Source organism: Pan paniscus, chromosome 21, assembly GCF_029289425.2.
Source record: "Pan paniscus chromosome 21, NHGRI_mPanPan1-v2.0_pri, whole genome shotgun sequence".
Taxonomy (NCBI): Eukaryota; Metazoa; Chordata; class Mammalia; order Primates; family Hominidae; genus Pan; species Pan paniscus.
Genome location: NC_073270.2, coordinates 40903310 through 41148513, shown reverse-complemented (window position 1 = coordinate 41148513; position 245204 = coordinate 40903310). Strand labels below are relative to the sequence as shown.

Genomic DNA, 245204 nt, shown 5'->3' with positions numbered 1-245204 from the left:
ACAAATAAAGAAAATGTGGTGGCCGGGCGTGGTTGTTCACGCCTGTAATTCCAGCACTTTGGGAGGCCGAGGTGGGCAGATCATGAGGTCAGGAGATCGAGACCATCCTGACCAACATGGTGAAACCCGTCTCTACTAAAAATACAAAAATTAGCTGGGTGTAGTGGTGCACGCCTGTAATCCCTGCTACTCAGGAGGCTGAGGCAGGAGAATCGCTTGAACCTGGGAGGGGGAGGTTGCAGTGAGCTGAGATTGCATCACTGCACTCTAGCCTGGTGGCAGAGTGAGACTCCGCCGTCTCAAAAAAAAAAAAAAAAAAAAAAAAAAAAAGAAAGAAAGAAAGAAAGAAAATGTGGTTTATGACCAGGTACAGTGACTCATGCCTGTAATCCCAGTACTTTGGGAGGCAGAGGCGGGCAGATGACTTGAGGCCAGGAGTTCGAGACCAGCCTGGCCAGCATGGTGAAACCCTGTCTCTACTAAAAATACAAAAATTAGCCGGACATGGTGGCACGTGCCTGTAGTCCCAGCTACTTGGGAGACTGAGGCACAAGAATTGCTTGAACCCAGGAGGTACAGGCTGCAGTGAGCTGGGATTGTGTCACTGCACTCCACCCTGGGCGGCAGAGCAAGACTCTGTCTCAAAAAAAAAAAAAAAAGGTGATTTATATATATAATGGAATGCTATTCAGCCTAAAAGAAGAAGGAAATGCTGGCCAGGTGCGGTGGCTCACACCTGTAATCCCAACACTTTGGGAAGCCAAGGTGGGCAGATCACCTGAGGTCGGGAGCTCAAGACCTGCCTGACCAATATGGAGAAACCCCATCTCTACTAAAAATAAAAATTAGCTGGGTGTGGTGGCACATGCCTGTAGTCCAGGCTACTTGGGAGGCTGAGGCAGGAGAATTGCTTGAACCCGGGAGGCAGAGGTTGCAGTGAGCCAAGATTGTGCCACTGCACTCCAGCCTGGGCAACAAGAGCAAGATCTGTCTCAAGGAAAAAAAAAAGAAGGAAATGCTCATATCTATGACAACATGGATGAACTGGGAGGATGTTATGTTAAGAGAAATAAATGAGGCACAGAAAGACAAATACTGCTTGATTTCTCTCATATGTGGAATATAAGTTGAACACACAGAAGTAGAGAGTAGAATGGTGGTTACTAGGGGCTGAGGAGATGTTTGTCAAAGGATACAAAATTTCAGTTAAGAGAGATAAGTTCAGGAGGCCACTTTGGGAGGCCAAGGCAGGTGGATCACCTGAGGTCGGGAGTTCGAGACCAGCCTGACCAACATGGAGAAACCCCGTCTCTACTAAAATATAATATTAGCTGGGCGTGGTGGCGCATGCCTGTAATCCCAGCTACTCAGGAGGCTGAGGCAGGAGAATCACTTGAACCCGGGAGGCAGAGGTTGCAGTGAGCCAAGATCACGCCATTGCGCTCCAGCCTGGGCAACAAGAGTGAAACTCCGTCTCAAAAAAAAAAAAGAAAAGATCTATTGTATAACATGGTGACTGTACCCACTATGAATATGTATTGTATTCTTGAAAATTGCTTAAAGAACATATTTTAAACATTTCCAGCACAAAAATATGAGGTAATGCATATATTAATTAGCTTGACTTAGCCATTTCACAATGTATACATATTTTAAAACATCCTGGCCGGGGGCACGGTGGCTCACTCTTGTAATCCCAGCACTTTCGGAGGCCGATGTGGGTGGATCACCTGAGGTTAGGAGTTTGAGACCGTCCTAGCCGAAATGGCAAAACCCCGTCTCTACTGAAAACACAAAAATTAGCCAGGCGTGGTGGTGTGCATCTGTAATCCCAGCTACTTGGGAGTCTGAGGCAGGAGAATCGCTTGACTTGGGAGGTGGAGGTTGCAGTGAGCCGAGATTGAGCCACTGCACTCCAGCCTGGGCGACAAGAGTGAAACTCTGTCTCAAAAAAAAAAAAAAAAAAAAGAAAGAAAAAAGAAAACATCCTGTTGTACACAATATATATTTTTTGTCAATTAATAAAAATCAATAAATTTAATTAAAAAAATAGTCAAGTGAAGTTATTTCCCATGACTAGCTCCTCTTCTTCCTTTAGATTTCATCTTACATGTCACTTTCTTGGAGAGGCCTTACCAACCTAACTAAAGTAGCTCCCCAGTTTTAATTTTTTTCACTGGGTTCCTATGCCTCCCCCACCAGTCTAAGAACTCCATGAAGCCAGTATGTCTTGTGTTCAGCACATAGGGAAGACTCAATAGGTCTTTGTTGACTGAATGAAATGAAAGAAGTCCTTCAACATCCTGCCCCTCTGCTCCCTCAACCCCCAAAGCACCAGTACTTTGTCTTCTCTTCTCTTGGGATGTAATGGAAGAGGAGTCTTCTACCAAGGCCGTTCTCTGCCACTTTCCTCAAGAAGCTCCTTGCCTCTTTGATTGATTCTCCTGTATACTCTTTTTTTTTTTTTTTTTTTTTTTTGAGACGGAGTCTCGCTTTGTCGCCCAGGCTGGAGTTCAGTGCCCCAGTCTCAGCTCACTGCAACCTCTGCCTCCCGGGTTCAAGCGATTCCCTGCCTCAGCCTCCCAAGTAGCTGGGATTACAGGCACATGCCACCATGCCCGGCTAATTTTTTTCGTATTTTTAGTAGAGACGGGGTTTCACCATATTGGTCAGGCTGGTCTTGAACTCCTGACCTCAGGCAATCCACCTGCCTCGGCCTCCCAAAGTGTTGGGATTACAGGCATGAGCCACCGGGCACGGCCCTGTATACTCTTCACTAATCTTTTCCTATCAATATTCAAAGATGTTTCCCTTAAACAACCAACCAACCACAAATCCCAAAAGTTTCTTCCTCTACCAGGCTTCAGATTGGCACATGACCGCCTTCTTGCCTTGACTTTCAGGAGTCTGGTATCCCCCGTATTCTTTTATCTTAGTCTCCTTCTCTGGCTTTTTTTTTTTTTTTTTTTGAGACAGAGTCCAGCCCTGCTCTGTCGCCCAGGCTGGAGTGCAGTGGCGCGATCTCGGCTCACTGCAACCTCTGCCTTCAGAGTAGCTGGGATTACAGGCACACACCAACATGCCCGGCTACTTTCTTTGTATTTTTAGTTAGGGACGGGGTTTTGCCATGTTGGCCAGGCTAGTCTCGAACTCCTGACCTCAGGTGATCCGCCCGCCTCGGCCTCCCAAAGTGCTGGGATTACAGGCGTGAGCCACCGCGCCCGGTCTTCTGGCTCTTTCTAAAGATTGGGATTTCCTAAAGTCCTATTCTTTTCAACCTCCATTGAAAAGTGTTGGGGTGGAGTTTGGGAAGGAGGGGCTGAGGAGTGAGGCTGGGTTAGGTGGGGAATAAAGAGAGGGATATGAGAAGCCCCGAGGTCTGGGGTCAAGGAGACAGGCGTTGGGGAAGGATCTGAACCACTGTTACGTGTAGTGGGGTAGACAGCAAGGAGAGCGTGCCCGGGCACGACAGCCTGGTGCACAGCCGAGAAAACAACAGCGCGTGCGCGTAGCGACCTCTTTGCGCCTGCGCCCCCCTTGCCAGTCTTTCGCCGGCAAAAGGAGGACGTAGAAAAGGGGACACCGGAAGCTCACTCTTCACCCGGAAATGGTTATCGAGAAACATGGCGTTGCTGGTGCGAGTCCTTGTGAGTGAAGGAGTAATTTTCTACGGTAGCTCTCTGGGTCCCGGGTTGGAGTTCGACAAGGCAGGGCGGGAGGAATTGGAAGGAATCGCAGGAGGGAAGCCTGTGTTATAGCTAGGCTGAGTGGCCGCTTTTCCGTGGGGAAACTGAGGCAGCTTCCTACCTCTTCCTACCCCCGTTTTGACCTTAGCTCCCCCATCTTTCGAGAAGGGGAAGACTGACATCTGGCCTTTATTTGATGGGGTTTGCTTTTCCTTCCCTCCCCCATGTACCTGCTTCCCCTCAGGGAGAGGAGCATGTAGGACACTGATTGGAGTTTCAGGAGGCCGGGGTTCTAGTCCCTGACTGTCACTGATGCATAGTGACTTTAAGCAAGTCACTTTTGGGCCTCATTGACCCTATGTGAAAAACGAGGACATTTATCTCCTGCAGTCCCTTTAGATTCTGAGATTCTCAGGGTTTCTTTCATAGGTAATAAGTCAGTTCTTAACTGTACAGTTAAGTGGAATATAGATTATTAGATTGAAAGCTGCGTGAGAATTGGAGTCATGTCTGTCTCGGTCGTTTTCACTTTGCCTAGCATGGTGTCTGGCACATCATAGGTGTTAAATGATTACTTGTTGAATAAATGAATGAAGTAAGGAAAGACTACCAGACTCTTTAGCACCCGTGTGTGAAACTACTGCACCTCTTGAGATTTAGTCCTGACCCTTCTAGCATACTCTTTTCTCTAGGAATTAAAGGAGAAAAGAAAGTGGCAGCAGAAAAAACGTTAGGATACAGAGCTTAGTTTTTAATCATGGAGGGATGGGAGAGTGTATAGTTTTAGCGAGTCTTCAAAAACTGGGTCAAAGACACTGTTTTTCATAGTAGACATGGTCTATTCCTGCGTCTGGGTAACTTCTGAATTGTTATTTTACATTTGTGTTTTTAATCTTTTTATATATGTCTTACAAGGACGACAGTTTTACTTCTTGTATTCCTTGCCAGCCTAGCAGAGTGAGGTACCCTCGACTGCTGTTCAGTAAATATTTATTTGTAGAGTAGCCCCTCTACTGCCAGAAAGATTCACCTGGTGAAGTGATTGTTTGATTTCAGGCCAGAAATTGATTCAGAAATGAGTACTGGTGGGGAAATGGCAATTAGAATGTTCTGAATTTAGTGGTTTTTTGTTTTTTTTTTAATCCTTCCCCTGCCACCCTTTAGGGTTTTTTTTTTTTTTTTTTTTTTTTTTGAGGCAGAGTCTTGCTCTGTCACCGAAGCTGGAGTGCAGTGGTGCCATCTCGGGCTCACTGCAACTTCTGCTCCCGGGTTCAAGCAATTCTCCTGTGCCAGCCTCCCGAGTAGCTGGGATGACAGGCATGCACCACACCACACCTGACTAATTTTTGTATTTTTTTTTTTTTGAGATGGAGTCTCGCTCTGTCACCCAGGGTGGAGTTCAGCGGTGTGATCTCGGCTCACTGCAACCTCTGCCTCCTGGATTCAAGCAGTTCTCCTGCTTCAGCCTCCCAAGTAGCTGGGATTACAGGCGCCTGCCACCACACCTGGCTAACTTTTGTATTTGTAGTAGAGATGGAGTTTCACCATGTTGGCCAGACTGATCTCGAACTCCTGACCTCATGATCCGCCTCCTGCGGCCTCCCAAAGTGCTGGGATAACAGGCATGAGCCACTGAGCCTGGCCCAATAACTATCATTTTATAGGGCACTTACTACGTGCTAAGCACTTTAAAATACTTACCTAATCCTTATAACATCCCTTTGGAAAGGAGGGCGTGTTATTTCCTCTATTTTACAGATAAGAAAACTGAACCACAGAGAGGTATTCCTGGCCAGGTGCCGTGGCTCACACCTGTAATCCCAGCACATTGGGAGGCTGAGGTAGGTGGATCACTTGAGGCCAGGAGTTCAAGACCAGCCTGGCCAACGTGGTGAAACCCTGTCTCTACTAAAAATACAAAAATTAGCCAGGCCTGGTGGTGGGCGCCTGTAATCCCAGCTACTCGTGAGGCTGAGACACGAGAATTGCTTCAACCCAGGAGGCGGAGGTTGCAGTGAGCTGAGATTGTGCCACTGCAGTCCAGCCTGGGTGAAAGAGTGAAACTCTGTCTGAAAAAAAAAAAAAAAAGTATTCCTGAAACATTCTTGTTAGTCTTGCTTTATTTTTTCCTCTTTTTGTCTTGTCAGCCAATATTTTCCCTTCTCCAGTGATGGTTTTGGGAAGGAGGAGGAAACTAAAACACTGCTATTGTTGAATGACTACAGCAGAGAGCCTGGACATTTGATCAGTGGAACTGGACATGCTTATGGTTTTTATGAGTTGTCCTGGGCATTGCTGATCATTTCTGCTTTTCTTTGGAAATAGTAAAAATTGCAGAAAGCCACCCTGTACTTTAGAAAATTAAAAAAAAGTTGTGGTAAAATACATGTAACAAAATTTACCTTTTAAACTTTTTTTTTTTTTTTCTGAGACGGAGTTTTGCTCTTGTTGCGCAAGCTGGAGTGCAATGGCCTGATCTTGGCTCACTGCAACCTCTGCCTCCCGGGTTCAAGCGATTCTCCTGCCTCAGCCTCCTGAGTAGCTGGGATTACAGGCACGTGCCACTACGTTCAGCTAATTTTTTGTATTTTTAGTAGAAATGGGGTTTCACCATTTTAGCCAGGCTGATCTTGAATTCCTGACCTCAGGTGATCTGCCTGCCTTGGCCTCCCAAAGTGCTGGGATTACAGGCGTGAGCCACTGTGCTTGGCCACCTTTGAAACTTTTTAAGTGTACAGTTCTGTGGTATTGAGTGCATTTACATTGTTGTGCAATCTTTACCACCCTTATCCACAGAATTATTTTCATTTTATAAAACTGAAACTCTGAACCTATTAATAACTCTCTATAGTCTTTTCTCCCCAGCCCCTGGCAGCCACCATTCTACTTTCTGTCTCCGTGAGTTTAACTACTTTGTGTACCTCATATAAGTGGAATCATACAGTATTTGACCTTTTGTGACTGGCTTATTTCATTTAGCGTAATGTCCTCAAGATTCATCCATGTTGTAGCATGTGTCAGAATTTTCTCTTTTTTTTTTTGGAGATAGGGTCTCGCTCTGTCATGCATGCTGAAGTGTAGTGGCTCAATCATAGCTCACTGCAGCCTTGACCTCCTGGGCTCAAGTGATCCTCCCACTTCAGCCTCCTGAGTAGCTGGGACCACAGGCATGTGCCACCACGCCTGGCTAATTTTTTTTTCTTTTTTGTAGAGATGGGGTCTCCTTATGTTGCCCAGGCTGACCTTGAACTCCTGGGCTCAAGCAATCCATTGTCTCGGTCTCCCAAAGTGCTGGGACTACAGGCGTGAGCCACTATGTCCAGCCTGTTTAGTTTGTTGAGGAATTGTCCTACTGTTTTCCACAGCAGATACACTGTTTTACATTCTCACTAGCAGTGCACAAGGGTTCCAGTTTCACCACATCCTTGCCAACACTTGTTATTTTCTGGTTTTTGTTTGTTTGTTTTTGAGACAAGGTCTTGCTGTGTCACGCAGGCTGGAGTGCAGTGGCCCAATGACAGCTTACTGCAGCCTCCACTTCTGGGCTCAAGTAATCCTCTCATCTTAGCCTCCCGAGTAGCTGGGACTACAGGTGTGTGCCAACACACCCAGCTAGTTTTAAAATTTTTAGTAGAGAGGAGTTCTTGCTATGTTGCCCAGGCTGGTCTCAAATTCCTGAGTTTAAGTGATGCTCCTGCCTCGGCCTCTCGAAGTGTTAGGATTACAGGTGTGAACCACCACACGTGGCCTTATTTTCTGTTTTTTGACAATTGCCATTCTAATGAGTATGAAATGGTGTCTCATTGTATTATTGATTTACATTTCTCTAGTGACTAGTGATATTGGGCACTTCTTCATGTCTTTTTTCTTTTTGAGACAGAGTTTCACGCGTGTTGCCCAGGCTGGAGTGCAATGGCACGATCTCGGCTCACCGCAACCTCTGCCTCCTGAGTTCAAGTGATTCTCCCGCCTCAGCCTCCCAAGTAGCTGGGATTAGAGACCTGCACCACCACACCTGGCTAATTTTGTATTTTTAGTAGAGATGAGGTTTCCCCATGTTGGTCAGGATGGTCTCAAACTCCCGACCTCAGGTGATCCGCCTGCCTCGGCCTCCCAAAATCCTGGGATTACAGGCGTGAGCCACCACGCCCAGCCTTAAATTTTGTATTTTTAGTAGAGATGGGGTTTTGCTATGTTGGCCAGGCGGGTCTTGAACTCCTGACCTCAGGTGATCCACCCGCCTTGGCCTCCCGAAGTGCAAGGATTACAGGCATGAGCCACTGCATCTGGCAAGTTTTTCATATATTTTGAATATCAATCCCTCATCAGATATATGATTTGCATGTATTTTTCCTATCCTATGGGTTGCTGTTTCAGTCTGTTGATACTATTCTTTGATACACAAAAGTTTTAAATTTTCATGAAGTCCAACTTATTTTTTTTTTTCTTTTATTGCCCACTCTTTTTTTTTTTTTTGACAGGATCTTGCACTGTCACCCAGGCTAGAGTGCAGTGGCACAATCTAGACTCACTGCAGCCCCTGCCTCCCAGGTTCAAGCAATTCTCCTGCCTCACCCTCCCAAGTAGCTGGGATTACAGTCATGCACCAGCACACCTGGCTAATTTTTATGTTTTTAATAGAGAGGGAGTTTTCCCATGTTGGCCAGGCTGGTCTCAAACTCCTGGCCTCAAGTGATCTGCCCACCTCAGCCTCCCAGAGTGCTGGGGTTACAGGTGTGAGCCACCATGCCTGGCCTATTGCCTACTTTTTTGATATCATGTCCAAGAAATCATTGCAAAATCCAATGTCATGAAGCCATTCCCGTAAGTTTTCTTTTGAAAGTTGTATCATTTTAGGTCCTACATTTTGGTCTTTTATCCATTTTGAGCTAATTTGTGTACATGTTACAAGCTTTTACTATATTTTATGAGCTGTTTTCTTAGTGGCTGCCCTGGGATTACAATGAACATCTTAATTCATAACAGTCTTGTTTGGATTAATACGAACTTCATTTCAGTAATATGTAAAGACTTTCTTTCTATATAGCTCTGTTCCTTCCTGAACATTGTGTTATTGTCATCTAAATTACATCTTTATGCATTATATGTCTACCGATGTAGATTTATAATTATTTCTTCTTGTAGTTGTCTTTTAAATTAAAAAGAAAAAGAATTACAAACAAAAAATCCATTTGTACTGTATTTTTTATTTACCTAAACAGTTACCTTTACCAGTCTACTTTATTTCTTCATGTAGATTTGAGTTATTCTGTAGTTTCCTTTCATTTCAACCCGAAGGTCTGCCTTATTCTTGCAGGGCAAGTCTACTACTGACAAATTCTTTCCATTTTGTTTATCTGGGAAATCTTCATTTTTCCTTCACTTTCGAATAATAGTTTTGCTGGATATAGAATTCTTGTTTGAAAATCTTTGTCTTTCCTTGTTTTGACTATTTTATCCCACTGCCTTCTGGCTGCTACAGTTTCTGAGAAGAAATCAACTGTTAATGTTCTTGAGGATACTTTGTATATGATGAGTTTCTTCTCTTGCTCATTTAAAGAATCTTTGTCTCTTGGCAGCTTGCATATGATGTGTCTGTGGCTCTCTTTGTGTTTATCCTATTTGGAGTTAGTAGAGCTTCTTGGATTCCTAAATTACCATTTTCCATTATGTTTGGGATGTTTTCTGCCATTATTTCTTCAAATATTTTTCTGTCCTTTTCTTTCCTTCTGAGACTCTAATTATACATATATTGGTGTGTTTGATGGTGTCCCACAGTCTGAGGCTGTTAAATTTGTTCTTTTTTTTCTTTTTTTGTTTTTGCTTTTCATTTTGAGGCTACTAATTTGTCTTTATTGCTTTTTCTTTCTGTTCCTTGGACTGGATGATCTAAATTGACCTATCTTCAAGACCACTGATTATTTTCTTCTGCCTGTTCAAATCTGCTGTTCAGTCCCTCTGATGAGTTTTTCATTTTAGTTGTTGGACTTTTCAATTCTAGAATTTATTTTGTCTTTAAAAAAATAACTTCTCTTTCTGTTGATATTCTCTTTGGTGCCATCTTGGCTCACTGCAACCTCCACCTCCCGGGTTCAAGCGATTCTCCCGCCTCAGCCTTCTGAGTAGCTGGGATTACAGGTGCCTGCCACCATGCTCGGCTAATTTTTGTATTTTTAGTAGAGATGGGGTTTCACCATGTTGGCCAGGATGGTCTCAAACTCCTGACCTCAGGTGATCCCCCTGCCTTGGCCTCCCAAAGTGCTGGGATTACAGGTGTAAGCCACCACACCCGGCCACTTTCTTATAGTTCTTTAGACATATTTTCATTTAGATCTTTGAACATATTTGAAATAGTTAAAAATCTCTTTGTCTGCTGCCTGGGTTTTCTTAGAGACAGTTTCTATTGATTGCATTTTTCCCCCCTGTGTATGGGCCATACTTTATTGTTTCTTTGCATGTTTTATAACTTTTTGTTGTTGAAAACTGGACATTTTAAATAATGTGGCCACTCCGGAAATCAGATTGTTTCCCTTCCCAAGGTTTGTTGTTGTATTTTTGTTTAGTGACTTTTCTGAATTGATTCTGTAGTCTGTATTCTTTGTTGTTTGTGGCCACTGAAGTCTCTGCTTAGATAGCTTAGTGGTCAGGTAATGATTAAACAAATTTCTTTAAATTTCTGTTAAATTTCTTAAAATTCTGTTCTCACTGCCTGGAAGCAGTGAGTATCCCAGTTTCTCCTTTGGGGCTCTGTGTGCACGTTGGGATGTACCTATAACACTCTGCCAGGCATTCGATAACTCTGCCTTAATTTTCACTTCCTGCTATGCAGAACCTCAAGGTCAACCACAAGTAAGAGACATTCTTAGGTCTTTCCTGAGCATGTGCACAGCTTTGGGTATATGCACAGACCTGGGTATGTTCATGGCTTCCTAGATGCCCAGGAATATGTTGGGGCTTTTCTAAGCCTCTGTGGACATCTTATTCCTCAGCTTTTCCTTTAAAACTTTTTGGTTAGCCTGTTGTTTTCTCCACCTGTTAATCACTGCCTCAGGAAGCCATGAAGTCAAACAGTTACCTCTATTTGTTTTCAACCGGTGCTCCTGGGGAAAAGGTTTTTTCACACTGGGTGAGTTCTAAGACAGCCTTGAAATAGGACCTTCTAAGGAACTGTCAGACAGGTTGAATAATGCCAGTTCTTTTTTTTTTTTTTCGGAGTCAAGCTTCTTTTTTTTTTTTATACTTTAAGTTCTAGGGTACATGTGCACAACGTGCAGGTTTGTTACATATGTATACATGTGCCATGATGGTGTGCTGCACCCATTAACTCACCATTTACATTAGGTATATCTCTTTTTTTTTTGAGATGGAGTCTTGCTTTGTCGCCCAGGCTGGAGTGCAGTGGCGCAATCTCAGCTCACTGCAAGCTCCACCTCCCGGGTTCACGCCATTCTCCTGCCTCAGCCTCCCGAGTAGCTGGGACTACAGGCGCCTGCCACTATGCCCGGCTAATTTTGTTTTTTTTTTTTTTTGAGACGGAGTCTCGCTCTGTCACCCAGGCTGGAGTGCAGTGGCGCGATCTCGGCTCACTGCAAACTCCGCCTCCTGGGTTCACGCCATTCTCCTGCCTCAGCCTCTCCGAGTAGCTGGGACTACAGGCGCCCGCCACCACGCCCGGCTAATTTTTTGTATTTTTAGTAGAGACGGCATTTCACCGTGGTCTCGATCTCCTGACCTCGTGATCCGCCTGCCTCGGCTTCCCAAAGTGCTGGGATTACAAGCGTGAGCCACTGCGCCCGGCCACGCCTGGCTAATTTTTTGTATTTTTAGTAGAGATGGGGTTTCACCATGTTAGCCAGGATGGTCTCGATCTCCTGACCTTGTGATCCGCCCACCTCGGCCTCCCAAAGTGTTTGGATTACAGGCATGAGCCACCACACCCAGCCTAGGTATATCTCTTAATGCTATCCCTCCCCGCTCCCCCCACCCCACGACAGGCCCTAGTGTGTGATGTTCCCCTTCCTGTGTCCAAGTGTTCTCATTGTTCAATTCCCACCTCTGAGTGAGAACATGCGGTGTTTGGTTTTCTGTCCTTGTGATAGTTTGCTGAGAATGATGGTTTCCAGCTTCATCCATGTCCCTACAAAGGATATGAACTCATCCTTTTTTATGGCTGCATAGTATTCCATGGTGTATATGTGCCACATTTTCTTAATCCAGTCTGTCATTGTTGGGCATTTGGGTTGTTTCTAAGTCTTTGCTATTGTGAGTAGTGCCTCAATAAACATACGTGTGTGTGTGTCTTTATAGCAGCATGATTTATAATCCTTTGGGTATATACCCAGTAATGGGATGTCTGGGAATAATGCCAGTTCTTTGTAAGGCTTTGATGAACATCATCCCCATTCTGGAGTCAACTTGTCTCCTGAGGAGACTAGTTCCTTTAGTGGTTGTTGCTATTTAGAAACCACATCTGGGTGCTACATGCGCTTATTGCTACTGGAGTGTCATTGTCTGCAGGCCCTACCAGGATGTGGGTAGGAAATATATATATGTCTATATATATGCATAAACATGCATATATCTTTTTCTTTATATATTAAAAGCCCACACCAGTTATTCTAATCTATTCTAATACCACAGGGTTTGTTCTACTCTTTTGCGTTGCCATATTTGTTAACTCCTTTCTCTGATAGAAACCTGACCCCTCACCCTTAATGTATTTATTGATTTATTCAAATCTTTCCTGTATGTAATCAATCTTTTGAAAGCTCAGATTGAAAACTCCCAAAAAAGTGGGAGGAGGCAGTGTATAGGTAATTTTTTTTTTTTTTTTTTTTGAGACGAAGTCTCGCTCTTGCCCCCTAGGCTGTAGTGCAATGGCGCAATCTCAGGTCACTGCAACCTCCGCCTCCCGGGTTCAAGCAATTCTCCTGCCTCAGCCTCCGAAGTAGCTGGGACTGCAGGTGCCTGCCCTCATGCCCAGCTAATTTTTTTGTATTTTAGTAGAGACGGGGTTTCACTGTGTTGCCCAGGCTGGTTGCAAACTCCTGAGCTCAGGCAGTCCGCCTGCCTCGGCCTCCCAAAGTACTGGAGTAATTTTTTGTTATTGTTTGAGATGGGGTCTCACTCTGTCACCCAGGCTGGAGTACAGCAGCATGATCTCTGCCTACTGCAACCTCCGCCTCCCGGGTTCAAGCGATCCTTGTGCCTCAGCCTCCTGAGTAGCTGGGATTACCAGCATGCGCCACCATGCCCGGCTAATTTATATATATTATATATATATTTTTTGTTTGTTTGTTTTTTGAGATGGAGTCTCGCTCTGTCGCCCAGGCTAGAGTGCAGTGGTGCGATCTCAGCTCACTGCAAGCTCCGCCTCCCAGGTTCACGCCATTCTCCTGCCTCAGCCTCCCAAGTAGCTGGGACTACAGGCGCCCACCACCACACCCAGCTAATTTTTTGTATTTTTAGTAGAGACGGGGTTTCACCATGTTAGCCAGGATGGTTTCAATCTCCTGACCTCGTGATCTGCCTGCCTCGGCCTCCCAAAGTGCTGGGATTACAGGCGTAAGCCACCGCGCCCGGCCTATATTATGTATTTTTTAGTACAGACGGGTTTCACTATGTTAGCCAGGCTGGTCTCGAACTCCTGACCTCAAGTGATCCACCCACCTCAGCCTCACAAAGTGTTGGGATTACAGGCGTGAGCCACAAAGTGCTGGGATTACAGGCGTGAGCCACTATGCCCGGCCTGTATTCAGTAATTTTTGAAGGAATGGTTAAACATTCTCTTCTTCCCTCTGTGGAAATATCCTTTTGTATTATAGCATGCCACATTGTAACTGGAAGGAAAGTTTGTTACCGTAGTATCTGTTCTTTGGACTCCGGAATTGAGTTAGTATCCATGGCATTTGGAATATAGGCACCAGTGGTGACTTATAAAGTGGATTTCGGGTGGGCATGGTGGCTCATGCCTGTAATCCCAGCACTTTGGGAGGCTGAGGCTGAGGGATCACCTGAGGTTGGGAGTTCGAGACCAGCCTGACCAACATGGAGAAACCCCGTCTCTACTGAAAATACAAAATTAGCTGGGCATGGTGGCGCATACCTGTAATCCCAGCTGCTCGGGAGGCTGAGGCAGGAGAATCACTTGAACCCAGGAGGCAGAGGTTGCGGTGAGCTGAGATTGCGTCATTGCACTCCAGTCTGGGCAACAAGAGTGAAACTCTGTCTCAAAAAAAAAAAAAAAAAAAAAAAAGTGGATTTCATGTTTATAATTGATTTTCATTATTCACAGATTCTATATTTGTGAACTCACCTAGTTGCTAAAATTTATTTGAAACCCCAAAATCAATACTTGCAGCACTTTTGTAGTCACTTGTGGACATTTGCAGAGGGGTAAGAAATTTGAGCTGCCAATGTGTGTGTTCCTGGCTGAGATGGGTCAACATTCCGCCTTCTTGTTTCAGTTTTCATACTGTAACAAGTATTCTTTTAATGGCCTGTTTAGTGCCATATTTTTCGTATTTTTGTGCTTTTGTTGGTGAATCCCATCTTTAAAATGTCACCCAAGTGTAGTATGGAAACGCTATCTAGCATTGCTGAGTGCAAGAAGGCCACAATGTGCCTTATGGGAAAATATGTTTGTTAGGTAAATTTTGCTAAGTGAGTTATAGTGCTGTTGGCTGTGAGTTCCGTGTTAATGAATCAACAATGTATATTAAATAGGGTGTCTTTCAACAGAAACCAATAAAACAAGGTTATATATTGATTGGTTGATGAATGTTGTGACCAGAGGCTTCCAGGAACCTAAGTCTGGCATTTCCTTTAGAAGCAATGGTTCAGTATTTGCTAACTCAGTGTTTGTGGTGATTTTATGGTGAATAACTAGAATCCGCTACACCTGTAAATTGTTTTCTAGCTCATGAATGAGCCAAGGAAAATACTATGTATCTTAAAAAACCACATGCAGAAACAGGCCTGTCAGTGGACTGATTAAAGGGTAGTCAGTACAAGAGGTGGTATGTCAGAATGTTTTGAAATACTGATGTAAAAATCACTGCAATTAACAATGTGCACGGGAAACGAAAACATGAAGCCTATCTTAAAAATTTTGGTTTTGGCCAGGCATGGTGGCTCACACCTGTAATCCCAGCACTTTGGGAGGCCGAGGCGGGCGGATCACAAGGTCAGGAGATCAAGACCATCCTGGCGAACATGGTGAAACCCCATCTCTACTAAAAATACAAAAAATTAGCTGGGCGTGGTGGCGGGCGCCTGTAGTCCCAGCTACTTGGGAGGCTGAGGCAGGAGAATGGCGTGAACCTGGGAGGTGGAGCTTGCAGTGAGCTGAGATTGCGCCACTGCACTCCAGCCTGGGCAACGGAGCGAGACTCCGTCTCAAAAAAAAAAAAGAAAAAAATTTTTTTTTTGGTTTTGAAGTGTTGGAAAGGCAAAATGGCAATAAAACTAGTTCCCACTTAGTAACAGTGCATTTATCTTAAGTTAAAGGAATAATTTTTGCCATTGGGAGTGGCTATGAATGTCTTTTGAACTTGGGAGAAGTTGAGATGTGCTAATTGTTATAGGCCTAATATATTAGTACCTTAAGAGAGAGATAAGTACTTCCACAGATTTATATTTATAGATGAAGTGGTGGAAGAGGTGGAAAGGAAAAAGGACGAGTAGAGGTCGACATGGTGGCTCATGCCTGTAATCCCAGCACTTTGGGAAGCCGAGGCCGGTGGATCACCTGAGATCAGGAGTTTGAGACCAGCCTGGCCAACATGGTGAAACCCCGCCTCTACTGAAAATACAAAAATTAGCTGGGCGTGGTAGCGCGCCGCTGTAGTCCCAGCTACTCGGCAGGCTGAGGCAGGAGAATTGCTTGAATCCAGGAGGTGAAGTTTGCGGTGAGCCGAGATTGCGCCACTGCACTCCAGCCTGAGTGACAGAGTAAGACTCCATCTCAAAAAAAAAAAAAAAAAAAAAGGACTGAGTAGAGCCAGTAGAACCAGAAGCTGACATCTAGACAGATTTCTTTTCTTTTTTTTTTTTTTTGAGTGGAGTCTTGCTCTGTCACGCAGGCTGGAGTGCAGTGGCCTGATTTTGGCTCACTGTAATCTCTGTCTCCCCAGTTCAAGCGATTCTCCCTGCCTCAGCCTCCCGAGTAGCTGGGATTACAGGCACCTGCCACCATGTCCGGCTAATTTTTGTATTTTTAGTAGAGATGGGGTTTTGCCATGTTGGCCAGGCTGGTCTCGAACTCCTGACCTCAGGTGATCTGCCCGCCTATGGTCTCCCAAAGTGCTGGGATTACAGATGTGAGCCACTGCGCCCGGCCTAAAGAGATTTCTTGAAGCAATTGAGCTTATAGTTTGGGTTGGAGTGAAGAGGAGAGTCCCAGAGGAAATTACTACAAGGGAATTAGCATGTGTGGAGTGAAGCAGTGATTCCCAAACCAGAGAATCTGAGTCAGGTGTTGAAACTGTTGAGTGGAAAACACAGTAAGTATTATGAGTTTAGAGGGGTCCAGTTGGTAAAGACCAGTAAGGACCAGGTGTTTAAGTTTCAATAAAGAGGTCCTTGGAAACCACTGCAAGCTTTTGAGAAAGGGAATAAATGCCAGATTCCAAACAATATTTTAAGAAAACAGTTTTTGCTTCTCTGGCAGTTTGCTGGGGAAAGCAGGGCTTGTATAATTCGGTAACAGTTGTTCATAACAGTGATGCCTTTAGTTGTGTTTTTCTGTTATCAAAGTGCTTTTAGGAATGTTCCTGGGAACACTCCTGTGAGATAGCTTTTATTATTCCCATTTTTCATAAGGGAAAATGGAGGCCCAGATTGTTGAGTAACCAGTTCACAGCTATTTGATGGCAGACTTGGGATTACCCTTTCTGTTACACTTCAGTGGTTTCAATTAAGGATTTGGACAAGAATTGTTGTAGGATTGGCGAAGGAAAGAACAGCTGATTGTTCCTTTCTTCTAATAAGAACTGATTTAAAAGTATTGGCCTAAGACCAACCGGAGCCAAAATTACAGAGAAAAGTTTTGTTGACATTGGAAATTACATGATGAAATTCTTCAGAAAATCTTCCAAAAGTTTGCATTGTTTCAACTTGTAATTTCCTCTTGCTCCCCCTGCACCCTCCCCCCGCCTTTGGCCCTGAATCTGAAGCAGTTTCCTCTTATCCCATAGTTAACATTTTTAGTACAGGAACATCTGACATTGAATGTTTCTGGTAAATCTGTCAGTGTTTGTAAAACAAAACACCAGTAACTGTCTCTCACTTGGAAAACCATTTCAACTGATCCAACCGCAGCTCAAATAAAATATTTTTAGCTCCACTTTTCATTTGAAATTTAAGGTGCTGTAAGTGGCAATTATACAATTTTAGAACTGTGAGACACTTTAGAAAGCATCTGTAGGTTTAAAAATTTAATGCCTTTCTCCACCCCACCTCAACCTGTTTCTACTCGAGGAAGTGGAGATTCAGATTCAACTTAATATTGTGCTGAACATACTGCAAGGTACATTTGTTAATTTTAAAGAAAATCCTGAGAAGTGGGGATTTTGTCTTTATTTTTGATAAAAAGAGACAACCAAGGCTCACAGAGGTGATTATCTAATATGTAGCTTCTGAACAGTACTTCCTGCCTTTAGTTATGTGGCACTTTCCACAATATGCTGTTTTAATTGGTTCCAGACCAGGTCATATAGTGTTAGAGCTAGAAGGTACCTTGCAGATATTCTACCCTTTCATCCCATAAATGAGCAAGGATTCTAGAGTTGGGTTGTCTGGGTTCATATCTTAATCCTGCTGTTAGAACTATGTGACATTGGGAGGTTGCTTATCCTCTCCATGCCTCAGTTTCCTTTTTTGTATAAATGGGATAATGATATACCTACATGAGTGGTGATTGTGAAGTTTAAATGAGTTCATATATGTAAAGTACCAGAAAAGTGCCTGCCATCAAATGCTCATTAAGTGTTCCTCATAATTGCTATCAGGAAACTGAATGTCACAGAGGTTAAATTACTTGTAAAGATAATGTTAGAGTAGCTGAATTTAAACTAGAATCTTTGACTCCTAGTACAATTGTCCCCAAGTATCCCTGGTCCTTTGGTTCCAGGACCTCCCTCGGATAGCAAAATCCATGGATGCTCAAGTCCTTGATACGAAGTGGCATAGTATTTGCATATAACCTATGTATATTCCCCCATGTACTTTAAATAATCTCTAGATTACTTACATTTAATACAATATAGGTGCTATGTAAATAGTTGTTATACTGTATTATTTAGGGAGTAGTGATGAGAAAAAAAAGTCTACATGTTTAGTATGGCATGTTTTTTTCCTGATTTTTTTTTCTTTTTTCTTTTTTTTTTTTTTTTGAGACAGTCTCGCTCTGTCACCCAGGCTGGAGTGCAGTGGCGTGATCTTGGCTCACTGCAAGCTCCGCCTCCCGGGTTCATGCCATTCTCCTACCTCAGCCTCCTGAGTAGCTGGGATTACAGGCGCCCACCACCACGCCTGGCTAATTTTTTTGTATTTTTAGTAGAGAAGGGGTTTCACTGTGTTAGCCACGATGGTCTCGATCTCCTGACCTCGTGATCCGCCAGCCTCGGCCTCCCAAAGTGCTGGGATTACAGACGTGAGCTACCGCGCCCGGCCTGATTTTTCTTTTTTTTTCTTTTTTTTTTTTTTTTGAGACAGAGTCTCCCTCTCTATCGCCCAGGCTGGAGTGCAGTGGCACAATCTCTGCTCACTTGCAACCTTCACCTCCTGGGTTCAAGTGATTCTCGTGCCTCAGCCTCCAGAGTAGCTGGGACTACAGGTGCACGCCACCATGCCCGGTATTTTTTTCCTGAATATTTTAATCTGTGGGTGGCTGAATCCATGGATGCAGAACCCATGGCTGTGGAGGGCTGACTGTGTTATACATTATGCTTGGCAAAGGATTTTCAAGCAATTTATGTATCTGGTCCTCATTATGGCCCTATAAGGTCTACAGGTCAAGTGAAGAAAACCCTCAGATCCCTAGAGTTGGTTCCTAAAATTAAGATTTCCAGTGCTGTGTACATGGCTATCATTTATACAGTGGAATGTATTTCAGGTTCATAAAATAAAGCAGACTTCTTATTTAGCAAGAGAGAGCTATCCCTTTCTCCAGCCTAGCCTCTCACTTTGGCCAAGAGACCTTTCTGAAGTGAGCTTCATGTTAGAGGGAAAACGTGAATCTCAGTTTTAGCTTGAACAGCCATTTAATCTCTCTTGTCTTGGAAATCAAGTTGCCCACGTGTGTTTTCCCACTGCAAAACTTCTACCCTAGTTTCCTTCTCCTTTTGGGGATGATGATGATCTCAGCATTGCTTACTATAAAGGGATTCTATGAAGATCAGGTAAGTAAGTCAGTGTTTATGAAAACACATTGTAAGCCAGGCACAGCTATGCAAGCCTTTAGTTCCAGCTACTTGGGAGGCTGAGGTGGGAGGATCACTTGAGCCCAGGCATCAGGCATTTGAGGCTGTAGTGTGCAATGTTAGCACCATGACTAGGCACTGGACTCCAGCCTGGGGAATGTAGTGAGACCCTGTCTCTTAAAAAAAAAAAAAAAAAAAAAAAAAGGCCAGGCACAGTGGCTCACATCTGTAATCCCAGCATTTTGGGAGTCCGAGGTAGGTAGATCACTTAAGGTCAGCAGTTTAAGACCAGCCTGGTCAACATGGTGAAACCCTGTCTCTACTAAAAATACAGAAATTAGCCCTATGTGGTGGCTCATGCCTGTAGTCCCAGCCACTTGGGAGTCTGAGGCGTAAGAATCGCTTGAACCCAGGAGGTGGAAATTGCAATGAGCTGGGATCATGGCCCTGCATTCCAGCCTGGGTGACAGAGCGAGACTCAGCCTCAAAAAAAAAAAAAGACATTGCAAACTGTAATTTGAATTATAATCTAATCATAAAATGCCAGAAGTCTGCTTATTTTGTTTCTCTTCCCAGAGGGAGCCCGTGCCCACTGCTTGAGTCACCTATTACCAGAATTATTTTAGTCTGTGGAATCAGTAGTAGGCAGTGGTTTATCTTATCCTTGGAGAAATGAGCATGTGGAGGCTTGGTCTTGGTCCCATTTTGGAAGTTCTTCATTCATGTGATACCCCATTCTGGCAGGATTTCTAAACTTAGGTACTAAAGGCCAGATCTGGAATGGTCCTGAGTGTAGTCGCTTCTGTCCCTGTGGAATTAGAGTGTGCCACCCTCCTGGCCTGTGGCTGCAACCCAGATATGATATTGTGAGAGAAGAAATATATATTTGGTCTTTATCCCTGGTTGCTGGCACAGAGCTCTTGAAACCCTTGCAGAGTGATTGGGGTGAGAGGAATGGTTTTTTTTTTTTTATTTATAATAAGCCCCTTTCAACCATACATGAGTTTATGGGTTTTTTTTGTATAGCCGGGGGTCTCGCTTTGTTGCCCAGGCTGGTTTCAACCTCCTGGCTTCAAGTAATCCTGCTTCAGCCTCTCAAAAGTGCTGAGATAATAGGAGTGAAGGCATGAGCTGCTATGCCCGGCAGTGAGTTTATGTTAATAAGGTGACTCTTGGAGGGTAGAGGCTGGTTGCTAGAGGAACAAATATGTGTGTAGAAGGTTGGAACTTGTAGCTTCTCCCACTCCTCCCTGACTTTTGGAAGGGGAGAGGGGCTGGAGATTGAGCTGATCACCAGTGATCAGTGATAATCAATCATGTCTACGTAATGAAGCCTCCATAGAAATCCTTGGGTTTGGAGAGCTTCTAGGTTAGTAAACACATCAAAGTGTAGGGAGGGTGGCACACCCGGAGAGCAAGCTCCCACCCAGTACCTTGTCTTTTGCATCGCTTCCATTTGGCTGTTCCCGAGGTGTATCCCTTATAATAAACTGATAAAAGTAAGTGAAGTGCCTCCCCGAGTTGAGCCATGCTAGCAAATTATTGAATCTGAGGAGGCAGCTGTGGGAACCTCCAATGTATGGACAAGTTGGACAAAAGTGTGAGTAACCTGGGGACCCACTACTTGTGATGGGAGTCTGAAGTGGGGGACAGTCCTGTTGGATGGTGCTGTGAGGTCTCTGCTAACTCCAGGCAGTTAGTGTAAGAATTAAGTTAAATTGTAGGACACCCAGTTGGTGTCTGCAGAGAACTAGAGAATTGCTTGGTATGGAGACCCCTTGCCCCTGCACATTTGGTATCAGAAGTGGAGTGTTGAGTATAGAAAAAAGAGTTTTTCATCTTTACCGGAAGTTCTCTGAACTCTGTCATTTAGAATCTTTGTGGAGGCTTATTGTTGGCATGATTGATTAAATCACTGGGTACCAGTGATTGGCTCAGTCTCTAATCCCTCTCCTCTCCTGGAGGTGGGGATGCCTTGAGGAGTTGGGGCTGAGTTCCAACCCTCTACTCCTGTGGTAGGTTTCTCTGGCAACCAGCCTCCATCCTGCATGAATCACCTCATTAGCATAAACTCAGGTATGGTTGAAAGGGGCTTATTATGAGTTACAGACACCCCCCTCACTCAGAAATTCCAAGGGTTTTAGGAGCTCTGTGCCAGGAACTAGAGGTGAAGGCCAAATATATATTTCTAATTATATTACAGTATCACAGGTACACTCTTTGCCTTCCATGTAGGGAGTATGATTTAGATTCCTGACAGATTATTATTTTCTTTCTTTAGAGGAACCAGACTAGCATTTCTCAGTGGGTTCCAGTATGCAGCCGATTGATACCTGTGTCTCCTACCCAAGGACAGGGGGACAGGGCTCTGTCTGGCACTTCCCAGGTAAGATTTGTTGTTCTTTTGCTTAGTATGAAAACCTTAGTGTTTATGTGCAAATGTCATGTATTTATAGATTAGCCAACCAAATTGTGTGATGGAAAAACCTCATGAGACCACTCTGGGTCTCTGTGGTGCCAACTTAGGACTGATTCCTAAAGTATGGTGTCTAGGGCGTTACTTCTAAATACCCTAGCAGTGGAACTTAGCCTAGGATACCATGCTACAGTCTGATGATTTTTACTGTTAGGGAATTTTTCCAGATATTCATCTCCGAGTTAACCTTTTTCAATTTTCTTTTTGTGGCCATCTTGTGCTACTTTTATTTGGGCATGATAATTATTTCTTTTTCCTTTATATGAATATAAAATCCAAGAAACAATTATTTGAGGTATTCATTTACCATTGACCACCTAATCATTATAATGTAGTTTACCTTGGACCTTGTGTGAGGGGTTTTCTCCCTCCTGATTTTTGTTAATAATACAAATAATTTAGTAATAAGGGAAATAAATCATCTATGACTTCAAATCTGAAAACGTCAGTATTTTATCTCTGCTGGTTCTTTTTCAGCCTGTGTGTGTGTGTGTGTGTGTGTTTGTGTGTTTGTGTGTGTGTGTGTGTGTGTGTATGTATATGTAATGTTATTCCTGAAGTACCCTAACAAATGTCCACAGAAGTTTATATTCTGGTACCTTTTCACTTATTAGAGTGGACATTATTCATATTGTTTTGATAGACTTTGTAATTAAAAATTTAATGACCATATAATATTTTATTTACTTAGCCTTTGATATGAAAATCATTTCCTTTTTTTTGCCATTATAAGCTTTAATTTTCTTACCATTGTCTTAGCACATATTTTTTTCTTACTTTTAATTACTTATTAATAATTCCTAGGAAGGCATACCTTGGGTCAGAGTATGAACAGTTTGCCTCTTCAAAAGGTTGTTTTAATTTATGCTGCCACCAGCAATGTATGTATAAGTAGTTTTTCATTATTACCTCTCTCAAGTTGAGTTTTTTTTAACTTAAATAAATTGGGTAGGAAATGTTACCTTGTTTTACCTTGTATTTCTTTGTTTAGCTCTCAGGGTTATGTATTTTTTCTGTATTGATCAGTTGTTTTTCAGTTTGTGAAAATTGTATGTTTATGGCATTTCTCCATTCGTCTATTGGGAACTCATTTTTCTTACCAATTTATGATTTTTATCTGTAGTCATTAACTTTCTTTTTCGTATTCAATGCAATTAAAAATATGTTTGCTATATGTAATTATATATTATATAATTTATGTAGCATATATAATCTACTTAAAAATTCCCTCCAATTAATGTGTAAGCCCTGCCCTTCTGAGGACATCTTGCTTTTTTCTTGTATTTCCTGGTCTTTTCACTATGCCTGGCACAGAGTAGTCACTAAGTATATGTTGAATGAATGGAGAATATGCCTGTGCAGAAGAGGCATCTACTTTGGGTAGTTATGCAGGTATTTCTTTTCAGAGCTTGGGCTGTGTTCTGTTACTTTTTGTACAAATTTTTAATAGTATTTGTTATTTGTATGTGTGTAGATGGTAGGGGAAAATAACTCATTATATGAATCTCTGACTTGTGCCCTACTCTTTGGGTCAGTAAACGTTTCTTGAGCACCTAATAAGTACCGGGTACTGTATTAGGCTCTGGGACAACATTATAGCAAAGCATTTATGTAAATAACTGAGAGTGGTTTATCTCATGCTGACCAGATGTAATTTTAGTCATTGTAAATCAACTGGACCTTTTGTCGTATCGACTGTAACTTACTGGAGTATCTTCCTATCTTTGAGGTCCCCTGGTTGGAAACTTCTGCTTCAGAATGGCATCCTCAGGTACATGTCTCACAGGGAGGAAGATTTGGCTCAGAATGAGAAAGAGTTTTGTTAATTAGAATTGTGCATAATGGGATGTGTGAGCTGCGTTTTCACATAGTAAATTTACTCTTACTGGAAATATTCAGGCAGTGGTAGGATGAATGTATGTCAAGGGCCTGACATAAAGGAATCCTTCCTTCGATGAGTGGTAGTATCAGGTATCTGTAAGGTAATGTCCAGTGCTATAATCCTATTATTGTTTTCAAAGAGCTAGAGACATACTTTCAGCTTTGTCTTAATTAGCCTCTTGAAGTTCTGTCTACTTAAAAATATTTTTTAAATTTTGAAATAATTTTAGACTTATGTAAGAGTTGTAAAAGTAGTAGCATTCCCAAATAGCCTTCATCTGGCTTCCCCTAATGTTAACCTCTTACATAACCATGGTGCAATTACTGAAACCAGGAAATTAACATTGAAATAATACTATTAATTAGTCTATTTGTTCCAATTTTGTCAAGTTTTTTTTTTTTTTATGAATGTCCTTTTTTGGTCTGCGATAACAAATCCAGTTGTCATATATTCTTAGTCGTCTCCAATCTGTTAAATTTTCATTTTTTTTTTTTAAGACAGAGTCCCACTCTGTTGTCCAGGGTGGATGACACTATCTTGGCAGTGGCACTATCTTGCTCACTGCAACCTCCACCTCCTGGGTTCAAGCGATCCTCCCACCTCAGCCTCCCAAGTAGCTGGGATTACAAGTATGTGCCATGACACCTGGCTGATTTTTGTATTTTTAGTAGAGACGGGGTTTCACCATTTGGTGAACAGGCTGGTCTCAAACTCCTGACCTCAAGTGATCCACCCCTGTGGGCCTCCCCAAGTGCTGGGAATATAGGTATGAGCCACTGTGTCTGGTCACATTTTCTTATTCTTTTTCTTCTCAAGATTTAGACACTTTTGAAGAGTACTAGTCAGTTATTTGTAGAATGTTTCTCAATTTGAGTTTGTGTAATATTTTCTTTTCTTTTTTCTTTATTTTCTTTTATTTTTTATTCATTTTTTTGAGACAGAGTCTTGCTCTGTCACCCATGCTAGAGTGCAGTGGTGCGATCTTGGCTCACTGCAACCTCTGCCTCCTGTTCAAGTGATTGTCTTGCCTCAGCCTCCCCAGTAACTGGGATTGCAGGTGCCCGCCACCACACCCAGCTACTTTTTGTATTTTTAGTAGAGAAGGGGTTTTGCCACGTTGGCCAGGCTGGTCTTGAACTCCTGATCTGAGGTGATCCGCCCACCTCGGCCTCTCAAAATGCTGGGATTATAGGTGTGAGCTACCACCTATAATATAGAAAGCCCGGCCTTTCTAATATTTTCTTATAATGAGATTGAGGTTATGCATTTTTGGCAAAAATGATGTTATTCCCTTCTCAGTGCATCATATCAGGGGATACATAATGCTAGTAGGTCTTATAACTTTGGCCACTTGGTTAAATTGGTGTTTGTCAGGTTCCTGAACTCTAAAGTTAGTATTTTCCCTTTGTAATTAGTATCTTGTCAGGAGATACTTGGAGACTGTGCAGATACCCATTTCACATTATACTTTTGCTTACTAATTTTAGCAGTCATTGGTAGTTTTTTTTAATGATATGTTAACATTAAATTTATTGTCATAACCATTATAAGTGTACAGTTCAGTAATGTTAATTTAAGCATATTCACATTGTTTTGCAACAGATCTCTATAAACTTTTTCATCTTGCAAAACTCTATGCTAAACACTAATTCTCTCCCCACCCTGCTTTTCTACTTTCTGTTTCTATGATTTTTTTTTTTTTTTTTTTTTTTTTTTTTGAGACGGAGTTTCACTCTGTCGCCCAGGCTGGAATGCAGTGGTGCAATCTCAGCTCACTGCAACCTCCGCCTCCCAGGTTCAAGCATTTCTGCCTCAGCCTCCTGAGTAGCTGGGATTACAGGTGCTCACCACCACGCCTGGCTAATTTTTGTATTTTTAGTAGAGACGGGGTTTCACTGTGTTGGCCAGGCTGGTCTCCAACTCCTGACCTCGAGTGATCTGCCCGCCTCAGCCTCCCAAAGCACTGGGATTACAGGCATGAGCCATCACCCTGGCCTTGTTTCTGTGATTTTGACTACTTTAGGATACTTCATGTGAGTGGACTCATACAGTTTTTGTTCTTTTATAACTGGCATATGCTTATTTCACTTAGCATAATGTCCTCAAGGTTCATCTATGTTGTAGCACATGACAGGATTTCCTTCTTTTTTTAAGGCTGCGTACTCTTCTATTGTATATTTTCTTTATCCATTTGGATCAATGGACATTTGGGTTCCTTCTGTCTCTTGCACACATTATTGTGAATAATGCTGCAGTGAATGTCAGTGTACAAATATCTTAGAGATCCTGCTTTGAATTCTTTTGGATATATACCCAGAATTAGGATTGATGGATTATATGATAATTGCATTGATGGTTCTTCACTGCAGTGATCATTATTGTGGTGTTTGTCTAATGATTTTTTATTTCCATCATTCCTACATTTATTAACTGGAACTCTGTTGTAAGAAAGAGCTGTCACTTCTTCCCCATTCATTTATTTATTCAATTATTTATTTATACCAGTATGAGCTCATGGATATTTATTTTCTTCTGAGTTATAATTCATTTTCTTTTCTTTTCTTTTCTTTTTTTTTTTGAGACGGAGTCTCACTCTGTCACTCAGGCTGGAGTGCAGTGGCGAGATCTTGGCTCACTGCAACCTCCGCCTCCCGGGTTCAAGTGATTCTCCTGCCTCAGCCTCCTGAATAGCTTGATTACAGGTGCGAGCTCACCACGCCCAGCTAATTTTTGTATTTTTAGTAGAGATGGGGTTTCACCGTGTTGGCCAGGATGGCCTTCATCTCCTGACCTTGTGATCTATGCGCCTTGGTCTCCCAAAGAGAGGTGCAAATTATAAGCACCCGGCTTATAATTCATTTTCCAATTAGTTATTTTGTTGATTAGATTGTCCCAGCTTGGGCTATTGGGAACGCCTTTCTACATGCCCCCCATCATTTTTTGAATACTCTCTTAATTGCTGGCACCACAAGATGTTTCAGGTTCATGCTGTATTTTCTTTGCCCTGGCCCTAGATTCAAACATTACTCCAAGGAGTCCTGATTTTATTTTTTTATTTATTTTTATTTTTTATTTTCAGATGGAGTCTCACTCTGTTGCCCAGGTGGGAGTGCAGTGGTGCGATCTTGGCTCACTGCAACCTCCACCTCCCAGGTTCAAGTGACTGTCCTGCCTCAGCCTCCCGAGTAGCTGGGGACTACAGGCGCACACACCACGCCCAGCTAATTTTTATATTTTTTAGTAGAGAAGGGGTTTCACCATGTTGGCCAGGTTAGCCTTGAACTCCTGACCTCAGGTGATCCTCCCGCCTCAGCCTCCCAAAGTATTGGGATTACAGGCATGAGCCACCGCACCCAGCCCCGATTCCTTCTATTGGAGAGCAGTATTTAGAAATCAAGATCTGGGTATTAAGTGTGCATGAGCCTGTGTTGTTGAACTCTACTCAGACTTTTGAAGGCAGCTTGATATAGGGGACAGAACATAGCTTTGAGTATATATCCTAGTCTTTAATGAACTTTACTTCTTTGAGCCTTTGTGTTCTAATTTCTAAAACAGGAAAAAATAGTCCGGGCACAATGGCTCATGCCTGTAATCTCAGCACTTCTGGAGGCCAAGGTGGGAGGATTGTTTGAGGCCAGGAATTTGAGACCAGCCTGAGTAACATAGCAAGACCCTATCTCTACAAAAAATCCGGAATAGCTGGATCTCTGTGTTCCCAGGTACTCAGGAGGCTGAGGCAGGAGGATCCCTTGAGTCTAGGGGGTCAAGGTTGCAATGACCCATGACCACACCACTGTACTCCAGCCTGGGTGACAGAGCAAGAGCCTGTCTCCAAAAAAAAAAAAAAAAGAAGAAAAAAAGAAATAGGAGGGGCAGGTGTGGTGGCTCATGCCTGTAATACCAGCACTTTGGGAGGCTAAGGTGGGCTGATCACTTGAGGTCAGGAGTTTGAGACCAGGCTGGCCAATGTGGTCAAACCCTGTCTCTACTAAAAAAATAAAAAAATTAGCTGGTGTGGTGGCACACATCTGTAATCCCAGCTATTTGGGAGGCTGAGGCAGGAGAGTTGCTTGAACCCAGGAGGTGGAGGTTGTAGTGAGCTGAGATCATGCCACTGCATTCCAGCCTGGGCACAGCGAGACTCCGTCTCAAAAAAAAAAAAAAAAAAAAAGGAAAATATACTTTATAAGATTGTTGTGAGATAACATAAGTAAAACACCAAGCATGTAGGTAGGTACTAGACATACAGGAGATCTTCAGTAAGTTGCAATTGCTATTTTTGTTGCTATTTATGTTCCTGTTACTTGGGAAAGTTTTCTCCTCACTGTATGAAATGAAACTTAAAAAAAAAAAAAAAAAAGTTGTCCTAAAATTACCTTTACCAAATTGCAACCTCTCCCTTGGTGTTAGTTTCCTCATCTGTGAAGTGAAAAGGTTGGACCAGAATATCTCTGAGATTTCTTCCAGCTCAAGTGTTGTTATTCTGAGTTACTCTTTAGTTCTTCAGTTGCCTTTTCTCCAAGCTAAACAGCCTAAATTCCTTTTGACCTTTCCACTAGGACCTTTTATTCATCCCTTTGATCATTCCTGTGGTTCTTTTTTTGGACGTTCTCCAAAGTTGTCCTCTTTGAAAAAAAAAAAAATATCCACCTAGTTTTTATTGAGTAATGACTTCATGCCCAGAATGGTGTTGAGTATTGGGACAGAAAATGACAGACATATAAGATGGGCTGTGCCCTGGAGCTTATAGTTGCTAAAAGGAGCAGACACACACGCCCATGGTATTCAAGAATCGCTTGAGTTTGTCCCAGCACCCCTTTTCTACTTCTCTGCCTCTGTCATTCTTGTTTTTTTATTTTTTATTTTTATTTTTTGAGACAGAGCCTTGCTCTGTCACCCAGGCTGGAGTGCAGTGGCATGATCTTGGCTCACTGTAACCTCCGCCTTCTGGGTTCAAACGATTCTCCTGCCTCAGCCTCCTGAGTAGCTGGGATTACAGGCACACACCACCATGCCTGGCTAATTTTTGTTTTTTTTTTGGAGGGGGGTAGAGATGGTGGTTTGCCATGTTGCCCAGGCTGGTCTCTAACTCCTGGACTCAGGCAACCCTCCCGCCTCGGCCTCCCAAAGTGTTGGGATTACAGGCGTCAGCCACCACGCCCAGCCTATTGATATTTTCTAATCTAAGCAAAGGAAAAATTGAGGTCTTTAAGGGTCGAGTGAATTTTTTGCGGGAAGTGCAAGGACAAGAGTGGGTAGTACAAAAAAGTAAATGTGTGTGTTTATAAGTGTGTAGGTGTGGAGAAACTAGATGTTGTCCTTGATACTAGATACATAGGTACTTTAGTAGTTCAATATAGTGTGAAATGTTAGCTAATGGTAGGATAGAAATACAGTAGATGGTAGGACAGCCACAGAAGGAATCTACTGGTTACTCCTAGAGCTGTGAGGAAAAAGAAGGATCTAATAGAACCTAATAGAAGAGGACCCAGCCCAAAGCACAGCTTGTGGAAACTGCTGTTGGCTGTGTTCTTTGAACCAGTTTAAGTGCTTTGTGTTTTAGGTGGACCATTGCATTGATGTATGTGATGTAATGGGGAGGTGTTCTGTGTTTAGTCTGTGTTTTACAAAGCCTGCTTGATACTTATGAATTAAAGCCTAAGTGTCCTTGGGACTGACCAGAAGAATCCTGACTAATTTTTTAATATCCTCGTTTGGAAAGAAAAGTAAATAGTAACATTCCACAATTAGAAATTCTATTTTTTCTTCGTTAGGGTTAAAGAAAAAAAATCATTTTCATTCCATGTGTTCCATTTCTTCTTGGAATAAACCAGAATTGAAGAGTCAGCCCTCTTCCTGCTCCCCCTCACCCCTTTTTATTGTAAAGGTAATATAGCATTAGTGAGAGTTTGGAAACTAGATTTTTTTTTTTTTTGCCAGAATTATTTTGGCTATAGATTCTTAAATTTATCCATAATTCTAACTTAACAAAATAACTCTTTGGTTTCTTGTGTGTTCTTTCTAAACTTGCCCATATGCAGTCTACGCAGTCATGTTTTACCTAGAATTTTATACATATTATAAGCATTTAGCATTTTTCATGTTGTTAACAATAATAATAATCTCTGAGTAAACCGTGCACTCTGAGTGATGATGATGTGTCAATGTAGGTTCGTTCTTTGTATCAAATGCACCACTCTGGTATGGGATGTTGATGGCGGGGGAGGCTGTGCATGTGGGGGAAGGGGTATGTGGGATCTCTGCCCTTTCCAGGAAGTTTTGCTATGAGCCTAAAACTGCTGTTAAAAAAAAAAAAAAAAGTCTATTTAAAAAAAAAAAAAATCCCAGCCAGGCACCCAGGCTCATGCCTGTAGTCCCATTTTGGGAGTTCAAGGCATTTTGGGAGTTCAAGGCAGGAAGATCACTCACTTGAGCCCAGGAGTTTGAGGCCAGCCTGGGCAACATATGGAGACACTGTCTCTACAAAAATACAAAAATCAGCAGGGTGTGATGACAGATGCCTGTAGTCCCAGCAACTCAGGAGGCTGAGGCAGGAGAATTGCTTGAGCCGGGGAGGTGGAGGTTGCAGTCAGCTGAGATTGCACCACTGCACTCCAGCCTGGGCCATAGAGCCAGACCTTGTCTCAAAAAACAAAAACAAAACAACAACAACAAAAACAAAACAAAAAACCCTCAATGGATACCTGATTTTCCACTGAGTGACTGAACTTTAATTAACCATCTCCTTAATGGACTTTCCTCCCAGTTTTCATTCTGTATAGTATCTGGCACATAATAACGGCTATTTTATTGCCAAATTGTTTTTAAATGCAATGTGAACATGAAAAAGGTGGCGATTGTGATCCAAACAATAATGCTGGTGATGATAGTGATGATGGAAACTTCTGCTATTTATTGAGTGCCTATTTTGTGAAAGGCACTTTATATATCTTACCTTCTTTCATCCTTACTGCAACTGAGGTTCAGTAAGTTTTCCATGGCCACTGAGCTTGTCGTAGGTGACAGAAGCAGGTTTTAAACCTAAAAGTGGCTCGTGTCTTTATTTTTTTCCCCATATACGGCACTGCTGCCCATATTTAAATAGATAGATACTACAGTTCTGTATCCTAGAATTGACTTAGATGTAGTTCCAGGTTTCCAGGGCTGAATTCTTTTTTTTTTTTTGAGACCGATTCTTGCTGTGTTGCCCAGGCTGGAGTGCAGTGGCATGATATTGGTTCACTGCAACCTCTGCCTCCTTGGTTCAAGCTATTCTCCTGCCTCAGGCTCCTGAGTAACTGGGATTACGGGCATGTGCCACCACACCTGGCTAATTTTTTGTATTTTTAGTAGAGATGGGGTTTCACCATCTTGGCCAGGCTCTCAAACTCCTGACCTCAAGTGATCCATCCACCTCGGCCTCCCAAAGTGCTGGGATTACAGGTGTGAGCCACGCCACCTGGCCTTTGAATTCACTCTCTCTCTCTCTCTTTTTTTTTTTTTTACAGACAGGGTCTTGCTCTTGCTGAGTCGCCCAGGTTGAAGTGCAGTGGTGTGATGATAGCTCCCTGCAGCCTCGATCTTCTGGGCTCAAGTGATCCTCCCACCTCAGCCTCCCAAGCAGCTTAAGAATATAGGCATGCACCACCACACCCAGCCAATTAAAAAAAAATTTGTAGAAATAGAGTCTTGCTATGTTCCCCAGGCTGAGTCTTAAACTCTGGCCTCAAGCAATCCTCTCACCTTGACCTCCCAAAGTGTTGGAATTACAGGTGTGAGCTATTGTGCCTGGCCCAAATTCTTTTATTTCTTCAGGTATTCAACAGATATTTCTTGGGCATCTACCATGTACTAGACACCCTTCTAGGTGCTGATCTTGGGTCTTCCTGGTGAGCTGATCACGGGGAAGTGGGCTAAGTAAGGTTGGAAAGATCCTATAGTCTTTACTTTGAAACAGCTCTGTTCAGATTAACCCTGTAAGTGCTCAGTGTTGCATAGATCTGTGTTTTTATTCTTCAGTGGCCCCAGATGAGCCAGTCCCGAGCATGTGGTGGATCAGAACAGATTCCTGGAATAGACATACAGCTGAATAGGAAGTATCACACCACACGTAAGGTGAGAATTATCAGTGCATTCTGTGTTTATAGAGTGCTTTCACACAGGTGTTCTTTGGATCTCAACAAAATTGTTAGCTAGGTGAGTTTTAGCGAATGCAGAAGGTGAGGCTCAGGGGGTAAAGTGACTTGCCCAAGGTCACAAGGATGGTAAGTAAGTGGCAGACAAAATGAATTTTTTTTTTTCAGGGACAAGGTCTTGCTCTGTCACCCAGGCTAGAGTAGAGTGGTGCCTTCATAGCTGACTGTAGTCTCGAACTCCCAAGCTCGAGCTATCCTCCTGCCTCAGCCTTCCGAATAGCTGAGACTTACAGTCATGCACCACTGTGTACTGCCAATTTTTAAATTTTTGTAGAGACCAGGGTCTCGTTTTGTTACCTAGGTTGGTCTCAAACTCCTGGCTTCAAGCGATCCTCCTGCCTCAGCCTCCCTAAGTGCTGGGATTGTTTTTAAAATTTTTTTTAACAGATGAGGTCTTGCTCTGTTACCCTGGTGGAGTGCAGTGGCATGATCATGGCTCACTACTGCCTTGAACTCCTGGGCTTAGGTGATCCTCCCACCTCGGCCTCCCAAAGTACTGGGATTACTGAGATTATAGGTGTGAGCCACCATGCCAGCCTGAATATTTGGACCTAAGCCTTCTGAGGCTATGTCCTATGTTTCTTCCATTGTTGTGTCTGGAAAACACTTAAGAGGAAAACATATGAGTTTTTTACATGTTAAAAATAAAGTGATATTTAACTTTTGGATAATTTTTTATTGGTTAGATAGCTTGCCTTTGCTTGGAGAGGGTTAACATTAGAACAGACTTTCCTTGGAGGTTATTTGCAAACTACAAGACTCATATTTTCTGTAGTCATTAATAAAATTTGTGATACCTTTACTAAAAAATGCAAGAGTTTAAAAACATTCAGTGCTTGATTGCAGTTTTGAATGACTTTTGACTGCTTTCAGGCAGTATTTTTTTTTCCTTTTCCTATTACATCAATAAGCATAGAATGTTTTACTTCTCAGAATTGTTCTTGGGAGATGGGGGTCAAGATTTCCTTTTAAAAGTCTTCTTTTTGATAGAACTTTTATTCTAATACCCCACATCTGTCATCTGCTAGATATGGGTTAATAGACATACAGTCAATGAGGTAGGCATGTCTTGCTCTGAAATTTGGAGGGCATCTATTAGGTACAGTTCCAAATGTGTTTTCACTGAATGATAAGATGCTTAAAAAAATGAAAATTAGGCCAGGCGCGGTGGCTCACGCCTGTAATCCCAGCACTTTGGGAGGCCGAGGCGGGCAGATCATGCGGTCAGGAGATCTAGACCATCCTGGCTAACACGGTGAAACTCCATCTCTATTAAAAATACAAAAAAATTAGCCGGGCATGGTGGCGGGTGCGTGTCCCAGCTACTCGGGAGGCTGAGGCAGGAGAATGGCGGGAACCCAGGAGGCGGAGCTTGCAGTGAGCCGAGATCTCGCCACTGCACTCCAGCCTGGGCGACAGAGCAAGACTCCGTCTCAAAAAAAAAAAAAAAAAAAAAAAGAAAAAAGAAAAAAAAAGAAAATTAAAAATTGTAGGTGAAAACAAAAATCTAAGCAATAAAAATGCCCTCAGCCCAAGCATGGTGGCTCACACCTGTAATCCCAGCATTTGGGGAGGCTGAAGCAGGAAGATTGCTTGAGGCCAGGAGTTTGAGACCAGCCTAGGCAATAGGCTATGGACCCCCCCTCTCCAGAGAACAACAGGCTGTGGACCCCACCTCCACAGAAAATTTTAAAAATTGACTTGGCGTGATGGCGTGCACCTGTAATCCCAGCTACTTGGGAGGCTGAGGCAGGAGGATCACTTGAGCCCAGAAGTTTGAGGCTGCAGTGAGCTATGATTGTGCCACTTCACTTTAGCCTGGGTTAGGGGAGAAGACCCTGACTGTATTTAAAAAAAAAAATGCTCTCAGACCTGATGAGGAACAAAGCATTCTATTAAAAATTTTTTGCAACTAATTTTAGTTTTTTTCTTTTTGGTTAATCAGCTTTCTACTACCAAAGATTCCCCACAGCCTGTTGAGGAGAAGGTTGGTGCTTTCACAAAGATAATAGAAGCCATGGGATTCACGGGACCTTTGAAATACAGTAAATGGGTAAAGTCCTTTAAGTTCTTCTCATTTTTCCTTTTGGGCATCGTGCTTTCTGCTCCTAATAGATTTTTTAAAGCTTCTGCTTTGCTTTCATGGAATTCATACATTATTTTGGATGTGAGGACGATCTAGCTGCGATATCTGTCACCCCATTGATCACCAGGGTTGATTCGGCTGATCTGGCTGGGTAGGCAGGTGTCCCCTTCATCCTTGACCACTCTATGTGCGACCTTTTTGAAGCTGTGTTCTTGGTTGAAGAGGATGACCTTCTCCAATAGAGGAGGACCATTCTTTGATCAAGGGTATATGAGTAGCTGCACTCCCCTGCCAGAACCTCCAAGTAAGCTCTCAAGGTCCATACATTATTCTGAGAACTTCTTCAAAATATCTTTGCCCACGTGCCACAACCTCTTGCTGCTTCCAGTCAGATCTATACAACATGTGGGGCTGAACTAGTCCCTCCACCTGATTCCTTAGAAGCATCTCATAGTAGCAGGCATGGCAACAAGACTGGGCCTTCCAGGCCCTTGCTGCATGGTATGCCATATAGATGACTTCTGAGGGGTCAGATGGGCCAAATGTTCTGATGAGCAACATTCTTAAGGAAGCATTACTTTCTGATGGACCCATATTTTATAAGGGATTTTCTTTAAAATTTTACTAATCATCTTTTTATTAACTAATTAAGCCCATGATCTATTGTAATTCTTATTATGGAGGGATATTTGTTAGCCATGTCACTCCCAGTCAACTCTTGGCCTAGCACATTATCTGTTATAATAGTAGTGGCTATAAATGAATGAATGTCCTCTCTGCCTCAGATGCATACTGCCCCTGGGCTTTTATAATAATACCTCTAACCAATTATAGAAAGAAAACATCAGCGATTCAGTTCTTCTCAGCCCACTTATCTCCTAGAACAGGTTGAGCATCCCAAATTGGAAAATTGGAAATTCAAAATCTAAAACGTTTGGAGTTTTTAGACATGATGCCCCAGGGAAATGCTCATTGGAGCATTTTGGATCTTTGGATTTGGGATGCTCAGCTGGTAAGTATAATGCAAAGCATCCAAAATCCCCCCAAATCCAAAATTCAAAACACTGCTGTTTCCACACGTTTCAGATAAGGAATACTCAACCTGTAATACCATTTCTCTCTTTCACTATGGCAGAATGCCTTTTAGTGCCTTTCAGGGTTGCTGGAATATTGGGTAAGCCTAATCAGTCATAAGTCAAAGCAAGCCCACTCAAAGCAGTAGGGAAGATTTTTGTAGAAAATATATAAGCTTTACTGAGAACAACCAAGTAATGCCACTTACACCATTTTAACAAGTTGGATTCAAATTAGAATTTCAATTTTATTATAGACTTCTACTTGTGGTTTCTTCTTATGGTGTCTGGTTCTCTTTCTAACAATTCTCACTACAGCAAATATGAGCTTCTCTCTATAATTACTCTTTTACCTGAATTCTGAAAAGTGAACAGTAATTCCACAAGCATTTTGTTTTTAAGGAGCTTTGAAAAAATATAGAAAGAACACAAATACTGACAATGATGTTCTTGAGTCCCTAAGGTTATGAAGTATCTTCTTAATTGCCAATGAAATATTAGTTATGTTCTTTAAAGTTGTATTTTTTAATATCTTAATTTTTGACACTTGATAATTGTTGATATACTTGGTAATGTTTTTAACCAGAATCTTTTCCCCTATTAAAAAAATGTTATGCTTATGGCATTTGGATTTACAAACTTAAAGTATATGTTTTGTTTGAAAATTAGAAATTAAGAGGGAAGTCAAAACAAAAAAAAGAAAAGAAACATTTACAGTTTTATTCATTTCTTGGTGATTGGGTTCCACTTGGTTGCTACCATATGTTTTGTCTAGGCTGTTTTTTAATGATTCTAGAGAGAAAATTGGCTATCATTTGGAGGATTACTAAATCATCAGGAAAATTCCTTTGCTCTTTTAGCCTAAGTTAGCCTCTGATTTTTCTTGGTTCCCTTGTGACATCAACTAAATCCCTAATGTTTGCATTTTAAAACTCTTGTGATGTGATGGTGTGTACTTTCTATAACCTTCATTTTATTTTATTTTATTTTATTTTTATTTTTTTGAGACAGAGTCTCACTCTGTCACCCAGGCTGGAGTACAGTAGTGTGATCTCAGCCTACTGTAACCTCCGCCTCCCAGGTTCAAGCGATTTTCCTGCCTCAGCCTCCTAAGTAGCTGGGACTACAGGCGCATGCCACCACACCTGGCTGACTTTTGTATTTTTAGTAGAGATGGGGTTTCACCATGTTGGGCCAGCCTGGTCTCCAACTCCTGACCTCAAGTGATTCCGCCTGCCTTGGCCTCCCAAAGTGCTGGGATTATAGGATTGAGCCACTGTGCCCAGCCTATAACCTTCATTTTAAAATTTGTTACATCACAATATCAAAGTATGACATTCTAGTGTAATTGAGATGTGAAAATGTATGTGTAACTTTTCATTTTGAAAAACAGAACCGTTTTCAGCAATGTTGACTCAAATCAATGCACTTGTATTGGATTGCACTGGCAAAATTATTTGTTTTGTGTTTTCACATGTATTTGATTAGGGAGTAAAATACCTGCATGTCTGTCCACATCAGCAGTATCAGCTATCTTTTCTCTATCTTTTTCTTTAGGTTTCATGTGTTATTCCCATGTTTGATAATCATGTTTAGGATCTTAAATGTAGCTTTCCCTTACCTATTTGAGTATCTTGGAATCATCATTTAAAAAAATTACATTTATATGCAGTATCAGGTGAGATAAGCACAATATTTACCCAACTCAGCCACATGCCATAGAATAGGTTTCCATATTAGCATTAAGCCAAAAAGTTATTCCTATTCTGAAGGACACTGACAAACTGGAATATATTCAGAGGTAGGCAGTGAGCCTTATGAACATTTCAGAAACTGTTAAGAACGGTTGAAGGAAATAGGGATGCTTAGCCTGGAAAAGAGAAGACAGGATGATTCTTCTCAGGTATTTGAGGGGGCAAATGTGAAAAAATGAAGGTATTCCAGTGGGCAGAATAATGTTCAATGAATGTTACATGAAGCAGATTTTAAGTTTAGCAAAATAAGAATCTAACAAGAATTGTCCTCAGGTGGGACAGGTAGCCTTACAAGGTCATTGGTCTTGTTTGAACAGAGGCCCAGATGGTTGACTGTGAATCAAGAATGCTGTAGAAGAATTTCCAGTAGACAATAGAAGGTTCAAATTATTTAAAACACCCTTCTAACTCTTTTTTATCTTTTTTTGAGTTGGAGTCTCGCTCTGTCACCCAGGCTGGAGTGCAGTGGCGCGATCTTGGCTCACTGCAACCTCTGCCTCCCAAGTTCAAGCAATTCTCCTGCCTCAGCCTCCCGAGTAGCTGGGATTACAGGTGCCTGCCACCACGCCCAGCTAATTTTTGTATTTTTAGTAGAGATGGGGTTTCATCATACTGGCCACCCTGGTCTCTTGGCCAGGCTGGTCTCAGAACTCCTGACCTCATGATCCGCCCACCTCGGCCTCTCAAAGTGCTGGGATTACAGGCATGAGCCACCTTGCCAGGCCCTTTCAAACTCTTACATAGCTGTTAATGCAAGCATTTTACTAGATTTGTTTTTCATCCTGTAGGATGTTAAAAAATGCATTAGTTCGTGGGAGAGCAGATTTTCATTTCCTAAAGCTGTTCAAGGTGCCTCTCTTTTACTCAAGTAAAAGATGACTGATGAGGTCTTCTAAAGTTAAAATGAAATAAATATGAAGTCATCCAAGGACCAGAACAACTTGTATTGACTGGTTGAAAATTCAGTCCCCCTACGTCCTTAACTCAGATCAGTGCATGATTCTTGATGAGGTTCTTTCCTCAAGTTATTATTTCCAGTCTCTGTGTGATAGTCTTTAGAGACTTGTTTTAGAGATTTGTCCAGGAAAATGGCTCACCCAAGTATAAAGGCTTGGCCTTGCAGCAGGAAAAGTGAAGAACTATAAAATGCTCCTGATTGCCATAGCATGAGCACTGAAAACATACTCTGGCCAATCTGGTGAAGTCTTCATTGTTTGTGATGAATGCTTTTTCACAAACGTGTTGTTGGGGAAGCTTCCTTCTCAAGGAAAGACTTGGGCCTTGGGCCTTGAAGGCAAGTCTCCAGGCAAGGTGATTAATTATGAACCCAGGACTTTAGGAATCTGAAGGAGATTACAAGATTAAAAAAAATCAAGAAATAGATGATTAGAAATTTTAGTTAAAGTTACATACTTGTCTGTAGCTGAACTGGGCCGTAAGCTCCATGAGAGCAGAGATTTTTGTCTGTTTTGCCCACTGCTCTATTCTCATCATCCAGATCAGTGCCAGGCACTGAGTTATGTACTCAGTGAATTATTGGATGAAGTGAGGAGCTAGGGCAGATGTCCTGAACTCCCTGTCTTAAGGATAGGAGTAGGCCTGTCAAGGCCAAATTATTAGGATCATGATATTATTAGATTATCATTAGTTTGGTAATGGCACAGACCAGTGCTTCCCAAGATGTGTTCTGTGGTCAGATACTTCCTAGAACTGCAAGTGTTAACAAAATTAAACAGGCTTTTTTTGGTCTGTTGATATGGTGAAACTGATTGATTTGTCAGTGCTGAATTATCTTTGCATTCCTGGGATAAATTTCACTTGATTATGATATATTATCCTTTTAAAAATATTGATGGATTTAATTTTAAAATATTTTCTTAAGGAATTTTGCATCAATGATCTATGTTCATGAAGGCTATTGTTCTGTAGTTTTGTTTTCTCCTAATGACTTTGGTTTTGATATCAGGATAAGGTTGGCCTTATTGAATGAGCTGGGAAATATCCTTTCTTCTTGTTTTCTGGCAGAGTTTGTGTAGATTTCGTAACATTTCTTTTTTTCCTTTTTCTTTCTTTCTTTTTTTTTTTTGTTTCGTTTTGAGATGGAGTCTCACTCTGTCGCCAGGCTGGAGTGCAGTGGCGCACTCAGCTCACTGCAATCTCTGCCTCCTGGGTTCAAGCGATTCTTCTGCCTCAGCCTGGGACTACAGGCGCGTACCACCACACCCAGCTAATTTTTGTATATTTAGTAGAGATAGAGTTTCACCATGTTGGCCAGGATGGTCTCAATCTCTTGACCTCGTGATCCGCCCACCTCAGCCTCTCAAAGTGCTGGGATTACAGGTGTGAGCCACCGCGCCTGGCTGATTTCATAACATTTCTTTAGATGTTCAGTACAGTTCTCTAGTGATGCTATCTGGGTCTGCAGTTTGCATTGTGGGGAGGTTTTTAAAGACAAATCCAATTTCTTTAATAGATACAAGACTGTTCATGTTATTTATTTTAGTGAGCTTTGATAGTTTGTATCTTTCAAGGAATTTGTCCATTTCATCTAAGTAATCACATTCATTAGAGTAAAGTTGTTCATAGGATTCCCTTATTATCCTTTTAATGTCTTTAGGATATGCAGTGATGTCTGCTCTCTGATTCCTGATACTGAAATTTTGTATCGTATGTGTTTTGGGCTTTTCTTTTTCCTTGATCAGTTTTATAGGTTATCAATTTTACTGATTTTTTTTTTTTTTTTTTGAGGCGGAGTCTCGCTCTGTCGCCCAGGCTGGAGTGCAGTGGCACAATCTCGGCTCACTGCATCCTCTCCCTCCCAGGTTCAAGCGATTCTCCTGTCTCAGCCTCCCAAGTAACTGGGATTACAGGCGCCTGCCACCATGCCTGGCTAATTTTTGTATTTTTAGTAGAGTCGGGGTTTCACCATGTTGGCCAGGCTGGTCTCGAAATCCTGACCTCAGTTGATCTTCCTGCCTTGGCCTCTCAAAGTGCTGGGATTAGTGAGCCGGGTGGGTGAGCCACCACAACCCAACCTAATTTTATTGATATTTTTAAAGAAACGGCTTTGGCTTCAATTTTCCTTTTTTTTTTTTTTCAGGCAAGGTCCGGCTCTGTCACCCAGGCTGGAGTGCAGTGGCGTGATCTCAGCTTGCTGCAACCTCCGCCTTCCAGGCTCAGCCTCCTACCTCAGCCTCCTGAGTAGCTGGTACTATAGGCACACACCACCATGGCCAGCTAATTTTTGTATTTTTGGTAGAGATGGAAACGTTTTGCCATGTTTCCCAGGTTGGTCTCCAACTCCTGGGCTCAGCCGATCTGCCTGTCTCAGCCTCCTAAAGTGCTGGGATTACAGGCGTGAGCCACCATGCCTGGCCTGGCTTGAATTTTCTGTATTTTATCTTCCTGTTTCAGTTTTGTTGATTTCTGATCTTTACTATATCATTCTTTCTGCTTGCTTTTAGGTTTAATTTGCTTTTCTTTTCTAGCATTTCACCATGGGTTTTGTTTAAATGTGGGCTTCTAATGCTGATTTACTCCCCAGATAGGGATATCTGATTTTTATTTGTCTATTTCTATATGTCCTATTTTCCCCTGTATTAACTTTAGACTGGAAGCTCTTAAAAACATGACAGATCTCAAGTTAAGCAAATAAAATATCTTAATTACAATCAGAGACGTAATCATTCCTTAATTTGCTATGGGTATTTCTACCCATCAGAGACACTTGCTTTAACTCTAGAGAATTTAGAAAAACATGAACATTATATAGTTTTGGGTATAGTATGTTCTTGGTGACTTTAAACCTTAATATCATAGCTCCACTAAATTCTAGATTGGTTTTTCTTCAGTTGCTATGTCATTCTCAGCCTGTACACATTTGTTTTTGGTCTATGCATATTTGAGTTTATAACTTTCCCTGTTGTTTTAAGAAAAAATAAGCTTCTAGAAGCCTTGTTGAAGTGCTCATTTATTTAGTTATATCCTTAATGAAATGTTTTGAAAGTCCTTAAAATACCTGTTCCTAGAGTGCTGAGTTGGTCTTCAGACCCATAAGTCAACTCTTAAATAATTTATTTTTAGATTTATTTTTATTAAGGCATAATTTATATACAGTGTAATATAAAAATCTTAAGTATACAGCTCAGTGAAAAAATTAAAACCACCACTCATATCAAAAGCCTAAGAGAATTCCTAGTGCTTTGGGAATAGTAAAAGTTTGATTCTTATATTGTATTTTACAGTCATTAGAAACCCTTATTTACAGACACAGTGTTAATCAGCAAACTATAAAATTAAAGATCTGGAAAAAAGATACCGCTTACTCCATCCCCCGAGATTTATAGAATAGATAGTAGTGCCTCTGAGGAAAGATTAAAGGCTTGAGGGTTTTTGTATATTTCTTTGATTTTGGCCAGAAGAATGTGTACTTTTTTACTATAAAGGATTTCAGATTCTAAAGAGTTAATGTGGATAATGCTAAACAGTGATTTAGAGGCACAAATGTGGTGAAGTAGGTTGGAATTAAATGAGAGATTTCATTTAAATATTGGAAAAGCCTTTCTGAGGTTTTCATGCTAAAGTCCTAAAATATGAAAATTGTGTGAAGTCTGTATGAATGGCTAAGCTCTAAGAAAACAAAAAAAATTTATATTGGTTTAAATTACCTAGAGAGAGGTTTGGACCCTTCCTTCTAGTTGAAGAAATATAAGATTCTGTGACCCATGTCTAATGGAAGTAGAACATCCACTTGGTCATGTCTTGAGTTTGGTTTTATTCTCTTTGTCTAGAAGATTAAGATTGCGGCCCTGCGCATGTATACTAGCTGTGTGGAGAAAACTGACTTCGAGGAATTCTTTCTAAGTAAGTTATTGCTTGATAGTACTGAAAAGGAGAACAAATCTGCATTTCATTTTTATGGTTGTGTTTTAATAGGATAGGTTTTTTTAGTCCCTAGTGAAACAGTTTTTCCTGCACAAAGCATATAATCCAAACTGTCTATTTTTCTCTTTAAAAAACTTCTTGTATATATTTCTTTAGAGACAGGGTCTTGCTGTGTTGCCCGGGCTGGCCTAAAACTCCTGGGCTCAAGCAGTCCTACCACCTCAGCCTCCTGAATAGTAGCTGGGACTAAAAGCACATGGCACTGTACCCAGCTGCTTTTCTTTTTTAATAGAGTAAACAGAGAGCAAAAGGATCCTATAAATAAAACATTTTGCTTATTTTGAAAAAACAAACAAACTGTACTTTGACATTATCTCCCTTGTCCACACATGCATCTTTTTACATAAGAGTATTCATATCATAGTAAACATATTCTGTTTTACAGTCTGGATGGTTTTTTTTTTTTTTTTTTTGAGATGGAGTCTTGCTCTATTAGCCCAGGCTGGAGTGCAGTGGTACGATCTTGGCTCAGTGTAACCTCCACCTCTCCACCTCCCAGGTTCAAGCAATTTTCCTGCCTCGGCCTCCCGAATAGCTGGGATTACAGGCATGTGCCACCATGCCCAGCTAATTTTTGTATTTTTAGTTGACATGGGGTTTCACCATGTTGGCTAGGCTGGTCTCAAACTCCTGACCTCACGTGATCCGCCCTCCTTGGCCTCCCAAAATGCTGGGATTACAGGCGTGAGCCACTGTGCCTGGCCCATTCTGGATGTTTTACTTAGCATTTTGACATGGACGTTTGGCCAGCTATTCCTGTTTTTAATTTTTAATTGTTTTAATTAATCCTGGATTAATTATGATTTTTCTCATGTGAAAAGACTATTGGGTCAGAAGGCATATATAATTTTATTATGTATATCTCATTGATAAATTGCTTTCCAAAAGGGTTTTGCTGGTTTAGACTGTCAGAAGCAGTTGATTATTATCACAGTATTAATTTTGATGCTGTAAACAGTTATATTATTAACAAAGTTAATTAAAGCAGGTACTTGTAATTGGGAGAGATTAAATCATTTCCAGTTCCACAGGTTTTGGAAGGAAATGTATGCTGTGTACTTCTGTGGTAATAGTCACATCCTCAAAGTAGCATACACCTAAATGTATACATTTGAGATTTTTCTCTAGCAACAAATATTTGTATATAATTGTGTTCACAACAATGAAGAAAGCTGGGTGCAGTTTTGGTTATTTAATAACTATTTTTTTGTTGCATCGTGTTTTTTGAGACTTGCTTTGAGTCTTGCTCTATTGCCCAGATTGGAGTGGAGTGGCGCCATCTTGGCTCACTGCTACCTCCACCTCCCAGTTTCAAGTGATTCTTGTTCCTCAGCCTCCTGAGTAGCTGGGACTACTGGTGCACGCCACCATGCCCAGCTAATTTTTGTATTTTTTTTAGTAGAGACAGGGTTTGGCTATGTTGGCCAGGCTGGTCTCAAACTCTTGGCCTCACGTGATCCACCTGCCTTAGTCTCCCAACCCAAAATTCCGGATTACAGGTGTGAGCCATGGGACCTGGCCTATTTTGGTTTTTAAAAATCAAATAAATACAAATCATTTTATTTTACTGTCTCAGCAGATTGACACCAAAAACTAAAATACCATACTGAATTATAATTCCAATTTAGTGTTCACCTTTCCTTTCTTCTTTATTCATAACCTGGAAAGAATATTTTCCTGCTTCTTTGTTAGTCTAGGATAAGTTAGTCCAAAAGGAAAAAATATTTTTTCTCTATCTGATGAAGCTATTAATATTAGAAACTGCTTTTTTTCTTTTTCTTTTTCTTTTTTTTTTGAGACAGAATCTCATTCTGTCACCCAGGCTGGACTGCAGTGGTGTGATCTCGGCTCACTGCAACCTCTGCCTCCCGGATTCAAGCAATTCTTCTGCCTCAGCCTCCCAAGTAGCTGGGATTACAGGCATGTGCCACCATGCCCGGCTAATTTTTTTGTACTTTTAGTAGAGACGAGGTTTCACCATATTGGCCAGGCTGGTCTCGAACTCCTGACCTCAAGTGATTCACCCACCTCAGACTCCCAAAGTGCTGGGATTACAGGCGTGAGCCACCACACCCGGCCTCTTTTTCTTTTTTTTAAGAGATGATCTTGCTCTGTCACCTAGGCTGGAATCAGTGGCTCTAGCCCTTTTACTGCATCCTTTTACTCCTGGGCTCAAGCAACCCTCCCACCTCAGCCTCCTGAGTCGCTGGGACTACAAAGATATGCCATTATGCCTGGGTCATTTTTTTATTTTTATTTTTTGTAGAGACAGGGTCTCACTATGTTGCCCAGGCTGGTCTTGAACTCCTGGTCTTAGGCCTTAAGTGATCCTGCCTCAGCTTCCTGAAGTGCAGGGATTACAGGCATAAGCCACCATGCCCAGCCTGTTTTTTTTTTTTTTTTTTTTTTTTTTTTTTTCCTTTAAGTGCCTTCTTGAATCCATGTGTGAAGTATTTTTCATCAGGTCTTTTTAAAACCTCATCCTCAGGCTGGGCGCGGTGGCTCACGCCTGTAATCCCAGCACTTTGGGAGTCTGAGGTGGGTGAATCACTTGAGGTCAGGAGTTCGAGACCAGCCAGGCCAACATGGTGAAACCCCCCACCCTCTACTAAAAATTAGCTGGGCATGGTGGTGGGTGCCTCTAATCCCAGCCACTCGGGAGGCCAAGGCAGGAGAATCACTTGAACCCGGGAGGCAGAGGTTGCGGTGAGTCGAGATCACACCACTGCACTCCAGCGTGGGCGACAGAGCAAGACTCCATCTCAAAAAAAAAAAAACAAAAAAAACCCTCATCCTCAGATGTCTATTTAATGTCTATTTTATATTTGATTCAATAAATAACTCAGAAATTTCTTAGAATTATTTTGAAAGGATGTTTACTAGATAACTTTGTCTTGGCCAGCTGTTCATTATTGAAGGTTCTTCAGTTAATATTGTAGTATTGAATAATAAGACTTTTTACGTATTTAACATATCATGTTTCAATTCATAGCCTGTTGTAAACTACTTATAAAACTTAAGAAAAGTTTATAAATAACTGTTTTATACTATTAGCTCATATAGTATGGTTTTATATTTGTCTCATTTAGGAGTTACAAAATATTGTGGGCTAGGAAGGGCTTGTATTACTGTTTTCATTTTGTTTTATTTTGTTTTCAGAAACAGTTGAGGCTCAAAGGGGCTAAGTGACTCACCCAGGGTTGCCTAGCCAAGCCTTGAACCTGTGTTGTCTGGTTTAAAATCCAGGGATTTCTCCACTATAACATATTGTCTGTGAATGAGTGTAATTGCAAATTAGAAAATGTAATTCATTTTAATATTTTTTGTATTTTGTTATATTTAAATGCAAACTACCTCTGTGAGATTTTCTATTAGTATTGGAAACTGATGTTTATACTAACTATAGTGTGAATCTATTGGTGAGCTTTGTCTTAGCTTAGTCTTTGAAGTAGTTACCTAGGGAGAAAGTAAATTTTTTAGTAACGCCACTCTTCAGGTTTTCTGAGACTCAATTTGAGAATTTCCTTTTGAGACCTATAGCATGTTCATTTTTATTACATTCTGTTGTGGCCCATCTTTGTCATGTGTGGGTAGATTAAGTTTTCATATCAAACCAAAGTGCTTCCAAACTGTGGCTAGTGAATAAAAAGAGAACAAATCTGGAATATACCATCTAGATGCAGAAGATGACAAATATCTTTCAAATAATTACACTGACTTTCCTGTGGCTTGGATTCTAAAGAGTAGGCCAGACAGGTTTGAAATAAGAGAAAGGGGCTGGGTGCAGTGGCTCACACCTGTAATCCCAGCAGTTTGGGAAGCCAAGGCAGGAGGATCCCTTGAGCTGAGGAGTTCAAGACCAGCCTGGGCAGAAAAAAAAAAAAAAAAAGAAACAAGAGAAAGCAGTATATATATATTGCTTCCCAAGATTGTACTTTTTAAAGTGGTCATTGCTCACTTGGACTTGTGGTATTTTAGGGCTTAACTTTTGGAGTCCTGAGAATTCAGCAGCCCGCTGTTTCTTAGATATTTTGAGGATGTCTTTTGTCTGAGCATGTTGCACTGATGAGTACACTGCGGTTTGCTAACTGGTCTTTTAGAGATGTTCGCTGTGAAGAGCACTTTGGAGCAGAGGTGGTCAATCAGTAGAGCTCCTGTTGAATTCCACAGTGTTGTCTGCAGACTGCTTTGTCTTTAACCCTTAAGAGACTGGAGGCCTTGGAGAGGAGGCTCCTTAATGAATACATTCTGAGTCTGTGGTTGAGGTTTATCACTGATACAATCTGAAATAATTAGTGGGGTTTTTCAAATATAATTTCAATTCTACTATTTAAATAATTCGCTGAAAACCAACAATAGTGAATATTTATTGAGTACCTACTAACTTAATACTAACCATTTTGCTAAACATTTTATAGGCCTTATCTCATTCTCACAAAAATCTTACAAGGTCAGTTATCTTGTTTTTCTCATTTTTACAGAGAAGAAAATTGAGTAATTTTACCCAGTGTCACATAGTGAGTGAGAGGTAGAGTCAAAGAATTGAATCAGGCAGTCTGACCCCACATTAAATGTACAACTGTGTTATGCTGCCACCCCATAACAGTAATGAACTATTTAATTGTATCCAACTTGATGTCAAGAAAGAAAGTGCCTAGCTTCAGAAACTAAAGCACTGAATGTGCATTGGAGCAAGAGTGTGATCATGGCAAAATACTACAGCAGGTTTTAACTTTGAAGTGTTTAAATGCATTTCATTGAACTAAAGAATCTGCTGTATTTTTGCATAGTTCACAGTCAACAGTCAATGGTGTTACTTTTTAGGGCTTTACCCTGTGGGTTTCTGTTCTGACACCATTGTGTATAGGGACTCAATCATACACCAGCACTTTTCCCACCCTCAGCCCTGAGGTGACCCCAGAAGGGGAAATGGTGACCCAAGTCCAGCTGCTGGCCTGTCTGTCTGTCTGTGCTTTCCAGCCCAAGAACTGATTCCCTCTCTGAGAAAATTGGAAAGGCTCCTGGAGGCTGCTGAGAAGCTTTGATGTAGAGGTAGCAATTGAACAGATTGTCCTTTAGAAGCAGCCAAATTTCATTTTCCAGATTGAAAGACAGACTTCCAAGAAAATTTTTCTTTTTAATGTTTTGTTCTAGCATCCAAAAAAGACCCAACTTCAGATCCGGGCTTCAGAGTTTCTCAGGGCTATTCTTGTCTAGGTGGAGGGTGGTTGGCCCATTCTCAGATGGCATGTGTCTTAATAGCTGTATGGCTGGCCAGGCCAGCCTTCAGCTCCCTCCTGCTGGGCTCTGAGAGGAAGTCGACTTGACAGCTGCTAGGCACCTCCCAGTAAGCTCACCAAAGTATTTTGGTGTCACTTTGTGACAGACTTGGATTCAAACTGCAGCCCTGCCACTAGCTTGTTAATATTGTGGCTGCCCACAAGTTACTTAGTTTGAGTCTGTTTCCTCATCTCTAAAATGAGGATTATAATGCTTCCCTCCAGGGTTAAAGTGAGGATTGAGTGAGATAATGTATTGACATGGCTTGCAGTAGATCTGGTATGCAGATGGGCCCTTAGTGAGTTAGTTTCTGATAGTGGTATTAGAGAGGCTGTTAGAGCAGGATTAAGAACACAGTGTTTGGAATCAAGTAGATCTGAATTTGATCTCAGGTGTCTCTTTTCATAGCTGTATGACCTTGAACAGCAATTGTCTTGGTCTCTCTGAGTCAGTTTTCTTACCTGTCAATTTGGGATAATATCAATGCCTACCTCAGGGTTATTGGGAGGATTCATTGAGCTCATGGATGTAAAGAACCCAGTAGAACATCTGGCACATAGTAAGCCTGCAGTGAATTACAGCTCTTTATTATTGGTGCTGTTAATGTACCTCATGGGGGTCCGGGCCTATGTGTTACCTCCTAGTGACCCCTCTTTGTTATCATTTAGTACATCATGTACCTTGATGGTTGCTGAAAAGCAGAGGATAGCGCTTCTTTCTTGAGTCATTGCCCCAAAGGACAGATTCTACCATAAGGGCCCAAATTCCCCACTTATTCTCTTTTTGCATCTTCCTCTTGCTCTGGCTTTTCTCCCTGTTATGTAATAAGGCGGGCACATTCAGTGGGAGACCCCTCATCCAGCAGGAGGCTTTTCTTAGCTGAGTGAGAATTGAGAGGCTTTGATGTCTGAGCACAGAACTAATTTGTGGGATCTGAAACCAAGGAGAAGCCCTTCCCAGTTTTGTCATTTCTGGGGGGTGATGAACAGCCTTTCAGTAAGTACAATATGCTTTCTTATTCAGCTGCAGCTCCCTAGAGCCCTGATTTTTTTCGCCTGATCTTTTCTTTTTCTTTTTTCTTATTTTTGAGACAGGGTCTTGCTGTGTCACTCAGGCGTGAGTACAGTTAAATGATCTTGGCTCACTGTAACCTCTACCTCCCTGGCTCAAGTGATCCTTCCACCTCAGCCTCCCAAGTAACTGGGACTATAGGTGCATGCCACCATGCCTAGCTAATGTTTGTAGTTTTTTGTAGAGATGGGGTCTCACTATGTTTCCCAGGCTGGTCTCAAACTCCTGGGCTCAAGCAATCCACCCACCTCAGCCTCCCTAAGTGCTGGGATTACAAGTGTGAGCCACTGCACCCAGCTCCTGGTCATTTCTTTTGGGCAAATCATTTAGCACACCCATATCCATAGCACATTGGGTACCTTAGAGAAAGAAGACAGGAAAAGGATACTAGAAAGACTTAAGCTTCTCAGTGGAGCCCAACTGAAAAAAGTAAGGGAGTGTTTGCCTAGCTTTTCAGAATTCAAGCCCATGGAGGGAAAATACTGTAGAATCACACGGAAGCTGGAAGGAACCATAGAAATCATCTAGGCCACATTCTGCAAAGTGAGAAAACCAAGACTCAAAGGGGAGAAGTGATTTGTCCAAGGCCACATAACAAGCTGGTAACAGGGCTGGAACTAGAAGGCTGGTGGTCTGACTAAATTCAATGGGTTGTTTTTTTGTTTGTTTGTTTTTTTTTTAGACAGAGTCTCACTCTATTGCCCAGGCTGGAGTGCAGTGGCACGATCTTGGCTCACTGCAACCTCCGCCTCCCAGGTTCAAGTACTTCTCCTGCCACAGCCTCTTCAGTAGCTGGGATTACAGGCACCCACCACCACGCCTGGTTAATTTTTGTATTTTTAGTAGAGATGGGGTTTCGCCATGTTGGCCAGGCTGGTCTTGATCTCCTGACCTGAGGTGATCTGCCCACCTCGGCCTCCCAAAGTGCTGGAATTACAGGCATGAGCCACCGCATCCATCCTTTTTTTTTCTTTTACTCCTGGCGTGCTATGATTCAAAGTTCTTTTATCCTGTGGTCTCGCCCTATTGTTCTACTGGACTTTTCTGCAATAGCATAATCAGAGAGCACCATAAGTGCCGTGCCTGCCAATATTTAATATATGGTCAATATGCTTCCTTTAAACCCTCACATACTTATACCTTATTGTTATTTTCTAGGGTGTCAGATGCCTGATACATTCAATTCATGGTTTCTTATAACCCTACTCCACGTCTGGTAAGTGAGCAATTTAAATGAAGTCACCAAATGTATTTTTTTAAACACTGCTGACTTGTAAGGTATAGCCTTCAGGAGGGCTGATTATATGAAATGGCAGTTGTTCAGGTGTTAAAAACTGTTCCTTTCATTTTAATAACTGGTGTCTTGAAGCACATTTTTATTAAAGGTCAAAGCATAAGCCCAGAAGGAAACTAATATTTGTAGGATTTTTTCAGAGAACACCTAACCCAGTGAACAATGCTATCAGTATCTCTTAACAGACTCTATGAGCTTGGATGGAAAGTTTTCTCTCCCTTGGCTGTTTTAGGAAAGTTCACATTTACGTAAAAGTGGTTTGAATTGTGAGAATCCGTGGTCATTTTCATTGCTGGTCATCAGAAACCTATAACAAATTATAGCACTGACATTTACGCCTGTACCTCTAAAATGTGCATACAAGTTAGCTTCATGCCAGGTTTGTTGCATGTAAAAATATTTAACACCTTAAACAGTATATTTTTTCTTCAGCTGTGAAATAAGTAGCCAAAAAAAATCAATTTTTCATCTAATGTTACACAGTATTAAAGGTCAGAAGGATATAGGAGAGTCGTTGAAGTCAGGGGCTGGGGAATGTATTTATTGAACTGCCAGATCTTGGGAAAGTAAATTCTGGAGAACTAAGTTTACTACTTTGACCATAGTGAGTATCTGAGGAACATGGGAATGGCTGCCCTGTCAAAAGGACCCTTGTTTGAGACTGCCTTCAGCTGAGCCTTTGCATCATACAACTGACTACTATATACTTTTTGGTTTTGATCACCTCTGAAATGTTTCTTCCTCTGTACTCACACAGTTACACTGAGTTTGGCTTAGGGGCCTAAGGTGGCAGTTTATTTTATGCTTTTTTTTTTTTTTTTTAGACATAGTCTCACTGTGCTGCCTAGGCTGAAGTGCAGTGGTGCAGTTGTGGCTCACTACAACCTCCGTCTCCCAGGTTCAAGTGATTCTTGTGCCTCAGCCCTCCGAGTAGCTGGGATTACAGGAGCCCACCACCACGCCCAGATGATTTTTTTGTATTTTTAGTAGAGACAGGGTTTCACCATCTTGGCCAGGCTGGTCTCAATCTCCTGACCTCAAGTGATCCACCTACCTCGGCTTCCCAAAGTGCTGAGATTACAGGCTGAGCCACCGTGCCCAGCCTATGCTATCTTTTTCTAAGCAGTAGTTTATTAAGTGCACACCATATCCTGGGCACTTTGTGGGAACTAGGGAATAGTTCTCAAGAAGCTCACAGTCTAGTGAGGGAGATAAGATGTGTAAAATGGTCAATTATAAATCAGAATGCCTAAGTTATATAATAAATATGAGTAAGAAGTACTTATAGGATCACAAAGGAAGCTGCAACTATCAAAACCCTTATACTTCTACCTGTTAGTTCTTTGAAATGTGCCACGCATCAGGTAGCTTAAAAGGCACACTGCCATCTTGTTGTCTGAATGGTGAAGGGTAAGGCATAGCGTTCAGGGAAGGAAGCTGCATATATTGAAGGGAAAAAGTGCTTTTTTAGGAGAGGAGGACTGTAGAGGTGGTACTGTAAAATTACTCACTGGAAAGGTGGGAGGGTTGCAAGAAGGCTACGGGAACTCAAAGATAATATTCAGAACCTGTATGAAAGACTCTTTATTGCCCATATAGCTAGAGGTATCAGTGTTAGAGGGAGTGGATGGCAAAATAAAATAAAATATATAATTCCTGTGACCACATCCCAAGGTCAATACCTGACTAACAGCAGCTGGGAGAACCTTGAAACTACTTATAGTTCTTTAAAGTTTCCAAACTGTGCCTGCTTAATCTTCCTTGCTGAGGTTGGTTTAATTTCTGAGGAGTAGGGTGTACCACCCCCAGTTCAATCGAGAGAGGGAAGCTGTCTGCTTCAAATCTATACTTGATTCCCCTTCCACTCTTTCTCTCGCCTAGTTCTGATGATATGCAGGTTTTGGTGGAAAGAATCTGTAGCTTTTCAGTTTGAATCAGCACTCTTCTTGAGGACCTCCTATGTGTGCAGGACCATGGGATGTTGGAGAGAAGGGTATGACATGCATTCTTTTCTGGTAATTTCTTTTGGGCAAATCAGATACAGACTCTGTGTCTGTATCTTCAAGAAATGTAAGTCTAATGGAAAACAGACATAAAGCACGATTGCCTATAATGCCTGCCAGTGAAAGAAATGCTGTGCCCAAGACACAGGCAGATGCAGTGGAAGCACAAAGTGGTGTAACTAAATCCAGATTTGGTGATGGGGTGGAGTGTTGGATAAAGAGTGGCTTTGTGGTAGAGGTGACATTTGAGATGCACCACGAAGAGTGACTAGAATTTCTGTCAGAGAAAGGGTGGGCATTTTAGATTGAGGGAATATTAGGAGCAAAAGATAGAATGTGTATAAGAACATGGAGTATTTGAGGGCAGCCAGTTGCCTGATGTGTCTGGGGCAGGTTTATTGAGGAATGTAGTGGAAGGGTCACCAGGAAAGTAGTTAGTTTGGGGCTCAGTTGTGCTGTGATCCTCCAAGACTTGGAGAAGTCTTTCTTCTAATGGAATCGTGCAGGGGCGGGGTGGGCAGGCTGTTAGGAGGAATGATGGATCCACCCCAAGTCTGTGGAGAAGCCATGTTCTATTGGCCCTGCTCTCTTAGCCTGAAGCTCCAGGAGGGTAACCGAAGGATAGCCACATCAAGATTACAGGACTCAGTGGACTTGCTGGAGGCGTAGGGGTTGAAGTACCTCTTGGAGGTGGTAGTGTGGGGTGGGGGAGGAGGCTTAGAAAACAGAAAAATAGAAATAATGCCTCCTCCGCCAAACAAAACCAAAACCAAACAAACTACTAATAAACAAAAATACCCTGGTCGCTGACATTTCAGAAGGTTTGCTTAGGTTCCCAAGGGTAAGGGTTCCCTGTTGACTCTTAGAATAAGGTCAAGATTTCTCACACCCTGTTAGTTCCCTGGAGGAAATGGTGTTTCACTTATCCTGTCTGATTTTTTTAGTTTCACAGTTTTTCTGTGGTTTAGGATTTAGGACTGGGACACCCTCCAGCTCCTAGAGGACCCTTATCAGTTGTATACTCACTTGAGCTTGCAGCTGCAATGACTATGTGTTCATTGTCTTTGCTGAACAAGATTAGTATTGACTGTGGCTGCTGAAAAAATGCTGAGAGAGGCCACTGTCTGCGCTGTCTAGCATCCCACGTGGACTTGATAAAAGCAGGCCTCCTCCCCTATATCCTGTCTTGGCCACTGGCATCATGCCCACACCAGAAACCTGGGAGCCCTCATTTGTCTCTTCTCTCACCCCTTCACCTGCTCAGTCACCTAACCCAAAAATTTTTTGACTCTGACCCATCGTAACAAATGCATGTTACTTTGTGACCAGAATGGACACATGAATCTGATACAGAAGTTCTGTAAAATTTATCCTTATAATGTCAGGTAATCTCTGATATTTTCTTTTCTTTCTTTCTTTTTTTTTTTTTTTTTTTTTAGTTTTAAGGAACAAGGAGTTTAATAGGCAAGAAAGAAAAGAAAGAAGGGGGAAGGAAGAAAGAAGCAGCTCCCCTGTACAGAGACAGAGGGAGGGAGGCTCCAAGGCCGAGAGAGGGAACCCCTGATATTTTCTATTCCATTTGAATTCATTTTAAACAGACATTGATAATGTCACCCACTAAATTGATTTCACTGAGTTGCAACCAGCAGTACTTGAAAAGTGGTCTTTGGCCTCTAGCTTCCCTATCCCCATTCCACTGGCCTTCTCAGTACAAATGGGGTCAGTACACAAACAGACACACACATACGCACACACATGCACTCACTCCTTAATGTTCTCCATCGTTCTCAGAATAAAATACAAGTTTTGGCCGGGCCCAGTGGCTCACGGTTGTAATCCCAGCACTTTGGGAGGCTGAGGTGGGCAGATCACCTGAGGTTAGGAGTTCAAGACCAGCTTGGCCAACATGGTGAAACCCTGTCTCTAATAAAAATACAAAAAAATTAGCCAAGCATGGTGGCAGGCACCTGTAGTCCCAGCTACTCAGGAGGCTAAAGCATGAGAATCGCTTGAACCTGGCAAGCTGAGGTTGCAGTGACCGAGATGGCGCCACGCACTCCGGCCTAGACGACAGAGCGAGACTTCATCTCAGAAAATAAAATAAAATAAAAGTTTCATATCATGGCATTCACATCTGATCAAATGTGACCTATGGTGCCTTTACTAGTCTCATTTGTTGCTATTCTAGGCACTATTACCATCACTACTCCCTTCTCTGCAAGAAAAAGCAAAACTATGTAGTAGAAATATCAAGTCTTCTGCACAAAGTTTCTTCTGCCTAGAAGGCCCTTCCCCCGCCTCTCCACTTGACAAATTCCTGTTTTTCCTTCAGTATCCAATTCAGGTATTATCTCTGCTTTGAAGCCTTCCCTTCTGGGCAGGGAGATTTATGTAGTTGGAATTTGTGTTGGCATTATAAGTGTTAACAGATTTGTAGAGACTCCCCTTTTCAAATTGTCATGGAGCACTAGTACCTTCTCAATGCAGAAATTAATTTTATAAAATGGAATGGAACAAATAAAATTGGAACATACCTATGATGGAGGTACGATGGAGAGGGAGTAAAATGTAGTCTGTTTTTAAAGATTATTTTAAAGTCAGGTATTTCATAAATACAATTACTACTAGGTGTTTTATGTATATTATCATTTATTTATTTACATACATTATTTCACACATGCTCACAACTACTTTATTCTCATTTTACATATGAGGGATCAGGGGCTTAGAGAAGTCAGAGAACTTTCTCAAAGAAGTAGTTAGAATGTGGTGGAGAGGAAATTCAGGTGCTGGTCTGGCTAACTGAAAGCATTAAGTTGCTTTCCTCTTTAGTAATTATAACTACTAAATTAACTAATTAAATACTTAAATTAATGTTAATTAATACTAAAGTACCTACTTAAACATAGATTCATAAAATTATGGCATTTAGTCTCTTGATTGAAGGTACTGTGTACAGCAGACAAATTTATTTCGTGCCCTCTTAGGGCTTAGGTGAGAAGAGAGACATTAAACAAATCACTAATAAAATACAACTGTGATAGGTGCAATGAGAGGATGTGACAAGGCTATGTGGGAGAAGCTGGGAACCTCATTTAGTTTAGGGGTGGGTCAGTCAGGGAAGGCTTCACTGAAGAGGACATTTACATTGACACCTAAAGGGTGAGTAGAAGTTAGCAAGTGAAAGAGTGGATGAAAAAGCCTTCCAGGTAGAGGGATCTAGTGGTTTTCAAACTTTTTATCAGCAGAGTCCTTTTTAAAAAGGAAATCTTATGCTCAGCCACCATATATGATAAATATGATGAAAGGAGGTGGGAATGACCTGCTTGCTTCACATCTTCACAACATGCCCACTGAAAAAAGACTGTTAAGTAGTTCCATGGAAACTCAGAATGCAGTTTAAAAACTACAGATCTAGTCCAATTCTCTCATTTTGCAAATGGGGAGACAGTTTTGGCAATTTTAAGGAATTGTCTCAGGCCACTTACTCAGTAGTGGCTGACCCGAGACAACTCTGAAGTTAACTATGGTTACCTGCCCCTTCTAAACACTTTGCTTCCTTTCTGATTGTCCTATTTGGTGGTCAGGGGATAGGGGTCTCTTCCCCTGAGTATGAACATGTCATATGAGCATAGCAAACATTTACGGATCACCAGCTGTATGATGGGCCCCGTGTTTCTTGGCGCTCACTATCTGTGTCCTGGGAGAGGCCACAGGTAAACCTGAAACTAGCACAGGGTGATGTACAGATTATATGGGATCACGGGGGAAGGGGGGTTGCCTGGGGATGGTCAAGGAAAGCAGTTGCCTTGGCCTTCTGGGGGCCAGAACAGACTATATGGGATTGAGGAGTAATTAAGAGGCAAAGAAGTTATTGTAAACTACTTTTCAAGAAGTTTCAAATGAGGGGATGATCGCTTGAGAGAAAAACAGTTCAGAAGGGAAGCATTAATTGTTTTTTATTTTAAAATGGGGAAACACTGGAATGATTTCATAAGCTGAAGGGAAGAAGCCTTTGGGAAAGAAAAGAAGGAATTAAAGTGTGGGGATGGGAAAGGGTTAGAAAGCAGACTGGTGCCAGTCTCAGCGCAGCCAGAGAACTGCACCGGCAGACACTGGCAGCCTCTGCAGAGGCTCTTTAAAACCACCACAGCACTTTTGATGTAGCTGTAGGGCATTCAGGCTTCTGCTGGATTCCAGCAACCCCAGGCCTGCTATACATGGTGAGCCCTGGCCATGTGCACATCCTCTTTTGCCCTCCCCCAGCCAGAGTTGCAGTGTTCAAACACCCACGCTTATAGCTTTCTTGCCCAAACCAAAGGCCTATGCAGCAGCATTTTACCAGCATTGCATACCCTAAGTGCGCTGATACCTGGTACCCAGGGGCTTATTCTTTATAGTGGATCTGACAGGCAAGCCGCAGACCAGGTGTAGCTCTTGGAGGAGGCTCATTGTCAGGTGAGATGGCTTCAGGAAGTGCCTCACCCAACTTGTCTGTTTGCCCACAGGCTGTCCTGTGGCCCTCATGCTCCCCCCAGAAGGGTTAGGCTTCATAGTGAGGGAGTTTGGGAAACCAGGTGGAGATAGCCATGTACACAGCCCTAGAAAAGGGTCAGCGTGCCAGCTTACAGATCAATAAACTCATTCATTAGCACACTGCTGGGGCTTGAGTGTAGCCATCTAGGCTCTGCTTTCTTGGCCTCAGCTGGTGACAGAGTAAGGGAAACATGCTGTGTGAAAGTCCCCTTTGGGATTCCTTCATAGCAGCCAGAGTGACGAACCTGCCCAAGTGCCTGCTAGTCTTTATTAATTCAAAATCAGATCTACTCTAAGCAGCTTATAAACTATCATGTGGGAGAAACAAGGCCAAAACACAACTGGCATTGTCAGAGTGCCCAAGCAGAGTGAGCGAGACAGGATGCTCAGAGCTGCCAGTACCTGGCAGGAGGTCAGCATCAGGAATAACAAGAATCTTCCCTCCCAGATTTAGGCTGACAGGAGGAAATCATAGCTAGGAAACTCTCCTGTTCCTTTGAACTCTACAGACAGTGTTGTTGCCTTCCGATTTGTCTTATTTAGCAGGAAGAGGTTCTTGGTGCTATCACAGAATGGGAGAAAAAGGGGGGAGCTCAGGCTTCATTCCAGCTTCTTTCTTCTCTACTGTGCAACCTTAAGTTACTTAACCTCTTCAGAGTGTGTTTTCTTTTCTGTGAAACGGGGACAGTTATAATGTCCTGAGAGAGAGAATGAATGTAAATGCATCTTACAGTGACAAGTCTCACATTACAGAACATAGTAAATGGTAGTAATCATTATTATTATTTTCTATAAGGCAGGATTGATAGCTTCAGCCCTTTATTATTTGATATTCCTAGTGAGTGACATTTTCTTCCTTTGTCCCGTCTCCATGCTTGCCTTTTAGAGATATTTGCACGCCAGGTTTGAACACTCCTTTTTTTCTTTACTTTGCTAGCTGGGTTATTTGCCTTTCTTATATGTAAAAGAGATCAGTATTATGTATGAGCCACTGGAATCACTGAGAGACAAGGATAGTACTGTGAAGCTTAAAACCTAAATAATAAATTGTGGGTTTAAGAACATCATCAGGCCAGGCGCGGTGGCTCACGCCTGTAATCCCAGCACTTTGGGAGGCCGAGGCAGGTGGATCACTTGAGGTCGGGAGTTTGAGACCAGCCTGACCAACATGGTGAAACTGTGTCTGTACTAAAAATACAAAAATTGGCTGGGTGTGGTGGTGGGTGCCTGTAATCCCAGCTACTCAGGAAGCTGAGGCAGGAGAATCTCTTGAACCCGGGAGGCAGAGATTGCAGTGAGCCAATATCATGCCACTGCACTCCAGCCTGGGTGACACATCAAACTTGGGAGGAGCAACTTGAGTTTGATCCTAAACAGAGTAGTAGCTTCTGCACAGATTCAGTCTATATTCAGAGTAGGTGCTTAGTAATACTTGTTCAATAAATGATTAGTTAATTAATATAGGAATCTTTTTCATTACAAGATTTTTTTTAAGTTTATTTTGCATTTTTTTTTGTTTCCTGGATACAGATTGGCACACTGATACTTTGCTTTTTTTTTTTTTTTTTTTTTTTGAGACAGAGTCTCTCACTGTTGATGCCAAGGCTGGAGTGCAATGGCACAGTCTCGGCTCACTGCTACCTCTGCCTCCCAAGTTCAAGCGATTCTCCTGCCTCAGCCTCCGGAGTAGCTGGGACCACAGGCACCTGCCACCATGCCCAGCTAATTTTTGTATTTTTAGTAGAGATGAGGTTTCACCAGGTTGGCCAGGCTGGTCTCAAACTCCTGACCTCAGGTGATCCACCCGCCTCGGCCTCCCAAAGTGCTGGGATTACAGGCATGAGCCAGCGCGCCCAGCCTGCATTCTTAAGGGGAGTTTTTATTTATTATGTTTTAGCATGGAAGTGTGTTATCCCCTCCATAATGCCCCCTGCCCTTCTCAATTCCCCCTCGTTTCCAACAGAGGTCTGACATTATGACTTTAAATCAGTGGCAAAATGTAATTTGACCTCTCAATGTTAAATTTAGGCATTTATTATGAGGGTATACACCCATGATGTGAGTTAAAGTGAGCTGTATTGTGAAATAGCTTACTTAATGACTCAACGTTATTGTTATATGGTCAGAGTCTGTGACAGGTGTTGGCTTTGTTTTGCAGTGGGTAGCAGGATCTTCAAGTCTTTTATTTTTATTAACCATTTTGACTTTGTTTTATTTATTTTTCTTTGTTTCTTTTTCTTTTTTTTTTTTTTTTTTTTGAGACAAGGTCTCACTGTGTCTCCCAGGCTGGAGTACAATGGCACTATCATAGCTCACTGCAACCTCCACCTCTGGGGTTCAAGCGATTCTCCTGCCTCAGACTGTAGCTGAGACTACAGTCACGCACCACCGTGCCCCACTAATTTTTTTTGAGACGGAGTCTTGCTCTGTTGCCAGGCTGGAGTGCAATGGTGTGAACTCGGCTCACTGCAACCTCCGCCTCCCTGGTTCAAGCCATTCTCCTGCCTCGGCCTCCCAAGCAGCTGGGATTACAGGCATGTGCCACCACGCCCAGCTAATTTTGCATTTTTAGTAGAGATGTGGTTTCACCATGTTGGTCAAGCTGGTCTTGAACTCCTGACCTCAGGTGATCCGCCTGCCTCAGCCTCCCAAAGTGCTGGGATTACAGGCGTGAGCCACCGCGCCCGGCCTAATTTTTGTATTTTTTATAGAGATGAGGTTTCGTCATGTTGTCCAGGCTGGTCTCGAACTCCGGAGCTCAGGTGATCTGCCTTCCTCGACCTCTCAAAGTGCTGGGATTACAGGCATGAGCCACCGCACCTGGCCTATTTAGTTTTCTTTTACCATTCAACATACTTCAGTCTTTTCTGAATGATTCAGGATGTCCTGATAACTCTTAACTGTATTTTGCCAGACTATTGTCTTTGAGTTGTACCTGTTGAACCTCAATTGCTCTGCTATTTTTTTCGTGTCTCTATTAAATAAATTTTTCATTTCCTCTTTTCCTACTAGGCTGCTTGCAGTTACTCTTGTTATAGGTATGCTTGCCTCCAGTTAGCCAGTCTTTTTTTTTCCTGATGTGCTATTTCTAATATGATGCTAGTTTTGAAGCTTAAATTACTGTACTTGTGAGGACTGAATGAAAAATAGGGTCAATAGATCCTGGAGGGTTTGTTCTAATCATTAAAGGAGGCAAAAACAACAAAAACCTTCGTAGGACTCTGGGATCAGATTGTCTAAGTTCAGATCTCAGTTTTAGCACTTACTAGGTTTGTATCATTGGGCAAGTTACTTCTCTAAGACTCAATTTTCTCACCTGTGAAATGAGGACAGTAAGGACACAAGTATCAGCTTCATGGAGTTGTTGTAAAAATTAGGAAAAATAATGCATCCAAATCACTTGGCATAGTGCCTGGCACGTAGTTGTGTTAACTGTTAATTATAGCACTTGTCCGTTTTTGCTATTTAAGTTTTTTTTTTCTTTCTTTCTTCCTGTTAGTCATTTTTAGAATAGGAAAAATTGCCAGATAAACTAACTGGTTGAATTCAGCGTCAATCAGATGTCACCCTAATAATGGTCAAATAAGTTAGTAGTAATCTATTATCTCTGGTGTCCAAAAGTTTTCATTGGGGTGTCTGTGGATGAAACACAGAGTTGGAGTTGAGATTTCTTCACTTCCATCCTTCCATTCCAATATCAGATGTAATTTTTTCTTAATGTCTGAGAATAATAGTATGTTGGCCGGGTGTGGTGGCTCACGCCTATAATCCCAGCACTTTGGGAGGCCAAGGCAGGAGGATCACTTGAGCTTATGAGTTTGAGACCAGCCTGGGCAACGTGGCGAAACCCCATCTCATCTCTACAGAAAATACAAAAGTTAGCTGGGCATGGTGGTGCATGCTTGAAGTCCCAGCTACTTGGGAGGCTGAGGTAGAAGGATGGCTTGAGCCCAGGAGGCAGAGGTTGCAGTGAGCTGAGATTATACCACTGCTTTCCAGCCTGGGTGATAGAGCCAGACCTTGTTTCAAAAAAAAAAAAGATAGTATGTGTAGAATGCTAGCACAAAAGGGAAGATAAAGAAGGTACCATTTATGTAAAAAGAATACACACATACATAAACTTGTGTGTATAGGTTATATGTGGAAGGATTCCTAAGAAACTAGTAGCTGAGGTTGTCTTTGGGAGAGGAACGGGTTGGCAGGGGATGAAGGTAGGAAGGAGACTTGGTTTTTATTACTATGTACATGTATTACCTATTAAAAACAGTTATCAAACAAGAGTAAATTGAATGTGATAGGCTTCAAGGTCAGGTGGCCTAAGAATTGGTATTCAGCTGCTTGTCTGGACATTCCAGGCAGCTGACTGTCTTAAGATTTTGGCCCAGCCTTCAGCTCTGCTTTTCCCTTGAAGAGGATAAACAAAAAAGTCCTTCACAACAGGACTACTTTTCTGTCCTTAACTACCTAGTAAATTCGATTCACAAACTCAGGGAAAGAATTAGGTGAGCATTTAATTAGCTGAATGTGGTACTGGTGATTGGACAGCCCTGTGGATCAGAATCTTATTTTCCCAGTAGAACTCATGGGAATCTTCAGTAACTTCCGGTTGATAGGAAGACTGATTCTTTGCTTTGGTCTTACAACTTTATGTGTAATGAGATTTGCGGTAGAGTTTTATATAGCATTTCTTCACATTACATTGTTCTGTTCAATGTCACTTTGTTATAACAGTGATGAGGAGAAAAATAACAATTCCCATCTGGGGCCACTGCCTGTGTGGAGTTTGCATGTTCTGTCCCTGTCTAGGTGGGTTTTCTCTGGGTCCTCCTGTTTCCTTCCACATCCCAAAGACGTGCACAGAAGGTGAATTGGCATGTCTAAATTGTCCTTATTGGAGTGGGTGTGGGTGTGAGTGTGCCGTGCCATAATGTATGCATAGCTCACATTATTTCAGTGTTTAATATTGGAAGTCTTTTGGGTCTTTATTTAGAAGTTTAGTGATGTTTTTGTGACCAGAAATATACTGTAGGAATATAACTCGTTTATGTCACTTAGCCTATGGTAAAATAGGTTTCGTAAGTTGTTAAGCTTACAGTTACAGTTTCCAAGAATCTATCTGTGATGTTAAATGAAGAGTTACAATATTTAGTGTTCTGCATCAATAAAAGGTCTGTTGAACTTATTGGGTCCAATGTTTTAGGAGTAATGAGAATTTGCCCTCCTTTGGCTGGGCATGGTGGCTCACGCCTGTAATCCCAGCACTTTGGGAGGCCAAGGCGGGCAGATCAAGAGGTCAGGAGATTGAGACCATCCTGGCTAACACTGTGAAACCCCGTCTCTACTAAAAATACAAAAAATTAGCCCGGTGTGGTGGCGGGCACCTATAGTCCCAGCTACTCAGGAGGCTGAGGCAGGAGAATGGCGTGAACCCAGGAGGCGGAGCTTGCAGTGAGCCGAGATCGCATCAGTGCACTCCAGCCTGGGCGACAGAGCAAGACTCTTTCTCAAAACAAAAAAAAAAAAAAGAGAATTTGCCCTCCTTTTATTTTCAGGTGTCAATCCATGTCTTCTAAACTGTTAGTATCAGCAAAATTAGGTACAGGTTATAACAATCTTTGCTGGTTGTATATTTCTCAAAAGGCAGGTATAATCTTTAGTTTATATTTCTGGATCAGAATATTCTGAAAATGATGTTCTATTAAAGTAAATTCAGTCATGTGTTGCTTAATGATGGGGATCTGTCCTGAGAAATGCATCATTAGGTATTTCATTATTGTGTGGGCATCATAGAGTATACTTACACAAACCTCGGTGGTATAGCCTGTTATATACCTAGGATGTATGGTATGAATATGGCTCCTAGGCTATAGACCTATACAACTTATTACTGTTCTGAATACTGTAAGCAGTTATAATGGTAAGTATTTGTGTATCTAAATGTATCTAAACATACAAAAAGTACAGTAAAAACGCAATATAAGAAATAAAAAATGGTATTCTTGTATAAGATATTTACCATAAATAGAGCTTGCAGAACTAGAAGTTGCTCTGGATGAGTCAGATATTACTGTATACTACTGTAGACTTTATAAACACTGTACACTTAAGCTAAGCTAATTTTTTTTTTTTTAGACAGGGTCTCACTCTGCCATCCAGGCCAGAATTTAGTGGTACAATCACAACTCAATGCAGCCTTGACCTCCCAGGCTGAAGCAATCCTCCCATATCAGCCTCCTTAGTAGCTGGGACTACAGACGCTTACCACCACATTTGGCTAATTTTTACATTTTTTTGTAGAGGTGGGGTCTTACTTTGTTACCTTGGTTGGTCTTGAACTCTTGGCCTCAAGCAATCCTCCCACCTTGGCCTCCCAAAGTGCTGGGATTACAGGTGTGAGCCACCACACCTGGCCATAGGCTACATTAAATTTATTTTGAAATTTTTTCTTCAATAATAAATTAAACTTAGCTTACTGTAACATTTATACTTTATAAACTTTTTAATTTAAATTTTTTTTTTTTTTTTTAGGTAGAGTCTTGCTCTGTTGCCCAGGCTGGAGTACAGTGGCATGATCTCAGCTCACTGAAACCTCCACCTCCGGGTTCAAGTGATTCTCCTGCCTCAGCCTCCTGAGTAGCTGGGACTACAGGCACGCGCCACCACGCCTGGTTAATTTTTGTATTTTTAGTAGAGATAGGGTTTCACCATGTTGGCCAGGCTGGTCTCCTAACCTCAAGTAATCCACCTGCCTCGGCCTCCCAAAGTGCTGGAATTACAGGTGTGAGCCACTGTGCCCAACCTAAAAAAACTTTTTGACTCTGACATTTTAAGCTTAAAGCACACATTATATAGCTTTCTTTATATTGTTATTCTGTAACCTTTTTTCTGTTTTTTTAAATTTTATTCTACTTTTAAAAATTTTGTTAAAAATTAAGACATAGAGCTGGGCGCAGTGGCTCGTGCCTGTATCTTAGCACTTTGGGAGGCCAAGGTAGATCACTTGAGCCCAGGAATTCGAGACCAGCCTGGGCAAGATGGTGAGACCCTGCCTCTACAAAAAAATTTAAAAAATTAGCCGGGCTCAGTGGCGTGCACCCGTAGTCCTAGCTACTTGGGATGCCGAGGCAGGAGGATAGCTTGAGTCCAAGAGTTTGAGGTTACAGTGAGATGTGATTGTATCACAGCACTGCAGTCTGGGTGACAAAGTGAGAACCTGTCTCTGAAAAAAGAACAAAAACCAAACTGTGACACAAACACTCACATTAGCCTAGGCCTCTACCAGGTCAGGATCATCTAGACCAGGTGATAGGAATTTTTCTGCTCCATTATAATCTTATGGGACCACTCTCATATGTGTGGTCTCTTGTTGACCAAAATTGTTATGTGGTACATGACTATAGTCACCAAATTTGTCCTTTTCCAGCCCTGGTGATATTTGTATATTTAATTATAGGATTGAGGCTGGGAAGAAAAGGTTAACTTCTCAGAGACTCATCTGCTGTCAGTGCTAAGGAGCGAATCTTCTTCCAGTAGCTGGCCACTCTCTGCTGAGCAAAGTCCATACTTTTTCTTAGCAAGTCATTTCAAAGCTCTTCATGACCTTTCTGGCTTCAGTTTTCTGCATCCTATACCCTGTCCTCCCCACAATCTAGGTATTCATTGTTACCTTAACATCCTGAACTCTTCCATGGCCCTGCCTTTGCTTAGAACATTCCATCAGCTGGACATTCCCTTTGTCTTTTGTCTCAACCTGTTCAACTTCAGCTTATCCTTCTAAGATCCAGGTACAGTGTTTCATTTTCCATGAAGCTTTCTCTGATTCTACTCAGCCAAAAGTCATCCTTTTAAACTCCATTGCACTCTTCTCTTGGGAGATCTATGGCATTCCCTTTTAGGGCTGTTGATGTGTGGTGTACCTTATCTCCCCTAGAGGAAACTGCTCCATAAAAGCTGGGTTCTAGTTTTAGCCATCACTCTAATCCCCACAGCATCCAACCATACACCTTCACACAATAGGAACTCCTGTGTTCATTGAGTGAATTGTCAGTCACCATTTTGAAAGTGTCTTCATTTTGCCTTATCTTTTCAACTGGATAACCATTTGAGCCCACTGTTATCTGTAAGGGCTATAGAACAAACTGTGTTGTGAAACAAAAAACACTTCATCCCATGTTGATACAGTTAGAAAGTTTATGGTCTGAGAAAATCTGTGCCTTTTAAACCTCAGAGGGCAGGTGTATTAACAAACTACAGAATTTTCAAATAAATGAAAAATTCCATTACCTCACTATTGCTGTTGATGAATTGGCCTCTGACAACACTTAAGCATCTAAACACACAGCGTCTTTTCAGGTGAGAGGCTGACATGAGGGATTTGATTAACTTTAGAAAAGTCTTATGAAAAAGGACTGTTGAACTTTTCCCCAGTTTGTTTCTGCTGTGGAATATGCTCTGTGTCCTATAAAGTAGCCAAATCTTTTTTCTGTGACCTGTTTCATTATTGTCACAAAGTGCTTTTTTTTTTTTTTTTTTTTTTGAGATGGAGTCTTGCCCTGTCGCCCAGGCTGGAGTGCAGTGGCGTGATCTTTGACTTACTGCAATCTCTGCCTCCCGGGTTCAAGAGATTCTCCTGCCGCAGTGTCTCGAGTAGCTGGGATTACAGGCGCGCGCCACCATACCTGGCTAATTTTTGTATTTTTAGTAGAAACAGGGTTTCACCACGTTGGCCAGGCTGGTCTTGAACTCTTGACCTCAAGTAATCCGCTCACCTCAGCCTCCCAAAGTGCTGGGATTACAGGTGTAAGCCACCACACCCAGCCTACAAAGTGCTATTTCTTAAGCACTACCTGGGGTCAGAGGTTACAGGTTTTTTGTTTTTTTGTTTTGAGACAAGAGTCTTGCTCTTTTGACCAGGCTGGACTGCAGTGGCGCGATCTTGGCCCACTGCAACCTCCACCCCTCGGGTTCAAGCAATTGTCCTGTCTCAGCTTCCCAAGTAGCTGGGACTACAGGTTTGTACCACCACGCCCGGTTAATTTTTTGTATTTTTGGGAGAGACGGGGTTTCACCATGTTGGTCAGGCTGGTCTTGAACTCCTGACCTCAGGTGATCCACCCACCTCGGCCTCCCAAAGTGTTGGAATTACAGGTGTGAGCCACTGCGCCTGGCCTACAGGTTTCGAATCACATCAGTAAATCTCATTTGGGATCATGTAGTCAGCCTTCTTTTTATTTTCAGATGGAATCTCACTCTGTCGCCCAGGCTGGAGTGCAGTGGTGCGATCTTGGCACTGCAACCTCTGCCTCCTGGGTTCAAGCAGTTCTCCTGCCTCAGCCTCTGGAGTAGCTGGATTACAAGCGCACACCACCACACCTGGCTAATTTTTGTGTTTTTGGTAGAGATGGGGTTTCACCATGTTGGGCAGGTTGGTCTCGAACTCCTGAGCTCAGGTGATCCACTGGCCTTGGCCTCCCAAAGTGCTGGGATTACAGGTGTGAGCCACTGCACCCGGTCATGTTGTCAACCTTCTGTCAGATACCCGAGTTCCCACCAAGCGTTGATTCACTTCTCCGTGACAGACAAATTCTCTACTTTTTGAGGTTGTCAGTTTGATTATTCAAATCTTCAGACACTCAGGCCAGGCACAGTGGCTCATGCCTATAATCCCAGGGCTTTGGGAGGCCGAGGTGGAAGGATGGCTTGAGTCCAAGAATTTGAAGTTACAGTGGGCTATGATTGTGTCACTGCACTCCAGCCTGGGTGACAGAGCAAGACCCTGTCTCTAAAATTAAAAAAACAAAACTTTAGACATTCCTGTTAGTAAGCTTTTGATTTTGCTGTTCAATGTTGATTATATCTTTCTCCCTCTATGGCCTGCCCATTGGTTCTGATTCTAACTCTTTGGTTTTGTTTGTTTGTTTGTTGAGACAGGGTCTCACTCCATTACCCAGACTGGAGTTCAGTGGCACCATCGTGGCTCACTGCAGCCTTGACCTTTTGGGAGGGATCCTCCTGCCTCAGCCTCCTGAGTAGCTGGGACTACAGGCATGCACCACGGCACCTGACTAATTTTCATATTTTTTGTAGAATCGGGGTCCAACTGTGTTGCCCAGGTTGGTCTCAAACATCTGGGCTCAAGTGATTTTCCTGCCTTGGCCTCCCAAATGCTGGGATTATAGGTGTGAGCCACCAGGCCTGACCTGATTCTCTTTGGTAAACAGTTTAATTGCTTTTCTACAATGTTTAAGTCAACTTTCCTGTTTTTCTCCAGGTTAAATATCTTCTGGTCTTCTTAAGATACTTCTAGTCCTCCTGTTTCTTAAAATGTAATGTTCAAAACTGTGGATAGTATTCCAAATAGGTTCTGGTTTGTGTTGAGTATAACAAAAGTCTCACTTTACACATTGATGGTATTATATTTGCATTACTGTATCTAAAATCACATTAATTTGGAGGGCAGCATTGTTATCCTCTTGATTCCTACTGAGCACATAATATCAACTTAAGCCTATAAGTCTTTTCACACATAGGTAGGCATGACTTATCTGTGCTGTACTTTTACAGTTGTTCTTTTAGACTCAAATGCAGGATCCTGAATTTATCCCCATTAGGTTGATCTTGTTAGATTCAACCTGTTGAAGTATTTTTGGTTCATGGTTGGATCATCTGGCACATTTGTTCTCCTGCCCAGCTTCTTGTCATCTGCAAATTTGGTAAATATGTTTTCTTTTCTCCATCTTAGTTATTAACAAAGATGTTGAGACAGGCCAAGCTGTAATCATTTCATTGTACCATTACTATTGCTGGTAGATTTTAATTGGCAAGATCAATTGTGTATGGATATAGAATTGTCAGGTTGGATTAACTATTCCATAATTATAACAGGAATTGTCTTTTAGGTGAGTAATCCTATTGTAGCTGCTTAATAAGCTATTTAATGAGAAACAATAAAAATTATAGTCTGCCAGGCATGGTGCCTCACACCTGTAATCCCCACACTTTGGGAGGCTAAAGTGGGAGGAAGTCTTGAGCCCAGGAGTTCGAGATCTGCTTGCACAGCAAATTGAGACCCCCGTCTCTACAAAAAAATAAAAAATTAGCTGGGCGTGGTGGTGCACACCTGTAATCTCAGCTACACAGGAGGCTGAGGCAGGAGGCTCCCTTAAGCCCGGAAGGTTGAGGCTACAGTGAGCTGTGTTTGTGCCACTGCATTCCGGCCTGGGTGACAGAATGAGACCCTGTCTCAAAAAGGAGAAAACAAGCACTTTGGGAGGCTGAGGCGGGTGGATCACAGGTCAGGAGATTGAGACCATCCTGGCTAACACAGTGAAACCCCGTATCTATTAAAAATACAAAAACATTAGCTGGGCGTGGTGGCAGGCACCTGTAGTCCCAGCTGCTTGGGAGGCTGAAGCAGGAGAATGGCAAGAACCCGGGAGGCGGAGCTTGTAGTGAGCTGAGATGGCGCCACTGCACTCCAGCCTGGGTGACAGAGCGAGACTCCGTCTCAAAAAAAAAAAAAAAAAAAAAAAAAAAAAAACCAAAAAAGAATGAACTATGGTCATGCATGAAATGAGGAACTAGTTTGAAAAGTTGGGGACCCTGCTTATATTCCTATATATAATAAAATATAATTCTTGTATGTTTAGATTATGTGAGGTCTTGATTATTCAGAAAGCCCTCTGGACTGACTAGAGGCAAATGTGGTATAGGGGAAAAGGTCCTAAACTTGGCCCTAACCATAGGTGTTTGTTCATTTATTTATTCAGCAAGTGTATATTGAGTGCCTACTGTACTTAAGCCCTGGAAATAAAATGTTGACAAAAACCAGACTTGATCTTTATCTTCAGTAGAGCTTACCTTCTAGTGGGGGAAACAATTGAATAATTACACAAATGTAATCATAATACTTTCTGTGATCTGTGTTCTGGACAGGTGTTGTCCAACAGAAATATAACGCAAGCCATGTATGTAATTTAAAATTTTCTAGTATCTACATTTGAAAAAGTAAAAAGAAACAAATTTTAATAGATTGTATGTAACCCAGTATATCTGAAATATTATTTCAACATGAAAGCAGTATTAAAAATTGAGATATTTTATATTCTTTTTCTTCAACTAAATCTTTGAAATCTTAAACTTGTGCCACATCTCAGCTTTGACTAGCTGTATTTAAAATGCTCAATAGCCACAGGGGAGCCACTGTATTGGACAGCACAGTTCTATACTCAGTTTTACGGATATAAAACTGGTGTTGGGCAAATTACTTTCTGTCTTTAGGACTCCTGCTTTCATCAGTAAAATGAAGGATTCAGACTTGTCTTCTAACAACAAAATGTGGTTCCCTCCAGGTATGAGGGAGCCTTCAGAGGTGCCCTAAATAATCTGTATCTCGATCTGGGTGGTGCTTGTGTGGGTGTATGTATAATACATAAAAATTTATCAGGCAGTACACTTAAGATTTATACACTTAATAGTATCTTTGTTATATCTCAGTAAAAGTTTGAAAAAAAAAAGTTCACTTCCAGTTTGATTTGGTGCCCTTTGCTAAACTCACTCTTAGATGAGGAGACCTTCAGTGGAAATGTGTGATGTGAAAAATGCAAACAGCCAAGACTTTTTTTGTCTTCTTCCCACCCAGGATGTGTCTAGTCCGAATGAAGCAGGAAGGCCGGAGTGGGAAGTACATGTGTCGTATCATAGTTCATTTTATGTGGGAGGATGTTCAGCAGCGCGGCAGAGTCATGGGGGTAAGTGAGTGCTGTCAGATGCTTGTCCTGGACAATTCCAGAGAAGGGTTTGAGTTTGGAGTTTTATCTGTTGTAAAATGGCCCTGCTTTTAGATTTCTGTGAAATGCTGCCTAATATCAAGTGGCAGTTCCGCTAAAGTCACTTTTTCTGCCTCTGTGGAAACTAATACTCCACAGATACTTTATGTGTTTGTACACATTATAGTGATTTGTCAGTGTGAAGTCATCCTGTATGGAGATGGGATTGTAAAGCCCAAATCGTGGTGATAGGAGGGATGGATTTGGTGAATGGAGGGAATCAAATGATAATCCAGTTAAGGATACTATACCTTTGACACCAGTTCAATATTTGAACCAGTCCTTCTATAAATTAGTTCAGATGGGAGGCCCTGGTATGGGGCCTGCACTGTCTTCAGGAACTGAAACTCAAGCTCCTTGATCACTGGCAACCTAGAAGAGTCTGGTAAGATACCTCCTGAAAATGTACATTAGTACATTTAATAATTAACCTGAGAAAGGGGAATATATTATATATATATGTCACATGGGATGTAATGACAATAGAAAAATGAAACCAAAACACTAGAATATAGCTGGTTATACAGATCATAGTGTGTCCGGAGTTGGTTCCTTGTGGTGGGTTCTTGGTCTCGCGACTTCAAGAATGAAGCTGCAGACCTTCGCAGTGAGTGTTACAGCTCTTAAAGATGGTGTGTCCGGAGTTTCTTCCTTCCAGTGGGTTCGTGGTCTCGCAGACTTCAAGAATGAAGCCGCAGACCTTCACAGCGAGTGTTACAGCTCTTAAAGGTGGTGCAGACCCAAAGAGTGAGCAGCAGCAAGATTTATGGTGAAGAGTGAAAGAACAAAGCTTCCACAGTGTGGAAGGGGGACCTGAGCGGGTTGCCACTGCTGGCTAGGGTGGCCAGCTTTTATTCCCTTATTTGTCCCTGCCCATGTCTGCTGATTGGTCCATTTTACAGAGTGCTGATTGGTGCGTTTTTACAGAGTGCTGATTGGTGCATTTACAATCCTGTAGCTAGACACAGAGCGCTGATTGGTGTGTTTTTACAGAATGCTGATTGGTGCATTTACAATCCTCTAGCTAGACACAGAGCGCTGATTGGTGCAAGTCCCCACCCGACCCAGAAGCCCAGCTGGCTTCACCTCCCAATAGTATCTTCTTTTGTTTATGTTGTGTATTTTGTGTATCTAGATCATGTTTTAGTAGCTTGTAGTTCCCTGTTACTGGGAGGTATTTCATTGCCTCCCAGCTTGGGAGCATCCAAAGTAGAACCATGACTGGGTCATGAAATGGGTTAATTTGGTTTCTTTCATTACAGGGCAAAGTTCCCCCTGTGGACTGAGAAATAAACAAAGTTTATGGACATATTATAAAAGTTACATATGCTCATAGAATAGAAATCAAAGAGTAAAAAGTATTGAGTGTAAAAAACAAGTGTCTTTTTTCCCCCCAGTCTAACTCCCCAGAATTAACCTTTTTTATTTTTTATGTTATTTTTTCTTACCTTCAAGGAAGGAGAAAAGTAACCATTTTTGAGTTGATGTGTATCCTTCGCCTGAGAGCTATCTTTGTAATCGTCCTCTTTGGTTCCTTTTTCATTTTTTGCTTTCTTTCTGTCGTAGCTGCTGTGTAATATAGGGAAAAAAAGTATTTTTTCAGCTCTCTCACTCAATTACAATTACACAGAAGGTTTCTGTGACACATTTGTGGGAGTTTCTCCCCACACAGCAAACAGGCAGTCAATTCTGGAGAGAGGTCACCAGGTGGGTGTCCTCTAACCCAATTCAATTCCAACATTGTGTACTCGGAGATAGTGTCAGATCCCACAGGTTGAGGGCTCTGCCCACAAGACTGCCCCCAACTTGCCACACCAATTGCAAGCTCCAGGCTGTTTTACCTGTGCTTCTGGCCAACCGATTATAAATTGGGGTTCCCCACCCCTTTCTTTGGTTCAGTTAATTTGCTGGAGTGGCTCACAGAACTCAGGGAAACACTTATTACATTACCGGTTTATTATAAAGGATATTGCAAGGGATACAGATGAAGAGATGCATAGGACAAGATGGGGGAAGGGGTGAGGAGATTCCATACCTTTCCTGGTGTGCAGCTGTCCAGAAACCTCCACCTGTTCAGCTATCTGGAAGTGCCCCAAACCCAGTCCTTTTAAGGGTTTTATGGAAGCTGCATTATGTAAGCACAACTGATTAAACCACTGGCCATTGGAAATCAGTCAGCCTCTCTGCCCTCCTTGGAGGTTGGGAGATGGGACAGAAAGTCCTAACCTTCTAATCCTCCCTTGGTTTTTCAGTGACCAGCCCCTACCCTGAAGCTACCTAAGTGCGCCAGCCACCAATCATTAGCATACAAAATGACACCACTTTGGAAAGGCCAAAGATTTTAGGAGTTGTATGCCAGGAAGGGAGTTGAAGACCAACTATATATTTCACAATATCACAGCTGCCCAGAGTGAGATCGGCAGCCTTTAAGGTATTCATCCAGCTGAATGTTCCCACATGCCCTCAAGTACTTACCACCCAACTCTGTGGCAGTGCACAGTGGACATAAGGTGGTGTTGGCAGTCTCAGTCCTATTTAATGATGGCCAGAGATACCTCCTGGTCAGCCAAAGCCCTGGCTGACTGCCAGGCAGTTACGCAGTAGCTCTTCCTGTAGTGAAACTGTTCTTCTTATCATTGTTGACTAAACTCTGTTGGAAGTTGTCTCACTAGCCATATGGGCCACAGCTGTCTCTATCCTGAATAGCTTAATGAGCCATAGGTTGCTGACTCCTGGACTGCAGGAACCTTTTAGTTGCCTCTCGCCACAGTTGAATTTCCTTCTGGACCTCCATCTCTCTTCATCACAGTTGTCAACACGAGCCTTCTCCCATGTTACTTCTTAGGCAGTGTCCCTTCTACTTAACTGTAAGTTTTATAAAAGCAGAAAACCGTCTTATTCAGTTTTTTGCTTATGCAGTAAACATTGAATAATTGTCAAATGAATAAATAATTGTCAAATAAATGAATATATTGAATACCAGCCTTTGGAATTCTTTTTTAAGCTAACATTTATTAGATAAATCATACCTGCTTTATTAGTCTCTGATCCAAGTGTATATCAGTGCAGTCCTGCAGGAATTGGGGAATTTTCCCCCTATCGCATTTTATCCAGCCGTTTTTTCTATTTGGATTGTTGTAGATAGGGTGCTGCCCCATAAGGGAGTGTTTTAGATCAGCGTTTCTCATACTTTAATGTTCCTATGGTTCACCTGAGGATCTTGTTAAAATACAGATTCTGATTCAGTAAGTTTCAGGACAGGGGTGAGAAAATCTACAATTCTGAAAAGCTTCCAGGTGATGCGGATGTTGCTAGTGACACAGGGTGGGGTAGGGGAAAATAGCAAGGTTTTAGGTGGTCCCCCAATACAGGCTCTTAAATTGCCTTCATGAAGAGAAGTGCCCAAATTCCGGTTTAGTTACAAAGACTATAAGTAAAGGATGATGGTTTTAAAATAATAGAGATTTGGAAGAGTTGGGGAATTACTATTACTGCTTTCTGCTGTAGTTGACTTGATACCTTCTTTCTAACCTCATGGCATAAATAGACACGCCTTATATAGGCAAGACAATTGTATATTAATCACTGGGTTGTGAGTGCATGCATGGATGAGTGTGAGTGCATGTGTGTGTTTGAGGGGATCTCAGTCTTCCGTGTGTGTACAACCTATAAATGGGACACGTGGCTAGGGAGAAGTAATAGGCAGTGTAGAGCCAGTCTGGCCTGGTTCTCACCCTGACTGGCAAATCTTTCCTCTTCTGTGCTTCAGTTTCTGTATTAAAAGAAAGGTGGGGACAGGGGAGGCCTAACTACATGAGCCCCAAGTTTTCAGCTTTTTTTCAGCTTGAAAATCTATGGTTTGAAGGTGGTAATTTGCAAATCTATCTCTGTGTTATTTGGCATCCCAGGTGTACCTCTGTAAGAAAACATATAAAATGTAGAATTTATAAAACCAATCAATGTAGTAGTGATTTTTCTCATGCCAAAAACTTAGAGGTGATTGCTTTGAGTGGATTGGTGTGTGGAAGATCAAGAAATAAGAGCCACTTTCGAGTTAGTGATGAATAATAAATTTGCATCAAAAACTCCTTTGAAATTAGAATTCTATTCTGATTTGGTGGGAAATTTTTTATTTTACAAAAATTTGCTTTTCACCAACTTTTTGGAGCCCAACTATTGTGAAAAATGGAGCAGACTCATATATCATCGTGAAGCTGGTACAAAAAGCAGGTGTTAAATTTGAGGTTACAAAAATCACATCAATAATTTAGAGTGTTCTGACTTAAAAAAACATTATTTGGGATTTAAACTTATAAATTAGCTGTGGAAATAAAGTTCATTATATCACCTCATCTGGTCTAGTTTTATTTCATTAACTGCTTCTTAAAAATCTTTGTGAGCTGAGTTGCAGCTGAAGAGCTTGGAGACCATTTTTCCTTGGGCCCTTGCCGCACTCCTGAGTGTTGGTAAGAGTAAAGAACTAAGTCTTGACACAGCTGTAAAAACAGACAGCGCCTTTGGCCTCAGCACTTTCTCCTGGTGCAGGCAGATTTCAGATGTAAATTTCACTCTCTGCCTCGCCTACTAATGAAGTAAGTTTCTTTTGCTGGGTTTGCAGCCAGGTGTGTCCAGTCTTGTGGCTAACCAGGGCGCTTTACTTAATTTTTCCATTTGTGACATTTCAACCAAACTTAAAAAACAAACATAAAAATTAGCTCACGGCAGTGGCTCAAAGTGTTAATGGTAACCTTAGGCTGGCTAAACGACTTCCTCTCAGTTCTGCCCTGCCAGACATCTCCACCTTGTGGCTCACAATGAGCAGGCTCAAGCTTTCCAAGACAGAGATGGGAAGGGATGGAAGTGGGCTGTAGTTGAGAAATTACAGTTTACCCTTATCAGCGGTCCCTGGCATGCCTGTTGCCTCAGTGAGACTTCTGGAATAAGAATGCACCTTCTGTCACCTCATGGTCCCCTGCTCACTCTCTAGCAGAGCTGCTTGATGGGATGATGCAGAGGGCCTAGGAAAAATGGAGGAACTGTGGGCTAAACTTGACTCTTGTGTAATTCTGCCTTGCTTCTCAGAACCACCATTTTGCTTTGTAAGGTCCTCTACGATCACACTCCAGACCACCTCTCCCAACTCATTTCCTCTAGTTCTTCTTGAACCTTAAATATGTGAAACCTACTAGCACATGTGCCTGGCACTTAGTAAGCACTCAGTGAACATCACATTCCATCCTTGCTTCACATACCCTTCACTCCAGCCAAGCTGAATTCCTTGCTATTTCTGTCTTGTGTCTTTGCTCACTCCATGCATACACCTAGATTGCCCTAACACCCCAGCCTCAATTCCTTCACATCCTTCCACAGCTAACTGGAAGCCAATCCCAGTTTCCCCTAAGGAAGTACCTTAATGATTTATATCTACCCTTCTTCCAGCTCTTACTCTTTCTATTTTGTATCACTGTCATTCACTTATGTTGACTGTCTTCCAGGTGAATTCCTGTGGTGCAGGATCACGTACATCTGTCTCCAAAGTGCCTGTTATTGCCCCTTTCCTGAATAGGTGCCCAGTAACTATCTGAAGAATGAAAGAAGCCAGTCCTGCAGGCCCAGAATGAGTACTGGAAAAAGTGGGGCAGGGAGAAACCGTTTTTTATTCTGAGGATATTTGTTTGCTGTGTTAGTCTTAAATATTGGAAGAAAAGGAAATAAATTGTTTCCCCCACCATCAACTGTTCAGTTCCTTTTTCCCATACTTTTCCATCTTCTAATGGAATTACTTGATTTTTTAAAAACCCCAGGTTATACATAGGGTATATTATGTTTATTTTCTTTCTTTCTTTCTTTCTTTTTTTTTTTTTTTTTGACGGAGTCTCTCTCTGTCACCCAGACTGGAGTACAGTGGCGCGACCTTGGCTCACTGCAACCTCTGCCTCCTGGGTTCCAGCGATTCTTCTGCCTCAGCCTCCTGAGTAGCTGGGATTACAGGCGTGTACCATACCCGGCTAATGTTTGTAATTTTAGACAGGGTTTCACCATGTTGGCCCGACTGGTCTCGAACTCCTGACCTCAGGTGATCCGCCCTTCTCGGCCTTCCAAAGTGCTGGGATTACAGGCATGAGCCACCACCACCCCCGGCTGGTATTTTATCTTTCTAAACTAACAAAGGCATTGCATTTTAGGAGGCTTTAGTTTTTCTGAAAATTTCCTTTCAGGCCTCTGTAATCACCACCTGTCACCAAATCGCCTCTCTTTCCCTACAAAAATTTTCAGACCTCTTCTATTTTACGATATAAAAATTTTACTGTTTTGCATCTCTAGGTCAGAATTAAAACTCACTGCCGAAGGTATTGTTTTTAAAGACAAGGAGCACATTAAAAGGTATAGTTAGCCTGGGCAATGTAGGGAGACGCCATCTTTACAAAAATAAAATTAGCCGGTTATGGTGGCACATGCCTGTGGTCTCAGCTCTGTGGGAGGCTGAGGTGGGAGGATCACTTGGGCCAGGGAGTTTGATGTTGCAGTGAGCTGTGATCACAGTGTTACATTCCAGCTTGGGTGGGGGGAAAAAAGTGTGAGTGTAACTAAAGGACAGTCCCTTGGGCTTGAGGCCATGAAAATAAGAATACATGTTCTCAGATACCAGTTGTTCTTTTGAAAGTTTCTAAAATGGCCTGAGCTGTTGGAGTGGATAGTCAGTTATTAGGGGAGAGAAGGCTAAATTCTAAGAAGTCAGAGTAATTCCATTTTGGGATTGGCTTACGAATTTAAGCAGGGTCCTACTGAACATGTACCTCTGGTAGATACATGCCTTTCTTTACACATGTTTCCTACCCCTAGGCCTTAAGAGGTAGCAAGAGTTTGAGGAGTAGGTGCCTCAGGCAGTTTTACAACTGGTCAGATGCATAGGTGCATACAGTCAGGGTGCCAGTCCTGTCCTGAGTGGCACATCGGACTCTGCGTTACTGCAGCACTACACCAACTTCAGAGATAGAACTTACCGTGATGTGCTGTAATTATTGGTTTATATAGATCCCTCCTATTAGAGTGGGTAAGGATGCATATAGAACCCTTGTAGTTACATAGGAGAACGTGCTTGTTCTTAGCAGATACATATTGAAGTATTTAGGGGTAAAATGTTTTGATATCTGGAACTTATCTTCAAATGGTTCAGCAAAAGAAAAGGATGTGTAGATGTATGGATAGAGATAAACAAATGTTGCAAAAAAAAATTGTGCATCTAAAGATGTGCATCTAAGATTGTGCAAAATGCTGAATCTTTTGCAACATTTGCTTTATCTCTACCCATACATATACACACCCTTTTCTTTTGCTGAACCATTTGAAGTTGCAGATCTCAAAACAACTTATATGAGTTTTTGTTGTATTACTCTTACATCCTTTAAAAATTTTTTGAAATTCTTCAAAGCAAAAAATTGGAGAGAAAAGAAGTATTCATGTTCTGGCTCTAGCCCATTCTTCTAGTTTAATCTGCAACAAATCATACCCCTTCCCTCCAAAAAAGTTCAAGTGCATGCACACAAATACATATTCTTCTCATGCCAGACTTTCACTGGTGCCGTAAGTGTGCTGTGTTCTTTTATGCCTCTAGGCTTTTGTTTATGCTATTCCGTCTGATCTGGTCTTCTCCCCTGTCTGCTCATGGCACTATAAGACACAAGCTGGATAACACCTCCTCCAAGAAGCTTTTTCCAGTATTCACCAATAATGTTAATATATCTGGCCACTCCCTTCTCTGAACTTACCATGGTGTGCTCATGGTTTATGTAGGTCACTCCTATTAGATGGGATAAGGATTCTTGGATTTCTGGTGTCTTAAACCACATGCCTACCGTAGTCACTACTCAAATATGTGTTGGATGAACATAAATACTTGCTTCTTTTGTTAGCATCTGGCTAGCCCTGTCTTCCAAATACTGACTGAAGAATGATCTTCTCTGATTACACTTGGATTCAATTTCTCTAACCACCCTCCCCCTTTGAAAAAGGTCCGGTTTTTCTCTGCCCTGCCTCATGGGTTCCCTGGCTCTCATTTAAGCCTGGTTATACACTTAATCTGCTTTATAGGATGGATGAACCTTGGAATGTCAGACTGGGTGCCTCAGAGGTTCTCTATTCAGCAGTTCTGAGTCTGTGAAGAGGCTCAGGTATATGCATTTTGAAAAATCTCTCCATATATATATATATATAATTTTTTTTTTTTTTTGAGACGGAGTCTTGCTTTCTCGCCCAGTCTGGAGTTCAGTGTTGTGTGGTGTGGTCTCAGCTCACTGCAACCTCCACCTCCCGGGTTCAAGCGATTCTTCTGCTTCAGCCTGCCAAGTAGCTGGGACTACAGGCTCATGCCAGCATGCCCGGCTGATTTTTTATATTTAGTAGAGACGGGGTTTCAGCATGTTGGCCAGGTGGGTCTCAAACTCCTGACCTTAAGTGATCCACCCACTCGGCCTCCCAAAGTGCTGGGATTACAGGCATGAGCCCCCGTGCCCGGCCCCAAAAGATTTCTAATACATATTTCTGGTTAAGGTTCGACCCTCTCATTTCTGTGGTTGCCCAGAAATGGATGCCCAGAAAAGTTCATTGATTTGGCCAAGGTCATACAGCTAGAGAATAGCAGAATGAGGACCAAGGCCAGATTACACCAATTTCCAGTCCAGTGTCCTCTTTACTATACCATGATACCTTCCAATTGAAAGAAAGAAACCTTTTCTCCTGTCTTATTATCAAGGACTGCCAAAGACCAAGAGGACAGCTTTTCTTGAATCTAAAGGCATTCCATTTATTTCTTCAGTGCACTCCCAAGCCTGAGGCCTCTTACTCAATTTCTAATCCAATACGGCAGAGACTTCCTACTCAACAGGACTAATAGAGATTAAGGGGGAAAAAAAAGACATGAGAATGCTGACAATGTTCTGAATTTGTTTCTTTTTCCATCGTTTAGAGTCTGAGTGTCTCTACATCATCTGAATTTGCCTTAGTTGATTTTACAATTATTTTTCAGAGACTCCTTGGTTGTGTTTTTTTTTTTAAGGGTAGAGGAACACCGAGACTGAACACCGTGCTTGAAGGGGCCGGGCCAGGAGACTAACAAAGGCGGTATTATACTGTGTGCGGCAAAGCCAATAAATGAATTCAGGAGACACCTAGATGTGTTTCTAGAGGAGACCGTGAGGGGGAGGGGTCTGGTGAAAAGGCAGAAAGGTGGGATTAAGATAAATTAAAATGGGGCCAACATGTTGGATAAGGGGACAGTCTCTTCCTGTTTCCACCATTGCTTTAGATTTCTCAATCTGCTGAGTTCAGAAGTTAAAACTAGTCTTTACCATGTACTTCATACTCAGCCTCCCAGGCCTCCCACTCTTACTTAGGAAAAGAACTTAGTTTTAAGGCTATTTCAGCATGGTACAGCAGTGTTTATTACTTGAGTGCTGCATCTGTTGGATGTTACTGGGGAATCTTAGACTGTTTAAACTGGAAAGGAACCCTGAAATAATCTGATCCAGAGATCTAAAAGTGTGGTCCCCAGACCAGCAGCCTCAGCATCGCTTGGGAACTCGTTAGGGATGCTAGCTCAGGCCAGATGTGGTGGCTTAAGCCTGTAATCCTAGCACTTTGGGAGGCCGAGGCGAGTGGATCATGAGGTCAGGGGTTTGAGACCAGCCTGGCCAACATGGTGAAACCCCATCTCTACTAAAAATACAAAAATTAGCCTGGTGTGATGGCATGCACCTGTAGTCCCAGCTACTTGGGAGGCTGAGGCAGGAGAATTGCTTGAACCTGGGAGGTGGAGGTTGCAGTGAGCCTAGACTGTGCATTTGCATTCCAGCCTGGGCGACAGAGCAAGACTCTGTCTCAAAAAAAAAAAAAAAAAAAGAATGCTAGCTCTAGGGTATACCCTTGATCTTCTGAAAACTGGGGTGGGACCCAACAGTCTGTCTTTTCACCAGCTCTCTAGTTTGAGAACCACTGCTCCTAAACTAATTATATCATTTAGATGATTGGGAAATTGACTCTGGAAGAGCTGCGTACAAATTAGAAACACTGAAGAGTAGAACTCGGGTGTCTTTGTTGCCACTGTTACTGTTCTCCTCGCTAAGAGGAGCAGGGTCTAGGCATGGGCTAACGACATGTGAAACTTGAGGATTTCAGCATAATTCAGAAGCAGAGTTCCCCAATAGTAATAGCTAACATTTATTGAGCACTTTCTTTTTTTCATGCACTTTACAAGCACCATTTGAATTTTATAACATTTTGCAACAGTCTTACCTGTGAGATTAGTAACATTTCTAGCCTCATTTTACAGATGAGGAAACTAAGGCTCAGAGATAGTTTCCCATAGCAGTTACAGCAGATTACCACAAACTTGGTGGTTTAAAACAACAAAAATTTATTCTCTTACAGTACTGGAGGCCAGAAATCAGTTTCATGGGGCTGAAATTAAGGTGTTGGCAGGGCTGTGCTTCTTCTGGAGGTTCTAGGGGAGACTCTTGCCCCTTTCAGCTCTTGGTGGCTGCTGATGTTCCTTGACTTGTGGCTGCATCACTGCAATTTCTGCCTCTGTAGTCATGTTGCCTTTTCTTCTATCTGAGCCTAATTTCCTTCCGCCTCTCTCTTAAAAGGAAGGATATGTGTGATGGCATTTAGGGCTCAACTGGGTAATCCAGGATTCCCTCCCCATCTCAAGTGTCTTAATTTGATCACAGCTGCAAAATCCTTTTTTGCCATATAAGGTAACACTCACAGGTTCCAGGAACTAGGACATGGATATCTTTTAGGAGACCAAATTCAGCCTACCTACCACTGTTAGGCAATTTAATTAGACTTACACAGTAAATATGGGAGCCTGGATTGGAACCCAAACCTTCTGGACTCTAGAGCCTGTGCTTTTAATTACTACTCTGTACGAAACTAAAAACTATGGCTCTAGCATTGGCATTAAGATTTTTAACCCAAGTGTTGTTTCTTTCTTCCTCTAACTTCCACAGTATCCACTTGTATTGTAGCATTGAACCTTTCAGTCCATAAGCATCTTAGGTTTTTGTTTTTGTGGGTTTTTTTGTAGAGATGGGTTCTCTCCGTGTTGCCCACACTGATCTTGGACTTCTGTGCTCAAGTGATCCTCCCACCTTGGCATCCCAAAGTGCTGGGCATAAGCCACCACTCCTGGCCAGGCATCTTATATGTTGGTCCTAGCTTCTCCAGTTAGTTAGCTTCTAGAGGGCAGATATTCCATTTTTCTGTTTTTAAAAATAGAGATATAATTTATATCCCATAACATGTAAATTTGCTTTTTAGTAAATTTGCCGCATTATGTACCCATCACCACTATTCCAGAATATTTTAATTACCTCAGATAGAAATCCTGTGCCCATTAGCAGTCACACCCGTTCCCCTTACCCCTAGCCCCTGGAAACCACTATTCTACATTCTGTTTCTATGGATTGACCTATTTGGGACATTTCATATAAATAGGATCATATAATATGCAGTATTTTATGTTTGGCTTCTTTCACTTAGCAGAATGTTTTCAAAGTTCAGTCATGTTGTAGCATATTTTCAGTACTTCATTCCTTCTTTTGTCTTTTTTCTTCTTTTTATTTATTTATTTTTTGCTCAACTCCCCCGACCAACATCATTCCTTTTTGGGATAGTCTGTTGTGTAGATATACCATGTTTTAAAAATCTATTAATCAGTTAATAGACATTTAGTCTTTCCACTTTCCACTTTTTAGCTTTTGTGAATAATGCTTCTGTGAACATTCATATATAAGTTTATGTCTGAACATAAGTTTTCAGCTTTCTTGAGGGGTATACCTAGGAGTGGAACTGCTGGGTCATATGGTGACACTATGTAAACTTTTTGAAGAATTCAGATATTGTGTCTTTTATCAAGTTGTTTGAATTCCTAGATGATTTCCATTGTTCATTTGTTTATAATGAAAAAACATTAGATATGTGACCTTAATCATTACTTATTTTACTGACAATTTTAGACAGTAGTAAGAAGGGACAGTGTGGCATAATGGAACGAGTTCTGCCTGGCCTGGCCACTCTTTGGGTAAGCCTGAGTAAGTCAAATCACATCACCTCTCTGGGGAGGAGAGTTAGATGATTTCTACATTCTCTTCCAGACTTAACATTCTGCAACTCTGTGGAAGTCTGAAAAGCTAGCCTTGTGTTAAGTCCCAGAGCTTGTGTTCTGTTTTTTTAGCAGTTCATCACTCTCTGTCTGATTTCTGTTCCCAGACACAAACAAAGTTTTACCCATCTATCCATCCATTTTATTGTGGCCTGTTAGCTTCCAGGTACTGTGCTAAAAGCACTGGAGATACAAGGATGATTAAGACATTTTCCATGACTCCCTAGTCTAGTAGGAGAAGATAAACATAAACAGATAATTACAATATTAAGAAATTATAATGTTTTTAAATTGCTGAGAATGCCCAGAGTCTCGAGACAGGCTGGGAATAGATGACATTTGAGTTAAATCTTTTCAGATAAGTAGGTGTTTGCTAGACAAGAAGAGAATGCCAGGCAGAGGAACAGTGTGGATAAAGGCACCGAGTTGGTATGAGAAGACAAACAATGTTTGGCTTTGTTTGGTGACATTCTTACTTCTCCTGCAATGGTAAATGCAGATTCTCTTTATTCAGACTAGCTCCATTTTGAGATCCTTGTGTGTGTCTGATATTTACAGACTCATCCACACTTAAGGATCTGAGTAGTAACATGTTTTGTCTTAAGTACTGGTCACACACAGTACTTCTTCCTTCTTTGTTAAGGACACTTCAGACTCGGTTTCTGAGTAAGGGGGTTCACTGAGTAGTTGAGGGGTCATGGTCCAGATTTGGGTTTTCTCCATAGCACCAGCTCAGGTTGGGCTCTTGAAAATGCCTTCTTGTCGCTCTAAGGGTTTTGGTTACATAAAAGTATTAGGAATGTAAAATTTTACAATATGATCAGCACAGCACAAACTAAATTTCTAGCCTTTAACCTAGAAGCATATATGGAAGGCTTTGTGTTCTAAACTGCCCCCTTCCCAGCCCCCGGCCTTCAGGAGAGGTCATTGTACAGCTCTTTCCATGGTCACTGCTCTCTTCACTTTTACTGGAGGGCAAAACTAGGGCAGAGAAATAATTTTTATTCACTTCTGAAAGGTTACAGTAATAAAGAAACTCTTGTTAACATCAGAGAACGTTGCAGCCAAGAGTTTTCACAGTCTGGCATTGTTTATTTTACATGTAATTTGGAACCTTCTGCACTCTTAAAATATTGGCACAAAAATGTTTTAACTCTTGAAGTACTTCTCTGTACACCGCAGTAGTTTGGTGTCAGGGGGCAGCAGGACTCTGGAGAGCCGTTTGCCCTGTTCCTGTTGGAGAGAGAGATGGTATAAGCATGTGTATGTGTGTAACATACACAGTCACTCGTGTATTTATGTGCCCTTCTGCATTGAGAATTAAGAACTTTCTTTGTCCTGATGAATTTCCATGCTTCTCTTTATTAAACAATGAGAATGGTATAGCAGTCCCGCTTTCCTTTTGCCACAACTGCCAAAAAGTACAGCGCTTCCCTTATTTAGATATTTTGATGTAAGTATTCATTATCCCCTTTCTTCTCCCGCCCCCCACAGACTTTATTACTTAAGTCTTTTCTTTTACTTTTATTTTGGTTGCGGTGCATACTATGGGCCAAACTCTGTGCCAGGAATTTTACAGACATCATCTCATTTAATCCTTACAAATTACCTTGTGATAGAGTTGGGAGTGTCCCCATATTACAACTGAGGAGAACCAAGGAGCAGAAAACTTAAAGGACTTGGCTGTGGCCGCCATAGTAAGTCACAAGCCCAGCGCTGACGGATTTCAAAATCTTTGCTCAAAAAAAAAAATTGGCTCTTTTGGCCATAACATGTGCCTTTTGTTGTAATCCAACTTGAACCTTTTTTTTGGAAATAGGTAGAATATAAGTAATTATGAGTGAACTAATGGACTAACTGATCCATTGATAGAAGCACAAGTCACTTATGTTAAATGAGATAATAATACACAGAAGTACCTGGCTCCATCAAAGGGTTTTTGTTCTTCTTGTTGTTTTGTTAGGTTGAAATTAAGATATGAAACAATTACAGAAGGATGCCTTGAGGTAAGTGGGAAGAATGCTAGGCTGGGGATTAGGTTTCCTATTTCCAGGCTCAACTTTGCTCTCAGAGTTTGGAGGACCTTCTCTTTCTCGCATCTGTCTTATGTCCTGTGGGCTTAAAATAGAGCGATTTATTAGCCCAGCCCTTGCTAAGACCTAGGCATTCCCCAGGACTGACCATTTTCTTTGTAACCTGTCTGGTGTGGGGAGCTCTTCTTTCTCCAAGTCTGGCATTTTCTTCCTTGGCCTCCAAAATGGGGCTTTGGCAAAAGAGGCAGCACTTGCTGCCACCAGGTGAGCTCTGCAGAGCTGTCACTAAGCCAGGCCCTTCTCCAGCAGAGGACTCCTTCCCCTGCAAGAGTTCTACTCTGGCTCTGAGAAAAGAATACCGTACTGCATGTGCACTGCAGCCACCATGCCTTCCTGCAGGCTGTGAACCTTTTGTTAAAGCCAGCCTGGGAATCCCATACCTTCTAGTCCTGTTCCATTTTCAGTACTTACCAAAGGAGCAAGAAGAGCTCAGGACCTTTCAGCTCTTCTTTACCCAGAGAGAGCTCTGTTACCTTTTGGAAGACACACCTACCTTCGGCTTCAGATGTCCCTATGATGGAGAATCCCAGTTAGTACATGCACATACAATTCTGGGCCCAGGAAACAGGCCATTCCCCCAAAATCTAGTGAGGGCCCCTGTGTGTTCTGCTGTTCGCCTCTAAAGTGTGGCATTCAGTGCTAGAAAGTTGAGAGGCCGGTGCCCAGTTTTCCAAACATTCTTTTCCTGTCATGTGGTCTTTGGAGCCAGACAGACATAGGTTCTAATCTCTGCTCTGCCACAATGTTGCTTTGAGAGCCTAGGCAAGTCTCTTTACCTCTCATTGTCTCCATTCCATCCTCTATAAGGTAAGTCACGCACAGTTATGTGACTTAAACAATATGGCTTAGCACAGTGTTTGGCACATATTAAGTACTTGATAAATGGGAGCTATCAGGATGCTGTATTTGGACGTTTTCAATAGCACCTAGCATAAGCTGTCATATCTTGAAGGGATTTATAGGTGCATCTGTGGACACCACACTGGATTCTGGCTTTCTGGAGGACAAAGATCCTATCTTTCATCCGTCTCCTGTTCTGCCTGGCATGAGTAAGGCACATAGCAGGCACTCAGTTGATGTTGGCTGAATCTTTTAGGATGACTTGGGCAGAGCAGGGTGGGCATAAATGCTTTAGTTTCTCCATCTGTGCCTGGGGAAATAGTAACCCCTTATTTTGGAGCCTTTGAGGACAATTTAAAACGATATGTGTGAAGTGTTTGGAGCCCTTTGAAAGGAGGGTACTGGAGAAATTAATGGTGTTTTTGCTGTTCTTGGGAAAGCCCTTTGTGGTTCCCAGTGAATAAATTACTTGGAGTGAGTTTTCTCACACCTCCTACTCTGCTCTGTTCACTGTAGCTTTTTTTTTTTTTTTTAAATAACTGTCTGCTGTAATACTTCTTTGCCCATGACTTATAAAGATATATATTTCTGGTGTTGGACTTTTGACCCCTTTCTGCTCCCAGGAGAGAAATTTTGATCAGAATAATAAAAGGTGTAAACTGTGTGTGTTGCCCCCTTTCCTAGGCCTTGGGCAGTTTAGCTGCTGGGGTTAGGAATCAGCTGGCTTGTGGTATGTGTATGGTTATGGGGCAAGTAGGAGATGATTCCTGTTAAGCGCTGAGCAGGCTTCTGTCTCCCGCTCTTCTTTTCATCCCTGTCCCACACCCGTTTGCTAACATTCTTCAGATTTCAAATGAGCCTTGTTGTCTTTGGCATTTTCGATAGGTGTTTGTGGCTATACTCCTTCTCCTTCAAAGACAGAAGGTGTTTATCGTCTCCTGTGCTTTAGGTCCCAAGGTGAGTTGGCTGCCAGAGAAGAGCCTCCCTCTAGAAGGACAGTGTGGGAGAACTGAAAAACACTCACCAATCTTGGAGCTACAAGAGTGGAGTTAGACTTAGTTCCACAATTAACCAGCAGGCTCCAATGCAGAGCCTGGACCAGGTTATTTCTAAGGGCCTTTTCTGCTTGAAAAAAAATCCATGAGATAAAAATTTTCCAGCCCAGGGTAGAATTTCCAAGAGTGAACACAGTTTGCAACACTTCCTACTTTTCTCCAAGCCTCTCTTGCCCTGTAGCACTGGAAGAACTGGCTCCGTCCCTAATAGCCTCAGTTCAAAGGGACCAGAAGAGACTAGGGTAGTTGGGGACAAATGTGGGGTTCATAACATACTAGGGGTATCTCGTCTGATGAAGTGGTTGGGTATGGATGTCAGAAGAATCTCACTTGGTGATGATCCTCAGGAACTATGTAAAGGAATTTTAGATTGCCCTGGCTGATGGCAGGAAGCCCCACCCAGGGCTAGCCCTAGCTGGTCAGAATTGCCAAGCAGTCAGTGTTTTTATTTTATGCCATCTCCTAATCATTTCAGTGGCCGCCAAGCTCCTAGAAGCTTGACAGCCACAAAGATGATCCTAATTCAACCCTTTCCAAGTGAGGACACTCAGTCCTGGTCAGGAAAAAGGCTTGGTCAGTGTCATATAGTAGCGGTAGTAGCAGAGACTAAAACTCACTTCTCTTGATTCATTCTGTTGCTCTTTTCGTTACATGATACTATCATCTTTGCTGTTCTCTAGAGCCACTACACACACCCTGCATTTTGTGTTGCTGGGAAAAGCCTCCAATCAAAGACCTCCTGATCCTTTTCTCTTAAGGTCAGCATTCCAGTGTCTAGCACTTACTAGTGCTTAGCACATGGTAAGCCTCCATCCAATATTGGTTGAATGGTGAATGAGTGAGTGAACTCACAGAGTCTATTCCTAACCCTATCTTCTTAGAATCAATTCTATACTTACACTGCAATTTACCTGATTAAATTCATGCCAAATCGTTAAGGGATGCCAACAGGATCTGTTTTAATGGTCCCAGATAACTCTTGCATTTTAACCAGAGTTTTCTGTAAATAGCGTCTTTGGAAAAAGCAGTGGTTGCAGTAGTAAGACATACAGGCACTGTGACGAGCTCTTGGGGTTGACTATGCCTCTCACTCCATGTCCTACCACAAGACTCTTTTCTCCTGTGGGCTTAACCCCTGCATTGGGTACCACCAGAGGGCAGTAGCTTCACCAGGATCTGGGTGGGGCTATGTAAAAAAGTTCTGGAGGCTCTGAGGTCAGACCTAGGATACAGTAGAGACAGATGTTTCTTTCAGCTGCCCTGGGTGCGCCATGAGTATTTCTGGATCCATTGATGAGGCAGCTGTAACACTCTTTTCTCACTTTGTTTCCCCCAAAATGCTGAGTGAATGGCCCTGTGGGGTTGGTTGGAGCTGAAGGGGCCCAGCTAGAGTGGAGGGACTTGTTTTTCCATGTTCATTGTCCTCTCTTTAGCTGGTCTTTCTGAATGTCAGTGATCCTTGCCATCAATGTGACGTGCCTGGTTCTCAAAGGAGCAGGAGGAACTAATAAGGAGCCCTTCTTTAAAACAACCACTATCAGGGCCTCAGCTGTCCTACTGATGCTCAGATCCAGTCCTGACCTCTCACCTAAACTCACTGTCGGCTGCTTCTTCACTGGTCCTCCTGCCTCTTGACTCTCTTCATCTCAGATTCATTCTGCAAATCATTCAGCAGCCTGACTAATCATCCTAAACTCCCGGAGTTCGGGAATTGTCTCTTGTTTACTGCTGTAGCCTCAGCTCCTAAAACAGTGCTTGATGCCTGGGTAGTGCTGAATACATTTGATGAAGGCAATATTGAATGTATTTCCTCTAGATCCAGTAGCATTATTAATTTGTATGGTTTTATTAAGAATCGTTTCATTCATTTATTCAAGGAACATTTTTGTCTCTCACCATATGCTAATCCCTGAATGTGGTTGGTAGATAATATACCAGAGATAAGTGATCTTACAGGGCTTACAATCTAGTTTATGCTGAGAAAGGAAGTTGAATCTTTCCTGGATTCACTTCCACACGAAACAGACGAACGAGAAAGATATGAGTTCACTTGCTTTTTTGTTTTGTGTTCACTGCAGGCTTCTTCCAGGAGTTATCCCAGGGCAGGGCTGAGTGTGATGGGAGGATGAGGCAGGAGAGTAGGTGAGCCCCAAGGTCCTGAGAGAAGCTTCAGAGACTTCCAGGCCCTCATCTCCAAGTGGGGGATTGGGTTGAGTTTATAACCTCCTTTCCAATGCAGTATCACAGAGTAGTTGAGAGTGCTCACATACTGAAGCCAGTTTGGACTCAAATCCTGCCCTAGCCATGTGACCTTGGGCAAGGTCTCTATGCCTGTTTCCTTTCTATGCCTCAGTTTTCTCTCCGTAAAATAGACATAACTGTAATACCCACCTTACATCACTTGTAGCATTGTGAGGGATAAATGAGTTATCACATGTGAGGTTCTTTAAACAATGCCTGAGAGCGAAATAGATGTTTGCCACTACTAATTTACTTACTGTTAAGCATTTTCATCTGTTAATATGAAAAGGAAAAAGGAAAGGTGGTTTTGCATAGTTGTGATGGAAAAACTGAGGCTCAGAGTGATTAATCTTTCAGACTCACCAGGTGGGGAAACAGGGCTGTTGGGGCCCAAAATTTACTTAGATTTCAGTGCGTTTCCTAGGTCTGAGTTGGGACTTAAATACAGAACACCAAAGAGATCATCTCTTTAACATACAGCATTCTAACTGAGTTTGTCTCTTTCCTTTGGATAAAATACCTTTCTAAGAACATTTTACTGAGAAAAGAGGACAAAAGAGAATTACCCTATAAAGATGGAGTCACTCTCAGAACTCACAGGCTGTGTCAGTTCCATGATTTTTTTTTTTTTTTCCTTTTTTTGTGAGACAAAGTCTTGTTCTGTTGCCCCGGCTGGATTGCAGTGGCGTAATCTCACCTCACTGCAATCTTTGCCTCCTGGTTCAAGCAATTCTCCTGCCTCAGCCTCCCTAGTAGCTGGGACTACAGGCACCCACCACCATGCCCAGCTAATTTTTGTATTTTTAGTAAAGACGGGGTTTCACCATGTTGGCCAGGCTGGTCTCAAACTCCTGACCTCAGGTGATCTGCCTGCCTCAACCTCCCAAAGTGGTGGGATTACAGAGGCATGAGCCACTGCACCCGGCTCTGTCAATTCCATTTTAAGGGATATCTGAACCTCACTCTTGGCCTCAACCTTGACCACCTCACTACTTAAGTAAGAATGATCATATGGCTTCTACCTGGGATCCAGGCTCAGCCATTCCCAGGATGCTTCTACAGGAATGTACAAACTATCCACTGAGTGGCAATTCTGTTTGAGCCTTAAAACAAACAAAAAAACTTGGACTAGGAGCCAGAAGACCTTGTCTCTGTGAACCTCTTGACCATTTATTAGCCAAGTGATAATTGGGTGAGTCACTTGACCTTTCTGAGCCTTTGCTTCCTCATGTCTTCAGCAGGGAACAGCCTCTTTCTCAGATAACCATTGGGTCAGTATTTTGGCAATTGTACAGCTCTGAACAGTGAGCAGTTAGGACACAGCAGTGAAAGACAAACATTCTGTGACCTGTGTAAAACAATGTAAATGTCTGCTTTACTGTTTTGAGCTTTAGACTTTGGTCTGACCCATTGTGCCCAGGTGGAGTTAGCAGTTAACTCCTGTGATTCGGTTCATTAGGGTGACCCCGCCCCTTTCACTCTTCATTGCTGTGGAGAAGAAGAAGGCAGGGCTGTTGGATGAAGGGTCAGGAACCTCAAGATCAGTAAGGGGCTAAATTTTGGGTCCTCTGAGAAAATGTTGCCATCTGGGCAACATGATATCTATTTTAGGATCGCTGGGAAAGGACTCGGGTCAGTGATCTCAGTGTTGCCTTTAGATCCTCTAGGTTGTTCAGGGCCTCAGCATCCATGACAAGTGACAGTGGCTCAGCTCTATTAGCAAAGAACTGACCAACTTGTTGATCTATATTCACCTGTTTGCCTTTTGTGTCTGTGCAGTTGACATGGTTGGTAGTGATGTGGAACAAGCATCCTGTAGTTTTCCACTGTACCCAGTCTGCCTAAATTTAATAGAAAATAATTTAAAAAGCCAAGTAGTGCCTGCAGCTTTTCTGCGCTCATAAATGCAGTCATGAGGCTCAGGGTGCAATTAGCAGCCTCCAAGTGTCTCTGGAAACCTGAGTGTGTCAGCGTCTTCTTGCTGACGGTAATCAGACCTCATGGCTGCAGTCAGAATGCAGAGGGCCCGGAGTAATGATACCGAACTACATGTAGTGAACAAATTACTGGAAAAGGGGCTCAGGCTCCTAGGCCCTGGTGTGTTATGCCTGTGCTCCACTGGAGATGCCTGCCGGGCTCAAACTAAATACACATCTTGCTCATATTACATCTTATCCAAGTAAGATTTTCCATTACCACAACATAGGAGACATGAAGGGCATGGTGATTGCTAAAATCATACAAGACTGGTTGTCTACGCTTGGCACTGCCAGGGTCAGAAAGTCATCAGTGTATGATTGCGTATAACTTGCATTCCGTTTTCATCTTTCTGTTCTCTCCACTTTCTTCAGTGAGGTCTGATTACATGCAAGTCATGGCCTCCCCTTTCCTCCTCCTCATCTACTCGATAATCAAATCCCATTGCTCTGGCTGTAGTCATTTCTCTCAAAAGCATGCCTTCCTCTTTGTTCGTGTTGTCACTTAACATTGTTTCTGTTCCTTACAGACTCTCATCTAGACCATTGTAGCAGCCTCCTCTGGTTTTCCTGCCTCTGGACCTTCCCCCAACTTTGTGATCTGTACTTCTAGGGTTACTTTTTGAAAATAAATCTGTCCATGCAATTTCCCTGTGCTTAAACCCCTTCCTTGTTCTTTCTTTCATGTGGCTGGCATTCAGGGCCATTTACAATTTCACACAAACTGCCCTTCCAGCTCCACCTTCTGATTCTTGCCACCATGAGCAGCTTCTGTGTTTTTTTGTTTTTGTGTGTGTGTGTTTTTTTGTTTTTTTTTTTACAAACTTCCCTTTGAAAATGCTGTACTTGTTCACCTCCCTGTGCCTTTACACATACCATTCTTTCTGTCTGAACATACCTGTTGACCCTTTAATACCCACTGTAATAAATGTTGCCTCTTCTCTCAAGCCTTTCAGTCCCTATACCGTTACCATTTTTTACATACAACGTGCTAGGTGTGTCTCCCACGTGAGATTGTAAACTTCTTGAGGACAAGTACTGTGTTTTATTGATTTTTTTACCTCCAGCATATACCACAGTAGAATACAGCAGGTACTCAATACGTGCTTATCAAACATGTACAATGCAACGTAGAATTCTGTACCAAGACAGTTTATAGTCTGGTGAGGAACATCAGTTAGCTCATGATACCACTGTGCCGAATGGATAAGTGTCCTAAGAGAGGCTTTAATACACACATGGTTAAGTCACAGATTGAAATGCCTGTCTGAGAAGAACTGTTTGTAACTGGGATTTCCTTTATCGTGGTAAAATATACATACATAATATTTATCATTTTGACCATTCATAAATGCTCAATTCAGTGGCATTAAGTACATTCACAGTGTTGTGTAACAATTTTCATTATCTATACCCAAAACATTTTCATTATCCCCAACAAAAACTCTGTGCCCACTAAATAATAATTTTCCCTTTCTTCCTCCCATCAGCCCCGGGTAGACTATTCTTTCTGTCTCTGAAGGTACCTAAGTACCTCATATAAATCAAATTATACAATATTTGTCCTTCCGTGTCTGACTTATTTCATTAAGCATAATGCATTTATGAGTGCATTTTAAAGGTCCATCCATGTTATAGCATATATCAAAATTTTATGTCTTTTTATGGCTGAATAATATCCCTTGGTATGTGTGTACCACATTTTGTTTATCCCTGTCATTGGACACTTGGGTTGTTTCCACCTTTTGGCTATCATAAATGATACTACTATGAAAATTGGTGTACAAATATATCAGTTCCAATTCCCGCTTTCAATTCTTTTGGACATATAGTTAGGAGTGGGATTGCTGGGCTATACGGTAGTTCTATGTTCAGCCTTTTGAGAAACCGCCAAACTGTTTTCCACAGTGGCTGTACCATTTTACATTTTCTTCAACAATGCATGAGGGTTTCAGTTTTTCTACATCCTTGCCAATACTTATTTTTCTTTTCTTTTTAAATTATAGCCATCCTAGTGGGTGTAAATGGAATTATCTTGCTCGGCCAGGTGCGGTGGCTCACGCCTGCAATCCCAGCACTTTGGGAGGCCGAGGCGGGCGGATCACAAGGTCAGGAGATCGAGACCATCCTGGCTAACACGGTGAAACCCCGTCTCTACTAAAAATACAAAAAATTAGCCGGGCATGGTGGTAGGCGCCTGTAGTCCCAGCTACTCAGGAGGCTGAGGCAGGAGAATGGCGTGAACCCGGGAGGCGGAGCTTGCAGTGAGCCGAGATGGTGCCTCTGCACTCCAGCCTGGGTGACAGAGCGAGACTCCGTCTCAAAAAAAAGAAAAGATAGTAGATTTAGAGACTGACCATCTGAGTTAAAAGTCCCAGCACTGTCACTTACAAGCAGGATGTGATTTGACTACAAGTGACTTAACGTTTTTGTTTTTGTTTTTGTTTTTTGAGACAGAGTCTTGCTCAGTTGCCAGGCTGGAGTGCAGTGGCACAATCTTGGCTCACTGCAACTTCTGCCTCTCGGGTTCAATGGTTCCCCCGCCTCAGCCTCCTGAGTAGCTGGGACTACAGGTGTGCGCCACTATGCCCAGCTGATTTTTTGTATTTTAGTAGACACGGGGTTTCACTGTTGGCCAGGCTGGTCTCGAACTCCCGACCTCAGGTTATCGGCCCACCTCAGCCTCCCAGAGTGCTGAGATTACAGGCGTGAGCCACCGCACCTGGCTACTTAACAGTTTTGAGCTTCTGTTTCCTTGTTTATAGAATCAGGACAACAATAGCATTTTGGCTGTGAGCTCCTCGAGGGCAGGGTTGTGGTTGTGAGGCACAAATAAGATAATAAAATGAAAATATTATTAAATGCATTGTGTAATCATTGTTACGACCATCACTGTCATCATTATTATCAGTACGGATTTTAGATAGTCCCCAGGATTATTTCCTTTAGGACTCCGCACCATCAGTGCTGTTGTTGAAACTGCGACTCTTTCAAGCCAGGTGTTGGCTTCTCTAATGAATATGCATGAGACTTGTCATGTGGAATACTACAAAAAGCTTCCAGAAACCAAAGTAGATTATAGCTATAATTTTCCCCTTATTCAAATGCCCTAAAATAGACGAAAGTTAAATTGCCATGGTAGTTTGATCATCCCAGAACTGTAGTGTACCTCATCAGCTCCTTTTGAAGATGATTGTGGACTTAATATTATGTGTTCTCATGTTTTCTCAGCTGGACAAATGACTAGAATTTCTGAGGACATACATCTCTTCTCTCTTGGCTATTTTCCAAGCCTGAGGGAAGGACTCCTGTACTTCGTGACTATATAGAAATTAGGGCTGCTGGTTCTGCAGTTCTGTCTGCCAACCATGTCCCTTGTTTTTCAGCACACTATCAGGCTATGCAGTCTTGAACATGTAGATCCCAAGCAGCAAAACTAGAATTTTCAAAATAAATAAGAAAGGGGTTTGTATTATTATTACTATGTTGTAGAGACAGGACCTCACTTTTTTGTCCAGGCTAGTCTTGAACTCCTGGCCTCAAGTGATCCACCTGCCTTGGCCTCGCAAAGCATGGGGATTATACACGTAAGCCACCTTGCCCAGCCAATAAGGGAATATTTTTAAACAGCATGTCATCATAGCAAGCTTCCCTTGTACATTAAAAGTTTGAAATGTTTAAAATGGATTTTAAAATGGACCTCCTCATGCTGGGTTTAGGTTGGCCTTTCATCGCAACGGGAACATACTCTATTTAAATGTTCACATTATTTTCTAAAAAGAGAAAAAGAAATTGTCTTTCATTTAAAATATTTTTCTTTTTATTCTTGGTATAAACAGCTTTTTCTGGAACTGCTCAATATGCATGCGCGCCTGAGTGCGCACGCGCACACACACACACACAGTTTTGTTTGTATTTTGTCATCATTGCTAAAAGACCCTCAATAGATCTTTCAGTCGTAATGCATGTGAGTTAACAGGTAGACTTTTTTATTTGGTCTCTCCATGTCCCCCGTCTCTCTTGTCTATCTACTATTACTCTGTTTCTAAGTATCTCACAAAATATTCCACAGTGGGCTAATTTCTAACCTGAACTTTAAATAGGCTAGCTGATGTGCACATCAGCCTGTTGCCGCACAATGACTGTAGAACATGGCGTTGGCACTGCAAAGCATTGGTGGTGGCATTACTGTCTACTACAGCAAACTAAAACATGACCTACAATCTTGTGTTGCATTGTTGCCTTATGATGAATTTGATATAGTCCTTAGGCTTCAGCCAGCAACTCTAGCTGTCCTTTGTCATTCATTCATTCCAGCAAATTCTAAGTCTGCTACTGTTAGCAACTTTGCTTCAAGCCAGTAACCTTAAAGCTTATTCTCACCTTCATGCTCATCAGTGTTTTCCATACCAACTTTCTTCTGTTTTCCCATTCCCCCACCATAATTACACCCACTCTCAACCTCAGGTTTTCCCAGGAGTGGAGCTTGGCTCTACTAGGGATATCTGATGTATTAGTAACCGGCCACTGATGACCCATCTGGTGGCTGTCTCTAGCTGCCACTGGAACTGGAATCTCTGAGTTGTGTTTACCCAAGACCACATTAGCATTTCTTAGTTCTGCCTCTGCAGATAGCCTGAGCTGTGGGGCACAGGAAGGGGCAGCTACATTCCTTCCAGTGTCTGTTCCAACACAGGTAGGCAATGGAGTTGGATTGCTCTGTATTCTTATCTTGACCCCACTATTTCCTAGCTGTCTAGCTTTAACTTTCCCAAACATCAGATTCCTCTTCTCTAAAGTGGAGACAGTAACAGTTCCTGTCTCTTAGAGTCCTTGGGAAGGTTTAAGTGGGCTAATGTGTAAAGTTGTAGCACAGTTATTGGCACTTGGTAAATAATGAATGATGGGACCCGTCTCCAGACTTGAATCACTTTGGGGCACCTGTAGACGGGGGAGAGGGCAGACTTAGTAGAGAAAATATGTGTGCTAAGTCTTAGAGGATAAGGAGTCAGCATCCCTTCCATCAGTGGATAAAGAAGAGAAGGATTCCTGGCAGCAGTATGACTAAGAAATAGATGACAGCATGATGTATCTGTGCACATACTTTACTGACTGCAGGGTGAAGTAAGGTGGGGAGGCAAGAGGAGGGGAGGCAAAAAAGATGGCCAAGAGCAGATCAATAGAAGCCTTGTAGAGTCCATGGAGGAGTTAAAACTTGATCTCCCATCAGTCCCTGTATCCACATAGTCTGGTTCCTCTGTTAAGCAGTCACATAAATATCTTTAAGGCAGCAACAGTGAAAAGGGGAAAGAGAGCAGCGAATTGGCCTCAGATGAACTGGCATCTCTTTAAAGCTAATATTCCTCCTTGAGAATGCTACTTTAATTAAACATGTGCCCTGCAAGATTCATTATTGCCTTACTTGTGTTCCCTGTTGGTTGTCTCATTCATTAATCTGCTGATTAGTAACCCTGAACTCTTGCATCCCTTCCTTTTTTTTTTTGCATTCCCTTTTTAATATACTATGCTGTTTCCCCGGGGACATAAACTCCAGGACCCGTCCCTGGCCTGCTTGTGTTTGTTTTCTTTGCCCCTTGTGCCTGCCTCTGCTATAACATTTGTAGTATGTGTTAAGTAATCCTTAAGGTAACATTTTTATTATGTCATAAAAAGTGCATGGCAAATATATTATAACTCATGGACTTTGTTTAAAAATGAACGGATAATTTATTGAGTGTGTTACATGAGCCTCACTCCCCTCCCCATTTCAGCTGAGCCCTGCTGCTCATTTAGCCGAGCCTCCTATTGAGTGCTCCCTCCCTGTGACATGCTGGGAAAGCAGGCCTATGGTTGGCTAGAGGTGACATCATAGTTTATGTACTCAATAAAAATTTAATTAAGTCATTACAGGAATTGCAGTCATCATTTAACCCTCTGATTTCTTCTGTTTAGTTTATTATTAAACATTCAGTAATACCAGTCACTGAATCCTGGTGGCTTATAAAATATCTGCATGAATTTTAATGGCTTAAATAAATGGGAAAATATGAGTAACTGATATAAAAGGAACCTTTTCCTTGTGGTGGTGTATGTATGGGTTTTTATGAAAAGCAAAGCATTATGGAAAGGATGAGTTTAATAAGAGAACGGCCCAACACTATCTGGGAGGAGTTTCTCTTCTGCTGGGTGCAGCTGTGTAGTCATGGGCAGAGTGCTCCATATAGAATGATCTGGCAGTGGAGAGGCGGGGAACCTGCACACCAGCAACCAAAAACTTAAATGAGGGAATAAAATCCAACAGGGATTCACCAGAGCGAATATCCTGCTCCCCTTGGCTGCTGGACTAGCTAGAAGGGCCCCGCCGAGTGAGTCCGGTAGTTGAGGAAGGTGCTGTCACTTGCCCTCACCTGTTGCCTGCAGATCACGTGTCTGTACTGATCTCACTTCCACCCTCTTCCAGAAAGGCCCCTTTTCATGATCTAATCCAGCCTGGGTGATGATATCTGAAAAGCATTTCTAGCTGTGGCAGCTTGCCATTGTCTCAGCTAGAGGTGAAGGGAGAGGCAGCTTACAGGTCACTGGAGTTAGAATATAGGACCAGGAAGTCAAGGAGCCTTGCTAGTAAGGAACTCTACTCTTGCACTCCGTTTTTCCTGGGCAGTAGCCAACCAGAATGCAGGTGTATCCCAAGAGGAGAAAATGTGTTTGTATGTTTGTGGGCCTTGCTGGAAAGCAAGAACTGAGGTTTGCAGATGAATGTGTTGATGATCTCTGGAAATGCCCTGCAGATGGCAAAGTAGGAAAAGCACTTACCCAGAAATCAGGTTCTAATCCTGGCTCTGATACTAACTTGATGTGTGATCTTGAATAAGTCTCTTCTTTCTGGGTTTCAGTTCACCCTTTCCTCAAGGGTATTGAGCTAGGTAATCTCTGAGGGCCCTTCCTGCTCCAAAGCTTAATGGTGTGATACATGACATAAACTAGCTCTGCTAGGCAGGTTCAGTGAATGTTTTCCTCTGAGAGATGCTCCTGCCTTACTGTTTGACACCTCTGATATCATCCGTTCGTGGCTGCGATTATTCCTAACACAGTTAGGAGAACAACTCATGTGGGAGTAGGGAGAGCCTCCAAGTATGGGTATCAGGAGGTCTGAGTTGTAGTCTCATCCTCACATGACAGAAGGAATGAACTCTAGCTCTGGCCTGTTTCTTGACTCTTCCCTTTACCCCAGCCTTTCTGGAAGATGGGACAGTAGAAGTTTGGCAGTATATGTTTCTGAAATTCCAGAAACACAGAAGGTATTCAACAGGGGGAAAGAAAGGCGAAGAAGAAGAAAATCCCCCAAAACACTAGTTGGATAGAACATGCTATGCATGGCGTAGTACACAGGCCCTTGTAAAAATTCAGTTACCAGCAAGCCTGTCTTAGCCCCTGCTCTGGGTTAGGCTCTGGACCAGATGATGGGGGTGCCGAGATTAATTAGACATGGTTCCTATGACCCTTGAGTAGCTCCCAGACTAATGGCAGAGACAGGTGCATAAGCGGCTCTAAACCACCTGTGTACCCAGGCAGAAAATATGCCCAGAGAGCTGTGAGAACACCAAGGATGGATGGCTAATGTGGCCCTGGTTGAAGGTGTGTGGGATAGGTCATGGTTTGCACTCCTAGTTACATCCAGTCTACATTTTCCAGCCTTGAGCTTCACAATCCTTTCATTTTTGAAAATTATCCATGGCTGTAAAGCATTGGAACTGGTTTTGGTTTTATGTAAACAAACCAGAAATTATTACTTATAATTCCTTACATTTGCAGAGCATTCTGCAGTTTACCAAGGCTTTCAGCATACATACATTATTAAATTAATGAATGAATGCATGCTAACTCACGTGCTCTTCCAAATAGCCCTGTGTGTAGGAAAGGGGCCGGGTGCAGTGGCTCACGCCTGTAATCCCAGCACTTTGGGAGGTCGAGGCGGGCTGATCGCCTGAGGTCAGGAGTTCGAGACCAGCCTGGCCAACATGGTGAAACCCCATCTCTACTAAAAATACAAAAAAAATAGCCAGGCATGGTGGCAGGTGCCTGTAATCCCAGCTGCTCGGGAGGCTGAGGCAGGAGAATCGCCTGAACCCGGGAGGCAGAGATTGCAGTGAGCTGAGATCATGCCACTGCACTACAGCCTGGCCAAGAGAGCGAGACTCTGTCTCAAAAAAAAAGGAAATGGGCCGGGTGCGGTGGCTCATGCCTGTAATCCCAGCACTTTAGGAGGCCGAGGCGGGTGGATCACGAGGTCAGGAGATCGAGACCATCCTGGCTAACACGGTGAAACCCCGTCTCTACTAAAAATAGAAAAAATTAGCTGGGCATGGTGGCGGACACCTGTAGTCCCAGCTACTTGGGAGGCTGAGGCAGGAGAATGGTGTGAACCCGGGAGGCGGAGGTTGCCGTGAGCCAAAATCACACCACTGCTCTCCAGCCTGGGTGACAGAACGAGACTCTGTCTCAAAAAAGAAAAAGGAAATGGACTCAGGTTGACTTGCTTAAGATAACATCCTGTGTACATAGCAAAACTATCACTTGAACCCAGGTTTTCTGAGTCTAAATCCAGATCACCCTTTCTACATTTCTTCCGAGACTCGTTATGAGCCACAGGATAAAATCACTCAGTCTTTGATTTGTGACCCAAAGTAAAATTATCCTCCCAGAAGCAGAACCCTGTCAGACTGTAAGGAGCGTGGACTCTGGATTCAGACTGACCTGGATGCTGATCTCAGCTTTATCATGAATTTGCTGTGCGACACAAGGCATCACTTCACCAGTCTGAGTCTCTCACACAGTCACTTACAGTCTGAGTGACTGTAACACATCTACCTCCCAGCCCATGACAGGTGCTTGGTAAATGAGATGACTGTGGGCATGGTCACCGTCAGAGTTGTTAAGCACAAATCTTGTTCTCCACATAAAGTTCCAAATGCCTTTTGGCTGTTTCCAAAACCATCAGTTCAGATAGTCAGAGTCCTTACTCTGTGCTATACATTGCACTGGCTTTCTGCTGGGATCCTGAAGAGGAATAAAACGTGGACCCTGCCTTACAGCGTGTTACTGTCTGGAGGTCAGAGTTGTACCCTATTGAAGGCATTCAGCGAACTGCACTCTGGGCCCTGAAGATCCTCCAGGCCAGGCTGTTCCCCAAGAGGAGAGAGGAGTTCTACTGGGCTCTCAACCATCTCACCAGAATTGCATTTCTAAAACAGTCTCTGAGTTTTTGTTTGTTTGAGACAGGCTCTCGTTCTGTTGCCCAGGCTGGAGTGCAGTGGCGCGATCCTGGCTCACTGCAGCCTCGGCCTCCCAAGTAGCTGGGACTACAGTCATGCACCACTATGCCAGGCTAATTTTTGTATTTTTTTGTAGGGATGGGGTTTCGCCATGTTGCCCAGGCTGGTCTCAAACTCCTGGGCTCAAGCGATCTGCCTGCCTTGGCCTCCCAAAGTGCTGGGATTACAGGCATGAACCACCGCCCAGCCAAAATGATCTCTTAACTTTAACATTCTTCTTGCTTCAGAGTTGCCCCTGCTTTGTTCGTCCCTCCTTTCCATGGCCTCAGAGGCCCCCCTTTTTCCTCAGCATGTCTCTCAGAGTCCTGCCTCTCTCCCTCCTCTTCCCACCTCTGACCACTTCCTTCTCTTTGTTTTTTCATCACGACAAACTCTTTTGAGTGGCCCTTAAGATGTTTCCTAACCTAGTCTCAACATAACTTTCTTGTGATCCTGCCCATTCACCCTCCCTGACACCCTCCCTGCACCATTTTCTTTCCAGCCTCTGCACCTTTGCACACCTTGCTCTGTCTAGAATGCTCTCTCTTCCTCCTCCCCCTCACTCTCCTCTGTCAAACTCCTCCTCCTCCAAGGTTCACTTAAATGTTACCTCCTAGAGAGCCCTTACCAGCTCCCTCAAGCAGGTAAAACTAAAACCCATTTATCACTCAGCATGTTTAGAATAGGATTTGAGGCAACATGTTGCGGTGTAATTATTTTTTATATGCCTATTTTCCTACATTGGACTGTGCTCCTCCAATCAAGAAACTGTTTCTTATACTTGGTTCATAGGATCTAGCACAAAACTAAACATGTGATTGGGGCTCAGTTCATTAAGCTGACTTGTGTAATTTGAGATCAAAACCTAAAAGAATTTGGCAAATTGGGGAGAATCCTGACACATCAGGGAATTGAGAATGGACTGGCAGCTTGACTTGTTAGTGGCCGTCTCTCTGTTCTACTAAGAGTCTGTGACAGCTAAGAGTCAAAGATCATACTTTTTGGGTTTTTTTCTTTCTTTCTTTCAAACTTTTGTTTTTGCCATTTGTTTCTGTAGGTTAATCCCTATATCCTGAAGAAGAACATGATCCTCATGACAAATCATTTCTATGCAGCGATCTTGGGATATGATGAGGTAAGATTGTTTGCCAAGGCTTAGGCAGGACAGTGGCCTCCCCCAGCAAAGGCTTTTGATGAGAGCCTCCGAGGGAAGCCGCAGGGACCATTGTTACTGGCTACCACCATGGCGTAGTATTTATTTCTTCATATTCATCAACTGGGCAGCGAGAATGAATGTGCTGAGCAAGTTTGGGAAACATGCCACATGTTTGGGAAAGAAAGCAGTATATAATATGGTCAAACCATTCAACTAGTCAGCATTTGTTGAGTGGCTGCTGGGTGCTGGATGGAGGGACAGAGGCAAATGAGACACTGTCTTAGCCCCATGTGCTCCCAGAGAGAGGAGGATATTCACGTAAACAGCATGGTCTGCCAGGCAAAGTATACACTTTTTTTTTTTGCTTTAATTATGAAAGCAATACATATTCATTTTGAAAGTTTGTAAAACTGGCTGGGCGCAGTGGCTCCCAGCACTTTGGGAGGCTGAGGTGGGCAGATCACTTGAGGTCAGGAGTTCGAGACCAGCCTGGCCAACATGGTGAAACCCCGTGTCACTAAAAATGCAAAACTTAGCCAGGTATGGTGATGGGTGCCTGTAATCCCAGCTACTCTAGAGGCTGAGGCAGGTGAATCGCTTGAACCTGGGAGACGGAGGTTGCAGTGAGCCGAGATCATGCCTCTGCACTCTAGCCTGGGTGACAGAGTGAGACTCCGTCTCAAAAAAAGATAAATAAATAAAAATAAAAGTTTGTAAACCTGTACATAAGTGGTTGAAATAGAAATCAGAAGACCTGGCCAGGCATAGTGGCTCACGCCTGTAATCCTAGCACCTTGGGAGGCCGAGGCGGGTGGATCAGCTGAGGTCAGGAGTTTGAGATCAGCCTGACCAACATGGTGAAACCCCGTCTCTACTACGGATACAAAGATTAGCCAGGCATGGTGGCATGCGCCTGTAATCCCACCTGCTTGGGAAGGTGAGGCATGAGAGGCGGAGTCTCTTGAACCTGGGAGGCGGAGACTGCAGTGAGCTGAGATTGCGCCACTGCACTTCAGCCTGGGCAACAGAGTGAGACTTGGTCTCAAAAAAAACGAAATTAGAAGACCTATTTCCTACCCTGCTCCAGACGAAAACTTAATTTCTAGTTTATTGGATGTCCTTCCAAATGTTGTCTGTGCATAGACAAGCACCTTTGTCTGTTCCTTCTTTATGCAACTGGAGTTACACTAGACACACGATTCTGCAACTTGCTTTTTTCACTGAAGTATGTATCTTGGGTGTCCTTCCACATCAGGACATTTGGATCTATCTCATCTTTTTTTTTTAGACGGAGTCTTGCTCTGTCACCCAGGCTGGAGTGCAGTGGCGCGATCTCTGCTTACTGCAAGCTCCACCTCCCGGGTTCACGCCATTCTCCTGCCTCAGCCTCCTGAGTAGCTGGGACTACAGGCGCCCGCCACCACACCCGGCTAATTTTTTGTATTTTTAGTAGAGACAGGGTTTCACTGTGTTAGCCAGGATGGTCTCGATCTCCTGACCTTGTGATCCGCCCGCCTTGGCCTCCCAAAGTGCTGGGATTACAGGCGTGAGCCACCACGCCTGGCCTCATCTTTTTAAAAAAATTGTAAAATATACATATCATAAAATGTACCATTTTAACTATTTTTAAGTGTACAGTTTAGTAGCATAAAGTACATTCCCATTGCTTTGCACCGTCACCACCATTCATCTCCAGAGCTTTTCCATCTTCCAAACTGAAACTCTGTCCCTATTGAACAATAATTATTCCCTCCTTCCCTCATATCCCCTAGCAACCACCATTCATTTGACTTTATGTCTCTATGAATTTGACTACTGTAGATAATTCATATAAGTAGAATCACACAATTTTTGACCTTTTGTGACTGACTTATTTCACTTAACATAATGCCCTTGAGGTTCATCTATCTCATCTTTTTTCTCCCCAACATTTATTGTGGAGATTTCAAGCATGTAGAAAGAATGGTGTAATGAACACCTGATATTTTAAACTAACCATATGCTTTTATACTGATTTTGTGGTTACCTCCAGATTTAATGCAAGCATGACCCCTCCTGGGAAGCGGTTCCTGAACTTCCTGTGACTCAGCTCATTCCGTCCTCCCTGCACTCTCACAGTGCTTACTACATTCACATTGTCTGTCACCTTGGCTGGGTGGGGATTTCTTTTTGGGTAGTGCAATGCCTACTGTGTTTGCATTTCTGTGGCCTGGCATAGTGCTTGGCATGTGGTAGTCAAAGAGTGAGAAATGCATAAAAGGACAAAAGTTAAGAAACTGGAGTTCAGTTTCTTAACTTTTGTTAAAATAGGGTCTCCTGATTCCTATTCTACTGGATATCCTGAATTACAAGGGAGCATTTACATTGCATACTATACACATCATTAACTTAACATGAGCTTTCGGGGGTTATGGGTTGGGAATTGAGAATTATTGCTCAAGTGTACATATCAATTATAAAAGTGGACGAATTGTAATTGTAGAAGCCTTACAGTATAGAAAAGGATGAGGCTTAGGAGTGAAGAAGTACACCTCTCTGTGAGCCTTTGTTTATGGTCTTTATTGCAGGTGGCTCTATTGGCTCAGTCGATCCTTTCATCAGTATTAATAAAAATGTACCGAATTGTGTTTGTTTCTGGTCCCCCATCCAGTCCATTCTGGCAGAGCCATTTTACCCAACTGTGCCTGACCACAGGAGTCACCTGGGGTGCTTTTAAAATCTCAATCTTTATCACCTCTCTGAAGATTACAATTCAGTAGGAGTGCTGCCTGGTGGTTCAACAAGTCACCCGAAGGTGACTTTTAAGAGCAGGAAATTTTGGGGAAATATACTAATTACCTGGGACACTTTTTAGAAATATCAGTGTCTGGGCCCTGTCCCCCAAAGATTCTAATTTAATTGGTGGAGGTGGACATCTGTAGTTGTAAAAGTTCCCAGGTGATTTTAATGTGCAATTCTAGAAGTTTTTCCTGTATTTTAATGTGCATGTGAGTCACCTAGAGGACCTAGGTACGATTCAGATTCTGACTCAGCAAGTCTGGGGCGGGGCCTGAGATTCTGCATTGCTAACAGCTGCACGTGATGGGGGTGCAGCCATTTTGCAGACCACACTTGGAGTCACAAGGTGCTAGAGCTATTTGATACTAAACACATGCAGCTATTTTAATTTAAATTAATTAAATAAAATGGAAAATTCAGATCCTCAGGTACTCAGTTACTATATGTGACTACCATCTTGGACAGTGCAGATACAGAACAGTTCCATAGTCACAAAAAGTTCTATTGGACAGCGCTGTTCTACAGCAACCTTTTCCTAGAATCTTGCTTGGATTGTTCCCCCTCCCTGGACGCTTTGGGAACCTCCCTGTTTTCTATGACATTAGGTCCAAATTGCTCCCTGAACTTCCAGGCCTTCTGTGAACTGTTGCCATTGCTATGTGCCCTATCTGCCTTTATATTTCTTGTGCTCTCTCTTAGGCCGTTTGCCTTACTGCCCTATAAACATGCTGTGCCTGACTGAGACTCTACCTAACAATGAGGGGTTGAGGGCAGTAGCTGAATCTTGGTCAGCTTTAGGGTCTGGTTCAGGGCCTGGTGTACCTTGTAGGCACTCCCTCTGTAAATATTTTGAATATTTTCTCTTGCTTAGAATAATCTGCAGCTGGCCAGGCACAGTGGCTCACGCCTGTAATCCCAGCGCTTTGGGAGGCCGAGGTGGGTAGATCACGAGGCCAAGAGTTCGAGACCAGCCTGACCAACATGGTGAAACCCCATCTCTACTGAAAAAAAAAAAAAAAAATTAGCCCGGCATGGTGGTGGGCGCCTGTAGTCCCAGCTACTCAGGAGGCTGAGGCAGGAGAATGGCATGAACCCAGGAGGTGGAGCTTGCAGTGAGCTGAGATCACGCCACTGCACTCCAGCCTGGGTGACAGAGCGAGACTCCGTCTCAAAAAAAAAAAAAAAAATCTGCAGCTTTCCAAATCTTCCCAATTTTTTTTTTTTTTTTTTTTTTTTTTTGAGACAGAGTCTCACTCTGTTGCCAGGCTGGAGTGCAGTGGCACAATCTCAGCTTACTGCAACCTCCACCTCCCGGGTTTAAGGGATTCTCCTGCCTCAGCCTCCTGAGTAGCTGGGACTAGAGGCAGGCGCCACCATGCCTGACTAATTTTTTTGTATTTTTCGTAGAGACGGGGTTTCACCACGTTGCCCAGGATGGTCTCGATATCTTGACCTCGTGATCCACCCACCTCGGCCTCCCAAAGTGCTGGGATTACAGGCGTGAGCCACCACACCCAGCTAAATCCTCCCAATTCTTAAAGGCCTACTTCTTCAGAAAGGTTTCCCTGACCTCTCTGGATCACTTGTGTTTTTACTGTGAATTTCCACACCCATCCATCTATTCATTATACATTTAACAGGTAGCTTTTGAGTGTCTACCATGTGTGATACATAGGAATATATTGGTGAATAAAACAAACACGGTCTGGCTCTTTCCCACTAGAGCTTACCTTCTAATTGAGAGACATAGTAAACAAGTAGCAGATAAACAAGCAGTAAATATCTAACTACAGTAGAGTGCAGTGAGAGAGAACAACAGGGGGAATGACTTGATGTGGACCAGGAAGATCTCTCTGAGGAGTTGTCATAAAAGCTAAGACTGTAGAACAAGGAGGCAGCCATGTAGAGTGTAGCTGAGTCTCACTGTGCAGCTTGGCATGTGTTCATTCTCCGGGATTTTACTCTGTGCTGCTGTTAGATGTGCACTGATTTTGTCCCTTCAGCTAGATTGCAAGTTCTCTGAGAGCTCAGACCATATTGCTGTGACTCTTGTGTTCCTAGCATCATGCTGAGCACATAGTGATGTCAAATCAATCTTCACTCAGTGGAACTCTGCCACTTTAAACCCTTAATCAGAACTAGAACCCTCCAAAGCTGAAACAATCCCCCTGGCTTCCTCTCAGTTACTCTAGACCTAGGTGTCTTAATTTCTGAAGGATGCTTCATTGTGTCGCGAGGGAAAACAAGTAGGCACCCGATTAGATTGGGGGGAAATTACGCTGTGCCCTCATGTTTGGTTCCCAGGACCCTTCTTCCATTTCTGCTTTCTTAGTTTGAAATGTGCACCCTCAGATTAGTCTCTCATTTGTTTTCACTGCCTTACACTAGCAGTGTGGTGGGAAGAAGGCTGAAGTTGTGTTCGTTGATTTATTCAGCTATTCTTTTTTTTTTTCCTAAGACAGGGTCTCACTCTGTTGCCCAGGCTGGAGTGCAGCAGTGTGATCACAGCTCACTGTATCCTCAACCTCCCCAGGCCCAGGTGATCATCCCACCTCATCCTCCCGAGTAGCTGGGACTACACTTGTGTGCCACCATGCCTGGCTAATTTTTATATTTTTTTGTGGAAACAGTTTCGCCATGTTGTCCAGGCTGGTCTTGAACTCCTGGGCTCAAGTGATCCACCCAGCTTGGACTCCCAAAGTGCTGGGTATTCAGCCATTCTGATTGCTCTCCCACTCTATGCCAAGTTCTGTATTCTGACTAGAGTGGGTCAGTCATCATCCCCCACCTCATCAATGCATGCTGGTTCTAGTTCAGCCATCAGTTAGCTAGCCTCTAAGCCTCAGTTTACTTATCTTTCAAATGGGGATATAGGCCAGGTGTGGTGGCTCACGCCTGTAATCCCAGCACTTGGGAGGCCGAAGCAGGCAGATCACTTGAGGTCAGGAGTTCGAGACCACCCTGGCCAACATGGTGAAACCCTGTCTCTACTAAAAATACAAAAAATTAGCCGGGTGTGGTGGCGCATGCCCGTAGTCCCAGCTACTTGGGAGGCTGAGGCAAGAGAATCACTTGAACTTGGGAGGCAGAGGTTGCATTGAGCCAAGATCATGCCACTGCACTTCAGCCTGGGTGACAGAGTGAGACTTCATCTCAAAACAAAACAAAACAAAGCAAAGCAAATGGGAATATAACATCTATTCTACTTGGCAAACATAATCATTAGGAGCTAGGCGTGTGAGGGAACCCTAACAGTCTGAAACAGTTGGGTTGTTCTCACTATTAGTGGGTCCTGAGTCATCCTTTTCCTTCTGATGGCTCAGGAATTCCTGATTATGAATTTGCCCCTTCCCAGCCATCTCACCCGCTGCTAAAGTTGCCTGTTTTCCCATCCTGGGCTCTGCCCATTCTCCAGGTCCCCATAACACCCGCTCCCAATCCCATTCCTTTCTGCACAGCACATGTGGGTTGCTGCCAGCAGCGCTCTGGCATGTGCCCAGGCACAGCAGACACAGGCACGCTGTTGTGCTAGCAAATCGTTTGCAGAAGGATGATGTGCCTGAGCTTGTCCTCTGCTCCTGTCCCCATGTGCCAGAAAAAGCCAGTTTTCCTGACTCAGCCATTGTGCCAGGACAGTCCTAAGCTGTGGAACCGTAAGGAGGGTTTATCAGAGAGCATTTGGAACAGGTGGAATGTTTTTCTACCAAACTGTCAGCACCCCATACTGGACATGGCCCTTTTTGGCAGCAGGCCTGGAGCCAGACCTCACATACCACAATGCCCAAGAGGACAGACCACAATAAAATGTCGAATAAAGTGATCCTGGGTCTTTGGGTAATGTTTACCACTTACAGAGCCATTCATGGCCAGTATTTCTTAATTCTCACAGCAACTCTGTGGGATAGGTATTATTAGGCTTGTTTGACTCATGAAAAACTGAGGCTCAGGAATGGCTAATAGCTTCTTAAAGGCCGCATGGCCATCAAGTGACACAGCTGGTATTCGAACTCTGTGCTCTGGCTCCCAGACCCCACGGTTTTGACTGTATCCCCGCTGTCTGCCAAAGCATGCTCCTAATCTTTGTATCCAACAGATTACACTTAACAAATAGTTCAAGAATGCTGTAAGTAGAGCAGGTAACTTCATCTGTTTTGAAGAAGTAGAAGATTGAGACTTTGGTTTAGTCAGCTGCCACCATCACTGATCTTGGCAGAGGTGGAATTAGGACTCGATCTCCCTTCTAACTCCAAGTCAGCACATCGATTCCACACACTACCTTGGCACCTGGACAGAGCAACTTCTTAGGGCCTGTTCCATCAGCCACCTTCACCCCAGGAAGCAAGACTCTCAGCCCTCCCTCCTCTAGAGGTCCAAGCTAGAAAATGTCCTTAGCTGGTGGCTGGGGCTCTTATTTTGCTCTGTAATCTTTAAGCTTCCCAACAGAAGTCTCCTCTGCCAAAAGAGGCAGCATTAGGCACACACACACATGCAAGCTCTGAGCCTGGCCCTCTGTGGCCCCAGCAATCCTGCTGAACATCCTGTTCCTCTACTTAGGGAGAGGCTGGGCCCAGAGTTGGGTAACAGTGAAGACAAGGTGGCTGGCTCCCTTCCCCCAAGGACCAGTTGCCTTGCCTTGGTCCTTGGACCAAGCAAGAAGGCACAGTCCATGCCCACCTCCATTCCTGGGAGAAACATACATTCACAATATTCCCAGCCCGTGCCCTGTGGACAGCAGGGGGAGCATTGCTGCTACTGTTTCTCTTCTCAGCCTCTCAACTGTTGCCTGGGCCAGGCGCAGTACGGAGTACTGCCTGAGTCCCAGCTCTGCATCACCTAACTGGTGGCTTGGCCCCTCTGGACCCCCTGTTCTCCCTCTGTATGTAATAAAATGAAGGGATTGGGCCAGATACCCTTGTAAGACCCCTTCCACCTCTACTGTGTGACTGCCCCATTTTCCTCTTGTGCGTGGAGGGCCCTTCTGAGCCGATTCCATGGTTGCTAGCATGTTCATAGTATCCCCACCGTCTGTGTCCTGGCTCTGTGGATCCCTCAGGAGACCATTGCTGTGCTGTATGTTCCAGGGGATCCTTTCAGATGATCATGGGCTGGCCGCTGCCCTCTGGAGAACCTTCTTCAACCGGAAATGTGAAGACCCTCGACATCTTGAATTGCTGGTAGAGTATGTGAGGAAACAGGTGAGCGACCCTTTCCCTCCCCTCCCAAGTCCTGGCAACAGTGGGTCCTCCTCTTGGGCTTTCAGGGGATCATGAGAGGTGGGGTTACCAAGGACCAGCCTGAGAGAATTCTGACCAGATCACATCAGCACTAGACGCTGAAGAAGGAGCGCCTTCTGTATGTCCAACCATGAACTGGGCCAGGGAGTGGGAAATGGGAAGAGAGAGAGAAAGAGGCATCGAGTAGTCTCCTGCCCTCAGGAACTTTGAGTCATTCATTCACTGTGCACCTCATTGCTTACTGTGCGCCCAGTGCTACGCTAGCAGCTGGGCCCACAGAGTCCTGGCAGATATGAGCACGTGGTGTAGTAGCAGCTGCCCACTGTGGACCCCTTCTCTACCCACTTGGATTTGTTTCCTGCTCCTGACTTCCAGCAAAACTGGGCAGCAGGCAGCATTTCACAGACAGCCTCTTCCTGCTAGATGCTCTCCACGGTCAAGTAGAGTCCCCTCACTTCAGTTTCTCACCCCTCTGGCTCCCCAGGGTTCCCCGACATCAAAGCTTCTAGGAGAAAGCTCTGCAGTGGGGGCTGCTTACCCACATAGCTGTCCTCAAGCCCCGGGGAATTAATTCCTTGACCTCCCTGCCCTCAGATCCTGTATTGATGGGAAACTCATACTTGATAGATGAGTGAGCTGACTGGCAGCGAAGAGGACATAGAGGCTCTTCCAGGGCCTCCCAGTGAGTCAGCCTGCACAGCTGCCCTAGGGCCCCAAGCTGTGTGATTCATGTGGCCACTGAGGCCTCAGCTGCCTCAGACAGCTCAGGCTGTGCCATGAGTCACACCTTTGCTTCATGGCCTGGCCCCTGGAGCTGAAGGGGTGTCACCCCACAGTTACTCTCTTGTTCACTTGTATTCATGGTCTTCAACAACCAGGAAAGGCAAGGCTGGACTTCAGCTCTTGAGAAGACAGGGCCCATAGGACTAGCTTGTTAACTGCTGGAAAAACCACATACTGGGGCTCTGCAGACCCACAGGGTAGAGAATCCCAGGAGCCAGGACTTCTGTTTGACCACTCTTCAAATCTGCTAGAGCCAGGGAGAGGGCACGGCATGGCCAGAGGGCCCCACTCACAGAGAATTCTGATACTCTGTTGACTGGACTCACCCTCAGATGGGAGTAGCAATTCGCAAAGCAAATGCTGTGTTTTCTGAGAGACCTGCCCAACATTTCCATCTGCCATGGTGGGCTTGTGCCAGAAGCCCCAACAAGACACACTGGGACTTCTCCGAGGGCCCTCTAGGAAGGGGCTGCCACAACCATTGTCCCTACAAGAGGTCCCATGTGGCCCCAGTGAGAGGCAGTGGAAAAACCGTGAAGGGGTTCTTGGGAAAGCAGGGAGCTTTGGTGGGGACCCAGTTCTATCAGCAAACCTTTTGAGCAGCTGCTGCTCCATGTACTCTTGGGAAAGCAACGATTAATAAGACCCAGTCCTGCCCTCGAGGAGCCAGCTCATGGTTTGGTGAGGAAGCCCAGGCACACGGCTAACCCTGGAGTAAGCCAGCCTGTTATGTGATACAGGGAGGGCAGAGTGCTGAAGGCCGGGAAAGGAAGAGCAGGAGCTGGGCCTTGAGCAGACTGCTTGGTGTGGCCGATGGCCCAAGAGCCAACCAGAGGTTCTGTTGAGATTTTCAACCCACGAGGTGGGCAGAGGGGTGGCACTGGGGGCAGAAATGGAGTCACTGTAAGGGAGGAGTGGGCTTTAGGGAAGAGATGGCAGGGCAGGTGGGAATCCAGAGCTAAGACACGTGCGAGAGGCTGGGGTTGAGTTCAAGCGTCAGCAGCTGGAAGCGGAAGCAACCAGAGTGGTGGATTCTTGGAAGGGGGAATGACCTAAAGCCTAAGATGAAGTCTGGCCCTGCAGCAGTGGCTTCTCTGGATGATGACCATTTTAATGGCAGAGCTGTCTGCCCCTACTGTCCTAGAGAGGTGATACTGGGGCCCACTGACCAGGGGCCCACTAGAGGACAACAGAGGCATACATATGTTTAAAGCGTGAGTGCCTAGCACTGCATATATGCATGTTGTTGAATCTCTTCATGTGTCCCATGAGGTACCTGTTTCTATCCCCTCTCTCAAGACAAGGGAACTTAAATCTCAGAGAGGGGAAGCTGCCACCCTGGGTAGCAGCACTGGGAAGGGACAGAATCAGGACTCTCACCCAGCAGTGCTGGGGTGGACAGCATGGCTGTGTGCGCTGCAAGCCCTGACTTCCTGGCCTGCAGGAGCTGTCTAGGGAGGGTGTGTAGGGGAGAAGTGTCCTTGGGAGGTGTGTGTCTGTCTCCATTCAGAGGTGTGATAGGGAATTCCCTAACTGCCCCCGCCACCCAGCTCCCCAGTGGCTGCTTTCTTTGAACCACCTTAGTGAAATTATCTAGGAGATCAGAGACGGCTTGGCCTGGGACTGCTTGGTCTGGGACCTGGGATGGTCAGAAGCCCCCTCATGCCCCGTCCCCTTCCTTCCTCTCCTCTGGGAGGCTGGTTGCTGACGCTGGCTCCTCACCTCTGCCCTGCCTCTGTCGCTTCCTCCTTCCCGCTCCCCTGGTTGCAGATACAGTACCTGGACTCCATGAACGGGGAGGATCTGCTTCTGACAGGGGAGGTGAGCTGGCGCCCTCTAGTGGAGAAGAATCCTCAGAGCATCCTGAAGCCCCATTCTCCGACTTACAACGACGAGGGACTTTGATGGGCTGGGCCCTCCGCACGGCCGGCCAGCTGGCTTCGAGGAACCTCCAGGAGAGAAGTGCCTGTTGGTCCAGGACCCTGAAGAAAGTGGCCTGAACTGACCTCTGAACAGCATCTGTCAAATACCTGGCCCCATTTGTGTTGAGTTTCCTCTTAGTGTGCCCAGGAGTCTGATCTGCTGGGGTACAGGGCTGGGAGAACCCCTAGCTCTCCCGGGGTGTCCTCTCCCTTAGGGGAAGCCCCGAGTGAGAGTCCCCCAGCACACACTCCCCAACCCCCTCCAGCAACTACATGTGACTGATAGCTTTTCCCAAAGGCCAAGGAAGGGATGGTGTAGGTTCAAAAGGGAAACCCCCCGGGGCCTGCTGTGGCCTAGGAGCAGATTGTAATGCTGCCGAGTCGGGTCGGTGACCACGCGTTGTCCCTCGGCTTTCAGCCATGGGGTTGAGTTGGCCATTAAAAGAAACAGAGACTTCTCTCTGCCATGGCCCTTCTTTATTCCAGGGACTTAGAAACTTGCCTGAGATGGTGGACGCAGTAATGAGGGCACCGCGCAGCTCAGTTAGAGACGGAGAAAGGGAAGAGGCTGGGATGGTCTCTGCTGCTCTTGCCTCTAGTTCATGGAGATGTGTCTCTGTTCAGGCCAAGGTACAGCCAGCCAGGCCCGTCGTCTGGGACCCAGGAGGCCTCTGATGACCAAGGGCTTTCACATCCTAAGTCATTTGGAAGGAGGCCTTGAGAACAAAGTCACCTTTGTCACTCCCAGTGAACTGAATGAGGAACATGCTGTCTCCTGTCTTGGCCTCCCCTTTCATGAGATATTGGGGAGAAGAGAACATTCCTCCTGGCTTAGTTGTAGCAGACCCAGACCTGTGCCCAGCTTTGGTCCCCCTTCCCAACTTCTGAAGCACGTGCTGCAGAGCCACCTTGGTCTGAGCACCTGAGGACCAGCCCCTCCTCCCTCAGTGCGGGTCATCTCTTGGGGGATTTTCTTAAAGTGAAGAAAGGGGGTGGGGAACCATATTGCCCCTCCCTCCCCCATCAAACTTCCTTCATTTAACTTGCTATAAAATGAGTCATATAAAGAAACTCTATATGGGTGAGGTATATCCCACTTCTGTGAAAACATTACAAATCAAACCGCTTCTCTCAGTTTATTTAAGATGCTTTTGTTGCGAGCGGAGCTCTAGAGTGAAGCCTCCTGTGTGTGTGTGAGATAATAACACCTTGTAACTCATTACAGCTGGGCACTATTTACATAAACCAGAGCTGAGCCAGGCAGGAATTTGCTGATTAATTTATTTTTAATGGAGTGAAGTATACCATGCACCAAAATAAACTTTACTGTGTGTACCTAACTGCTCCTGGAATGGATGGAAAAATTAATGGAACAGATTTTGGCTCCCAACTCTACACATTAATTCATATATAAAAGTTATTTGAGCGTTAACCCATTTGCTGCCCAGGGTAGCTCCCTAGCCACAGATCCCAGCTCATGGCACCAGTTCAGCTACCGGGCTTGCTTTAGAATCCTGGAAGCTCAGACTTGGAAGGAACTTGAAAGGTCATTTGGTCCAGCCCTGGTCCAGAACCTGACTCCCCTTCTTAGCATCCCAGTCAGCCAGTGTTCATGCAGGCCCTGGATGAGTCCCTCCAGCATCTGATGGTCCCTGCCTATAGAGCTAGTCCTGTCTGCTCAGGAGTTTGTCGTCATGCAACACAGCAACTTGCAGTATGGAGCTGCCTTTGAAGGAGCCAGATTGGATCTATCGTGTCTGATGTCGGTGAGCCCTCACTTCTTGGCCATCAGCACCTTTCCCTGACTCTGCCAATCCCCCTCCCCTTAAGATCTATTCCAGGTTCCTTGGAGGCTACCTTTATTCTTGGTTTGGCCACTGCCTCCATTCCTGTTTTTATGAGTCTACCCATCTCTTCTCTGAGCACACTGAACCTCTTGGGGTTACCTGGAGAGATCATGCTATGTGTCCTCTACCTAGAACCTTTGTCCCTCCCTCTCCTGTCCCCTCCAGGTACAGTCACGATATCCGTGCTGCTCCCCACATGGTTCTCTGCTCTGGAGCACTTACCTTTTTATTTATGTAGAGACAGTTTCTCACTATGTTGATCCTCCCACCTTGCCCTCCCAAAGTGCTAGGATTATAGGCATGAGCCTCCACACCTAGCCCTGGTAACACTTACCTTACCATGTTAAAATGATTTTTTTACCCACCTCCTACACTGTACTGTGAGCTGCCTCAGCGTGGAGTGGACACTGTGTTTGTGTTGGTCACTGTTGTTTTTCCAGTGCTCAGCCAAATGCCTGATTCATGATCAGCATCAGTGTATACTTGGATAAATGAAAGAATGAATGTGTGACTAAATCACCAAGTGTTATCAATACAACCCCAACCAAAAAGCCCCCTTCTGGACCATTCTCAGTGTGACCCATACAGTTCCACTTATTTTAGCGACTTAATATTGAGCACTCCCTTTGGTCTAAGCATAGGAACCAAAATGGAAAGTTCTTTCCATAGCTAAATGCTTTTCTAGTGTAACTCATTATTGTACAAAACAAGTGAAGGACACAATTTCTTGCCTTCAGGGAGACTGCTCTGTAGGAATGATTTTGTCATTTATTAATATTTGTATTCTGTATTCTTCCAGAAAAGATCACAGCAGATTAAGAGACACAGTTTGTAATAAAATTGTAGGCTGGGCGCAGTGGCTCATGCCTGTAATCCTAACACTTTGGGAGGCCGAAGTGGGCGGATTGGTTGAGTCCAGGAGTTCAAGACCAGCCTGGGCAATACAGTGAGACCTTGTCTCTACAAAAAGTTAGCTGAGTGTGGTGACATGAGCCTGTAGTCCCAGCTACTCAGGAGACTGAGGTAGGAGGATCACCTGAGCCCAGGAGGTGGGGGTTGCAGTGAGCTGAGATCATGCCACCATACTCCAGCCTGGGCAACAGAGTGAGACCCTGTCTCAAAAAAAAAAAAAAAAATCCTTAAAGTTTGAAAGATCAGATCCAGGTATTGGGAGGGAAAAAGAGGGAAAATAATTATGTTGGAAAACCTGGACTGCTAATGAGCAACTTCCATATGACTTTTTAAAAATTTTATAAAATACTGTAAATGCATTGTCTCACAACAATCAGGTAAAACAGGTATTACCCTCATCATTTTTATTATCCCTTTAACACAAGTGAGGGGACTGAAGCTTAGAGGGGCCTAGAGAAAGAGTGATCGAGGATAAGAAGGGGCCAAGAGTGCTCCAGCCCACGACAGACCCTGGGGACCCTGCTTTGTCCCCATGTCACCCTGCCTCCCTCCCCCAGGTCAGCCAGGAGATTTGCAGTTGAGTATGAGACCTTGCTCTGAGCTTCCTGGCCAAAGGTGGAAAATGGAAAGCCCTAAGGTTGTAGAGTTCCCATTGTCACGTAAAAGGAAGTACACTTACTCATCAGAAGAAACATACGTCTTCCTTACTCTTCAGAGAAGACTGTATTATAGAGGTTTTCAAATGAGAAACACTGAACAGTACCCCTAAGATTGATGTTTTACCTAAAAATTTGAAAAAAGAAATCATCGCTATTTCTTCCGATGAGAAATAGCAATGCTGTACGACAAGACGGGGTGAATCTTAAACTGAGGTTGAAGCCCAGGCCGCACTTCAGCCACCATCTTTTGAGTTTTCCCTCCGTGCCAGGCTTGCTTGGTATTTTCACTTGTCACCTCACTTGCCACCTTGCAGGTGAGGATTCTTAAGCTCATATTCCAGGAGGGAAATGCCCAGATGTACCCTGTATGGTGGCTCTGACCCAGTCCACCGCTTCAGGCTGTGAAGAGTGAGGCTTAAGGAGGTAGGAAAACGGGAATTGAGGACTAGCTCTCCAGGTGAAGGCACAGAACAGGAAGCCCTTCAGACTGCAGCAACTGTTGAGTTAGCTGCTAAGGGAAGGAAGGGTTGCAGAGATCAGGTGGGAGGGACCATGAGTAGGGGTAGCACAGATCACACATCAGCTGCCAGGCAGCAGGAAGCCACTGTGTGCATTCTTGGTAAAGACTGGGGCATGATGGCAGTGGAGAGACAGTGGTACCAGGATGGATTGGCTCTGTCAGGAAGGGAGTTTAGCCATCTGGGCTTGAGATGCCGGGGGTGACAGATGGAATTCAAAGGGAAGCTCAAACCCCAGAGACATTTCCGAGAAAAAACTCATCAGGACTTGAGGCCTAATGTGGAGCCTGAAGAGAGTGCAGTCACAGAACTCACTGGGGCCCAGAGATGGCGACGTCTGGCAGAAGATCCTCTTTGGAGGAGAAGAATCCTCTCTGTGTTGTGTTTTTTCTTTTTCTTTTTCTTTTTTTTTTCTTTTTTGAGATGAAGTTTTGCTGCTGTTGCCCAGGCTGGAGTGCAGTGGTGTGATCTCGGCTCACTGCAACCTCCACCTCCCAGGTTCAAGGGATCCTCCTGCCTCAACTTCCCGAGTAGCTAGGATTACAGGCGCCTGCCACCACGCCCTGCTAAATTTTTTTGTATTTTTAGTAGAGACGGGGTTTCACCATGTTGGCTAGGCTGGTCTCGAACTCCTGACCTCAGGTGATCTACCTGCCTCAGCCTCCCAAAGTGCTGGGATTAGAGGTGTGAGCCACCGCGCCCGGCCATGTGTTGTGTTTTTTCAAGTGAAACTTACAGCACCCTATGAGCTGGGCAGGGCAGGGATTGCTGCACCCATGATGCAATAGGGAAATAGGCGCACTGAGAAGAATCTGCTTGCTGGTGCAAGGTAACCCTGCAGCAAAGCTGAACAGTCATTTTTTCTGGGTTCCACTCCATTGCTTTTGGTGCACCTTGGTTGCATCTGTGGGGAGCCAGTCTCGTGGCAGATGGACTTCAGATGCTAGAGATGCTCCAGGGAGGGCAAGGGCATGGGGGGAGGAAGGACCTTGGCGAACCTCAGGGTGGACCCCAGGGATGAAGGATGTTGGCTTTGTCTTGGGTATAGAAATCCTGAAGTTGATGAGCTCCCGGAGGTGAGGGCAGCCCCGAGACTGGGTTGGGAGTGCAAGGAGCATTCACAGGAGGTGGCAGGAAGAGCAGGCACCAGTGCAGAAGGTAGACTGGACCCAGGGAAGAGGAGAGCTTCCAGAAGGAGACTCGGAGCAGCATGCTGAGAAGAAATGGAGGGATACTGGGAGGAGGCAGAAGAGGGGGTGAAACAAGGGGGTTTGCAGGAACGTGCTGAAGATGTATTTGGGGGCAGGAAGCACCCTGATGAGCTAAGCACTTAGTGGAGTAGGGAACTTCCCATGAGTGTTAGGGACTCCGATGAGATCCCTCTGGAAATGGAAGCCTGATCTTGAGAACAAGGGCCTGGCTTTGGAGGTGGTGAAGGGAATCCTTTCCTGAGACCAGCGATTAGGAGGACTGATAGGGGGAAAAGGAGTTTCTGAGGAGAGGGCTGAGGGGGAAGGGAGAGCTCATGCCAGCTGGTCTCGATCTAGAGTTTATCAGCTATGGGGGTGGAGTGGGAGGGAAGTGGAGCTGGCAGGGGTGTTCGAACGCTTCCCCTGGGAGCAGCCCTCCTGTACCTATTGCTCTGGTTCCCACTTCTAGTCTGTCCACTGCACCTACCATGCCTCACCCACCCTATCCACTGGGCTTGGCCTTAGAGAGGGGGAGGCCAGACCTCAGGCCCCTGGCCCCGACCCTCCCCACTCCCCCATCAGGTTCTCTGTAGCTTCCAGGGAACTTCCCTGGAGCGACGTTGGTGAGCCTAGGAACCAGACCCTGACCAGGCCACGGGCTCCCCTTTTCCGTGTGGAGGGGAGAACAAGGAGAAAAGATCCTGGAGACCCTGGCTGGGGAATTTCCAGGAAGGGACCTCCAAGCACCAACCCATGGCGTCAACAAGTGATGGACTACAGCGGTAGTGCCGGAAGCACCTGGAGACCTCCCGCCCAGCCAGCGCGTTGGACAGGGGAGGCTGAGGCCCTGCCAGGCCTCACTGCAGGTTTCAGTCAGGAACCAGCACCCACGGGCCTGGGCTGGGTGCTCTAACTTTTTTTCTCTCCCTGTGGCCAGGAACAGCATTCACCTCACACTTGGGAGAGGGCCCGCCACTGCGCTGTGCCTTGCTTGAAGGGGCGGGAGGTGGGGCCATGGCTCCTCTGAGGTTCTTCAATAGGTCCAGGCTCTAAACCCCAGGAGCTTGGTTTATACCTCAGCCTAATGCATGGTTTATAATTATTTATGAGTCTGTCTTCCCCACTGAACTGTGAGCTCCTCCAGGGCAGAGACAAACTCTTACTCATCTTTGGGTCACCTGCTGGCTGAAGGTGGACACTAAATCCATGCTGGGAGGATTGGACAGAGGGAGAGGGGGTGGGAAGGGGAGGCTGCCTCAATAACGGGGCTCCAGGAGTCAGCAGATGCACCTCTTTCTTCCCCTCCCAAGTTCAAAACAAATGGAGAAATAAAATGCAGGAGACAGACAGATGGACACCCCGCCTCCTGTGAGCAGGGGTGTGATGAGAGGCCAGATCTCAGAGGCAGTGGTGACAGACCACACCCCAGTGACTCGGCTGGGACCATGTTGGCCTTGGCGCCAGCCTTTGGTCTAGAAGGAGCCAGAGACTGACCAGGAGAGCTCCCCCGGTGGCTTCCTGAGCTTTCAGGCCTTCATCGAGCCCCTGTCCTTTCACAACTGGGAAAGCTCTGGACTTCAGCATGTACTGAGCAACCACAGCTGCTCTCAGCCAGGCACTTGGCGTAGCTGAGCCCATATATTCCTCAAGACAACCCTGTAAAGGAGATAGTGTGGGTCCCACTCTACAGAGTCAGCCACTGTGACTCAGAGAAGTTGTGATTGTTCGGCTCCCCCATTAAGTGGCAGAGCCTGTGTTCCTACCAGGGGGTTGACTCAGTCCAGTGGCACAATAGCCTATGGGGTATCAGGATGAGACAAGAGTTCGGAATGGTGACCTCCTGAGACCTGTGTCACACTCAGTGAACAGTGAACCACACTGGGTTCAACCAATGTGGGTTGTTTCTGGTGCTTTGGCCCACTCTCGCCATTGGAGCTGTTTCTGAGTTATCCTAGGACGATGCTCTGGAGTCTTCCCAGCCTTTGTGCCATCATCTCTAGGTAAGAACCCAGCACTTTAGAAGTCCCTCGAGCTCTTCCTAGTGCGGCTCTAGCCTTCCTGTTAGCATCTTCCCCTGCACCACGGCCCCCACCTGCCTTCCTTGGGCATGTCCTTGCCCTCTTTCTCCAGCCAGGAACACTCCACTTACCCCTCTGCACCTGAAATCTTTCTCACCCTTTGCTACCTGGCTCAAGCCAGCCTCGGGGACTCTTCAGCATGTGTCCACTTTGCCTTGATTCAAGGGATTTGGGCGCACTCCAAATCCCTGGTAGGGCACTTCGGGCCCTACAGTCCCAGCTGCTCCTCTGCGGGAGCCCTGTCTCTCCTGACCCGGGGCGCCAGAGGAAAGGTATGCAGCAGCACTGGCCTCAGAGCAGCCTGCACCTGGAGGGCTGCAACCCAGCCTCTGCTCCCCCTACCCCTACCCTACATGACATTGCCTGCCCAGATGCCGCTTGGCTTGTGAGAGACAATAGACAAGGCTAAGTGGCCTCCAGGACAGCTGAGTGATGCCAGGCAGGCGCCTGACACACCTCCTATACAGGAAAACAGTTTCCTTCCTCTTAATTACAGTCATTAAGGGGCCTGTGCCTGACATACCGCAGCCAGGGACAGGGCTTGGGTCTGTCTGGACGCTCCCATCACCCTTGGCCACCACCCCTAGGCGCAGCCCCAATGCCGGGAGCCACCTGTCTGCCCTCCCATTGCCCTTGACCAACTCAACTCACAGGGAGGGGCTGCCTAGGGAGAGGCAGCTGGTCCCGCAGCCTGGGGGGATTTGATTTGATTTGCACACAAGTATTATCACGATGTCCGGGATCCACTGGAACCCCTTGCCTTTCAACGAAGTCTTCCCACCCCTGCCCCTCTCCATTATGCTTCCTGTACACAGCCCCAGTACCGCAACACAGAGTCCGACTCAAGGACTATCCCGCCACCCAGACACACATGCACACACAGGTCCATGCACACTGCCGTGCCACACGGGCACACAAACATCACAGACAGGACGTGCACACACATACAAGCACAGGTACAGTTCTGCATAGGTACACCTGTATATATTTAGTCAAACCATATGAAATTGCCAATATTCAGTGGTTTCTTATGTACAAAAAAGGAATCTAGTACAAACCTGGGCGTGGGGGGAAGTATACAAAAATACAGAGCCAAATTTGTACACCTGTGCCTTATTTACAACAGCCAAAAGGTGGAAGCAACTCAGGCATCCATCCATGGAGGAATGAGCTAAATGTGCTACACACATGCTACATACATGCAATGGGATGTTATTCAGCCTAAAGTGGAAGGAGATTCCGACATACCCTACAATGTGAAGGAACTTGAAGACATGAAGCTACGTGAAATGAGCCAGTCACAAAAGGACAAAACCATATGATTCCACTTAAATGAGGTACCTAGAGGAGTCAAATTCATAGAGACAGGAAGCAGAATAGTGGGCGCCAGGGGCTGGGGGAGGGGGAAATGGGGAATTCATGTTTAGTGGGTACAGAGCTCTAGTTTTGCAAAGTGAGAAGAGTTCTAGAGATGGATGGTGGTGAGGGTTACACCACAGTGTGAATGCACTTACGACACTTGAAGTGTACCACTTAAAAATGGTTACAATAGCAGATTTTGGCTTGGTGCAGTGGCTCACACCTGTAATCTCAACACTTTGGGAGGCGGAGGCAAGAGCATCGCTTGAGGCCAGGAGTTTGAGAGTAACCTGGGCAACAGATCAAGACTCCATCTCTAATTCTTTTTTTTTTTTTTTTTTTGAGATGAAGTCTCGCTCTGTCACCCAGGCTGGAGTGCAGTGGTGTAATCTCGGCTCACCTCAACCTCTGCCTCCCAGGTTCAAGCGATTCTCCTGCCTCAGCCTCCCAAGTAGCTGGGATTACGGGCGCCTGCCACCACAGCCACCTACTTTTTCTATTTTTATTAGAGATGGGGTTTCACCATGTTGGTCAGTCTGGTCTTGAACTCCCAACCTCAGGTGATCCACCCACCTCGGCCTCCCAAAGGGCTGGGATTATAGGCATGAGCCACAGCGTCTGGCCACGAATTATTTTTTAAAGGCAAATTTTATGCGTATTTTACCACAATTAAAAGATACAGAGCCAAAGATATGTACCTGAAGTAGATGTATACACACTGCAAGATAAACAAAACTAACTCAGTGACACGCAAACATGCCTCCCTCCCTCCCGGGAGCACTTCTACCACCCAGATAAGACCCTGGTTGGTCCTCCCCTTCAAACAAATCTGGAGATAAGGCCCTAATGATGGCCCTGCCACCTTGGCTGCCCCCACAGCTCATCACCCTCCCACGGTCTGGCTTTGTTTACTCAACCTTCTGCCCCTCTTGCAGCCTCCTCACCCCCAGGGAAGGGCCTCCTTGGAGTGCCCGGTGCTCCTGCACCTGGGATGGGATGGAGTGGGCCATAACTCCTGACCTGTGGCTCCCCCATGCTCCTCCAGGCCCTTCACTTATAGGGTCCTTGAAGACACAGCCCTAGCCCCATTCACCTTTGGTCCTAGGGCTCAGCTCAACTCCGGAACCTCTAAATCCCACCCAGCTCCCTCCCACTATATGTGTGTCAAGTTCTTTGGACACAGAAGACCCTGTATTCCGGACATGATCGCAGACCAGACAAACCAAGTGCGCTTAGTGCTAAACAGGCTGCGAGGCACGGCTTTAGGTCTTCTGTGCTTCCCGCCGTCCTCGCTGGACCTCGCTAAACAGGCTGCGAGGTGCAGCTTTAGGTCTTCTGCACTTCCCGCCGTCCTCGCTGGACCTCATGCCTCCGTGGAAAGGTGGTGACCGCTTCTGCCTAGCCTGGCTCCCCAGCTGCAGCTGCCACCTGCTCACCCCCTTCCCCAGAGCAAAGCTGCTCACCATCCTCTGAAGGACACACGGTACATGCTCCAGGACTTTAATCTTTGTTGGGGCAGAGGTCAGAAATCTACCTGCCCTGTTTGCCTCCTGACCTTGCAATGTGTCCGCCCATTCTCTGAAACAACCTTCCAACCATTTTCATACTCAGCCCTGGAGGAGGGGAAGAAGGCTGGGGTCTGGCCACCACCAGGCCAAGAACACCCTGGAGTTAAGGGTGTTGCAAGCACAGCCATCTGGAACAGCATGTTTCAGGGGTGGGCCTTAGCCCACTGCCCACAGTGCACTGGGCACTTGTTTAAAAACTCAGGAATTTGAGGTTACAGTAAGCTATGATCACATCACTGCTCTCTCTAGCCTGGGTGACAGAGCAAGATCATGTCTCAATTAAAAAAGAAAAATGGCCAGGTGTGGCGGCTCACACCTGTAATCCCAGCACTTTGGGAGGCTGAGACAGGAGGATTGCTTGAGGCCAGGAGTTCAAGATCAGCCTGGGCAACATAGTGAGATCCCATCTCTAAAAAAATTTTAAAAGTAGCCGAGCATGGTAACATGCACCTGTAATCTCAGCTACTCAGGAGACTGAGGTGGGAAGATCGCTCGAGTCCAGAGAAACTGAGGCACAGCTGTAGTGAGCTGTGATTGCGCCACTGCCCTCCAGACTGGGTGACAGAGCAAGACTCTATCTCAAAAAGAAAAAGAAAAAAGACAAGCTCCAGAAGCCTACGGACACCTTCTGGATGAGAATTTCCAGGAGGGTGGGGCCCGGGGATCTGCATTTCATCACCTCTCACCACCCCTGGGGTCAGGGTGAGAGCCACTGCTCTAGATTCTTGAAGGACAGCTCCGAGCCGGGGTGGGAGAGAGCCAGGGGGCTGTGAGCACCACAGTTAAGATGGTGGAGAGTGGCAGGACGATTATGGGAGCAAAAAGAGGGCTGGCTGGGGGACAGACCAGCGTTGATGTCCTTGGATATTCCATGTGACAGTCGTTCAGCTCTCACTTAGGGCCTTGCAGACTTGAGCCAGGGCACGTGCTATTCACTATGGTATGTGTTGGGGGGGTCATGGCCAGTCTCTACATCGGCGTTTGGGTGAAGAGTTTATGCAAGTGGATGTGATTACAATGTGTGGTCGGTCTGTGTCAGCCCACACTCCATGTCTGTGTATCGGTCAGTTGTCAGTGTGTCCATCTGCATGGGTGTTCATGTCTTTTCCTGGGTGTCTTGAGTCGCTCACCCACCTGCAGTGTGTGTGCGTGTGCGTGTGAGTGTGTGTTCCTGAGTCGCCTGGGCCCCTCTTGGCTGTAATTCAACCTCTGTGGGTCCCAGGAAGTCAGCATTTGGAGACTTGCTGGGAGCCTGGTGGGGATGGGGCGGCATTGCTGGGAGGAAGAGAGGGAGGCAGGAGTGTGCACCGAGGGCCTGGCACTGCCGCTTCCCTGGGCAGGCGAGTCCCAACACAGGCAGACAGGTGGGGCTGACCTGACAGGTTCCAGAGGCCAGGGGCAATAGGGCGGAGCATGGCTCTGATTTAGGGTGGCAACAGTTTGGGGGCCCTGCCACACACACAGCGAGCGGGCGGGCAGAAGGCGGTTCTGCTGGTCTCCTCTTCCTGCTGCAGCCAGCCCAGCGTGCGGGCCATGGGCCCTGCCGGCGGGTGAGGCAGCCGCGTGGCAGGCATGTTCGGAGGCCCGGGACCTGGGGTCCTGGGAGCCCAGGGCATGGCGGGACCCCTGCGGGGCCGGGTGGAAGAGCTGAAGCTGCCGTGGTGGCGGGAGAGCTCACCGCTGGTGCTGCGGCACAGCGAGGCGGCTCGGCTGGCGGCCGACGCCCTCCTGGAGCGGGGTGAGGCTGCCTACCTGCGGGTCATCTCCGAGGAGCGGGAGCTGCCTTTCCTGAGCGCCCTGGATGTGGACTACATGACCAGCCATGTGCGCGGGGGCCCTGAGCTCAGCGAGGCCCAGGGGCAGGAGGCCTCCGGGCCAGACCGCCTCAGCCTGCTCTCTGAAGTCACCTCAGGGACTTACTTCCCCATGGCCTCTGACATAGACCCCCCAGACCTGGACCTGGGCTGGCCCGAGGTGCCACAGGCCACAGGCTTCAGCCCCACCCAGGCTGTGGTCCACTTCCAGAGGGACAAGGCCAAGAACATCAAGGACCTGCTGCGCTTCCTTTTCAGCCAGGCCCGCACGGTAAGGGCCTCATCTCTCCATCACTCATCTCACAGAGGAGGAAACTGAGGTCCAGAGAGGGAAGGGACCAGCCCAAGGCCACACAGCGACTTAGGGGCAGAATGAGGACCAGCACCTCTGGCACTATTAGATTGCAAACTCCTAGAAGGGGGACATCCCATATTTACCTTGGCAACTGCTTGGTACCCAGGAATAGTATGGATGAGTATAGAACAGGGCATGGGTGTCAGGGACTCCACAATCCCCTGAAATGCACACGAAGTGGTGCAGGTTGGAGGGAGGAGTCCTCGCTGCATCTTTACCTTGGAAGATGCTCCACTGCCTTAAATCAGATTCTCAAAAAGTTTTATGATCCCCACACTAAGAACTCCAACCTTGGGGAACATCTGAGTCACCTCCTTCACTTATAGAAGAAGAAACTGAGGCCAGAGAGGGGCTTGGGACTTGCCCAGGGAGGTCCATATGGTGACATAGAGCTCAGGGCTTGGGGAGACAGGGGCTCTCTGACTTGCGTCCTGGGGACCAGTCCGGCCCTCCTTGCTGGCTCAGGTCCCTAGTTGCCCCCTACCCTCCTGCACCACATCTGCAGCTGGGCCTGAAGCAGGGGAAGGGGCCAGCGTGTGGGCCTCTTTGGCGTGGCCTTGAGGGCTGGGCTTTGGAACCAAGGAGGAAGGAGGAGAGGAGGCTGCTGGGCTCAGTGATGGGGAGCGGGAGCTCAGGAGAAAGAGAATTGAGAGGGCAGGTAGGGGTGGTCAGCACCCAGAAAGGCTCTGGCCACACACGAGCACAGCTTCCCTTCTGAAGCCCCGGCCTCCGACTCCAGGGGAATGGACGAGATGATCCCTGGCAGGGTTTGAGGGAGAGTTAGGCTCCTGCTGCAGAGATGGGAAGCCAGGATGCTGGGATCCCACCGGTACTTCCAGAGCCTCCCTGGCAAGCCTGCCTGTGCCCCAGGCAGGGGACGGCCAGGCCTGATTGGCATCAGGAATGGGGTTATTAGTGAGGCTGCTGCTGTCGTCCTCCTCACCCCTGCCTCTTTGATCTTCCTGTCTGTCCTTGTTCCCCCACCCTGGCCAGGCCTGTGCTGTGAACTAGGGCATCCCCCAGTGCCTCGCCTTCTCAGCCCCCATTGAGACCCCTCTATCCTGGGTCAGGAGCCAGGTTCTTGCACTGGGCTGTCATGACTCCTAGTGACCTTGGGAAATGCTGCGTTGCCCTGCAGCCGAATGTTTATAGAGCTCTGTTATGTCTTGAGCATTTTCACATTTAATTCCCCGTAACTCTGAGACATGGCTATCATTATCTCCATTTAACAGATGAGGAAGGTGAGGCTTCCAGAGGTGAAGCGACTCACCCAAAGCTGTGTCACCAGGAAGTGATAGAGTCCAGGTTTGAACCCAGTTCTTTCTGACTCCAGAGCTGGAGCGCTATGCTCTGTACCTCCTGCCTCTCGGCCCTGCCTGGGAGAGAAGACTCTCATAGCAGATATATGCCATGGGAAGAAAGGCCAGCTGGGGGCTGGGAGGTGCCAAGAAGGTTTCAGGGGCCTCTTTGAGGCAGCCCTTTATATGGGATGGAGGCACAAGCCCCAGCCCAGCCCTCAACTGAGCAGAAAACTTGGATCCATTTGGCATGGGTGCAAGTAAGGGAGTCTGCAGTGTAAGGGGTCACACCAGACCTCTGTGGCTTCACAGGGAAACTGAGGCAGGACTGGGAAAGGGCAGCGAAGACCCCAGTAAGTGGCTTGTAGCTGTGACCCTGGAGAAGGGAGCCTCAGACAGACAGTCCCTGGGTCAGAGCTGGGCTGGAGTTAGTCGGGGGAGTGCCAGGAACTTGCCTGGGAATTGGGGTCTGGGTTCTCCTTCTCACTGCTGTCCCATCTGGGGCTCAGTGCAGAGGGAGCGTTGGACTAGCACAGCTGATCCACAGTCATCTTTGAGAATCTGATGATGGATAAACACTCGGTGCACAGAAGGATGCACACAAATGCTTTCAAACAGCTAGGGGTTCAAGACAGTCAAATCTGGGCTGGGATTTGACTATAATCCCAGTGCTTTGGGAGGCTGAAGTGGGAGGATCGCTTGAGGCCAGGGGTTCAAGACCAGCTTGTGAGAACCCCATCTCTACAAAAAATTAGAATAAAAAAAAACTAGCGACTGGGCGTGGTGGCTCACGCCTGTAATCACAGCACTTTGGGAGTCCAAGGCAGGCAGATCACAAGGTCAGGAGTTTGAGACCAGCCTGGCCAACATGGTGAAACTCGATCTCTATTAAAAATAACAGAAGATTAGCTGGGCATGGTGGCAGATGCCTGAAATTCCAGCTACTTGAGAGGCTGAGACACGAGAATCGCTTGAACCTGGAAGGCAGAGGTTGCAGTGAGCCGAGATCACGCCACTACACTCCAGCCTGGGCAACAGAGTGAGACTCTGTCTCAAAAAAAAAAGAAAAGAAAATTAGCCAGGCATAGTGGCACATGCCTATAATACCAGCTACTTGGGAGGCTGAGTTGGGAGGAGATTGCTTGAGCCTGGGAGTTCTAGGCAGAAGAGAGCTATGATCATGCCACTGCACTGCAGCCTGGGCAACAGAGTGAGACAGACACTGACTCTTAAAAAAAAGAAGAAGACAGTCAAATCTCCCTGTGCCCAAGTTAAGAAGCCCTGGGCTAGGTCACTGCTAAGTGCCCTTCCTGTTCACTTGCTCTTGAAGGCTCTGGCCTCCTGATTTTCAGTCCAGTGCTCTTTTCCCGGCGCCCAGTTTCCTGCCCCAGGTTTGGCTGGATGTGGGGAGTGCCCTGGGCAGCGCTGAGCTTTCGTGTGCCTCCCCCGACCCAGGTGGTGGCTGTGGTGATGGACATATTCACTGACATGGAGCTTCTGTGTGACCTCATGGAGGCCTCAAGCCGGCGTGGTGTCCCTGTGTACCTGCTCCTTGCCCAGGAGCACCTGAGGCACTTCCTGGAGATGTGCTACAAGATGGACCTCAATGGGGAGCACCTGCCGGTCAGTGAGGACCAGGGGCAGTAACCAGGGGTGTGGGCGGGGAGTCAGGGAGGGCAGGGGAGCCAGTGGGTGGCCAGTCAGCACTGGGGGGCAATGGGAGTGGGGGGTGGGTTCCCTTAGCTGTCTGGGGTTAGAGACCCCATGGGGCAGAGACATGGCTTGAGCCTCACTCTCTCAAGGTCACCCCCAACCTACTTCCACCTAGAACATGCGTGTGCGGAGCACGTGTGGGGACACATACTGCAGCAAGGCTGGCCGCCGCTTCACGGGGCAGGCCCTGGAGAAGTTCGTCCTCATCGACTGTGAGCAAGTGGTGGCGGGCAGTTACAGGTGAGCAGGCACGAGGAGGCAAGGGGGGCCTGGGGCTGCATCACTGGCTGGCAGCTCTGAGCTTCCCTCCACTCATCCATTCCTTCAGACATGGGCTGAGTACCTGCCATGTGCCAGGCATCATGCCGGGCTCAGGGGAGGGTGTCGGGGGCATCGGCCCTGGAGGAGCTCACTCTAGGGGAATGATTACTTTAATACCCTTGGTATAGAAAATGACTATGCCCATTGGAACTGGAGTGACTTCAGGGAACCTCCCCCAAGTCCATTTGACAGATGGGGAAGTTGGGGCCCTGAGGGCAGCCATGTGCCCAGGCCCACTAAGCAGGGCTAGGGCAAGCACAGACTCTGGAGTTGGAGCTCTGCCCCTCACTGTGAGCCCTCGTGGTGGTGGGGTTTGGGTCTAGCATGCTGGACCAGGTATGCACCCCTGGCTGTGACTCCTGCCGACCCCCAGGGTCCTGCACTTTGCCTCCTGACCCCCCTGTCCCTCTGCCCCCAGCTTCACCTGGCTTTGCAGCCAGGCCCACACTAGCATGGTGCTGCAGCTGAGGGGCCGCATCGTGGAAGACTTTGACCGGGAGTTCCGCTGTCTGTACGCTGAGTCGCAGCCTGTGGAGGGCTTCTGTGGCGGTGAGGACCCGCTGTCTCCCCGGGCACTGCGTCCTCCCCCTGTGGCCCTAGCCTTCAGGCCTGACGTCCCAAGCCCCACGTCGTCCCCGCCCTCCAGCACCAGCCTCAGCAGCATCAAGCAGTCACCACTTATGGGTCGCTCCTCCTACCTCGCTCTACCAGGAGGTGGTGATTGCAGTGACACGGGTGTGGTGTCCTCGTCCCTGGGTCCTGCCCGCCGTGAGGCCAGTGGCCAGCCCTCCCTACATCGCCAACTATCAGACCCTAACCATGGCTCCCCTCCTGGGCTCTATAGGGCCAACCTCGGCAAGCTAGGGGCATACCCATGGTCCCAGTCCTCCCCTGCCCTCAACCATAATAGTACCAGCCCCTTAACCTTGGCAGTGGGGTCACCTCTGCTTCCTCGCTCCCGGCCCCTCCTCCAGTTCCATCGGGGTGCCCCAGCTCTGTCCCGGTTCCCAGAGAATGGGCTCCCAGGAAGCCAAGAGCCCAGCCCCCTGCGGGGTCGATGGGTACCTGGCACAACCCTGGAGACAGTGGAGGAGAAGGAGAAGAAGGCATCTCCAAGTCAGAGCCGTGGCCAGCTGGATCTCCTTGTCCCCTTCCCCAGAGCCCGAGAAGTTGGAGACCCTGGCTCTGGGGTTACCCCCAACTCAGGCCCCCTTCGGCCTGGCGAGCAGGCCCCAGAGGACAGGAGGTTGTCCCCAAGCCAGGCCGACAGCCAGCTGGATCTCCTGTCCCGAGCCCTGGGTACTGGGGGTGCCCCTGAGTTGGGTTCCCTCAGACCTGGTGATCGGGCCCTGGAGGACAGGAGGCTGTCCCTAAACCAAAGCCATGGCCAATCAGACCTCCTGATGCAGTACCCCAAGGCCCAGGGCTCCAGAGTGCCCCTTGAAACCAACTCCTCAGCCAGACCTGCCAGACAGGCACCAGATGAGCGGCGGCAGACCCTGGGGCACAGCCAGCTGGACCTCATCACAAAGTTCGGCCCATTCCGTGGTGAGGGGCCTGGGCCCAATGGTCTCCCGATATCAAGCCCTGCTCGCACGGCTGGAGCTGGGTCTGGGGATGAGAAACGGCTAACTCTGGGCCACAGCAAGCTGGACCTCATCACCAAGTATCATCAGTTGCACGGGGCCAGGCAGGGAACTGAGCCTGGGGGTCCCAAGGGTGGCCATCTCAATGGTGGTAACAGTGACCTGGTCAGGGATGAGAAACGGCTGACCCTGGGTCACAGCAAACTGGACCTCATCACTAAGTACAACAAGTCCAAGTTCAAGCAGCTCCGAAGCCGCTTTGAGTCCTAGCCAAAGGACTGGCTTCAGGGGTGCACTGGCAAGGGCAGGCCCCTCCTCTGTCCACCGAGACCCTGGACTTGCTCAGGTCCCAGATTGGGGAAGGGAGGTGTCTAGAAACCCAGGTCAGACACACTCTCTGGGCTCAAGATTCTTGTGTATACACACACACACACACACACACACACACACCCCAACCAGTATCTTCTTGAATCTAGGCTGTGTTTCCAGCCCTGTGCTGGGCCTGTAGAGCTGACAGGTGGGTCACACTCAGACCTGGGGACAGAGGTGAAATGCACAAGCTGCTGGAGAAGGGGTCAGAGCCATATCAAGTTAAAGGTTAACCAGTTACAGAGGGTGTTAGAAAACAAAGGGCAGAGAGTCCTGGAGAAGGTGGAGTAGTCAGAAAACTTTCTTAGAGGAGATGGAGGTGGCCTTTGAGCCAGGCCCTGAAGGATGGGGAGGTTTTGGACAGAGGGAGGAGAGAGTTAGAAAAATTTTTGGTAGAGGGAATCAGGTGAAGAGATGCCCTAAAGAGGACTGAGTGGGTCTGAGGTGAACGAGTGAGGAAGAGCAGAGTATGTGGATACCCGGAAACACACACACACATCATCATCATTATCATCATCATCATTGTCGTCGTCATCATCTTGCTGAGTCATCATCATCATCATCATCGTCGTCGTCGTCATCTTGCTGAGTGTCTCTTGAAGTACAGGCTGTGACAGGTTGTGGGCCATTTTCCTGAACTCACCGCTTACCCGGGATAGTAAACATGATACACATCAATAAAGGCAGACTTTATTGTGACTCACAGTGCCTGGTGTATCCTGAACTTTGAGGAGTTATGGGAGGGACACGTTGGGGGAATGGGAAGGGCACCATTCAGGCCAATTATGGGGAAACCCCTGGAGGAGGGTGAATGCCGAAGGAGGAATTGGGGGAGTCCAGGGGCTCCAAGTTACCACTGTGACATTTTGAGAGAACCCGGGGCTTTTGCAGATTCTACAAAATGTGGGCCAAGTTCATCCTGTCCAAGTGTGCAGCAGGGCCCTTGGCCCCCATCACTATCCTGGGGACAGAAGTTGGCTGCTGAGTGAGTGATAGAGGCCGTGCGAGAGGTACATCGTGGAAGCCAACCAGCACCCACATCCTTGCCCATCCTGGACCCCTTTCCAGCCTTTTCCTGAGCCCCTGCTTCCTCAGTCCTCCCCTCTCTCCAGCACCTGCAGCCTGGCTGCCTTTCCCTCTCTGGCTGCGCTCTTTCTCCAGCTTCGGTCTGGCCGCACTTCTGCCTCCTGGAACTCTCTCCATGGGTAGCCTCTTCTAGTCCACCCGTCTTCAGCCCCTCATCTCATTCGTCAGCACTCCACTCCCCTGCTGGGCTCCAGACATGGACTTCTGTCCCTCAAGGCACAGCTGGACTCATCCCTCTCCCCAAACCTGCCCTTCCTCCGGCTTCATTTCGATCAATACCTCCATCATCAACCCTTCCGCGAGACACTCCTGGCCCCTCCTCTCCCTCATGCCTCACAACCGACCAGCCGGAGGTCTATGTCGATGACAGCTCCTGAATGAATAATGAATGAATGAACGCGAGCAGGCTAGGGGTGGGGCCAGGTGGGGTCGCGCCCAGACCGCTCGCGACCATAGAGTCCGCCGGAGGCCGGAGGTAGAGGGGCTGGATGCGTGGCGGGGAGCGCCGGGCTCTCCCGGAAGTCTCCCTGGACGGAAGTGGAAACGGAAACCTTTTTAGGGAGTCCAAGGTACAGTCGCCGCGTGCGCAGCTTGTTACTGGTTACTTGGTAAGCTGGTGTGAGGGGAACCTGGGAGGGTCAGCTCCGGTCCTGGGTCGGGAGGGGTGGGGGCCAGAGGATTCAGGGCCGGAGGTTCTGGTGGGGGCCCAGTGGGCGGGACCCGAGGACGGAGGGACCGGGAGGCCGAGAGGGGCGGGGTCGCGGCGGGGCCTGAGGGGCGGAGGCCGGGATACTTGGGAAAGGATCCGCCGGCCTTGAACTCCCGGCTCCGCCGCCCCTAGGCCTCATGGCGGTCCGAGCGTCGTTCGAGAACAACTGTGAGATCGGCTGCTTTGCCAAGCTCACCAACACCTACTGTCTGGTGGCGATCGGAGGCTCAGAGAACTTCTACAGGTGCGGCGGGAGCCCCGGGGCTTACGGTGGCGGGGAGGCGTGCGCAGGAGTCAAGAGCTCCGGCAGTGGGAGGGTGCCGGCCCCTCTGCCCCGCCACCACCGAGTCCATGTCCCTACAGTGTGTTCGAGGGCGAGCTCTCCGATACCATCCCCGTGGTGCACGCGTCTATCGCCGGCTGCCGCATCATCGGGCGCATGTGTGTGGGTAAGGCAGGTGGAGGACGCCGAGGGAGGGAGTGGTCTCCAAGCACCATTAATTACACCCCCGGAGGGAACCCGGAGTGACCTAGGGATTCCCAGGGTATCATCTATTATCTCTGGGCACTATAGAATCTCTCAGGCCAAGCGTCAGGAGATCGGGGCAACCCTCTAGCAAAGGCTGCTGGATAATAGTAATAACAAATAATGTAAAGTGCTTTCACTCCTGTTCTCATTCCTTCTTCACAAAGACACTAGAAGGTAGGAGTTACTGGCCTAACTTGACTGATGAGGAAGTTGAGACTTGACCTAAGTGACTCAGTAAGTTCCACACCTAGTTCCTAGTGTTGGAGAAGGATTTTTCTCTTTTTTTTTTTTTTGAGGCCAGATTTTTGCTCTTTCGCCCAGGCTGGAGTGCAGTGGCAAGATCACAGCTGTCTGCATCCTCAACTTCTTAGGCTCAAGTGATCCTCCCACCTCAGCCTACCAGGTAGCTAGGGCCACAGGCACGTGCCACCACACCTGGCTAATTTTTACATTTTTGGTAGAGACGCGGCCTCCCTGTGTTGCCCAGCCTGGCCTTGATCTCCTGGGCTCAAGTTATCTTCTTACCTTGGTCTCTTAAAGTGTTGGGATTATAGGCGAGAGCCACTATACCCAGCCGAGGATTTGTATCTCATCTCTCCCTGCCACTGACTGGGCAAGGTGCTTTCTCTTTCTAAGCATCCATTTCTGTCTCTGTAAAGATTAGCTAAGATATGCGGTCATCCTGCTCAGTTACGTTGGAATCTTAAATTCCCTTTACCACATCTCTACCCTACCTTCCTACCTGTCAGCACTGTTAATTCTGGTCGTTGGTCCTTTCCTTTTTATTATTATTATTATTTTTTTTTGAGATGGAGTTTTCGCTCTTGTTGCCCAGGCTGGAGTGCAATGGCACGATCTTGGCTCACTGCAACACTCCCTTCAAGTGATTCTCCTGCCTCAGCCTCCCAGGTAGCTGGGATTACAGGCGCATCCTGCCACACCCGGCTAATTTTTTTGTATTTTTAGTAGAGATGGAGTTTCACCATGTTGGCCAGGCTGGTCTTGAACTCCTGACCTCAGGTGATCCTCCCACCTTGGCCTCCCAAAGTGCTGGGATTACAGGCGTGAGCCACTGCGCCCGGCCGGTCCTTTCATTAAGCTGGATCTGTCTTCCATTACTGCTGCCCATTGTTTCTTAGTTCTGCTCATTGAGGTCACTTTTAGAAGTCTGTTTATTTTATTTTTTTACTTTTACTTTAATTTTTAAAATCTTAAGCCTGCTTGGGAGGTCGAGGCAGGTGGATCACCTGAGGTCAGCAGTTCGAGACTAACCTGACCAACATGGAGAAACCCCGTCTCTACTAAAAATACAGAAATTAGCCGGGTGTGGTGGCGCATACCTATAATCCCAGCTACTTGGGAGGCTGAGGCGGGAGAATTGCTTGAACCCTGGAGGTGGAGCTCACCCTGCGGTGAGCTGAGATTGTGCCATTGCATTTCAGCCTGGGCAATAAGAGTGAAACTGTGTCTCAAAAAAAAACAAAAAACAAAAAACAACAACAACAAAAACTTAAGCCTAGTGACCTCAAAGTATTTTCCTATTTTTTCCTATTCAGTTAAAATACTCTGATCTCTAACCATGCCCTTAGGACTTGAAGCAAGTTCTGACAACAAGGGAGATTATAGCTTAGTCCTTGTGTATTTTATGATGGGAGTGACCTGGAATTCAGAAATTGATTGGCGTGTATTTGTAGATTGTTCATTCTTGTTGCTGTATGGTGTGTTTTGTGTAAGTATATCACAACGTATTCATCCATTCCATCGACAGTGCATTTGGGCAGTTTTCACTTTGGTCTGTTAGGAATAGTGCTGCTGGCCGGGCGTGGTGGCTCACGCCTGAAATCCCAGCACTTTGGGAGGCCGAGGCGGGCGGATCACGAGGTTGGGAGATCGAGACCATCCTGGTTAACACGGTGAAACCCCGTGTCTACTAAAAATACAAAAAAATTAGCCAGGTGTGGTGGCGGGTGCCTGTAGTCCCAGCTACTTGGGAGGTTGAGGCAGGAGAATGGTGTGAACCGGGGAGGTAGAACTTGCAGTGAGCCGAGATTGTGCCACTGCACTCCAGCCTGGGCGACAGAGCAAGACTCTGTCTCAAAAAAAAAAAAAAAAAAGTAATAGTGCTGCTATGTTTTTTTAGTGAACACATGTACATATTTCTACTGGGTATATAATACTTAAGAGTGGCATGGCAGAGTCACAGGTTATGTGACTATTTAGTAGTAGTTGCAGATGATGCCAGATAATTATCTAAAGTGATTGACCAACTTACACTCCTGTCTCAGTATGAGAGTTCAGTTGCTCCATATATCTTTGCCAACACTTGGAATTGATGACTTGTAAAAATTTTAGTCATTCTGGCTGGGGGCGGTGGCTCACACCTGTAATCGTAGCACTTTGGGAGGTCGAGGTGGGCTTATCACCTGAGGTTAGGAGTTCGAGACCAGCCTGGCCAACATGGTGAAACCCCATCTCTACAAAATCACAAAAAGTTAGCCAGGTGTGGTGGCACGCACTTGTAATTCCAGCTACTCAGGAGGCCGAAGCAGGAGAATCACCTGAACCCAGGATGCGGAGGTTGCAGTGAGCTGAGATCGCACCACTGCACTCCAGCCTGGGTGACAGAGTGAGACTCTGCCTTAAAAAATAATAATCTAGCCATTCTGCTATGTGTGTAGTGTTAGCTCAGTTTTTTTTGTTTTTTTGTTTTTTTTTTTTGAGACGGAGTTTTGCTCTGTCGCCCAGGTTGGAGTGCAGTGGCGCGATCTCGGCTCACTGCAAGCTCCGCCTCCCGGGTTCACGCCATTCTCCTGCCTCAGCCTCCCGAGTAGCTGGGACTACAGGCGCCCGTCACCACGCCCGGCTAATTTTTTGTATTTTTAGTAGAGACGGGGTTTCACTGTGTTAGCCAGGATGATCTCGATCTCGATCTCCTGACCTTGTGATCTGCCCACCTCGGCCTCCCAAAGTGCTGGGATTACAGGCGTGAGCCACCGCGCCCGGCAGCTCAGTTTTTAAGTAGCAAAATATACAGCTAATGCCAAGAGCTCAGCTTCCCTCCCAGTTGGTGATGGTGAAGTAGGCAGGATTTATTGGGATTCCTGGGTGGTCTCTGGCCTGCCCTGATCAGTGGGTTGGAGGGCTGGGCTCTGGGCCTAAAGCTTTCCTGGGAAAGCTGATTGGGCTGGGCTGGGTGGTATCCTCAGCCCCTAGGGCTCAGCAGGCATCTTGTGTATTCACCCTCTAATTTGGGTTTCTCCAGGGAACAGGCACGGTCTCCTGGTACCCAACAATACCACCGACCAGGAGCTGCAACACATTCGCAACAGCCTCCCAGACACAGTGCAGATTAGGCGGGTGGAGGAGCGGCTCTCAGCCTTGGGCAATGTCACCACCTGCAATGACTACGTGGCCTTGGTCCACCCAGACTTGGACAGGGTGAGGCAGCCCAACTTGACCCAAGAGTCACAGGGCCATCCTAGTCAGTGGTTAGCCACTGTTCTTTCCCAACAGGCAGGAATTAGGGGTCTCTCCTGTGGTTTTTCTATATGGGCTCTTGAGTGTCAGGTACTCATTGGAATAGTGATAACAGAGGCCTTATCAAGTGTCAGAAAGAAGCTGGGGAGGGTATGAATCCTTCATGATTGGGGAGATTGAACCATCCAGTCCTGCATCCTGGGCCAGGATAGGTGATTGACTGTTGAACTTTTGACTGTGGGTGAGAGGGGAAAGAAGTGATATTGAGACCAGCCTCCAGCTGTTCAGGGCATGCATGAATATTAGGGGCTTCACAGCTGCCCTTGACTCTGCTCTAAGCTGTACTTCCTCCTTTCTCTGGGTGAGGCTTTCATGTGAGGTACACAGGAGAAATGAGGGGCTCAGGGAGCCAAGGTCTGGATGCTTCTGGGCATGGAGAACCTTGGTTCTGGGGCTGTAAGTTCTGAGCCCTGAACACAATATCTTTGACTGATAGGAGACAGAAGAAATTCTGGCAGATGTGCTCAAGGTGGAAGTCTTCAGACAGACAGTGGCCGACCAGGTGCTAGTAGGAAGCTACTGTGTCTTCAGCAATCAGGGAGGACTGGTGCATCCCAAGACTTCAATTGAAGACCAGGATGAGCTGTCCTCTCTTCTTCAAGTCCCCCTTGTGGTAAGCATTCCTGTCCTCTGAACCCCGTCTCCCGAGGCAGATCCTTTCGCCTAGTGTTTGGGAGTCTGGGTCATTACCTGCCACAGTTTGGTACTGGGGCTGCAGGTCAGGGAGGAGCAGGGTTTGGGGAGAGTCTTCATTGAGGAGGGAGAGAATTTGGTGCCGTGACTCACATTGAGCCCATCCCTTGGCAGGCGGGGACTGTGAACCGAGGCAGTGAGGTGATTGCTGCTGGGATGGTGGTGAATGACTGGTGTGCCTTCTGTGGCCTGGACACAACCAGCACAGAGCTGTCAGTGGTGGAGAGTGTCTTCAAGCTGAATGAAGCCCAGCCTAGCACCATTGCCACCAGCATGCGGGATTCCCTCATTGACAGGTACCTGGGGCCTCTCCTTTCTTCTGCTCAGGGTTGGGGGTTAACTTGCATTTTGAGAGTATGGGGAAAAGATGTCATCTAGAATGGGAGCCTACCAGTTTGTTCTGGTAGCTTCTCGAGTGTGAGAGCATATCTGCACACTGCTGAGCAGATAAGAGCCAGCATATTCAAAAAATATTTCTTGAGCATCTGCTAATCCTCATCTTTGTGGTTTTTCAGGGCTAGGATACTAGAGCAGTAGCTGCTTGAGCAGCTTGTCAGAGCTGGTCCGGGGATGAGGGCTGAGGCAGGCACCTTGAGAGTGAGGTGGGCTCTGTGAAACAGCTACTGACCGTGCGCTTTCCTTTCTCTTCAGCCTCACCTGAGTCACCTTCCAAGTTGTTCCATGGGCTCCTGGCTCTGGACTGTGGCCAACCTTCTCCACATTCCGCCCAATCTGTACCGGATGCTGGCAGGGAGGTGGCAGAGAGCTCACTGGGACTGAGGGGCTGGGCACCCAACCCTTTTCCACCTGTGCTTATCGCCTGGATCTATCATTACTGCAAAAACCTGCTCTGTTGTGCTCGCTGGCAGGCCCTGTGGCTGCTGGCTGAGGGTTCTGCTGTCCTGTGCCACCCCATTAAAGTGCAGTTCCCTCCGGGCCATTCTGAATGTGATGTTTGAGGCCCTCAGCCTGTGTACAATCCCTGCACTCTCCAGTTGTTCCAGCATTCTGGGAAGATAGGGTGGGATGAACACAACACACAACCAACCCAGTACACCACCTCCACACACGCCATTCCCTTCTCCTCTACCATCAGGATGTGAGGCTTCATCCTGGGGCAAGAAACACTCTCCACTACAGTTCTCCTTTTTTCTTTTTGAGGCAGTGTCTCCCTCTGTCACCCAGGCTGGAGTGTTGTGACGCAAGGATGGCTCACTGTAGCCTTGACCTGTTGGGCTCAAGCGATCCTCTCGCCTCGTTTATTTTTTTGTAGAAACGAAGTCACTGTGTTGCCCAGGCTGGTTTATACTCCTGAACTCAAGCGACCCACCGCCTCGGCCTCCCAAAGTGTTGGGATTACAGGCGTGAGCCACGGCGCCCGGTCTAGTTCTCACAGTTTTCACCCGACTTCTGCGCCGGTCTTCTCTGGCCTTGAAAGGCAGAGAGTCCGTTGCGATTTTCCCCTGAGCTGGGCAAGTCCCCTGTGAGAGCTCTGGGGCATCTGGCTTCGGGGCATTCTTTGACTAAGGTGGATGGAGGTTGCAGGTCCTTTCCTGGGTGGGCGTGGGGCGGGGCAGCGGGTTCCCAGCGTCGTCCTGGCCTGGGCGCCTTGGAGGCTGTTGGAGCGCATTCCGTCCCCTTGCGCGGGGCGGGGCCTTGAGGCGCTGGGGCGGGATTGGCGGGGGACGGTCGCGGAGCCCCGCCCCGGAGCACAGGGTCGAGTCCCTCCTTTCCGCTCCAACGCACGGAGGGTGAGGTCGGTGCGCGGTGGCGTCACGGCGCCAGCTCCTCCCGACGCCGAGGTGGGTTCCGGGAGACCCGCGGGTCTGGCTGCGAGAGGTGAGGGCAGAGCTGGGGCGGGGCCCTAGCGGGGTGTCCCGGCGACCCAGACCTAAAGGGCTTCTCTTCTTGCAGACCATGGGGGCTCAGCTAAGCGGCGGCCGCGGCGCCCCGGAGCCTGCGCAAACCCAGCCCCAGCCCCAGCCCCAGCCTGCGGCGCCGGAGGGCCCGGAACAGCCCCGGCATCCGCCCCAGCCCCAGCCCCAGCCCCAGCCCCAGCCCCAGCCCCAGCCCGAGCCCAGCCCGTGGGGGCCGCTGGACGACGTGCGCTTCCTCATCGCCTGCACTTCCTGGTACTGACGGCGTCCTCCGGAGGATGTCGCCCGTCTGTCCGCCGTCCCCTGTGGTTCTTGCCTGCCTTGTCTCCTCTCCCCACGTCCCTGCGTCTCTTACACCCCCTCCCACCCGAGGCTCCCCAGAGATAGCAGAGAATTCGAAGAGGTCGCCGGGGACTGGAAAGAAGTCCCGGCAGGGCCGCCTTCGCAGTCTACACCCCAGCCTGCTTCCCAGCCTACACCCAGACCCAGCTCAGACCTTTGTGACCACCCCATCCCTTTCTCCGGCTGGCTGGGTCGGGGGCATCCCTCTCTGTCGCTGGCTTCCAGAGGCAGGGCAGGCCTCCTGGTAAGCCCGCAAAGTTGCTGACCTCCTGACTTCGTCTGCCTTTTATTAATATCTGTATTGCTGATAACCGTGCTCTTGACTATGTGTCCCAGGTCATGGCACCAGGGGCCTTGACTTTGGAGAAGCCCGTGCCACAGTGACCCTCCCCATACTCCTGGGGGGGCTGCTCCCCATCCTGGATCGTAAGGAGGCATCATCAGGCTGTGTTCCTGGAACCCCAATAACCCTGGGCCCCCAGGGCCAGCCTGTTGTAGAGGGAGGCTATCTGACCGCCGGTCTGGCAGAGGAGATGGGTGGGCAGCTCCCAGACACCCCAAAGGACCCGGTTCTCCTCCCAGAGCGTCCTAAGGTTACTCTTGGAACCTGATCTTTGTTCCCTCATCCCAGGGAAATGACACACTCTGTATTTCTGTTTTATTTAGAAATGATTTAAAAAACATTATACAAAGGCTGATCAGTTTAAAATGTGACTGACACTGAAATGCTGTGATGTCCCCCAGGCTGAGGGGAAGCTAGGCCCTGGGGCCCCCAGTGCTTTGCCCCTCTGTCTGCCCTGTCCTGGGGTGATGGACAGATGACCACAGGTAGGAGAATCTGAGATTGGAAGCCTCTAGGCTGAGCCCTCTGGGCCTGGCCCCACATCCCTCACCTCTGCAGTCTGGGCTGCCTGCCTCCATCTCCTGTTCATTCTCAGCTGGCCTGCCAGGAGCCAACGGGGAGCCTGGCGGGAGGCGGGGGTGCCTAGAGCTTTCAAGAAGTGAGAGCACCAACCTGAGGAGTGGACAGGGACCAGGAAGTGGGGGAAGGGAGGCCAGGAAGAGGTGGATACAGGAGACACTTCTCATCTCATCTCAGACCCTAGAGGGGTCCACAGATGGGGACACAAGACCCAGCCAGCCCACTGGATGGCCCAGGCAAGTAACAACCTCTCTGTGCTTCATCTGAGGGCATGGTGAGAGTTACCGTCGGCCTCCCAGGGCCTAACACGAGTTTCATGTGAGTGGACAGGTGTGAGCTAATAAAGTGCTTTGCAAAGTATAAAACACTGTACAAACCTATGAATCACTAATATCTCCGCAGTTGTTCCCTGCCTGTCCCAGGGAGCCTGCCCTTGGCCAAAATGAGAAAAAACAAGGATGATGACAGGGGACACAGCGGACCCACATGGGCACCTCTGGGACAAGAGATTTTGCTTGAGACAGCTCCCAGGGCAGCAGGAGTCCCTGTCTGTGCTACAGGGTAAGCCGACCCCAATCCCAGAGACCACAGGGTCGGGGGCAAGGCCCATGCAGGCTCAGTGAGCAGGAGTGGCATCTGAGACCCGGCCAGCACGCTGGAGACTGCCTGACACCTCTTTTTGGCTTTGGCAGAGAGCCAGTGGGCATTGATGAACCCATTGGCCTTGTCTAGGGCTCCTCAGTGACAAGCAGGGCTGCCTCCGCCGTACTGGAGCAAGGCAGGCCAAGCCCTAGGAACTCCTGCTGGAGACAGTGAAGGGCAGGCCAGTGAAGGTCAAAAAGGGAGCCCCCTCAGCTTGGGGCTGCTACCGGTAGGGGTGTCCTTCTAAAAGCAGTGTGGGAAGATGGGCCCAGTGAGCGAGGTCAGCAAGGGCCAAGCTCTGGGAAAACACTGCTTCCAGCCGAGAGATTGAGTCGGCCTCAGAGTAGCTGGAGTCGGCCTCAGAGTAGTGGGGGCACTGAGCACTTCAGATGCCCTGGTCCCCTTCCGAAGGACTCCCAGGCTCTGCCAGTGTTGGCCCTGCAGCCATCTCTGCCTCACCTAACTGGTGAGGCTGAGCTCCAGGCTGCAAGTGACAGACTGGAGCAAAGCTGGGGACAGTGACAATAGAGGGGAGTGGAGGACGGTCACAAACTCGGATCTTCCTCCAGAAATGGGGTCAGCTTCTGCCCCAGCTCTGTAGCCATAGGAGCAGAGCTCAGCTACTGGGGTGTCTGGGCGCTAGAGTGGCCTTAGCAGCACCTTGGTCCTTGTCGCCTGGGGGAGGGCCGCTATGCTGGCCTCATCACCAAGACAGTCACCTCTAGTTCACCTAAAGCCTCAAGCAGCCTTTGCAAAATGGGACAGTAGTGACAGGACATTTAAATATTCACGATGTGACAGCTGGGTCCTTGTCAGACCCAGCTGGGCCACAGCCCTGCCTGCAGCATGTGACCCTAAATCCTGGGTCTCCGAAGAGACCCTGACAAGTGGAGCAGGTTTCCTGAGGGATCTGCCGTCTGCCAGCAGGGAAACCCAGGCTTGTTGCCCACTGTGTCAGAAGCAGGGGTCCTGTAGCCTTGGAGGACAGTGGGGTGGGGGTAGGGGGACATCTGACCAGCAGGTGTTGGCAAAAGGGGACCAGGACTGGTGGTATCTCCCGGATGGGGGATGAGAGCTAGTGCTGGCTTCCCACAGAGGGTGCTGGGTTCCAGCCAGGAGTGGAGCTGTGGTACCTCATGGACACCACAGGATGCCGTGACCACAGGGGCTCCTCCTGGCATGGTCCCTGCCTCCGGATGGAGCCTGGCCTATTCCCTTAAGTAGGGAGTAGTTTGCCCAGGACAGAAGGCTGGCAGCTGGGTGCCAGACACCCACCCTGGGGCACAGCCCCCATAATTCCCTGCCCCACGCTCAGCCTAGGCCAATGCACCCACCACTTCAGCTGTACGACCCCAGCCTAGGGCCCTGGTGAGCACTGGCCAGAGCTGCCCCTCAGACCCTGGTGAGGAAGGGCCTGGCTGGCCAGACTAAGTGGATAGAGAGGGCTCTGGGCTGCTCACACCCATTCCTGGACTGGCCGCTTATAGTAGGTGACAGGCTGAGGGCCTGTCTTGTTCTTGAACTGGAAGATGGTGTAGACCAGCACCAGGATGCAGAGGGACAGGATGCAGGGGATGACCACGGCCACGGCGTTCACGGAGCCCGGCACATCGTTGATGGTCACCATGATGTCCACGTCGTCCTGGGGCAGCCGCCGCTCCTTCCGCCGCTCCACCTCCTTCTGGTTGCAGCCCATCCAGTCACGCAGGATGTTGCGCGGGTAGCCTGGCTCCACGCTCAGTTTCTGGTTGTCAAACTTCCAGTAGTCCCGGCCCTTGTAGAAGTAGGTGTAATCTGCAGAAATACAGCCCAGCATCACCACTCCCAGACACTTCCGGCACCTGCTCTGGGGCAGTGTGAAAAGGAGGGCACAGGCACTGTGGCAAGGGAGGCAAGGTGGGCACACCTGGAGGTTTGGGGTGCAGTGCTTGGCTGAGTCATGGAGTAAGAAGCTGCAGAGGGGGGCACCCGGGACCTGGAGTGGTCCGCCTGTCATCCTACGGGTGCTAGGAAACCAGAGGGGCTTCAGGGAGAACTGGGACATGGTTCACTTTGTGCTGCCCAGAGAGGACCCCTTGCACGCAAGCCTGGGTCACAGCTGTGTCACACTGTGCGCACAGGTCCCCCTTGCCCTGCTCATGTGGGTTCCATTAAGCCTCAGCCTGGCTCCTGCTTGAGCCAAGGGAGGCAGGGAGCAAGATTTCACCTTGTGTTGACAGCAAGACCTCTCTGCAATTATGGATTTTTTTGGCTTGGCACACATCACTTCACAACGCAGATGCAGGACCTTTGGGAGCCTTCTGGGAGAGAGGCTGGGCAGCCCTGCCAATCACTCCCTGGGCAACCACCCCAGGGCTCGAGCAACAGCCTGAGCGGCCCAGTCAGTGGGCAAAGCAGCTTGCTTAGGCCGTCCTTATTGGCTGGCTTCCTACCGTGGCTAGGGCTTTCATTGGTCTCGGTCCTTGATGTCACCTGTCTCTGAGGCTCCCCAAAAAGGGAGATCTTGTGCGTAAAGCATCAGGTATACAAGACAGCCAACAAATAGCAGCTGTGGCCATTGGCTTTCTTAGCAGTGAAGCCTCCTCAGAGACCCCTTCCCAGCCGTCTCTAACACTGCCCCCTCTAGCTCGTTGCTCTCTCCCAGCATTTATTTCCTTTTTTTTTTTTTTTTAAGACAAGGTCTCACTCCATTGCCTAGGCTGGAGTACAGTGGTGCAGTTGTAACTCACTGCAGCCTCAAACTCCTGGTCTTAAGCAATCCTCTGGCCTCAGCCTCCCAAGTAGCTGGGACTACAGGCACATGTCACCACGCCCAGCTAATTTTTGTATTTTTTTTTTTTGTAGAGATGGAATCTCACTATGTTACTCAGGCTGGTCTCGAACTCCTGGCCTCAAGTGATCCTCCCACCTCAGCCTCCCAAAGTGCTGGGAGTCTTTCCCTTATAGCGTCTGTTGCCATCTTGCTTTATGCCCCTAGACTTGGACCTCTGCAAGTCCTGTTGACTGCTACGTCCCCAGCTCCCACCACACAAGCTGTCTATTATTATGGAGTGAGTGAATGAATCCTGTCAATCCACATAAACTGAAATCCATGATGATGACAATGATGATGACGATAGCAGCTAAAATATACAGCATGGATGGTGTGCTAGGCATTATTTCTAAGTATGCTACATAATTTGTCTTCTTTAATCCTCACAAAACCATTATATAAAGGTAGGTACTGTTATTATCATTTTATAAATGAGAAAACAGAAAACTTATTAAAGATTTGCTCAGATTCATAGTGAGTGGTACTATGGTGGTTACGAACCCAGCCAGTCCAGCTCTAGAGTCTGTGTCTTTGACCATATCAATGGAGATCTATTTAACAAACACTCCTGGAGGCCCACTCTGCATCTGGCCAGGCTAGCAGCTCCTCCTGAGAAGCTCCTAGGCTGGTGGGGAGACAAGCTGAGTGTCTGATGGCAGTTGTGGGGGCTGGTGGCCAGCATGGCTTCTAGGAGGAGTTCAGGAAACATAAAAAGTTTCTCTCTTGATGCAGTGGCTCACACTTGTAATCCCAGGGCTTTGGGAGGCTGAGGTGGGAGGATTGCTTGAGGCCAGGAGTTTGAGACCAGCCTGGCCAACATAGTGAAACCCTGTCGCTACAAAAAAATGTAAATTAGCCAGGCACAGTGGCATGTGCCTATAATCCCAACTACTTGGGAGGCTGATGAGGCAGGAGGATCATTTGAGACTAGGAGGTTGAGGCTGCAGTGAGCTATGATCATGCCACAGCATTCCAGCCTAGGCGACAGAGTGAGACCTTATCTCTTAGAATTAAAAAAAAATTTTTTTTGAAGGTTTTCTTTCCATCTTCTTGCCCTCGAGCCCTGTGAAAAAGTGGCTTTGAAACATGCATGCCCATCATTGCTTTTCAGATTTGGTAACTCGAGGCGTCCCTGGAGTACACTGAGGATAAGTGTTTGAGAAATGCTGTCTGAAGGAATGAAGTCAGTCTATGACAACGTCTCTCTGCCGTGAATCATTCCTGCAGATGAAAAAGTGTGACTTGGCAGCTGGTAAGTGAATTAATGGACCACGTGAACATGGGTAGATATGAGGCAGTTGTCTGCCACCAGGTGTTTTTTCAAACCTGGACGCCCATGGGCACTGAGTATGCCCGTGGGCACTGGTGAGGACCACATAAAACCAGCTCCCCATGCCCACCCTGGCCCGGCCCTTACGTACATCCTTCCTTGCTGATGAAGGCTCCTTGGGGAGCCTGTGGGATGCCCTTCCACACGGTGATGGGCTTAGGGTAGCCAGGGTCTGTGGCCCGCCGCTCCTCGCTGTAGCGCCAGTACCGTTCGCCTTTGAAAAAGTAGGTCTTGCCCACAGGTTCCCAGCGCAGAGCTGTGTCAATGCCTTCACGGGGCAAACAGCTGCCCAGCTCCCCCAGGCTGTGGGGGTACCCAGGCTCCACCGTCACCTCCTTAAACACCCAATACTTGTCACCTGTGGCCAAGAGGAGCCCAGGATCAGCTTCCCCAGTCACTCAGTGCCGTTTGCCCATTTTCAGGGTGTCAGGTGAAAACAGTCTGATGCCCTCAGCCCCTTGGCCCAGTTAGAGTTGGGAAGGGCAGGAAGCCTGAGGCCAGTCACAGATCCTGGACAACTTGCCTCTGCTGCCTGGGCTCCGAGTCCCACCCTCTTTTGTTCATGTGACTTGCTCCTCTCTCCTCTCTGGTGATCTCAGCCACTTACATGACTTTGCATATGCACTACCACTCTCCAAACCTGCTACCAGTGACACCCGACTCTGAGGCTCTCCCACTGGACCTGAGCAGCAGACCCAGAAACCCTGACCTCCCTCGGCCTACCGGCAGCTCTGCATTGGCTGGCTCCCCAGAGCTCCTCATCTGCACCACAGAGGGGCTCCCTCCTCATCACCTTCTGCCTCCCAGGTCCCCAACAGGGAGTCCTAGCCTCACTGTTGACCCTCTCTTTCCTTCTCCTCTCAGTATTCAGCCACTTCTTTTTTTTAAGATGGAGTTTGGCTCTTGTTGCCCAGGCTGGAGTGCAATGGTGTGATCTCAGCTCACCACAACCTCCACCTCCTGGGTTCAAGCGATTCTCCTGCCTCAGCCTCCTGAGTAGCTAGGATTACAGGCACGTGCCACCATGCTTGGCTAGTTTTTGTAATTTTAGTAGAGACGTGGTTTCACCATGTTGGTCAGGCTGGTCTCGAACTCCTGACCTCAGGTGATCTGCCAGCCTTGGCCTCCCAAAGTGCTGGGATTACGGGCATGAGCCACTGCGCCTGGCCGAGTATTCAGCCACTTCTGAGGCCCTCTGACTCTCCTGGCAGCTGTCCCCTGCCCTTCAGCCGCACGGCTCCTCCCTCGTTTGGGCCTCATGAGTGGCGCTCTCCAGAACCACCTCAGAAATGGCTGCCCTGCCCCTGCCATGTCTGTCACCTCCTGCCCTCTGGCTCTCTGCTGCTCGGAAACATTCCGTGAATTTCCAGCCTTGGCCTAATGGATCAAGACCACATTCTGGCCTGGCAGCCAGGGCTCTTCAGGATTTGCCTCCAAATGACCTTTCTGGGCCATTTCTCACAGCTTTCCAAGGCGGGGCCTCCGTGGCCATCAGGTGGGTCTTGTAAGCCCTGTGACCGCCCGTACACATCCCAGCCCTGCTCCTTATTCAGCCGTTGTCCCTCTGGAATGCTTTCCTTGCTTCTCACTATCTGTATCTCACCCATCTGAGGTCTGGCCCGAGTCAAGATAACTGTCATGAAACAACCTAGCACAGTGCTGGGTACAGGGTGGGCACCTTAGCTCCCTCCCACACCCTCCCCCGACCTCCCCAGCTTGAGTGACCTCTTCCCTCTGGGTTCTTACAGAACTGACCCGATGGCCTCCCATGAGGTACTGGGTGGTCTTCAATTGCTTGTCCCACACTCTACTTCATGTGGACGAAGCTGGTCACCCCCCCAATCTCGGCACATACAGATTCTTAGTCTCACTTTCTGACTTGATTTGTCAGAGGTCAGTGTCTCCGTTAGACTAGAGGGGCCCTCTGAGGACATCTGCCTCCCACCCCGCCTCTTCCAGTTTAGATGGGAAAAAGGAGGTCCCAAGACCTTGGGCAGGGAACTGTCCCACAGCACAGGCTACATTACCTTTGAAGAAGACAAATCTCCCATCGGCCCTTTCATAGGCTGCGTCGATGCGGGCAGGCAGGCCCTTCCAGAACTGCTCGATCTGCATGGGGTAGCCCTCCTGCACTCGGTTATTGCGCAGACGCCAGAACCAGCGATCCTGGGAGGAAGCGGGAGAGGGGGAGAGAGGTGTGTCAGGCCCTGCCTCCGAACCCAGTGATTGCAGCTGTGGGGCTTAGGTCCCAACAGCCCAGCCCTCCACCGAGACTGTCCATTAGCTGCTTCTGACTTTTAAAGCCCTGGGAGGAAGACAGGATGCTCCTGTAACTGTCTTCAATTCAGCCTCCTGCTGACTCTTGCTGCTGGGTGGACAATGAGACAGACAGCAGACAGGCCTGGTGTGGAAAAGGAGGTGTGAGGGAGCCGGAAAGGATGATGTTGGGGCCTGGAGTGGCCACATGGGGGCAGTGGAGCGTCACTGACATCAGCCAGACTGGTCCTCGGGACAGTGGGAGGCTGGGGTGGTCACTGAGCCTGGGCCGAGCGCCCTCCATGAGGCTGGCTCCATCCAGCAGGGCCAGGATCATGGAAGCCAAGTCATGGGAATTCCCTCGAGACCTGGGCATAAATTCACATTCCTCCATTTATAGCTGCATGACCTAGGCCTCACCTGCAAGTGCAGGTAATAATGGAGAATCAGATGAGAGATTCTAGGCAAAATGCCCAGAACAGTACGGGGCACACAGTCCATGTTGAGTAAATGGCAGCTAAATAGTCCGAGTCCAGTAAAAACGCCTCTTGTAACTGGTGCCTCAGTCTTGGGCTGGTACACAAGCAGTCTAGGCAAGGCCTGTAGCCTCCAGGCCTCAGTTTTCTTTCTTTTTTTTTTTTTTTAGATGGAGTCTCGCTCTGTCACCCAGGCTGGAGTGCAGTGGCGCAATCTCGGCTCACTGCAAGCTCCGCCTCCCAGGTTCATGCTATTCTCCTGCCTCAGCCTCCTGAGTAGCTGGGACTACAGGCGCCCGCCACCACACCCGGCTAATTTTTTGTATTTTTAGTAGAGATGGGGTTTCACCATGTTAGCCAGGATGGTCTTGATCTCCTGACCTTATGATCCACCCTCCTTGGCCTCCCAAAGTGCTGGGATTGCAAGGCGTGAGCCACTGCGCCCGGCCTCCAGGCCTCAGTTTTCTTATGTGTAAATGGGGATGATAAAACCCGGACCTGCCTATGAACAGTTCAGTTGGATCAAAGTAGAATGAGTGCAGAAGAAGAAGCGTGATTTGTAAAAGATGGTACAAAAGCTAGTAGTATTTTAAAAGGTGTTTTACAAAGCACTTTCACATCCAGGTTTTTGACCTTATTTTGACTTTCATGTCTCTGTTAAGTTGATCTGAATATACGGAGTCTTAAGAAAGGCCAGGTGACTTGCCTAGAGCCACTCAGTGAGAAGCCAGACTGGGGCTGACTCACGCTGCCCGATTCCTGCGCAGTGCTCAGCGCGTGCTGGGAGAACTCCACAAGGGGAGCGAGGCAGCCTCTTTCACCATCCTGTGTGATGGAGCCAGCCTGCCCAGATCCCCTTCAGAGAAGGGCTTGTTGCCCCAGTGGCCAGCAGTGTGGCCAGCAGGCAGTTTTCAACTGTCAGCCCCTTTGGGGATGTTCCCTGCTTCAGAGAGCTCTCCTCAGTCACTGGATGCCCTTCCTCATCCAGTGATTGAATGAGGTAGGGGTTATAATGTTCCAGATATTTTGGACCCAACGTAGGCTGAGTGACAGGCCACCGTAGCCCCAGAGCTCCCTGCGGGGGTGGCTGAGGCTGCCATGGGCCTCTGTTGCCACTTAACCTCTCCCTCTTCCCTGTCCTGCTTCCTTCTCCCCCTCACAAATGTTGATTCTGAAAGTACTCCCTAATCGAAATCCTGCATTCCAGACCCCACCTCAGAGTTCACTCCCCGAGAGCCCAACCTGCAACACGTCAAGCAGACTGCCACCCTGTCAGTCCATGGCTGATGGAGGACAGATGACAAGATATACCCTGGGCTGCTGCCAGTAGCAGCCCCTCAAGCCTTGGTAGGGTCTGGAGTCAGACTCAGCCGCCACTGACCTAGCCCCTACTCCAAGTTGACCATCTTCAGAGCCGGGTACTCACTGGATCTTCACACACTCTTTGTTAGAGGAATGACTCCCCCAGGTTTCGGATGGAGAAACTGAGGTCCCAAGAAGGGTGGTCACAGACCAGAAGCCAGCTTCCAGCACTTTCTCCCAGCATTAACCCCAGGGGAGGTGAGGGATCACCCATCTTTCCCCCTCCCTCTTGGGAACAGTTAATTCACCCAGCAGCACTAGGAAGAGACCCCATGCCCTGGCCACTGGGCTAGCTCCTGTCCAGGCCCCATTGTAATCGAATCCCAAATCAGGAGCCTTCCCCAGCTCCATGGTGTCGGGGAGGAGGAGGAAAGGTCAGGGGCCAGCTGGGTGGTGCCAATCCATTGGCCCTACCTTAAACACAAACATCTCGCCCCGGAAGAGGGCCACTGTGTTGAAGTTGCCGTCACAGATGTTGGGTTTGGTGCCTGGTGTGGATGGCCGGTCCCCGAGGGGCGGCCGAGGGGGCCTGGGCTGGCGCTCGTGTTTCCTCTCCGATGGTGAGTGGATCCTGCGGACGGGGAGTGTAGGGAGTGGCCTTGTGGGCTCCAGAGGCTCGGCTGGGGGTCCTGGAGAGAGGAGCTGCATCTTAGAGAGGGGGCAGCCGTTTCCCGCCTCCCACTGCCAGTCTCAGCATCACCCAGGCAGCTCTGAGACAAGTCTGTCCCAGTTCAGCCTCCTGTTCCCTCTCCCCAGTTTAACTCCCCCAGTCTTTGAGAAAATGGATGAAAATAGCCATTAGAATGGGACTCTCATCTTTCCATCCCCGAATCTGGTATCTTCTCTTTTCTCTCTCCTGTTACAGAGCAATCATGTCCTTCCTTAGGGTCAGCGCTCTTCCTTAGGCCGTACCCTCTTTGCCCCCTTCACACGCACTGGCCCCACTTACTCACCCCCTTCATTTATTCTCTTTCCCACCCCAGTGCAGCTTCTACCCGTCACCCACTCCAACTGCTCTGCCAAGATCATCCAATGGTTACTCAGACTTTAATAAGCACATGCATCATCTGGGGATGTTGCTAAAATGCAGATGAGGGCTCAGAGGGCCTGGGGTGGGGCCTGAGAGTTTGCATTCCTTCACACTCTCAGGTGATGCTGATGCTGCTGGTCTGAAGACTACATTTTGAGCAGCAAGATTCATAGAAACACTTTCCTGGAAACACTCTCTTGGTTGTCCTCCTGCCTCATGGGCTGTTCTTTCTCGGTCTCCTTTGCTGGCTGCGTGTCCTCATCTGCCCTACTCTAGAGGCTGGCGTGCCCTTGGGTCCTCTTCTCTTCCGTCTCTACATTTTCATCCTTAGGTCAGTGCTTCTCCACTTGGGCTGCATATTAGGATCACCTTTGGGAGCTTTTCACACTGGATGTTCAGGAAGCACCAGGCCAGCTATCCAACTTTTTTTTTTTTTTTTTTTTGAGAAGGAGTCTCGCTCTGTCCCCCATGCTGGAGTGCAGTGGCACGATCTCAGCTCACTGCAGCCTCTGCCTCCCAGGTTCAAGTGATTCTCCTGCCTCATCCTCCCGAGTAGCTGGGACTACAGGCACGTACCACCACACCCAGGTAATTTTTTTTTTTTTTTTTTTTTTTTTTTTTAGCAGAGATGGGGTTTCACCATGTTGACCAGGCTGGTCTTGAACTCCTGACCTCAAGTGATCCACCCACCTTGGCCTCCCAAAGTGCTGGGATTACAGGCGTGAGCCACCATGCCCAATACCCAACTATTAATAAAACCAAATCTCTAGAGCTGAGGGCTGGGTGTCTGTGTTTTTTTATTAGAATCCCAAGGTAATTCCAAAGGGCAGCCAAGTTGAGAATCACTGCTCTAGGTGGTCTCATCCAGGCCCATGGCTTTACAGACCTGCATCAGAGCTGTCCAGTAGGGTGTTCTGTGATGATGGACATGGTCCGTATCTGCATCGTTCACTACAGTAGCCCCTAGCCACAGCCACATATGGCTACTGAGGTCTTAAGATGAATGACTAGTTCTTAGTGTGACTGAGACCCACTAAAGAACTATAACTGAAATTATAATTTTAATATATTTTTTGGGGGGTAGAGACAGGGGTCTCACTTTGTTGCCCAGGCTGGTCTTGAACTCCTGGCCTCAAGCAATCCTCCCACCTCGGCCTCCCAAAGTGCTAGGATTACAGGTTTGAGCCACCGCGCCCGGCCTAATTAATATAAATTTAAATTTCATTTCTATGAAATTTAATACTAGTTTATTTAATACTAGTTTATTTAATACATACTAGTGTATGACTAGTGGTTACTGTATTGAACAACAAAGATCCCAAATAAATATCCCAGCCTAGATTTTTTTTTTTTTTTGAGACGGAGTCTCACTCTGTCACCCAGGCTGGAGTGCAGTGGTGTGATCTCAGCTCACTGCAACCTCCGCCTCCCGGGTTCAAGTGATTCTCCTGCCTCAGCCTCCCAAGTAGCTGGGATTATAGGCGTGCACCACCATGCCAGGCTAATTTTTTGTATTTTCAGTAGAGACGGGGTTTTGCCATGTTGGCCAGGCTAGACTTGAACTCCTGACCTCAGGTAATCGCCCGCCTCGGCCTCCAGCCTAGAATTTTGAGCTGCAGACTGGTGGACCCTATTGCTTCACAATTACAAAAGCTGGAAACCCTGGGGGCATCCTTGACCCTCCCTCCTTCCTCTCACCCCATGTCTGATCTGTCAGCAGATCCTGTTGTTCTACCTTTGGAATAGCTTCTGGGACCCACAGCCCCCACCTGGTCTCTGCTGCTTTACTTGTGGAGGTCCTGCCTGTCCTCGAGGGCTCTGGCTGGGTCATCTCCTCCAGAGGGAGCCCTCCTTCTGTGCTCCGTAGCCTGTGGGCTGTGGGTGCCTGTGCTGTCTTGACAAGCATTTGCTCAAGTAAACTGGTCTCCCTAGCTCACCTGACTTGACCAGAACAAGAACCTCACATACCAATGTGAACAGAACTGGGAGAGAGGTGTGTAGGAGGCCTTTCATATCTTACCTAGATAGCAGTAGCTTCTCATCTTTCACCTTTTCTTTCTTTCTTTTTTTTTTTTTTTTTTTTTTTGAGACGGAGTCTCGCCCTGTTGCCCAGGCTGGAGTGCAGTGGTGCGATCTCAGCTCACTGCAACCTCTGCCTCCTGGGTTCAAGTGATTCTCCTGCCTCAGCCTCCCAAGTAGCTGAGATTTCAGGTGCCCACCACCACACCTGGCTAATTTTTTTGTTTGTTTGTTTTAATATTTTTGGTAGAGATGGGGTTTCACCATGTTGGCCAGACTGGTCTCAAACTCCTGACCTCAAGTGACCTGCCTGCCTCAGCCTCCCAAAGTGCTGGGATTTCAGGCAAGAGCCACCACGCCTGGCCCCCGTTTTTTCTTTTTAAAGAACAAAGCTCTGGTTATAGTCCCCATCACGCTGTATCACCGTTACTCCTGCAGATGTGTGAACCTGCCTGGCTAGAGGTGGAATCTATGGGAGCGCTCAGTCACCATCTGGTGTGGGAGGGAGGGAGAGAAGCATGAAGGGACGGGGAAGAGTGTGGAAGGGGAGGGGTAAAGGAGAGGGAATGGGTGGCCCTCACCTCACTTTTGTCCCTCTCAGTTACAGCTCAGACCCTCCCCTAGGTTTCCCAGGTGTGCCAGGGGAAGCCTTGCCCTCTGGCCAGGCAAAGCCATTGGAAGTCTGTAAAGGTCACACACAGAGAAACAGCAGCAGTGCTGATGATAGCAACGTCCCCCTCCCTCGTCCCCTGCCCCATGACAGGTAGGCAGTCACAGCCCAGCCCCGAGGAAGGAGCAGTCCCCCCTCTCCCTGCCACACACCATAGATCTTCTGGATGCCCTGGAGATCGTCCTGGGGCAGCTTGAAGTTGTGCGTCTCCATGTACTGGTAGAAGGGCGCCATGATGGCGCTGGGGTCGCTGGAGTGCTCCAGTCCCAGCGCGTGGCCCAGCTCATGCACAGCCACCAGGAAGAGGTCGTTCCCTGTGGAGAGGAGTGTGGGGAGGTGCCCAGGGCACCTGCTTAGATATGAGTCGGTCAGCCAACCCATTACCTCAGCAAACACCGAGCACGGGCCCTGTGCCAGGCCCCGTGCTGGACACCAGGGACATACAGAGAAATCAGACACAACCCCTGCCTCCCAAGCCTCTCTGCAGAGCAGGGACAAGGAGAGAGAGAGTGACAAGTGAGGCAGAGGGCTCTGGGTGCTTTAAGAATGTCTGGGAGGGTCGAGCAGGGATTCTCAGGAGAGAGGGGTCATTTAAACCTGGAGGAAGATGTTCAGGGAAAGCTTCACAAAGGTGAAGTTGAAGCTGAGTCTTGAAAGATCAGAAGTTAGTCAGGAGAACGGATTCAGGGGGCAGGAGAGGAAGGGTGGGGGTGGCATTCCTGGCGGATGGAATGCAATAAACACAGTCCAGAGACAGGCAGTTTCATTCCACCTGGCTCTGGAACAAAGCAGGAGGGGAGGGCCGGAGAGAGATGAGGTCAGCCAGGCTGGAAAGCAGGGCACTTAATGCCATACAAAGGAATTTGGATCAGCTTCTTGGCTAGTGGGGGGTTTAAGTAGGAGTGGGGGTGGTGATACAATTAAATCACTCTGGCTGCAGTTGGAGGGAGGATTAGAGGGAACAAGACCTGGGGCAGGGGGATCTGTTTGGATGCTGGGGTCCAGACGAGAGATGAAAAGGCCCTGAGCTGGCTGGGCGTGGTGGCTCACGCCTGTAATCCCAGCACTTTGGGAGGCTGATCGGGGTGGATCACTTGAGGTCAGGAGTTCGAGACCAGCTTGGCCAACATGGTGAAACCCCATCTCTACTAAAAATACCAAAAATTAGCCAGATATGGTGGCCTGCGCCTATAGTACCAGCTACTCCGGAGGTAGAGGCAGGAGAATCGCTTGATCCTGGGAGGTGGAGGTTGCAGTGAGCCAAGATCGCGCCACTGCACTCCAGCTTGGGCAACAGAGTGAGACTCCATCTCAAAAAAAAAAAAAAAAAAAAAAGGATGCCCTGAGGTGGAGGGAGGGAGTGGGGACAAAGAGAGCAAGTCCTGGCAAACTGGCAGTCAGCTTCAGGAGACCCCGGGCAGGCGGGGCCCGGGCGTGGGCAGCTCTCTGCAGGACCTTGGTTGTGGAAGCAGGGAACTGTTGGCCAAGATTGAGGCAGGGATTCAAGTGTAGGTGAAAACACACTCCAGGTCCTGGAAGTGGGACACAGGATCCTGAGGGTGGAACTGAGGCAGCTCCATGGCACGGTGGTTACGAGCTTGGGCTCCTGAGTAGGACAGATTACCTTCATTCCCCCTGCCAGTTTGTGAATATGGCCAGCAGGGCTACCCCTAAGCCTCAGTGTCCTCACTTGTAAAATGGGGGCATCAGACCTACCTCACCGGGTTGTGTGAGGTTGAATAAGATACACGTGAAGTGCGTGGTGTGACACAGAATGGCAGCTGTTGTAATCCTATGTAAGATAGAAGCTTGGTTACTGGAGGAAGCCCATTGACCAGAAAGGAAGCACGAGGCCAGTGGAGCGCCAGCAACCAGATCCTCTGAAAGCCAACTCCCCTGGGCTTCTGTATTGTGCCTAGGACAGGACAAGGAGGCCTGAACTTAGGGGGATGAAGTAACCGCAGCTTTGGGGAGAAAATGCAGGGGGTAGGGAGTCAGGTAGGCTGTGGATCACCAGTCCTGACTCCTGTCTGCCCAGTGTCAGACCCTTGCTTGCCTTGACCTCTGGCATTTGTAGCCCCTTGAGCCCTGCCTCTTATCTTCTGGCCCTAAGGCATGGCTCGGCCCATTCCTGCCACCTGTAAGTCCAGGGAGGCTGCCAGGAACCTAGGAGGTGGTCTAGAGTCCTACTGCCCACTCTGGCCCCAGCGTCACTGGCCTAGGGACACATGGGGGTGGGGATTGTTTGGCCTTCCTGACTTAGGTCTCTGGAAGAGAGAAGAACCCCATGGGGCAGACCCAGGCCACGGGCAGTACATGCCTGCCACACTACTGACACCGCCAGTGTCTTCTGTGAAGCCACCTTTGAGCAACGGAAAGGAAGGGGGATGGGCAAGATCACTGCAAGGTTGGCCAAAAGCCTGGGGCTGACCTTCTGCTGGCATGAGAGGGCCAGGCCGCCCCCAGCTCCTTCCTCAGGTCCTGGCCCCTCTGGCAGCAGGGAAGGGTGAGCTCATCGCTGAGCTCCATCCCAAACAAACTGGTAGAGCCAGCGGAAGGCAGCTCTGCTTCCTGGGGTCCAGTCCTGGCTGTGCTCCTGGGCTATTCTATGACCTGGGACAAGCTGTTCAGGGCCTCTGTCTCCTGAGCAGGCTCTTCCCCAGGGGCTGTCCACAGGGAGCTCAGCTGGGAACCAGGGAACACGGCTCTGAGCACTGTGGGAGACTCAAAACCTTTGTCCGCAGCCTTGTCTCTTGCTCTTTTAACCCCTGTGCTGGGTCTGCAGAGAACAGGAGTGACCCCTTAAAGGAAAGAGGCCTGTGGGTTGGGTCCAGGAACCAAAAGGAAGGGAAGAGCGAGGGAGCCAGTATCCTGCTGCACAGAAACCCAAGAGAGCCCTGAGGGGGAGACAGAGGGAGCAGGGCAGGGGCAGGAGGACTCCCTGAGCTTGTGAGGTGAAGGCAGAGGTATGAGGAGGAGAGGCCTGCTATGAGGACCCCATGCTCCATGGGCAGGAGGCTGCTAGGGTCTTCACTCTTCAAGAGGGTGAGCAGCAGGGAAGCAGAGTGGTCAGGAATGCAGTCTGGGAGCCAGACTGCCTGGTTTTGAATCCCAGCTCTGCCATGTCCTAGCAGTGTGACATTTTAAATTCTTCCTCTGGAAGATAGAAGGAACAATGGCACCTTCGTCATAGAGATGGGGGTGAAGATTCATGGGGCAGGGTGTGTAATGCGCTGATACCAGCTCCTGGTACAGAAGTATTACCCTTCATTAGCAGGGTCCTGTTGAGCTGTGTGTGAGCACCAGCACCCCTGATAGGGTGTGTTCCTGTAAGTCCCTGGGCCTCCGAGCAAGTCCCCAGCAGTCTACTCGGCTACTCAAGTGGACCTTGTCTCTACCTCATTTCTTTCTTTTAGGATCTCCATATTTGGTCGTTCCCATCTCATTAACTCCCCCAGCCCCACGAAAGGTGACAGCATTTCCCTTTGCCTCTGTTCTTCTGCCAGTGCTGCCCCTCCCCCTGGAATAACCTGATTCCTTCAAAGTTCAGCTCCATGCCTGTCTTCCAGGAAGCCTTCCATGACTTCCCAGCTGGCAGTGAGTGCTCCTTCTGCTGTGCCCTCCCAGCAGTTTCCCTGAACTGCCTTTATGGCACTGACCGCTTCCTCCCCACATGATCGCCACTAGTGCACATGCTCGCTGCCCCAGGACTGTAGGTTCCTTGAGGACAAGCTTTGTGTTGAAGAACCAGGTGACAGCCCCCGGAATGGAATAGCGCCAAAAGCACCGTATTTTACCAAGGGAAATACTCGGACCACCTGCAGCAGAACCACCTGTGGTGACTTAAAAATGCAGAGTCCTGGGGTCACACCTGGCTCTGCCACTTTCCAAAGGGGTGAATTTCCTATTTTTTTAAAAAAGTATTTTCTTTCTTTTTTATTTTTGAGACAGGATCTCACTCTGTCACCCAGGTTGGAGTGTAGTGGTGCAATCTCGGCTCACTTGAACCTCCGCCTCCCGGGTTCAAGCCATTCTCCTGCCTCAGCCTCCCGAGTAGCTGGGATTACAGGCATGTGCCACCACACCCGGCTAATTTTTGTAATTTTAGTAGAGACGGGGTTTTGCCATGTTGGCCAGGCTGGTCTCAAACTCCTGACCTCAGGTGATCTGCCCGCCTCGGCCTCCCAAAGTGCTGGGATTACTCCAGTGCTCCCATCGCGCCTGGCCCGGGGAGCCTTTTAAACACATGGAGGAGGTGGGGAAGATATTCTGATTCAGGAGGTTTGGTTTGGGACGTAGGCAATCTTTTTTGTTTTGTTTTTTTAAGTTCTCCAGGTGAATTGTATAATGGTTGGGTCAGGCTGACACAACCTGAAGCAAATGCTCGACCTCAACATCACTAAAAGTGGGACAGTCTGCATCATATGTATTTGCTAATATGGTGAATAGGAAGTACCAGCACCACCTAGGAAGTATTCTTGCCAAAAAAATTGAACTTGAATCTAGTCAGCCTGTAAATCTAATGAACAACATTCAGAAATTATGGGCAAGAGAGACGTATTAAAAGTAAACTTGATTCTAGTCATGCCAAATGATTATACTCGGGACACCTGACCCAGTTTCTTCAACAAATATATGGAGGGAAACGTGTGTGTAGGACGGGGGTGTTTTAAATAAAAAGGGCTTTAAGAGACATGTCAGCCATGTGTGTGTGGATCTTGTTTGGATCCTGATTCAAGCAAACAACTGTAAAAGACATTTCCAAGGTACTTTGGGAAAGTGAACTCGAACTGGGTATTAGATTTTAAAAAATTATTGTTAATTTTGTTGGGCTTGATAATGATTGTGTGCTTATGTTAAAAATTAGCCTTTATCTGTTAGAGGTATATACTAAAGTATTTAAAGGTGAAATGTTAGAATGCCTGAGATTTTCTTTAAAATACATCAGCCAAAAAAAGGTAGATAAATAGGAATGCCACAACGTTGATAATTGCTGAGGCAGGTGGTGGGTATCTGGGAGATCATAGAATCATTCTTCCTACTTTTGTGAGTTTGAAATTTTCCATAATGAGAGTTTAGAAAAAAGAAGTAAGCTAATAAGTTCAAAAAGTTCCCAGGAAACTCCACCCCTTTGCTGAGTCTATGTGGAAATTAAATGAGATAATATATGGATGCTCAATAAATTTTGGTTCCTTGCCTCTCACCCAAAACCTGCCTTCACTGCATTCCAGTTCAGGAGTCAATTGCTGTGGTCCTGAGCTGCATCTGGACAGTTCCTGCTTGGTTTTCCAGAGCAGAGCAAAGTCCTGATTCTTATCCAAAGAAAACATTAGCAATCTTGGAATTTCTATCAGAATTGGCAGTCTTTCATGAAGGTTAGGGTTGGACAGATGGGAGAGGTGCTGGGATGGTGCCCATCCACAGGTCCCCGGTCCTTCCCACACATACCACCAGCTCTTGGGATTTGGGGGCTGGGTCCAACAAGTTCTGCAAAAGCAAGCAGCAGGTGTGGGAAGTGCACACCCCCAGTGTTGGGCAGAAGGGGAGGGCAGAGGAGTGGGAGTGTCTTCCCATTGCCTCTGGACAACTCTTTGGACATTCATTTGCCTCTATCAGGAATATAACTAAAACCTTATCAGCTAACAGTGCCTGGCACATAACAGGGCCTCAAAAATATTAGTTCTCTTCTCCTCACATCTTATCTGTTAGCACAGACAGCCATTCGTTGACACCGATCCAAAAATAAGAATGAGATAAAGAATAGGTACTCAGCCAGGAATACATGCAGGACATACGGGAGAGATACCAGGGCAAAGGAAACGGAGTTCAATAGGAAAGAGGACAAAAATCTGAAGAAGGAAGAGGACAAAGAACAATTTAACAGGTTCATGACTTTGCCTAGGCTGAGCCTTGGCCAAACCACCTCCTGGTCCAGCCTTTGACAGATAACCCCAGAGCTGCCAATCCCTAATCCATGCAATGATATAAAGTGTTCTCAAGGAGGTGATCCCCAACTATAGACACCAAACATGGCCCCAACTATAGACACCAAACCAGCTTTGAGAGTCTGCTCTCAGCCTGGAGCAGCCGCAGGGCAGGAAAAAAGGATGCTCGGTGTTTCCCAAGCTTGTTTGAGCTCAAGAGTCAGGATTTCTGTGGGAAGGGCCTGGGAATCCCCGTTTATAACAAGAACCCCCATTGGTTCTTATGATCAGGCCAGGTAGGAAAACTCTAGGTATTAAGATAGCGTTTCTCATGGTGATGGAACACCTGCATCAGAAGGCCCCAGGAATGTATTAGACCAATTGCAGATTCCCAGGCCCTACCCCGGACCCAGAGAATCAGAATGACAAGAGGTTAGGGTCCTGGAATCTGCAATCTTTTTTTTTTTTTTTTTTTTAAGACGGAATCTCTGTTGCCCAGGCTGGAGTGCAGTGGCGTGATCTTGGCTCACTGTACTCTCCGCCTCCCAGGTTCAAGGGATTCTCCTGCCTCAGCCTCCAGAGTAGCTAGGATTACAGGCGCCCGCCAACATGCCTGGCTAATTTTTGTGTTTTTCGTAGAGATGGGTTTCACCATGTTGGCCAGGCTGGTCTTGAACTCCCGACCTCAGGTGATCCACCTGCCTCGGCCTCCCAAAGTGCTGGGATTACAGGTGTGATCCACCGTGCCTGGCCTGGAATCTGAATTCTTAAAAATGGTTCCCAGGTGATTCTGCTGTGCCCTACAGTTTGAGAACCATGGAAGCTTAGCATGATGGCTGACAGCATGGGCTCCAGGGCCATAATGCCCAGATTCAAAGCCTTATTTCACCATTCACCAACTGTGGGACCTTAGGTAGGTGACTTAATGTTTCTCTATATCTCAGTTTACCTATCTGTAAAATGAAGATAACAATATTTACCTATAATAATAATTTAACATTATATATTGCTTAATACATAAATTTATGCATTATAATGTATTAATAGATATAATAGTTTCCACACATAATGGGTGGCAAGCACTTGGCACGGGCCTCAGAACACCAGCATACCCACTGTCATCTCTTATAATCCAAAAGCCACACTCCTCTGTCCCTCTTTCCTCCAAACTCCTACATATTTCTTCGTGCCTCTGCTACAGCCTTGGGTAGAGTCTGTCTATGACAGGGTTACTTACGTGCACACCTAACTCCCCTGCTAGACTGACTCTGGACTGCCAGGGGACAGAGATCATGCCATTTTTTTCAAACATTCAGCTCCCCCTGGTCTTTGCAAGACTTTGTATCGTGTTCATTAGAGTTGGAAGGGCCCTTAGCGATCACCTAATCCAGCCCCTCACTTTGCAGACGAGGAGACCGAGGGTATCACATAGCCAGTAGTTGAACCAGGGCTTGATACCTGCATTGTCACCTTTCAGCTATGCCAGTTGAGCCCCAACTCTTCATCTTAAAAATGAGTGTAATAATGTACACTTGCCTACATACTAAGCATGTGCCTTGTGAGTAAATATTGATGATGAATTTTTTGGCAACCTGCAGGGTATCATTACTATTGCTGCACGGTATTGACTCTGCCTCCATAAATATTCATTGAACCATAGTGGTGCAGGATAAATTATCCAAGGATGCCAGAATAATTTCAGGGCCTGCTACTCACCTGTGAGGGTGACAAAGGAGAGAGCCAGTCGTGTCATTCATAAGATGGCTTTTGGAGCCCTCATCATTCAGGCCAGAGCCTACTACTTTCAGACCCCTCTTTCAGCTTTAATGCCTTTTAACTTTTTTTTTTTTTGAGATGGAGTTTCACTCTTGTCGCCTGGGCTGGAGTACAATGGTGCGATCTCGGCTCACTGCAACCTCTGCCTTCTGGGTTCAAGCGATTCTCATGCCTCAGCCTCCTGAGTAGCTGGGATTACAGGCACCCGCCACCACGCCCAGATAATTATTGTATTTTTAGTGGAGACAGGATTTCACCATGTTGGCCAGGCTGGTCTTGAACTCCTGACCTCAGGTGATCCACCTGCCTTGGCCTCCCAAAGTACTGGGATTACAGGCGTGAGCCATTGTGCCTGGCCCCTTTTAAACTTTTTCTTCAGCCTCTGGTCCATTACTTTATCTTCTTACTGTCCTAACCTTACTTTTCTCCTGCCAACCGGACTATCTTCTAAGTGATCTGACTCATCTCCGTGGCCCTGGCCCTGGCGGATTGAACGTTGAATATTATCAGAAATCACAGTTCCCACCCTCTTACGGTCTTAGTTCTTGGACAAGAGGCTCTAGAAAGCAGGAAACTCATCTAGGATGTCCTCCAAGTTCTTTCCCAACAACTGAGCAGCCCAAGACTGACCCCTGTCCCCTCATGGCCTTACCGTCATGGTTGGCATTTCCTAGCGTCCATGGCTCATCGGAGTCAAAGTGGGTGTCTCCTCCAATCCCTGGGCCAGGGAAGTAGGCATGGGCCAGGAATCCCCCTTCTCCATCAAATGGGGAGCTGTCGCCATGGAAACCAGAAGCAAAAAAGATCATGATGTCTGCCTCCTTCCGGTCACTTTTGATCTCATGGTATGGCACCTCTTCAAAGGTCAGTGGGGTCACCTTCTGCCACACATCGAAAGCCTGGCGAATAGCTTTCCGCGTGTCTAGCTCACCCACTTTTGGGGTATAGTTGTGAATGCTGGTGAGAGAGGGGAGGATCATTAGGCAAGATCAGAGACTAGCAGAGCTAAAATAGATACCTGAGACAATGTGGCTCAGTGATCTGATTTTGAACCCTAGAATTCTGCTTAGCTGCCTCAGGGATTGAAGAAGAGGCTGAGTAACAGAGCTCTGGATCCCCACCCTGCCTCAGTCAGATGGCTTTGCTTTACTCAGTGTTTTCCATTTGATCTCCAGCAAAGCTGTGTTGAATAAAGGATTCCACTCTAGTTTGTTGAAAAAAGTAAATTGGGGCTGGGCGCAGTGGTTCACGCCTGTAATCCCAGCACTTTGGGAGGCCGAGGCTGGCGGACCACATGAGGTCAGGAGTTCGAGACCAGCCTGACCAACATGGTGAAATCCTGTCTCTACTAAAAGTACAAAAATTAGCCAGGCGTGGTGGTGTGAGTCTGTAATCCCAGCTACTCGGGAGGCTGAAGCAGGATAATTGCTTGAACCCAGAGGCAGAGGTTGCAGTGAGCCAAGATTGCACCACTGCACTCCAGCCTGGGTAACAAGAGTGAGACTCTGTCTCAAAAAAAAAAAAAAAAACACCCAAAGGAAATTGGTAGATAGCATTTTCTGAATTTTAAGTTTTTTTCCCTAATACAAAATATGTTCATTTATAAAAGTTATAAAAATATTCAAATAATAGAGAGGAGTTTAAGTGAAAAGTCTCTTTAAAAAATCTTTGGTACCAATCTTTGGCTTGTCTGCCTAGAAGCTGGCCGGTATCTGATTTAATCCATTATAGGTTTAGCTGTTTAGCGTCGCTGTGTTCATATTGCATTGGTTCTTCACAAAACAACGTTACTACCTGTGGGTTCCCTGCCCTGTGACCCTCTGGGGCATGGATTATTCTACCTACTCCACACGTAAGGAAACTGAAGCCCAGAGAAGTCGAGTGATAGAAGTTACTCAGAGTTGGGTTAGAACCCAGTGCTTCTTTCTCTTGATCCACTCTACCCCTTCAAGAGACCCAAGAGTCTATTCAGTTTTTAACCTAGATTCTTAAGTTTCCTTCTCTTGTCAGATTTCTGGAAAAAAAAAATCCCGTTCTGAAGGGACAGCTTATCAGCAGAAGAGCCCTTTGTTCAACCCTAACTTTCCTTCTCCTGTCAGATTTCTGAAAAAAAAAAAAAAAAAAGTCCCGTTCTGTAGGGAGTGCTTGTCAGCAGGGGAGCCTTTAGTTCAACTCTGAGGATCTCTGTCTTAGATCTTGCCTCTGCACCAAAGGGATCCACCTGAGATGACAGCAGAGCCTTGAGAAGTGCCAGCCAGCACCCACCTGAGCCTGCCCATGCCTAGCCCTTGCCCCAGCCCCACCTGAGCCTGCCCATGCCTGGCCCTTGCCCCAGCCCCACCTGAGCCTGTCCAGTGCCTGCCCCTTGCCCCACCCCCACCTGAGCCTGCTCAATGCCTGGCCCTTGCCCCAGCCTCACTCCGGTGCTTCAGTCTGCTGTGATGGGCTCCATCATCTAGTTCTTGGGCCACTGATCTGACTTGGAGATGGATCCTGCTCTGCCCTTGGTTCCTCCAGACAGTCAAAGATGACACTATTATGATTCAGGTCCCAGTTCTTTATACTCCTTAAGAAACAACTGGAACTCTGCGTTGGGAATCTCAGGTGGGAGGATCCAGATCAGAGGGAACGGGGTTTAGCAGGCAGTGATAAGGAGACTGAATTAAGCCATGGTTTTGTTTGTTTTGTTTTGTGGTTTTTGTTTCATTTGTTTTGTTTTGGAGACAGAGTCTCACTCTGTCACGCAGGCTGGAGTGCAGTGGCATGATATAGCTCACTGCAAGCCACGATTCTTTTTCACAGCTGAAAGTTACCAAACCATTCATACCCCACTTCCTGTAACCTAAAAACTATAGGCATCTAAACAGAAGACAACTAAGAGCCCCCAGAGGACCAAATAAACCTGAGGTTGGAGTCACAGCATCCTATGGAAGCCACAAGGAGGACAAGGTTATGGGCTCTCAGCACCTGGTGCCAATGCCCACATGCCTGGCTCTTGGCCTATGTTGTAAGCCTGATCCCCAGACCCCCCTACATTGTGAGCCTTTGAAACTCAGGCCAGGAAAAACAGAGTGAGGGTGGAGCCAAAGGCAGGGAGGAAGAGGGGGAGTCGAAGCACCTGTAGGTGATGTGTTTTTGCCTCCACTTCTGTCCAGTCAGGGCATAGCGCTTGTTTCTCCGCCTACGGCTTAAGTGGGGGTGATCAGGGACACCACATCGGGGTTTCTTCATCCACCTGGGCAGAGAGAGGACACACACACACGCATATGCACTGTGGTCACTGAACACTTTAGGAAGGGACTGCCTGTTCCCCAGCTCCAGTCTGGAAAGCAATGTGCATCCTCAAGCTACACTCTGGGACCCTGGCTTGGATGGACCCCAACAAGAACATGATTGATTGATTCATTAATTCATGCACTCACAATCATACATGAGGAAATAGCTGTATAAAGACTGAGAATCAGAATATATGGGCTTGATAAGTTCCAGCTCCACCACTAGTCATAGGACCCCCAGGCAAGTGGCTGAACCAATATGAACCTCAGTTTCCTCCTCTGCAACATGAGAACTCTAGTTCTTGGTCTTAGGTGGAGGTGCGTCTTCAAGGAGGAAGTACATGAAAATGCTCTGTAAATGCAATGAGATTACAGGATGCCCTGGTTAAAAGCCTCCAACGACTTCCCCAAACACAGAATAAAATTCAAACTCTTCAGCTGGGCACGGTGGCTCACGCCTGTAATCCCAGCACTTTGGGAGGCTGAGGCGGGTGGATTATCTGAGGTCAGGAGTTCGAGACCAGCCTGGCCAACACGGTGAAACCCCATCTGTACTAAAAATACAAAAAAAAAAATTAGCCAGCTGCAGTGGTTCACACTTGTAATCCCAGCTACTCAGCAGGCTGAGGCAGGAGAATCGCTTGAACCTGAGAGGTGGAGGTTGCAGTGAGCCAAGATTGTGCTATTGCACTCCAGCCTGGGCGACAGAGCAAGACTCTGTCTCAAAAAAAAAAAAAAAGTCAAACTCTTCATCCTGGCCCACAAAGCCCCATGTGATCCAGCCCCTGCATACGTGTCCAAGAACACCGTCATCCTTCTCCCGTTATATCCTATGCTCCAGTCATGGCGACCTTCTTGCTGTTCCTTGAACATGCTAAGCCTATTCCCATGCCAGGGTTTTTGCATTGCTGTTCCCTCTACTTGCAACACTCTTCTGCATGTGGTTTGTTCCCTTACTTCATTAAGGTCTCTGCTCAAATATTATCCCTTCACAGAGGACTTCCTTGTCCTCTGTATCTAAAATAGTTTCCGTGTCCCCAACCCACTGCTATCTGCTTATCCTGCTTAATGTTTCTTCATAGGATTTATCACTTGTGAACTTAGATTATGCATTTGCTTTCTTGTTTATTCTTTGTCTCTTTCCCCAGATTCTAAGCTCCATAAGGACAGGAATCTTGCTTGTATCCCCAGGGCTGGCACAGTGCCTGACACAGAAGGGGTTCAATAATTATTGTTGACTGACTGAATGAATGAATGAATGAATCACAACTATTCGACAGTAGAGTGGCATAGCATGAAGACAGCAAATTCTCTTTCACTAGACTCGTTCAAGAAGTGGCTAAACAGGCTGGGTGCGGTGGCTCATGCCTGTAATCCCAGCACTCTGGGAGGCCGAGGCAGGTGGATCATCTGAGGTCAGGAGTTCGAGACCAGCCTGGCTAACATGGTGAAACCCTGTCTCTACTAAAACTACAAAAAAATTAGCTAGGCGTGGTGGCAGATGGCTGTAATCCCAGCTACTTGGGAGGCCGAGGCAGGGGAATTGCTTGAACCCGTGAGGCAGAGGTTGCAGTGAACCAAGATTGTGCCATTGTGCTCCAGCCTGGGCAAGAAGAGTGAAATGCCGTTTCAGGAAAAAAAAAAAAAAAAAAAAAAAGAAGTGGCTTAACAACTGTGGGATGTGGAACATAATTCTCTGCAGCACTTATTATATTGTGTTGTGATTTAAAATTTATTGGTCTATTTCCTCTAATAAATGGTAAATTGAGGACAGGAACTATGTCCTATTCATCATTGTATCCTCAAAAGAAGGTAGCCCAGTGCCTGAAATTACGTAAATCCTGATATCTGTTTGTTACCAGGTGATATGTTTTGATTTGTGTCTCTGTTGGAGGCGGGGCCTGGTGGGAGGTGATTGGGCCATGCGGGCAGACTTCCCCCTTGCTGTTCTGCTGATAGTGAGTGAGTTCTCATGAGATCTGGTTGTTTAATGGTGTGGAGCACCTCCCCCTTCTCACTCTTCCCCCTGCTCCTGCCATATGATGATGTGCTTGTTTCCCCTTTGCCTTCTACTACAATTGAAAGTTTCCTGAGGCGTCCCCAGCCATGCTTCCTGTAAAGCCTGTGGAACCCTGAGCCAACTAAACCTCTTTTCTTTATAAATTACCCAGTTTCAGGTATTTCTCTTTTTTTCTTTCTTTCTTTCTTTCTTTTTTTTTTTTTTTTGAGACAGAGTCTCACTCTGTTGCCCAGGCTGGAGTGTAGTGGTGCCATCTCAGCTCACTGCAACCTCTGCCTCCCAAGTTCAAGCAATTCTCCTGCCTCAACCTCCTGAGTAGTAGCTGGGATTACAGGTGCGCACCACCACGCTTGGCTAATTTTTGTACTTTTAGTACAGACAGGGTTTCACTATGTTGGCCAAGCTGGTCTTGAACTCCTAGCCTCAGGTGATCTGCCCACCTCGGCCTCCCAAAGTGCTGGGACTACAGTCATGAGCCACTGCGCCCAGCACATTCTTTTAAAATGTTTAATTCTTGGCTAGTTGCAGTAGCTAACACCTATAATCCTAGCACTTTGGGAAGCTGAGGCAGGAGATTGCTTGAGCCTAGAAGATTGTGACCAGCCTGGGCAACATGGCAAAACCCTATCTCTACTAAAGATACAAAAAATTAGCCAGGCATGGTGGCATGTGCCTGTAGTCCCAGCTACTAGGGAGGCTGAGGTGGGAGGATCACCTGAGCTTGGAAAGTTGAGGCTACAGTGAGCCAAGATCACACCAGTACACTTCAACCTGGGTGAGGGGAGTCAGACCTTGTCTCAATAAATAGATAAATAAATAAATAAAATAAAAAAGTTTGATTCTCAAAACAACACTGTGAGGTAACAGAAATTATTATTCCCGGGCCAGGCACGGTGGCTCACACCTGTAATCCCAGCACTTTGGGAGGCCGAGGCGGGCGGATCACGAGGTCAGGAGATTGAGACCATCCTGGCTAACATGGTGAAACCCCGTCTGTACTAAAAAATAAAAAAAAAAATTAGCCGGGCGTGGTGGCAGGCCCCTGTAGTCCCAGCTACTCGGGAGGCTGAGGCAGGAGAATGGCTTGAACCCAGGAGGTGGAGCTTGCAGTGAGCCGAGATCGCGCCACTGCACTCCAGCCTGGGCGACAGAGCGAGACTCTGTCTCAAAAAAAAAAAAAAAGAAATTATTATTCCCATTTCACAGATGAGGGAAACAATCCACAGATAAATCCAGTACCTTGCAAAACACAGAAATCAGCAAGGCAGGACTGGAACTTAGTTGAATGAAAAAATGAACTATTCATTAATGCAATTTAACAAAGCCTGGAGCTTTTATTTTTTCCTGTCAGTGCTTAGCACAAAGCTGAGCTAGAGGAACTATGTTGTTGACCAAATGAATGAGTGAATGAATAAATGTGTGACATTTCCCAAGGTAGACACTCAAACATAGGACTTTAAATGGCTAATCTAGCTTCCTTTAATTAACAGTCCCTGGGAAGGGAACCAAGAACCACCTCTGACTGAGTTAGACCCAAAGGCACCTAGGGGAGGAAACAGGCTCAGAGAAAGGCAGCCATTGCCCAAGGTCACAGAGCTGGAGCTGCATCTTGGGGCTCTAAATTCTACCCTGAACACTCCCCATCTCAGGTCTTGGATTAATAAGTGCGACTGGCTTCCTCCTTCCCCTGCTTCCAGACCACAACTCCCCTGCCTTCTACAAGGAGGTGTGGGCAGAACTGCAAGTGGGAAATGCCATCCTTTTCCCTCGGATCATTCCCGCTGCCTCCTCCTTTCACCATCCACCTGCCACTCTCTGAGCGCCATCCAACAGGCCTGGGGCTTTTTGGAAGAGAGTAAAACCCAAGGCCAGGTGGTGCCGCAGCAGAGACACCAGTGCTTCTGCCCCAGGATGCACTGCCATGAGGCCTGTGCAAAGCCCTCAAAATAACCTCCGCTTTGAAAGGCGGCTGGGCTCTCTTTAACCAGCCCACTCTGGAGACCACGGGGCCAAGGAGTCCACTGTATTCACAACAGCACAGGAGAAGAAGTTCACACTCTCATAGAGAATCCTAGGAATGGGAAATGTTCACACAGGATTTTAGGATCCTAAAACCCCAGACTTGCCAAGTTTTAAAAGCTTAGATGCTTAAAATAATGGAATCTAGGCTGGGCACGGTGGCTCACGCCTGTAATCCTAGCACTCTGGGAGGCCGAGGTGGGCCGATCACCTGAGGTCAGGAGTTCGAGACCAGCCTGGCCAACATGGTGAAACCCCGTCTCTACTAAAAATACAAAAAAAATTAGCCAGCATGGTGGTACATGCCTGTAATCTTAGCTACTTGGGAGGCTGAGGCAGGAGAATCGCTTGAACCCTGGAGGCAGTGGTTGCAGTGAGCCGAGATCACGCCACTGCCCTCCAGCCTGGGTGACAGATCGAGACTTCATCTCATCAAAAAAAAAAAAGGGGGGGGGAATCTAGAATTTAGAGCCATAATCCAACACTCTCCTTTGCAAATGAACACACTGAGACCCAGAGAGATGATTCTGTCCAGGAGTGACTTACATCAAATTGATCCTTGATCCACAACTGGGTGCATTTCCTGTTCCTCCCCCCACCAACTCCCTTGGATCCTCACCCAGCCCTGCTAGCATCTTCCACCTGCCTCAGGTTCCCCTCCCTTCCCACCTCCTTAGGAAACTCACTCCTGTTCTTTTCCATGCTTTAATGATGTGAATGGTTTTTCTTAAACAACTCTCATAGCTTTTTCTTAAGCAAGTTTAAGGCTGTTCAACTCTCTCCTATCTTAGACAAACAAAACTTCATCCTCTAGCTGCTACCCATTTCTCCCCACCTCCCTGTCAAGCTTCTTGAATGTCTTCCCTCCACTTGCCACCTATTCTCCTCACCTCCGCTTCTCCCCACTTCAACTGACTTCATCTCCACCATTCTGCTGAGGTTAACAACAAGCTCTTTGTCACTAAATCCAGCAGACAACTTTCAGCCATGCTCCTGTTGGAGGGCTCTGGAGCGGCTGGCCCCACTGCCCACCCCACACCATGTGGCATCATGACATTGCATCACATCATCACGTCAGGCTTCTTCCCCTCCGGCTGCCCCTTCTTGGCTGACTTTGTGGGGTTCCATCCCCAGCACCCTGCCCGTGAATCTTTACATTCTCCTTGAGTGATTGTGACCATCCTCATGGCTTTTTTCTACCTCCTAAGTGTTACTACCTCCTAAGTGTCTCCCCAAAACTCATTGTTTCCTTCTGAGCTCTAGACTGGTGTGGCTAGATGACTGTATTTGTCACTAAATGGTGAGCCTCTGGAGGGCCGGATGACAGGCACATGCAGGCACCTAGCAAATGTTTGGTAAATGGAAAAAGTGGAGCCAACTCATTATCATTCAAGCGTTTTCTGTATTCTGTGAGACATGCACGTTGCAGGGAACTCCAGAGGGTGACCCATAGATAAATTATTCGAGCCAGAGGGGATTTAAGACCCCATCTATAACCCAACCCCTCACTGTACTGATAAGGAAACTGAGGTCCAGAAGGGTTAAGCAACTTGTCTCCAAGGTCACATGGAATGTTAATGGGAGGGCTGGACTCCCATCCCAGCACATCCCCCACTCACATCGAGATATTCTTTCCCAGGATGGCACTGCAGGAATAAAAGATAGGAAGGGAGGATGGGCATGGGGTGTACACAGGCCATGACAAATGTGAACCCAAATGTAAGTCCAGAAAGTTCAAAGGCACAATGTCCTATGCAAATCTTACTCGATCGTTGTCTGATCCAACACACCGGTGACCGGGATCCCGTAAAACTGCTGCATAGTGGAGACTGCCGACTGCAAGGCCTTCGCTGAGTGCAGCGCAGATGCCCGTGAGTCATAGGGAAGCAGATAGCCATAGGACTTTAACCAGTTCTGAAAGACACGGGAAAGAAAAAGATGCGTTATGCTGGGAAAGGCTCTGTTCTACCTGGGCAGAGATGTGCCTTGAACACGAGGGATCATTTGACCCCAGTGACTCCTGGACTCATGCTCTGAGTTCTTTTTCCTTCACCCCATCCTGCAGACACTGTCAAATTCATCTCCAGAGAGCAGCTTTTATTGGTGTCCCCTCCTGCTAGAAACATTTCATTGGATTTCTACTGGCCACAGAATAAAGATTAAATTTGAATTCAGAGTTTTCCATTGCCCTGCCTCTTTACTCATTTATTCAGTGCTTTCCACTGATATTGGACTAGACCTGGAAAAGCACAGCATGGTTAATTCTTTTTTATTTTTTGAGACGGAGTCCAGCTTTGTCACCAGGCTGGAGTGCAGTGACACAATCTCAGCTCACTGCAACCTCTGCCTCCCGGGTTCAAGTGATTCTCCTGCCTCAGCCTCCTGAATAGCTGGGATTACAGGCACACGCCACCATGCCTAGCTAATTTTTGTAAAATTTTTTTTTTTTTTTTTTTTTTTTTTTTTAGTAGAGACAGGGTTTCACTATGTTACCCAGGATGGTCTCGATCTCCTGACCTCATGATCCGCCCGCCTCAGCCTCCCAAAGTTCTGGGATTACAGGCGTGAGCCACCGCGCCCGGCCAGCACGGCTGATTCCGTGATGCAGAGTGGTATTTTGAAAATGTTGTGCCACCCAGAAACCCACCGTGTCTCCTGTCAAAGCCTGATGAAGAATCATGTTGTAGAATATTTATTGGCAGGAGATTATATACAATATGTATTGCTACCCCCCAAAAAGCAAGGCACTATAAATAAATATAAATAAAACAATGCATGATCTTATTTAAATATAAATAAATCATGTGTGCATAGAAAAAATCTAGAAAGGCATATATAAAAATTAATATGTAGGAGAATACATGATTTTTAGGAAATACACACTGAAGGACTGAGGCTGACATAAGGGTGCATAATATCTGCAACTTATTCTTTTTTTTTTTTTTTTTTGGCCTAGGTGACAATTGGCTAGCAAATTATTCTTAAATGGGTTCAGAAATATACATATATGGCCAGGCGTGGTGGTTCGCGCCTAAAATCCCAGCACTTTGGGAGGCCTAGGCGGGAGGATCACTTGAGGTCAGGAGTTCGAGACCAGCTTGGCCAATATGATGAAACCTCGTCTCTACTAAAAATACAAAAATTAGCCAGTCATGGTGGTGCACACCTGTAATCCCAGCTACTCAGGAGGCTAAGGCAGGAGAATCACTTGGACCTGGGAGGCAGAGCCTGCACTGAGCCAAGATTGCACAACTGCCCTCCAGCCTGGGTGACAGAGCAAGACTCTGTCTTAAAAAAAAAAAGAAATATACATATATGCCTATATATATATAAAGAGAGAGACAGACAGAGACAGAGAGAAGAGAGAGAGATAAAGTAAGTATAGTTAGATGTTAACAGTTTTGGGTGAGGAGCATTCAAGAATTCTTTGTTGGCTGGGTGTGGTGGCTCATGCCTGTAATCCCAGTGCTTTAAGAGGCTGAGGTGAAAGGATGGCTTGAAGCCAAGAGTTTGAGACCAGCCTGGGCCACATATCAAGACCCCATCTCTACAAAAAAGTTAAACATTAGCTGTGCATGCTGGTGTGCACCCATGGTCCTAGCTACTTGGGAGGCTGAGGCAGGAGGATCGCTTGAGCCCAGGAGTAAGAGGCTGTAGTGAGCCATGATCATGCCACTGCACTCCAGGCTGGGCCACAGAGTGAGACCTCATCTCTAAAATAAATAAGTAAATAAATAAATATTTAAAGAAATTGTCCTATTCTCGAAAATGTTTCTGAAAGTCTGAAATGATGTCATAACTTTTTTTAAAAAAAAAGAATTGACTGAGTATCCTTTGGTTATAGTATCACGAGGCACTTTTTTGTGCTTTCCTGTTTTCTAAGTTTTATGCATGGAGTGATTTTTTTAAAGAGAAAAACATTAAAAAGGCAAGAGAATCTGAAAGAAGCTTGGGTGAAGGAGCTCCAACAAGTAATGACTCTGAAGGATAGCAAGTAAAGATTATTCCCGGCTGGGCGCGGTGGCTCACGCCTGTAATCTCAGCACTTTGGAAGGCCGAGGTGGGTGGATCACCTGAGGTCAGGAGTTCGAGACCAGCCTGACCAACATGGTGAAACCCCATCTCTACTAAAATACAAAAATTAGCCGGGCATGGTGACAGGTGCCTGTAATCTCAGCTACTCGGGAGGCTGAGGCAGGAGAATCACTTGAACCCAGGAGGCGGAGGTTGCAGTGAGCTGAGATCATGCCATTACACTCCAGCTGGGGCAACAAGAGCGAAACTCTGTCTCAAAAAACAAACAAAAAAATTATTCCCACCCAAAAGCATGAGGGGATGGAGACCCAGGGACACAAGAGTACCAGGAAATATGTGTGGCATCAGCTGGAAAATCAGGAAAACATCCGTGTATTTGTTGAGCCCACAAGCACTTCCAGGAGCTACATGCTGGGCTTGAATCTAGATAACCCCATATCCCATCCTCAGAGGATTATCCTGAATGCCAAATAAGCCAATGAAGGGAAAAGAGCCTGGGGAAATGGCATTATTCCCCTCCTAGCTATAGCTTTTGTTTCATGTGTCTATATGAACAGGCTAATTATGGATGTGTCTTTTATTATAAGTCAAATGAAACAGTTTTTCAGAAGGCAGCCAGCCAGAAACTATAAATAAGTTATTATTTGCTTCACCAAAGGTGACTATAACATCTTTACTGCCTTGTGATAAAATCCATCTGATGATACAAGAAAAATTGTCGGAATAATAAAGCCTTGAAACATACACAATAAAGTAACAACTTTCTGTCTCTCACAATTGGATCTGAAACATACTTTCCATTCCAAATGATGGCACAGAATATCAATACTTGCAGTTCCCTAAATATTGATTCTCTTTCCTGCCTTTGTATTAATACATGTTTTTCCCTCTGCCTAATATTTTTCTCAGTTTGGCAAAAAAAAAAAAAAATTATATTTTAAGGTTCAGCCCATAAATTACTACCTCTGGAAGACTTTCCTGACGTGTCAGGCTAAGTTATTTTCTTCCTCTTCTGTGCTCCCCAAATCCCCTATTATAGATATTATAAGATTGGGCTGGAATCATTACTTTATGTAAGAGTCTCCTCCTCCTCCTCCTCCTCCTTCTCCTCCTCCCAAAGTGCTGGGACTTTAACATCCTCAAGGGAAGGGGCTGTAGCTTAATCATCCAGTGCCCAGGACAGTGCTGGATACAGTAGCTGCTCATTATGTGCATTCAACAAGCATTAACTGAGCACCTACTACAGGCTAGGCACTGTGCAAGGCTCTGAAAAAATAAAGATGAATAAGGAACTCAGAGACTGACAAGTAAACCCACAATAAAAATACAATGCTAAAAAGCAGGTGTGCATAGAGTTCTATGGGAGAACAAAAGAAGGGTGTCTTATCCATGGTGGGGAGGGGGGCACCACAGAGAAAGGGGAACTCAGGGACGGCTTCCAGATAGAGATGAGATTTAAGCTAAGCCTTGAAGTATACAGCATGTGCAATTGCCTGGAAATGTGGGAGAGCATAGCACATTCTGAGCAGATTTTTTTTTTCTTTTTTTGAGATGGAGTCTTGCTCTCTTGCCCAGGCTGGAGTGCAGTGGTGTGATCTCGGCTCACTGCAACCTTCACCCCCGAGGTTCAAGTGATTCTTCTGCCTCAGCCTCCCAAGTAGCTGGGATTACAGGCACATGCCACTACTGCCTGGCTAATTTTTGTATTTTTAGTAGAGATGGGGTTTCACCATGTTGGCCAGGCTGGTCTTGAACTCCTGACCTCAAGTGATACACCTGCCTTGGCCTCCCAAAGTGCTGGGATTACAGGCATGAGCCACCGTGCCTGGCCATTTGACTCTTGCTTTTTGAAATCTAGCCATCCTGCCCTCCCATGTGCTCCTTGGACCAAGAGCCAGTTCTTGTGGGTCCTATGGAGGGCAGTTCATCTTTTGCGGTCAGGTCTTCTTTCTCTTGGGTGACTTATGGACATGACAGCATCTCCCAGAAGACTGGGGACACTGCATAGGGCCTGGTGCTGAGTGGATATGGAGAAACGATGGCTAAATGGAATTACATACCCTTCACCTTCTCACTCAACTTTCTTAGGACCAAACACAATTACTTTCTATTAGGCTTTAGCTTGAGGAAAATGTTTTCCCTATAGGATATTCTGTATACTTTAAGGTATAAGAAAAGGAACACTAGATAACCCAATGTGTTTCCCTTTTTGTCTTTCTCCCAGGAACTTTTCAGCCAAATTTATAGCTTATTTGTTGAGCATGGGGATGTTTGGAAGTAACCATTACTTTTTTCATCATTCAGACCACCAAGTTTTATGTTTCATCCTTAAAAGACTTACATAAAGACATTATGGGCTTTTTTTAAATTTAATTTTTATTTTATTTTTATTTTTGAGATGGAGTCTCACTCTGTTGCCCAAGCTGGAGTGCAGTGGTACGATCTCGGCTCACTGCAATCTCTGCCTCCCAGGTTCAAGTGATTCTCCTGTCTCAGCCTCCCAAGTAGCTGGGATTACAGGCATGTGCCACCATGCCCAGGTAATTTTTGTATTTTTAGTAGGGATGGGGTTTCACCATTTTGGTCAGGCTGGTCTTGAACTCCTGGGCTCAGGTGATCCACCCGCCTTGGCCTCCGTAAGTGCTGGGATTACAGGCGTAGAGCCACAAGACATTATGTTTTAATATGTAAGCTGCCTCAAGACATCCCCAAAAGAGGTGTGGTACAAACCTAAAATATATCCAGTGCCTCCCTATCTGCCAACGGACTCTACTGGTTCTCTAAAAATTTGACTAAGATGAATTACACCATTTGGGAAATAGCTAGGGACCTCTGAACAGATAACTACTCACAAGCCAGTCAGCCAATGGAGTATTTTTTGAGCATCCACCTCGAAGCTAGCATGGAATTTAAAAATTTTCATTCCTGCTTATGGTAGGAAGTGAGGAACAGGGGGTCTTCTACATAAGCCCACTCTAGCGTTCCAGTGCTCTGGGAATTAAAAGTAGCTCCTCCTCAGTAAAAAGCTGGCAACCTGGTTTACGCAGCTCGTTTTCTGGGATACTCAAGCAAGGAGCATCTCACAGCCCATCCAAATCCATTACGAACATCACAGAGTCTATCCTGGCCACATCAGGAGTTAGGATCTATGGACTCAGGTCATAGGCAAATGTCTAGGCCAGAACTAAACACTGGGATGGATCAGACACATGGTGGGGGTGGGCCAGTATTAGTGTATTCTCTAATATTCTCTAGGCTCTGTTTCTCTCCCAGGTTCTCTGGGGACATTCCTCAGAGCCTAGGGGCACACTCCTAGAAGGGCAAATGGGGTGGGGGCAGTCGAATGACAGCATCTAAGCCAGGGGACAGGACAAGAGGTTGGACTAGCATTATGTGTGTGTGTGTGTGTGTGTGTGTGTGTGTCTGTGTGTGTGTATTAGAGGCTAAGGAAGATGGATCGGGGTTGGACAATTCTAATTCGTGCTGCTTAATCCTGTCTCTGCCACTCACTTTCTCTGTGACCCAGACAATCCTCTGCCTTCTCTGGGCAGAACTCCTGAGGCAAGAGCAAGTGTTCTACATTCCAGTCATAGCAAGTCCAAAGCACTCTCTGCCCTTCACAGTTCCAGGCTGTTTCTGCTGCCTCCAAAACCCATTCTCTTTATGCACATTAGCAAACTCCTACTCATCCTTCAAGGTCTAGCTCAATGTCACCTCCTTTGTTAAACCTTCCTTAGCTCTCCCTGTCAGAGCTAATGGGTGCCCTCTTTACTCCTGCAGTACTTTGTACACACAACTACCACAATGTATCATACCCAGTCATGGATATGTCTGTTTTTCCCACTAGATTGAGTTCCTGGAGAACAGAGATGGTGTCATATTTATTTTTGTATCTGTTATAGTATTTAGCACAGTGTCTGACACAAGAAATAATAACTGAGTTAATGAATGAACAGTTGATCTAGGAGGCACTGCCTGGATATCAAGGAAGGGACTTCATCTTGGGAAGATTTAGTAATACACTGAAAGCACCAAGCACAATTCCTGGTATCTATTAGAGGTTTCAAAAAACACTTGCTGAAATTCAATCTATTGTGATTTGACTTCCTTGCTTGATGAGGCAATAGGTTCCATTGTTCCATTTGAAAAAAAAGATAAAATCCACTGAAGGAAAAAAGTCCCATTCACTTTTAGACACAATGACCTTGCTTTCATCTCTTTACACCTAGATCCATTAATCAATCATCAGCCACGTAAGAAGTCTAACCTTTACAGCTCAGTTAACCAACTCTTAAGATGTCTGTCACCCTTTAAGTGCAGAAAGAGGTGTAAACCCAGAGGAAAGTAAGAAAAATCTCAGAGTACAAGCAGAGACCAAAATAGTTGGGCCGAGCCAAAGACGTAGAGATCATAGACAATATGGTGTGACTGGTCTGCCGGCCAGAAGGCAGGATTTGGGTTCCTGAGAAGCCAAAGCTGAGAAGTCCTGGAGTGGTGGCAGTGAAAGGAGAGAGCAGAGAATACCAAGGAGAACAAAATGTGGACAGAAGAGGGAAGAGAGCGGCAGACAGCAGAGGTGGTGGTGAGGTTAGAAGTGGCAATGGGGGTGGCAAGAGGCAGAGCTCTGGCAGTGCCTACAAGTGCTCCTGGAAATAGAGATGGCCACGGGGAAGGAGAGAAAAGCTGGGTCATGTAAAACACTGAGGTCTCCAGGGGGCATTTGGGAGCATCACAGCTGAGTGGGAGCCTGAACCAGACTATATGGGCCTGGAGAAGGAGTGAGGAAAATGATCAAGATTAGGTGTTTGATCAGAAATGAAGGGGCTAGAAGGTAGTATCAGAAAGGCCAGAGGTAAAGTCTACAAAAAAGGACCAGGCAGGAAGATGTCAAATTTGGAAGCAGGGGCTAGAAGGAGGAAGAAAGAATAAAAGACCCTCATGAAAGAGTTGGGGCAACGGAGGTCATAATCTAGGGTGACGAGGTGAGCAACAGGAACCAGGCACTGGTCTCAACATGCATGGGAGTTTCAAGTCCAGTTCTAGAGGCTTTATATGCAGAGGGACTGTGACAAACTGGAGCTTGACTAAGGGAGCGTGGCCAAGAAAGTAAGGGGACAGGGAACCATGTCCTGGGAAGACAGACGAGGGGTGTTTAGGCTGAAGAAGGGAGACTGTAGTAAGGAGAACAGGAATGTGAAGGAGAACATTCTGGTTGGTACAGAGGGCAAAACTAAGACCAGAATGAGAGATTATAGGACAGAGATCTTGACCCATTATAAGAAACAACTTTTTATCATTCTACTGTAAAGACACATACACACGTATGTTTACTGCAGCACTATTTACAATAGCAAAGACTTGGAACCAACCCAAATGCCCATCAATGTTAGACTGGATAAAGAAAATGTGGCATGTATACACCATGGAATACTATGCAACCATAAAAAAGAATGAGTTCATGTCCTTTGCAGGGACATGGATGAAGCTGGAAACCATCATCCTCAGCAAACTAACACAGGGACAGAAAATCAAACACCACATGTTCTCACTCATAGGTGGGAGTTGAACGATGAGAACACATGGGCACAGGCAGGGGAACATCACACACCGGGGCCTATTGAGGGGTGGGGGGAAAGGGGAGGGAGAGCATTAGGACAAATACCTAATGCATGTGGAGCTTAAAACCTAGATGACAGGTTGACAGGTGCAGCAAACCACCACGGCATATGTATACCTATGTAACAAACCTGCACATTCAGCACATGTATCCCACAACTTAAAGTAAAATAAATAATAATAATAATAAAAGAAATGACAGGCCCTGTGACCCCAAAGATATCCCTGAGTTTTAAACACTATTTTTCAAAGTTTTGTTACTTTACTTTTTTTTTTTTGGAGGCTCATAAACAGGTCTATTCCCTGGCGGGGGTTGCGTGGGGGAAGAAAAAAAAGAAACAACTTTTTAACAGTCAGAGATCTTCCAAGTGTCATAGCAGTGGTACTAACCACCGTCTTTAGGGTGCCTACTAAGCACGTGGCACAGGCACTCTGTTGCGCCAAGCACCCTAGAATGCAACAATTCCATGAGGGAGGAATATGACCCCCAATTTGCGGATGAGGAAACAGGTTCAAAGAGGTTAAGTAATTACAGTTGGCCCTCCATATCCATGGATAGCTTGCGGATATGGCGGGCTATAAGGGACTTGAGCATCCACGGATTTTGGTATTATCTGAGAAGGTCCAGGAAGCAACCCCTTGTGGATATCAAGGGATGACTGTATCCAGAGCCCTAAAGCTAAGAAATGGCAGAATTCAGGCATATTCCATACGGTCAGAGTGTTGGACAGGCAGCCCTTCCCCCTCCCAGGACTTCCTATACCTCAGACTCCTGGAGTGCAATGCCTTATCTCAGACAATAGTGAGCTCAATATGCCTGTGCTATGTCAGGGTATGGCACCATCAGCTACCCAGTTGTCCAAACCAGCAGCCTCATATGACCTGTGACTCTTCCCTCTCCTTCACTGCCTACATCCAGTTTCCTTTTTTGTTTGTTTGTTTGGTTGGTTTTTTTTTGAGACAGGGTCTCGCTCTCAGCCATGGCTCACTGCAGCCTTGAACTTCTGGGCTCAAGTGATCCTCCCACCTCAGCCTCCTGAGTAGCTGGGACTACAGGCGTTTGCCACCACGCCTGGCTAATTTTTATTTTTTAATCTTTTGTGGAGACGAAGTCTCGCTGTGTTGCTAGGGCTGGTCTTGAACTCCTAGGCTCAAGTGATACACCTGCCTTGGCCTCACAAAGTGCTGGGATTACAGGTGTGAGCCACAGCACACTAGTCTTTTACCAAAGAACTATGGGTCCTACCTCCTAAACATCAAATGTTTATTTCTGTCCCTTCATTCAATAAATATTTATTGAGGACCTACTATGTACCAAGTACTGTGTGCTAGGGCTAAAAGAGCAAACAAAAACATTCTAGTCCCAGCCTGGCCAACATAGCAAGACACCTCTCTACAAAAAAAAAAAAAAAAAATTGAAAAACAGCTAGGCGTGGTGGCTCACGCCTGTAATCTCAGCACTTTGAGAGGCCGAGGCGGACAGATCATGAGGTCAAGAGATCGAGACCATCCTGGCCAACACGGTGAAACCCCATCTCTACTAAAAATACAAAAATTAGCCGGGCGTGCGCCTGTAATCCTAGCTACTCGGGAGGCTGAGGCAGGAGAATCGCTTGACCCCAGGTGGCGGAGGTTGCAGTGAGCCAAGATCACGGCACTGCACCCCAGCCTGGCAACAGAGCAAGACTCTGTCTAAAAAAAAAAAAAAAAAAATTCAAAAAAGTAGCCAGGCGTGGTGACACACCCCTGTAGTCCTAGCTGCTCTGGAGACTGTGGCAGGAAGATCCTTGAGCCCAGGAGTTGGAGGCTGCAGTGGGCTGTGGGCGACAGAATGAGACCATGTCTAAAACAGAAACAAAAACAAAAACCAAAAACAGCATTCTAGTTACTTTCTAGTAGTTATGGTCTAGTGGAAGAACCATGTGGGAATAAGTGCTGTGAAGAATAGAGCAGGTTGGAGAGATGGAGAGTGGGACAGCTATTTATGGAGGGTGATCAGGGACAATCTCTTTGAGCAGGTGACATTTGAGCAAGAGATCTGAAGGAGGTGAGGGAGTGGACCCTGTGGCTACTAGGAAAGCGTGTTCCAGGATGAGGGAACAGTAAGTGTGAATGCCCTGAGGTGGCTCTAAGAGCTTTCCGTCTCTGCAGTTAAGAGCCTTTATGATTTGGCCCCTGACTCCCTCTGCAACCCCTTTTATCTTTCCCCACCTAGTGCTCTGTGTTCCAGTGAGTTCCAGTTCTCCCAGGCCCTTACACGTATTGTTCCTTCTATTCAGTTCACTCTCCCCTCCTCCCTCTTTGGGGAGCCTTGACCTCTTACATCTATTTCAGAAGGTCCTTGTACATCCCTGTCAGTCCCCCATCTGTTTCCTTATCGCAATTCTTATCACACTGTATTGTAACCACATGTTGAATTATCTGTCGCTTCCTCCTGACTCTAAAATGCATATATGTCCTCCTCATCATTGCCACCCCAACAGCTAGCACAGGGCCTGCCATAACCATGATGAAATGGACATGTTGTTCAGTGTCACTTATAATTGACTATGTTACCCATTTAGAAAAGTCTTCTATTAGCACTGGCTCAGTAGCCAGCCTCTGCTCTCTGTGCCTCGGCTCTGCAGTTATCTCTGAGTCCCTCACCTTGCCCATCTCCTTGGTCAATCCTAACTTGAGCAAATGGTCCATCAGCAGCTTCAACCCCCAACACTAAGATATTATTGTATCACTGTATGCAGGCATGAATGGTGGCCTAAGATCATTCTTCCTCATCCATTGCTATATTGGCTTAATGCTTACAACTGGGTTTTTTCCCTCAGTTTCTCTCTCTGGCATTCAGGTTCTAAGCTGAGACTGCTGTGACCCTAATCTATTTTTCAGGGTCTCAGATTCCCTGCCTAGTTCTTAGACAGCCTCCTCCACAGTGTTAGACTGTATTCTCAATACACCTGGGAGCTGAATGGGGTCCTATCTAAAAAGACAGCTCACTTGGGACCAAGATGCCACCACATACCAAATATTACCTAACTTTTCTCTTTCCAGCAGAGTGCCCTTGGGCAAATGACCTAACTGCTCTAAGCATTGAGCTCCTCATCTGTTAAATAGATGTTTAAAGAAGGGCTGTTAGGAGGACTCAGTGAGATGATGCACTGTGGTAGGTAAAATAATGACCCTTCAAAGACAGCCACATCCTAATCCCCAAAACCTGGGAATATGTTGCCTTATGTGGTAAAAGAGACTTTATAGAAATGATTAAGTTAAGGATCTTCAGATGGGGGAGATTAGCCCGGATTATCCAGGTGGGTCTAATGAAATCACAAGCATCCTTATAAGAGGAAGGCAGGGGGTTTGAGTCAGAGAAGGTGTTGGGAGACATAGGTTATAGCAGTGCTGCTGCTGCTAGAAGGGGCCACAAGCCAAGGGATGCGGGCATTCTCTAGACACTGGAAAAGGCAAGGAAGAGATCCTCTCCTAGAAACTCCAGCAGGAATGCAGCCCTGCCAATAACTTGATTTCAGTCCAGCAAGACCCATTTTGGACTTCTGACCTCCAGAAATGTAAGAAAACAAGTCTGTGTTGCTTTTAGAAATAAGTTTGTGGTAATTTGTTACAGCAGCAAGAAGCATTTAGCAGATTCTGGCACATAGTAAGTGTTCGTACAATGTTATTGTCTATTCCTGCTCCCATACTCCTTGGAAAGAACCGCTGAAAGGCAGAGACGCTTGGCTCCATTCCTGGCTCCCCCACCAACTTGCTCTTAGTGATTTTTTTTTTTTTTTTTTTTTTTTGAGATGGTGTCTCGCTCTGTCGCACAGGCTGGAGTGCAGTGGTGTGATCTTGGCTCACTGCAACCTCTGCCTCCTGGGTTCAAGTGATTCTCCTGCCTCAGCCTCCCGAGTAGTTGGAATTACAGGTGCACGCCACCATGCCCGGCTAATTTTTGTATTTTTAGTAGAGACAGGGTTTCACCATGTTAGTCAGGCTGGTCTCGAACTCCTGATCTTAGGTGGTCCACTCACCTCAGCCTCCCAAAGTGCTGGGATTACAGGTGTGAGCCACCTCACCCAGCCCTTGGTGATTTTTAATAAGTCATTTCTCCTCTTTGACCACCACGTTTGGTTATTGCTGCCAGACCAAATCACTGGGTCTCTCTGGTGACTCCTCAGGGATGGGTCCTATCACTGTGTCAGTTCCCTCCACTTCTTGTCCCACCAAAACCCTGCTTCCTCCTCTACCCATATAACTGAGGTCCCAGCCTTGCTGCTGAGCCCACCTGAGTTACATGACTAATTCGTAAAATTTCATACTGAAGGCATAATCATTCAGGTATGTAGAAAATGCACTGGTCACCAATACTCAGAGATCATCTAATTTAACATACTTGTTTTGCAGAAGAGAGAAAGAAAACTCCGGGAGGGGAAATGACTTATTCAAAACCACAGAGCAAGTTGGTAAGGAAGCCAGACATGGAGGCAAGCACCTCTGCCTCTCAGAGGGTTTTCTGTCATGCTACACCCTCTGCACTAGCTCTAGTTTGCCTCCAAATGCTGTTTTTTTTTCTTTTTTTTTCTTCACTTACAGCCAATCTAAAAAGGGCCCTCAGGATCGCCCACAATGCCCAGCTTAGCTTCTTGACAAACACCTTAATGGCGCAGCATTGCCTGTTGGCTGCCATTGGCTCTTGAGTGGGTGGTAAGTGCACTAGCGGGAATTCCCTAGCGCTCTGCAGAATGTCCTTGGCCCGCTCCCAGGAGGCCACCACAAGCCAGATGATCACCATACCCGGGGAGGTGGCACATTTGGGGTTTTGGGTCAGCACTGGGATGTCCAAGTTTTGCAGTTCTGGGGAGGCCTCTGCCCACAGTCAGGAGTGTGGCCATGGTCTCATTCACTCTCTGGAAAAGGAGAGGCCTTAGTCTTCCTCACCCTGTCCAAGGCCCTCCCGCAGATCTGCTAATTTTCTGTCCCCTGAGGCTCGACTTCTTGGTGAGTTAAGAAAAGGGAAAAGTGAAGACAAAGACCAGTGGCCAGGCCTCAGGGTTTTTTAAATTTAAATTAAAAAAAAAATTTTTTTTTGAGACATAGTCTTGCTCTTGTCACCCAGGCTGGAGTGCAATGGCGTGATTTTGGCTTACTGCAACCTCCGCCTCTCGGGTTCAAGTGATTCTCCTGCCTCAGCCTCCTAAGTAGCTGGGATTACAGGTGCCCACCACTACGCTCAGCTAATTCTTTGTATTTTTTAGTAAAGACAGGGTTTCACCATATTGGCCAGGCTGATCTCGAACTTCTGACCTCAGGTGATCCACCCACCTCAGCCTCCCAAAGTGCTGGGATTACAAGTGTGAGCCACTGCACCTGGCCTAATTTTTTTAAGATAGGGTTTCACTCTATGGCCCAGGCTGCAGTGCAGTGGTACAATCTCTGCTCACTGTAGCCTCAACTTCTTGGGCTCAAGCAATCCTCCTGCCTCAGCCTCCCAAGTAGCTGTGACTGTAGGTGTATGCCACCATACCCAGCTAATCTTTGTATTTTTTGTAGAGATAGGGTTTCGCCATGTTGCCCAGGCTGGTCTCAAACTCCTGGGCTCAAGTGATCCTCCCAGCTTGGCCTCCCAAAGTGCTAGGGTTACAGATGTGAGCCACCACAGCCAGACCAAGTCTCAGTTTCTTAACTGCAACAGGGAGATGGTTGAACTAAATAACCTGTAAGTCATGTTAAAAAGTTCCATTATTTTAGCCTAAGTGGATTGACTGTGAAGCCGATCTTCTGGTTCCTCATTGCCTGTCTTAAAGTCCAAATTCTTTAGTATGACACAACAACCCTTACAATGTGATGCCAATGCACCTTTCCAGCCCTGTTTTCTTTTGTAGAGATGGGGTTCTGCTCTGTCGCTCAGGCTGGAGTGCAGTGGCACAATCATAGCTCAATATGACCTCAAACTCTTGGTCTCAAGCAATCCTCCAGCCTCAGCCTCCTGAGAAGCTGGGATTACAGGCGTGAGCCACTATGCCTGGTTCTGCCAGCCTCATGTTCTGTCCTGTACCTTCTACCCTTTATTGCTCACCTCAAGTACCCCAACCTCTAGCTATACTGACCTAATTGTGTTGCCTGAGCATATCCTGCAGAGTCCTGCCTCTGTGCCTTTATTTTATTCCCTCTCCCTAGAACTCCTTTCCCATATGTACTCTGGCCTCCCCATGGTGCACTACTTCAAAATGCAACTTGAATGCCACTTCATCAGGGAGGGCTATCTGTCCGGGGTTAAATGGACTTTCTATGTGCTCCCAATGGCATTATATGTATCCTCATTTATAGCATATTTTGTATTACATTATAAATAATGGTTTACATGCCTGTAGTCCCCTTTGAACTCATCCTCATGGAAGTTACAGCCGGTGGGAGAGATAGACATGGAAATACTAAACATTTCATTACAGTGGTGATAAGTGGAATGAAAGAGAAGAACCAGGAGCTACAAAAGTGTGTGGCAGGAGATGTAGGCTGTGATATCAGGGATGGCCTCCCTGAGTACATGACATCTCAGCTGACATCTGTGAATGAACAGAAGAGGCTAGGTGAAGGCTGAGAATGAGACTCCAGGAAAGAGTACCTTACTGAATTCCTGAATGGGAAGGAGCCTGTATATTAGAAAAAGAGAGGGAAGGGCAGGGTGACTGGAGTCTAGTGACCAATGGGAAGAATGGGTAGTATAAAAGGAAGTCAGAGAGATGGGAAGGACTCAGTCATGCAGGGCCTCATCGGCTTCATTAAGCATGTTTTTGTTTTTGTTTTAGACAGGGTTTTGCGCTGTGGCCCAGGCTTGAGTGCAGTGGTGTGATCTCTGTCCACCGTAGCCTCAGCTTCCTGGGCTCAAGCAATCCTCCTGCCTCAGCCTCCCAAGTAGCTGTGACTACAGGCACATGCCACCACACCCAGCTACTCTTTGTATTTTTTTGTAGAGATGGGGTTTTGCCATGTTGCACAGGCTGGTCTCAAACTCCCGGGCTCAAGCGATCCTTGTGGGTGCTGCGTCCAAGGGAGTTTATAATATTGTTCTTTCCATTTTCATATGCATTTGAAAGTTTTCCATAATAAAACTAAAAGGAAGAAGTGATAGTAGTACAGTAATAATAGTATAATCTTTGTCCTAAGAGTCATTTTAAGCAAGGTGAGGGTGGGAGTAAGGTGATCAGATTTTGGTTTGTTTTTAATTTTTTTTATTATTCAATATTTCAATCATTCAGAAAGGCATAAAATAACAATATATATTGGAAAATCACCAGCCAGCTTTGTCAAACATTAGTTTTTGCCATATAGGCTTCAGATATAACTGACTCCTGAGTGGACTGATTGATTGATTCATTGATTGATTTTTGAGACAGAGTCTTGCTTTGGCTGGAGTACAGTAGTTCAATCCTGGCTCACTGTAACCTCCGCCTCCCAGGTTCAAGTGATTCTTGTGCCTCAGCCACCCAAGTAGCTGGAACTACAGGCATGTACCACCATGCATAGCTAATTTTTTGGTATTTTTAATAGAGATAGGGTTTCACCATGTTGGCCAGGCTGGTCTCAAACTCCTGGCCTCAAATTATCTTTATACATACATATGTATAAAGAGAGAAAGGAGTAAAGAACAACTCCTGACTTTCTGGCCAAGTACTTTTGGTGCCCTTTATGCCTCGTAAGTGTTTGTGGCATAGAATTGAGTCTTTAAATTACTGCTAACAGGCAAGGCCAGGGCTCATGCCTGTAAGCCCTTTGGGAGGCCAAGGTGGGCGGGTCACTTGAGCCCTAAAATGAGTACTCGCCCCTAAGTTGTGCTAAGAAAGCTTAAAAGCATTCAGGGCAGGAGCCAGCAGCCAGAACAACTCAAGAACAAACTCCAGTCCCTCCACTTCCTCAACATGGCTCTGAGCAGGTCGCTCCTCTGCTCAGAAACCTTTAATGACTCCCCTCAGCCTTTGGACAAAAGCCAAATGCACAATCTGCTCTCAGCCTCCCTCTCCAGCCTCTTCTCCTTATACACTCTTACTGGAAATAGCAAGTAACTTGATGATCCAGGCATATCAAATTATCCACTGTTTCCTAAACATGCCATGCATTTTTGTGGAGCCATGGTTCATATTTTTTATTCTGCCTGGACTGCCCCACTCACCCTTCTCCATCATTCTCCTCCCTCAAAGGTTCATCTCAGATACCACCTTCTTCCTGAAGCATTCTCTGGCTTCCCGAACCTCAACTGGGGAACCTCATCTCCTCCCTCTTCGGTGCTTCCCGGCACCTTGTTATACCTCTAGCATGCATTCATTTATTCTTCACAAAAGGTAGCGACTTTTGTGTGCCAAGCACTATTCAAAGAAGTTGATGGGGATTAGATAACAAAATTAATTTTAAAATATTTATCACATGTCCAGAATGTATCATGCACTGTGCTAGGTACTGAGGAGATATTGGCTGTGGTTTGTTCTTCCTGTTTTGAGTTCAAACAATACCATACTATAGGGCTAGGCATTTCCTAAGATTAGTCTTTTGGGTACAATTATAATTTACTTTTATTAGTTCTAAAAATACCTCTTTCAAGGACCAGAGTAGGACATACTTGAAAGTAGAAAAGACTGGCTAAAAGGCTACAATAATAATCCAGAACAGGAAACTTGTATAGTGGGCAGAGTGCTGAGCCCAAGAACAGAAAACCTAGCTTCTGTTCTTTGCTTTAATTTCTTTTTTTCTTTTGAGACGGAGAGTCACTCTTTTGCCCAGGCTGGAGTGAAGTGGCACAGTCTTGGCTCACTACAACCTCTGCCCCCGGGGTTCAAGCAATTCTCCTGCCTCAGCAGCTGGGATTACAGGCATGCACCACCAGGCTCAGCTAATTTTTGTATTTTTAGTAGAGATGGGGTTTCACCATGTTGGCCAGGCTGGTCTCAAACTCCTGACCTCAGGTGATCCACCTGCCTCGGCCTCCCAAAGTGCTGGGATTACAGGTGTGAGCCACCATGCCCGGCCTGCTTTAATGTTTATGAGCTATGTGTGGGTCCTTAGACAAGATGATAGGCAATTCACATCATCTTTGAGTCTCCTTTTACTCACCTATAAAATGAGGACAATGTCTTCCTTATCTACCTCATGGTATTGTTCCCAGGACCAAATAGGGCCACATACACGGCATATGGGAAGTGCAAACACCTTACAAATATAAACAGCTATCAAAGTAATATGAAACCCCACAGTAAAAATAAGAGAAAATGAATTAAAAATACAGTAGACTAGATCCAGCTTATGTAAAAGGGAAAACTTCCTAATAGTGAGTTTTTTTTTTCCAGACAAGAATGAAGATATACTGGAGGCCATGATCACAATGAAAGAATATTTTGATTTGGGAATACGTTGGTGCTTCTTAGTAGGTCACTGTCTTACCCCTCCAATCATTCGGGGTCAATCTTCCTTGACTACAGTTTCAAACCAAAGACTGTTCTCCATCTCCTCAGCACAAACCACTGAAACCAGTCTCAAGGGCAGGAATCCATAAGTCCTGGGTCTAGGAGTCACACTCTGTTACTTATTCATGTGGCCTGTGATAATTGACTTGTCTCTTTCATCCTGTTCTGATCTTCCTCAGAATCAAGTTGGAAACTAGGAAGGCCAGAAAAGTATTTGAGGAGCATTCTACTCAGCAAATAAGAGAAGTGGTGCTTTTAATAAATCAAATGAAGGAAGCCAGTTAGAGAATCAGTGGGACCTCTTGATGTGTAAGATAAAAAAGAAAGACTAAAGAAAGCATAGGATCCTGTTTGTTGAGCTTCAAGGGGTCCGGGGTTGGGGGGTGTGGAGAAAAAGAAAGCAAAGGAGAAGATAGACTGAATAAAAAAATTTTTTGGCTTGGTAATGAAAGATCATAGATACGAAATGAAAAATCAATGATAATGAAAAATGCTTTCAATTTAGAAATCAGGAGAACTAGGAAAAGTTCTACAGTAGTTCCGAATCATCTACTATCACGTTCTGTGCCCTTGGGCAACTCAATTAAAGAAGTATCTAGTAAGTGCTGTAGTAGGTACTGGGTGATCTCTAAGGTCACGGTTATCTCTCAATTTCTTTCTATTGATGCCACTACCATTAGATGACTACCTAAAGAGTTCTGAAGGAACTCAAGGGTGAGCTTGTGGAACCACTGCCAAAAGGAATAGCCTTGATTTCTACCGAAGGAAGTACAAGTTGGCAATGAGTCCCATCTCTAAGAAGGGTTTTAGAAGGGGGCTTGGAGCCCCATGCCCATGAGTGCCTATTTCAGATCCATGTAACTTTTTGAGATAAAGGATAAAGAGTAGAATCATTGATTGCTCATTGAATACTTAATGATGAGCATTGAGAATCAGGGATTTTGTTCAATGTAAAAAAATAAAACATTTTGGTCGAGAAAGCCTTGCCTAAGAACCAACCTTCCTCTCCCCAAAAATAATGTTTAACTATTAAAAAATAAATAGGGCTGGGCACGGTGGCTCACACCTATAATCCCAGCACTTTGGGAGGCTGAGGAAGGCGGATCACTTGAGGTCACAAGTTTGAGACCAGCCTGGCCAATACGGCGAAAACCCTTCTCTACTAAAAATACAAAAATTCACCGGGCGTGGTGGTGCCTGCCTGTAATCCCAGTTACTCAGGAGGCTGAGGCAGGAGAATCGCTTGAACCTGGGAGGCGGAGGTTGCAGTGAGCCGAGATCACCCCACTGCACTCCAGCCTGGGCAACAGCACAAGACTCTGTCTCAAAAATAAATAAATAAAATAAATAAAAATAAGTAAATAAATAAATGACAAACTGGCTGGGGCTGCCTTAAAAATGTTTCCTGGAGAAGAGAGAAGAAAATGACAACTAGAGAAATCAGGGAAAGTTTACTGGAGAAGCAGGGCTTGAGCTGAAACTTTAAGGAAAGGTTTCAAATGAATGGGTAGGGGTGCAGAAGTAACTATGTGACAATGTCCAGAGAAATATGGGCAGCCTGTCTAAGGGTAAAGGAGAGATGAGCTTGTCGAGTAAGGATGCATTATCAATAAGCAGTGGGAAATACGGCCTGCTAATGGAGGGGCAGGGTGGAGTCAGACTCCAGAGGGCTTAAAAGACAGAAAGAGGAGTAAGCAAGATTATCTGCTGGCTTAAAAGCAACAATATTTCTATAAGGTGTCAATCAAGTGATCCCCTAGTGTTCAGTGAAAGGATAATTAGGCACAAATTATTGAGAGAAGCAGTGGATATAATTTGTCTATCTTTCAGGAAGTTTTGGACAATGTATTAGACATTTAAAATGGAGTCATTGTCAAATTAAGGATGATGTTTTTGTCACTTAGAAAACAATAGATAGATATAAATGGTCACTTCCGTGAATGAAAGGGGATTAAGAGTGCAGGGGGCCCCAAGAGACCATGCTGGGACCTGTCTCACTTAAATTTTTTATAAATGATCCAGAAGAAATAGAGCAAAGTGAAAATTTCAAGACTTCAGATCATATTAAGCCCTTTCAGACGGGTAAATGCTATGCCAAAAGAGAAGGAAGGAGGAAGAGGTGGAGGAAGGGAGAGAGAGTGAGCGAATGCTTGAAGGAAGTTACTGAGTGCAATGCAAGATGGCAGACAAACGTCAAGGTGGAGAAATGTAAGGTAATGCACTCCGATAAAAATAATCCACATACAGGGTGTTGTGTTCCAGGCTATCAGTTTTGACCCAGGAAAAGGCTCCGGGAGCTATTATAGATTGTTCCCTAAAGGCAGTGGCCTAGTGTGTTGAGATCAGGAAAGCTGACAGAGGGAAGGGGGAAGCAGGATGGGACCAAGAGAGCAAAGAAGAAACCAACCTTCCTTTATGCAAAACCGTAGGGTCCTGTATCTGGAGACAATGGTCAAGTTGACATCTATTGAAAATTAGGGCCAAAAGGTATCTAGAAAAGGACAACTAAAATGACCCAGAGAATGAGTGTGGCTATTCTAGGGGTCTCGTGTCATAGGGGGAAACTTAAGTTTAAAAAGACAAAGGCTAAGAGGTGGAATAATCAAAGCCTATAAAACTGATACAGGTAAGGACTAGCTTCCTCTTAATGCTTGAAATATTGTAGGAATAAAAAAGTTTCAGAGTTGAGATTGTCTAGCTCTATCTCTTTATGTTAGACATGGTGAAATTCAAGCCTAGAGAGGGCAAGGAAATGGCTCAAGGTCACACAAACCAATGGGGGCCAAGGTCAGATCAGAGCCCAGGCCTCCTTAATCCCAGGCCAGGGTCTTTCCACCTCATCCTGTGCACTCAGGCAGTCTAAAGCAATCTTTCTTCTAGGGTATAAACTTAGGAAATGCATTACTTTAACATGTGATAAAACACATGTGAAAACACAAAGAGGCTAAGGAAAGTTTCCACAACAAGTCAACCAGCAATTATAAAATCTTTGGAGGACAACTGCCAACTGGCACTAAAGGTTCTTTTACACACCATATCTTTTTTGTTGTTTTGTGGAACCTGTAACCCTTTGAGAGGCTGAAGAAATCTAGGGGTCCTCGCCTAGAAATACACACATTTGCACTTACAAATTTGTACGCAATTTCAGTGCACGTATGACCCCCTGAGCTCCATGCCCAATTAAGAATATCTCTTGAGGCAGATTCTTCTAAACAAACAGACTGCCTGCTTCAACAAATATACTCCATCTCTTAGGGTGGCTGAGGCTATCACTCTGATTTTCCTCAGCAAAACACCATTGTCCCAACATCATTTATTAGAATATTGAAGTCCTCTAGGTTGGAAGATACTAGAGAAATTAGTCCAACTGCACCCCCCATGAGATATAGGATAAGGTCATGGGTAAATAAGGGGAGACTAGAGTCAGCCTGCCTAGGTTAGAATTCCAACTCCATCACTCACTAGCTGTGTGACCTTGGGCAAGTTACTTAAGCTCTTTGAGTCTGTATCCCCATCTGTAAAATGGGGATAATAATTGCAGCTATTTCATAGAGTAGTTATGAGGATTGAATTGGATAATTCGTATAAAACATAGCACCAGGCCTGGCACATAGTGAGTGTTCAGTAAATGCTAGCTGGCATTATTGTGATGATGATGTATGCATCCATGCAAGCATTATGCATGCCTCCATCCAATCCCCTCCGAGAGCTTTTATTTGCACATGCCAGTGATGAGCAGCTCGCCGCCTCCTAAGCTGGTTGAGCAGCTCCAATTGTTACAAACTTCTTCCTATATCGAGCCCAAATTTGTCTTCTTGCAACCCCCACTCCCGCTGGCCCTAGTTCTGCCCTGTGGGGCCAAGGTAGAACAAGTCTATCCTACCTCCACCTGACAGCCCTTCAGCCACGAAGACAGTGATCGAGTCCTTCCTCCGCCCTCCCCCTCCCCCTTCTCCAGCTTGAACATCCTTGGTTTCTTCTCCCAACCCACAACAGACTGGCTGCGCTTACTATTTACTCCGAGGCGTTGTACGGTTTCCCTCACACATAGTCATGCAGGCCACACACCCCACTGCCAACACAACAAACCCGACCCTCGTGCTCGGCCCCCGCCCGCTGCCCCTGTCCGCGGTGCTGAAGCAGCTCCCGGCCTCGGCGGCCCTTGGCGAGGCCCTCCCCGGCCCCCGCCCTGGGCCGCGCCAGCCCGGACCCAAGGCGTGGACCCCCGGCGCGCCGCCTCCGCGACCTCGGCAGTAGGTGCGGCCCGGCCCAGGCCCGTCCCCGGTGCCGCCCCCCGCCCTGCCCGGATGCCCCGAGCCCGCGCCCCGGCCCCGCGCGCCAGCCCCACCTGCCCGGCGAAGGGCGCCTCCGCCTCGTCCGCCCGCGCCACCGCCACCGCCACCGCCGCCCGGTTCCCTGCCCCCGCCGCCGCCGCCGCCGCCCGCGCGGCGCCCGGGAGGCAGCAGAGCGCGGGCAGCAGCAGCAGCAGCAGCCGCCCGGGGACCCGCCAGCGGCTCCAGCGCGGGGCCTGGCCCGGCGGCGGCGGCGGCGGCGGCGGCCCCGGCGCGGCGCGGCCGCCCCGGCTCCTCGGCATCCCGGCGGCGGGGCCCGGCCGCCCGGCTGCGATGGCGGCGGCGGCGGCGGCGGCTCCGGCCGGGTCCTCCCGCTGCAGCCGCTGCGGAGCCGCCGAGTCACGGCGCCGCGGACACGCGCCCGGCCCGCCTGCCTTCGCCGCCTTCGCCGCCGCCGCCGCCGCCTCGGCCGCCAGCGCGCCCCCGCCTCCGCGCGCCCCGCCCCGGTGGGGGGCGGCCGGGGGCGCGGGGGCAGCACCCGGGCGGGACCTGCGAGGGCAGTGGCTCCCCGACCAGCCCTAGGGCAGGGGCCGCGGAGCGGCGCTGGGGAGGGGGTTGCAGAGGCTGAAAGAACAGTTCTAGAGGCAGGGTCCGAAGGGGTGGAACTGGAGGTCGGGGTCTGGGGGTAGCCCCGAGCAGGAGGGGGAAGAGGCTAAATCAGTAATCCTGGAGGTAGAACAACTGGATGGCCCTGGGGGAACATATCCGGGGTTGGGGGTCCGGAACCCTGGGGAGAGGGTCCTAGGGAGTGGCATTGGAGGAGAGGGGGCCTGAGAGGCAGCCTGGGGGAGGAGACTGAGGAGCGGCTCTGGGGTAAAGGCGGGGTTCGAGAGCAAGCTAAAGAAATAGCCCTGGGTCTGAGAGGGTGACTCCGGAGAGGGAGCTCTGAGTGGCTCTCCTGGGCCGGGGTGGTGGGGAAAAGGGGTAGAGAAGACCTGAGGAGCGTTTAAGAGGGGGCATTCCTGGGAGACATTAGGTGAAGTTGAGGTGAAGCTCAGTCCCTCACCCCTAGAGGGAAAGAGCTCATCCAGCTGGGAAGATCATCTTTCATCCAAAACAACCCATATTTATCAAGCGCTTTCTATTTGTAGGGCTCTGGGCTACTTGGGATGCTGAAAGGAAAAAAAAAAACACCCAAAAACAAAAACAAAAAAGAGAAGGCCGATTTCCTGGAGTGCAGAGGTTTACAGCTTGATGAGAAAACATAAACGCAAAGAAAAACAGAATGGCAAACACCACGTGTCAACAAGGATACAGGCGGCTGCTCCAGGGGTCAAGGGAGACCTGATGAGGGGCTGGGGAAGTTAGGAAAAAGTGTAATGGAGGAGGGTGGGACTCTAGCTAGGACCTGAAGGAAAGGCTGGATTTAAACCAGGGGAGGGGAGAGGAGAGGGCATTTCAGGCAGGAAGTTGAGGGTGTACAGGATGTGCCTGAGGCGGCAGATAAGTTTCTCTGGAGCACAGAGTTCCTATAGGAAAGTGTTGGGAAGTGAGGGAAGTTGTACAAGACAGTGAATGCTAGGATAATAAATTTGGGTTGTGTTCTGAAGGAAAATGGGGGAGGGTGGTCATTAAAGGTTGTGTGTGTGTGGTGTGTGTGTGGTGTGTGTGTGTGTATGTGTGTGTTTAAGCAGGATGATGTGTGAAAATAGTATTTTATGATTACGTGGTAATTTGGAGATGAAAAAAGGGCACAGGCTTTAGCGTCAGACCTATGTTCATATCTTGGCTCTGTTCCATTTTTATAAAATGATGCTACTATTACTGTATAAGATTGCTTTCAGCATGAGGTGCTTGACACTTAATAGATATTCCATGTTAGTTCCCCTCCCAGTGGAGAGAATAATGACCAGAGGAGGCAGAGAGATTGGTTAGGAGACTAGTGTAATAGTCTAAGTATAAGGAAATAAGGATAACAATAATAATTAACATTTATTGAGTGCCTAATACATACTAGTTACTGGGCTAAGCACTTTCCTGCACGATATCTCATTTAATCTTCATAGATAAACCCTATGAAATAGATGCTATTATTACCCCTAATTTAGGATAAAGAAGTGGAAGACTCTGAATAAGTTTGCCAAACTTGCGTGATTCGTAAGTGATAGAGCTGGATCGATTTGACTTCAGAACCCATTTTTTTCTAGGATGGGGGTGAGAAAAGAGACAGATTTAAGAGACAATGGGCATACAAGAAGAGGGAAAGGAGTTTGGAGTGATGGCAAATCGAGAAAGATGGATGGTAGCATCTTCACAGAAACGGAGTCCTCATGTGGAGGAACTGGCTTGAAGGAGGTGACAAGGAGCTCGGTTTTAGACTTGCTGAAACTGGGGTGACCACAAGATCTGTGAGATGGGTATGGGAATGAGTTCTCGAAGAAGGTGGAGAATGGATATTTTGGACACCTTCAAGTAAATATGGTAGTTGAAGCTGAAAGCAAAGAGTTGAAGAGAGCAAAAGGCCAAGCGTTCCATCCTGAGACATACATATTCAGAACCTGAGAAAAGTCAAGCCAAAAGTGAATCTAAAGATTGTCCAAAAAGACTGAAGAATCAGGATTGTGGAGTATCACCGGAAAGAAGAAGAGAGGTTCAAAGAAAAGGAAGGAGTTGGCTGGGCGTGGTGACTCACACCTGTAATCCCAGCATTTTGGGAGGCCAAAGCAGGCGGATTACATGAGTCCAGGAGTTTGAGACCAGCCTGGCCAACATGGTGAAACCCTGTCTCTGCAAAAAATACAAAAATTAGCCAGGCATAGTGGTGCACACCTGTAATCCCAGCTACTGAGGAGGCTGAGGCCTGAGAATCGCTTGAACCTGGGAGGCAGAGGTTGCAGAGAGCTGAGATTGCGCCACCGCACTCCAGCCCAGTAACAGAGTGAGACTCTGTCTAAAAAAAAGTGAGAGAGGAGTTGACAGTCTCAGGGAAATCAAAGAGACTGAAGACTGTATTAACACCATTGAGGTGAACAGCTCACAGTCCCGGTAGGGAGATGATAGAGACAAATCATTGTGGTTACATGATGAGTTATGACACGAATGAGAACAAAGTGTTGTGGAAACATTGAGGCAAGAGCAATGAACTGCCAAAGTTGGAAGGTTTGGGAGGGGATATATTCCAGAAAGAAGAAATAGTATATTCAAAGAATGAAGGGGAACAGACTGGACTGAGCTCTGTCTTATTCTTCTCCTTTCCTCTAATACCAAATGCTTGTGGAACTGCCGATGATGATATAGCGCTGTGGTGGTCCACCTTGACCAGCTCCCAAGGATGGCGGATGTGAATGGCAGTAGGTATTGATGATAAGGAAAGAAGAGGCTGATAGAAGTCAATGGTTGCTTATAAAATGGATCCCTAAGATAGTCCTTAGTAAGAGGACGGTCCAGAGACTGCCGTGAAATCAGTTCAAGAGCAGGTTTAGAAGGTTTCAGAGCAACACCCCAAGATAGAATCACTGGAACTCTGACTTTGCAGCCTCCAGTCACCATGATGAGCATGGGATAAAATGGAAACAGCACTTGACTTAACGTCGGATACCTGATTCAAGCACTGGCTCTGTCACTGACTTTTGGTATGCCTTTCAGCAAGTCACTTCATTTATTTGGGCCTTGGTTGCCTCATAAAATGAAATGAATGACCTCTGTCTTCTCCACTTCACTGGAAAGACCACATGAGTGGTTGGAATTCACTTAATGAACTATATGGTAAACTGACCAGCTGCTAGGAAAAGCTTTTTATTATTATGATTATTATTATTATTATACTTTAAGTTTTAGGGTACATGTGCACAATGTGCAGGTTTGTTACATATGTATACATGTGCCATGTTGGTGTACTGCACCCATTAACTCGTCACTCAGCATTAGGTGTATCTCCTCATGCTATCTCTCCCCCCTCCCCCCACCCCACAGCAGTCCCCGGAGTGTGACGTTCCCACTCCTGTGTCCATGTGTTCTGTTGTTCAATTCCCACCTATGAGTGAGAACATGCAGTGTTTGGTTTTTTGTCCTTGCGATAGTTTGCTGAGAATGATGATTTCCAGTTTCATCTATGTCCCTACAAAGGACATGAACTCATCATTTTTTATGGCTGCATAGTATTCCATGGTGTATATGTGCCACATTTTCTTAATACAGTCTATCATTGTTGGACATTTGGGTTGGTTCCAAGTCTTTGCTATTGTGAATAGTGCCACAATAAACGTACATGTGCATGTATCTTTATAGCAGCATGATTTATAGTCCTTTGGGTATATACCCAGTAATGGGATGGCTGGGTCAAATGGTATTTCTAGTTCTAGATCCCTGAGGAATCGCCACACTGACTTCCACAATGGTTGAACTAGTTTACAGTCCCACCAACAGTGTAAAGGTGTTCCTATTTCTCCACATCCTCTCCAGCACCTGTTATTTCCTGACTTTTTAATGATCACCATTCTAACTGGTGTGAGATGGTATCTCATTGTGGTTTTGATTTGCATTTCTCTGATGGCCAATGATGATGAGCATTTTTTCATGTGTTTTTTGGCTGCATAAATGTCTTCTTTTGAGAAGTGTCTGTTCATATCCTTCGCCCACTTTTTAATGGGGTTGTTTGTTTTTTTCTTTCTTTTTTTATTATTATTATTATACTTTAAGTTTTAGGGTACATGTGCACAATGTGCAGGTTAGTTACATATGTATACATGTGCCATGCTGGTGTGCTGTACCCATTAACTCGTCATTTAGCATTAGGTATATCTCCTAATGCTATCCCTCACCCCTCCCCCCACCCCACAACAGTCCCCAGAGTGTGATGTTGGAAAACCTTTGACACTGATAATCTTAACAAGAAATATTATATTGGGGCTGGCGCAGTGGCTCAAACCTGTAATCCCAGCACTTTGAGAGGCTGAGGCAGGTGGATCACCTGAGGTCTGGAGTTCGAGACCAGCCTGGCCAACATGGTGAAACCCCATCTCTACTAAAAACACAAAACTTAGCCGGGCGTGGTGGTGCACTCCTGTAATCCCAGCTACTTGGGGGCTGAGGCAGGAGAATTGCTTGAACCTGGGAGGCAGATGTTGCAGTGAACCAAGATTGTGCCACTGCACCCTGGCATGGGCGACAAGAGACTCTGTTTCAAAAAAGAAAAAAAAAAAAAAAGAAAAGAAAAGAATTATGATATTGGCTGGGCACAGTTGTTCACACCTGTAATCCTACCACTTTGGGAGGCCAAGGAGGATGGATCACTTGAGCCCGGGAGTTCAAGACCAGCCTGGGCAACATGGTGAAACTCTGTCTTTACAAAAAATAAAAAAAAAAAATTTAGCTGGGAGTTGTGGCACATGCCTGTAGTCCCAGCTACTCGGGAGGCTGAGGAGAGAGGATCACTTGAGACCAGGAGGCAGAGATTACAGTTAGCTGTGATTATGCCACTGCACTCCAGTCCGGGCAACAGAGCTAGACCCTGTCTCAAGAAAAGAAAAAAAAGAAATGTTATATCAGTGCCTGAGCTCACTGTAGATAAACTGGGTCCCCTCTTCCCTTCACCTCCTTTCATATTTATTTATATATTTTGAGATGGAGTTTTGCTCTTTTGCCCAGGCTGGAGTGAAGTGGCACGATCTTGGCTCACTGCAACCTCCGTCTCCTGGGTTCAAGTGGTTCTCCTGCCTCAGCCTCCTGAGCAGCTGGAATTATAGGCACCCGCCAACACGCCCGGCTAATTTTTGTATTTTTAGTAGAGATGGGATTTCACCATGTTGGCCAAGCTGGTCTCAAACTCCTGACGTCAGGTGATCCACCTGCCTTGGCCTCCCAAAGTGCTAGAACTACAGGCATGAGCCACTGCACCTGCCCTCATATTTCTTTATTCAACTAATATTTATTAAATATCTTTTTGGTGCTAGATACTGTGAGTGGGGCTAGGGATGTAAAGAAGATCAAGTTATAGTTGCCTTCTTTAGGAAGATAGTTGGTTGGGAAGATAGACAATTATCCAGATAACAAGATAACATAATATGTGCTATAATAGAGAAATGGGAGTAGGGAGGAGGGAACAACTGACTGTCTAGAGATGGCAGGTGAGACAGACCTAGAGTGACCAGCAGGAGTTTGCTATGTAGAATGGGAGGGAAAACTATGTACAAAGACAACAGATATGTATGGAGACAACAACCATTTACATACTAATACAAAGACATTATTTTCTTTTTAAACTCTCATTTTCTCATGAGAGTACTGGGTAGTTTTCCAGGGCTTCATGGCACATTATACAGATTGAATGAGAAGTAAATAGGATAATACAATTATCTTATATTAAACCAGACATAAAACAGATTTTCAAAAAGGCAAAACAGTAGCATTCCTCTCACTATTTTTTTTTGTTTCGTTTTGGAACAAAACAGCTAAATTTTTATTATTTTTTTAAAATAAAAATGTTATGTTAACATGTTTATTATTGTTATTTTAAATGAATTAGTATGTAAATATTTAACAATTTCTCAGTTTTGATACCTAGTGTGATAATTATCAATAGATAGAATCCACATAAACAAAAGTTATTTGGAGTCCTGAATTTTCAAAAGTTATTTGGAGTCCTGAAATTTTTTTTTTTTTTTTTGAGACAGAGTCTCGCACTATTTCCCGGGCTGGAGTGCAGTGGCGAAATCTTGGCTCACTGCAACCTCTGCCTCCCAGGTTCAAGCGATTCTCCTGCCTCAGCCTCCCAAGTAGCCGGGATTATGTAATAGGTGCCCGCCACCACACTTGGCTGATTTTTTTGTATTTTTAGTAGAGACGGGGTTTCACTATGTTGGCCAGGCTGGTCTTGGTCTTGAACTCCTGACCTCATGATCTGCCTGCCTCGGCCTCCCAGAGTGCTGAGATTACAGGCATGAGCTGCCAAGCCCAGCCTGAATGTTGTTTTTTTTTTTTTTTTTTTTTTTTGAGACAGGGTCTCACCCTGTCGCCCAGGCTAGAGTGCAGTGGCACAATCATAGCTCACTGCAACCTCAAACTCCTGAGCTCAGGTGATCCTCCCACCTCAGCCTTTCAAGTACCAGAGACTACAGGAATGAACCACTGTGTCTGGCCCTCAATACTTTGAGTGTAGAGAGGGTCCTGAGACCAAAAGGCATGAGTACTCTGTTCTGGCCAGAATGACCCAAAACAGAGGAGCAAAATGATAACGTTTGATTTCACTCAACAAACAAGTTCAACAAATACTTACGTGAAACACCTATTTTGTGTTGAACATTATTCTAGGTGCTGGGATGATAGAGCTTTGAACAAATCTAATAACACTTCCCGCTTTCATGGAACTTAAATTATAATGGAGCAGGCCGGGCGTGGTAGCTCACACCTGTAATCCCAGCACTTCGGGAGGCGAAGGTGGGCAGATCACCTGAGGTTGGGAGTTCAAGACCAGCCTGGCTAACATGGTGAAACCCCATCTCTACTAAAAAACACAAAAATTAGCTGGGCATGGTGGTGCACATCTGTCATCCCAGGTACTCAGGAGGCTGAGGCACGAGAATCACTTGAACCCGGGAAGTGGAGGTTGCAGTGAGCTGAGATCGCACCACTACATTCCAGCCTGGGTGACAGAGTGAGACTCTGTCTCAAAAGAAAAAACAAAACAAAACAAAAACAAACAAACAAAAAAACTGGGGTGACAGACAACGAACAAAATAATTTAAATATATATATGTAGTTAAACAGCATTTTTTTTCTGTTGAGAAAAGCAGGATTTAGGACTTGAAACCTGAATGGTGTGTGTGTGTGTGTGTGAGAGAGAGAGAGAGAGAGAAAGAGAGAGAGAGAGAAAAAAAAAATTTTGGGATGGAGTGGCCAGGGAAGGCCTCAGTAAAAAAGTGAGTTTTTTGTAAAGATCTGGAGGAACAAGGGAGTGAACCATGTAGATATCTGAAAGAAATGAATCCAGGCAGACGGAACAGCAAGTGCAAAAGTTTTGAGGCAAGAACGTGCCTGGTAGGTTTGAGGAAAAGGGTAAGAATCACTGTGGTTAGAGTGGAAGAGAGTGAGAGTATCAGGAGATGAAGGTTATGGAGGGAAGGGTGGTCTACATGAGAGAAAAAACTGATGGGGCCGGGCATGGTGGCTCATGCCTGTAATCCTAGCACTTTGGGAGGCTGAGGTAGGACAGTCTCTTGATCCTCTCACCTGATCATCATCTGTCATCTCCTGATACTCTCACTCATCACTTGAGGCCAGGAGTTCAAGACACCATCTCTACCAAAAACAAAAAAAAATTACCCAGGAATGGTGGGGTACACCTGTAGTCCTGGCTACTTGGGAGGCTGAGGTGAGAGGATTGCTTGAGCATGGGACTTTGAGAATGTAGTAAACTATGTGATCATCATTGCATTGCACTCCAGCCTGAGCAAGAGTGAGACCCTGTCTCTGAACAAAAACTGATGAGAGGTTCTGAGAGTGGAAGAGACATCTTCTGGCTTATGTTTTAACAGAATTACTTTGGTTGCTGGGCTGAGAAAAGGTTTTAAGACCATACCAGAAAGGCCAGTTAGGAGGCTATTACAATAATCCAAGTACAAGATGATGGCGGCTCAGACCTGGGTCCAAGTAGAGATACAGAGATGTAGTTGGATTCTCATAGACTTTGATTTTTAATTTTTTGTTTTTTGTATTTTGTATTTTTTCCCTTTACACTTTTTTTGGATTTTTTTGGAATCATAGATTTTGAAAATAGAGTTGGCAGAATTTGTTAATGGATTGGATGAGGTATGAGACAAAGCGGAGAGTCGCATTACCAATTACCAAACTTTTTTTTTCAAGTCAAAATTGTTTTATTGTCATTCACATATTTAATATGAAAAGAAATGCAGCAAATGGCTCAGGGTTGTATTAAGGAAAAAAAAACAGGTTGTTCTATTAACATCTGGGAGAAGAGCTGTCCCCACATCAGACACAGCAGCTGCACGCCCCTTTGCAGACACAGCCCTGGGCACACTTGGCACAGCCCATGGGGCAGCAGGAGCAGCAGCTCTTCTTGCAGGAGGTGCATTTGCACTCTTTGCACTTGCAGGAGCCACCAGTGGTGCAGGAGCAGTTGGGGTCCATTTCGAGCCGCGGTAAGGCTGGAGATCTCAAGCGATAACGGAGAGACAGCAAGGCGCACGTGGACGGCGTGTTCACCAATTACCAAACTTTTTGACCTGAGCAACTAGAAGAATGGAGTTGCCATTATTTGACACAAAGAAGACTGCAGGAGGGACAAGTTTGAGTAGAAATATGAAGAGCTCACCCAAGTGGATGTGGTAAGTAGGCTATTTTGATATTTGGACCTGAGTTCAGGAAGAAGGTTGAGAGTGAAGTAGGAATTTGGAGGTTTTCAGAATCAATATAATATGTAAAACCCAAGGGACTGAAGAAATTACTTAGGAAATGAGTGTAGACAGAAAAGCAAAGAGTTCCAATGACTGGATCCTGGGGCAACTCTAATACTTAGAGGTTGGGAAAATGAAGAGGAATCAGCCAAAGACACTGAGAAGGAAGAGCCAAAAAGAAGAAAACCAGGAAAGTGAGAACTCCCGGAAGCCAAGTGAATAAAATGTTTTAAGAAAGAGAGAGTAATCAACTGTGTCACACAGATCAAATAATATGAAGATGAATAGATGGTAATTAGATTTACCAATGTGGAGGTTGTTGGTGATCTTGAGATGTTTTGGTGGAGTGTATGGGACAAAAATCTGATTGGAGTAGGTTCAAGAGGAATTGAAAATGTTGAGTATACAGGATATAGCTTTTTCAAGAAGTTTTACTACAAAGACGAAGGAGAAAATGTGGCAGCTGTAGGTGGTAGTGGAGTCAAAACAGACTTTTTGTTTGTTTTTAAGATGGGAAACATAACATTTGTATGTTGATTGAGACTGATCCAGGAGAGAGGGAAAAATTGATGATGCAGGAGAGAGAGGAGAACTGCTGAAGCCATGCCCTCGAGTAAGCATGTGTATGAGTGAGGAGGTTGGCTATGAGCTAGGATAATTCCTCCATAATAAGAGGAAAGAACAGGACTTTTAGCAGTACAAATCTGGTACCAGTGTGGAGAAGAGCTTAAAGGGAGAACTTGCATTTGTTGGTTACTTACTTTTTGTCTAGCATTATGTTAGATGCTTTCCTCACAAGAGTTCTTTTTTATTTTTACTTGTATTTTTATTTTTTTCCAATCGTATTCTTTCTAATTATTTTTATTTTTTTAGAGACAGGATCTCACTCTGTCACCCAGGCTGGAGTGCACTGGCGTGATCATAGCTCACTGCAACCTCAAACTCCTGGGCTCGAGCGATCCTCCCACCTCAGTCTCCTGAGTAGCTGTGACTACGGGTACATGCCATCATGCCTGACTAATTTTAATTTTTTTTTTTAAATGGAGGTCTCACTGTGTTGGCCATCCATGGCCAATATAACAGCCATGTAACAGTCACCGTGCCTGACTGCAGCAGTTCTCAATGTATGAGGAAAGTGGGTTGTGACACTGTTGTAATGAGGCAAGAAAAGTTAGGAACTGAACTCAAGCTGCTGAAGATCCAAGATACTGTGCTCTTTATGCTCTGCAAAACTCCCCCACCCTTGCCCCTACCCCCACCAAATTGCATTGGCCTCTCATTGCAGATGTCAGGATGCCATCCATTTGGATAGGAAGAAACTGACACATTGGCTCAACCATAGGGTAGAGTTGCTTGTTTCTTATAAAGGAAAGAAAGATTTGAGTGGTCGTAAGAATCTGCAGTACTAGGCAGCTCTTGGTGCTGGAGGGCCCTCGCCCTGAAGCCAGGCAAATTTACCCAAAAGATAAAGACATAAAAAGAAAATGCAGGAACAAAGAAGAGTGACATTCTTTATTTTTTATTTTATTTATTTATTTATTTATTTATTTATTTATTTGAGACAGAGTTTCGCTCTTGTAGACCAGGCTGGAGTGCAATGGTATGATCTCGGCTCACCGCAACCCCTGCCTCCCGGGTTCAAGTGATTCTCCTGCCTCAGCCTCCCGAGTAGCTGGGATTACAGACATGCACCACCACGCCTGGCTAATTTTGTATTTTTAGTAGAGACGGGGTTTTTCCATGTTGGTCATGCTGGTCTCGAACTCTCAACCTCAAGTGATCCTCCTGCCTCGGCCTCCCAAAGTGCTGGGATTACAGGAGTGAGTCACTGCGCCCGGCCAGAGTGACATTCTTAGTAGAGATCTGAAAGGAAATATAAATGAGAGGGTGGCTGGAGAGCACAGTCCAGCTTAGGAAGTCTCCTTGACCTCTCTCCTCCTTCCTCTGAATTCCTATTTCAGCAGCTAACAGTCAATGAAAAGCAATTTACCTACATCAAATCACTTAATCCTCACCACTGTCCTGTGAAGTGGATTCTAAGGAAAGGGTGAGAGAAGTGACCTACCCCACGACACACCTAAAAAACAGCAAAACCAGGAGTAGAACCCAAGTGCCTGACACTAAATTCATGTCCTTAACCCTTGGTGCCTTTGTTCATTCATTAATTACCTCAAAAATTCTGTAAACATTACTCAGAAGCCACTCTGTGGAAGGTACTGGGGCAAGTGAGGCCGTCTTCAGGTTAAAAAAAAAAAAAAAAAAGATAAGACTTGTGCACGTAAAAGGCGTGACAAATAACCACAAAACATTACACCATTCTATAGGATTTGAGAGGGGAGTGAGGTCACTCTGGCTGGGGATATCAGGGAGATCAAGGAGGGTTTCCAAAAGGAAGTAGCATTTGAGATGAGTCTATATAAACTGGTAATATTTTAAAAGCTAATAGTTTTATATGCAATATACACGGAACATTACCACACACGTGTTCAAAAGTTACAAGCAATGGAAGACTGTGTGAAGTTTTAATTGGCAGAAAATGGGGGGTAAAAGGCCGGGTGCTGTGGCTCACGCCCGTAATCCCAACACCTTTGGGAGGCTGAGGCGGGTGGATCACTTGAGGTCAGGAGTTTGAGACCAGCCTGACCAACATGGGTGAAACCCCGTTTCTACTAAAAACACAAAAAAATTAGCCTGGCTTGGTGGCGCGTGCCTGTAATCCCAGCTACTCAGGAGGCCGAGGCAGGAGAATCTCTTGAACCCAGGAGACAGAGGTTGCAGTGAGCTGAGATGGTGCCACTACACTTCAGCCTGGGCTACAGAGTGAGACTCCGTCTCAAAAAAAAAAAAAAAAAGAAAGAAAGAAAATGGGAGGTAAAGGCCTGGAGGAAGGAAAAGGTCTGATTGTTCAGGATCTAGAGAAGGTCCCAGTCCAATCCCCCGACTCAGTCTCAATGTCCAGCCCCAAATGACTTGAGAGTATTTCTTACTCAGGTTTCTCCCTTAAAAGCATATTCAAACCAATGCATACAATGGGACACTATGCAGCCTTTTGTAATTTTTTTTTTTTTTTTGAGATGGAGTTTCGCTCTGTCGCCCAGGCTGGAGTGCAGTGGCACGATCTCGGCTCACTGCAACCTCCACCTCCTGGGTTCAAGCAATTCTCCTGCCTCAGCCTCCCGAGTAGCTGGGACTACAGGCGCCCACCACCACGCCTAGCTAATTTTTTTGTGTTTTTTTAGTAGAGGCGGGGTTTCACCGTGTTAGCCAGGATGGTCTCGATCTCCTGACCTTGTGATCCACCCGCCTTGGACTCCCAAAGTGCTGGGATTACAGGCGTGAGCCACCGCGCCCGGCCCAATGCAGCCATTTTTTAAAATGAGGAAGTACTTACGAATTTATGAATAATTAGGACATTATTTCCAAAATGTAATGTTAAGTGGTAAAAAAAAAAGGCAAAGGTGCAGAATCCTGGATATTGTAGGCTACTATTTGTGTAATAATCGGAAAAAAGAATACATGTGTGTGCATGCACTTGCTCATTTACACATAAAATAGGGACAGATACCCAAGGAACTGATAATAGTGCTTACTTCCTGGAGGGAAGCTTAAGTGGTTTGAGGACAGGGTGGGAAGGCAATTTTTATTTTTATTTTTTAATTTTTTTTAATTATTTTATTTTATTTTATTTTTTTGAGATGGAGTCACACTCTGTTACCCAGGCTGGAGTGCAGTGGCACAATCTCGGCTCACCGAAACCTCTGCCTCCTGGGTTGGAGCAATTCTCTTGCCTCAGCCTCCGAAGTAGCTAGGACTACAGGCAAACACCACAAAGCCCAGCTATTTTTTGTATTTTTAGTAGAGACAGTGTTTCACCATGTCAGGCAGGCTGGTCTCGAACTCCTGGCCTCATGTGATCTGCCTGCCTTGGCCTCCCAAAAGTGTTGGGATTACAGGTGGGAGCCACCATGCCTGGCTGGAAGGAGATTTTTCTCACTGTATACCTTTTTGTATCTTTTGACTTTTTAATCATGTGGATATATTATCTCTTCAAAAAATAAGTACAAGCTGAGCTTTTTTTTCCCTTTAGTATTGTATGTTCTCCAAATGAACAAGCTGAGCTTCTAAAAAAATAAGTGTAATAGTCTCTAAAGGCCACTCCCTGAAAAGAGGGCTTATATTGCAAAATACTGGTATACAGTGAAAGCAGTAACAGTTCACTTAGGTTTCAAAAATTCAGGCCTTCATCTGCATAGCCAAAAAAAAAGCAGAAATAAAGCAACAAACTATAAACTAGGTAAAATATTTATTATTTTTTAACATAAAACAGCTGTTATAAACCAATAAGAAAAAGACCTATGACCCAATTCAATAATGGCGAAGGACTAAATGGGCTTCATGCAAACAGAAATATAAATGGACTCTTTTTTTTTTTGAGACAGTCTCGCTCCGTTACCCAGGATGGAGTGCAGTGGCATGATCTTAACTCACTACAACATCTGCTTCCTTGGTTCAAGCGATTCTCATGTCTCAGCCTCCCAAGTAGCTGGGACTACAGGCACATGCCACCATACCTGACTAATTTTTTTGTGTTTTTTGTAGAGACGCGGTTTTGCCGTGTTGGCCAGGCTGATCTGGAACTCTTGGCCTCAAGTGATCCATCTGCCTCGACCTCCCAAAGTGCTGGGATTATGGGCGTGAGCCACTGTGCCTGGCCTGAACAGACTCCTATAATAATTTTTTAAATGACCAACCTTGTTTGTAATTAAAGAAAGGCAAATTAAGACAATCAGCCACTGCTTTCTTAACGTTATCAGACTGCAAATACCAAAAGGTTGGATACTACAGAGTGTTAAAGAGGGCATGATAAAACAGATACTCCTCCATACTATTGGAAGAGATACAAATTGGTTTACTCTCTTCAGGTCACCAACTGGCAATGCCTATCAACCTTGAAAATGAGCATACCTTTGACCCATCAATTCTAATTCTGAAATTTATCCTAGATAGATATCCTTGCATAGGTGCAAACACAAAATTATTTGTAGCAAATTATTCAATTGCCTCATTCTTTGTAATTACAAAACACCAAAATCAACCTAAGTACTTTCCAGTTGGAGAAATTGCTACATCTAAACTGAGGAATACACTGGGAAGAAGTTGAAAATGGTGTGGCTGTGTATTACTGTTACGACAAGACCTTGATTTAGCCCCTTCATTATCTCTTACTTGGACCGCAGTAATAACTTCCCAGCAGGTCTCCCTGCCTTCATCTTGCCCTCTTGCAGGACCTGCTACGTAATTTGCAGGGCCCGGTGCAAAAATGAAAATGCAAGTCTCCTTGTTAAAAAAAAAAATAAGAATTTCAAAATGATGACAGCAGAACATTAAAACAAGCGTGAGGGCCCTTCTAAGAGGGGGGCCCTGTGTGACTACAGAGGTCACAAGCCCATGAAGCAGGTCTTGCCCCTTGAGTGTCACTTGGACACTGGCTGCCCATGTGACATGCTGCATCCTCTGCCTGGAACATCCTTCCACCGCCATCTCTTTTTCTCTATGATGTACTACACGCCTGCCAATAAATAACTCTAATGTGACCTCCTTTGGGAAGTTTTCCCAAAGTCTTACAAAGTTCTTACTCAAATCACTCTTTCTTCAGTACTCCCCTAGCTCTTGCACATAGTTTTATTAACTCTTTATCGCAGTGTTTGTTTTCTCTTGAGACAGAGTTTCACTCTTGTAACCCAGGCTGGAGTGCAGTGGCATGATCTTGGCTCACTACAACCTCTGCCTCCTAGGTTCAAGCAATTCTCCTGCTCTCAGTCTCCCAAGTAGCTGGGATTACAGTTGTGCACCACCACACCCAGCTAATTTTTAAATATTTTTAGTAGAGATGGTGTTTCACCATGTTGGCCAGGCTGGTCTCAAACTCCTGATTTCGGGTGATCCTCCTGCCTCAGCCTTCCAAAGTGCTGGGATTACAGGCGTGAGCCACCACGCCCAGCCGATCACAGTGTTTTTATAATTATTTCTTTAAAAGTTTCTCTCCTAGAGTTTCTGCAGGGCTTGGCCTATGGATTATGCTTTGTTTGTTTTTTGGGTAACTCTGGCACCTCATACATTACCTAGCACATGGGAGTTGAGAGAATGAATCAGCTGGAGTGGATGTATTTGGATGGGTGTGTTAAAAAATCAGCCATATATTGCTTCACAGTTACACCTCATCTTCAGGTTGTTAAATCTGACTGGACTCTTAATTTCATAGAGGCCAGCAGGTCCTGATGACTGGTTCTTCATTCCGGGAGCCATAGAATAGTATCAGACAGTCCCTTGAAGGGGTGGGAGATACCTGGACCTGAAAATTTTGGAGGCTCCCGCAAGCCATTTACACCTATCTCTGAATCTCCTTACACCTTTCACGCTTTTAAAATGGAGGTGCAATCTCATTAGGGCCCACTGGCCCCATCAATCAGTGCCAGGTTCCAGGAACCCAGTAGTTTCAGATTGCCCCCAATCCTTTGCAACACTGGTTTTCAAATGGGGTATGCAATTGCCGTAAAGTAAATGAAGGCTTGGTAAGCGGTACTCATGCATGGATATATTTAAGGAAATTCATTTCCAGATCCTCAACTTCCAGATGTACTCCACCTGAGAAAGTTCCTGGGGTTGAGGCTCCAAGCCGACTTTTTCTTCATAATTGTAGTTCTGCTAGTCTTCATAAGAAAGGCCAGGCATGGTGGCTCACGCCTGTAATCCCAGCACTTTGGGAGGCAGAGGTGAGTGGATCACCTGAAGTCAGGACTTCAAGACCAGCCTGGCCAACATGGTGAAACCCCGTCTCTACTAAAAATACAAAAATTAGTCAGGCACAGTGGCGCGTGCCAGTAATCGCAGCTACTGGGGAGGCTGAGGCAGGAGAATCGCTTGAACCCTGGAGGTGGAGGTTGCAGTGAGCCGAGATCACACCATTGCTCTCTAGCCTGGGCAACAGAGAGAGACTCCATCTCAGAAAAAAAAAAAAATGGAAAAAAGAAAAGAAAGAAAGGCATATATCTGGCCCACCCTGAATGATACATTGCACGGAGCAATTAGAAAAAAGTTCAGAACTGGGGACAGTTAAAAATACAAGATTCAGAAAATAGCCTTCTATTATCTTTTAAAAATATGTATATATTTTTGTTTGTTTGTTTTGAGACAGGGTCTCGCTCTGTCGCCCAGGCTGGAGTGCAGTGGTGCAACCGTAGCTTACTGCAGCCTCAATCTCCTGAGTTCAAGTGATCCTCCCACCTCAGCCTCCCAAATAGCTGAGACTACAGGTGTGTGCCACCACACCCACCTAATTTTTAAAAATTTTTCATAGAGATGAGATCATACTATATTGCCCAGGCTGGTCCTCAATTCCTAAGCTCAAACAATTCTCCCATCTTGGCCTCCCACAGTGTTGATATTACAGGTATGAGTCACTGCACTCGGCCTAATTTTTTTTTTAATTTTTATTTATTTATTTTCTTAGAGATGGGGTCTTGCTCTGTTGCCCAGGTAGAAGTATAGTGGCATGATTATAGCTCACTGCAGCCTTGAACTCCTGGGCTCAAGCAATTCTCCCACCTCAGCCTCCCAAATAGCTAGGACTACAGACACACACCACCACACCTGGCTAATTTTTAAATTTTTGTAGAGATGGAGTTTTGCTATGTTGCCCAGGTTGGTCTCAAACTCCTGGGCTCCAGTGATCCTCCAGACTCAGCCTCCCAAAACATTTGGATTACAGGCTTGAGCCGCTGTGCCCAGCTCACATTATTTATCAAAATTATTTTAAGTGGTATGTGAGCAAAAGACTATGAAGACCACTGGTTCAAGACCATAGGCTATGGTGGCCTTTAGGAGGTTTTCTAAGAGGTAGTGGCCTAGTCTTCTCCACCTCTAGTCCTCTGAAACTGAATCTGTTTCACTAGGCAGACCAAAAAAATCATCGTAGACCAAGAAAGTCATCGCACTTGATTTCTTTGTAATTACCACCATGGTTGACCAGTCTTCTTTTTGAAATACACTTCCCCTGACTTCGGCATCATTGCACATTCCTGATTTTCCCCTCCTTGGCCCCTTGTCCTAAGTTTTTGCTAGCTCCATCTCTTCCAGTTGACCTTTTAAATTCTGGAGTTTCTCAGGGAAGTTATAAGCCTTCTACTCTTTCTATTATTTTCTAAGAAATGTCATCCATGACCACAGTTTCAAATATAATCTGTATCCCAACAACTCCCAACTTTCTAGCATAGACCTTGCTCCCAAACTCCTAAATCTGATTGCTTATTCCACATCTATACCTTAATGTCTCGTGGGATTCCCGAACTGCAAAAAGCCAAAGCCAAGTTCATATTCTTTCCATTCAAAATGTCTTCCTCCTCTAGGCTTCCCCTGCTTAGTAACAGTGCTCTATCTGCCCAGTTGTTCATGCCAGAGACCTGGAAGGCATTCTTGATGTCTCTTTAACCTCCCCCATAGCCAACCAATAATTTATTCCTATGAATTCTACTTCATGTAAGATTTCCCTAAGCCTCCAGGCCAGGCTACATACCCTTATTCTATACCCTCATATAGCACCTTGTACTTCATAGTATTTATTCAAACTGTAATTAAGTAATTATTTTGTGTAATTCTGTCTCCCCCTCTACACCATAAGCTCCATGAACACAAGGACAATACCTGCTTATTTCTGGCATATAGTAGGCTCTCAATTAATATTTGTTTATTTTTTTTTTGGGATGGAGTCTTGCTGTATCACCCAGGCTGGAGTGCAGTGGTGTGATCTCGGCTCACTACAGCCTCCGCCTCCTGGATTCAAGCAATTCTCCTGCCTCAGCCTCCCGAGTAGCTGGGATTACAGGTGCGTGCCACCATGCCCGGCTAATTTTAGTATTTTTAGAGGTGGGGTTTCACCATGTTGGCCAGGCTGGTCTTGAACTCCTGGCCTCAAGTGATCCACCTGCCTCGGCCTCCCAAAGTGCTGGGATTACAGGCGTGAGCCACCACGCCCAGCTGAATATTTGCTAAATGAACAAATGTAAGCACTATTTATAGTGTCGTAGTCTTTGCAGTGTTGTGTAGTGTTCTGCTGTGTGTTTTTGTGATTTAAAACCTATTGCTATGTTCACGGTAGGGGGCAGCAGAGTACGCGGATACTGAGAGAGTCCAGTACTCAGTATTAAAAGGGCAACTTCAGATAAATGACAACCTTTCTGAGACTATTTCCTTCTCTGGAAGTCAGGGTTAAGTCTCCTTCCCTTGGATCAAAAGAGATAAGCAGATGTAAAAGGGCTTCACTGCAGGACAAACAGGAGAGAATGTGATTAGAGTCAGTTAAGATAAATATTTGTTGAATAAATAGACACAGAGCAAGAGGATTTTGGCTATACGACTGTGGAACAGATTGCAGTAGAGAGTTGACAGATTCCGAAGAGAGAAAATGAAAGCTCCAGGAAGAGACTGGCCTATGCCCAGAGCCAGCACTGTGAAGTCAGCACAGGATGTCCTTGGCATGCTGTCATCTCTGCTCCCTCATCATTGCCCTCCACCTCTACCTCTGGCCTCTAGTTTCCCATCGCTGTGCTGCCGGCTTTTCCTTCCCTTCTCTCCCATCAAAGCACATCTGTCCTATGTCCTGGCCACTCCGAGGCCTGCTCACTGCCATCCAGAGTCACAGCTAGTTAACCCAATAAATGGATTCTCACTAAAGTGCCCAGGGCAGGTAGTGTATTATTTTACCATTCTCAATAACACGAATTGGACCTTCTTGAGACAGAAGGAATAACTTACTCAAAAATTATGTTTCAAATAATAATAAGGTTTAGGTTTTGTGGAAGGAGAGGAAATGGAAGGTTAACAGAGATGAAGACAGTCCTAACTTGACCGGGCGCGGTGGCTCACACCTGTAATCCCAGCACTTTGGGAGGCCAAGGCAGGCAGATCACCTGAGGTCAGGAGTTCGAGACCAGCCTGACCAACATGGAGAAACCCCGTCTCTACTAAAAATATGAAAATTAGCCAGGTGTGGTGGTGAGCGCCTGTAGTGTCAGCTACTCGGGAGGCTGAGGCCAGAGAATCACTTGAACTTGGGAGGCAGAGGTTGCAGTGAGCCGAGATCATACCACTGTACTCCAGCCTGGGCAACAGAGTAAGACTCCATCTCAAGAAAAAAACAAAACAAAACAAAACAGTCCTAACTAATTTCAGGCTCAAGAAAGAATAATTGTACAAATACAAAATCTGTGAGATATGACTTGATAGTAATATGAGGGGAAAAAGCTTTTAAAAATATTCATATGTGTATGTATATATATATATATATATACACACACACAAACATACACATAATAGATTTGCATACATATAATTTAATTGTAATTTACATTCAGTAAAATTTACATTTTGGTGTAGAGTTCTGTGAGTTTTGACAAATGCAAAGAATTATGTAAACACCACCACACACAAACAAAAAAATAAAACAGTTAATCACCTTCCCAAATTCCCTTTTGTTACCCCTTTGTAGTCAAAGCCTTCCCTACCCTTAAGCCCTGGCAACACTGATATGTTCTCTATTCCTATAGTTTTTTCTTTTCCAGACTGTCATATAAAATGGAACCATACAATATGTTGTATTTTGAATTTGGCTTCTTTCACTTGGCATAATGGATTTAAGATTCATCCATGTTGTTGAGTGTATCAATAGTTAATTCCTTTTCATTGCTGAGTAGTAGTCTATTGCATGGATGTACCACAGTTTGTTACTCCACTTCCCAGTTGAGGAATATTTAGGTTGTTTCTAGTTTTGGCAATTATGAATAAAGCTTCTGTAAACATTCACGTACAGGTTTTGGTGTGAACATAAATTTTCATTTTATTTGGGCTAATTTCTAGGAGGGATTGTTGGAGCCTATGGTAAGTGTGTGTTTAACTTTATAAGAAACCTAGAGGGGCTGTATCATTTTGTTTTCCCACCAGTAATTTATGAGAGTGGCAGTTGTTCCGCCTTCTCACCAACAATTGGTATTGTCAGGGATTTTTTTCAATTTCAATAGGTGTATAGACATACCTTACTGTGGTTTTAATTTGCAATTCCCTACCAACAAATGATGTTGAGCATATTTTCAAATATTTATTTGCCATCCATGTATCTTCTGTGGTGAGGTGCCTATTCAAAACTTTTGCCTTTTTAAAAAATTGTTTGTTTTCTTATTTCTGAGTTTTGAGAGTTTTTTTTTTTTTTTTTTTTTTTTGAGATAGAGTCTCACACTGTTGCCCAGGCTGGACTGCAGTGACGCCATCTTGGCTTACTGCAACCTCTGCCTCCCGGGTTCAAGTGATTGTCCTGCCTCATTCTCCTGAGTAGCTGGGATTACAGGTGCCTGCCACCATGCCTGGCTAATTTTTTTGTATTTTTAGTAGAGACGAGGTTTCACTATGTTGGCCAGGCTGGTCTTGAACTCCTGACCTCGTGATCCGCCTGCCTCAGCCTCCCAAAGTGCTGGGATTACAGGCATGAGCCACTGCGCCCTGCTGAGGGTTCTTTATAAATTCTAGGCCAGGCACAGTGGCTCATGCCTGTAGTCCTAGTGCTTTGGGAGGCTGAGCAGGAGGATCACTTGAGGTCAGAAGTTTGAGATCAGCCTGGGCAACGTACAAAAATCCTGTCTCTACCAAAAATAAAATGAAATAAAAATTTTTTTAAATGTTAAAAAATAAATTCTGGATTCAAGTCCTTTGTTAGAAATGTGATTTGCGGTCAAGTGCAGTGGCTCACACCTGTAATCCCAGCACTTTGGGAGGCCGAGGTGGGGGGGGATCACCGGAGGTCATACACATATATACATATATACATGTATACATATACATATGTATACATGTATACATATATACATGTATACATATACATATGTATACATGTATATATGTATATGTAGATATATGTATATATGTACATATATATGTGTGTATATATACATATATATATATATATATATATATATATATATATATTTAGACAGAGTTTTGTCCTTGTTGCCCAGGCTGGAGTGCAATGGCATGATCTTGGCTCACTGCAACCTCCACCTCCCAGGTTCAAGCAATTCTCCTGCCTCAGCCTCCCGAGTAGCTGGGATTACAGGCATGCACCACCACACCCAGCTAATTTTGTATTTTTAGTGGAGACGGGGTTTCTCCACGTTGGTAAGGCTGGTCTTGAACTCCGGACCTCAGGTGATCCGCCTGCCTCGGCCTCCCAAAGTGCTGGGATTATAGGTGTGAGCCACTGCGCCCGGCCAATATATATATATATTTTTGGATTAACGAAGTTTCCTTCTCTAGTTTGCTGAGAGATTTTTTTTTTTTATCATGAATGGGTTTTAAATTTTGTTAATGCATTTTCTTCATCAGTTAGGATTATCATGTGTTTTTTTCTTCCTTAGTCTGCCAATATGGTGAATTATGCTCATTTATTTATTATTATTATTATTATTGAGATGGAGTCTTGCTCTGTCCCCCAAGCTGGAGTACAGTGGTGCGATCTCAGCTCACTGCAAATTCCACCTCCCGGGTTCAAGCAATTCTCCTGCCTCAGCCTCCCAAGTAGCTGGGACTACTAGTGCACACCACCATACCCGGCTAATTTTTGTATTTTTAGTAGAGACGGGGTTTCACCACGTTGGCCAGGCTGGTCTCAAACTCTTGACCTCAGGTGATCTGCCCGCTTCACCCTCCCAAAGTGCTGGGATTACAGGCGTGAGCCACCATGCCTGGCTATTTTTGAATGTTACACCAGCATTAAATTACCTGGGATAAACTCCACATAGTAGTGAAGTATTATTTTTTAAAAATATATATATATTTCTGGATTCCATTTGCTAATAGTTTGTAGTTTGTTGAAGTTTTGGGGTATATGTTCATGTGAAGTATTGTTCTATAGTTTTCTTGTTATCTTTTTCAAATTTTGGCATCAGGACCATGCTGCCCTCATAAAATGAGCTAAGTTTTTTTGATTTTCTGGAAGAGTTTGTGTGGAATTGATACTATTTCTTTCTTTAACATTTGGTAGAATTTCCCAGTGAAACCATTTGGGGGCCAGGCATGGTGGCGCATGCTTGTAATCCCAGCACTTTGGGAAGCTAAGGCAGGCAGATTGCTTGAGCCAGGAGCTCGAGACCAGCCTGGGCAACATGGTGAAAACCCATCTCTACTAAAAATACAAAAAAATTTGCTGGGTGTGGAAGTCTTGGCTGCAGTGAGTTGTGATTGCACCACTGTACTCCAGCCTGAATAACAGGAGTGAGTCCCTGCCAAAAAGAAAAGAAAGAAAAGGAAAGAAAAGAAAAGAGAAAAGGAAAGAAAAGAGAGAAGGAAGGCAGGAAGGAGGGAGGGAGGGAGGGAAGGAGGGAGGGAGGGAGGAAGGAAGGAAAAGAAAAGAAACCTTCTGGGCCTGGAGTTTTCTTCTCTACATTGGAAGGTTTTAAACTATGAATTAAATTTTCTTTAGTACATTGAGGACTATTTCTCTTATCTGTTTCTTCTGGACTGAGTTTAGGTAATTTGTGTCTTTCAAGAAATTGGTCCATTTCCTCTAAGTTGTCAAACTTATGAGCATAGAGTTGTTTGTAATATTCTCTTATTATCCTTTTAATATCTGGAGGGTCTGAAGTGACATCCCCTCTTTCATTCCTGATATTAGTAAGTTATGTCTTCTCTCTTTCTTTTCCTTGGTAAATCTGTCAAAAAGTTTATGAATTCTGTACACCTTTTCAAAGCTTTTGGTTTTATTGATTGTTCTCTATTTTTTTCTGTTTTCAATTTCATTGAATTCTGCTTTTCTAATTTCTTTTTCTTCTGCTTGATTTAGGTTTAATTTGTTCTTTCTCTAGTTTCTTAAGGTAGAAGCTTAGAGTATGATTTGAGGCCTTTCTTTTTTCTATCATAGGCATGTAAAGCTATAAATGTTCCTGTACACACTGCGTTAGCTGCAACCCATAAATTTTGATATGTTTTGTTTTGATGTTCAGTCAGTTCAAATATTTTCTGATTTACTTTAAGACTTTTTCTCTGACCCATGGATTATTTAGAAGTATATTAACAATTTCTAAATATTTGAGAGTTCTCTCTTTTTTTCTTTTTTTTCTTTTTTTTTGAGACAGAGTCTTGTTCTGTTACCCAGGCTGGAGTGCAGTGGTGCGATCTCAGCTCACTGCAACCTCCACCTCCTGGATTCAAGCAATTCTCCTGCCTCAGCCTCCTGAGTAGCTGAGATTACAGGCGCGCACTATCACGCCCAAGAGTTCGTCTAAAAAGAAAAACAATAATAAATAAAAGTTATGTTTATACTATATTATAGTCTAATAAATGTGCAATAACATTATGTCTAATAACATTAGACATTGCATACAATGTTATGCAATGACATTTTGTATTTTTAGTAGAGACAGGGTTTTGCCATGTTGGTCAGGCTGGGGGAGTTTTCTATTATTGATTTCTTATTTAATTTTGGTACAGCCAGAGAACACCATTTACGTGGATGATCTCGGCTCACCACAACCTCTGCCTCCTGGGTTCAAGCGGTTCTCCTGCCTCAGCCTCCCGAGTAGCTGGGATTACAGGCATGTGCCACCATGCACGGCTAGTTTTGTATTTTTAGTAGAGATGGGGTTTCACCATGTTGGTCAGGCTGGTCTTGAACTCCCGACCTGAGGTGATCCACTGCCTCAGCCGCCTAAAGTGCTGGGATTACAAGTGTGAGCCACCACGCCCGGCCTTGTGTGGTTTTAATTTATTAAAAATTGTTAAAGTTTACTTTATGACCCAGAATATGATCTATCTGGGTATATGTTCTGTGGGCACTTGGAAAGAGTATGTATTCTGTTGCTCTTGAGTAGAGTGTTTTATAAATGTCCGTTATATTAAACCAGTTGATAATGTTATCCACATTTTATATATCCTTTTTGATTTCCATCTATTTGTTTATCAGTTATTGAGAACAGAGTTATTGAAGTCTCCCAGTTATGACTGTGGATTTTTCCATGTCTCTTTTAGTTCTATCAATTTTTGCTTCATTTATTTTGGATCTTTGTTAGTTGCATACTATATTTCAGTGTTTATCTTCTTGGTGAATTGACCCTTTTATCATTATGTAACTTCCCTATATTTATATCTTTATATTTAAAATAGGTTTCCTTAAACCATAAGACATTTGAGAAGTAAAAATAAAATAAAATAGCTTTCTTGCTGATAGCATATAGTCGGGTCTTGTTTTTTTCTTTTTCCAATCCGATAATCTTTGTCTTTTTTTTTTTTTTTTGGAAATGGAATCTTGCTCTACCACCTGGGCTGGAATGCAATGACGTGATCTCGGCTCACTGCAGCCTCCACCTCCCAGGTTCAAGCGATTCTCCTGCCTCAGCCTCCCGAGTAGCTGGGATTATAGGCACCCGCCACCATGCCCAGCTAATTTTTGTATTGTTAGTAGAGACGGGGTTTCACCATGTTGGTCAGGCTGGGGGAGTTTTCTATTATTTATTTCTTGTTTAATTTTGGTATAGCCAGAGAACATGCTTTATGTGGTTTTATTTAAAATTGTTAGTTTATTTTATGACCCAGAATATGATCTATCTGGGTATATGTTCTATGGGCACTTGGAAAGAATATGTATTCTGTTGTTCTTGGGTAGAGTGTTTTTTGTAAATGTCCATTATATTAAACCAGTTGATAACGTTATCCAGGTTTGATATATCCTTTTTGATTTCCATCTATTTGTTTATCAGTTATTGAGAATGGACTTATTGAGTCTCCCAGTTATGACTGTGGATTTTTCCATATCTCTTTTAGTTCTATCAATTTTTGCTTCATTTATTTTGGATCTTTGTTAGTTGCATATTATATTTCAGTGTTTATCTTCTTGGTGAATTGACCCTTTTATCATTATGTAATTTCCCTATATTTATATCTTTATATTTAAAATAGGTTTCCTTAACATTTGAGAAGTAAAAATAAAATAAAATATAATAGCATATAGTTGGGTCTTGTTTTTTTCTTTTTCCAATCTGATGATCTTTGTCTTTTTTTTTTTTTAAATGGAATCTTGCTCTGCCGCCCAGGCTGGAATGCAATGGCATGATCTCAGCGCACTGCAACCTCCGCCTCCCAGGTTCAAGTGATTCTCATGCCTCAGCCTCCCGAGTAGCTGGGATTACAGGCATGCACCACCTTGCCCGGCTAATTTTTGTATTTTTAGTAGAGGTGGGGTTTCACCATGTTGGCCAGGCTGGTCTTGAACTCCTGACCTCAGGTGATCAGCCCACCTCGGCCTCCCAAAGTGCTGGGATTGCAGGCGTGAGCCACCGCACCCAGCCATCTTTGTCTTTTAATTGGTGTGTTTAGACCATTTACATTTTTAAAGACCATTTACATTTAATGTAGTTATTGATAAGAGTGGATTTTGGTCTACAATTTGTTATTTTTCTGCTTGTCTCCTCCATTTTTTTGCCTCTCAATGTCCCCTTTCCTGTTATATTTTGGATTATTTGAATATGTTTTATATTCCAATTTAATATATTGGTTGTCTATATCTTTTGTGGTCTTTTTTTTTAGCTGTTGATCTAGGGGTAATAATACACATACCTAATTTTAACAGTCAACTTAAAATCAATGTTTTAACACTTCAAGTAAAACACTGACATCTCACAACTACAGGCATACCTTGGAAATATTGCAGGTTCAGTTCTAGACCACTTCAGTAAAGTGAATATTGCAATAAAGTGAATCACACAAGGTTTTTGGTTTCCCAGTGCATATATAAGTTATGTTTAAGGCCGGGTGCAGTGGCTCACACCTGTAATCTTAGCAATTTGTGAGGCCGAGGCAGGTGGATCACCTGAGGTTGGGAGTTCGAGACCAACTTGGCCAACATGGTGAAACCCCGTCTCTACTAAAAATACAAAAATTAGCCGGGCATGGTGGCAACATGCCTGTAATCCCCGCTACCAAAGTGGCTTAGGCAGGAGAATCGCTTGGAACCCAGGAGGTGCATATTGCAGTGAGCCAAGATTGCTACTGCACTCCAACTTGGGCGACAGAGCAAAGAGTTCGTCTAAAAAGAAAAATAATAATAAATAAAAGTTATGTTTATACTATATTATAGTCTAATAAATGTGCAATAACATTTTGTCTAATTACATTAGACATTGCATACAGTGTTATGCAATGACATTATGTCTAAAATGTAAATACCTTAGTTAAAAAGTACTTTGTTACTTAAAAATGTGAACAATCATCAGAGCCTTCGGTGAGTCATAATCTTTTCTCTAGTGGAGGTTCTTGCCTCAGTGTTCATGATTACTGACTAATAAGGGTGGTCGTTGCTGAAGACTGGAGTGGCTGTGGCAATTTCTTAAAATAAGACAACAATAAAGTTTGCATATCAATTGACTCTTCCTTCCACAAAATATTTCTCTGTAGCATGTGATGGTGTTTGATAGCATTTTACCCACAGTAGAACTTCTTTCAAAATTGGAGTCAATCCTCTCAATTCTGGCTGCTTCTTTATCAACTAAGTTTATGTAATATTCTAAATCCTTTGTTGTCATTTCAACAGTGTTTACAGTATCTTCAACAGGAGTAGATTCTATCTTGACAAACCACTTTCTTTGTTTATCCAGAAGAAGCAACTCCTCATTAATTAAAGTCTTATCATGAGATTACAGAATTCAGTCACATTTGCAGGCTTCACTTTTAATTCTAGTTATCTTGCTATTTCCACTACATCAGCAGTTCCTTCCTCCACTGAAGACTTGAACCTCTCAAAGTCATTCATGAGGGTTGGAATCAACTTCTCCCAAATTTCTGTTAATGTTGATACTTTTAACCTCCTCCCATGAATCACAGCTGTTCTTAATGACATTTAGAATGGTGAATCATTTCCAGAAGGCTTTTTATTTACTTTGCCCAGATCATCCAGAGAAATCACTATCTATGGCAGCTCTAGCGTATGAAATGTTGTTTTTTTGTTTTGTTTTGTTTTGTTTTGTTTTTTTGTTTTTTGAGACACAGTCTCACTATGTTGCCCAGGCTGGAGTGCAGTGGCATGATCTCGGCTCCCTGCAACCTCTGACTCCCAGGTTCAAGCGATTCTCCTGCTCAGCCTCCCAAGTAGCTGGGACTACAGGCGCCCACCACCATGCCCAGCCAATTTCTGCATTTTTATTAGAGACAGGGTTTCACTATGCTGGCCAGGCTGCTCTTGAACTCCCGACCCTGTGATCTGCCCACCTCGGCCTCTCAAACTGCTGGGATTACAGGCGTGAGCCACTGCACCCGGCCTGTATTTCTTAAATAAGACTTGAAAATCGAAGTTACTCCTTGATCCATGGACTGCAGAATGAATGATGTGTTAGCAAGCATGAAAACAACCTGAATCTCCTTGTACATCTCCATCAGGGCTCTTGGGTGACCACATGCATTGCCAATGAGTAGTAATATTTTGAAAGGAATCTTTTTTCCTGAGCAGTAGGTCTCAACAGTGGGCTTAAAATATCCAGTAAACCATGCTATGAACAGATATGCTGTCATCCAGGCCTTGTTGTTCCATTTACGGAGCATAGGCAGAGAATTCACATCATTCTTAATGGCCCTAGGATTTTCATAATGGTACATGGACATTGGCTTCAACTTAAAATCACCAGCTGCATTATCCCCTAATAAGAGAGTTAGCCTGTGCTTTGAAGCTTTGAATCCAGGCAATGAGTTATCTTTAGCTATAAAAGCCCTAGGTGGCTGGCTGGGCATGGTGGCTCATGCCTGTAATCCCAGCACTTTGGGAGGATGAAGCGGGCAGATCATGAGGTCAGGAGTTCGAGACCAGCCTGGTCAGCATGGTGAAACTCCATCTCTACTAAAAATACAAAAAATTAGGCAGGCATGGTGGTGTACACCTGTAGTCCCAACTACTTGGGAGGCTGAGGCAGGAAAATTGTTTGAACCCAGCATATGGAGGTTGCAGTGAGCCGAGATTGCACCACTGCACACCAGCCTGGGTGACAGAGTGAGACTCCATCTCAAAAAAAAAAAAAGTCCTTGATGGCATCTTCTTCCAATAGAAGACTGTTTTGCCTACATGGAAAATGTGTTGTTTAGTGTAGCCACCTTCATCAGTGATCTTAGCTCGATCTTCTGTAGAACTTGATGCAGCTTCCGCATCAGCACTTGCTGCTTCACCTTGTACTTTTACGTTCTGGAGATGGCTTCTTTCCCTAAACCTCAGGAGCCAACTTATGCTACCTTCAAACTTTTCTTCTGCAACTTCCTCACCTCTCTCAGCCTTCATAAAATTAAAGAGAGTTAGGGATTTGATCTAGATTAAGTTTTGGCTTAAGGGAATGTTGTGGCTTGTTTAATCTTCTATCCAGACCTCTACAACTTTCTCTGTATAAACATTAAGACTGTTTCACTTTATCATTCATGTGTTCACCGGAGTAGCACTTTTTTTTTTTTGAGACAGAGTCTCACTCTGTCACCCAGGCTGGAGTGCAGTGGCACAATCTCGGCTCACTGCAAGCTCCACCTCCCTGGTTCACGCCATTCTCCTGCCTCAGCCTCCCGAGTAGCTGGAACTACAGGCACCCGCTACTACGCCCAGCTAATTTTTTGTATTTTTTTTTTTTAGTAGAGATGGGGTTTCACCGCGTTAGCCAGGATGGTCTCAATCTCCTGACCTCGTGATCCACCTGCCTTGGCCTCCCAAAGTGCTGGGATTACAGGTGTGAGCCACCGCGCCTGGCCTTAATTTTCTTTGAGAACTTTTACTTTGCATTTACAACTTGGCTAACCATTTGGTGTAAGAGGCCTAGCTTTTGACCTATCTAGTCTTTTGATGTACATTCCTCACTAAGCTTAATCATATTATGATTTTGATTTAAAGTGAGAGATGTATGTGACTCTTCTTTTCTTTTTTCTTTTTTTTTGAGACGGAGTCTTGCTCTGTCCCCCAGGCTGGAGTGCAGTGGCGCGATCTCGGCTCACTGTAACCTCTGCCTCCTGGGTTCAAGCAATTCTCCTGCCTCAGCCTCCTGAGTAGCTGGAATTACAGGCATCTGCCACCATGCCAGGCTAATTTTTGTATTTTTAGTAGAGATGGGGTTTCACCATGTTGGCCAGGCTAGTCTCGAACTCCTGACCTTGTGATCCGCCCACCTCGGCCTCCCAAAGTGCTGGGATTACAGGCATGAGCCACCGCACACAGTCGTGACTCTTCTTTTCACTTGAACATTTAGAGGCCATTGTAGGGTTATTCATTGGCCTAATTTCAATGTATGTTGCCTCACAGAATAGGGAGGGCCAAGAAGAGGGAGAAAGGTGAGGGAACAGCTGGTCAGTGGAGCAGCCAGACACATACTACATTTATCGACTATAGGTTTGCCATCTTATATAGGTGTGATTTGTGACACCCCAAAACAATTACAATAGTAACATCCAAGACCACTGATCACAGATCACCACATCAGATATAATAATAATGAAAAAGTTTGGGCTAAGTTCAATGGCTCACATCTGTAATCCTAGCACTTTGGGAGGCCAAGGGCAGAGGATCACTTGAGGCCAGGAGTTCAAGACCAGCCTGGTCAACATAGTGAGACCTTGTCTCTACAAAAGAAAAAACAAGTTTGAAATATTGCAAGAATTACCAGAATGTGATACAAGAGACAGGAAGTGAACATATACTGTTGGAAAAATGGCACTGATAGACTTGCCCCATAAACCTTCAATCTGTAAAATCACAATATCTACAAAACACGATGGGAAAATGAATAAAATGAGGTATGCCTGTATATGGGTCCCTTTACCTTCCCCCTGTTGTTTATAATTGTCCTATCCATGACATCTACATACATTGAAACTCTCCTAGACTGTGTTATAATTTTTTCTTTCAATGATCATAAATAACTTTATGTAAGGAGAGAAAAAATAACCTAACTTTATCCAGATATATACCAATTCTGTTGCTCTTCCTTCATTTCTGTAGTTCCAAGTTTCCTTTTGGTATTATTTCACTTTGGCTTCTATTAGCATTTCTTTCAGAACAGGTGTTCTGGAGACAAATTCTTTTAGGCTTTCTTTATCTGAGAATGTTTTTATTTCACTTTTATTCTCAAAGGGAATATTCACTAGATAGAAAATTTCAAGTTGACAGTTCTTTTCTTTCAGCACTTTAAAGGTGTTATTCCATTGTCTTCTGGCTTCCATGGTCTCTGATGAAAAATCTACAGTCATAAGAATTATTGTTCCCCCATATGTAACATGTCATTTTTTGGTGGCTACTCTTAAAATTTTTTTCCTAATATTTGGTTTTCAGAAGTTTGATTAGGGTGGGTGGGGTTTTCATTGCTTTTATCCTTTTGGGGTTCACTGAGCTTTACAATTCTGTAAATTTGTATCTTTAACCAAATTTATGAAGTTTTCAGCCATCATTTCTTCAAATACTTTTCCACATCAGTCTCTTTCTCCTCTATTTCAGAAATATTGATGACACCAATATTAGAGCTTTTGATATTTTTCCACAGGTATCTGAGGCTCTGTTAATTTTTTTTTTTTTTTTTTTTTGGAGGCAGTCTCACTCTGTTGCCCAGGCCGGAGTGCAGTGGCCCAATCCTGGCTCACTGCAACCTCTGCCTCCTGGGTTCAAGCGATTCTTCTGCCTCAGCCTCCTGAGTAGCTGGGACTACAGGTGCATGCTACCACACTGTGCTAATTTTTTGTATTTTTAGTAGAGATAGGGTCTCACCATGTTGCCCAGGCTGGTCTCGAACTCCTGAGCTCAGGAAGTCTGCTCACCTCTGCCTCCCAAAGTGCTGAGCTTACAGGCATGAGCCACTGTGCCCAGACTATTTTTAATATATATCTAAAACATCATGTTCTTTTTCTTTCTTTCTTTTCTTTTTCTTTTTTTTTTTTGAGACAGACTCTTGCTCTGTCACTCAAGCTAGAGTGCAATGGCACAATCTCAGCTCACTGCAATCTCTGCCTCCTCAGTTCAAGTGATTCTCCTGCCTCAGCCTCCCGAGTAGCTGGGATTATAGGCGAGCACTACCACACCTGGCTAATTTTTGTGTTTTTAGTAGAGATGGGGTTTCATGATGTTGACCAGGCTGGTCTCAAACTCATGACCTCAGGTGATCCACCCACCTTGGCCTTCCAAAGTGCTAGGATTACAAGTGTGAGCCACCACTCCTGGCCAACATCACATTCTTTATTCTTATTTATTCTTGTTTACTTTTTGAATTTTTTTATTACAAAATTTTATCGGTACATAGTAGGTGTCTGATTGTTTAAAAAAATTTTTTTAATTGACAGCCTACATTACCCAGTATTCCCAGGTGGTCTCCCTCCAAATCCTAACCAGGCCTGACCCTGCCTAGCTTCAAAAATTAGACAAGATTAGGTGCATTCAGGATGGTATATCTGTAGACTGTTCATTTTTAAAATATTTTTTTCTCTATGATCTTTATATTGAATAATTTATATCGATCTGTCTTCAAATTCACTCATTCATTTATCCATCTGTTATCTCCATTCTACTAATGAGCTCTGCAGCAAATATTTTTACTTCACATAATTTCTATTTGGTTCTTTTTCATAATTTCTATTTCTCTGCTAAGAACTTCTACCTTTCTATTTATTTCAAGGATGTTTAACTTTTACCTCATGGGGGATGGTTATAATAGCTACTTTAAAGTTTTTGTCAGACAATTCTAACATCTAAATAATTTGGGGATTAGCATCTATTTGTTTTCTTTTCCTTTAAACATTTATCAGTTTCTTGGTTCTTTGTATGTTAAGTAATTTTGGATTGTATCTTGCCCATCTTGAGTGTTAGATTGTGGGACTCTGAGTCCTGTTTAAATTATCTGGATGGTGACTAGTTTATTTTAGCAGGCAAATAACTCAATTAGGTTCAGACTACAAGCTTTGTCTCACCTGCTGTGGGTGGTGGTTGCAGTGTCAGTTCATTTTCAGAGTCTTTGCTAGGCTGTTTGAATCTACCCCATGCCACTCTGGGGTTAGTCTGACAGTCAGATGGTGATTTATATTACAGTTGAGTTATCAAAGCCATTACCAAGCTTTCTTTTTACCAAGCACATGTGCAACTTGGTAGTGAGCTTGCAATTTCTCTTGGCTCACGTACAGATTTAAGGGATCCCTTTCTCTAGCTCTTTCCTCCCTAGAGGAACTGTCCATGATCTTAGCTAAGTCGGTCTCTCCATTTGTGCCTTGGAGTCTAACCTCTTTTATAACCTGCTCCAGGACATCACTCCAGCCACTGCCCTCTCTTTTTCCTGTGTCATCAAATTTTCCCTCTCTATTGATTATCCCTGTAAGTGTACAAACATACTTTATTATCTACCTTATTAAGAGAAAAAACTTTTCTTGATCCCATAAGCCTCCTTAGTTACTTAACCCAACACTGCTTCATATCCTTAATTAATATTCTTTTTAATATCTTACTTCTCTGTTCTTCTGTAAAACAAACCAAACTCCTCAAAAGAGTTATTTATAGTCACTGTCTCAAATTAGTTTGTTTCTTGAGCTCATTCTAATTAGGCTTTTGTCCCTACCACACCACCAAAACTGCTGTTTATCAAGGTCTCCAGTGATCTCCATCAATAACCGATTATCAGTCCTTACCTTATTCCACTATCTGCTGTATCTGCTACAGTGGTTACTTCCTCCTTAGAACACTTTTTTCACCCGGCTTCTGAGATTCCACTCTCTCAGCTCTTATCACACCTCACTGGCTACTCAGTTTTCTTTACTGGTTTCTCCTCAATTTCCAGCCTTTAAATGTTGGGGCATCCTCAGGGTTTAGTACTTGAATGTTTTCTCTGTCTAGACTATTCCTTAGGTGATCCCATCCAGCTTTATGAGTTTACATGTTATCTATATAGTGAGCTCTCAAATTTAGGTCTTCAGCCTAGACATTTCCCTCAACTGCAGACTTGTATACCAACTGCATTCTATCAGCATTTCAACTTGGATGTCTAATAAATATCAAATGTAGTATGTACATAATGAATGCATTTCCCACCAAAACCTGCTTCTTCTATAGCTTCCCCATTTCAATAAATGTCAATTATAGCCTCCAGTTGCACAGATCAAAACCTCTGAGTCATTCCTTTGTAATGTAAACTTTATTGAGGCATAACACTGATACAGGAAAGTGCTCAAATTATAAATGTACAACTTAGTGAATGTTCACAAAGTGAGCATATTGATATAGCCAGCATCCAGATTAAGAAACAGGGCAGGCCAGGTGCGGTGGCTCATGCCTGTAATCCCAGCACTCTGGGAGGCTGAGGCAGGCAGATCACGAGGTCAAGAGATCAAGACCATCCTGGCCAACACAGTGAAACCCCGTCTCTACTAAAAGTACAAAAATTAGCTGGGTGTGGTGGCATGCACCTGTAGGCCCAACTACTCGGGGGGCTGTGGCAGGAGAATGGCTTGAACCTGGGAGGTGGAGGTTGCAGTGAGCCGAGATTGCGCCACTACACTCCAGCCTGGTGACAGAGCGAGGCTCCATCTTAAAAAAAGAAAGAAAGAAAGAAAGAAACAGGGCATTGCCTCAGAAGCCCTCATGTCTCCCTTCTAATCATTAGCTTCCCAAATGTAACCAACATCCTGGCTTCTAACACCACAGGTTAGTTCTGTGTGTCTTTGAAATTTATATAAATGTAATCATATAGTTTATACTTTTTTGTGTTTGGCTTCTTTTGATCAATATTATATTTGTGACATTCACTTATATTAAGACGTGTAGTTTAAGTTTTTCTACTCTCGTTGTATACTCCATTATGTAAATATAGTATAATTTGTTTCATTATTCTATTCTTGATGGTGTTTGGGTACTTTTTAGCTGGGGATATTACAAAGAATACTGCTATTGACAGAGCAGGAGCACTGTCATCTCGAACAAACACTGCCACTTTAAGTTCCGGCTCCCTTTCTAGCCTCGTGCATTTCAAGGAAATCACTCTCTTCTAAGTACAAATAGAAAGAGCAGACAGTAAAACACAGATAAGACAGCTTGGGTACAGAGGGAGGTGGGGGGAAAGTCTCCTGGGTAACTGCCAAACTTCACCCTCATACGATGGCCCCCAGTAAAACAGTAGGCCCTAATAAGCACATTCCTTTCCCTTCAGGTGCACTAAGATAGGGAAGCTAAAAGCAACCCGGGGGATATGCCTGCAGCTGCAGAAAGATGTATGGGAACAGACACACAACTCTCCCTCCCAGATAAGCACAACAAAGAAACACAGAAGCAGTCCAAGCCTCTGATAAATTCTCCCACCCTGAATCCTTAAAAACACTTAGTCTGTAAGAGAGTGTGGCTCTGACCTAACTTGGCCAGCTGCCCCACTCAAGTTTATTCAAAATAAACCTGTCCCTGTTGACTGTCGAGCCGCCCTTCGTGTTTCTCTCTTCTTTCTTTAATTCTTACAGCTATGACTAATCTTGTATATGTCTTTCAGTGAACATAGGTAAACGTTTCTGTTAGGCATATGCCTAGGAGGCAGATGTTCAACTTTAGTAGATACTGCGGTTTTCCAAACAGTGGTTGTTTCATATCAATTTACCTTACCAACAGCAATGTAGGAAAGTTCTATTTGGCCTGTATCCTTGCCAATACTGTCTTTTCTTTCCTTCCTTGTTTGTCTTTTTCTTTCTGACTATTCTGATGGGTAATGGGTAAGTAGTGGTATCACCCTTGTCTTTGCCACCATTATTTTTCACCCATATTATTGCCTCCTAACAGGAATGTACGAGTATCCTTGGAGGTCCCTGAGTATTTCTTTGCCTTTTAAACTTTGTTTCCCCCCATGGTAGCCATAGTGATGCTTTTCAAATGCAAGTCAAATCACGTCAGTCCTCTTCTCGAAAGCCTCCAATGCCTTTCCATCTCACTCAGAACAAATAGCAAAGTACAGATAATTGGCTTATTAGGCCCTCGGTTATTTGCCTCCTGCTCTTTCTCTTCTCTTTGCCTGTACCACTTCAGATAAACTGGCCTCCTTGTTCATGAAATAAACCAAGCTTACTCCTCAGAGCTTTTGCACTTGTTCGGTCTATCTAAATTGGCTTGTTCTTCCCCTGGCCACTCTTGCACTTCCTTCATATCTCTGCTCAACTGTCATCTTATTCCAGAGGCCTGCCCTGATTATGCTGTCTAAAACAGCAACTCAGTTATTCTCCCTTCGACCTTCCTTATTTTTCTACCTATTTCCTACTAATTATCTCTGACATTAAAAAAAAATTATTTGTTTAGGGTCTGTCCCTCCCAGTAAACTGTAGCTTCTAAGACAGACTTTGTTTTTGTTCTCTGCTATATTGCTCTATTCCCATGTCCTAAAACAGCGTCTGAACCATAGAAGTCACTCAATAATTTTCTTTTTCTTATTTAGTAATTCTAGTGACCCGACTCAATAAATTTTTTTAAATAAATGCATGAGAAATTGACAAATTGTAACAAGTCCAGAAGAACAATAGCAGGTTACTGAACTGCCACATCAAATAAGGAACCCTTGAAGAAAGTAAGATGTTTAATCTGGAGAAGAAAAGATTGCTGGGCACGGTGGCTCACGCCTGTAATCCCAGCACTTTGGGATGCTGAGGTGGGCGGATCATGAGGTCAAGAGATCGAGACCATCCTGGCCAACATGGTGAAACCCTGTCTCTACTAAAAATATGAAAATTAGCTGGGCCTGGTGGTACGTGCCTGTAGTCCCAACTACTCAGGAGGCTGAGGCAGGAGAATCACTTTAACCGAGGAGGCAGACATTGCCGTGGGCCGAGATCACACCACTGCACTCCAGCCTGGCGACAGAGCGAGACTCTGTCTCAAAAAAAGAAGAAAAGATTTAGGAGAACAGGACCATCATCTTTGAACATATGTAGGACGGTCACATGCGGTTTTAGAGGTCAGAAGTTGGACTTGACATGCCAAATACTTCCAGTAACAGGGAGTTCACTACTCTGTGAAACAGCCAGTTCCATTATTGAATTGCTGGGTCAGAAAGTTACATTAAACTAACATTTATTTCTCTCTGACTTCCTCTCATTCATTAATCTGTTCCCTGGAATTCCACAGACCAAATCTAATCTCCTCTTCACTTGCATTTGGATGAAATAAAACACCATGTTTAAGGAAATAAGAAAAACTACAGGGCTTTTGTTTTGCTGAGAAAAATAAACATACTGAAAAATGAAAGGCTTAATAAAATAATGGGTTTTGTTGTTTGTTTGGGTGGGAAAAGGGGGCAAGGTTGTGAGAGGAAAGAGAAGGAAGAGAGAGATAAGTTCGTTGATGTTTAGAGAGATCAAGCTTAAGAAAAAGAACAGAAATGTCTAAGAATTGATTAAGCTTCTGCTGTGTGGGGTATGGTACAGCCAGGATCCCCATGAAGTAATCAGTACAATATCCCTGCATTGCGAGTTGGATCTATTTTTTGGGATATGTAGAAATCCTGATTATAGTGAGTGTGATGCAAGATTAAGGCTACCCATGAGAACCCTGTTATATGCCGGTACACATACAACAGACCATCAGATATACCAAGAGATATTAGAAGAAATAGAGTTTTGGTTTCTTTTTACTGGGTGTGAGAATAATAACGTTGCCAGGAAATGAGAATAATAACATCTATAGGAAATGATAATAATATCTGCCTTTCTTTCCTAATAAGCTTTTTGAGCATATCAATAAAATTTTTCATGACATAATAGAATAAAATGTTTCTGTGACTACAAAATTGTACAAAAAGGCGAGGGATTATTATCAGTAAAGTAAGGTGCAGATTGGATGAAATAATTTCCTTCCTCAAAACTCTTCAATTCATTCATTCATCCAGCCATTTATTGACTAACTTCTAAATTCCTGGCACTGTTGTAGATACTAAGGATACAAAGATGAACAAGGGTATTGGGGGAACCAGCCCCCGATATTTCAACGTAGGTTCTTTTCTATTTTCCCTAAGTGTCGGCTGGTCTGAGAAATAAAGGGAAAGAGTACAAAAGAGAGAAATTTTAAAGCTGGGTGTCCGGGGGAGACATCACATGTCGGCAGGTTCCGTGATGCCCCCTGAGCCGTAAAACCAGCAAGTTTTTATTAGCAATTTTCAAAGGGGAGGGAGTGTATGAATAGGGTGTGGGTCACAGAGATCACTTGTTTCAAGGGCAACAAATGATCACAAGGCAGAAGGTCAGGGCGAGATCACAAGGTCAGGGCGAAACTAGAATTATTAATGAAGTTCCATGTCCCACTGTGCATGCATTGTCATTGATAAACAACAGGGTTCAAGAGCAGAGAACCGGTCTGACTAGAATTCGCCAGGCTGGAATTTCCTAATCCTAGCAAGTCTGGGGATGCTGCAGGAGGCCAGGGTGTGTTTCATCCCTTATCTGTAACTGCATAAGGCAGACACCCCCCAGAGTGGCCATTTTAGAGGCCCCCCCAGGAATGCATTCTTTTCCCAGGGCTGTTAATTATTAATATTCCTTACTGGGGAAAGAATTCAGCTATATTTCTCTTACCCATTTTTGGTAATAAGAGAAATATGGCTCTGTCCTGCCTGGCTCCCAGGCAGTCAGACCTAATGGTTATCTCCCTTGTTCCCTGAACATCGCTGTTATCCTGTTCTTTTTTCAAGGTGCCCAGATTTCAAATTGTTCAAACACACATGCTTTATGAACAACTTGTGCAGTTAACGCAATCATCACAGGGTCCTGAGGTGACATACATCCTCAGCTTATGAAGATGATGGGATTAAGAGATTAAAGTAAGGACAGGCATAGGAAATTATAAGAGTATTGATTGGGGAAGTGATAAATGTCCATGAAATCTTCACAATTTATGTTCTTCTGTCACGGCTTCAGCAGGTCCCTCTGTTCGGGGTCCCTGACTTCCCACAACACAAGGGTATTTTGCCCTAGAGGAGTAAATAGTTAACTATTGCCTATAGACTAAGTATAACTTCTTAGCATGGCATTCTTAATCTGGTACTAAAATTTGATTTCCCATAACATTTCCTTATATAACCAATATTCGGAGCAACCACATCAGACCATTTAGCATTCCCCAAACATAAGGTGCACTTTTATCCACTTTGTCTTTGTGCTATTATATCAGTCCAGAATCCACTCATTATTCATTGATTCAAAACACATGTATTGGACTCTTTCCTTGTGCCAGGCACTATGTTGGGTATCAGGAACACAGAGATAAATAAGATGTAATCTCTGCCCTCAAAGATCTTAGCCTAGGAAAGGAGAAACATCTTTCCCCTTTTCACCTACTGTAATTCTCTTCTTCAAGCCCCAGATGAAATCTATGGCCTCTGTGTAGCCTTCCCAGATCTCTTTCTTTCAGTACATAGCTTATAATTACTTTGAATCTTTTCATTCCTTCTGTGTTAAAATAAACTGCTTTGTATGCTTCTCCTTCTAGACTATCAGTTCCTGGGCAGAGATCATGTTTTACCCACTTTTGCATCCCTGCTAGCAGTTAGCACAATTCTTTGCATAAAACAGTCCTCAGCAACAGTTGGCTGAGTTGGGAAAAGAATGCGGTCCAAAACCTAAACCTCAGGCCACCTGGCAGAGATATAAAATCAAGGCACACGTGTTGAACTGAATTAAAAGATGGGGAATCTAGTAAGCCAAGCCACCCAGAAGGATACTTTTAGAATATGCCAGGGAGTCATTTGTTTACCTTTATTTCAGATTTGTTTATTTCTCTTGTAAACTCCAACTGGAGCTCTAATAGTCTGGCTGCCACATAACAGACCCAAGCCAAACATTCTAAGATCATTCCCAAAAAGAGGAATGGAACTTCTAGGACCTTTACAATTGTCCTGTCAGCCATCTGGACTTAGGAATGTAGAATCCTAGTTATCAGAGCTGGGAGATACCTTAGATATCTCAGAGATTACAAACTCCCTCTCAGAGAGGGGCACTGACTTATCTAAGGTCATGTAGCTATGAACATGTATTCACATACGTAAGCATAAGCAGATGAACCTTCCATTCACTCTTCACCCTGTGTAGAAACTCCTGGAAATGAGGATCATATCTTCTCCCTAAATGGTCAGAGTTATTCATCCCACTGTTTCCCTGATTACTTACCTCTCCTGCTTTTGGACATGGGCATAAATTTTCAGAGAATCCCTCCAAGTAGTACCTTACCTCTTTAACCTATGATTCCTAATGCATCTCATGGAATGATGTAGCAGCAATAGCTCAGGATCAGAAGTCAGAAGTCCCAAGTTCTAGTGCCAGTTCTTGTACCACATCACTGTGGAACTTTGGGCAAGCCACTTAGAGCTACCCAACATTATTTCACCATTAGTATAAGCGTGTTCAGGCCAGGTGTGGTGGCTCATGCCTGTAATCCCAGCACTTTGGCAGGCCCAGGTAGGTGGATCACTTCAGTTCAGGAATTCGAGCCTGGGCAACATGGTGAAACCCTGACTCTACAAAACAAACAAACAAACAAACAAAACAAATTTAGGCAGGCTTGGAGGTGCATGCCTGTAGTCCCAGCTACTCAGGAAGCTGAGGTGGGAGGATCGTTTGAGCCTGCGAGATGGAGACTGCAGTGAACTGTGATCACACCACTGCACCCCAGCCTGAGTGACAGAGCAGATTTGGAGGAAGATAGATCAAACTATGGATTGAGGAAGCGCAAAGAAGGAATTGACCTAATTGTTAACATGTTTTGCAGGCCACTGACTTAAACAGCTATTGCTATTTTTTTTCTTTTTTCTTTTTTTTCTTTTTTTTTTGAGACAGAGTCTTGCTTTGTTGCCCAGGCTGGAGTGCAGTGGCGCAATCTCCACTCACTGCAACCTCCGCCTCCCAGGTTCACGCCATTCTCCTGCCTTAGCCTCTCGAGTAACTGGGATTATAGGCACGTGCCACCATGCCCAGCTATTTTTTGTACTTTTTTTTTTAGTAGAGACAGGGTTTCACCATGTTAGCAAGGATGGTCTCGATCTCCTGACCTTGTGATCCACCTGCCTTGGCCTCCCAAAGTCCTGGGATTACAGGCATGAGCCACTGTGCCTGGTCAGATTGCCTATTCTGGATGTTTCACATGTGTTGAATCATATAATACCTGGTTCTTTGTGACTGGCTTCTTTTACTTATCATTTTTTTTTTTTTTTTTTGAGATGGAGTTTCACTCTTGTTGCCCAGGCTGGAGTGCAATGGCGCGATCTTGGCTCACCGCAACCTCCGCCTCCTGGGCTTAAGCGATTCTCCCGCCTCAGCCTCCCGAGTAGCTGGGATTACAGGCATGTGCTACCATGCCCAGCTAATTTTCTATTTTTAGTAGAGGCGGGGTTTCTCCATGTTGGTCAGGCTGGTCTTGAACTCCTGATCTCGTGATCCACCCGCCTCGGCCTCCCAAAGTGTTGTGATTGCAGGCGAGAGCCACTGCTCCCAGACTACTTATCATGTTTTTAAGGCTCATCCGTGTTGTAACATGTGTCAGTACCTCATTTTCATGGCTAGATAATATTCCATTGTATTAAAATACTACATTTTGTTTCTCCATCAATTAACAGACATTTGGATTATTACCATTTTTGGCTATTAGGAATAATGCTTCTGTGAACATTCATGTACAAGTATTTGCATGGATGTATGTTTCAATTTTCTTGGGTATATACTAGGAGTGGACTTGCTGGGCCACACAATAACTCTATGTTTAACTTTTTGAAGAACTGTCAAATTGTTTTCCAAAGTGCTATACCATTGCCACCAGCAATGTATGAGGGTTCCAATTTCTTCACATTCTTGCCAACACTTGTTATTGTCTGTCTTTTTTCCTATAGCCATTCTTTTTTTAATTTTATTTTTCCATAAGTTATCGAGTTACAGGTGGCATTTGGTTACATGAGTAAGTTGTTTGGTGGAGATTTGTGGCACCCATCACCCAAGCAGTACACAATGCACCATATTTGTAGTCTTTTATCCCTCACCCCCCTCCCACTCTTTGCCCCAAGTCCCCAAAGTCCATTGTATCATTCTTACACCTTTGCATCCTCATCGCTTAGCTCCCACATATCAGTGAGAACATACGATGTTTGGTTTTCCATTCCTGAGTTACTTCACTTAGAATAATAGTCCCTAATCTCCTCCAGGTCATTGCAAATGCTGTTAATTCATTCCTTTTATGGCTGAGTAGTACTCCATCATATATATACATACCAGAGTTTCTTTATCCATTCATTGATTGATGGGCATTTGGGTTGGTTCCACGATTTTGCAATGGTGAATTGTGCTGCTATAAACTTGCGTGTGCAAGTATCTTTTTTGAATAATGACTTCTTTTCCTCAGGGTAGATACCCAGTAGTGGGATTGCTGGATCAAATGGTAGCTCTACTTTTAGTTTTTTAAGGAATCTCCACGCTGTTTTCCATAGCAGCTGTACTAGTTTACATTCCCACCAGCAGTGTAGAAGTGTTCCCTGATTGCTGCATCCACGTCAACGTCTACTATTTTTTTATTATTTGATTATGGCCATTCTTATGGGAGTAAGGTGGTATCGCTTTGTGGTTTTGATTTGCATTTTCCTGATCATTAGTAATGTTGAGCATTTTTTCATGTTTGTTGGCTATTTGTATATCTTCTTTTGAGAATTGTCTATTCATCTCCTTAGCCCACTTTTTGTTGGGATTGATTTTTTTTTTTTTTTTTTTTTTGTCTTACTGATTCGTTTGAGTTCATTGTAGATTCTGGATATTAGTCCTTTGTCAGATGTATAGATTGTGAAGATTTTCTCCCACTCTGTGGGTTGTCTGTTTACTCTGCTGACTGTTCCTTTTGCCGTGCAAAAGCTCTTTGGTTTAATTAGGTCCCAGCTATTTACCTTTATTTATATTGCAACTGCTTTTGGTTTTTTTGTCTTGAAATCTTTGGCTAAGCCAATGTCTAGAAGGGTTTTTCCAATGTTATCTTCTAGAAATTTTATAGTTTCAGGTCTTGGGTTTAGGTCCTTAATCCATCTTGTGTTTTTTTCTTTTTTGTGACAGAGTCTCACAGTCTCGCTCTGTCACCCAGGCTGGAGTGCAGTGGCATCATCTCAGCTCACTGCAAGCTCCACCTCCCGGGTTCACGCCATTCTCCTGCCTCAGACTCCTGAGTGGCTGGGACTACAGGCGCCCGCCACCACGCCCAGCTAATTTTTTGTATTTTTAGTAGAGATGGGTTTCACCGTGTTAGCCAGGATGGTCTCAATCTCCTGACCTCGTGATCTGCCCGCCTCGGCCTCCCAAAGTGCTAGGATTACAGGCATGAGCCACCACGCCCAGCTCCTTAATCCATCTTGAGTTGATTTTTGTATGAGGTAAAAGATGAGGATCCAGTTTCGTTCTTCTACCTGTGGCTAACCAATTATCCCAGCACCATTTGTTGAAAAGGGTGTCCTTTCCCCACTTTATGTTTTTGTTTGCTTTGTCAAAGATCAGTTGGCTATAAGTATTTGGGTTTATTTCTGGGTTCTCTATTCTGTTCCATTGGTCTATGTGCCTATTTTTATACCAGTATCATGCTGTTTTGGTGACTATGGCCTTATAGCATAATTTGAAATCAGGTAGTGTGATGCCTCCACATTTGTTCTTTTTGCTTACTCTTGCTTTGGCCATGTGGGCTCTTTTTTGATTCCATATGAATTTTAGAATTGTTTTTTCTAACTCTGTGAAGAATGATGGTGGTATTTTGATGGAGATTGCGTGAATTTGTAGATTGCTTTTGGCAGTATGGTCATTTTCACAATATTGATTCTATCCATCCTCCTATAGCCATTCTTGATGGTATGAAGTGGTATCTCATGGTTTTGATTTGCATTTCCATAATGACTATAACGATGTTGGGCATCTTTTCATGTGCTTATTGGCCACTGGTGTATCTTCTTTAAGAAATGTCTAAAATTTACTCTGCTTTTTCCTATTTTCATTATTGAATCTGTTCTGTCTATCTTTCCTATCTGGGCATGGTCATATCTCACCAATTCACAAATACCATGTTTCTCCCCTAGATTCCTCTGATTCCTGCAGTTTTAGTAGAGGAGAGAAAGCATAAATCCTAGAACACAAAGGCATGGGTTTGAATCCTAGCTCTGATACTATATTAGTTCATTCTTGTGCTGCTATACTGGAATACCTGCAAGTGGCTAATTTATAAAAGAAAAGAGGTTTATTTTGACTCACACTTCTGCAGGATGTACAGGAAGCATGGCACCAGCATCTTCTTCTGGTGAGGCCTCAGGAAGCTTTCAATCATGTTGGAAGGCAAAGGGGGAGCAGGCATATAAGATGAGACAGAAGGAAGCAAGAAAGAGGAGGGGAGGTCTCAGATCCTTTTAAACAACGAGATCTCATGTGTAATCTAACTGAACAAGAACTCACTCAACACTAAAGGATGGTGTTAAGCCATTCATGAGGGATCTGCCCCCATGACCCAAACACCTCCCATTATGCCCATCTCTAACAATGGAGGTCACATTCCAACATGAGATTTGGAGGGACAAAACATCCAAACCATATCAGTTATTAACTTTCTTATTCTCCCTAAACATGTCTCCTAATCTAAAATGATTATATCTATCTTACAAGACCAAAGAGAGTATTAAATGATAAACGCAAGTTACAGAATTCCAAAAACTATATAGCAATAATGTAAATGATAGCTACAAGAGTAAATCAGAGCATAACATTTTTCTTTCTTTCTTTCCTTTTTTTTTTTTTTGAGATGGAGTCTCACTCCGCTGCCCAGGCTGGAGTGCAGTGGCATGATCTCAACTCACTGCAACATCTGCCTCCTGGGTGCAAGCTACTCTCCTTCCTTAGCCTCCTGAGTAGCTGGAACTACAGGCATGCGCCACCATGCCTGGCTAATTTTTGTATATTTAGTAGAGACGGTTTCACCATGTTGGCCAGGCTGGTCTCGAACACCTGACCTCAGGTGAACTGCCCACCTCAGCCTCCCAAAGTGCTGGGATTACAGGCGTGAGCCACCATGCCCGGCCACATAACATAACATTTTTATTTGTGTGTTTCTTCTAGTTATACAATGCATCTTGCCTTGTGTTGTTCTTTTTTGTATGTTTTATCTTCCCAAGAAAAGACTGGGCTCCTTGAGAAGGATCATATCCTAATCGTTTTGTGTCTTCCAAAGTACATAACATAAAGCCTTCTATATGGAAGTTTCTGACAAACATTTATTAAACGAGTAAATAAATTAATGATGTGAGATATAGTGAACATTTATGGGGTTTTGTTGTTTTTGCTTTTCTATTTTATTTTTCTTTTGTTCTGTTTTTTGAGCCCAGGAGGTTGAAGCTGCAGTGAGCCATGATCGTGCCACCAATTCCAGCCTGGGCAACAGACCAAGAGTCTGTCTCAAAAAAAAGATAATATTTGTAGAGTTAGTAAATACAGCAGTGGCTACTGATCTCCAGGCTTCTCATTCCATCAATTCTTTAAAATCACCTGTACCTGTTTTGGTTGCCCAGCATCTGAAATCTCTTCCTCTGTGTGAGTCTTAATGGGAGACAGGTTCTCACCTCCCACAAGAGAAGTCAAAGGTATCTAAAGTTTTCCTTTCCCCCCCTGCACTTGCAGCTAAGGCAAAAGCAACATGATCAAGGCTTGGTCATTTGGCTGCTTCCACTCAGGATATTGACTCTTGAACAAATGATGTAAAGACACAGGGTCAGAGGAGAATTCCTTTAATATGGCAGCAGCATTGGTGATGGAGGTAGTGCTTCCAGCTGTGGCATCCTTAATACCATTCCTGTGGTGTGACTTTGGCTGTGGTCCCTGGTTCTACTTTCTGAGCTTGATTATCTGGCTTTCCCATCAACTCTGAGGATTACTTAATAACCTTCCAATATACTTATTTTCCCCTTAAGTTGGCAGAATTGGTTTCTGTTGCTTGCAACTAATAATCTTAGCATACCTCTGGAGTAAGGATTTGGGGAGAATGAGAAAGCAGGAGGCGTTCCGTTTTTCCTTTATGAAATTTCTTTGTAAACTTCTCTGTTATTGCTGTTGTTGTACCACTTCCGTCATTTAAAAATATGCTTTTAAAATAAATAATCTAGGGCACAGTGGCTAAAGAGAAATGGTAGAAAATAAAATTTGAGGGGCCGGGCACAGTGGCTCACGCCGGCAATCCCAGCACTTTGGGAGGCCAAGGAGAGCAGATCATGAGGTCAGGAGTTCAAGACCAGCCTGACCAATATGGTGAAACCCCGTCACTACTAAAAATACAAAAATTAGCCGGGCGTGGTGGCACATGCCTGCAATCCCAGCTACTCGGGAGGCTGAGGTAGGAGAATAGCTTGAACCCAGGAGGTGGAGGTTGCAGTGAGCAGAGATCGCACCACTTTACTCCAGCCTGGGTGACAGAGTGAGACTCCATCTCAAAATAAAATAAAATAAAATAAAATTAAATTAAAATAAAATTAGAAAATTAGGTTGGGGCCACATTGTGCAAGGCCCTGAATGTCATTTTGAGGATTCTGAATTTAACTCAATGAGAAATTTAAAAAACAGTCCAGGCGTGGTGGCTCACGTCTGTAATCCCAGCACTTTGTGAGGCCAAGGCGGGTGGATCACTTGAGGTCAGGAGCTCAAGACCAGCCTGACCAACATGGTGAAACCCCGACTCTACTAAAAATACAAAAAATTAGCCGGGCGTGGCGGCACATGCCTGTAATCCCAGCTACTCGGGAGGTTGAGGCAGGAGAATTGCTTGAACCTGTGAGGCAGAGGTTGCAGTGAGCTAAGATCACACTACTGCACTCCAGCCTGGGTGACAGAGAGAGACTCTGTCTCAAAACAAAACAAAACAAAACAAAAAAACAAAACCAAACAACAACAAAAAACGGAATAATGACACAATTAGATCTGTGTTTCTTACTGCCATGTAGAAGATGAATTAAAATATGGAGAAATTAGAGACAATTTCTTAGGAGGAGGCTGCTGCCATGGTCCAGACAAGATTGAGAAAATTTCTCAATTTTGAAAGAGAGAGAGACACACACACACAAGTTGGGTTATCTGGAAGCAGAGGCTGAGACAGAGTTTGAGGTTCAAGATGCTTACCAGGGGGAAGAAGTAGGGCTAAGCTAAGAGAGAAGTCAAACGGCAATGCAGATCTGACAAAGACCCAGCCTCCCTGGCAGGGAGCTCTGGAGTGAATATTTCCAGCCCTGGCCAGCCCTTGTCAATCCAACCTATTCTCAGAGTTGTCCTGCAGTTGGCCAAAATGACCGAACTTTTATACCCCTGCCTTGCTTAGGCACCGAGTGAGGGCAGCCCTGGGATGGGCATGATCTTGTGCAGGACTGTCCTCTACAGCTGAGGCAGACATTGAAAGAACTGAAGCAGGCGGAAGCTATCTGCTGGCTATTCCCCCTATAGCTGAACGGCAAGTCTTTTTTTTCTTATTTATTTATTTATTTGAGATGGAGTTTTGCTCTTGTTGCCCAGGCTGGAGTGCAGTGGCGAGATCTCAGCTCATTGCAACCTCTGCCTCTTGGGTTCAAGAGATTCTCCTGCCTCAGCCCCTGCTAGTAGCTGGGATTACAAGCGCGCACCACCGCGCCTGGCTAATTTTTGTATTTTTAGTAGAGACAGGGTTTCGCCACGTTGGCCAGGCTGGTCTCCAACTCCTGACCTGAGGTGATCCCCCCACCTCAGCCTCCCAAAGTGCTGGGATTACAAGCGTGAACCATCATGCCCGGCCAACAGGAAGTCTTTCTTTGGAGGTAGAACTGGATGGTACACCTTCATGTTTACCACAAAGAAAGAGAGGAATTATGATATCTTGAACAAAAGCAATGGGGTAGAAAGGAGTGAATGTGTTTTATAGATACTGTAATTGGTAGATGGGGATAAATAAGAGGGAGTAAATAAAGGTTAACACTGAGTTCTCTCCACTTACATGATTTGATGGTTATTCTGTTATCCATTAATGAACAGTAAACATCAGAACTAGAGAGAGCAGATTTGGGGAGATAGATAATAAATTTGATTTTGAACATGTTGATTTTGAAATGTCTACAGAACATTAAGGTAGAGATGATTTTAAAGAATCAATGCAAATGAGAGGTCTGGAGATCAGAAGCCACTGCTGTATTTACTGACTATACATATACTATCTTTTTTTTTTTTCTCGGTCTGTTGCCAGGCTGCAGTGTGGTGGCACGATCATGGCTCAATGCAGCCTCAACCTTCTGGGCTCAAGCAATCCTCTTACCTCAGCCTCTTGAGTAACTGGAACTACAGGCCCACACCACCATGCCCAGCTAATTTTTTCTATTTTTTTTGTAGAGACAGGGTCTCACTATGTTGTCCAGGCTGGTCTCAAACCCCTGAGCTCAAGCAATCCTCCTGCCTCTGCCTCCCAAAGTGTTGGGATTACAGGTGTGAGCCAGTCATTGCGTTTGGCTTTTTTTTTTTTTTTTTTTTTTTTGAGACAGAGTCTCACTCTGTCGCCAAGGCTGGAGTGCAGTGGCGTGATCTCGGCTCACTGCAAGCTCTGCCTCCCGGGTTCACGCCATTCTCCTGCCTTAGCCTCCCGAGGAGCTGGGACTACAGGCGCCCGCAACCATGCCTGGCTAATTTTTTGTTTTTGTTTAGTAGAGACAGGGTTTCACTGTGTTAGTCAGGATGGTCTCGATCTCCTGACCTTGTGATCCGCCCGCCTCGGCCTCCCAAAGTGCTGGGATTACAGGCATGAGCCACCGTGCCCAGCTTGCGCTTGGCATATTATTTTACATATATACTTTTATTTAATACTCTTCATGCCTTTATGAATTGGGTATTGTTTTTCTTATACCCTTTGGTATATTTTATTAATACCATTTGGGAACAAAAAAAACTGAGACTTGAAGAAGTTAAATTTCTAGTTCAAAGAAGTAAAACTTAAGTCTGATGACAAAACACATACTCTTTTTTTTTTTTTTTTTTTTAGAATTAAAAAAAAAAAAGAATCTCACTCTGTTGCCCAGGCTGGAGTGCAGTGGTGTGATCTCAGCTCACTGCAAACTCTGCCTCCCGGGTTCAAGTGATTCTCCTGCCTCAGCCTCCCAAGTAGCTGGGATTACAGGCGCGTGCCACCACACTTGGCTAATTTTTGTATTTTTAGTAGAGATAGGGTTTCACTGTGTTGGCCAGGCTTGTCTTGAACTCCTGACCTCAAGTGATCCTCTCGCCTCGGCCTCCCAAAGTGCTGGGATTACAGGTGTGAGCCACCGCGCCTGGCCGACAAAACACATGCTCTTAAAGATAAAATTATATTGCTTCTCCATGGAAACCACAGGTAGATAGTATTTGCAGCCATGAAGGTCAGTAGGTCACCTAGAAAGGGTATAGTTCAAACAGGAACAAAAGGAACCAAAAAATGGAATTCTAAGGAAGCCAGCATTTCCAGGGTGAATCGTGTAAGATGACATAGTCAAAGGGATTGAAAAAAAGTAGACAGAACAGTTTTAAAAATTGAAGTATGATATCTCAGAAGTTAAGGCAAAAAGAGAGTTCTAGTCCGCAAATTTGCAGATACCATGTAGGGTGACGGTTTGACAATTAGAGGTTACTGGTGATCTTAGAGTCGTTTATAGAGAAGTCAGATTGCACTGGGTCTAAGAGTGAGTGAGAAGACCAGGCGCAGTGGCTCACGTCTAATCCCAGCACTTGGGGAGGCCGAGGTAGGCGGATCACGAGGTCAGGATGGCCAACGTGGTGAAACCCCATCTCTACTAAAAATACAAAAATTAGCTGGGTGTGGTGGCATGCATCTGTAATCCCAGCTGCTTGGGAGGCTGAGGCAAGAGAATTGCTTGAACCTGGGAGGCAGAGGTTGCAGTGAGCTGAGATCACACCATTGCACTCCAGCCTAGGCAACAGAGCAAGACTCTGTCTCAAAAAAAAAAAAAAAAAAAAAGAGTGAGAAATAGGGAAGCAGAAGAAATGGGTATAGGTTACTTTTCCAGAAATTTTGCAAAGTGGAGGAGATAACAATGCCTTAAATATAAGAAATTTATTAATATTATTAATTGATTAATAATTGATCACTGCCATATGACTTGGATTTTACATTTCCACCACTTCTTCGTGTTACTTCTTTCTACCCTATTATACCAGCGTCCTATCCCAAGTCTGACACACCTGGAAGTATTGAATGTTGTATTTTGATTGTGGATGACTTGTTTATTTGGTTATATCTTTTGAACGCCTCAGGTGATTCTGCCTGTCTTTGGAGGATGGGCCATAGGCTTCCTGCCCCAACTCCATTATCTGTTTTCCACAAAGATAGATAAACATTCACTTATCACACTAATTCAGCAAAGCATACACGTTCTTAGGTTCTTAGCAAACCAAGTACTTTGTCCACCTCTCCTCTCCATCTCCCCTCCCTCAAATCTTCAGTGGGCAGATGTGGGAGAAGAAAGGAGCTGTCACTCCAAACCTTCTGGTGTTTCAGTTGGGGAGTCTGGCTTCACAGTGAGCTGAAACTTTCCCTTGCCAGCCTCCATCAATCCAGCCCCTTCTGAGGGGGCTGGAGAGTAATTAACATCGCCGTCCACCTGTGCACAGGAAGATGCCTACAGCCACACCAGCAATGATGAAACTGCCCACCAGGATGCCCAGGACCAGCGAAGTGTAGGAGCGGCTTGTTTGGCTCCCTGCAGAACATGCAAAGAGTTAGCCCGAAGAATAGGCCCCCCAAGGAGTCCATGATTTGAGTCAAACCCCAAAGCGTTTCTGCCCCAGAGGAAAGGGACCTGTTTACCAACTGACTGAAGCTGCGTGTGTTCTGTCCCGAACCCCCAGCTGTGGGCCTCTTGTTGCTCTAGGCATCCATCCTTCAGGTCCATCCATTTGTCTGGAACCCGCCCTCTCCCCAGCTTGCAGGCCTGGGCCCCGTCCCATCATACCTTTCGTGTTTTCCGCGGAAATATGTTTCTGCACATACTGCACACAGGTGTCCTCCAGGAATTCCCGCAGTTCATACCGAGTGCGGTTGTAGGCATTGAGCTGCTGCAGGGTGAAGGTGACCACTCCGGAGGTGACCTGGGTGTCTGCCTGCCACAAGGCTCTCTCCGGCCGGAAACTCACAAAGGAGGTCCCATTCACAGCCACTTCGAAGAAGACATGGGGTCTAGAGCCCTCGGGAGGCAGCTCACAGCCCAGGAAGCAGCGGATGGTCAGAGGAACTGTGGATAGACAGTCAGGGTCAGGGGACTGTGCAGAGAGGGTGCCAGGTGTGGGGCGAGGCCCACCAAGGGGAAAAGAACATGAGAAGGCAAGAGTCAGTGCTGTGAGGAGAGGGGAGTCTAGGTCAGGGAACTATGGGGAGAAGGGCCTGGGGCTGTGAGGAGGGGTTTGGGGTTAGACTGTTAGAGGCTAAGAAAGAAGGGGCCAGGGACTGTGATGAAAAAAGGGAATTGTCAGGCCTTGTTCAACTGTAATAGAAAAAAAAACAGGGGGTGAGGCTGGGGCAGGGGCGGCAGCTCACGCCTGTAATCCCAGCACTTTGGGAGGCCAGGCTTGTGGATCGCCTGAGGTCAGGAGTTCGAGACCAGCCTGGCCAACATGGCGAAACCCCGTCTCTACTAAAAATACAAAAAATTAGCCGGGCGTGGTGGCGAGCTCCTGTAATACCAGCTACTTGGGAGGCTGAGGCAGGAGAATCGCTTGAACCCGGGAGGCGGAAGTTGCAGTGAGCCGAGATCGCGCCACTGCACTCCAGCCTGGACGACAGAGCAAGACTCCGTCTCAAAAAAAAAAAAAAAAAAAAAAGTGGGTGGGGTGGGGGACTAGGAGAGAAAGGAGTTAAAGGCCATGATGGTGGGGGAAGGGGGACGGAGTGATGCTTTGAGAAAAGAAACTGGGGTCTTTGAGAAGAAGGAGTTAGGGTTGTGACGGGGAAGGAGTGGGGCTTTGAGAGAAGAACTTGGGGTCTTTGAGGGAAGAGTTCGGGTCATGAGTGGAGCTAAGAGCGAAGTCATCAGCTTGTATGAGGAGAAGTGGCTGGAGGGTGGAGGGTGAAGTGCTGGGGGCTGTGGGAAGGGAAGGACGGAGATCTATGAAGAAAAGGAGTTGGAGGACTGTGAGGCGAGGGGTGAGTTTTCTGGGGACCTTCGACGTCACGGTGTCAGGGCCTTCCAACAGGGTCTATCCCAAGAGGTTATGCCAGCAGGACGACCGCCCGAGTCGGGGCTTTCTTAGCGGGGACAACTGCCTCTCTCCAGCCCCCACCCAGCAATCTTCAAAGGCCCAGGCGCCACCGAGCTCCAGTGGCTGCCGGGTCCCTGCAAGCCCCAGCCCGCCTCCACCCGCCAGGCCCCGCCTCCACCCGCCAGGCCCCGCCCCCACCCGCCAGGCCCCGCCCCCACTAGCCCCGCCCAGACCCCGCCCCCGCTGCGCGCCTACTCACAGGCCAAGGTCCGCTCCTGGTGCACCAGGCGCACGAGGCCGTGGAACTGGAGCAGGTAGGACTGCAGGCCACTCTGCGTGCGCGCCCAGCTCTCGGGCTCCTGCAAGGGCTGCAGCTGGATGATCGTGGTGTTGGTGTCTGGGCCTTCCAGCACGTGCGTTAGGTGTCCCCCCAGCGACGCGTTGCCCTGGTACCACACGTGATAGGGGTCGCGGAAGTAGGAGATCTGGAGCATATGAAGTCTTTGGAGGCCTGCGGGCAGAGTCAGCTTCAGCCTGGGCCGGCGTGGGAGGGGGCGGCGGGCAGCGGAAGATAATAACCCCCTACCTCGAGGCTGGCCGCCCGCCTTCTCGACCCTTCATAAACTATAATGTGCCCTCCCACCGCTTCTCCCATTTGACGCTCACATTAACTCTGCCAGGAGGACAGGACAGGGATTATTATCTCCGTTTTACAGATGAGGAAACTGAGGCCTGCAGTGGAAGAGACACTCCTTTCTGCCTCCTTTTTCACCCTCGGCTCTCCCTCCCCCCGTTTCCTGTTAACCAACGGAACAAATGGTTAACAAATCCTGACCTGAATAAAATCCCAATTCCATTGCCTGTTCTCCGTCTCCTCTTCCACTGCCCTGATTCAGGATTCATCCGTCTCATCTAGACTGGGGTAGTAACTTTCTACTTCATCTCCCCGTTCTCTATTCTGACCTCCACCTGACCCAGGGATGAGATCATGTCCTTTTCCTACTTAAAATCTTCCAGTGCCATAACCCCCTCCCCTTCATTAATCAAAAATAATCATAGCCAATGTCGATTAAGTGCTTATTATAACCTGGGCAATGGGCTTTACATACATTATTATCTTTGTGCTTAATGCACAGCTTAATGCAATAGTGGCTTAATGCAATAAGCTACTATTATTAACCCCAGTCTACATGGGAAACTGAGACAGAGATAGTGTAGCAGAGCCAAGGTTTGCACGTAGGCAGTCAAGTCCAGCACTCAGCCATTCTGCTACACTGCCTCCCCACAGGGTCAAGTCCAGAGTCTTTAGCCTGGCATTCAAGGCTGCTAGAGACCTGGCCCCTGCTGCCTTTTCTGGCCGCTTCCCGCTGCTTATATATCAAACTAGTTGGGGTTCCTCATGCTGCCTTTGGCTGACACATGAATAGCATGTCAGGATTGCTCTGCCTCCCTTTTTCTGCCTGGCGAAGTTTATTCATGATTTAAGACCCAGCTCAGAGACTGGGCACGGTGGCTCATGCCTGTAATCCCAGCACTTAGGGAGGCCGAGGCGGGCGGATCACTTGAGGTCAGGGATTCAAGACCAGCCTGGCCAACATGGCGAAACCCCATCTGTACTAAAAGTACAAATATTAGCCAGGCGTGGTGGTACATGCCTGTAGTCCTAGCTACTCAGGAGGCTGAGGCAGGAGAATCGCCTGAACCTGGGAGTTGGAGGTTACAGTTAGCTGAGATTGTGCCACTGCATTCCAGCCTGGGTGACAGCACAAGACTCTATCTCAAAAAAAAAAGAAAAGCGAAGAAAAAAAGACCCAGCTCAGTTGCCCTCTTCTTGGAAATTTTTTTCTGATGCCCCACGAGACACAGTGTGTCTGTTTCAGTGACCCCAGACCACCATATATTAGTGTGTATCTCACGGGATACTACCTGACTGTCTCCAAACACACACAGGCCACACTGGACTCCTCTAGGCTATGGAACCATGCTTGGTAATCTCTGCTTCCTACACCCAGAAAAGAGGCTGGCACAGAGTTGATGCCCAGAGCACATTTGGATGAGTCCAGAGTTGTAAATCTGTGTGTGTGAGTGGGTCCTGTCTGTGTTTGCATTTGAGAAGTTGTGCTTTGTATCTGCAGATGTGAATAAGTATATTTATGGATAACCCTAGACATGGTCCTTAACTACTCTGTGACCCAGTTTCCTCCTCATAAAATGGAGATAGTAATAATATTACCCACCTTTAGGGGTTTGTGCAAGTTAAATGGGTCAATACATGTATTAACCATAGTGAGCACTCATTGAATACTGGTTATTATTTGCCGCCTCTCTGAGGGGGAGACTGAAGTTATGGGGATTGTGAGAGAGGGGAAAGGAGGCTCCTGTGCAATTATAAGGGAGGGTAATAACTCCCTTTTCTGCTTAAACAGGGCCACTTCAGTAGCCTGATCGCCCATAAGTTCTATTAGGCACAGCATCTCTTTCTCCCCAGTTCCACCAGCTGCACCCAGTCTCCTTCCATTTTCCCTAGCCTCCCCTAACCTCTCTCTGCCCCAGTCTTCCCCCAGTTCTTCCATCAGTTTTCCCAGTGTCTTCCCATTCCCTCCATTTCTCTTCTCTTCTGAGCCTCTTCCCGTCTCCCCTAGATGTACGCCTATCTACCATCACCCTCAGTTCCCCTTTCTCCCCTCTCCCTGGGGCTGATTCTCCTACCCTCTCTGCTGGTTTCTTTCTCATGTTTCCAGTCATCCTGTTTCCCCTAGCCTCTTTCATCTCCCCCCTTTCAGGGGCTTAAATGTACTAACTCACCTTGGCTTTGGGACACGAACCAGTCCCCAAGACTCTGCCTGCCCTGTAGAGAGATCTAGCCAGCTGCAGACACAGATGCTGTGAGATAAGCTCTCCTGTGGTCTTGCCATGTGCCCAGATAGACTGAGATTCTCCAGAACCATCCTGAGGCAGGAGATGTGCCCCCGACTCACCATCTGAGGCGTCTTGGCTACAAAAGGCCCAGCCAGACAGCAGCAGTATCGGCAACAATGTTGTCAACATCCTGAAGTTGAGGCTCTGGACCTGGGTTCCTGGCTCGGGCCGCCGGCTGCGGGCTCCGCTGGCTGCAGTCTAGGGAAAAGAGAAGTGAGGACCGTCTGGGAGGGGCGGAGTCTGGGCAGAGGAGGATGGAAGGAGGCCAGGAGATGGGAGGAGGAAGAGGCTTATAAAGTGTTATTTCTACTGTGTCTCATTTCCTACTAGGGGGCCGGCCTCCCTCCTGCCCTCCCTCTGCCCCGCCCTTCATTGCTCCCTCCTGCCCAGACCTGCCTTTTCCCTTCTCCTTGGGCTGCTTCCTAGGAACCAGGAACAGGGAGCGGAAAAGGGGGAGAAGGGCTTGGTGAGAAGTCCTGCCGGCGCTGACTCAGGGGGTGGGGCATCTACTTTCAACTTAGAGCACACTCCTGGGAGTAGGATCAGCAGGTTGCTGATGGGGAGATTGAGGTCCAGAGAGGTGCAGGGACTTGCCCAAAGTTTATATATCATGGTGGTGACAGATCCAAGATTAACATTTAGTTTTCCAGTATAATGGCTACATTTTACCAGAATTTTAAGTAAATAACAATTACATAATCCGGGATCTTGGTCTCAGAAGTAGTCATAAAATGAGTGTAAAGCAGTTCACTGCAGCATGTTTTTAAAAAATAGGAGAGAATTATGAGCAATCTGTATAAATCTCAGAAGATGATTGGTTACCTAAAGCAATCTTTTTGAAACTGAGGTCATAATTTATTAGTGGACAATGAAATCAATTTAGCAGGTCATGGTTACCATTTTTAAAAAATGAAATAGGACAGAATACAAAATTTCAGTGCGTCACCCTTAGTAAGAGAAAGTGTTATGTCATGAAATATTTGCTCAGTTGTATATGTGTGCTTTGGTTTTGTGTGTGTATGTTTCTATGATGAGTTTTGGATAGCAGTGTAAAATGCGTTCCTTACTCTAGGAAGCAAGTAGAAAAGTTTTAAAGTCACTCCCCCGAGCATGCTGCTGGCACTTTGGGAGGCTGAGGTGGGCAGATCACTTGAGGCCAGGAGTTTGAGACCAGCCTGGCCAATATGGCGAATGTCTCTACTAAAAATACAAAAATTAGCTGGGCATGGTGGTGCATGCCTGTAATCCCAGCTACTTGGGAGACTGAGGCATGAGAATCGCTTGAACCTGGGAGGTGGAGGTTGCAGAGGGCCGAGATCACACCACTGCATTCTAGCCTGGGTCATGCAGCAAGATTCTGTCTGAAAAAAAAAGAGAAAAGATTTCACTTCTGTTCAAATAATACATATGTAATTTCATCCTCATATATATATATAAAATTTATTATTATTTTTTTGAGACAGGGTCTAGCTCTGTTGCCCAGGCTGTAGTGCAGTGAAGCAATCACAGCTAATTGTAGGCTTGACCTCCCGGGCTCAAGTGATTCTCCCACCTCAACCACCCGAGTAGCTGAGACTAAAGGTACGTGCCACTGTGCCACCACACCTAGCTATTTTTTTTTATTTTTACTAGAGATGTGGTCTCGCTATGTTGCCCAGGCTGGTCTTGAACTCCTGCACTCAAGCAATCCTCTGGTATAGGCAGGAGCCACTGCACCTGGCCAAAATTAACTTTCAGTGTGTATCTGTGTATTTGTATATACATAGGGAAAATATCTGGAGGGGTACTGTCAATAGAGATTACCTCTGGGGAATAGGATTGGGTAAAGGACTGAGAGGGATTTTAACTTTTTATTTTATATACTTCTCCCCGGAGAGTTGACGTCATGGTGAAATCTGGGACAAACTCTGGACATAAACTAAGCACCCATTCTCTGAACTGAATATGTGCAAGAGCTTCCATGCTCACCTCTCAGCTGTTGCAAACTGGCTAAGAAATAGCATCAAAGTCTTTTCTTTTTGCAGCTTATCAAAATGGTCTAGTTGGAACAAGGATAGGAACTTTGTTTTCCTGCACTGGGCCTCAGGAAAAGTAGAATGACTTAAATAACTACCAATTTATATTGTCTTGCCTTTTATTAAAAATTATGAAACATTTCTTTTTTCTTTTTTTTTTTTTCTTTTTTTTTGAGACGGAGTCTTGCTGTAATGCAGTGGCGTGATCTCGGCTCACTGCAACCTCCACCTCC

The 245204-nt window shown here is 45.5% G+C and overlaps 7 protein-coding genes across 16 annotated transcripts; 4 read left to right on the top strand and 3 right to left on the bottom strand.

Moving 5' to 3' along the window:
• The first annotated feature begins 2332 nt into the window (after positions 1-2332).
• Positions 2333-111421, top strand: LOC100983071 (ubiquinol-cytochrome c reductase complex assembly factor 1). 4 transcript variants are annotated; one of them, XM_034947661.3, is made up of 11 exons: positions 3502-3647; positions 21390-21494; positions 23314-23355; positions 31486-31581; positions 33607-33714; positions 41365-41437; positions 49028-49085; positions 68343-68451; positions 99266-99343; positions 107224-107337; positions 109930-111421. In XM_034947661.3, exons 1-11 carry the CDS (start codon positions 3624-3626, stop codon positions 110062-110064), a joined length of 942 nt encoding a protein of 313 aa, XP_034803552.1. In that variant the 5' UTR covers positions 3502-3623; the 3' UTR covers positions 110065-111421. The 4 variants fall into 4 exon arrangements, with proteins under 4 accessions (XP_003831893.1, XP_003831895.1, XP_034803552.1 ...); XM_003831845.5 differs by lacking the exon at positions 23314-23355 and having other exon boundaries at positions 2333-3647; XM_003831847.5 differs by lacking the exons at positions 23314-23355; positions 31486-31581 and having other exon boundaries at positions 3482-3647.
• Positions 111422-121572: 10151 nt separating this feature from the next.
• FAM83C (family with sequence similarity 83 member C) lies at positions 121573-129072 on the top strand. The gene is made up of 4 exons (XM_003831844.5): positions 121573-122297; positions 125135-125302; positions 125508-125632; positions 126132-129072. The coding sequence occupies exons 1-4, from the start codon at positions 121785-121787 to the stop codon at positions 127567-127569; spliced, it is 2244 nt and encodes a 747-aa protein (XP_003831892.1). The 5' UTR covers positions 121573-121784; the 3' UTR covers positions 127570-129072.
• Positions 129073-129207: 135 nt separating this feature from the next.
• Positions 129208-135162, top strand: EIF6 (eukaryotic translation initiation factor 6). Of its 5 annotated transcripts, none has more exons than XM_003831841.6 (7): positions 129225-129362; positions 129596-129707; positions 129827-129912; positions 133255-133430; positions 133966-134142; positions 134337-134518; positions 134874-135162. In XM_003831841.6, the coding sequence occupies exons 2-7, from the start codon at positions 129601-129603 to the stop codon at positions 134881-134883; spliced, it is 738 nt and encodes a 245-aa protein (XP_003831889.1). In that variant the 5' UTR covers positions 129225-129362; positions 129596-129600; the 3' UTR covers positions 134884-135162. The 5 variants fall into 5 exon arrangements, with proteins under 5 accessions (XP_008955470.1, XP_003831889.1, XP_057156846.1 ...); XM_063600811.1 differs by lacking the exon at positions 129225-129362 and adding an exon at positions 129368-129391; XM_008957222.6 differs by lacking the exon at positions 133255-133430 and having other exon boundaries at positions 129208-129362.
• A 711-nt stretch (positions 135163-135873) lies between these two features.
• MMP24OS (MMP24 opposite strand) lies at positions 135874-137728 on the top strand. 2 transcript variants are annotated; one of them, XM_034947077.2, is made up of 2 exons: positions 135874-136024; positions 136137-137728. In XM_034947077.2, exon 2 carries the CDS (start codon positions 136140-136142, stop codon positions 136359-136361), a length of 222 nt encoding a protein of 73 aa, XP_034802968.1. In that variant the 5' UTR covers positions 135874-136024; positions 136137-136139; the 3' UTR covers positions 136362-137728. The 2 variants fall into 2 exon arrangements, with proteins under 2 accessions (XP_034802968.1, XP_034802970.1); XM_034947079.2 differs by having other exon boundaries at positions 135925-136061.
• Positions 137729-138237: 509 nt separating this feature from the next.
• On the bottom strand, positions 138238-188662 carry MMP24 (matrix metallopeptidase 24). The gene is made up of 9 exons (XM_034947074.3): positions 188417-188662; positions 166740-166888; positions 160779-160895; positions 158313-158617; positions 150113-150274; positions 146656-146870; positions 144175-144313; positions 142239-142505; positions 138238-139799 (listed from the first exon to the last, which is right to left on the bottom strand). Exons 1-9 carry the CDS (start codon positions 188660-188662, stop codon positions 139462-139464), a joined length of 1938 nt encoding a protein of 645 aa, XP_034802965.1. The 3' UTR covers positions 138238-139461.
• Positions 188663-188884: 222 nt separating this feature from the next.
• LOC103783901 (metallothionein-1L) lies at positions 188885-197695 on the bottom strand. The gene has a single exon (XM_008957380.5). It carries the CDS (start codon positions 197502-197504, stop codon positions 197346-197348), a length of 159 nt encoding a protein of 52 aa, XP_008955628.1. The 5' UTR covers positions 197505-197695; the 3' UTR covers positions 188885-197345.
• Positions 197696-197899: 204 nt separating this feature from the next.
• PROCR (protein C receptor) lies at positions 197900-243327 on the bottom strand. Of its 2 annotated transcripts, none has more exons than XM_008957221.6 (4): positions 243016-243283; positions 240297-240548; positions 238795-239073; positions 197900-199633 (listed from the first exon to the last, which is right to left on the bottom strand). In XM_008957221.6, the coding sequence occupies exons 1-4, from the start codon at positions 243083-243085 to the stop codon at positions 199623-199625; spliced, it is 612 nt and encodes a 203-aa protein (XP_008955469.1). In that variant the 5' UTR covers positions 243086-243283; the 3' UTR covers positions 197900-199622. The 2 variants fall into 2 exon arrangements, with proteins under 2 accessions (XP_008955469.1, XP_003831887.1); XM_003831839.4 differs by lacking the exon at positions 197900-199633 and adding an exon at positions 237878-238542 and having other exon boundaries at positions 243016-243327.
• Between the last annotated feature and the right edge of the window lie 1877 nt (positions 243328-245204).

Excerpts from the sequence above, each read along its gene's own strand:
- PROCR (XM_003831839.4), bottom strand. The coding sequence starts at position 243,085 with ATGTTGACAACATTGTTGCCGATACTGCTGCTGTCTGGCTGGGCCTTT. Across the intron at positions 240,549-243,015 it reads TAGCCAAGACGCCTCAGATG|GCCTCCAAAGACTTCATATG; the intron begins GTGAGTCGGGGG and ends CTCTGCCCGCAG. Across the intron at positions 239,074-240,296 it reads CCAGGAGCGGACCTTGGCCT|TTCCTCTGACCATCCGCTGC; the intron begins GTGAGTAGGCGC and ends GTCTATCCACAG.
- MMP24OS (XM_034947077.2), top strand. The coding sequence starts at position 136,140 with ATGGGGGCTCAGCTAAGCGGCGGCCGCGGCGCCCCGGAGCCTGCGCAA.
- LOC100983071 (XM_034947661.3), top strand. The coding sequence starts at position 3,624 with ATGGCGTTGCTGGTGCGAGTCCTT. Across the intron at positions 68,452-99,265 it reads AGCGCGGCAGAGTCATGGGG|GTTAATCCCTATATCCTGAA; the intron begins GTAAGTGAGTGC and ends TTGTTTCTGTAG. Across the intron at positions 107,338-109,929 it reads TAGAGTATGTGAGGAAACAG|ATACAGTACCTGGACTCCAT; the intron begins GTGAGCGACCCT and ends CCCTGGTTGCAG.
- MMP24 (XM_034947074.3), bottom strand. The coding sequence starts at position 188,662 with ATGCCGAGGAGCCGGGGCGGCCGCGCCGCGCCGGGGCCGCCGCCGCCG. Across the intron at positions 166,889-188,416 it reads AGGCGCCCTTCGCCGGGCAG|AACTGGTTAAAGTCCTATGG; the intron begins GTGGGGCTGGCG and ends CGTGTCTTTCAG. Across the intron at positions 158,618-160,778 it reads CAAAAACACATCACCTACAG|CATTCACAACTATACCCCAA; the intron begins GTGCTTCGACTC and ends CTCTCTCACCAG.
- FAM83C (XM_003831844.5), top strand. The coding sequence starts at position 121,785 with ATGTTCGGAGGCCCGGGACCTGGGGTCCTGGGAGCCCAGGGCATGGCG. Across the intron at positions 122,298-125,134 it reads TTTTCAGCCAGGCCCGCACG|GTGGTGGCTGTGGTGATGGA; the intron begins GTAAGGGCCTCA and ends CCCCCGACCCAG. Across the intron at positions 125,633-126,131 it reads GTGGTGGCGGGCAGTTACAG|CTTCACCTGGCTTTGCAGCC; the intron begins GTGAGCAGGCAC and ends CTCTGCCCCCAG.
- LOC103783901 (XM_008957380.5), bottom strand. The coding sequence starts at position 197,504 with ATGGACCCCAACTGCTCCTGCACCACTGGTGGCTCCTGCAAGTGCAAA.
- EIF6 (XM_003831841.6), top strand. The coding sequence starts at position 129,601 with ATGGCGGTCCGAGCGTCGTTCGAGAACAACTGTGAGATCGGCTGCTTT. Across the intron at positions 129,913-133,254 it reads CATCGGGCGCATGTGTGTGG|GGAACAGGCACGGTCTCCTG; the intron begins GTAAGGCAGGTG and ends GGGTTTCTCCAG. Across the intron at positions 133,431-133,965 it reads TCCACCCAGACTTGGACAGG|GAGACAGAAGAAATTCTGGC; the intron begins GTGAGGCAGCCC and ends TTTGACTGATAG.